The following is a 288,358-nucleotide window of genomic DNA, read 5'->3' on the forward strand; positions in this document are numbered from 1 at the left end:
GGTCCAATTTTAAAAAATGGATTTTTTTTTAATTGTGAAATATTATGAGAAGACTATGATGAATCCTAAAAACATTAATGTCAATCTACTACTAAAATTGAGGTATTAGAAAAATTGAATAAATTCAATCACAAAATGAATTCTTGTTAGGTAGAAAAGATTATAAATACTTAATAGAGTGTATGGATATCCAAATGTTAGAGACTTCCACTAATTGATGTTCTTGTTCAAAGGATTATCAACGAATACTAGGATAATATTAAATAGGGTACAATAGTCAATAATAAAAATATTAATATTTTTTCTTGATAAAAGCTTTGAGACCAGTAATTTTATAAATGTCTATCTAAATTTACATATGTTTATACATCATGCCACTAAGATTCACAATGGCTCCATAACCACAATATACCATTAATAGTATATATCTCTATTGAAGACCATCATACTCTTGTAGAATCTGAAGAGTACTAATCATATTCTGAAATCATATTATCTCAAACCTCTAGAACTATACATGATGCCTTATACCTATCACTTGTGTCATATAAAAAAACACAAATAGAAAAATGACATCTTAAGTAAAAATGCACTACAAAATTGCTCTCTAGATTTATGATTTAACATCATGGTCTAAGATCCTTGATGAATCATCCTCCTTAGAATTTATATTCATTTTTCCTTTGTTAGATGGTGAAGGTGAAATAAAATTCCCCCAACTCCTTGTAATCTAATAAATGTACTATCAACCTTTGTGAGAACCCAAGTTATATTACAACAACACAACAATATCATTGAATGGGTTAAATAGATTCCCCATAATCTTTGAGGGAATAACCTATTTCAAAGAACCTATCTCATGTTAAAAACACTTGTTATCAATTTTTCAAGACCAAGTTCCTTCACATCATAGAATCTAAATAACTTCATTCTCTTCTCTAAGTATGCATTGGAAATGAACCCCCACTCAAGCATCCAAATATAGAAATTCTTATTTAGTTATTATAATATCCAAGAGCTTTATATAATGAAAATAATCCCTTATAAATTGGCCAATGAATCTCATTATACTCTAATAATTTGGTATGAAGTCAAAGAAATTTAAGAGCAATATTGACACCACTTGGGAGTGGTAAATACTCCTAGGAACCCTTCATATCTTCCTCCCCTATCACCATTATCATAATCTTCTTTTCATCGTATGAAACTACCTTAAAATCCTATTGAAACTATCTATTGACAAACTAGTTTGACATGAGCATTCCCCATTGCTAAATAGAAATTAAAAAACATAGAAAAAATGGTTTGTAATCCATGATCAGTACTCTAGATAATAGTAAAAGAGAAATCTTACTAAATTCTTTACCTCACTATAAATTCACTAATAATAGCTTGTTGGAGTTGATGAAGGATCAACCCCATAGCTCCCAAGAATTACCTACATGCAAACACCTGTTACAGAAGAGAGAAGCAAAATGCTATAGAGGCAAAAATTTCCAGATCCATAGACGAGACATTCTTGATGAGCCAAAAAGAGATTGCTAAAATCAATAATAAATAAATAAATTACAAATAGATCAGTCATTTTTTAAAGGAGATCAAATCCCTAACAGGAAAAAAACTAGGTTGCATGATAATAATTAATAAAAGAATTAATTATTATATGCCTAAAGTTTAGCTTAAGTAAACTAGAGATAATAAGTAACTTAATAATTAAATCAAAATGATTTAATTAATGAGGAAATATTTTATTACTCTAACACCCCCCCCTTAAGATAAACTTAGGGAGTAGCTAAAAACCTAGAAACTATTGCTGAAAGAAAATTTGGGTCTGAGCGACAAAGGTTTGATGAGGTACCCAAGTACAATCAAATCTCTAAAAAGAGGAGAAATAGAGAAAACCACATGGGAAAAACCCTACTCCAAAAAGAGATAGAAAAAATGTTGAAAATAACTAGTAAAGGATTGAAGAAGCCTCCAAACTAGGGAATGTTCCAGAAGATAGGAACAAAGATGATCATGTAAAACACCACTGAAGCATGTAGAAGCTACAAAGTTGTCGAAAGTAACTATTGATCTGATGAACCACCACTGAAATAGAACCTAACTAGGTAGAGAAGACTATAATTTGCATCGAATCATGAGGCACGCAAAGGAAAACAACTAAAATCGAAGATATAGATGGCATCAAATACAAAAGCTTAAAGAGCTAATCAATTGAACCAAGGAAGCATGAGAAACAATAGAAGAACCCCCTTAATGCAGACAAGGGTGAGGTGATAGGAAACTAGAAAGGTAGGCCAAAAGAACTACAAGTCAAGGAATCATGATCAAGATACACAAAAGAGTATATATGTGTGTACTGAGGTGATCAATCTCAAACACATCATGAGGCTAATGTCATAGAAGGGACACTCACTAGACAAAGGAAGATGGAAAACAAAGGCAAAACATCAACCCCCCCATGGCACTTTATCAGAGTAGTGCATGTACAATAAGGCACAAGATATGGTGAATCCGAAGAAGACAATAATCTGCATGAGTGTCCTTAGATGACATTGCTCGAATTAGAAGGCAAAACAAGGCAAACGACTTAAATGAAAATACATATACAATATGTTACTTTATCTCAATGCATTTGTAGGAATTCATAAAAATGATGTCTTAATAGACCACAAGAGGCATAAGACTAATACAGTAGACAGTACAAGTCATGACGAATCGTCTGAAGCAAAGAAATCGATCCCTGAACCTGAAACAACCAAGTTATCCACCATAATGCAAAAATACAGAAGAGTGAATAGAATGTTCCCTAAGAAGAATCTAGAAAAACAAATAGCATGACTGAAAATGGGTCAGAAAGACCTTTCCAATGATATAAAGAATTCCCAAATCAGAGATTGGATGCTCAAGATATGTCTCCCCGAGTGCAAAATAGAACTTCTACCTTTGACTAAATAAACAAGAAACCAAATTGCATCAAAAGTAAAAATAACCTACACCATCATGATGGTACCAGAAAGAGATTTTTGATGACATAAGATTCATCAAAAAATAAGTTTGTATGACAAAGATACAGCCAAAAAACCATAGACAACTTTTTAGGACAAAACAAATCAAAGAAGAGACGTTTTGAAGGCTTTCAAATTTTAGCTCCAAAATTGCTAACATCACACCTGCGATTGTCAGACTTCATGTGTCAGTACTTGGACTGACATGTGTTGGTACCTTTTTGACATATGTGTCCTTCAATGATGCAAGTATCACATGATTTAAAAAATAAAAGAAAGCATGCAAGTACTTTTTGAAACTTTTTTTCTTTTTTGGGGGAAAAACATGCCTTTCTTTTTAAAAAAAGGCTTTCTTCCTCTCTTTTTTATTTTTTAAATAAAAAATAAATCATCACTTTGTGAAGCGTGCCCAAATATGGGAGCAATTTTCTGCCTCAAATTTCAACTGTGTCCAAATTAGACAAATTTTATATGGAAATAGGGCTTTTTGGGTGCTACGAATCCAACAGTGAGGTCTATTTGGGCTCAAAATGCACCAAAGAAATGACCCTCCAGATCCAGTACAAAAATAACTATAAAAACTGAAACCCTCCGAAATAAAAAAGCACAGATCTGAAAGCCAAGAAAAATCTCTCATAAATTGAATAGGGGCATGAAGATTTGGAGCTTTGATACCATGTTGGAGTTGATGAAGGATCAACCCCATAGCTCCCAAGAATCACCTACCTGCAAACACCTATTACAGAAGAGAGAAGCAAAAGGCTATAGAGGTAGAAATTGCCAGATCTATAGATGAGACATTTTTGATGAGAAAAAAAGAGATTGCTAATATCAATAATGAATGAATAAATTACAAATGGATCAGTCTTTATAAAAGGAGATCAAATCCCTAACAAGAAAAAAGTTAGGTTACATGATAATAATTAATAAAAAGAATTAATTATTATATGCCTAAAGTTTAGCTTAAGTAAACTAGAGATAATAAGTAACTTAATAATTAAATCAAAATTATTTAATTAATAAGGACATATCTTATTACTCTAACATAGCTATGGTGAATACAAATTTGGTTTATTTCTAGGTGTTTATGCAACAAACTATTACCATGTGAATGACTAATCTAGAACAATGTGAAACCAAATCTATAATCTAAATTTCAAGTAATTAATGACCCATATTTTCACCCATTCAACCTAAATCATGGGACCCTCACAAGGAACCATACCTCCAACTCTTATAATGAGAAGTGATGCACTACTTATCCTATAACTATTAATATGAACTCTATGTCATATCAACATTGATTGAAATGATGCTTACACAAACCAAATCAAAATAATTAGTATACTTTATACCCAAGACAACTACAGAGTATGAATAATCCTCCCCTAGACTATAAATATAGGTATTATTGCAATTGATCTGATGTAGGATCATCTAAGGTCTTTTCTATTTACCTTGGTAGTCTAATGCAGGAGCATCTTGGCCATCACATTATCTTACTAATTTTGTTGGTTGCTGCTGAGTTAAAACAATTGTTGAGTGCCAGTAAATTTTCAATATCAGATGAGTTAATTTTTTCCAAATTCGTGTTAACATACTAGTTAGCATGTTATCCCATTTATATAGCTAGTATCGACTTAGTGATCTTTCAAGTATCGAGTTGGTCAGTTGTAGTGTGTGTCGAGCTCTGCAGTATGTGCTGAGTTCTTTAGTGTGTGCTAAGTTATCTAGTATTGGTTGAGTGATCCTTCATGTGCCAAGTGATCATGCATCGAGTGAACATGTTGGTGCCGAGTGTTATCTTTTTTGTTCCTTATTTTGCTAAGTTTTTTTGTGTCTTGTTCTAGTTTGGGTTGACCTTGTGCATCTTTAATTTCATGATGGGTATTTAATATTTATTGAGAGCTGACTTGTGGCTTGGTTATGCATTTAATATAAGGGTTTATTAGTTGGTAATTTGTAAGAGGCTGACTTGTGGTTGTGCAAGTATTTAAGGTCTTGGCTAGAGTCTTAGGCATTATTATTCGATGAGGGATAATTGTTCAAGCATGGAGATGTAGATAATTTTGGAGTGTGAAGTCTTAGTGTGGAGTAGCTTGAAGATATAAGTTCATATTTGAGTCTGGAGATCCATTCTTTGAAAGATGTATTCTTCTTTGTACAACCAAGCATGTTGGATATAAAATCCTTGATTTAATATATGAAATATTGTCTCTTTGGATTTGAATCTTGTTCCTCTTGTTCATTTTTTGTTGTGTGTTTGTTTGCTAGTTTTTGGATCACCTCATTTTGGGGTACATCCAAATTTGCACTACATCATGATCCACTTGAGAATTAACCTTATATAATATCTTATAGTCATATACACTATCTTAATTACTAAATATGTAGCCCTTACTGTAAGTATATTATATTTAGAAGTTAAGAAAGCTTTAAATGAAATTGTTGGTATGGATGACTTGATAATTACCAAGAAGTTAGTGTGTGTCAAAGTTGATGGAGCTGCAGTAATGCAAGGGCAAAGGACTGGTATTTGTGCAAGATTACAAACTAGTATTTCACCTTACATGCTTGGCATACACTACATGGCCCACCAAATAAATTTAGCAAATAATATTGTAAGTAGTTTTCTTACAGTGTCAAAAGTTGAAGATCTAATCTGTGAGCTCCTCTCCTACTTTTGCAGAAGTCCTAAACATTTTGCAGAATTTAAGATTTTTTTTGAGAGAGTAACAGTAGGAAATAAGATTCTCAAGGATTTTGAGACTAGATGGATATCTTTGCATGGACCAACAGAATGAGTTCTAGCAGAATATCAATCCTTGATTGGAGTTATATATGAGCAATGCCTTACAGTAGACAAAGCTCCTCATTTGTTAAATAAGTTAAGTGATATAGAGAGCCTATTAGCTTTAGCCAATCTTCTCCCCATGCTGGATTTAATGAACAAACTTGTTAAGAAAGCCCAAGACACAACTATGTATATTCATGAGTATAGTGATTTACATAAAATTACATGCATGGCTCTAGATTCTTTGTATTCAAATCTCACAGGACATAGCCCAATTCTTTCAAGGTGGGAGATAATTACATATTCGAATCATGCCAAGAATTTTTTATGATTCAATGCAAAAAATGAGCTATGTGTGTTTGTGAGAGGATTTCAAATACCTATGCACCAATCTAAGACAAGCAAGAGATGTAGAGTACTACCAGTTAGAAAGGATGATTTTGACAATATTGTTAAATCTATTAGTGAAAATGCGAAGTCTATTTCTTACCAACTTTCAAGTGAGATTCATGAAAGATTCCCTTGAGAAGAAATTCTTAAAGTCACGAGTTGTGTGTTTCCTCAATTTCGGAAACACTTCGGAGATAATCCAAGTGATGCAAATTTGTTTCATAATACACTTGACGAATTGATAACACAATTTTCAAAGCATACAGATTGCAATGGACAACCAATACAAGGAATCTTAAATTCAAATAATCTTTAAAAAAAATGTAAACATTTTGCATTGTGTATGAAACACCAAATGGAAAACTTTGAGAATACATTCGATCCTTGTCCAGTAACAAGGCTCTGGAAAAGGATAAGTCAGAATGAAGTATTGTGTACTTCAATATCAGAATATTTCAAACTTGTTGATTTATGTCAAACAATGATATTAGGGTTGGTGGAAGATGAGATATTTTTCAGTGCATTGGGGTTTTTGAAATCAAAAGTCAGAAACAAACTAGATAAAAATCTGGAAACTTGCTTGAGGTTGTTTGTAACTCAATACAATATTAGAGATTTTCCTTATGATAGGTCATTGGCCATTTGGAATTCCATGCGTGAAAGTTGAGGCCTTTACAACACTTCAAAAGATGGTTGTGCTACTACTAATTCCAAAATAAATGATGAATTTAGGTCTCAGAGTTAGAATGAAGATGAAGATTTTTTGGATTTTGAATACCTGACTCAGAATGAAGAGGAACCTATTAGTGCTAGTCAGTTTCAGGATTTGGAGTCCATATGGGATATAGAAGCATCACATTTGAGACTGAGTCAATGAAGTGATTTAGCATTCAGTTCTAAGGTATATATAGCTATACTCTACTTCTTCCATATTCGGTCATATTACAATTACAATTTACAAAGATAGAGTTCAAGATTTTTGTTACTCTATCGTTGACATAATTTTATTTTTGTTGGGACATAAATTTTTTGTTGTCAGCTCAATTAGTCTCTTTGATAAATTGTTATCATCATCATTTGAAGCAGATCATGAGGTACATAGCCTTTTAAGAGGAACTACAAGTGCAAATTTATTGATGCTTGTCATCATTGCTACTGCTGATGAATGTAGGGCATTAGCAGCTTCTGTTATTGCTGAGGAACATGACATTATTAAACGTGGTCTTAACTGCAAATGCACATCTATAATATGTTTATTGAAATAGAAAGGTTTATTTATAATTGTATTTCCTGTAAATAAAATAACTTCAAACCAAGCAAGCTGCTATCAAAATTTCTTTTATTTTTGTAGATCATTACCTTTAGGCTTTGAGTGATATTACCATGCCTCATGCTTTAAATTAACTAATGCAAATTTCTTAGCTTATAGATGTGGGTTGGATTCAAAGTTGTAGATTTTGTGCATTCTGATTTTATTAGTCATACTGAAACAACATTCAAACTAGATATAATGTCTTCCAACAATCCTTTGAATGACTTGAGATGGTGCTCCAAGTTTCTCCTCACTGTTGTAGCTTGTTGCTTACTTCCCAATGCCAATTCTAGGGTTTAGAAATGCACAAACAATTGTATTATTATGTCAACAAATTTCAAATAACAAGTGATATCTTTAAGATAGGTTGATAAAGTAAAAAATGGTTGCCACACACACTTTAGTTATTTAATGTGTTGTTCTCAACTTAACAGTGATAAAATTGAAATGACAATGCTCCCTTTTAATATGCAAGAGCTGATAAAAATCTACAAGAAAAGTGATTTAAAATTGTGACCTTTCATTGCATGTACCAATTTGTAAATGATTTTTTCAGTGCTCATTTAGAAATATACAACAACATATAGGCACTACATTGAATCATTTATATTTCTTAGAATTACTGCCATGTCTAGCAATCAAGATTACCAAGACTAGAATATGTAGGTCATCAGTTTCATAATCTAATTATAAATCTAGGTTTATTGTAAAAAAAAAAATGCAAATATAATTATAACAAAATTATGCCCTAGTTTTAGAAATATTGTTGTTTTTCTATTATCCCTATTTAAGGATATTACAAACTCAACCTACCACCTTATAATTAGAATTGGCATATAATTGTTTCCAAACAATAACCATCCTTAATTGCTCTACATAGAACTACAGCCAATGAAGAAGTCTTAGAAGTTGAGATCCTTCAAATTATTTTAAATCTTACCCACAACCCTTGTATATTAGACATCTAGAAATCATAATCTGCTACATAATTAGTGCTAATAGAGAAAATCAAGAGTGAGTTAATTGCTCCAACCTTAACCATTACATCCTTAGTCCATTAGATGGAATGGGTTATGGAGTGGCCAAAACCTAGACTTGGTCATTTTTCTATGTTTAAATATATAGCAATTAACCTAATAGGTATCAGTGGGTCAACATACCCAAACTATGCTATAAATTGAAGGTAGTGGTTGAGCATTGAGTATCTACTATCACATCTACAAATTGTGTTTTCATTGTAAGGTTTCGTAGGATCATCCCCTCAATAAGACTCACATTCCTACTCAAGATTCTATCATTCATTCACTTGTATAATCATATTTCATGGATTTGTTCTATTCAACTGTTATTTGCAAAGAGTTGTTGCAATTGCATACAGGCTTTTTGTTTCAATCTTTTAGAATCTATAGTGTCTGGACCTCCTATCAAGAATTATTGTAACTTATGACTCATTAGTCTATATGTACTTTCATAAACATGTTTTTGGGATTTCTTTCACAAGAATGTGATTGTAATTGTGCTAATATGTTGTAGTCAACTTGTCTTTGATGTCTTAAAATGTAAATGTGGGTGCTAAGAGTAGTGGCAATGTTGTATAAATCTCTCAACATCAGGAAAATTCTACAAGATGTCCATGATGGCCTCTTGTAGGTCGTACAACCATAATTACTAGCAGGGAGATAGTTATAAGAGGAAAAACTGTCTCTTCGAGATTTTTCGCCCACACTGGGTTTGTCAAAGTCATTTTATGGGTTACTAGTACTTTTCATCATATGTTTTCTCTTTAATTCACTAGATCATCTTCCTTTAAAAAAATGCACACTTAAACAAATCATAAATTGGAGCTTTAAGGAGTATGGAGTCTTCTCTAGCATATTTTACTTCAAACAACAAGAATACTGTATGACAATCAAGAGTTGATTGGAATAGTAACTGTTTATGTTTGTGATACAAAGCATGAACATCCAACCTATTTATGGATCATTAGGTCATGGAGGTTATAAAGAAACAAAGGGTGGAAAAGCTAATTGATTTTGGCAGAACTCATAACTTCATTAATATCAAGTTACCAACAAACCTGGACTAAATTGTGCATCAAGTATAGGTATTGTCAGTTGTCGAAGAATGTGATGTGCATTAAAACACAAATAGAAGATTATATTTTGAATAGCCCATATTTCCATTTCTATGGACAAGACAAATTTGGTCTTAAGGATCCAAAATTGTTCCTTCAATCATAAGAAAGATGAACTTCCATAAGTTCTTCATGCAATTTCATCAAAAAGGTAAAACATTGAACCCAAGAGCTTTAAGAAAAGTTACCACAAATTGTTAATTTCCATCCATGCAAAAATTGCTCAAAAAGGGATCTTTGATATTTGTGGCACAATTAATTCAGTCTTCGGTGTTTGAAAACTTGCAACTTGATCAAACTTAGTATACCCAATTTTGACATAGACTTGGTGACACACAAAATTTAGAAAATTCAAAAAATGCCAAATATAAATATAGAGAACTTCACAAACAACAAGAAATGTTTTCATGAAAATGTCCATGCAACAACACACAATATCCTAATGCCAAAGCTTTAGCAAAGGTCCTCACATAGCTAGCCAATTTAGCAATGAAGAACCACACAATAGAAAATACTAACAACATCAATATTGCATGTAACAATAGATAACATGTTGATTTGGGGTCAACTCTGTGGTATGGAGCAAGGTATGTTAGGGACTATTAAAAAATAGAGGTGAAGCACTGGTACTCTATAGGTTAAAAATACTTATTTAGCTTGTGCATCCCTAAAAGAATCTGTCATTGCTTACCTCTATTCTTCTATGAACTTTAGCTTCCCCCTCAGCCTCAATGCTATCCAACTTTAGCAGTTGGACCATTAGCATATCCGTGAAAATGCCTTATGAGAGAAATGATAAGATCCTTGAATGATAATGAATTGTAAAAGATTCATTTAATGCCTCCTCACTTAGAAATAATTTTAGCAATTTATTGGAGCAACAATAGTTGACTAAATCTTTGAAGCATATACAATTTTACCAATATTTAGTCATTTTTCACTGGAGATAATGGCAGTAGCTTGGGGAATCTAGAGGTGAGTGTGGGACTTGGATAGTGAAGATCATAGAGGATGCATCCAAAGAAGAGGATTTCAATTAGAGGATATAAAAAATATATTAGGATGTTGGAAATAGTATCAAATATATTGGCTACTCCAATATATTAAAATAATTTTATAGGATGTTGGCAATAGTTTCAAATATACTGGTTGTTTCAAAGATTCAATCATTGAGGGTGCTGGTCCAAGAAAACCCTACCTACATTTAAGATATGTTACAAAAGGGCATAAATGGTCAAAAGGTAACCAGATTGTAGAATTAAAAAATGCTTAGGAAGCTATGCTTGAAATACCCATTTAGCTTATGGTGTCAAAGTATTTTTTCCAATTCGTCGCTTGTTTAATTGTTTTTGACTGGAAGCCTCTAGTAGTTGGACTGAATCGGGATATTTGACTGAATGAAGGCTGAATCGAATGAATTTAAGATGTTTCAGCTTATAATGAATCTTATTGATAAATTTTAATAGAATTTTAAGCCTATAATGGACATTATTGCCAAATTTTAATGTAGACTTGTTGTTTGTACTTTAAATTTACTTTAAACTTTGAATTGAAAAGCTCACAAATTACCAGCAATTTAGGTGTAGCATGGAGTCTGCATCTTTTAGGCTTTCACTAGCCTTTAAATATAAATTGATACATGTCAAATAACCTGATGAAAAGAGCTGATATTAAATTTATATTTAAAATTTAGACTGTATCGTGTTCTTGAATCTAGATGCTAAAATAAATGTTATGTTCCAAAGTATCAAATCCTCTTACAAAAGATTAACTTATGCCTTATGAGAGCAATGCTAAGATGAGAAATATAATTACAAATATTTTGGGTGATAAATAATATCTAAAAGTTATGGGTGTAAAATACACGTTTGATTAATTAAAACATCTTGGTAATATTTGAGAATGAGTTGTATAATATGAAGCATAATTTTGAATCTCTAATGAATGAATGATGTCAAAATATGAACAATGAAGGTAAAACTAAATATGAATTTCATTAAAATGAAGTAGTAAAATGTGTCACTTAACTAAACAATGTATTGAGCAAGTATACAATAAGTTAGCCTTTGAATGTTTTAATAGTGGAATAGTAGGACACTATGTTGCTAAATGTCCCTTTTGGCAATATTGGGGTCAATTCCACATCATAAGATCACACCTTTCTTTTCAATAGTTCACAAGTTATCTTACTTGTGTGTTCATTTTGTATTATGTACATCTAAATATTTTAATAAAAAAATTATTGCATCAATCTTGTTTCTAGCCATATTAGTTTCTAGCCCTTTTAGAGATGGGAGATAGATATACATTTTCTATTTTACTTATTTTGCAAGAATTTATTTTATTTTATTTTATTGTAATATTATTATAAAATTTAACCTTATAATTGTAATGTATATATTTTATGTCTAGCAGTCGCATAATGAAATAATTCGCCCACAAAATTTATGTTTACTTTTGAAATTATTATTTTTCGCTAATGTGTATATTTTCCATCTAATACAATGAAATGATTTGCCATGAAAAATAATATTTTACTATGATAATTATATTTTGTTCGCCAATGTATATATTTTTTGTGGTTTTAAAATAACATAATTCACCTAGATTTTATACATTGTTCAAGAGACTATGAATGATTCACAATGGAGATTTTTATTTTTTCTTTGTAAACTGATTTTTTTTGCCACAAAAATTAAATTTTTTTGTCAAGTGTTTTACACCTTTTGCCAAGTTTTTACACCTTTTCTAAAGGGGGGCTTTCTTAAAGTATACCTTGTATTCCATGTAAATACTGCATTACTAGTTGATATATCCAATAGGCTATTACTGTCCAACCACTCTTTGAAGTCTATTATTGCTTGGGATATTAACTAAGATCCACCATTTTTTTTCTTCCAAATTAAATTTTTTATTGAAATCTCCTCCAATGAGGAAATTATCTTTGGGATTCGCTTCTATGAATGTGCTAATTTCGTTCCATATATTTTTCTTATTTTCTATTTGGATAGGTTCATATACATTGACGAGAGTAAGTATGAGATTATGTCAAAAGCTTTTGATTATACCCCCTATCTAGTTATTTTATGAAGTAATTTTATTAAAGGAAATTTTCTTGGGGTTCCAAATAATCCCAATTCCTCGTGAGGCTCCATTTGATTCTACTAATTCTGACTTTCAATTTCCCAATCTCTTATCTAGCCTTGTTGCTACTTCATTGTTTAATTTAGTTTCTTGGATTAATATTAATTTTAATTCAAATAAGGTTGGATTTCACTTTAGTAAAAAAAATTTTCTAGGGACATTTACACCCTTAGCATTCCAAGTTGTTATCCCAATTTCCCTATGGAAAGGAACTTCCCCTTTTCTACATTCAAAACCTCACTACTCTTTTTCTATTTTTTCACTTGTCCTATTACACTCCTTAATTCTTTCAATAATTTTCTACCTCACTTCATCCTTTGTTCATCACATTTTGGATTCTTTGAATCATCTTGATTGTTTGAAATACCTAAATTATTGATATGATTTTGGGCATTCTTACTGCTGGTAGATATAATTTCATCCTCCACTATCTCTTCTTCTTCTTCTTCCAATTTCTAAACTATCTACTCTTCAATATCAATTTCATCTATGTCTATTTCCTTCTTTTATGAATAGTGATCTTCCAAGTCCATAATCTGATCGTTTTCGATATACTGATCAAAGTCATCTAAAACCCCAAATTCTTCCCAAGTTTAACTAACTCCCAAATGATTCCTATTTAATGTTGTTATTTCTTTACTATTTTCTAGATTTGCCAAATTTGCTGACCTGGTCTTATTAATGAAGGACTCTACTTCCACTGGTATGAGTAGGTCCCCATTCTTTTCTTTTTCTTGTCCTTCTTATGTTTTGGTTCATTAGTACTTCCTTCAAAGGGGTCTTTTCCATTAGCCGATGTTTGCCAAAATTTGTATATTATTTTTTGGCTCTTTTCCTAATAGTGATATTTCCCCAATGTTTAGAAGAGGCTGGAGGAATACTATTTAGCTGATCTTGACTTTCTTTTTGTGTTTCTAAGTTCTTCCTCTCTTTCCTATTTGTTGATTCGATTAGTGATGGGAAGTTTTTTGAAAGGTCTAAGCCTTGTTTATTCATACCATCTTCCCTCCTATCTTTTCTATTTTTATCTATCTTAGCTTGAGCTCCTTCTTCATTAACCTTAACATTAATAGTTGAACTACTCCTCCCACTTTCTAATATAACTCCATCATTCTTTGATACTTGTTGTTCTCTATTTGTTAAAGATTCTAAACTCATAAACACACTATGATTCGTAGAATCCTTAATTAAGTCTAGGTTATTTTCTACTTAAACTAAGAAAGTATCCTCATATCTATCCCATTTAGTTGATCTTACTTCTAAATTATGTCTATTTTCCTGGAAAATCTCCTCTTTTATGTTTCCCTCTAATCTGATATCCTTAATACTTTCATCCTTATCTTTGTTTTTCCCTTTCTCATATTTTTGCAATTGATTACTATGTTCTATATGTTCTGGCATCCTGTTTCCCTCCCCATCATTTAGAGTAATATATGAGTTGGCTTGATCTCCTTCTTCATACTACTTTTCATTGATACTTATACTACATATCCTTATTCCTTGTATAAATCCATCTTCCTATGTTAATTTTTGTCCTTTAATAATTGCATATTCCATATTCATGTCTAAACTATAATCCAATGGCACCTGAAATTTTTTTGAGAAATTTTCTATTTGAGTTAAGTTAAATTCCCCGTATTTCTCCTACTTTTTTGATCTTTCTCTTATATTTAATTTTTTTCTCTTGATGTTTTTGATCTATTATCCTTCTCTAAGATTTGTTCTCCTTAAGACTATCTTCCTTATCTTTGTTCTCTAGGACTTTCCCTTGCTTAAGCATTTGAATCTGAATAAGACGTTCTCTGTGTGTTAATTCTCCTAAGGCTATTTGATCAAAAATATCATTTTGAGTCAATAAAAAATCATGTGTTAATTTATGATAGCTTTCCAAGCTAGAATTTATGTCCATTAGTAATCCATTATCTTGTTGGCATAGAACACATTGATTAAAACCAATAATTTTGTTGTATATATATCTTCAGTCACTATAATTCCTCTTCCTTTCTCTTCCAAATACTTTGTTTCCCCTCGATTCTTCTTTCTATCTTTCACTAAATTTGTTTTATTGATCTAATTTTCTCCTCTGATTCCATAGCTCTAAATTTTCCTTTTTCTGTCTCATTTTGTCTTATATCCTAGTTTTTTTTGTTTATATTTTTCACTCTCCCCATATCTTTGACCCTTTTCCTTTCACAAGAGTTGATTCCTCTCTTAGGATTAAAATTTATCCAAGTGTCTCTTTTAGATTACACATCTTGTTTGTTAGAAATAATAGTCCACCAAGGTAACTAAGAGGGGGGGGGGGGGGGGGGGGGGGGGGGGGGGGTGGTGAATTAGTTATCCAATTAAAACAATTATCAACCTTAATTAATCTTAACCATTTAATCAGAGTAAAAAAACAACCATAAAAAGATGCACATACACAATTACACCATATTTGTTAACTAGGGAAAACCCCAATGGGAATGATGCCCACAAGACGATGTACTAATATAAATATTCCTTCTTAGAGAATCAACCCTGTTAGGAGTCTATTACAACATTTAGTACATATGAGTCCCTGTGAGGAGACTTTGAATCCCTGTTAGAAGATTCCAACCCTATTAGGAGTTGTGGAAGGCAGAAGGACTCACTATCCAAACAACTTCTAGAGCAAGATCACTAAACTCACTATCCAACTAATCTCTCAACTATTCCTTGCAGAATAATTGTCTATACTATGCTTTAAGCTCTTTCCTTTGTCTTGTTAACTGGACCAATCACTATCTGACCTTGTAGACTAGGTCACAAACCTTGGATCCAAATATCAAACTTTGGATCTCACAATAAAACCTCAGGAAGGAAGTTTTCTCCAACTTCGTTATGCTTTTCTTATCTTTGTGTTTCGCTCTTCATGCTTCGTGCAATCATTCATACATTCCATACATGATAAAGGAAAATGTCCTTCCTTTATACCAAATCCATAAAATAATTCCTTGAGTTGGCCATTACACCTTCTCAATTAATTATTATAGGACCTAATAAGGAACATGTTATAGTTAGTGATAACATTGATCTTTCACCTTGTAACTTGAATAACTCTCTGTACGTGTGACATTATGATGAGAAATCTTAACTTCATTATCTCCAGAACATCTTCTACACATCTTTAACTTCATCTTCTTAGAATATAAATTCTACTAAGAGATATAACAAGTTTACCAGAACATGCTTATGTAAACTCTATCTCAAAACAATCTTCATCAAAACTTGCATAACTTCTTCTAGACTTAATATCTTATGCTTCTAAGGTTAGCTACATATACTAGACACTTAGTAGTATCTCCCTTTAACCTCTCTAGGTAAAAATGATCAATGATCTATCTATACCAACTTGATCTTTCCGTTGTTCTTCTGTTAGATACTATAGAAAATTGTTATGTTGACTTCAACGACAAACACTGTCATGAATGTAACATATCATCATGATAATGATCTAATCATGTTTCTACAATACTCACCCATAGAAGTATCATCAACATTCATGCTTCCAACAATCTCCCCCTTTGGAATTGATGGAAACATAGATGAAAAACATCTAGTTCCAAAAATATCAACTGTAAAAGACTGTTATCCTTTCTTTCCAAATCCTCTTCATCAATCATTCTCCCCATTGATATGCCTCAATATACTTGGTATCAAACTATAATCTCTCTCTTCAATGTACTCTATATCAAACTATTTTCATGTTGTAATCTCTCCCCCATTGACATCAATGTCAAAGGTTTCAGAAACCATCAATCTCTACAACAACTATCTCTGACTTGCTCAAGTGTCCAAAGACACTGTTGAAAATAACATCCAACAAGAGTCCTAGATGACTCTGTCCGTTACAAATACTCCCTCATATAGGAAGCATCACCATTCAATCTAGATAAATAATAGTGCTCTATAACATTGGATTGATGCACTCTTGCATCATCTACTTTGATGTAGGAAGGGGCATAACCCCTAGCATACCTTGCAAATACTCAAAAGTATCTTTGGGAAGAGGCTTTGTGAAAATATTTGCAATCTAATCTTTGGTGCTTGCATACTCCAATCTAATTTCCTTTTCCACAACTTTCTCTCTCAACATGTGATATTTGATAGAAATGTGTTGTCTTAGAATGCAACACTGGATTCTTAGACATATTCATTGTACTTGTGTTATCACAATGTATGACAGCTGGTTCACTGAATTCTATCATTATATCCTTTAGCATATGCTTTATCCAAACAATTTGATTACAATTGTTTACTACTGCAACATATTCTTCTTCTATTATACTTTGTGAGGTATAGTAATGCTTCTTACTTAACCAAGAAACCAATCTTCCTCCAAGAAAGAAGGCTCCACCACTGGTGCTATTTCTGTCATCCATACTGCCTACCTAATCAACATCAGTATAAGCATATAAAGTGAAATCATTAGATCTTTCATACCACAATCCAAACTCTGGTGTTCCTTTTAGGTATCTAAATATCCTTTTGACTACTACATAATTTTCTTCTTTGGGATCAAGTTGAAATCTTGCAACAATTCCAACTGCATTTTCTATATCCAGCCTTGTGTAAGTCAGATATTGCAACCCTCTAGTCATAGGTCTGTACTTCTTCTGCTCAACACTAGGTGTCTCTTCCTTTGTAGATAACTTGTGTCCAGTTACCATAGGTGTTCCAAGTGGTTTATATGTTCCAAACCAAACCTTTTTAGTAGATCTTTCAAATACTTAGTCTGAGAAATAAAGATTCCATCTTTATCCTGCACAATTTGTAATCCTGGGAAGTATTTCATCTCTCCTATCGTGCTCATTTCAAATTCCTTCTTCATTTCTTTTGTAAACTTTTCACTTTCATCATCATTTCCTCCAAATATGATATCATCAACAAATATTACCAAAATCATCAATCCATCATCAATTTCTTTGTAGTATAGATTCCTATTTGCCATACCTTTGCAAAATCCAAGCCTTGTTAAATGCTTGTCCAACCTTGTATAACAAGTTTTGGATGCTTGATTTAAGCCATACAATTCTTTTTTCAATCTTTATACCATGTCCTTGTCATCTCTTAAAGAAAAACCTTCAAGCTATTCTATATATAGCTCTTCTTGAAGTTCTCAATTCATAAATGCTAACTTGATATCCATCTGATACACTTTTAATTTCTTATGTGCTACATAGGCTAAGAATAACCTTACTACTTCTATTCTTTCCACATGAGCATAGGTTTCATCATATTCTATTCCTTCTTTCTATGAGTAACCTTTACATACTAATCTTTCTTTTTTCCTTACAACTTCACCTTGTTCATTCATCTTGTTCCTAAATACCCATTTTGTTCCTATCACATTCTTGTGTGTTGGTCTGGGGACCAACTCCCATGTCTCATTCTTCACTATCTGATTTAATGCTTCTTTCATAGCTTGCTTCCAATAGTCATCTTTAAATGCTCCATTTGCACTCTTTGGCTCAACTTGAGATATTAGACATAGTTCTTCATTGATTCTACTTCCTATCGTCACACCTTTATCTTTGCTTCTAATGATCTACTCTAGTGGATGATTCTTTGTCATATTTTTACTAGAATTAGGAGTTGTTATCTCAACTCTTAGCTCTATTAAAGGTTATGAACTTTGTTCCTACCTTTTCTCACCTTCATTTTGCAAATCATTTTTAGTCTGAAAGAATACTTCATCATTCATTGGTTATAGCATTCTCATCATTAGAATTGTAATCAACTACTCCTTCTTGTATCCTAAATTTCTCACCAACTCTTACATTTGCACTTTCAACAATAGTCTTAGTTATTAGGTTATAACATCCACAAGCTCTTCTTTTCAATGAATAATCAAGAAACATTCCTTCATCACTTCTAGCATCAAATTTACCAACATCATCATCTCTTTTGATGTAACATTTTCTACCAAAAATTTTGAAATACTTAACTATAGGTTGAGTGACCAAACCATAGTTAAAAGGGGATATTTTTTGTGTCTTTCTTGACTTGCACTTCTCCACAAAACATCTTAGATACATTATTCTCAGCTAATATAACTCTTGTTGCTTCTATTACTGACCTATTTCTTCTCTCTGCAATGCTATTTTGTTCAAGGATTCTCGGAGTTGAAAACTATCTTTTGATTCCATTAGCTTCACAAAAGATGTTAAAATCATTTGAAGTAAATTCTCCTCCTCTATCTGATCTTAAACATTTAATCTTCATATCCAATTCATTCTCAACTCCATTCTTGAATATCTTGAACTTATAAAATGTCTCAGATTTTTCTTTAAGAAATGCAACCCACATCATTCTAGAAAAGTCATCAACAATAATCATGAAATACCTTTCACCATAAAATGCTTTATTATTCATAGGATTACTAAGATCTATGTGTACAATCTCCAACTTTTTTGTAGTAGTAAACTTATTGCCGAGAAAATAAGTTCTGGTACGCTTTTCCAATACACACTCCTTACAATTTGTGTTAGTAGGCTTTACAATCTTAGGAAAATCTCTAACTGCAAACATACTACTAGTTTTCACAATGTTGTCAAAACCTATTATACCATAACCCACTGTTATCTACCTTTTCAACCAAACATGTCATTTCAGTGGGATTCAACTGAAATACATTACCTCTAGATCTGGTTCCTATTCTAATTACCTTTCCTTCGTTGTCTTTGATCATGCATGTCTTGTCTATGAACTCTAACTGATAACCTTTATCCACTAGTTGTCCAACACTCAAAAGATTGTGTTTCAAACCATCAAATAAGCATACATCCTTAGTGTTAGTTTTACCATCAAGAGTTATAGATCCAATACCTTTAACATGGCAAGGTGCATTGTTTCCAACTCTGACAATGCATCCATCATGACTTTTGAAGTCAACAAACTTGTTCTTATCACTAGTCATATGATGTGAACGACCACTGTTGATTATCCAATCAAATTTATTTTCAACCTGTGATACCAAAGCCATTTTCTCTGGACTTTCTTCTTTAATAGCTACAAATCCTATTTCATCATAACTAGCACTTACTACTTGTTCATCAGAATCATCTTCTTTATTTGCATACAAACAATCTCTATCTCTTCTAGGATTGAACTTTCCTTTATACTTTTGCTCTTTTTTAGGACATTTAGATACATAATGACCAAACTCATTACAAGTCCAACAGTTAAAGATTTTCGTACCATTTTTTTCATTTCTTACAAGAAGGGCTACTCCTTCTTCTATATTTATGTCCTCATTAGATTTGCCTATACTAGCAAAACCTCCTCTAGCACTTGTGCTCCTTGATAAACTAGGTCGAATGTTTAGGGTACTAAAATTTTTTTTGTTCTGGTCAATTCTCTGAACTGTCTAAGCTCATTCTCAATTGCTTCAAGTCTCCCAAGTAATGTTTCCTTTGTGAAATCTTTGGTACAAGAGATCAAAAACAATATCATTTGAACTGCTTGCTTAAATGGTGGCATTAAGCTCTTCAATATCTTCTAGATCACCTCATCATCTTCCTTGGTTCCTCCTTGAGATCTGATACCTACAATAATTTCTGATATCCTACCTAAAGATGTTCTTATAGATTCATCTTCCTTCATTTTAGCATCTTTAAATGCACAAATCCATCCTTATAGCCTCAATTTCTTAGAATGTTCATCACCTTCAAAACTATTTTCCAAAGCTTTCCAAATCTTATGAGAAGTATTAAGTGATTTTACCTGGTTCTACTCAATTTTAGGAAGTGCAGACAATAGTGCTTCTCTAGCTCTCATGTCACACATGAAGAGTTCTCTCTCTTCCTCAGTACAAGTTTCCAAAGAACTTTCAACAATAATTGTCTTTTTTGGTTTTGTCAAGATCTAATATCTTGGACCCATACACATCAGATTTGTTTTCATCTTTTCCTTCTAGCTGTCATAATTTGTTCCATGAAACTTCAGACTATCCTTTCTGAATATGTTTTCCATGGATCTGCCAAAGTTGCTAAAATTTCTCTTGAAGGACTTGATGCTTTGATACCAATTATTAGAAACAATAGTCCACCAAGATAACTGAGAAGGGGGGGGGGGGGGGGCAGGTGAATCAGTTATCCAATTAAAACAATTATCAACCTTAATTAATCTTAACCATTAAATCAAAGTAAACAACGGCCATAACAAGATGCACATACACAATTACACCATATTTTTTAACTAGGGAAACCCTTGATCAGAGGGAAAACCCTAGTGGGAATGATGCCCACAAGATGATGTACTAATATAAATATTCCTTGTTAGAGGATGGAACCTATTAGGAGTCTATTACAATACTTAGTACATATGAGTCCCTGTTAGGAGACTTTGAATCCTTGTTAGGAGATTCCAACCCTATTAGGAGTTGTGCCAACCCTGTTAGGAGTTGTAGAAGGCAAAAGGACGCACTGTCCAAACAACTTCTGGGGTAAGATCAATGAACTCACTGTCCAACTAATCTCTGAACTATTCCTTGCAAAATAATTGTGTGTGTTGTGCTTTAACCTCTTTCATCTATCATGTTAACCAAACCAATCACTATATGACCTTGTAGACAAGGTCACAAACCTTGGATCCAAATATCAAAACTCGAATCTCATAATAAGACCTTGACAATGAAGCTTTCTCCAAGTTTGTTGTGCTCTTCTTATCTTCTCGTTCCGCTCTTTGTGATTCTAGCAATCATTCATACATTCCATACATGATAAAGGAAAATGTCCTTCCTTTATATCGAATCCATAAAAAGATCACCTGAGTCGGCTATTACACCTTCTCAATTTATTATTATAGGACCTTGTTAAGAACACATTATACTTAGCGATAAAATTGATCTTTTTCCTTGTAACTTGAATAAATCTTTGTACATGTGACATCATGATGAGGGAGCCTAGCCATGTCATCTCCAAAATGTCTTCTACACATCTTTAACCTCAACTTCTCAGAATATCAATTCTGCTAAGAGATATAACAAGTTTACCAAAACATGCTTCTATAAACTCTATCTTAGAACAATCTTCACCAAAACTTGCATAACTTCTTCCAGACTTAATATCTTAGGCTTCCAAGGTTAGCTGCATATACTAGACACTTAGTAGTATCTCCCTTTATCCTTCGTTAGTGAAAATTCTCAACAATCTATTTGTACCAACTTGATCTTTCCGATGTTCTTCTATCAAATACCATAGAAAATTGCTATGTTGACATCAATGACAAACACAGTCATGAATGCAACATATAATCATGATAATAATTTTATCATGTTTCTACAATACTCCCCCATAGAATTATCATCGACATTCATGATTCCAACATTGTTTATCTATTGAATAGTTCTATTATAATTTATTCTTATGATACCTTCAATTTCCCCTTCATATCTAGATAATGTTAGAGTGTAAATGCATCCATTATTATGATCATTTTAACTTTTAAAGCTCCCTTTTGTCCTAACTCTATGTTTATAAAAAAACTAACATTATTAGTTGAATTGTGGTTAAATTAAATTCCTAAGAGATTACCCAAATCTTGTCTTGTTTTATTTAAGATCTGAATTTGGTTTTGTTCTCGAGGGAGATTTTTGCATTCATACCAAGAAGGAGCTACATATTTTCCTAACCTTTTCTCATTGCAATTAGGTTCCTAGGTTACAAATTTTAATGCATATCCCTTATAAAGAAAATATGAAGCTACAATAAATTCATTCCGAATATCTTTATTTTGGCAATGTAAATACAACAAACATTTAGAATAAGTAGATATACTTATTTGCTCCCTGCAAAACTCCTTTAACTACTTAACAAATTTTGGGAGTTTGGCATGCGGCCCATTCTAGTGTGCATATACACCTAGCTCCTGGCATTCCTTCCACCTCTTTTTTCTATCTTCATCCTTGATAATTTGAATGTCTTTAAAAGAGTTTTCTTCTACACTAAATGATTTTGTACTAGGATTGCTACTTATTCTAGATAGGTTGCGATCTAAGGAAGTGTTAATAGAGCTTTTACCAACTAGTTTCTTATGTGATAAAAATCTTAGAGTGTTTAGCTAGGTGGTTGAGATTTGTGGGTTGCTTAGAAAGGTTCCAAGTAGTTGAGGAAAGATATATCAATTTTGATTTATATTAACTATTAAGATATTTTTAAAAAGTAATATTAATAAATGTTTATTTTTAATTAATGACTAAAAAATACTAAAATATTTTTGAAAAAATAATTAAATCATTTAATCCATTAAATAAAAAGAATTTATCTTAAAAACACATTTGCAATATCCATCTATTGTGACTTAAAAGGGAGAAAAACTCTTTGGAAGAGATACCTTATTTATCTAAGATTTGAACTCATATTTGTTTTTTGAAAAGAACAATTTTTCCACCATCAGACTATTTCAAATTACGAATGACACAAAAATTGAAATGTTCTATTACAAAGAGGCAGTTACTCTAAAACACTACATTGTTGGTTTGAGGAAGATTTACAACTCCATTTATTTTTGGAGTAGCTATTCTCCACACAAAAATGTACCTTTGACTATTTTTTCAAAATTATGAAAACACAATACTTTTAAAAAAATTCATAGTGAATTTATGTTGATTTCAATGATAAATAGTAGAAAATATCACAACATCTAAAAATTAATTGCTAAAGAAAAAAAATGTAAATTTTGACTTTAGAATACATTTGATTGGAAAGATAACATATGCCTTTGTTTTTTAATAACCCTAGGTAAAGTTATATAGGTATTTTTTTGGTTTTTTAAATAAATCTCAGGCAATTTCAGGAGTTGGTATGGTTTGGGCGTGTTGTGGACACTCTAGCGAGGTATTGTTTAGCATTCTATTGACAAAATTATCTTATAGGCTTTTGTTAGTCCCTTTCGCAAGGTAGGAGACCAAAGTTATCGATTGCATATAGAGGAATTAGTTTGTAAGTTGGAATCTGCAGTCTTTAAATAATCTCATCTTATACTGTAGTTTTCAAAATATGATGACATCATTAATATAAATTAATATTTTTCTATTGGTTGCTACTAATTTTGTTAGAAATTGAATCAATTATCCAACAATTAAAAGATTTATCAACATTAAACAATATTATCCATTCAATCAAAGTGAAAAACAACCATAACAAGATGCACATAGACAATTACACTAGATATGATAACTAGGGAAACTCTTGATCAGAGGGAGAACCTCGGTGGGAATGGTGCCCACAAAATGATGTTCTAATATAAATATTCCTTATTAGAGGATGGACCCTTTTAGGAATCTATTACAACACTCAGTACATATGAGTCCCTATTAGGAGACTTTGAATCCTTGTTAGAAGATTCCAACCGTATTAGGAGTTGTAAAAGATAGAAGGACCCACTGTCCAAACAACTTCGGGGGCAAGATCACTGACTCACTGTCCAATTGATCTCTCAACTATTCCTTGCAGAATAATTGTGTGTATTGTATTGTAACTTCTTTCCTCTATCATGCTAACTGGACCAATTACTATTAGACCTTGTAGACCAAGTCACAAACCTTGGATCTAAGTATCCAACTTTGGATCACTCAATAAAACCTCGGCAATGAAGTTTCCTTCACTTTCACTTTGCTCTACTCAACTTTGCATTCCACTCTTTGTGCTACTTACAATAACTTCTCTATGCCATACATGATAAAGGAAAATGGCCTTCCTTTATACCAAACCCATAAAACAATCCCCTGAGTCATCTGTTACACCTTCTTAATTAATTATTATAAGACCACATTAAGAACATGTTACACCTAGCAATAACATTAATCTTTCATCTTATTAAGGAGATTGGCTTCCTTAAGTAAAAAATGCAGTTATTGGGCAAGGAAATGGAGCAGGGTAGAAAAACTACCAGAGGTGAGCGTACATTGGGCCAACATATAGATAGAATTTCAAAGGTTATTGGGAATGCAAAAGAAGTTAAAAACCTCATGCATAAGATACCACTGCTTGAGGCCAAACAAAGGATGATGGACAAAGAGATTAGTAGTATTCAAGGAAAGGTGTCGAAAATGGATACTAATCTAGGCAATTTGGAAAAATTGTTCAAACAAATGACAAACAATGTGGGTAACCTCTTGAAGCGAAATGAGAAGGACAAAGAGAAAGACTCCCCTCTAGTGGTAGAGACTCATGGACCAAGAAAATGCACCTAAGCTCATTCTAAGAAGAATGAGAATGTCAGTAAGAAGGACGAGGTAAAGGCCAATGGTGATAATATGCATATTCTGGCAAATCAGGCCGTTGAACTGATAAAGACTTCTTAGCTGGTCAGTTGCTGCTCTGTTATTGTTCTTTTGCTGTCTTTTCTAGCTTTGTCTTGGGTGACCTCATGGTTTTTTTTTTTGAGGTCTATATCATGTTGTCCTGTGTTGATTCTCTCTGATGTTTACATCTCTTGTTTATCTCTAGACTTTTGTTATTTTGTATAGGTTTTGGGTCCTTTAAAACCTATTTTTACTTACTCAAAACATTAATCTTTTGGCTAGAAACTTGAATATATTTCCATACATGTAACATTATGACAAGAAAAATTAGCCACATCATCACCAACATGCCTTCTTTACATCTTTAACTTTGGCTTCTCAGAATAAAATCTCTGCTAAGAGATATAAAAAGTTTACTAGAACATGACTCTATAAACTCAATCTTAGAACAATCTTTACCAAAACTTGCATAAATTCTTCCAAGCTTAATATCTTGTACTTATGAGGTTAGCTAGATATACTAGACACTTAGTAGTATCTCCCTTTAACATTGCTACTGAATATACTCCACGATCTGTCTATACCAACTTGATCTTTTCGTTGTTCTTCTATCAAATACCATAGAAAACTACTATGTTGACATCAACGACAAACATAGTCATCAATGTAACATGTAATCATGATAACATATCAACAATACTCTGCCATAGGAATATCATCAACATTCATGCTTCCAATAATCTCCCCCTTTGACATTGATGGCAACATAGATGAAAAACATCTAGTTCCAAAAATACCAATTGCAAAAGATTGTTAACCTTTCTTTTCAAATCCTCTTCATCAATCATTCTCTCCCATTGATATACCTCAATGTGTTTTTTGATTTTCCATTCTATACTTCTCCCAAACTATTTTGATAGTAAACTTCTCTCCAACATGTTGTACTTGTTCTTTCTTGTTTTTCATGTTGAACTTCTCCCCCATTGACATCAATGTCGAAGGAATCAACAACCATCAAACTCTGCAACAAATAATTCTTACTAGCTCAAGTGTCCAAAGACACTATTCAAAACAACATCCAACAAGAGTCCTAGATGACTCTGTCCATCACAGATACTCCCCCATATAGGAAGCATCAACATTCAGTCTAGAGAAACAAAAGTGCTTTGTTACATTGGACTAATGCACTCTTGCATCATCTACTCTGATGTAGGAAGGGGCATAACCCCTAGCATACCTCACAAATACTCAAAAGTCTCTTTGGGAAGAGGCTTAATGAATATATCTACAATCTTCTCTTTAGTGCTCACATACTCCAATCTGATTTGCTTTTCTACAACTTTCTCTCTCAACATGTGACACTTGATAGAAATGTGCTTAGTCTTTGAATGCAACACTGGATTCTTCAACATATTTACTATGCTTTTGTTGTCACAATGTATGACACTAGGTTCTCTGAATTTTATCCTTATATCCTTCAACATCTGCTTCATCCAAACAATTTGATTGCAATTGTTTGCTGCTACAACATATTCTGCTTCTGTTGTACTTTGTGAGGTATAATCATACTTCTTTCTTAGCCAAGAAACCAATCTTCCTCCAAGAATGAAGGCTCCACCACTGGTGTTCTTTCTGTCATCCATACTACCTACCCAATCAACATTAGTATAAGTACATAAAGTAAAATCATTAGACTTATCATACCATAATCCAAACTCTAGTGTTCCTTTCAAATATCTTAATATCTTTTTGATTACTGCATAATGTGCTTCTCTAGGATCATCTTGGAATCTTGCAACAATTCCTAATGCATTTGCTATATTTCACCTTGTGTGAGTCAGATATTGCAATCCTCCATTCATAGATCTGTACTTCTTCTATTCAACATTAGGTGTCTCATCCTTTGTAGATAACTTATGTCCAATTATAGGTGTTCCAATGGGTTTACATGTTTCCAAACCAAACCTTTTCAATAAATCCTTCAAATACTTAGTTTGAGAAATGAAGATTCCTTGTTTATCCTACACAATTTGTAATCCTAGAAAATATTTCATTTCTCCTATCATACTCATTTCAAATTCCTTCTTCATTTTTTTTGCAAACTTGTCACTTTCATCATCATTTCCTACAAATATGATATCATCAAAAAATAATATCAAAATCATTAATCCATCATCAATTTCTTTCCAATAGAGATTGCTATCTGTGATACCTTTGTTATATTCAAGCTTTCTCAAATGCTTGTCCAACCTTGCATACCAGGTTTTGGGTTTTTTCTTCAAGCCATACAATGCTTTCTTCAGTCTACATACTATGTCCTTGTCATCTATCAAAGGACAACCTTCAGGCTTTTCTATGTACACCTCTTCTTCAAGTTCTCCATTCAAAAATGTTGACTTGACATCCATCTGATATACTTTGAATTTCTTATATGCTCTATATACTAAGAATAACTTTATTGCTTTTATTCTTGCCATAGGAGCATAGGTCTCATCATAGTCTATTCCTTCTTGTTGTGAGTAACCTTTACATATGAATCTTTCTTTTTTCCTTACAACTTCATCTTGTTCATTCATCTTGTTTCTAAATACCCATTTAGTTCCTATCACATTCTTTTCTGTTGGTATGGGGACCAATTCCCATGTCTCATTCTTTACAATTTGATCCAATTCCTCTTTCATAGCTTTCTTCCAATGATCATCATCTACATTCTTAGGTTAAACTTGAGATATCAAACATAGTTCTTCATTGACTCTACTTCTTGTCATCACACCTTTATCTTTGCTTTGGACGATATACTCGAGCGGATAATTCTTTGTCATATTCTTACCTGAAGTAGGAGTTGTTATCTCAACTCTTGGCTCTACTGAAAGTTTCAAGCTTTGTTCCTAACTTGGCTCTCCTTCATTTTGCAAATCATTGTTAGTCTCAAGGAATACTTCATCATTCCTTGTTCTAGTAACAACATCATCATCTAAATTGTTATCAGTTATTCCTTCTTGTATTCTAAATTTCTCATCAACTCTCACATTTGCACTTTCCATAATAGTCTCCAAAACTATTTCTTCTCATACTTGCTCTTCATTAACCAATCTAGACTTATTATCACAATCTTTCAAGGATCTTTCCATACTTTCTCTAAATTCTTCAACTCTATCAAAATGTAAAAACTCTTTCTAGCTTTTCTTATCCTCTTAGGACATCTAGTTGAAAAATGACCAAATTCTTTATATGTCCAACAAACAAAAATTTCCATACCTTCTGGTTGTCTCTTTGTAAGTAGATCAATACCTTTCTTTATCTTTATGTCTTCTTCAGATTTGGATCTATCTTTGCTTGTGCTTTTGTTCTTTTCTATGCAATAGAAGGATTCTAGATCTGAAAACTCAATGCTCTATTCTTTACACAAATATGATAACTCACCAAGAATTTCCACCATTCGGGCGTCAAAATTTCCTCTATCAAATGTAGGACTATCTTTCCTGAACATGCTTTCCATGGATCTCCCAAAGTTGTTAAACTTTATCTTCAAGGACCTAATGCTCTGATACCAATTGTTAGAAACAATAGTCCACCAAGATAACTGAGAGAGGGGGAGGGGGTGGATTAGTTATCCAATAATTAAAACATTTATCAATTTTAAACAATCTTATCCATTCAATCTAAGTAAATAAAAATCATAATAAGATGTACATAGACAATTACACCAAATATGTTTACTATGGAAACCCTTGATTAGAGGGAAAACCATAGTGGGAATAATGCCCACAAGATGATGTACTAATATAAATATTCCTTGTTAGAGAATGGACCCTGTTAGGAGTCTATTACAACATTTAGTACATACAAGTCCCTGTTAGGAGACTTTGAATCCTTGTTAGAAGATTCCAACCATGTTAGGAGTTGTAGGAGATAGAAGGACCCACTGTCCAAACAACTTTTAGGGCAAGATCACTGAACTCACTATACAACTGATCTCTCAACTATTCCTTGTAGAATAATTGTGTGTACTATACTGTAACTTTTTTTGTTTGTCCTGTCAATTGGACAAATCACTGTCAGACCTTGTAGACCAAGTCATGAACCTCGGATCCAAGTATCCAACTTCAAATCACTCAATAAAACCTCCGCAATGAAGTTTCCTTCACTTCCACTCTGCTCTGCTCAACTTCACATTCTACTCTTCATACTGCTTACAATCACTTCTCTATGCCATACATGATAAAGAAAAATACCCTTCCATTATATCAAATCCATTAAAAAGTTCCCTCAGTCAGTTGTTACACCTCCTCAATTAATTATTATAGGACCACATTAAGAACACATTACACTTAGTGATAACATTAATCTTTCACCTTGCAACTTGAATATCTTTCTATACATGTAACATTATGATGAGTGAAATTTTTCACGTCGTCACCAACATGTCTTCTTCACATCTTTAACTTTGGCTTCTCAGAATAGTTCAACTCTGCTAAGAGATATAACAAGTTTACCAAAACATGCCTTTGTAAACTCTATCTTAGAACAGTCTTTACCAAAACTTGCATAACTTCTTCTAGGCTTAATATCTTGTACTATCGAGATTAGCTACATATACTAGACACTTAGTAGTATCTCCCTTTAACCTTGCTACTAAATATACTCCACAGTCTATCCATACCAACTTGATCTTTCTGTTGTTCTTCTATTAGATATGTTGACATCATTGACAAACACAGTCATGAATGTAACATATCATCATGATAACATATCTACAATACTTCCCCATAGGAATTTTGTCAGCATTCATGCTTCTAACAAATTTTTCCAGTGGTCTTTTCTTTTTTGGTAGACATATTACCTAAATTTTTTAGGAAGGCAACTGTCATTTTGCAAGAAAGCTACATGTCTCTTGTAACAAATCTCGGGACATGTAATGGAAGCAATAGATAAACACTTGTTGAATGAGGTTTGCTTGCATGTAATGAGGTGTATATCACTTCAAGTGTTCCATACATAAACTCTTGTGAAAGCAAAAGGTAGAAATGCAGAGACATTTTTAAGAGATTCTAATGGAGCATTCGTCCAATGTGAAGATTATGCACTCTTTGTTGTGTTTCCATCAGGAGAGGTAACTGTAGATTGTAGATACATTTTCTATTGGCTTGTCCCTTCTACTTACTAGAGGATATTAGCTTGTGAAAGGATAGTAATTCAAATTACTATGGGGCTCAAATTCAAGATAGATGATACAACTCGTCGCACTAGTGGAGGTAGCGATGGTGGTCAAGAGGTTTGTGTTTCAATTTCCATTGCACCCCCACCACGCTATCCCTGGCGGGAGTAGCTCCAACTAAAGCAATTCAATGTTGCCATAAGAATGATAATTATAGTAGTGGTAGGGACCCGTAAATGTCAAAGGCAAGGCATGGCAATCTAGATTGATCATGTGTTGATAGCTCGTAATTGATAGGGGGCTCAATTTTTTCTCAAGAACTTTTTATGTCATACCAAGCTTCTTCAAAGTAATTTTTTGATTTTACATGCGAGGAATAATTTGTGAGTTATAATTATGAACACAACTAGCATTTTTATCTATCTTCTTTAAAACTAGGTTTATAATTCTTTGTATTGTACATTGTACTCAAAATCTGTGAATTTATGCAATCAGTATGATTTCCATTGTTAAATTTACTCAATTTGTGTATTAGAAAAAAATCAAAATAATTACTTATTTGAGAGAAAGATAGGAATTTCATTGATTTATTTTTAAGAGCCTTACATGTTGAACCCAATCTATGAGTTGATGAAATCAATAATTCAAACTTTTTCCCAATTCTTCAACCAAAAATATTGATTACATAAGTCTTAAAAAGTATCAAATACTGGATAAAATACCTATATTGATAACTTATTATTTCTGAATGTAAATTTGTAAAAAAATTGGCAGTCATCTTTTGTAGTTTGGAATTGATGATTCATGTCCAATTATATGAAAATTCTTACATCAACTTTTGAGAATTTATGCTGATGAATCATAATCATATTTATGTGAGAAAATTGTGTAAACTTTTAGGAAATCCTAGGCTATTCATCACCATACTATTATTTTGAACTAAAAACTAAACAATTAAATACTCATTGAAAAACATCCATCTTGTGTTCCGATGTGTGGAATCTGTGGATTACTGGATAGATAGTTAATACCAATTTGTACAGGTAGTCAGCTTATTGCAAATACGCTTTTATTTGGGGCCCTCATTTCTGACCGTTGGACCATTTGATAGAACGTGACACCCATCTGCCCACTGCCAGTCTTCTCAATCAAACAAAAAACAAGACTTTGACTGTTGGTAAGATGGGGCCACGTACTATCAATAATGTTAGAATAGTCCGTCTTACCTGTCTTACACGCGATTCTATGTTAACATCATTTCAACGTGCGCCCACCTAAAATTGTTGAAAATTTATAATTATATATTGTACGATATCTTACACAATTCATATTACATACGACTTTTACAATCTATATGTGAGAGAGGTTTGAGTAGCTGTATAGCGGGTAGTTGTAAGACTTGCAAGACTTGCTGTAGTTTCCTATTTCCCTTTTTCTTTGTGCATTTTATTCTTTGTGCTGTAGACTTGCTGTAGTTACTGGTACTCGAACAACTAGTCTTTTTTGTCATGTCACTCCTCTATAAACTTACTCAAATTTGCCATAAAGTTTCTTAGTGCTATCTCAAAGGGAGTTCACTTAGTTGTGGATCTGGACCATATCAACCCATGCTACTCATCTCGTAGGTCCGTCCACCCACTCTAGAATTTTATCATCCTAAATGTAATTTATGCAGGGGTGATCTTTAATATAAATAGTGTGAGGGTGTGGCATGGTAGCAGGAGATATTGTTGTTAATGGTACTCCAAACAACTAGTCTTCTTTGTCATGTGACTCCTCTCTCAACTCATTCAAAATTTCCATAAAGTTGCTTAGTGCTATCTCAAGGGGAGTTCACTTAATTGTGGATCTGGACCATGTATAGCCACGAGAAATTTCTCTAAACATTCTCATTGATCTTCCTTGAAGCTCAACTCCTGAAACTTTTTCCCATCTAGCTTAATAACCATTTTATTATTATTAAAAGCACCCAAAACAGCGGTATTGACCCAACAATACAATAAAAAGCAGAGCCTTTTTCAGCAGATAGACAACATAAACAAAACATAACACATTGGCCTATACCCCTTTAAAAATTTTTTTAAAACCCAACCCACCATGAGCAACAAGTTTGACAAATTATATATGTGAATGTAAAATATAACTAGAGAGTCACATAGTTTAACCTACCACTATAGATAAACAAAAAACTACTATTACTACTACCGAGTGAGTTTGCAATTATCATATAGTAAAAAGTTTTCAATGTCACACAAGGCAGTATGACCAAACACAACAAAACATAAACTTTAAAAGATCAGATTGCAAAGCCTCATTTCCCTTTTATTTGGATGACACCAATTTAGATAACAACACCCATAATCAATCAACAACCAGAAACCTATATAGTATCTTGGAGTTGCCCTCATCACCTTCACCTACACCTTCCTCATTCTCTTACTGAAGAAGTTGCAAAGTAGTAGCAACAGAGTCCATCATCTTGATGGGGAAATATGCAAGAGTGTTGAAACTCTCATCTAATTTAGCAACAATACTACTTGGATTTTCCATAACCTCTTTAAGGAACTTTAGGTCCTCCACCAAATGGTTGTAGTCCTAGCAATTAAAGGTTTTTTTACTAGCTGACACATCTTAAACAAAAGGGGAGTTACAAAAATCATCCACAATAATTTTTCCTTTGTAGGGGGTAGGGCATGGGGTATTATAAGGGAAGGAAGTAGAAGTATCCTTGGTTGCAAGATCGGGGGGGATGGTAGCTATGATGGGGGAGGTATCTTTAAGGGCCTCCACACCATCCTTCACAATAAGGTTGATAGTATCTATTTTGAAGTTGGCTAACACATGAGTTGTCTCTCTATACTACTAGTACTAATATCATCCTTTAGGGTGGTTTTACTCCTCTCCTACTTTGAAAGCTCCTCCTCTTCTTCCACATACTTGCTCAAAACAACTTTCCTTTTTTGTCTTGATTTACTCTCCTTATTTTTTCTCTCTTTTTTTATTCACAACCTGAATCCTCCTCATCTGCATTGTATGTCACGCCTACAATTTTTTTTTCTAGGTTTAGAAACAATCCTATGAGAATGTCTTGGCCCACCTTCAAGCTCCACATTTGAATCACCAAGGTTGATAGGAGAGTCAAGTTTAAGCTTCTTCTTGGAGCTAATTTGAGCTTGGGCTTTGTTGATTTTCTTCCCACTTGTAGAAGGCATAGCAAGAGACACATGGGGGTAGGGTTTGTTGGACACTCTCTAGGGTTAGCAAAAGGGGTGAAATTAACAATACGGGCTTGTTGGAGGAGAATATTGCAAGGATGATAAAGGGCATGATGACAATTGTAAAGGTGAAGGATCAAGCCTTGGTAGAGGATAACAGTTTTTTCCCCCTAACTCCTTCTTTCCCTCACCTCCATGGTAGAGGATTCAAGATTATCTAGAAGAAAAAATGGTATAAACACCAGATCATGGTTCAATAAAGGCAAATGGTTACAATATCTAGCCCCAAAATGACTATCCAAAGTAACATACTTGATGGTCAAGAAACACATTGTGTTATAGGGTTTGGGGAGTTGATCCCTATCAAAGGCATTGCATAGTCTAATGAGAGATTCCTTGGCCTTTAAAAATTTGTTAGGTTGGTCTCGTCCAAAAAATTAGTGACCTTTTTCTACTTTGGTCCCTTGGTAGAAAGATCGGTTACTTCACCAATGGCATCCTCAATGATTTTGAAGGTTATCCCATTAATGGTAGCCTTCCTCTCATTGTATTTGTTAACTAGCTACATGGAACATGCCTTATCATTACCCTCCATGGCCTCCATAAAAGGGAGAATCCCACCTTCCTCAATTGTCTTCCAAGTGTAGAGGTCCTTTCACCATTTGTCTTCAATTTTTCTAGGTTCAATTCTAAACATATCCTCTCCCATCTCTTAGTTAGATGTAGTATTTTGTGAACCCTCTACCATGACACTAGCAAAAAACTGTTATATAGTGATAGCTCTCACTTCTAAGCTTGCAGAGATGAAAAACACAAGTTAAAACAATCTCTAAAGAGTTAGAGAAATAAATCTTTTCACTGTGATAATTATTCAAAATGGAATCATAGTAATTCACATTACCCTGATATGAAGCCATGTTTGAGAGGACTGTCTTATCAAAAAAACCCAAAGAAGAGAATTTTTATAATCATTGCTTATGAGTGGTAATGAATAATTATTACCATAATTAAGATGATAGAGTTGAGAGTATCTGACAACCTTACACAAAATCCTCTTTGCAACCAACACATGATGAGGAAAATAGGTAAAATTGATTCCTTTCAAAATATCATGGCATGGATCCGAGCATGCAAAATTTAAATCATCCATAGAACCCACTCAAATTATGACTACCTAAGGGGTCAAATAAAAAGAATTAACATTCATTGCCACCATCAAGATTAAGTAATTAAAACTCTTTCTCTTTCAATGAGATTTTGGATGTCCATAGGGAGAGAGGGAAAATGTCTCTAACACTTGACACCTTCCACCTCAAAACCCATTATGGCCAGCTTGTCTGCAACCATGTTACCTTATTTATAGGTGTTGAAAAACTGACTCATCAGGCTAAGCAAGGAGGGGTCAAATATCATTAAGCATGCTAACCACCAACTATCCAACGATTAGCCTCCTTTTAGAAGCTTCAACAATCAACTTAGAATCTCCTTCCATAATAACCTTGCTCCTTCCTATGAAGATGATCAACTTTAGTCCCTAGAAAAGGGATAAGACCTCTGCCATGTTACCTGAATTAGGAACAAAGTTTCTAGTAAAAGATAGAATAAGACTACTCTATGATCATATACCATAACATCTTTACCAACCACACCATTTCTTACAGCTCCATCAAAATTAAGTTTGAGCCAACTAGGAGGGATCCATCTTGTGTTAGCTAATGCAAGAATCTTAGCATTATCAGAGCTGAAGAATGAGTCTAGGAGGCTCCAATTAGAAGCCATGTAAAAATCATATCGCTACAATGTTAGAGGCCAATTTGTGATGGCAATGACATTTCATTGTGGATTTTGCATTTTTTTTAAAGTATCCCTCACATCATTGATATTGCGATGGGTCCATTGAAATTGTAATGACTTTAGGCTGATAAGTTAAAAATAAATAAATAAAATATTTCATTCATTCCATGAAAAACATTTCATTCGTGTATTATCGTGCAGGAAGGAAGACAAACCATGAGAAGGCAAGTTTGCAAACAATTTCGAGTATTTATTATTTTTTTGCATTGAATTCTTGTCATGGCCTTGTGATTTGGGATTTTTTACATTGATTCTGGAGTGTAATATTTTTATTTTTTGTGTGCCCTTGTGATCAATATCTTAGATTGAATTTATGAAATGAAATGAGCATGTGAGTAGAAAGACATGTATAGATGAAGGTATGAAATGGATGATTTTGGAGTATTCAACAAAGTTACTCAGCATTTAGTATGTGCATACCATCATTTGAGATGATACAATGTCCTACTACTCCATTTGTCCACGAATGTGGTTGTATGTAAGACACTTCCTTTTCCTTTCCATTTCTTCCTTCTCCACATAAATGAATTTATGGGGATTTAGCTAAGATCAATAAAGGATTATTTGGATTATCTATTGCATGATTATATAATGAGCATGAATAGGCTTAGACCTAGTTATTATTTATGATCATACTACTACTACTACCACCACCACCACCACCACCACCACCACCACCACCACCACCACCACCACCACCACCACCACCACCACCAACACTACTAACCTAGTCTCTTACTTCTCTTGCTTGCCACTAATGTGGTTTTATCTAAGCTACTTGTATTACATTGTGTATACAAGACCCTTCCTTTTCCTTTTCCCTTTCTTCCTTCTACACTAAAAAACATCACCACAAAGACATAGGTCACAAGGGTACATCACAAGAGAAAAAATATGTTCACTCCTAAATCCCAAACGAATGAATGAATACATGGAAAAACTAGGTGGGGGCATAATTTATAATGTAATCAATCAAATTTTAATAACTAACATACATTGTCTCTTATTATACCCTTGTGATTTGAGATATTATCACTTGTCTCTACCATCTTCATTTTGTCCAAAAAAATCTAATATAAAGTAGAGCTAAAGATAAAATTTATGAGTCCAATACAATAAGCCTTAGAGTTTCATATGTCAAATCAACATTTCTTAAGACTCTATTTATTACAAAAAACTATAAGATTGTCAAAATAAATTCATATATATAATATCAACTTCTCAAGTGATTCACAATTTAGCAACTTCAATCGCTAATACAATATATTTGAAGATAACTCTAGAACCAAACACCATCATCAAATGATCCAAAAACCAATTAGACATAGTTGTTGTAAATGGTAGTAAATGGTAAAAGTTTTATGAATTTTTCTCTAGATACAAATTTTCAGCCATTGGATATTCTTACCACTTGTAGCTACTTTAAATTCTATTTTCTTTTATGTGGTACAAAAAATGTAGTTGAAAATTGTAATTTCTCCTCTAATTATATACATATTTTTGTCCATGTCTTTTGATTTTTAGCTATCTCCCATGATGAAGAAACAAGCTCACTACTAGTTGTAGGGAAAGGTTAACCTAAACACAATAATAGTTCTTTTGCACTAACTTGTTGATAGCTCTAACACTACCTCTTTTTAATGATGATATATATATATATATATATATATATACTTTAACTATCTTCAATGAAGGACACCATGCTATAATTTATTTTGATATACAATGATGCCTTTTTAATTTTTTACACTTTAATCCCAACCAGCATTCTAATGTTTACTTGATTACTTTTATGATGTTGCTATGTGCCTAACTCTTGATATCAAATCACAAACTAGGTTCATATCGGATAACTCTATCCAAAAGTATTAATAGCAGATGGATTCTTTCTCATTATTTATTTCTTGATTAACACCCTTTAATGCATATTTTTTGAGATTATATAGAAACCCATAGTGCTATCTTTATAATGTCATATGAAGATAATCCTTTGAACCCATCATGACTTTGACTTGTGCATCATTATTCTTTTTTTTCTACTTTCATGATTGTAATACTATTTGTTATGACTAACCCATCGATATATTTTTCTCAACTGTTGACTCTTTGAAACCTCAATGTTTTATAAGGACAATAACAACCATTAATTGTTTAATAATTATAACTTTCATTTCTCATGAAGTTGGAAATTCCACATTATATTCTTTTATTGTTGTTTCCTTATTCCTTATTTAGACTATTCTTTCAATTTAAAATAACCGATGTTCTAATTTATCTATGTGATTGAAAGCATGTGTGAACAATGGTCCAATTTTTAAAAATGGATGTTTTAAAAAAAAAATTAAATACTATGAGAAGACTATGATGAATCGTAACAACATTAATGTCAATCTACTACTAAAACTGAGGTATTAGAAAAATTGACTAAATTCAATCAAAAAATGAATTCTTCTTAGGTAGAAAAGATTAAACATACTTAATAGAGTTTATGGATATCAAAATGTTAGAGACTTTCACTAATTGATGTTCCTGTTCAAAGGATTATCAACGAATACAAGGATAGTATTAAATAGGGTACAATAGTCAACAATAAAAATATTTATATTTTTTCTTGATAAAAGGTTTGAGACTAGTAATTTTGTAAATGTCTATCTGAATTTACATATGTTTATACATCATGCCACTAAGATTCACAATGGCTCCATAGCCACAATATACCATTAATAGTATATATCTCTATTGAAGACCATCATACTCTTGTAGAATCTAAAGAGTACTAATCATATTCCAAAATCATATTATCTCAAACCTCTAGAACTATACATGATGCCTTATACCTATCACTTGTGTCATATATAAAAACACAAATAGGAAAATGACATCTTAAGTAAAAATGCACTATAAAATTGCTCTCTAGATTTATGATTTAACATCATGGTCTAAGATCCTTGATGAATCATCCTCCTTAGAATTTTTCTTTTTTCCTTTGTCAGATGGTGAAGGTGAAATAAAATTCCACCAACCCCTTGTAATCTAATGAATGTACTATCAACCTTTGTGAGAACCCAAGTTATATTACAACAACACAATAATGGCATTGAATGGGGTAAACAGATTCCCCATAATCTTTGGGGGAATAACCTTTTTCAAAGAACCTATCTCATGTTACAAATACTTGTTATCAATTTTTCAAGACTAAGTTCCTTCACATCATAGAATCTAAATAACTTCATTCTCTTCTCTAAGAATGCATCAAAAACCAATGCCCACTCAAGCATCCAAATATAGAAATTCGTATTTAGTTATTGTAATATCCAAGAGCTTTATATAATGAAAATAATCCCTTATAAATTGGCCAATGAATCTCATTATACTCTAATAATTTGGTACGAAGTCAAAGAAATTTAAGATGTGGATTGACACCACTTGGGAGTGGTAAATACTCCTAGGAACCCTCCACATCTTCCTCCCCCATCACCATTATGATAATCTTCTTTTCATCATATGAAACTCCCTTAAAATCGTATTGAAACTATCTATTGACAAACTAGTCTGACATCAGCATTCCCCATTGCTAAAAAAAATTTTAAAAACATAGAAAAAATGGTTTGTAATCCATGATCAGTAATCTAGATAATAGTAAAAGAGAAATTGTACTAAATTATTTACCTCACTACAAATTCACTAATAATAGCTTGTTGGAGTTGATGAAGGATCAACCCCACAGCTCCCAAGAATCACCTACATGCAAACACCTATTATAGAAGAGAGAAGCAAAAAGCTATAGAGGCAGAAATTGCCAGATCCATAGACAAGAAATTCTTGATGAGCAAAAAAGAGATTGCTAATATTAATAAATAAATGGATAAACTACAAATAGACTAGTCCTTTTTTAAAGGAGATCAAATCCCTAATAGGAAAAAGACTAGGCTGCATGATAATAATTAATAAAAGAATTAATTATTATATGCCTAAAGTTTAGCTTAAGTAAACTATAGATAATAAGTAACTTAATAATTAAATCAAAATGATTTAATAAGGAAATGTCTTATTACTCTAACACCCCCCCCCCCCTTAAAGATAAACTTAGGGAGTAGCTAAAAACCTAGAAACTATTGTTGAAAATTTTTTTGGGTCCGGGCAACAAAGGCTTAATGAGGTACCCAAGTAAAATCAAATCTCTAAAAAGAGGAGAAATAGAGAAAACCAAATGGGAAAAACCCTACTCCAAAAAGAGATGGAAAACATGTTGAAAAGAACTAGTGAAGGACTAAAGAAGCCTCCAAACTAGGGAATGTTCCAGAAGATAGGAACAAAGATGATCATGTAAAATACCACTAAAGTATGTAGAAGCTACAAAGCTCTATCGAAAGTAACTGCTGATTTGATGAACCTCCACTGAAATAGAACCTAACCAGGTAGCGAAGACTATAATTTGCATTGAATTAGGAGGCACACAAAGGAAAACAACTGAAATCAAAGATATAGATGGCATGATATACAAAAGCTTGAAGAGCTTATTAATCAAACCAAGGAAGCATGAGAAACAACTAAAGAACCCCCTCAATGTAGACAAGGGTCAGGTGATAGGCAACTGGAAAAGTGGGCCAAAAGAACTACAAGTCAAAAAATCATGATCAAGATACATAAAAGAGTACATATGTGTGTACTGAGGTGATCAATCTCAGACACATCATGAGTATAATGTCACAAAAGGGACACTCACTAGACAAAGGAAGATGGCAAACAAAGGCAAAACATCAACCCCCCCATGGCACTTTATCAGAGTAGTGCATGTACAATAAGGCACAAGATATGGTGAATCCCAAGAAGACAATAATCTGCATGAGTGTCCTTAGATGACATTGCTCGAATTAGAAGGCAAAACATGACAAACAACTGAAATGAAAATACAGATGCAATATGACACTTTATCTCAATGCATTTGTAGGAATTCATACAAATGATGTCTAAATATACCAGAAGAGGCATAAGACTAATACAGTAGTTAGTACAAGTCATGACGAATCATCTGAAGCAAAGAAATCGATCCCTGCACCTGAAACAACCAAGTTATCTACCATAATGCAAAAATGCAGAAGATTGAATAGAATGTTTCTAGAGAAGAATATAGAAAAATAAATAGCATCACTGAAAATGGGTCAGAAAGACCTTTCCAATGATATAAAGAATTCCCAAATCAGAGATTGGATGCTCAAGATATGTCTCCCCAAGTGCAAAATAGAACTTTTGGCTTTGATTGAATAAAAAAGAAATCGAACAATATCAAAAGTCAAAATAACCTACACCATCATGATGGTCTTGGAAAGAGCTTTATGATGATATAAGATTCATAAAAAAATACCTTTGTATGACAAAGATACAACCAAAAAACCACAGACAAGTTTTTAGGACAAAAAAAATCAAAGAAGAGATGATTTGAAGGTTGTCAAATTTTAGCTCCAAAATTGCTGACATCACACCTGCGACTGTCAGACTTGATGTGTTAGTACTTGGACTGACATGTGTCAATACCTTTCTGACATATGTGTCCTTCAATGATGCAAGCATCACATGATTTTGAAAAAAATAAAAATAAAAATAAAAGAAAGTATGCAAGTGCTTTTTGAAACTTTTATTTTATTTTTCAGAAAAAACATGCCTTTCTTTTTAAAAAAAAAGGTTTTCTTCCTTTTTTTTTTCTTTTTGTTTTAATTTTTTAATAAAAAAAAAATCATTACCTCGTGAAGAGTGCCCAAATGCGGGAGCAATTTTTTGCCTCAAATTTCAACTGTGTCCAAATTAGACAAATTTTGTATGGAAATAGGGGTTTTTGGGTGCTATGAATCCAATGGTGAGGTCTGTTTGGGCTCAAAATGCACCAAAAAATTGACCCCCCCAGATCCAATACAAAAATAACTCTAAAAACTAAAACCCTCCAAAATTAAAAAAAAAGCATAGATCTAAAAGCCAAGAAAAATATCTCATAAACTGAATAGGGGCATGAAGATCTAGGGGTTTGATACCATGTTGGAGTTGATGAAGGATCAACCCCACAACTCCCAAGAATCACCTACATGCAAACACCTATTACAAAAGAGAGAAGCAAAAATTTATAGAGGTAGAAATTGCCAGATCCATAGATGAGACATTTTTGATGAGCAAAAAAGAGATTGCTAATATCAATAATGAATGAATAAATTACAAATAGATTAGTCCTTATAAAAGGAGATCAAATCCCTAACACGAAAAAATTTAGGCTGCATGATAATAATTAATAAAAGAATTAATTATTATATGCCTAAAGTTTAGCTTAAGTAAACTAGAGATAATAAGTAACTTAATAATTAAATCAAAATTATTTAATTAATAAGGACATATCTTATTACTCTAACATAGCTATGGTGAATACAAATTTGGTTTATTTCTAGGTGTTTATGCAACAAACTATTACCATGTGAATGACTAATCTAGAACAATGTGAAACCAAATCTATAATCTAAATTTCAAGTAATTAACGACCCATATTTTCACCCATTCAACCTAAATCATGGGAGCCTCACAAGAAAACATACCTCCAACTCTTATAATGAGAACTGATGCACTACTTATCCTATAACTATTAATATGAACTCTAGGTCATATCAACATTGATTGAAATGATGCTTACACAAACCAAATCAAAATAATTAGTATAATTTGTACCCAAGACAACTACAGAGTATGAATAATCCTCTCGTAGACAATAAATATAGGTATTAATGCAACTGATCTGATGCAAGATCATCTATGGTCTTTTCTATTTACCCTAGTAGTCTAATGCAAGAGCATCTTGGCCATCACATTATCTTGCTGATTTTGTTGGTTGCTGCTAAGTTACAACAATTTTTGAGTGCCAGTATTAGATGAGTTGAATTTTTTCAAAGTTGTGTTAACATACTGGTTAGCATGTTATCCCATTTATATAGCTAGTATCAGTTGAGTGATCTTTCAAGTACCGAGTTGGTCAGTTGTTGTGTGTGCTGAGTTCTTTAGTGTGTACTGAGTTATCTAGTATTGGTTGAGTGATTCTTCATGTGCCAAGTGATCATGCACCGAGTGAGCCTATTGGTGCCAAGTGTTAGCTTTTTTGTTTTTTCTTTTGCCAAGTTTTCTATGTTTGGTTCTAGTTTGGGTTGACCTTGTGCATATTTAATTTCATGATGGGTATTTAATATTTATTAAGAGCTGACTTGTGGCTTGGTTATGCATTTAATGTAAGGGTTTATTAGTTGGTAATTTGTAAGAGGCTGACTTGTGGATGTGCAAGTATTTAATGTCTTGGGTAGAGTCTTAGGCATTATTATTCGATGAGGGATAATTGTTCAAGCATGGAGATGTAGATAATTTTGGAGTGTGAAGTCTTAGTGTGGAGTAGCTTGAAGATATAAGTTCATATTTGAGTTTGGAGATCTGTTCTTTGAAAGATATATTCTTCTTTATACAACTAGGCACATTAGATGTAAAATCCTTGATCTAATATATGAAATATTGTCTCTTTTGATCTAAATCTTGTTCCTCTTGTTCATTTTTTGCTGTGTGTTTGTTTGCTAGTTTCTCGATCAACTCATTTTGGGGTACATATAAATTTGCACTACATCATGATCCACTTGAGAATTCACCTTATATAATATCTTACAGTCATATACACTATCTTAATTACTAAATATGTAGCCCTTACTGTAATTATATTATGATTTATCTAAAAGAAATGTCATATTCTCTCTCAAGCTTCCTTCAGGAAGAGGATACTAAACCCACAACCCACATGAGTGTCCCATCATGCAATATTAATTTTTCTTAATTTATAATGCATCCAAAATCATGGTGATCATTGTTACCACTTCTACCTAAATTTCATCTGGTTGATCATGATCTAATACCAACTAGTGTACTTTTTTTTACTTAAGTTATTATATTATTAACCTAATATTCTTTACTTTCCCTAGAGATAGTCTAAGTCCCCTTTGGTTATGTATACTTCACAAATATATGAGCCAATTTTTTCTTAATAAGCTACTTTGGATAGCTTGAAATAACTAATTTGCATTAAACTTGATTTTGTCTTCTTTCATTATCATTGCATAATTAGCCAACCAATCTTCCATTTTGTTTGCCTATTAAATAATGACTAACCTTGAATTGATCAAATCTATGGAGAAATTTCCATAGTTGTGATAAAATACAATCTTTCCAAATGCATATTCTCTTTGAGATTGATGGTAAAATCATAAATTGCATGGAATTTCTTCACCTTCAATTGTAGTTCCATTTTCACACCTTGTAATAGAGCATTTGCCTCTATAAAGTTGTTGGTTTTGTTTGGTAATTTACTAGGCATGTAAAAGCCAATGCATTTCCCTTGACATCTCTAATTAAACATCCAACCTTCAATTTTCCTAGGTTTCCCTTTGAGGATGGGCATTAGAGTTTCTTTTCATAAATTCACCAATTGGAGGATTCCATTTGACATTACTCTTATTCTTCACTTTCTTTTCCTTTTGAACAACATTCAAAGGTATGGTCATACTTGACCATTTCTTCACTCTTGTACACTCAAAGATGTAGATCCAAGGAACCCAGGGAATGAATCAAGCATCCTCAAAATAACTACCTTCAAATTTAGGAAACAAAAAATGCAAGCCTCTTTATTTATTTCTTATCCCAGTGATAACCCACCTTCTATTCACTTCAATGGCATTCCCTCTAGAGGTGAAGTGTTGACGAATTGTATTTGTCACTATTCTAAATATAATCTTACTCGATTTTGCATCTAAACCTTTATCATACAGTTAGTTATTGATTGAACAATTAAAATGACTCTTTTAAAGAGATATCTAATTTTATATAGGCTTTTGGTTCATGATTCTAAGTAATGTTAAATTCATAAAGATAATATTTCATCTTTTTGGTGCACTTTTTTCTATATATCAAAATAAAATCAAACATATGTAACATATCATGTGGTGGACATATATGAAAATTCTAATTTCTTGTGGGATTTTTTTTTATGTTGGTGTAATATAGGTATTTGATGCAAGAGCATCCTGGGTGTAAGAGCAATCTTGCATCACCCAAAAATATTTTATTTTCAGTCTTTTCTATTTTAATAAGGACTAGTAGACATGGTGGTTACTATTTATGGGAACTTGCTATTTTTAGTAAGTTTGCCATATGAACTCGAAATGTTCTCATTTTCTATAGGAAGGTTCATTTTAGAGTTGTAAGCCTACTATAAAAATTGCATTGCTCAAACATAAGTATCAGAGAAGTTATTGAGGATTTTCGGTGGAAAAATTTGCTGAAAAATCTTTAGGCTCACCGTTGGAGGCCTTAGAGTGCTCAGATGAGGTCTGAAAACTCAATGGAAAGTTGCTAGCATAGTATTGAGCCTATAGATCATAAGATGGTGTTTCTAAAAAGTGGTTATAATAGCCAATCAGAAAAATGATTCAAGATTTATGGCCTTCTGAAGTTGGGCTACGTAAAATATCTAAAATAATTGTCAAAGATGTATTTGGCCGACTCTATATGTATTGTTAGGGTCTGTTAGCCCTAGGTATTAAGTTTCAATGTCTAAAACCTTCCTGAGCGGCATAAATTGCCTATTTAAGAAAGGCCCGAACATTGTCTAGAACAACTCTAGGTGATAGTTCGCAGCTTAGTCTTGCAGATTACTATAATGAAGGCATCCATGTGGCTTAGCATATTGTACTTGTGAATTCTGTAATTCTACAGTTTGCAGCACAAATAAAAAGTCCATAATTTGTTCTCGCATTTGTTGTTGTTTCTTTGTTTTTGTTATGTGTTTATGGTATTAAGGGGAGCACCTTTCATCAATATTTTACCTTGGTTAATCATCACTTGGTATACACCTATTGCTTTCATTAAGACTTTGCCTACAAGGATATCTTCATGTGAACTAGGTAATTCTAGTTTCTTGCCTACAAGGCTATCTTCATTTTAATTTAAGATATCAATACATCAATTCATTTATTGATTTGGTATTCATGAGTGAATATATTTTTTTTCTTTTTATGTGTCCTTATGATCTATGTCTCTACAACGATCTTTCCTAGTGGAGAAGGAATGGTGTCACTACCTAGCATAATTTTTACCTTCATCGAGGCATCCTGAGGTTTGTAACATATTACACTCATGTCACACCAAAGTATTGTAGAAAAGAAAATTAATAAATTTGATCTAAATGTTGCAATGTTTATTATTTGTATGAAAACTCTTGTTTATTTTTTATGTAGGTTAACCACAAAGGAATTTATAAAGGACTTTCATTATGAGTTGTACTCTTCGTGAGGTATGTTAGCTCATTGGTTCATTGTAACTATTGAGAGGAAAGAACATTTTCTTTGTTAGAAAATTATTAATGTCTATCTTGTATGTTATAACCCTCAAAGTGACATAATCAACAAAACCCCACATCAACACCTAGAGATAATGGAAAGGTTTTCATATTTCTTGCCGAAAACACATAATCAAAGCCACCAAATAAGGGGCCTAATAGTCACATTTACAAAGAACAACTCATACCATGTTATACCATTCTCATATGTACACTCATATATGGATGTTTTCAATAGTTAGACTCACCAAACACAACTCGTAATTTATCAATATAAATCTTAGGGAGAAATATGAAATATCTGTATAGTTTTATGCGATGAGGGAAATCTTTAAAATAAGGAAAATTTATAGTTTTATCCAATGAGAGAAATTATTATATACTTTATGAAGAGAATTTTTAGACATGATACAAAGACATATCAATTCATCCTAGTTCCCACCACTCCAATACTCATTGCATTTCATATTCATCATATTAGTCACTTTTTCAAATCTCTGTTGTCTTTAGGGTAAACTTTAAGAAACCCCCTTCTAGGAAAAGATATAAATTATTGGTTAATCTTTCATTATTTTGAAAAACTAGATTATTTTTATTGACAAATGTCTTAATTTTTAATTTTAAATATTATTTACATTGGTGATTATTTTGGAATCATAATTCTTGAGTAGAAAATATTGGTGAATCTCAATAATAGGAAGTTTGCTAATCATCATGGAATATTACAAATCAAAATTGAACATGTTTTATCTCATGGAAATTATGAGGATAATTACAATATATTTTAAATCAACAGTGAAAACTAAATATTGGTAATATATCCCAAAAGTAACTAATAACTATGATAATTATTGGTGAATTAATTTTAATTTCTTCGATAATATATAATATTTAGGTGAATCAAATCTAATCATGTATCAAATATTGTGATGAATCTTTGAGTTTAAATTTTTTAATAAAATAAATTATTGAGCAATTTTAAATATTTTAGAACTAAATTTAATAAAAATGTGGCAGTTTAGTTTGCATTATATCTTAAATTATTAGCCAAATTACTAGAATTTTTTTCTAAAATTCACAAAACTACAAATATTCACCACTAAAAAACACCCTAATTATCTTGCTTATGTTAGGATTAGGCTGCATGTCTCAAATCTTCACATGTGAGTGGTTTTAGTTGACCATGAACCTTATATACAAATGGTTTGGCTAACTAGGGACCTCTCAATTTGTTTTGGATTATAAATGAATTAATTTACAAATGGCTCCAGATAACCATAGATCACCATAGGCTTAATATTGTATGAAAAAATACCAAGTGAGTTTAAGTTGGATATTCATATGTTTTGAGATTGAAAAAGGGCTAATTTTAGTTAAAGGATTTTCATCTTATTAGATGTAAAACTTAAATTTGATGCATCATAAAATTCATTGTTCAATTTCAAATTTTTCTCTCTAATGTTAATATGTATGGTGAAATAGTTATCAATCATAGATCTAGCAAGTACAACCAATTGAATAAAGGTACAAGAATAAGATATTCATGTGAAGAAGGGTAGTATTAGATAATAGAAGTTATATCAAGTATCACACATTGAGAGAAAAAGTTGTAGAAAAGGAAATACAAAAGGAAATTAGATTGGAGTATGTAAGCATCAAAGAGAAGACTGCAAATATTTTCATCAAGCCTCTTCCAAAAGAGAATTTTGAGCATTTGTGAGGTATGCTAGGGGTTATGCCCCTTCCTACATCAGAGTAGATGATGCAAGAGTGCATCAGTCTAGTGTAATAGAGCACAATTTTTTGTCTGGACTAAATGTTGATACTTCCTATATGGGGGAGTACCTGTGATGGGCAGAGTCATCTAGGATTCTTTTTGGATGTTATTTTTTAACAGTGTCTTTGGACACTTGAGCAGGTCAGAGATAGTTGTTACAGAGAATGATGGTTGCTGAAACCTTTGACATTGATGTCAATGGGGGAGAAGTACAACATGGAAGAATGATTTATGAAGAGGATTTGAAAAGAAAGTTTAACAATCTTTTACAATTGGTATTCTTGGAAATAGATGTTTTTTCATCTATGTTGCCATCAATGCCAAAGGGGTAGATTTTTGGAAGCATGAATGATGATGATATTCCTATGGGGGAGTATTTTAGAAACATGATTAGATCATTATCATGATATGTTACATTCATGACTATGTTTTTCATTTATGTCAACATAGCAGTTTTCTATGGTATCTGACAGAAGAACAATGAGAAGATCAAGTTGGTATAGATAGATAGTTGAGAATTTTTATGCAATTAGGTTAAAGGGAGATACTACTAAGTTTCTAGTATATGCAACTAACCTCAGAAGCATAAGATATTAAGTCGAGAAGAAGTTATGCAAGTTTCAGTGAAGACTATTTAGTGAAGTCTAGAAACTTATTATATCTCTTAGTAGAGTTGTTATTCAGTAAAGATGAAATTAAACATGTGAAGAAGACTTTCTAGAGATGATGTAGCTAAGCTTGCTCTTCATAATGTCATATGTATGGAAATTTATTCAAGTTACAAGGTGGAAGATTAATGTTGTTGCTAAGTGTAATGTGTTCTTAATGAGGTCCTATAATAATTAATTGAGAAGGTTTGATAGCTGACTCAGGGAATTGTTGTATGGATTTAGTATAAAGGAAGAACATTTTCCTTTATCATGTATGGAGGAAAGTGAATGTTTGTGAGTAGCACAAAGAGAGGAATGCAAAGATATGTAGAGCAAAGTGAAGGTGAAGGAAACTTTGTTGCCAAGGTTTTATTTTGTGATTTTAAGTTTGATACTTGGATCCGAGGTTCATGACTTGGTCTACAAGGTCTGACAATGATTGGTTCAGTTGACAGGATAGAGGAAAAGAAACTTGACAAATTCTTCATCATCAGGCATACCCTCATAAATGTATACCAATGATTCGTATTCCATTGGTTCCTTCATAGGCTCAGCCTCATGTACTTTTGTATATTCATCAAATTTCACATTTGCACTTTCCACAACCTTGTTAATGTTAGTATTTAAATACTTATAAGCTTTACTTCTTGTGGAATAACCAAGGAATATACCTTCTTCACTTTTTGCATCAAGCTTACCATTCCTGAAATCTTTGAGAATATAACACTTTTTTCCAAATACCTTAAAATATTTTACATTGGGTGTGTATACATATGATAGTTCAAAAGGCATTAAATGTGTACCATTCTTGACTTGCACATGGTTCAAGGTATAGACAGTTGTACTTTTAGCTTCTCTCTAGTATTCCAAAGAAAAATTCTTCTCCATAATGAGTGTCCTAGCACAATCCATTATAGATATATTCCTGCTTTTAGCAATTCCATTTTGTGGAGGAGTTCTAGGGGTAGATGTCTATCTTTTGATTACATCTTAAACTCATTTAATGTAAATTCTCCTCCTCTATCAGATCTTAAACATTTTAGACCTTTACTTGTTTCCTTCTCAACTCTTGCAAAGTACTACTTAAACATTTGAAAAACATCAGATTTCTATTTCAGAAACATAATTGTCATTATCCTAGAATAGTCATCAACAAATAGCATAATGTACTTATCACTTTTGTAGCTTTGCCCATAAAGTGGTCCACTTACGTCAATATGAACAATCTCCAAAATTCCTTTAGAGGTATGAGTCGTACTCTTAAAACTTGACTTTGTCATCTTGCCTAACTACCATTATTTGTGAATTATATTGTCAGGTTTCTTCAACTTAGACAAACCTCTTACTCTTCTCATGTTATTGATACTAACCAAATTATCAAAATTGACATGACATAACCTCTTGTGCCATGACCACACATTATCAAATTCTACAACTAGACAAGTAACATCATCCATATCAAGATAGAATAAATTATGTCTAGTTTGATCACTTATTCCCATTAGTTTTCCACATGTATCATATATCTTAGCAATCTTTTTCTCAAACTCAACCTTACAACCTAAACTATTTAGTTGTGACACACTCAACAAATTATAGTTAAGTCCTTTAACATGATAAGCATTGTCACATAAAATGTTTTGTGTGAGTTTGATAGAACCTTTTCCTTTTATTAGATAGGGTGCATCATCACCAAACCTTACACTATTTCCATCCTAAGAATTCAAGGAAATGAACTTACTTTTATCTCTAGTTATGTGATGTGAACACCCACTGTCAATGATTCATTTGTCATTCTTGTTTACACAAGACACTAGTGCAGTTGCCTTATCTTTATTAGAATTCTCCTTCATTACAACATACACCACTTCATCATCATGATTATCTGATCCATCTTTGGTTTCCTCTTCAGCAATGTAGTAAGACTTCTTGCCTTTTTCTTTGTAATCTTTCCTGTCCTCATCTCTTCTACTTTTGTACTTGTCTCCACCTTTATAGTTCTTGTTCTCTAGACATCTAGCAACAATATGACCAACGTCATTGCAATTGAAACACATGATAGGTAGCTTACCTTTGAATATTACTTTACCCCTATGAAATCTCCTTGGTAGTAGCGCTTCAAGTTGTTCTACATTCTCCTCATCTGTATCATTGTCACTGGAAACATATTTTACCTTTTCTTCTTCATCTCATTAGGTACCTTCAATGATAGTTTAGCTTTGAAAGCATATTCAATATTGTCAAATTTGAAATTATCAAAATTAAATAGCTCAAAATAAGTGAGCCTACCTACCAAACCTTCAAGAGTTAGATTAGAACCTGGTATACATCTCAGTTCTTGTATTGCATAAACTCTAATAGCATAGATGGGTAGTAGCATTCTCAAAAGTTTTCTTAGTATAGTCTCATCATCTATCTTACCAGTAGATCCTCTTATAGAATTAATGACATCTTTTATTCTAGAGCAATATTGAGCAACATTCTCACCTTCTTGCATTCTCATATCATCAAACTTACCTCTAAGACTTTCAAATTTGGCTCTTAGAACATTTGTGTCTCCTCCATAAATGGTGTGAAGATAATTCCAAATTTTCTTTGCACTGTCACAACCCTTTATGTCATCAAAGTTGACATAACTTAGGGCAGAAGCAATCTCCAACATTGCTTGGTTGTGTTCTTTCTTCTTTTTTAGATCTTCAGTAGTAAGGGCTCCAGCAGGATCAACATGCTCAGTGATGATGGTAGATTGTGCATGATCTCCAAGACCTCCTAGGTGTAGCTTCATCAAACATTTCCATCTAGGAAATTTATCTCTATTCAGCTTTGGTACCTCTCTTTTTGACATCTTGATATTTTTCTTCTAGTACTTTCAAACTAGTCCTCTTAAGAAGATGGTTTTGATACCAATTGTTGGAACTCTTTAGAATAATTGAGAGGAGGGGTGGATCAGTTATCCAAGGTCTAGATGTACAAATAAATCTTTTCACAACTTAGTGAACCCATATCCATAAAACATATTCATCATGCATGCATCCATTAGATCATACAATTGCTTAAACTTGTAGGTTACTATCAAATTAACTTTGCAAAAATGTAAGCATGAAACACAATAGATTCAATAACACATTTGACACAATGATTTTGCATGGAAAGACAATTTTAGAAAAACCACCAGTAAGATGCTAATCATTCTCACTCTTTTGAAGTGATGCCTTGTGAATGGCCAACCTTGTTAAAGGTTACAATAGGCACTTTTAAATGTGACCTGGTTAGAGCATTTTTATCATCCTGTTAGGAGTGAGCCTTGTTAGAGGACTTTAGATCATTCACTTGGAATGTCACCTTTTTAAAGGATTTATGAATGCCTATTAAGTCAACCATAATCTAAAGGATTTATGCTAGACTAGTACAATGATTAGAATGCAATAGTAAGGCTTCATCTGATAAAAAATTACAACTTAGTTGCAGATTATAGATCTTTGTTTTAGTCCTCCATTTTGCTTGGCTTTCACACACTTGAGATCTGATAGATTTTTCACCCTTCAAGCATCCATACCATTAAGCCTTCTTGCTTTGCTTGCCAATAGAAATCTCTTTTGGTTGGTCTCTAAATGATGCAATACCCTGGACTCCTTGTCTTCCTTAGGTTCTTGCACATGAGAACCTTTTCTTCTGACCAACCATCTCTATAAATAGAAAATTAAGATCTTTTCCCATTCAACCTCTATCATCCATTTTTGGGTTAGGTAGGATTAAATTAATCTACCCATCTTTTCATTTTATTCCCTTCTAGAAGCTTCTTCTTCAATCCTCTTTGAATTCACCTCAAAATGTTTTACCATGAATTCTGTGCCACTAACTCATCAAACTTATCTTCCACATGGTTAACACAATCCAAGAAAAAAAATTGTTGGCTCAAATTCATCAAATTCATGATCTTTCTCATAATATTGTCACTTGGCATTAACTTGCTTTTGATGTTCAACACGTACTGTGTCTCCCAATATCCACTATCAAATTACTCGGCATGAACTAAAGTTTACTCGTGCTTGGCATCAACTAAAATTTACTCAGCTTACATTGTATCACACAACATACACTAAAATTTGACTTTTTTCAGCTCCAACTAATTTTTTACTTGGCTTACACTAACATTTCATAGCACCTACTATGCAGATTATTAAGCTTAATAGATTCAATTCATTTTACTTGTTCTTCTAAACTTAATCAATGTATCCATCCTTTGCAACCTTAAGTAAATAATTAATCCACTATGTTAACATTATCTCAACTGATCTTTAAACCTTATTTTTACGTATCATAACTCAAACTTTCCTCTAGGTTCTCTTGTTATGTCATTTAATCAAAATCTCATCATCAATCAAACAAATGATAGTACTCAAATCATCTAAGCAATTGTCTTACCAACAAGTAGCAGGTTTGACATCAGTGAAAAAATAATGATTGAAACACATGCTCATACTTGTATCAATCTATTTTCAACAGAATGATATTGATCCTATTAGGAGACTAGTAGATATGTATAGTATTTTGATCCTTGCTAGATGACTAGGCCTTACAAAAATCCTAAAAGCTAGTAGGAGTTGTTATTGCAATTAAAAAATATGTACAAGATGAGCATATTGGCCCTATGGAAAGACATATTATCAATTAGTACCAAAATAGTTAGTCATAATAGGAATTCAGTTAGTATTTCAAAAAAGCTTTCCCTTGTTGGGCATTCATTTTGCACGAGGTCAACAGAAGAAATCCATAGCGTAATTCCTCTCTTGAAAAGAAAATCTTTTTAAGGATCTACTCCAAGGTTCAGTGTTTATCTTGTGACGTACCAAAATCCGCTCAATAGAAGATAAATGTGAATGTTCATGAGGAGGCCTTTGCTGGTTCTAAAAAACTCTTTTGTCTTGGAATCAAAGTAAAATCTGTTTGTTGTCTCAAAATATCACACCAAAAGAATAATATTTTTGTATTTTCTATTTTTTTCAATGAATGCAATTCTATCAATGCAACTACTATGAGGTCCTATTCTAACAGGGGTTAGAAAAGAAAATAAAAAAATTGAAAGAAAATAACATGAAATCAAATAACTTGAAATTAAAATTCCTAAATGGACATAAGCTACAGAACACAACATGCTGCGAGTTAAACCTTTGAAGAAATCGATAGGAAACCAATGAAAATAGGAGCAGCGCTTCCTAGAATCCACTAATGCAATCGTCGGTGAGAATCTTTAACAAATCGAATGATGTTTCACTCTTCATCAAATCACAAGGCCATGGAAAGTGCGCTCATGCGAGACAAAGAGCTATGTAGACACAATCGGGTGATCTCTTCTCAAGATCATTACGTCAACGGAATTCATATATCTGTAGCAAATACCAGAACTAAAGATCACACAACTAGAAACAACGCAATAAACCTTTGGCTCAATCACAATCTCATGAATAAAATTCACAAAACAATGACACATTCAGGCAAGAATAACTACACTCCAAATGCTAGCACCAAAAGAATAACTTTATTGCATAATAACGACGACCCTTTTTACATTTTATAATGGGGTATTTATAAGAAATCATCTCCTCAATTTGTGTTGAGAGTGAGAGATATCTTGATGCAATAAAATGCTTTTAAAACATTTAAACAAACTAAATATATAAAAACTGACAATCTAACTAGTGCTTAGAGAGACTCCATCCATATTTTATTCATTAATTGGATGCATGAACCCTTTACATGTCAAAAATAATGAAAGCATGAGAGATAAAGTAGGAGGAAGCCATCAATTGAAGTAGAAGTACATGGAGACACCAAAAATAGAAGTTGACCCTTCAGTTGATGTATGTCAGAGTTAACTTGCCATCAAAATGTGCTCCCAATGCATGGAAAGTGCTATTTTTGGAACTAGCAGTCAACTTTTGATGCACCTCTGAATTGCGGACCTGTAGAGCCATGGACCTGTGGACCTACGGATTTGTGGAGTTGCAGACCCGCACACCTAAATTTCTAAAAAACTCAAAAAAATTTCTAAACTTGTGTCAAGTGTAGATTATTGCAAGGGTGCAAAATTTTTGAAACTTTATCAAATCTTTCTTGTTTCCAATAGTAGGTTCTTTGTTTTGGCCCTCCCTCTAGCACCACTTATGTTGGGCGTTCGTTTTGCATGAGGTCAATAGCAGGAATCCATAGTGTAATTCCTCTCTAGAAAAGCAAATCTTTTTAAGGATCCGCTCCAAGGTTCAGTGTTTGTCTTGCGACGTACCAAAATCTCCTCAGTAGAAGATAAATGTGAGTGTTCACAAGGAGGCCTTTGCTTGTTCTAAAACCCTTTTATCTTGGAGTTGAAGTAAAATCTATTTGCTATCTCAAAATATCACACCAAAAGAACAATATTTTTGTATTTTCTATTTTTTCAATGAATGCAACTCTAATAATGAAGTTGCTATGAGGTCCTATTCTAACAGGGGGTTAGCAAAGAAAATAATGGAACTGAAAGCAAATAACATGAAATCAAATGACTTGAAATTGAAATTCCTAAATGGGCATAAGCTATAGAACACAACACGCTGCGAGTTAAACCTTCGAAGAAATCGGTAGGAAACCAATGAAAATAGGAGCAACGCTTCCTAGAATCCACTGATGCAATCATCAGTGAGAATCTTTAACAAATCGAATGATGTTTCACTCTTTATCATATCAAAAGGCCATGGAAAGTGCACTCATGCAAGACAAAAGGCTATGTAGACACAATCAGGTGATCTCTTCTCAAGCTTGTTATGTCTATGTAATTCATATATCTGTAGCAAACACCAGAACTAAAGATCGCACAACCAAAAACAATGCAATAAACCTTTGGCTCAATAACAATCTCATGAATAAAATTCACAAAACAATGACACATTCAGGCAAGAATAACTACACTCCATATGCTAGCACCAAAAGCATAACTTTATTGCATAATAACGGCGGCTCTTTTTACATTTTACAATGGGTTATTTATAAGAAATCGTGTCCTCAATTTGTGTTGAGAGTGAGAGAGATCTTGATGCAATAAAATACTTTTAAAACATTTAAACAAACTAAATATAAACAAACTAACAATCTAACTGGTGCTTAGAGGGACTTTATCCATATTTTATTCACTAATTGGATGCATGAGCCCTTTACATGTCAAAAATAATGAAAGCATGAGAGAGAAAATAGGAGGAAGCCGTCAGTCAAAGTAGAAGTGCATGGAGACACCAAAAATAGAAGCTAGCCCTTTACTTGATGTGTGTCGGAGTTAACTTTCCATCAAAATGTGCTCCCAATGCATGGAAAGTGCTATTTTTGGAACTGGCAGTCAACTGTCAGTGCACCTTTGAATTGGGAAGCTGCGGACCTACAAACCTGCGAAGCTACAGACCTATAGAGCTGGAGACTTGTGGAGTTGTGGATCTCGATTGGGTCAAAATCTCAAAATTTTACTAAGTGTCAAAATTGAAATTCTGGCATCTAGGTTTTGCTCATCTTTATCAAATATGTTTGGATGTTTGCCCTTGAATTTCTCTATAATCTCAATAACCTTAGTAGCATCAGGAAGATCCAAAGCCTCATAGTTATCTTTGACCTTCTATCTATAGTTGTCCACCTCAATTCGAGTTTCTGCAAAATCTTCAAGTTTTGTGTCCAACACTAACAATGCTTCTTCTGTCCTGAAGGCTTGTCTGATGTCTTCATCACTGCATGCTTCCTCTAAAGTCTTTCTGAAATTCTCCACAACTACCTCAACTAGTAAAAGCTTCTCTCATTCTTCATCTTCAAAAATATCCAAGCATGCATCATTGTACAACTTTTCTACTTCCAAAATTTTCTCTCGGGCTTGGTCCTTGAGCCTATACATTCTCATCAATCAATGTTTCCATCACTTTATTTCCTTCTGCAATATTTTCTATCCAATCATCTATCATGTCTAACTCTTCTTCGGTATATACAACAATCAGAATGCAGTATCTTTGTCCTTTTATGGCCTGTAGAGTTTGTAAATCCTTGCTCCAAACTCGTACCTCATCCAGAATACTGAAGTCCTACCACAAAATTGCCATGATCTTATCAAAATTCTCTTGTGTAGCATGTAATAACTTCAGACTTCCTGTAATTATAGTGACACCCCTATCCTCAAGGTTGTCTCGCCAATCCTGACAAGCTCTCAAAAATGGACTGATTTGTACACCTTCTCCTTCTTTAAGAATGGTAGTCAAAGTCTACTCAAGGCATTCAGAATCAAGAGTACTAATAACTTCAAGTAAATATCCTTTCAAGATCTCAACTTGCCTTCGAAGTGTTTTGATTTCAATCTCATCCTATTCTATATGGTTAAGAACCACCTTGACTCCCATAGTCATCATCTATTAAGAAGTATCCAGTGTAGGCTTTCCTAACATGATATCCTTCACTTCATAGTCCTGAAGGCTGACAACTTCTTCATCTGTACCTTTTGGAGGGTGAGCCACCTGTGTAAATAAGTCCTGGTTCTGAGTAGTAGTAATGAATGCAAATGGTGTTGCATCATGTAATGGAGAGTCAGGCTTGTTCAAAATCTTAGTAATGTCACAAATATCATCCTCTGAAGCAAGGAATTGATGCTTAGCACTTCTTATTATTTCTTTTTGGAACCATCTCAGGATATTTCTTTCTGTAACCTTGGCTCTGGATGATGAAGGGATGTGTTCAACTACCTCTTTCCCTTTGTCACTCTTGCTTGGAGTCTCTTGTTGTGAGGGTTCTTCTTCTTTAGTCTCAATTTTTTTAGATCCCGTAGTTTGATCCTCAACTTCCAGGGGAGGTTGTTGTGTACATTCTACTAACTGTGCCTCTTTTGATGGCTCATCAATAACCCTTGGTTCTGGTTCTCCTTCGAATGACAATTCCTTCTAAACATGTTCTTCTGAACTCGGAGGTGGAGGTGTCAATGAAACCTTATCTATCATCATAACCTTAGGTGAAGATAGAGGAGTTGGATGAGGACCTTGTGTCTCAGGTGGCATCTGCGTCCAATCTTACTCTTGAAATTCACCTGTAGGAGTATCTCTAATCTTATCTCCAACCAATTCTGTACCCACTGGCATGAAATCAAAATCTGGAATGAAGAGAATATCATCACCTAGCTCCCTTTTCTCATTCACCCATCATTGTACTTCATCTTTCGAAGAATAGAGTTCTACCATTTCAACTTGGGTGGGTGGTGGGGTATTTGTGACATTCTTCTTTCTTTCCAATTCTGTGGCTTTGGCCAGTCGAGTTTTCCTTTGTAGAGGCACTTGCTCTTCCTCCTCATCTGACTATTTTTCATCCTCATCTGATTCTTCCTTGGGAATGGTTTCAGGAACAAATGGATTAGGCACCAATCTTTTACGAAGTCTTTGCCTCTTGTTCATTCTAACCTTGACCCTCTTTTGCTTCTGTGGAACCATAGGAGAAGCGGGCTCTTCATGCATTAGATGAATGGACTTCTTTGGAATCTCTCCTTCATGTTGGCTTGAAAAAATAGGAGGCAATGGAAAATCAACCTGGATATGAGAAATTCTAGGGTCTCGAGGGTCCTGGGGAGTAGATTCGTGTTGTTGCGAAGGGGTCTGTTCTTCAACATGCTTTGTCTGGATCCTCTGAGGAGAGGCTCTCTTCCTCTTTTCTTTCTTCTTCTCTGAAGGATGCTAGTATCCCACTGGACGATCAAGCTGGTAGATTGTTTCTGGCCTGATAGGAGACTGGAGCACAAAGATAGGAACTATGACTTTCCTCCCCTTTACCCTTTTCTGGGTGAGCATGTGCATGGAATATCACTGTATCCAGAATTGGATCAAGTGGAAAGGGTTTCTTGATCCAACTCTTTTTCATTCTAATGACATGTCTCGCTCGATGATTAATATCATCTCCTTCCTCTCTATCAATTTTTGCATTTAGGATGGGCCTTTCGCCAACTTTATTTGTATTGAATAAGGGATCCAGTAGCTTCTGCGAATCCTGTAGCCTTATCTCATCCAGGATGGTCAAATGGAGAGCCTTCTCTGCTAAATACAAAGTCATTCTACAATAGTCCCTGATACAAACATCATAGTCATTTGTGGCATTCATCCAATGATCTTCAATGTCATCCTCATGGTAGAACTTTTTTCCTGCCAGATTTTCCACTTTACCAACATTGTCAAAGAATGGTCGGGGAGAGTTATATTCTTCGAGAGGATAATTCTCCCATTCCCACTCGAAAGTCAGGATATCCTGCTTTCTCTTTACCTAGTATGCTCCTATTACAAAAGGCCAATCCCAACAAGGCCTTCGTTGTTTCTTTATCCTCTCATAAGCTGACTCAATCTGTCGAGAAATTTCCATTAGAGCCAACTTGTCACTTGGGTATCTTGGGAGCTTCTTTGGATGGATGGATGCACCACCAACCCAAATCTATGTGAATGTCCGGAACTGAATGAAATATGCACCAAGAGCTGTGATCTTTGCCTTGGCCTCATTAGACAATCTCTTCCCATAATCCCCTTCGATGAATCAAATGATGGCAAAGATGAAGGCATCATTCACAATCCTGTACTCCTTGCTTTGCGGTGAGAGCTTCTTCTTAACTAGCTGAGGATAAACTATATATGGCCATGCATTAGGATCCTACATACTACCCTTCTTTTACAACCCGAGATAGTCGGTCGCTCTCGCTGCAAGTAGATATACCACATAAGAAGTCATATAGAACTTCTTTTTGTCCTTTACTATCCACAACTGGTCACACAAGTTCTCACTAAGTGTGGTGGCCCAATCCAGTGGCATCTTTGCATGTCTGATGGTCTCAATGAAGTTAACCATGAATGGAGCAAGATGACTCACTGCAGGCAATCCCATAACTCTGCTCAGGAGAATGATTGAATATCCAATGTCATCCTTCATGTATCCTCGAGTCATATCTACTTTACTAATTGTCTTCCCCTGAGATGGCTTCTCAATGAAGTATGAAGAATATATGATGTCGATGGCCTCTTGGTAATGATCCTTATGCCACCTCTCAGCTCCTTCATATGAAAGCCTGATAAACTGATCGACTCTAGGTAGGTGAAAAACTCTCTCAATAGTATCAGGTCGTAGATCTAAGACCACTTCCCCAATGACGCTCTTTACCACCATTTCATCGGGAACAAAATGCCAAGATAGGGTCATAATCAATTCAGCTGACTGCATGGTCCTAGGATGTGATGCTGCATTTACCAACCCAGAACGGATTAAAGTAGATCTCAAAGATGATCATTTGATTGGGTTGTTACACACTCTCAAGAACTCTCCCAAGTTCATGTGTCTTTGATCTCAGAGTATTCATCGTGCGACCGTGACTTTGGGGTTACGCCTTCGAACTTGTACACAACTGGTTTTGCTATTGATCCGGATGTGGATGCCATATGATTATATTACCTGCACATCACAAAAGAGAAAAAGAAAAACATCCTCTTAGAAAACTTATTTAATTTGTTGTTTTTTTGAAAATTTTGTTTTATTTTTTTTAAATTTTATTTATTTTTTTAAAAAAAATTTTATTTTAATTTTTTAAATTTTTTTCAATTATTTAATTTTTTAAAAAAATTTCAATCTTTTATCTTTTTGATTTTTTGACCTTTTGACTTAAAAATTCTAACTTATTTAACCGAGTTTTCTTCTCCCTACTCTCGAACTATGAGTCCGGGAGTCAAAAAAAAGTAGGGGGTCCCCATTCCTAGTAAGGAATGAGGTGTGTGTTGTGGAGACCACAACAAATAGCCCCGAAAAAAGGAAGAAATGACCAAGGCATTTCTTCATCAGTAAACATCCTTCCCCTGTGTGTCAAACACCAACCGAACTTTGGACACCTCGAGCATATCTCAGATGACCTTGTAATCCAAATTTCTAAAGTCAAAAACCTTCAAACTCAGTGTGTGCATTGTGTATTCATTCCCTTTGATGTGTCAGGATGCCATTAATCAAAGTCCTCTATCAACTCAAAACAATCTTCCACCCCTCCTAGCTCATTCATTCGAAATTTCCATGAAGGCTCTTTGTCAATCAATTGCTTGACCAGATAAGAGAATCAGTTCGAGGGCTGTTGGCCAGATGTCACATTCTTTTAATTTCTAGCCTTTTGCATAATTGCTCCATATCATTTAAAATGTTACTTTTGATGAAACAATACTTTTGACTACAAGACACTTTTTTAAAAATTTTTTGCAATTTTTTAATTTTTTTTTTGAATTTTGTATCCTAACTATGCATAGATTATGTAGTCAGAACATCAGTGTCATTTCTTAGATTCAAACTCTTATGAACATCCCTTACATTCCTCTTTTAGAACTTTTTAGGAAACTCTCACGTCGAACAATGATCTTAGCAACCTTTCGAGGAGACTCCTCCTATTTGAACTAGTTAGAATTTGGATCATTTCTTGGCATCTTTGACTTGAAATTGAACAACACCTAACACAATCAAATCTTTAAATTTGCAAAGTGTTGAGAGCTTGTTGATCTAGGCTTCTAATTTCCAAACTGAAAGTCCCCTAATTCCGCAAGAGATGTGTGTTGCTTAGTTGGTATAAAACACCCAATCGTCCAAATGTTTTGAGGAAGAAATACCTCGTCCTAAAATCAAGACCAAAGAGTGGTTAGTAAAATCTTGAGAAAAAATCTTGAGTACACCTTATCCCCTAGGATTGACATAACTTTGAAAGAAAACACACGACTGAAAGCAAACACACAACTTAGAAAAAAGAAACACACTTACAAAAATAAACACTCTTGCAGAAATGAAAATTTAATCTACATGTGGAAATGAAACCTAACTAATTTTTTTTTGTTTGTTTTTTGTATTTTTTGGTCTTAGGCTTCAAAATAATGTTTTAGAAACTGCCCATTTACGGGCAAAGGTAGAAACTCCCCCTGTAAGGAACTTAGCCTAAATGTGTTTTCTCCAAGAATTTCTGCAATCTGATATGGGCTTGTCCACAAGCGTTGAAACTTGGTATGGCTTCCTGGCTTTTCTTTCACCTTATCCCAAAGTAGGACGAGGTCCGAAATCCTAAAGGATTTTATCATGGCCCTCTTGTCAAACCATCTCTTAACAACGGCTTGATGTTTAGCCATGTGCTCTAATGTAGTTGTTCATTTCTCATCCATTTTCACAAGATTCATCAGTTGGATTTGTACTCTGTCAGTGTCATCAGCATACCCACTCATGAATTTTAAAACAGGAATCTTGAGATTGAGTGGGAATACTAGTTCTTTCCCGTAAACAAGTAAATAGGGAGAAGTACCTAAGGCCTTTTTAACTCTGACCTAATCTATCCACAAGGCATATTTTAATTGTGTATGCCAATCCCTAGGGTTCTCCTTCAGTAATCATTTTATCATAGTGATTAAATTCTTGTTTGTAAACTTCGCTACCCCATTTCCTTGTGGGTAGTAATTTGAGGAGAATTTGATGATGACTTTGTTTTCAAATGTCCATTGTGTCAAGAATGTAGATGCAAATGTAGATCCATTGTCACATACAAGAGCGAATGACATTCCAAATCTAGTAACAATATGTTCTTCCAAAAAGTTTGTCACCACCTTAGCAGTGCAATTTCTGAAAGTCTCTGCCTCCGTCCATCGTGTGCAGTAAACCGTAGCTGTAAGGATGAATACATGTCTAGTTGATGATGGTGGTTTTACTGGACCAATGAAATCTAGTCCCCATTTTGTGAAAGGGTGCACCTCATATACCAGTTATAGTGGCATTTTTGGGTGCCTCTCTTTGTTAGCACTAGTTTGGCATATATGACAGGAAAACACATGTTCAAAAGTATCTTTGAATATTGACGGCCAAAGATAACCCGATCTTAAAATCATGTGAGCTATTGCTTCTACTGAACCATGTCCCATACCATACTTGTCGTGAAAATGTTCTAGGACATCCTTAGCTTCTTCATGTCCTAAGAATTTCAAATAAATCCCTTCATAGTTCCTTTTATACAACTAGTTACCAAGTAACTTGTAAGACTTGCATTTCATCTTAAGTCCCCTACATTGTGAACTATTCATCCATTTGGGGCATTGATCTTGTAGGAGATAATAGACAATATCCTGGTACCACACATCTGTCACCACACCTTGATTGATATCAACTTGTGATACAACCATCTTCTTTTGATCATCTTCATTAGTTTCATCATCAAATTTGAATTCCTTTTGATTTCCTTCCTAGTTGTCAGCAATCATTTTGGATAATCCTTGGCCTCTAACTAATCGCATAGGTTGAATCTGTAGATCAAATTCTTGAAGTATTGCCATCCACTTTCCTCTTCTTTCACCAAGTTCATTCTGCATCAAAAGCATCTTTACTGCTGGGTCAGGTACAATTGCATACACCTTACTTCTGAGTATGTAGTGATGGAACTTCTTTACTGCCTTGATTAACGCAAAGGAATATTTATCAAGATTTGAATATTTCAACTCAGCGTTCTTTAGAGGACAACTCATGAAAGAAATGGGTCGCTCATCTTCCTTCTCTCTTTTTTGCATCAAGATCCCTACGCAAGAATGTTCGGAAGCAAGGGAATAGATCTTTAATGGTAACTCGTAATCTAGACTTACCAAAACTGGGGCTGTGGAAATGGAAACCTTAATATCTTGGAATGATTTCTTTATCTCTGGTACCCATTCTATTTTAGCCCCCTTTTTGAGTAAATCATTGAGGGGGCAGACTATCTCTACGAAACCACTTATGAATTTGCGTACAAAGTTTATCTTTCCAAAGAAAGATTTCAATTCCTTTTGACTTTGAGGAGGCGCTAACTTCAAAATAGACTCAACTCTATCTGGATCAATGGAAATTCCAACTTTAGAAATGACACGTCCCAGGAGCTTCCCTTTAGTAACACCGAACGAACATTTCTTGGGATTGAGCGATATGCTGTACCTATGACATCTATTGAATACCTGCCTCAGATCAGCAATATGAGTACTTTGATCTTTTGAAAAGATAGTCAAGTCATCCATGTAGATGGATATACACCTATTTATCAATCCTTTGAAAGCTTCATCCATTACTTGTTGAAATGTAGCTCCCGCATTAATCAACCCGAAAGGCATCCTTCTGTAGGCAAACGTTCCCCACTTGGTTGTGAAAGTAGTCTTTAGCCTATCTTCTTCATCGACCATCACCTGGTTATATCCTGAGTAACCATCCAAGAATGACATCATATTTGAACCATTAATGATTTGCAACACCTCATCTAATGAGGGTAGAGGGTAGTTATCCTTCTAAGATGCTAAATTCAATTTATGAAAGTCAACACAAAGGCGAATCTCTCTGGTCTTCTTCCATATAGGGACCAAATTTTCCACCAATGTGGAATGACAGATAGGAAATATGATCTTAGCATCTAGTAGTTTCTTAACTTCTTCCATAATCAGTGGTTCGATTATTGGATTTACCGATCATTGTCTTTGCCGAAAAGGTTTAGCATCTGGTTTCAATGGGATGTCATGTGTGATAATCTCAGGATCATAAGTCTTTAACTCTTCATAGCTCCAAGCAATAACATCTTTATACTTAGTGAGAAATTTGAGCATGTCATCCCTTTCTTTTTGATTGCATGCTTTTCCTATTTGCACCATTTTTGGTTCTTCATCAGTACCTAAATTGTATGAGTCACATTCTTTCATTCCTTTCTCTTCAGTTTCCCTTCTATTGAGTGCTGATTTGTCATAGTTGAAGATGCGTTTGAGTTCAACCATCCCTTTCAAAATGCTGTTGGTTTTCAAATTAAGGATTCCATCATCATCCTCAAGCTCATCATCTTCAAGCTTGTCTTTAGGTGTATCATCAATCTCTTGTCCTTGAAAATGTTGACTGCACATAATAAACTTGAGTATATGTTGATCATCCTGAAAGACCTAAAAGTTTGTAATATTGTTGGGAATGGCAGGAACTCAACTGAGAATCTTTTCAACTTTGTTCTTTCCACTAGTTGCAAAGCGCTAGCTGAAATAGCAAGGGTGTTTGCTACCACATTCTTTCTTCTTGGAATGGATTTGATGTTCAGAGCTTCAAAGTCATCCATTATATCCCATACCCTTTTCCTGTAAGTGATTAATGTTTTGTTGTTGCATGAGTATATGAATTTTACTTGTCATATCACCAGTTGAGAATCCCCTTCAATTATAAGAGTAGTGACTCCTTTTTCCAATGCAAAGAGAAGTCCTCGAATCAAAGCTTCGTATTCTGCACCATTATTAGTACATCTAAACTGCAATTGATAAGCAGCATAGAAAGACCTACCTTTTGGGTTGATTAGTTCAATACCTACACCAGCTCCTGATTTTCATCTGGAACCATTGAAGCAGAGTATCCAAACTGCATTTTCCTTGGGTTTTCTAACTTTATTCTTATTCATCCTTAACTTTCCTTTTACTTGAGCCTTGAACGGCTGTTTCTTGGGAACCCATTGCAACTTTTCTCATGTAGGGCTTGATGAATCTCCTTCATATCCTATGGATAGAGGAAGAGTGTGTTTTTCTTGCTTCTCCTGAATTTCCCGTATTAGCTCACTGATTTGTTCAACTTTAGGTTCAGGAGGAATACCCCGAATTCAACCACTTCCATTCAAAATTTTGTTATCTTCTTCTACTCCACCACCCATTCAACCACCAGGTGGACCTCCACATATTCCAACACTCCCATCACCATCCCAGCCACCTTTAGGTCCACAAAATCCTCCGATGGCCTTTTTCACAAATGTAGTTGATTCACCCCATAGCTTGAGAGGTTCTCTCCATGACCTCCCTAAGAATCCCGAGAAATTTTGTCCAAGGTTTATTTACAGAGAAACAAGAACCGCTGAAGATCATGTCAAGGTTTTTAAGGAAATTTGCATCAGAAGCAAATTGCTAATGAAGATGTGGTTCTTCATTTATTTCCCTACTCTTTAGGGGAAATTGCCTTCAATTGGTATGTGAACCTACCACCAGGATGTATTGGAGATTGGGACACTTTCAAAATTTTTTTTTTGGAACAATTCAAAACATTCATCAATCTAGCAGTGATACATCAACAATTCATATCAATAAAAAGGGACCCAGCTGAAATAGTTTCATGCTTCAATCATCGCTTTCATATGGCCTATCGCAAGTTGGAAACACCATACACAATATTGGTTGAAGCTGCCATCCATTTTTATTTCAATGTTATGGATCCTCTTACTGTGATCTTTTTGAGAAGACTTCCTGCAACAAATATTGACACATTGGACAAAGTCTTTGCAGAAGCAATCACGTTCACAAAGCAAGCTAATCCTAATGGAGGTGGAATGATGCTTCCTACGCAAATAGTCCCTACAATGCCAATGGTTCCCATGGGCGCACCCACTGTGCCTAGTCAGTTCATACCTATGAACCCAGTTCCATTGCAGCAGGTGCCCGCTCCACAAACTCAAGCAATAACATATCCAGGGTATGAGCCCCTAAAAATAGCCTTCTTTGAATAGAAAGAAATGGTTCCTGTGGAAGCAGATAAAAATCTCCTTTTAGAAGTTGGTCAAATGAAGAAGACCATGTCACAAATGAACAACAAGTTGACTTGTCTTAGATTGTCACAAGGACAAAATAATAACTTCCAAAGAAATAATGCTGGCCCCTACAACAACAATTTTGGTCAAAATTACAACAGGAACTTCAACAACAACAATAACAACAATGCAGAAAACAATGCCGGAGGAAACAACTTCAATCCTCCTGATCGTAACAATGGCTTCCAATGAAAAAAATGACAACGGAACACTCGACCAAATAATGGAAGTATTCCTGCTAATAATAACAACATTCAGTATGCTGATATTAATCAGTATGATGATTGCCAAAACATGCCTAGCAATGATGGTGTGCATTATAATGGTAATCGGGATGTGAATCAAAACCCACAAGTGAATGATAATCCTCCTCCTATTCAATTCAATGCAATGCTATTAGAATCTTATGATTTAATGCAGAATGTACAAGTGGAACAATAGGAAAATGAAGAATTCTCATTCCCTTCAGTCAAGAACTCGATCTTCAACACAATGAGATGTTTGCCTTTTCAAATGATAATCGAAATACATATAATCTTAGAAACAAAAAGGATCCCTTGACTGATGGAATTTCTCCTGGTTTGCAACCAACTCTACCTAATCCTAGAGCAAATAACAATCCACCACCGGTAAGGCCAGCCCAAGGAGGACAACTGTATCAGAATCAAGTCAACATACCAACAATACTGAAGAACCCTGCTTGGTCTACTAAAAAATATAATGTCATTGAAAACCTGAAGAAAATGAAAGCCAATATATCCATGTTTGACATGTTGCAGAATTGTCCACAACAAAGAGAAGCACTCATAAAGACACTGGATAATAAACAGGTTTCCCATAATATGAATAATGTCCCTCAAAAGACGGTGCCACAACAAGTAAATGTTGTAGAAGCAATGCCCACTATGTTCAAGGACAAAGTTGAGGTACCCCCATTTTTGCTGAGCATAAGGATATATGGAAAGAATCTTCACAATTTTTTTATTGATTCAGGAGCTTCATGTAATGTGATGCCATTATCAATAGCTCAAAGGCTAGGAGTTAATCCTCAACCCTCTAATCGAGTGGTAATATAGTTGGATAAAACATAGGTAAAAGTCATTGGAGTATTGAAAGATGTGCAAATACAGCTAACAATTGATCCTTAGATCCAGGATATTGTTGCCATAAATGTGGTTGACATCCTGAAAACATATGGATTACTCCTGAGCAAAGAATGGACAAAATGTCTCAGAGGATGGTTCTCTACAGATATCACTCAATTATGGTTGCCATGGAAAGGTTTGAACAATCAAATCAAGATAGATGTTGAGCCCAAACTAAAAACAATGATCACAGATTACAACGCCTCAAATGAGGTAGCATTCTTACAATCGGACTTAGGTTCGTACAAAGTGATGGTATTGAACATGGTTCCAAACAAGACATCTCAAGATCAAAATGAGGAACCTAAGGTGTCAGTAACCAAAAGTGAGACCGTGACACAATTCATAGAAAGTATGGTGACTAATCTAAATTGTTTAGGAGAGGAAGCTGACCCTGGTATCCTCCTCCTTCCAGGAATTTTCTAGTTGCACAAAGTTAGTCATTCAGAGTTTGAATGTTCAGTATGCCAAGAAGCAGTAGCAAAGGTTTTGACACAAATGATGGAAAAGAAGACTACAAAGACCTCAAGTGATGAAATTATTGAAATTCAAGATTTCGTGAAATCATCCAACCTTATTGAACAAACTAAAGACAAAGCCACATCGCGCGTGCCCAAAAGGGCACCGCGGTGGTGGCTGCTATGCCCTTTTAGGCATACACGCGCGACACTGAGCACGCTTTCTAGGCCACGTGTGGCTGCCACCCCACACCCTTTTGGATGTGCGCGCGTGGTTGTCACATGCGCCTCAAACCCCCTCTCCCTCAACCCTTTTTTTTGAAAAATTTAATTTAATTTAATTTAATTTTTAGTAAAGTCAACAAAAAAATGAAAAAAAGAAGCAACAAATTAAATAAGTTTTCTAAAAGGACATTTTTATATCCAATAATTAATCATTCTTTTTCTCTTTTGTGATGTGCAGGTAGTATAATCATATGGCATCCACATCCGGATCAATAACAAAACCAGTTGTGTACAAGTTCCAAGGCGTAACCCCAAAGTCACGGTTGCATGATGAATACTCTGAGATCAAAGACACAGAACTTGGACACACAAACTTGGGAGAGTTCTTGAGAGTGTGTAAAAACCCAACTGAAAGATCATCTTTGAGATTCAGTTTAATCCATTCTGGATTGGTAAATGCAGCATCACATCCTGGGACCGTGCAGTTAGCTGAATTGATTTTGAACCTATCTCAGCATTTTGTTCTCGATGAAAGGGTGGTAAAGAGCGTCACTGGGGAAGTGGTCTTAGATCTATGACTTGATAATATTGAGAGAGTTTTTCACCTACCTAGAGTCGATTAGTTTATCAAGCTTTCCTATGAAGCAGCTGAGAGGTGGCATAAGGATCATTACGAGGAGGCCATCGACATCATATATTCCTCATACTTCATTGAGAAGCCATCTCAGGGGAAGACAATCAGTAAAGTAGATATGACTCGAGGATACATGAAGGATGACATTAGATATTAAATCATTCTCCTGAGTAGAGTTATGGGATTGCTAGCAGCAGGTCATCTTGCTCCATTCATGGTTAACTTCATTGTGACCATCAGTCATGCAAAGATGCCACTAGATTGGGCCACCACACTTAGTGAGAACTTGTGTGACTAGTTGCAGATAGTAAAGGAAAAAAAAGTTCTATATGACTTCTTATGTGGTATATCTACTTGCAGTGAGAGCCACTGACTATCCCGGGTTGTACAAGAAGGGTAGTATGAAGGATCCTAATGCATGGCCGTATATAGTTTATCCTTAACTAGTTAAGAAGAAGCTCTCCCCGCAAAGCAAGGAGTACAAGATTGTGGATGATGCCTTCATCTTTGCTATCATTCGATTCATCGAAGGAGATTATGGGAAGAGATTGTCTGATGAGGCCAAGGTATAGATCACATCTCTCGATGCATATTTCATTTAGTTTTGGACATTCACATACATTCGAGTTGGTGGTGCATCCATCCATCCAAAGAAGCTCCCAAGATACCCAAGTGACAAGTTGGTTCTAATGGAAATTTCTTGGCAGATTGAGTCAGCTTATGAGAGGATCAAGAAACAATGAAGGCCTTGTTGGGATTGGCCTTTTGTAATAGGAGCATACCAAGTAAAGAGAAAGCAGGATATCCTGACTTTTGAGTGGGAATGGGAGAATTATTCTCTGGAAGAATATAACTCTCCCCGACCATTCTTTGACAATGTTGGTAAAGTGGAAAATCTGGCAAGAAAAGAGTTCTACCATGAGGATGCCATTGAAGATCATTGGATGAATGCCACAAATGATGGGTGAATGAGTAAAGGGAGCTAGGTGATGATATTCTCTCCATTCTAGATTTTGATTTCATGCCAGTGGGTACAGAATTGGTTGGAGATAAGATTAGAGATACTCCTATAGGTGAATTTCAACAACAAGATTGGACGCAGATGCCACCTGAGACACAAGGTCCTCATCCAACTCCTCCATCTTCACCTCAAGTTATAATGGTAGATAAGGTTTCATTGACACCTCCACCTTCGAGTTTAGAAGAACATGTTCAGAAGGAATTGTCATCCCAAGGAGAACCAGAACCAAGGGTTATTGATGAGCCATCAAAAGAGGCATAGGTAGTAGAATGTATATAACAGCCTCCCCTGGAAGTTGAGGATCAAACTATGGGATCTACAGAAACTGAGACTACAGAAGAAGAACCCTCACAAAAGGAGACTTCAAGCAAGAGAAAAAAAGGGAAAGAGGTAGTTGAACACATCCCTTCATCATCCAGATCCAAGGTTATAGAAAGACATATCCCAAGATGGTTCCAGAAAGAAATAATGAGAAGTGCTAAGCATCAATTCCTTGCTTCAGAGGATGATATTTGTGACATTGCTGAGATTTTTAACAAGCCTGACTCTCCATTACATGACGCAACACCATTTGCATTCATTACTACTACTCAAAACCAGGACTTATTTGCACAGGTGGCTCACCCTCCAAAAGGTACAGATGAAGAAGTTGTCATCCTTTAGGACTATGAAGTGAAGGATATCATGTTAGGAAAGCCTACACGAGATACTTCTTGACAGATGATGACTATGGGAGTCAAGGAGGTTCTTAACCATATGGAACAAGATGAGTTTGAAATCAAAACACTTTGAAGGCAAGTTGAGATCTTGAAAGGATATTTAGTTGAAGTTATTGGTCCTCTTGATTTTGAATGCCCTGAGGAGACTTTGACTACCATTCTTAAAGAAGGAGAAGTTGTATGACTCAGTCCATTCTTGAGAGCTTTTCAGGATTGGCAAGACAACCTTGAGGATAGGGGTGTCACTATAATTACAGGAAGTCTGAAGTTATTACATGCTACACAAGAGAATGTTGATAAGATTGTGGCAATTTTGAGGTAGGACTTCAGTATTATGGATGAGGTATGAGTTCAGAGCAAGGATTTACAAACTCTATAGGCCATAAAAGGACAAAGGTACTGCATTCTGATTGATGTATATACCAGAGAAGAGTTAGACATGATAGATGATTGGATAGAAAAGATTGTAGAAGCAAATAAAGTGATGGAAACATTGCATGATGAGATACATAGGTTCAAGGACCAAGCCCGAGAGCAAATTTTGGAAGCAGAAAAGTTGTACGCTGATGCATGCTTGGATATTTTTGAAGATGAAGAATGAGAGAAGCTTTTACCAGTTGAGGTAGTTGTGGAGATTTTCAGAAAGAATTTAGAAGAAGCATCCAGTGATGAAGACATCAGACAAGCCTTTAGGACAAAAGAAGCATTGTTAGAGTTGAACACCAAACTCAGAGATTTTGCAGAAACTTGAATTGAGGTGGACAACTACAGACAAAAGGTCAAAGATAAGTATGAGGCTTTGGATATTCTCTATATTGCTAAGATTACTGAGATTATAGAGAAATTCAAGGGAAAACATCCAAACATATCTTTAGGATAAAGATGAGAAAAATTGAGATGCTAGAATTTCAATTTTGACACAGTAAAATTTTGAGATTTTGACCCAGTCGAGGTCCGCATCTCCACAATTCAGAGGTGCACCAACATTTGACTGCCAGTTCCAAAAATAACACTTTCCATGCATTGGGAGCACATTTTGATGGCAAGTTATCTCTGACACACATCAACTGAACGACTAGCTTCTATTTTTGGTGTCTCCATGCACTTCTACTTTGACTGATGGCTTCCTCCTATTTTCTCTCTCATGCTTTCATTATTTTTGACATGTAAAGGGCTCATGCATCCAATTAATGAATAAATTATGGATGGAGTCCCTCTAAGCACTAGTTAGATTGTCAGTTTGTATATATTTAGTTTGTTTAAATGTTTTAAAAGCATTTTATTGCATCAAGATATCTCTCACTCTCAACACAAATTGAGGAGACGATTTCTTATAAATACCCCATTGTAAAATGTAAAAAGGGCTGCCGTTATTATGCAATAAAGTTATGCTTTCAGTGCTAGCATTTGGAGTGTAGTTATTCTTTCCTGAATGTGTCATTGTTTTTTGTATTTTATTCATGAGATTGTGATTGAGCCAAAGGTTTATTGCATTGTTTCTAGTTGTGCAATCTTTAGTTCTAGTGTTTGCTACAGATATATGAATTCTGTTGACGTAACGAGCTTGAGAAGAGATCACCCGATTGTGTCTACATAGCATTTTGTCTTGCATGAGCGCACTTTTCGTGGCTTTGCAATTTGATGAAGAGTGAAACATCATTCGATTTGTTAAAGATTCTCACCAATGATTGCATCAGTGGATTCTAGGAAGCACTGCTCCTGTTTTCATTGGTTTCCTACCGATTTCTTTGAAGGTTTAACTCGCAGCGTGTTATGTTCTATAGCTTATGCCCATTTAGGAATTTCAATTTCAAGTCATTTGATTTCATGTTATTTTCTTTTAGTTTTGTTATTTTCTTTGCTAACCCTTTGTTAGAATAGGACCTCATAGTAGCTACATTATTAGAGTTGCATTCATTGAAAAAATAGAAAATACAAAAATATTGTTCTTTTGGTGTGATATTTTGAGACAGCAAATAGATTTTACTTCAATTCCAAGATAAAAGGGTTTTAGAACCAGCAAAGGTGTCCTTGTGAACACTCACATTTATCTTCTATTGAGTGGATTTTGGTACGTCGCAAGACAAACACTAAACCTTGGAGCGGATCCTTAAAAAGATTTGCTTTTCAAGAGAGGAATTACACTATGGATTCCTACTGTTGACCTCGTGCAAAATGAACACCCAACATCCCTCAGGTAGAAAGCATCAATATACCCCAAGCTACCGAGCATATGAGTGTTAACCATCATAAACAAAGTTAGCAGTGTCAACCGAGCTCTAGTGTAAACTGAGTTAGTTGAGCATTCCAATTTTATAATGAGAATTGAGTAGGTAGAATAGTGCAAAGCAAGCCAACAATGTTTTCCAAGTGATCAATGTGAACCAAGCATCTAGATTCAACCGAATGCAAGAGTTAGCCAAGTTCATAGTGTTGCTTGAGTGTTTGTATACCACTCGAGTAAGCTATTGGACCCAAGTATCAACATTGAGCCGACATGGTAATTGATTTTTAAACTATTAAATTTATATTATAGCCAACCTAATGAAGAGTTACTATTTGGATTGGTATATATAGAAGATATCTTCATTCATTTGAATCATCATGGAAATATATTATTCATTATCATAAGAGAATAAGGATAATGGGAAAGAAGATTGATTAGGAGGCTACCGAGAAGTACAAAGGAAAACCCGAGACTCATCTATCACAACCAAGTGATCATTATACTATTCAAAGGATCTTCATCAGCAAACAAAGTTGCAAAGTAGAGATCAACCTATTGAGTCATTCTAATAGGTGTATTAGTCTCAAATCCTCTAACTAGGTGGACCCAATAGTCCTTGTAAAATCTCTTAATCAAGGGAATACTTCATTATATTGTATAAATCCTTTCACAAGGTGGACTTGGCAGTCCTACTTACTCTTAACCAATTCCCTAAAAAGCCAACTTTATTATTGCAATCATGAAACTTTATGGGTATCATTCCCACCCTATTCTTACTTTCTCCTTGGAGGGTTTTTGGGTTACCAAATATTATATTAAAGTGTTATGGTGTTATTGTTTTATTTGTTATATTCCATGCATAGAAGAATATTATATAATCTAATAAAGTGGGATTAAGAGAGAAGTTTTAATGGTTCCATTACAAAATTTGGTATCAAAGAAAGGTTCTATTTTCTTAAGTTTAACATCTTGATAGTTAAGATTTGAGATAATGGAATTGTGTAAACTAGAGAAAGCCAGTAAGAATGAAAAGTTAGATCTACATGTGGCCATGAAACAAATCAAGAAACTGAAGGATCAACTCTCTCAATACTTGAAAAGAAGAAAAGACTTAGCAGTACAAATGAATGACAATCTATACATAAAAGAAAGAATAGAAGACATTTGTAGAGAAAGAAGTTCAAAAGAAGAAGATGTGGGTATAGAAGATCTTCTTGGAAGGAACCTCATTGTGCAAGACGAAGTCAGGAAATTAAAAAGAGAATAAGAGATTCACTCGGTCAGGATATGTGAAGTCATGGAACAAAGGAACAAAGCTAAAAATGATAAAGAGATGGCAGATGAAGATAAAAGATTAATCAACACAATAATAGAAGAAAAGGACAATGAGATACACCAACTATCATGGAATGCAATATCAAAGCCAAAAATGATAAAGAGATGGAAGATGAAGATACAAGATTACTCAACACAAGAATAAAAGAAAAAGAAAATGAGATCCACCAACTATCATGGAATGAAAGAACAAAGCTAAAAATGATAAAGAGATGGAAGATGCAAATAAAATATTACTCAAATCAAGACTAGAAGAAAACGACAATGAGATCCTGTTAGAAATAGGGATTACTAAGAGGGAGGGGTGAATCAATAATCTATGAACTTTAGTTGCCAATTGAATATTATTACTTACTTTAAACCATCCATAACAAAGTAATAAAGTAATGTTGAACATAAATAGTAACAATGCACAAAGATAACTCATAACACCATATTCTGTTAACTAGGGAAACCTTGGCCAAGGGAAAACCCCAGTGGGGATGATACCCACTAGATAATATATTGATATATATGTTCCTTGTTAGAGGATGGACCCTATTAGGAGTCAATGAGAAAATTTAGTATAACTAGTCCCTATTAGGAGACTTTGAATCCCTGTTAGGGGATTCCAACCCTATTAGGAGTTGTAGGGTAATGTATGCAAGATGAGCCCACTGCACAAACATACAATTTCAACTACAAGAAGAGCTCACTATTAGAATTAAAATAGGAAAGGTGAACTTCTTGGGGGTGGTGGTGGTGGTGGGTGAATCAATACTTTAAACTTGGACCCATAAAACTTTCACCATACATCCATCTCATGCATTTAATAGATAAACTGAAATAACATGTAAAGCATATACACATATATCATGTAAACATGTAAGAATTCACACACATAACACTAGATATGATTACTTAGAAACCCTCCAAGTGAGAAGGTAAAACTGGGGTGGGGATGATACCCACAAATCTTCACTATTGAAGTAATAAAGTGTATCCAATGAATGTTACAATGTTTTGATCATGAGTCATGATCTACACTGTGAAAGGCTTAGAAAGACTATTAGGTTTCACCTTGTTAGAGGATTTCAACACCCTTTTAGAAGTGTGCCTCGCTAAAGGACTTTAAATCATAGCTAAGTAAGCACCCTATTAAAGGATTTCATATAGCTTTTTAGGACTACTCTGTTTAGAAATTTTGACTAAAATCACCTATTAGAATATCTCAGCTTTGATCATGTGGTTAGCACTTGCTTGCTTGATAATTGATCACCTCTAAACAATGTCTTCTTGATCCTTTTTGATCAGATGTCTCTTTGTTGTATACTCTCCTCTATCCTCTACTTTTCTCTAACTGATTCTGTAATGCATTTTCACTTCATAACTTCTAAGTCACCATGAATGTTCTATTTGTACATGCAAACTTCCCTCTTTGCTCCTTCAATTCCTTATACACTCATAGAGAGTTTAGGGTTTTGTCGTCCTTAAGAAGGCTTGGCAACTTAGGGTTAGGTATGAATCTATGATTGAGATTCATCCATTTTTCCACTTAAACCTTCCCATTTTTTGATGGGCTACATGCAATTGCATAGGGAATCCAACTAGAGATTCGTCCTTATTTCCAAAATATCAAAATGTAATCTTAAGTCGACTTAAAAATGTCTTACATAGTTGTTTGTGCCATTACAAACAAATATGTCCAAACTATTTTACTTGGCATCTGAAGTCTCTGATGCTTGGCATACACTAATCTTTATACTATGACTCGGTACTTGTATTGCACAACATCCACTATTTACTCAGCTCCTGTGTCACTTGGCATAGTTTGTCTTCTTGGCACTTGAGTGACTCAGCACATGAATGGCTCAACACTCACTATGACTCGGCATGGTCTAATATTTACATATTCTCAACATGTACTACTAGTTCATAATTAACTAAGTAAATAACTTAAGTGTGTTGACAGTCAATATTCAAAACCAATCTGAGATCAACAATCTCCCCCTTTCACACGAGTGTCAAAAAATATGAATATACATTAATATCCTTGATCTCTCAAGCATAACATATCTTAACTTGACTTATATACAAAACTTCAAAATTTCAAAATTTTGCAATAACTTAGATACCTCAAAATTTAATAACTCCCTTTGAGTTGATATGTCTATTCTATAACCAAATTTTGTAGTCCTAGTGAGTAAATGTATCTTTGCTGATACACTTTGACTTCATTCTTATACCTTTTTATCCGATACTTCTTTTATTTTTGATGCTTGCTCCTCATTTGCTTGCTCTCCCCCATTTCTCATTCTCCTCATATCTCCCCCCAAAATATAGATCTCTCCCTTTATCTTTATTCTCCATGTCTGTTATTCTCCCCCTTTTTGACACTTATGTCAATGGGCTATACACTTATTGTGTGTTTTTCTAGAAAGGATTTATGGACATCCAATATCATCTTAAGGGTTGCATCCCAGTTCTCACATGCTACATTCAATGACTTTAATTGGATTGCAAGCTTGATAGCAAGGTGGACTAGACCATTTAAGTTAGAAAGATTGGGGTCTTTCTTCAATAACGATTTGGCATAGCCTAGCTCCTTGTGCAATATTTCCATATGGGGGGTGAGGGTTGCTAGTCATTTTGGTCCTTATGTTGGCCTCATCTATTGTTAATACATCTAACTCTATGTTTTAAGCAATGTCCTAAAATGCTTCTCAATTTGAGGTGGATTCATTGGTAGATTTGCAACTAATGTAGTAATTCAGATCTCGAGACTTAGAATGTGACTTCTAGTCTCTTGGGTGAAGAGTGATGGGTTGCACAATTTAGTGTACAATGAGAATATGTTCTCAAGTACCCTCTTCATATCCTCAACCTTAGTTTCCAATGCAACTTGTGTGAGTGTTGTGTCACTAGATATTTTCTCATTCACTTTGTTTTGGAACTTCTTTTCTAACCACTCTAATAATTTGGCATTAGTGTCAAGGTCTTCATTACTGACCTTCTCCACTATATCTAACAGTTGTTCCAGTAGTGACTTGGTCTCATCTGGAGTTGGCATAGTAAATGGATCTAAAAAGATGTCTTTGATTTCCTATAGTGTCTGCTCCTACTTGTGCTCCCTCCTAAGCATTTCTTGATGCTTTTTCCTTGCTATGACCTACTACAATATGCCCATTTGTTCTATTGTCATGGTATTAAAATCAAATTTTGGTAAAATTATCTCTTCATCAAGGCTCACATCTCCATACTGGATCACTTCCTCTACCTTTGATGAACTCAGGCTCAATACTGAGATCTACAATAGAGTAGCATTTGTGCTTGGCTTCTAAATAGTTTGTGTGGAAGGAGTGCCAGATGCTGGTAAGGCTAGTAGACTTGAATGGAAAATTGTTCCTTCACCTTAGGTGTCATATTTATCTCTTTAGGCTTGCCCTATTTTGCCACAATTACTTGAATTGTACCTTGTCCTTGTGCTATAGGTGCAGATGGGTTTACCTGACCTATTTCTTGCTACTCTGCAGTGGTGGCTTGTTCTTCTGTTGTCTCCTTCTCAATAGTATCAATCTTGACAATTGTATCAACCTTGGTAGATGTAGCTTCTAGCATTTGGACCAAAGGTTGTACATTAGTGACTAAAGGAATGATGGAAGGTGGTTCTTGTGGATTCACCTTTTCCCTTGCAACATCAGTCACTGACTTTTGTAGTTCATCTACACTTACCAAAACTGGATTATCATAAAGTTTGGGCTATAGTGTAGACTGATCTAATATCTTCTTCAAATCTTCTTCAATAAGGGGATTGATGTTCTGAGCTGATAGATCAAAAATATCCTTGATGGTTACTATTTCAATAGTCTCAATTGTGTCATGTGTAGGATTGACACTCAACAATTATGTGTCTTGCACACTTTTTTCTTCTGGATACTCAGGCTTAGTTGTTTCCTTGTCATCTACTTTCATTTATGTTTCTCCTCTAATAGTGTTATTTTTATCATCATCTTCTTCATCATCCTTGAATTCAATGGGTTGTTCTTTGCCTTCCTTTATTGTAGTCAACCCATAAGTCACTTTCCACATTTGAGTGGATTTCTTAACATCATCCTCAATATGGTTCTGTAAAATGCTAAAGGCTCTGTATTTAGGTACAAACCTAACTACATATTTCTTTTTAGCCTTAGCAATTTGTGTCTTTTTTATTTCAGGCATCACTTGGGCTAGAGATATTTCTCTAATTTATTTCTCCAAGTCTAGACAATAGTGCCATTTCTACTCAACTCTATCATATAGACTCTTTGGCATAGAGTTGGCAAGTTCCAGTGGAGTTTTCTTGAATTTTTCCATCATGACATATATGGCCCTCTCCACTTTGTTTTTCTCTACTTTACCCAAATTATCAAAATCACCATGATCAAATCTTGATAGGTTTTCTCTATTTCTAACTTTTCACATAAACTATCAAGGTTTGAAAGAGGATTATGACTCACCACCTTAAATTGGATCTGACTCTATTTTCTCTTCATTAGACTTTTCTTGTGCCACATACTTTCTTCTTGGTCACTTTTTCTCTTGACCTCCTTGTTCTATTCACTTTGTCTTTTCCTTGGCCTTTTGTGTAGTTGCATGTGTGCTAGCTCTTGTGGTAGGTGTAGTGGGCTTTGGCTGACTTGGTTTGACAATTTTCTTGGCCCTTGCCATAGGTTGTTCCTTGGCCTTCCTCTTCTTTGGCTTGGTAGGAGTAGGTGCTTCTTCGCCTTGTTCTCTCTCAATAGCTTCAATCTCCTCCTCTTCCTGGTCTTCTCCAATACCTTGAGTTAATGCAAGAGGTGTTTGTTCTTGAGTTTCTTCTTTCTCTTCATCCTCTTCTTCTTCTTCTTCTTCCTCCTTGGCACCCTCTCCAAACTTAGCTTTCAATTTCTTCACCAGCTTGTCCTTCTTCTTGATAACTAAAATAGTCTTCAATTCCATGGTGATTTTGGACTTTACCACTTCATAATTTTCAAATATCTTACATTTTTATCTACTTCTTCTACAAGTAAAGTTGTTATAGCTACACAGGCTTCATCCACATTGATTTCATAACCTAAGGGTCTCAACCATCTCACCATTTGTGTAGCAACTTGCACAAATGTATAATCAGCATCCACAAGAAAATAGATGTTGTCATAGTGTTTCTCAACTAAGGATACTGGTATTCTTAATCTTTCCTTCATTGAATTCTTGAAGTCTTCAAAATAAATTGTCATCAAAGATTCAAAATTCTATCCTAACTAGTCAATGTACTCACCAATCTGTACTACAACTACTCTTTTGGTTTTCCATCCCACAAAGCCAAATGAGGGGAATTTTTTTTGCACATAAAAGAATATACAAATTAAAATTGAACTAAATTTTCACTGTGCACTCTTAGTTTTCCTAATTTCTCCAGGGTTCTCCATCAATTGTTGCAATTGTAGCTCTGCTAGATCATATGTATGATCTTTCTTTACAACTTTGTATCCCACATCCACAACTATATAGGGCACACTTTTTAATCTACTAGAGAGGTAAAAATTGTGTGATATAACCTTTATAGAAAAGTCTAATAATTGATCAGTGATTGTATCTATTGTCATGCCTCTTTTGTTCTAGATAGCTCTAGTGTTCTTCTCAATCATTTCCTTAGAATCACTTCTTAGTGTCTTAGGCCAATATATGGTTGGGTAACTAATAACCCTATGGATTATTCTCTTAGTTATTTTAATAGGTCCATTCTCTAGCCATAAGGAACCATCATGGATCCGAATAAGCACAATTCTTATCCATTCTATCTTAAACACATATGGAAAATCTAAGGCTCATGTTAATCCTTTCTTCTCTATGATTTTGAACTCTTCCTTCAAAACACCATTATCACATAACCTATTCTATGTATCCCTAATCTCTAGGTCTCGAATGCTACCAATTTTATAGTTATAGCATTTTCTTACATCTTGTACCATTATCACTTTTGGTGGAATCATCGACAATGCACCAGAAGGATCTTGTTTATATGTAATGTTGGGAATAACTTTGAAAATGGGCTACCTAACTTCATTACTCACTAACCAAACATTCAAAACCTCCTTCCCTTCTACATTCTTTGAGCTAGATTCCATAATTATAAACTAGGGTTTATGAAATTTAAACTATGTATCTCAACTCTTGATAAATACATTAGGAAATCTAACGAAATGGTGTGAGATCGCTGCTAGAATATTTTGCAACTACTTTGCATGGATTTCTAGATCATCTTCTACTCTACTCACTCTCTCTTGAATTTGAAATGATGAAAAATGAGCTAAAATCAATCAAATACCCTTTGAAAACCTTGCAATAAATGCTAAGTTCTTACATAGCTGTAAGCTCATCATCAACCAATTTCAAGTTCACTTGGCATCCATTGAAATTTCCATCACTTGACAATCACTATGAGCTCAATATCTTCTAGCATTCCACTCAGCATACATCGGAAATATTTCATGCTCAGCAACAACATGAAAAACTCAAAGATTTAACTTGAATTCCTAACAACATCTTGCACCTTTATTCATACTAATGTAATCTTTTCAATACTATCTCATTTGGAACTAATGTATGATATAACATTTGAATATCAGTCCCACATACCTCTTGATTTCTTATTTTGATGAGGTGTGATCACCTAACCCATTGAGTGAAGTGATCCCTTCTCCATTTGATGTGCTACAATCATCTTTCTTTTTCCATGTCTTATTCATCTCATCTTTGATGTGTTCAACATCTACCTTGCCTTTGCCTTTATCAAAGTCACAACTTGGTGCCTTTGATCTAGTTGGAAAATATCTATTGATGCGACTAGTCTTCAAATAGCTAAAACATGTGGTTTGATTTAACCACCTTTTGTAGTTACCATTGAAGTGTGTCCTAATACAATTTTCAAGAACATGTCCATATTCTTAACAATAATGATAGCTATATCTTGTATTATAATCCCAGTTATAAGAGTTTCCATTGTTCCTTACCTTTGTTTGCTTGTTTTATGACCACATAGATTTGAATCTGAATTCAAAAGCTCTATGTCCATACTTTTGACAGTTGTAGCAATAACCTTCAAATCTTTGTGTGTGCATGGTCCTGGTTCTGCATTCATGTTCCCAATGACCTTTCTTGTTGCACTTATGGTAGTGAACTAGGTTCTTGGGATTGACATTTTGATTTACATTCTTTATCCTATACATGCTAGCAATATGTCCTTTCTTACCACAATTATGACAAGTAGGTTTGGAGTTCTTACCTTTATTGCTCCTTTCTTCTGCACTTTTAGATAACTCTCCTTCTTCGGTGCTTGTGTATCTTAGTCCTGATGTGTCATTATTGGATCCAGGAGATCCCAATAATTGCTCAAAGTATTTGATGGCTTCATTTGGTTTGTTGAAACTTTTATCAATTTCCTTTTCTCTCTTTAGGTCACTCTGCAATCATTCATTTTATAACTTCAACGTAGTTATCTCAATGTCCTTGACATTTAGTTCATAGTTGGCATTCATCATTTGACTTAGAGTTCGAGTGTTCAATTACATGTTGGAAATATTGGTTATTTCTAATGATTTCTCCTCCAGTCTATTGGCCAAAACTCTTTTATTTTATTAAATCATGGCTTTGTCTTCCATGGATTTCTTCTTTTGTTTAGTCACCTCACATACTAGTATGGCTTGTGATTCTTGTTCTAACTTGAGATTTTTGATTTTCTTAGCTTAAATTTTATTATTTTCCATTAGATCTACAATTGCTGCATCAAATTTATTGGAGTCTCCATCTGCAAATATCTTGGTAGTGTCTATCTCTTTGTATTGTGTGTCATTTTCCTGAATAGTGATTTCCTTCCTTCTCTTCAAGGATTTCATTAAAGCTTCTCTTGCTTCATTCAATTGATGTAGAATGAGATGTATTTCAATCTCTTGATTCTCAATAGTCTTTCCCAACTTGTAGACTTTCATTTCAAAATCTTTCCTCAACAATTCAAAGCTTCTCTTTCAGAGAACAAAGCTCTAATACCAATTGTTGGAATTACAATAGGAAAGGTGAACTTCTGAGAAGTGGGGGGGGGGGTGTGGTGAATTAGTAGTTTAAACTTGAACCCATAAAACTTTCACCATACATCCATCCCATGCATTCAATAGCTAAACTGAAATAACATGTAAAGCATATACATCTAATTCACACAAATAACACTAGATATGATTACCTAGTAACCCTCCAAGTGAGAAGGTAAAACTGGGGTGGAGATGACACCCACAAATCTTCATTACTATAGTAATAAAGTGTATCCAATAAAGGTTACAATAGTTTGATCATGTTAAAGGCTAACAAAGACTGTTAGGTCTCACCTTGTTAGAGGATTTCAACACCCTATTACAAGTGTGCCTTGCTAAAGGACTTTAACTCACAACTAAGTAAGCACGCTATTAAAGGATTTCATACAGCCTATTAAGACTACTCTGTTCAGAGATTTTGACAGAAATAACCTGTTAGAATGTCTCAACTTTGATCATGTAGTTAGCACTTGCTTGCTTGATAACAAATCACCTCTAAACAATGTCTTCTTGATCCTTCTTGATCAGATGTCTCTTTGCTATATACTCTTCTCTATCCTCTATTTTGCTCTAACTAATTCTATGATGTATTTTCACTTCATAACTTCTAAGTCGCCATGAATGCTCTGTTTGTGCATGCAAACTTCTCTCTTCATTCCTTCAATTTCTTACACACTCATATAGAGTTTAGGGTTTCATCCTCCTTAATAAGACTTGGTGACTTAGGGTTAGGTATGAATCTATGACTGAGATTCATCCATTTTGCTGCTTAAACCTTCCCATTTTCTAATTGGCTACATGTAATTGGATAGGGAATCCAACTAGAGATTCTTCCTTATCTCCAAAATATCAAAATCTAATCTTAAGTTGGCTCAGAAATGATTTACATAGTTGTTTGTGCCATTACAAACAAATATGTCCAAACTATTTTACTTGGCATCTAAAGTCTCTGATGCTTGGCACACACTAATATTTATACTATGACTCGACACTTGTATTACTTAACATCCACTATTTACTCAGCTCCTATGTCACTTGACATAGTCTGTCTGCTCAACACTTGAGTGATTCGGCACATGAGTGGCTCGACACTCACTATGACTCAACATGGTCTAATATTTACATGTTGTGCTTGGCATGTACTACTAGTTCAACATGAACTAAGTAAATAACTTAAGTGTGTTGGCACTCACTAGTCAAAACCAATATGAGATCAACGCTCACTACTTAAACAAGTAATCTACTATTATTTTCCTTCCTTATCTAATCCCTGATCTTTTGCTCGATCTTAGATCACTAGATAGTTCATACAAAACTTTTCATATATCGCTTTCACAAAAGTTCACTCACTTCACAATAACACGAACTCACAAGTTTGCACTCTTCTTATTGCAAGAAGTCCTTTGCATATATACCATGCCTTTACATAAATTACTATTGGGTTGACTAAGACCATAATTCAATTTTTTAAGTTAGAGTAAACATCTAGGATGTTGGCCCTGTTTAGATAAGTAATTGTTTTGCAACCTAAACAATTCTTTCCTGTTGTTTTGGTGTCGTGCTTTAATAAAACACAATTAACTCTATTCTGTATACTATGTACAAACTTCCAAGGTTATACACATCATCATCAAGATGTATTCTATCTCCATGTAACTTCACTTGTCATAATATGATAGATGCAGCATGTTATAAACAAAATAATACACTAATGTCAAACAACAGGATATCAAAATGCGACAGTCCAACATTAATGACAAAAAAATGGTATTTGTGTTTAGAATATGAAGATGATGTAAACTGATGAAATGTGTATAATTGGATGAATTTTATGCCTATAATTTTTAAAATTTTTTTGAGCGAGAATTTATTCATTTTATTTTATTTTGAAGTCCCTTTTTTAACTGTAAAAGATATAGGGTGTAGTTCCCGTCAAACAAGTATATGCAAATCATCTTTTTTTGTTATAATTTGAAAATATCTTATAGATGGCATGTATAGCTAGGGAAAAAAAAGAAGAAATGATTACTTTTGATGTATATTTTCTTTGTTTTAAGTACTCAAGTTTGACCTTATCAGAATCTAATACTTTTTTCCTCATGTCAAAGCTTCCCTATCAAATCTATACCTTCTTGAAAAAAAATTATATATTTGTGAAGATGATTCTATCCTCTAGAGATAAATATGATTTTTTAATTTTTTCGATATGATTTACTATTTTTTTTCCTTTTTTGATGGAGCATCTTCTGAAATGTTAAAATATCGACTTATAATATTTTGAGATTCTAACATGTTATAACTAATCAAAACACTCAAAAATTTATATAATGATGACATTGAATCTGAGATCTATAAAAGGGTACTTTTAGTTTTTGAACAAAATTGAGTTTTGATAGAGAAATGAGATTTGACCAAAACAGGTTTTGGTATCATAAACAGTGACACAGATCTATGCTTTTACCCACTAACCTTCATGATGCATTGTTCATATTGAGTTCAAGTTTGAAGATCTAACCAAGCAATTTCACCTACCATAGTATAGAACATTAATGAGGCCCTAAAAGTTGAATTTTTATAAAAGATAAAATTGAGAGTTGATTCTTTCACAGCAAATTCAAAGAGAAAACTATGGAGATACATTTTGAACCCCCGAGTGGTCTAAGAGTGAATTTGTTGTCAAGCCAAGTTGTAGGCAAGTCTATTATCAAGAATTCATCATTAACCAAGCATTATGGAAGCTTCATCAAGCATGAAGATACGGAAGGGTTTTGAAATGTTAGTTGAGAATGTAATTTTTAAAGAACCTAAATTCAAATTGTACACTATAATTGTTGAAGAGAATGATCCCAAAGGAGCACACTCGGCCATCCCTCTGAAGGTACGTCTAATTCATGATGTAAGAAATTTTATTATTATTTATTCCTAGAATTAGTTAGTGTTGAGTTAGGTAAGACATATAATGCTTTGTATGAGAATGGAGATTTGAAACCCGAAAATAAGCTTTTGGAATTCAAGGGTTTGACCCACATTCTTCATATGCCAAAGAAATTACAAATAAAATGGACCAAGTATATATTGAGTAGAGTGCATGACATGACCTTCTAGCTCAAGAAATTAGTCAAGATCACCAAGAAGATTATCCACCAAGTTATTGGATATCCAATGATGGAAAATTCTAAGACAACCAAAACCCTAGCTTGAGTATAATTGAAAAGAAAATCCTAGCTTAATGGGATGGAAGATGTATGAAGTTGAAAAATGTTACTAATATGGAAATCAAGTTTAGAATTCATGTCATAACCCACAAGATCCTCAGTTCTAGCAAACCTAACAACATTCCTTGTGAAGCAGTTGACCTAGTATACAAAGTTGTAAAGAACAACTTATTCTTTGATATTACCGAGTTGTAGCATACTCGGTTGAGTAAGAACATGGAGAGAATTTGAGCTTCCAAGAAAAATTCATGTAAGATAGGATCTCTTAAGATGTATTTATTTTTCTGTGTACAAAAATTCTTTCCTCAAAGGAAATGTCGTATGGAGCAAGGAAAGACATATGTTATACTAGAATATCAATGATTTCATTAGTAAAATGAGTGAAAATATTGAAATTCTGTCAAATAAAGTTGAGGATGTTGTAGAGTCCACATCCAATATGTGGATTTTTTAAAATCTAAATGATGAGAAGAAAGAGGAAGATCTACCAAAGGTTCAGACCATTGAAGAATTTGATTTAGAAATGATAGAAGAAATAGTTTTGGCATCTCTTCCAACATCTCCAAGTGAAGGCCTTGTCTCATCAAGCTCTGAGTTGCAGTCTACCAAGTTGAACATAGTTCAAGCAAGTGGTGAAGAGAAGGAAGTAAAATAAAAAGAACTTACACCTTCACCGAGTGCAGATAACACAAAAGAGGAGAAAGGAAATCCTTCATCCATTGAGCAATAGACTCTAACTACTCCTTGTAAAATCCTAACCAAGCAATTACCAATCAAGAATGAGAACACAATTAAAAAAGAAGATAAAATTGGCAAGTTTCAACAAAGAAATGAAGAAAAGAGTATTGAAGGCAAAGGGAAAGAAATCATACCTTCATCGACTGTCAAGGCCAAAGGAAAGAAAAAGAATATTGATGATATTGACCTAGCTGAGGAGTTTGTGTTTCCAAATTGGGAGCAATCTAATATTTATTATATAAAAAATGGATATAATGGGTGAACTTTGGAAGAAATGATCCATGAAATAGAAGTTGATAGAAGAAAGGGACAGAAGCTAAGTCCTTGAGGACATTAACAATATATTTTTGGGTGCATTTTATATAGAGATAAATGAAAAATTCCCCATCATTGAATAATTATTTGAAATTGTACACAAGTTCAATGAAGACATGGATGGGTAGGAAAAACTTCTTGTAAAGGCTGAAAGGAAGTTTGAAAGTAAAAATCTAGAAAATGTCACACAGAAAATTGCCATTGACCAAGTAGAGTTATCCACTATTATTGCTACATTAGAGAATTTTGTGAATAATTTTGTACCCCTATTTGTAAAATTGAGTTAGACAACAAATTTTACCAAGGAAATCAAGGATAAACTGGCTAAGATTGATACAGAATTGAAGGCTAGTGCTAATCAGTTGGCACTTAACTCAAGTTCTAGCTCAACTCATTTTGAAAAAGTCGAATTTTTGATAGATCTATGAGAAGAACTATTAAAGGAAGAGGCCAGAATAAGGGAAAAAATTGCAAACATTTAGAGTATGATGCATCCCCATATGTATATTATGAAAAGAGAATTGATTGAACATGCAAAGACACTAGTCAAGGACACAAACCTTTTAGTGGCAAAGTATATGATGGAGTTATTAGTCGAGCTTCATATAGAATTGCACATCTTAAAGGTATTGCGAGATGATTGGGGTAAGAATACATCTTCAATTTTTAAGGTGAATAATGGTTTCCTCTCTCGTTTTGGCATTACCTTGTAAATTATGGTTTCTATAACAAAAAAAGGAGGGAAATCTATATAGAGAAGGAAATGTGCTTATATGAACAAAAGGGGACAAATGTACAAAAGAAGAATTGTATAGAAGATATGTAAAAAAAAAGTTAAAAAAAATCCATTTTTGAAAAATATAGAATAGATAGTTATAGCCAAGTTGTAGAGTTTTCACTTCAAACTGAGTTGCAAAATAGAGCACATACAAAGGGGGATTTTGACGGGAATAATTTTATTGAAGATTTTGTGCATGAAAAGTATTTTTGTCGCTAATGAAAAATAGGGAGATTTTTGTCCCTATGGAAAGATATATTGTCAATTAGTTCCAAAACACTTAGTCATAATAGGAAGTCATTTAGTACTGCAACAAAGCTTTCCCTTGGGAAGAAAACATCAGTCACTACTAGATTTGGAATCAAATTATGACTGTAGGCCATTACACTTACGATGGCTATTAATTTCCTAAGTGATAAAAGCATGAATTGGCTCCTATCATACGTGCATCAAAATTTTGTTTTCACAAATTATGACAACAAGGGCATCCATTGCAACTGCAACGGATAAAACTGTTGTAACTTGGAAGACAAAAGGGACAAGGGCATCTAGTTTTCCATCATAATTGTGACACCCTTGTAATAAATTTTCTATGGAAGAAACATTGAGTTGTCAAGACTAGCCATCATAAGTATGATGCCCTTGCTATGCAAGTGACAACTAGCCATTGAAACATTCTGTTGCAGTTGTGATGGCTAGTTGAGTTATTAAAAAAAAATGTTTCTAGAGAATATTTTAATATATTTTGATATGTTATCATTGTATTCAATATTCATACAATCTAATGGGTCTATATAATGTTTTTCTAACACACATATCTATTATGGAGCCTTTATATCCAACATATGGAGCCTTTATGTCTAACCATTCATTATAAGTTGGGGAATGTGCTAATTGCCTAGCATCTACATATGCAATTTTATCAACTTGGAAAAATGCATTTGATCTTGCTAGATGGAAATAGTTGATTGTTCATTTTATTGTACCTAATATAAGGATAGTTCCACAAGGATTTGTAATCAACCCAACTAATCAGAAACTAGACCAATTTAACTAGGTTATGGCTTGCGTATCTATTATTCCTATTTATCATATGGTTGCAATTTTGGAGGCAACATTTTTTCCAAAGTGGGAGCATGTTTTGTATCATTGGCTTTGTTCAAGTCTTTATTTTAATGAAGTAACACAATGTTTTTTAGGGTTGGAAAAGAGTTTTTCCCTTGAGCTTCTTTTCGATGAGAGGATAAGAAGTCAGCTAAATGTATCCCTTGAAATGATGAATCAAGCTATAGAGGGTACAACTATGGAACAACCTAGGGCTTGATAGAATATAACCTATTTTAGGGTGATGAAGCAACACCAATTTGAGGCACTTCAACAACAATAAGAAGCTTCATCATATGCTTAATAGAAAGCCTCAACTTTTATGTGAAGTGGGATTCACTTGAATAATTACATGGGTGCACCTCAGTTGAGTTTGAAGGAAGTGATTAAAACATATACATAAGAACATGACATGCAATTTTTCCCTAAAGTGGGATGTACACATTATGGTATTTAGATTTATGGCTTTCGTACTATCAATATTTATCTAGATTCTATAAAAAAAGTGCATGCACAATCTGGAGATAGATGGGTAATTTCATCATTGGAGCAGCAAGTTTAGATACACTGTAATTGAACTAGAGCAAATAATTGATAAACCAAACATATAATGAAGAGGAATCTTGAAAATTTGAATGTTGAAATGCAAAAAATTAAAGCTATCAAGGATCAAACACCTATGCTAGAGTTACAATAAAATGTGAAGTTGATTTTAGGTATAGTAGAGCCATAAATTTAGAAGTTTGATCATAATTTAAGGGGAGAGAGAGAGAGAGAGAGAGAGAGAGAGAGAGAGAGAGAGAGAGAGAGAGAGAGAGAGAGAGAGAGAGAGAGAGAGAGAGGGGGGGGGGGTCTATGGAGATATACTAGAAGGAGAAGCGGGTTTAGAAAGAGACCACACAATAGAAACAACAACTATACAAGATAAAGGATATTATGGGAGCACTAGGTAGAATCTAGGAAAGTGTTGTGGTAGGTACTATGACATTGGAATCACTTGGATGGAAAAAACCATCTTATAGAGAAGATCACATTTTTACATTCATAATGATCAAATGACTAGGGTATTACAAAATGATAGAAAATGGGTTAAATGGGCTGAACAATAATATGTCTCTTGTGGAAAGTATGATCTTGATTTGAGGATGACAAGGTCCAAGAAAAAAATTATGAACCATACTTTATAGGATTCATGAGATAAAATATATAATTATGCTCAGGGCCTACATACATGTGAATACACACTTATTAGAACACTTAAGAGGAAAATCATATGATGAAGCTTACGCCTTTTGATGTCAACCCATTATTTTAGGATATCCAAAAAGAAGATCATTTGGATAGATATGGGCATGTCTACTTTCTAGCCTATAACTATATTGGTATTTAGTGTAGATGGAAGAAAACTAATAAATCTATTTGTTAATGAAAATCTATATCCTTCTCAAATAAGTCAAATACCTTTTTTCCAGTGCCATACATATTCTAGAAGATGGTTGAAATAAAATAAAAAATGGTAGTAAGTTTCAAGAAACACTATAATGAACCCACCCAGTGAATAAAATACCTTGTTCCAATTGTGCTCACAATGGCTACAAATGCTCAAATTGAATTTGTGATACATGCCCAGTATATATACGAAGAATAAGATTGTTATCACGAATGAATCCAATTAATAAAAAATCAATCCATTTCCTTGAAACTTGAGGATAAAAAAGGGATCAACCATCACACCATGAATAATTCCTGCATATTGTGGTGCTATATCCTAATTATACAAAAAAGAAAGAAGAATGTAAATTTTTAGAAAGTGATTTTTCTAAGTAGAGAAAATCATGATATCATTGTTCAAGTTTCTTAAAGCTATTGACACATACTGAATTTAAATGAAGGAGTTTTGAATCAATGATAAAATGATATACTTTAGTAAGATAAAAGGATCAACTATATTATGTGTTAGAATATATAGTCCACCAATATAATTGAGGGGTGTGTGTGTGTGGTGGGGGGGGGTGGGGGGTGAATAAGTTATCCAACTATTATCACAATTATCAACCTTAAAATAATTTTTTCCATATGAGAAATATAATCAGAAACCATAAAAAGATACTCACACACCAAATATGTTATCAAGGGAAACCCAAATCCTTGGTGGGGATGGTACCCACAAGATGATATACTAATATAAATGTTACTTGTTAAAGGATGGACCTTGTTAGGAGTCAATGAATACATTTAGTAAATATCAGTCCCTATTAGGAGATATTAAATCCATGTTAGGAGATTCCAACCCTATTAGGAGTTGGGCCAAACTTGTTAGGAGTTGTGGAAGGCAGATGGACCCACTCTCCAAACAACTTCAAGGGCAAGACCAATGAACCAATGTCAAGATGATTTTTGTATTATTCCTTACAAAATAATAGAAATGAATTGTGCTTTCTTCCTATTTCTCTATCCTTTCAACTAGACCTCTACTCCTTCTAATCTTGTAACTAGATAAAAAAATCTCACATCCAATAATCCCTTGGATCACTTATTCCCATTCACCAAAACAATTCACTCCTTTTCACACTTCCTTCATCACTTTTCATTCAATAATCACATTCCATATATTATAATCAATGAAAACAACTTTCCTTTATACCATACCTTCCAAATAATTTTTTGAGTTGGCCTTGAGGATTTTCCAATTAATTATAATAAGATAATTAATTAATTTGCAATTACAATAGCACTATTGACTCACATTCTATACAAAAATTTACACATGTGACTTCAAGTTTTGCACATTTGCTAATAGCACCATCAAAATGTTCTCTATCACTTTTTGACCATGCATCTCTAGATTATATCTCTACTAGAAGATATAATAGGATCATCAAAAAATTCTTTCCATACACTCTGTCACTATACTTCTCTCTATAAATATCTTTTATCTTCCATATATCTACGAATTATATTACACACATTGAACCTTGACATCAAAACATAGTATAGAACATGTCCTTGACCACTCACAACTAGATAATCAAAAATTTGCCCATACAACTAATATCTATGTCTACTCTCGTAGTCTTCATAGGCTTATTATTATGACAAATACAATCATGAATGTAACATATCAATTATACTCTCCTATGCTTAGGATACTCCCCCAATGTAGTACCATCAACATTCATGTTAAAAATCTCCCCCTTTGCCATTGATGGAAACATAGATGAAAAGAATCTATGTTCCAATAATACCATTATAGTACTCTATCATTGCTACTGCTACTATTCTCATCTTTTCAAATCCTCTTTATCAATCAAATATGAAATCCTGTAGAACAATGCTCTATTCTCTATGTTCATGTTGTATATCTCCCCCATAGAGATATTCCTCCTTTTCTGACATGAATCTTTCTAAATCTCCCTAATAAGGTAGATATTTTCATGCACATTTCTCCCCATACATACCTAGGATATGTTATTCATGCACACTTCTACCCCATTGACATCAATGATAAAGGCCTCATTATGTCATTTTAGTACTTCAACTCTTCAACCAACTTAAGTATCCAAGACATTGTTAAAGACCAAAAAATAGGAATCCTCAATGACTCAACTCATCACAAATACCCCCCCATATAGGAAGCATCAACATTTAGTCTAGTTTAACAATAGCGCTCTGTACCAATGGACTAATGCACTTATTGCATCATCTACTCTAAAGTAGGAAAGGGCATAACCCCAAGCATACCTCTCAAGTACATAAATGTGTCTTTTGTTAAGGGCTTTGTAAAGATATCTACCATTTGATATTTAGCACTAACATACTTCAATCTGATCTCTTTTTCTATTGCTTTCTCTCTCAAAACATAATACTTAATCGATATATGCTTAGTCTTAGAATGCAATACAAGATTCTTAGACATACTTATTGTACTTGTGTTATCACAGTATATGACAATAGGTTTTGAGAATTCTATCCCAATATCCTTTAGCATATGATTCATCCACATAACTTGATTGCAATTATTTGTTGTAGCTACAAACTCTACCTCATATGTACTCTGAGAAATACAATCTTTTTTCCTTCTTAGAAAAGAAACCAATCTTTCTCCAAGAAAGAATGTTCCACCACTAGTGCTCTTTCTATCATCCATACTATCGGCCCAATATAGATGAATATAAGTACATAGAATGATACCACTTGATATTTCATGCCATATCCTATAATTAACCATTCCTTACAAATATTTGAATATTTTCTTTACTGTTGCATAGTGATACTCCTTAGGATAAACTTGAAATTTAACAACAATCCCAACTGCATTTGCTATATCTGGTCTAGTGCGAGTCAGATATTGTAATCCTCCATTAATGGATTTGTACTTCTTCTACTCAATTGTAGGTGTCTTATATTTTCTAGATAACTTGTGACTAGTTATCATTGGTTTACCAACAAGGTTACATCTTTCCAAGCTAAATCTTTTCAAAAAATCTTGTAATACTTAGCTTATGAAATAAAAAAAATACCATCACTATTTTGCATAGTTTTCAATCCTAAAAAGAACTTCATTTCTCATATCATACTCATTTCAAACTCATTCTTCATTTCTTGAACAAACTTATCACTTTCTTCATCATTGTCTCCAAATATTATGTCATCATCAAATATTACTCTTATCAGTAAACCATTCTCAATTACTTTCAAATATAAGTTACTATCTATTGTACCTTTAGCAAATCCAGATTCTTCCAATTGCTTATCCAACCTTGTATACTAGGTTCTAGGTGCTTTCTTCAGATCATATAGAGATTTCTTCACTTTGTATACCATATCTTTTTCTTATATAAGAGGGAATCCTCCAGGCTACCCAATGTAAGATTGTCCTTCAGGTTCTCCATTCAGGAAGCTGATTTGACATCCATTTGATATACCTTGAATTTCTTGCTTGCTACATAAGCTAAGAACATTCTTCCTACTTCTATTCTAGCTATAGGAACATATGTCTCCTCATAGTCTATTCCTTCTTGCTGTGAATATCTTTAGCACACAAGTCTAGCTTTGTTCCTCACAACTTCACCTTGTTCATTCATCTTTTTTTTTAAATACCCATTTAGTTCCAATAAAATTCTTTTCTAGAAACTAATTTCCATGTTTCATTCTTCATAATCTAATCTAGTTCATTCTTCATTACATGCTTCGTCCATGCTCCTAGGTTCAACTTCAGAAATCAAACATAGTTCCTCATTAACTCTATTTCTTTTCATTACTCCTTTGTCTTTTCTCCAAATTATCTACTCTGGAGGGTGATTCTTTTTTAGATTCTTGTTAGAAGTTGGAGTTGCTAATTCAACTCTTATCTCTTCTTTTGGTTCAAATCTTTTTTCTCCTCTTTTCTCAATGATTTGCACATCATTTTGTAAATCATTGTTAGTGTCAAAGAAAATTTCTACAATGTTCTATCTAACAATTCTAGTATTATCCTCTTCTTCATCATAATTGTAATCCATCATCTTTTTCTTCATTTTGAACTTTTCACCAATTGTAACATTTGTGCATTCAAATATTGTCTTGGTTATATAACTAAAACATCTCTATCCTCTGATTTTAAATGAATAACCAAGAAACATACCTTCATCACTTCTTGGATCAAACTTACCAATATCATCATCTCCCTTAATGTAACACTTGCTTCCAAATATTCTGAAATATTTAACTAATGGTGAATGACCAAACCATAGTTCATAAGGTTTCTTGTTCATACCTTTTTGAATATGTAATCTATTCATAGTGTATACTAATGTATTGATTGGTTCCCTCCAAAATTTTGTAGACACATAATTCTCAAACATCATTTCTCTTGCTACCTCAGATATTCATATGTGTCTTCTTTCTATTATTCCATTCTTCTCAGGAGTTCTAAGTGAAGATAACTATCTCTTGATTCCATTCTTTTCAAAAAATATGTTAAAATCTCTAGAGGTGAATTCTCCTCTTCTATATGATCTTAAACATTTTATCTTAACACAAAAATCATTCTCAACTCTATTCTTAAATATCTTGAACTTCTCAAATGCTTCAAATTTATCTTTAAGAAATGCTACCCTCATCAAAAAAAGTCATAAAATACCTTTCTCTATAGAATCCTCTTGCCCTGATAAGGCCACTTAGATCTGCGTGAACAATCTCCAACTTCTTTGTTGTTGTGAACTTCTTGTTGGAAAATGATACGTTCTTCTACTTAGCCATGATACATTCTTTACAAACAACATTAGTAGGCTTTGTTATCTTAGCTAGATCTCTAATTGCAAATATGCTACTAACTTTCACAATATTATCAAATTTTATATGACAAAATCTCCTATTCCATAGCCAACTATTATCCACTTTAGCAACCAAACATGTCATTTTAGTGGGATTGAACTGAAATACATTACCTCTAGACCTTGTACCTATTCCAATCAACTTGCCATCTTTATATTTGATAATGCAAGTATTCTTTGTGAATTACAAGTAATAACCTTTATCTAGCAACTATCGAACACTCAACAAGTTGTGCATTGAACCATCAAGAAAATAAACATCATCAGTGTTAGTTTTACCATCAAGAGTAATGGGTCCAATCCCTATTATATGACAGGGTGCATTGTTACTAACTCTAACAATACTTCCATCATGATTCTTAAATTTGACAAACTTATTCATATCACTAGTCATGTGATGTGAATATCCACTATCAATTATCCAATTAGATTTCTTTTCAACTTGGGAAGCTAGAGCTTTTTCCTCTCTAATTTCTTTGTCAAGATCATCTTCTTTAATAGCTACGAATCCAAGCTCATGATTACTTTCACTTTGAGCTCTTTCATGAGATTCCTCTTCTTCACTAGCATACAAATAATTTCTTGGCCTCCTAGGCTTAATCTTTCATTTATACTTTAGCTCTCTATTAGGACATTTAGATGCATAATAACTAAACTCATTACAAGTTCAACATTTAAGGATATTATTACTATCTTGTTCTCTTCTTACAAGTAGGGAAACTCCTTCTTCGATCTTCCTATCTTCATCAGATCTAGTTCCACTATTGCTAGCAAAATATCAATGAGTGCTTGCACTTCTAGAAAAACTTGGTCAAACATTTAAGGCACTGAAAGAGGTCTCAACTCTTGTCAATTCTCTAGATTGTCTCATACATACTTCTACTCATTCCAATCTTCCAAGGAATGTTTCCTTGGTGAATTTCTTGGTACAGGATATCAAAAGTTCTACCATCTATGGTACTTGATTGAATGGTTGATGTAGGAGCATCCTAAGTGTAAGAGAAATCTTGCATCACCCAAAAATAGTTTTATTTTTAGACTTTTCTATTTTAATCAAGACTAGTAGATAGTGGGGTTACTATTTTTGGGAACTTACTATTTTTAGTAAGTTTGTCATATGATCTCAGAATATCCTAATTTTAGAGATGGATATTCATCTTGGATATATCAGCCTATCAATTGAAGCTCAGTGCCATATCATGCATATTCATGGATTTATTGCAGATTTTTGGTTTGCAATTTTGGTAAATAAACTTCAATCTCACTATTAGAGGCCTTAGAGTGCCTAGATGAGGCCCAAAAACTTGACGAATGGGTGCTTGCATTGATTTGAGCTTGTAGATCAAGAGTTGGAGTTTCCAAAAAGTGGTTATAATAGCCAATCCAAGCAATGGTTCAAGAGTTATGGTCTTTCAAAGTTGGGCTGACCAAAACATCCAAAATAAATATCAAAGATATATTTGGCCAATGTAATATGTATTGTTAGGGTCTATCGGACCTAGGTATTAAGTTTGAGTGCCTAGAACCTTCCCAAGTGGCATAAAATTGCCTATTTAAGAACAACCTAAACATTGTCTAGGACAACTCTGTGTGATTGTTCATAGCTTTGTCTTGCAAATTACTATAATGAAGGCACCCATGTGGGTTAGCATATTTTCATTGTGAATTCTATAATTCCGCATTTGTGGTGATAATAAGAAGCCCACATTTTATTCTCACAATTGTTATTGTTTCTTTGTTTTTGTTATGTATTTATAGTATTAAGGGGAACACCCTTTATTAATGGTGGTGTCAAAGTTTTCAAGATCTTCCACACAAACTCATCTTCTTCCATGGTTCCACCATGTGATTTGATTCCTACAAAAATATTAGATATCCTACCCACATTGCTTCTCATAGATTCATCTTGCATCATCTTAGCATCTTGAAATGAACATATCCAACTCTACAATCTTATTCTTTTTGTATGTGTATCACCTTCATAAGTAGATTATAAATCTTTCTAAATCTCATAATATGTTAATAAAGAATTTACTTGACTATATTCATTTTCTAGAAGAGCTGATAGTAAGGCTTCTTTGGCTCTCATGTTACACATGAATTGATCTCTCTCTACTTCACTACATTCTTCAAGCTTTTCTTTTTTCACAATATCCTTCTTGCCTTTTGTCAAAAGCCAATAACTTGAACCCATACATAGGAGATGAGTCTTCATCTTATCCTTCCAACTATCATAGTTGCCCCATCAAACTTTAGGTTATCCTTTCTATAAAGACTCATCGTTGATCTCCCAAAGCTGTTAAGCTTTCTCTTCAAGGACTTGTTGCTCTGATACCAATTGTTAGCATATATAGTTGACCAATATAACTGAGAGGATGGGGGTTGAATTAGTTATCTAAATATTATCAAAATTATCAACCTTAATAAATATTAACCATATGAGCAATATAGCTAGAAGCCATAACAATATACTCATGCATAACAATACTAGATATGTTAACTAGGGAAACCCTTGATTAGAGGGAAAACATTGGTGGGAATGATGCCTACAATATGATGTACTAATATAAATATTCCTTGTGAGATGATGGACCCTGTTAGGAGTCTATTATAACATTTATTACATATGAGTCCATGTTAGGAGACTTTGAATCCTTGTTAGAAGATTCCAATCCTGTTAGGAGTTGTAGAAGATAGAAGGACCCATTGTCCAAACAACTTTTGGAGCATCACCAAACTCATTGTCCAACTAATCTATCAACTATTCCTTGCAAAATAATCATGTGTACTATAATTTAACTTCCTTCCTCTATCCTATCAACTAGAGCAATCACTGTCAAATGTTGTAGACCAGGTTATGAGCCTTGGATCCAAGTATCCAACTTTGGATCACATAATAAAATGTTGGCAATGAAGTTTCCTTCATTTCCACTCTGCTCTACTTATCTTTGGATTCCTCTCTTGTGTTGCTTACCATCATCCACATTCCTCTATTCATCCATACTCCATGATAAAGTAAAATTTTCTTTCTTTATACTGAATCCATAAAACAATTCCTTGAGTCAGCTGTTACACCTTCTCAATTAATTATTATTGGACAACATTAAGAACATGTTACACTTAGTGATAACATTAATCATTTTCCTTACAACTTGAATAAATTTATGTACACATAACATTATGATGAGTGAGCTTAGCCATGTCATCACCAACATGTCTTCTTCACATCTTTAACTTCAGCTTCTCAGAATAACAAATTTACCAAGAGATGTAACAAGTTTACCAAAACATGCCTCTGTAAACTCTATCTCAGAATAGTCTTCACCAAAACTTTCATAACTTCTTCCAGACTTAATATCTTATGCTTTCAAAGTTAGCTATGTATACTAGACACTCAGTAGTATCTTCCTTTAACCTTGTTTAGTGAAAGTACTCAATTGTCTATCCATACCAACTTGATCTTTCTGATGTTCTTCTATTAGATACCATAGAAAACTGCTATGTTGACATCAATGAAAAACATAGTCATGAATGTAACATATCATCATGATAATGATCTAATCATGTTTCTACAATACTCACCCATAGGAATATCACCAACGTTCATGCTTCCAACACATTCCACATACAATTATTAACACCCTGAATTTGAAATTACCAATTGAACCGGCTCAGGTTGTTGAATTGTCATGAACTCGGAAAATTGGGTGAATCTTTGGATATTACATCTAGACTCCAAATTCTGAAGCTATAGGACTAGACAAACCACTTTGAATATCTTTGAACCTTCCTTGAAAAGTTTCAATATGCTAAACTCAACATTTTCAAGTTGGTTCAATATGGGTACTAACATGGGCTCTGATAGGGTGACTATTTTGGGCACAAAAATAGAGAACTCCAACAATCTATGGTAAAAGATAAGCTATTTATTCATTGAGTTACTGAATCAAAAAGAAGGAGAAAACAGATTTTCTCACAAAGAGGGTGGTGAGGAGAAAGAAAAAATAAACTAGCCAAAAAATCCTAAACTAATCACAAACAAAACTTTGCCACACAGAGATATTTACAAATATATACATTGGTAGGAAAAAAACCCTTCTAGTAAAACCAAAATTAAGAAATAACTTACATGTATCCATCAATTAGCTGGGAGAAATAATATCCTTTTAAGAGTAGTGGATTGTGTCTTAGTGAAATAGCTCCAAACCACCATTTATTGGCAACCTCTTCAATTCTAAACTTTAAGTTAATGTCATGCCAAAATGTGGCAACCCAATATTCTTACCCAAACAACCAAAATTTTTCATAACATTCCTTATCTTTGAATGGTTTGTCCATAACATTCCTCAAACCATAAATCATCTCAAATTGAAAAGAACAATATTTAGGAACTTCTTCATTGGCCTCAAGACCACTATCCACAATGCCACACTCCTTTCCATTATCATGAGAATCATGTTTCATATTGTCAAAAAGAAAAAAATCATCCAACATGGGATCAAATCTATTATAAAAATTTGGTTCAACTCTATCAAGAATCGGTGCATTATCAAATATGTAGAAAATTTGATCTTTTATTTCCCCCAGTGCATCTTTAGATTCCACAACATTATTCTTAGTAGATTCATACCAAAAATAATGGAATAATGAATCACCAAACAACCTCTTACAATCTATTTGTATTAAATTTATACCTTAACTATTCAAAAATGGATCTCTTTGTCCAAGAGATGATAAAAATCTGCATACGATGTCTCCTTCTTCCTTGTAGAGGAGACTATAATTCAAGATCTCAACTGAGTCACCCACAAGCTAGGAGCTAACTTCAAAATTTCCTCCTTCAATCAAAGTTTCAACATGAGAAATCTTTTCAACATGTAGTTCAACCTTATCATCACCAAAAAAATTATCTTTAATTTGATAAGATTCTCCAATGGGTTGTTCATAGATTTCAAAACATAAAGAATCACTTTTAGCCATTTCATCAGAAGAAAATGATTCAAATTCTAGTTGCATGTCATCATTTTCAATCCAAAAAGGTTCTTCTACCATGTGATTATACATTTTTGAGCATGAATCACCTTTATTCACCTCTCCATTAATAGTTTTGGTAGTAAGAAAACTATCATTGCTTTCAAATCCAAAATTTTCTAAGCTAGTAAAGAAGAAAAGGTTGGATGCACCTTTATCACCTTTATCCATGGTTTCTTGAGTGCCATCGTGATCACCAAATATTGCATAGTTACAAGAAATAAAATGAGATGATATTACTAGAGTTTGTTTGTCGTCAACAACTAACTCTTCTTAAATTTGTTGTGCCCTTTTTTGTGTTTGTGGAGGTCTTTCAACTTTTGAAACCTGACGCATAGGCTTCTCCACAACATGATAGAGTTCTAGTCATCTTCAAGACTGATATTTTCTCTCATTTCCTAGGAAACACTTTCTTCAAGACAATCCATGAACTCATGCAGTACTTTATCATTTGTCTACTAGATTTCCATGAATTACGAATTCAACCTAATCTTCTTCACAACATTTCCTTTCAACATGATGAATTAAATTAGAGTTGCCAATCTTGCAAATACAAAGATATTTCACAGAATGACTGAGGAAACTAATATGACACTGGTCTTTTGATTTCAATTTCCTTAGTAGAGTCGCCAAACATTTGTTAGTGAATAGATTTTTCTTCCAGGAAAATACTTAGAAAATGACCCCTAAAATACATATTTAAGAAGACTGAGTCTGCACTAACAATTTGTTTGCTTCTCTATTGGAATGCGCAAGCACCCTTTGAATTATTTAGGTACAACTCCTCATAAAAGATTTACAATGAATTGATCTAAGATACAAATTATAATTATTTTAACTAGAAATAAAGATAGCTAATTTGACACCTATGCATAGCTATGACATAGCTGCTATGTTAAACCGATAAAGAAGACATAGAGAAAGAGGGAAAAAGAAAAGAAATGGAAAGATCAAACAAAGTCAATCCCTCTAATCCTTCCATTACAAGAAAATAGTGATTAAATTATATATGACTTTCAGAAGTATGGTTACATGAAAACTCAAAGTTTTTCATGGTAATAAAAGATATTAACAAAGAAATATTGAAGATGATGAAAAAGATACAAAGTACCATTTAATTTGAAGGACAATGCTAGAACACAAAGTTTCCAATAACATTTCTCTCCATTCCTTCAATACTTAGTTACAATTATAGAGAACCAAACTGACTGAACATAAACTCCTGAAAAAAATGTTTTTACCATCAATCCCTTTCCTTGCAACAAAATTTAGATAATCATTCCCCTGTCCGTTTGTTATTCCTTGCCAAGATTACCCTGTAGCACCACAAGGTGTGCTGAAGGAAGCCAAAATTGGAACACCCCCCAACATTGAAGATTATTTTTGACCTATTTATCTCTTGCCTTTCGTAATCCTCTTCAGTTTTAATAACCGACTCTTAACTGATTCTCTTAACTACTCAATTTTTAAAAAGTTGGGAAGGGCCCTTTTGACTTCTAATGTTTTGAAAACATTCTGAATAATGACCTTAACATTTTAGAGTATAAATAATCGACAAGTGTCTATATAAGACAGTTATTATTTCCTTCTCCTCCACGTCTTTATTTGTTCTTACTCTCCAATCTGTTGATTACGTGTATCTATATTGGCAATATGTAATTTCTTGAGTCCCTGATTGTGTATTTTGTTATCCATTGACCTCTCACCAGGGGTCTATTTTCATTTCACAAATTGATTTACCATGACTATGTGAAATGAGCATCTATGTGAAGCCAAGATCATTTATTCCCATGGACATTAAAAAGAATTCTGACTTGATTGTTTCTTAGCATAATTGTCAGAACCATAGGCAATATTGATGATGTCTCAGACTTTTTCTTCACTATTTCTAATTATTCTATAGATCTAAAATAGTGAGATTGCTTGAGCTTTCTTTTGATGATTTGATCAAAGTGATCTTATGGTCCATGAGGGCTCTGTGGCATCATAGAGTTGGATTGGGGGATCACCGACCCTTGCATACTTTTGGGTTCATGATGTCAAGACTTGATGAGGGTACAAATGGCTATATTAAAACTCGGGAACCATTTGATGTATTAACAATAGGGACCACGATTACATGAACGTTGTCGATACATTCCATATTTTTAATTGATATACACCATTGAGAATTCTGAATCCCCGTGCCTTTATTAAGGTATACACCATCGACCATGGTCGAGTATGCATTTTGTCAAACTTCTCACTTGCATCTGATGCTTCCATACAAACATAATCATGAGGTCTTGCCAATTCATGATTCAGTTTCATCATCTCTTACTTGTAGATCAGGCATCGTCATATTTATATCAAATAGACTATTTTAGCATCATTTATAAATATGTGCTTCAATCTTCATCATCTCTCGAGCTTTCAAATTTGAATTATGAGATTGATGACTGCATCGGCATTCTGTCAAACAATTTGTGTGCATTCCTACGCGCCCTCACATGTTGGAGTTGAAGATATATAATGTAGATGTGTCTCTCTATTTATTTGTAGAAAATATTTGGTTCCCTTGCCTTTGGATTATTAATAATATCGACTCATGTTTGAACTATTGAGTTCGAGCTGACACCACCTTATATACAAGACTTGGAGTTCGATTAGGGGTTCGTGGAACCAAGACCAAGAAAGCAATAGAAAGGCCGACCAAAAGATGGGTATCACAGGCAACAGTGGTTCCCATATTTAACAATTCGGATCCTCATGGTTGGAGGAAAGTAACCAAGAATGAAAGGAAAAGGTGATGGGGTTGTGTTTGTTTCCATGACATATCTATAATGCACCTTTTGCCAAAATAACCTCTTAATGACTTGAAATTTCATGTCCTGCTTTAACAAATCATGTAAAAAACAAAAACCACAATATGATGATAAATTATCCAAACCTCCAAAATCAGGTTGCATTCCAGAGAGCACGAGTATTTCATATTTGATAGGGTCAATATCAGTTTCTCATCATCACTACCATGATTGGTTTAGTAATACATTCCCATTGGGATGAACAATCATGCTATGCCCTCTTTCAAAATATTTGTAACAAACATTTGATTAGATGACTAACCAATATGTCCACATCTTGAATTTATTTTTGATATACCTTTATGGTGCCTGACATATATTGGAGAAGGTTTAAATTATACATAGTTTGGTAAACACAACCATTAACACATGCAGATGACTTTAAGTGGTCCCTGAACTCTATTAGCTTGTATCTAATGCTTATGATTAACACAATTCTAGTTCTTGTTAATGGGCATTGCAATTTATCCCACATGGGGTATTGATTATACCTCATAGTACTATGAAAAAAAAAGCATGCCCACTGAACATTAGCTTGCCAAAGATGGACATTATGTATATAATTATTAACACCCTAAATCTAAAAGTACCAATTGAATTGGCTCAAACTATTGTATTGTCATTAACTCATAAAATTAGGTGAATGTTTGGATATGACATCTAGACTCTGAATTTTGCAGCTATAGAACCACATGAACTACTTTGAACATCGTCAAGCTTGGTTTGAAAAGGTTCAATACCCTAAACTAAAAAAATTCAAGTTGATTAGATATGGGTACTAACACCTTTGTAGCTCATTGTTTATTCTTTGCAAGTAGTACACCTTATTTCTCTCAACATCAAATTGAGATCATATAACAATAACACACCAATGTCATAGAAATCACAAAACTTTACATCAAAATATCTTTCCTTTATACCATATTATTCTGATCTCTTGTCCCTCATATCACCACATGTGTCCCAAAATGCAAAATTGACTTTTTCTCACTTAGGGTTAACATCTAAGATGTCTTCCCTAATTGTTTAAGTAATTTTTTTTGCTAAAAATAAATAAATCCTTAAATAAAAATATCCAATTCTATAAATCTTTCCTATTCTTTATGTGCATAACTATTAAATCCTTCATATCTCTATCCACATGGCTCATATTGATTCACACACTTAGGTATGGTATTCTAACACTTAGTACTATCACCAAGAAACTGTGCATGTACTAATTCTACGTATGTGAACTACACCAATCAAAATTCTTTCTGTGCTAACTAATAAACTTCAAAACACTTAGATCAAGTACTTTTATTAAAATACAATCTACATAATCTACTCACTTGATATTGAATATATGTTTCCATAAATGACAACTCCAAACTATCTACCTAGCCAAATTGTCAACACATAAATCATAGAAACAATGATTTTGAAAACTAAACCTTTAAAAGGATCAAGTAGAAAATAAATGAAATTACGAGCAACATGTCCTCAACTCCACTAATGCAGTAATCAAAGAGAAGTAATAGAAATGGAAAGATATTTCACAATTCATCGTATGGCCACAGAGGTGATCCTTTCTCCAATTCATCACAATAGAGAAATTTGTTATAAAATATTACAAACACTAGAAGTAATTGATTGCACAAGCATTAACACATAATAAAATCATTGACTCCATCACCATTTATGAAGATAAAATTCATAAAGGAAATTCATATTCCAATAATAAACACTACAGATGGAATGAGAGAACCAATATCATACTTTATTGCATCAAAATAATGGCCTTGAATACATATTACAATCTTTGTATTTATAGGAAACTTGATCCTTAATGCAATTTTTAGAGTTGGGAATTTTTCTTGCAAAAAAAATGTAAAAATAAGTATATTTAAGTAAATTATGTACAAAAAAAATCCTAACTTGGTGCTAAGTAGGCCTACACTCTTTATTTTATTAATTACAAGGTGCATAAACCTTTACATTACTCAAAAAATTATAAAGAAGAAGATAAGAAGACAAAAGACTTGGAATAGTATGGGAGTTTTTGGCACTTCTTCAAATGTGAAGTTGGGCCCAACTGTATGTCTCTATCTATTAAACTACTGCCAAACACATTTTCAATGCATGAAAAGCTCAATAAACTAGACGTGGTAGTTAAATATTGGTGCCACTACAATTGATCCAAAACTTGCAAAATCATGCACCTACATACCTATGCACTCACACACCTTTAGGTTTCATAGGGTCAAAACTACAAGATTTTCCCAACTTCCAAAAATTTAGTTTCCAACATCAAGGTCTTTTGGCCCTTCTACCAAAATGATGTCTGGATGCACCACTTTGAATTTATTGATAGAAGAGGCGATCTCTTGAGGTTCTTGCGAGTCCAGATCTTTATATTTTCCTCTCACCTCTCAATGAAAATCCTAGGCCTCTTGCCTTACTGTGAAAAAATCCTTTATTTGGAGTCCAATTCCTTCAATACTACTTCAACTTTAAATATACTATATAGATCATGTTTTGAGGATGCTACCTCAAAGGATGCCTAGAATTAATGCACTACTACTTCTGTTGAGTAGAGTTGAGCCCATGAGTCATCTTGGAAAATCTCCACATAAGCCACACCATAAACTTTATCAACCTAAAAAAATTGAGCTTGAGCTCTATCTTGTGTTTCTTGGATATCCTCATATAGGTCTAACTCGACCTTGTTTCCATAATTGATTGTTCTCTATCCAATCATCTATCGTATCAAGATCTTCCTCTAAATATACACTCAACGACATCTTATATTTCTTACCTTTTATGGTTCTTAATGCCTCTAAGTCATTTTTTTAGGTAAACACTTTGTCTATTAATCTAAAATTTTGGTTAACCATTGTCACTAGATTATCCAAATTCTTCTATATACTATGCAAGATATTCATGTTAGCCTCAATGATCTTAACCCATTTCTCTTCAAAAATATTGCACTATGTCCTACACACATTGAAAAATGAGTCAGTGGGTTCTCATGTTAGAGCTCATTTGTCAAGGGTATCTGTTAATGCAATCTACGGGTGATCTAGGTCAATGGGACCTACTACTTCTTTCATAAAACCTTTCAAAAATTTATTCTACCTCCTTAGAACTTGGATCTCCTTTTCTACTTATCTACCTTTTGAAACACATTGTTCAACCTCAAATTCATTCAAGTTTTGCTACTGTCTTTAGTAGGCTTCCTCAAAATGACCTCTTATATCCAAAAATCTTGGGGTGTGATGTCTTCTATATTGGCATGGAATGAAGGAATAACTACTTATGCAATCATGTTATCCTACCTATTCCTTGAGATGAAGGTCATTCAATGTGGGTCTTCCATAGGATATGCCATTATTCTCACAACCTGCATCAAAACTGACACTCTCCTATCTTTAACTATATGTACCTTCTTTGATGGGGTCTCGACTACTTGTTTCAACCATGTTAGAGTCATAATTGAGGAGAATATATTTAGGCTTTCTATTGAGATAGTGGTAACTACTAGCCCCTTCTCTCATCCATGCTACCTAAGGCTTCCCTTGCTTTTGTGTGTTCCACATTGGATGTGACTACTATTATTGTAGGAATGGAGGAGGATAGTTGTACTTTAAGAGGGGATTATTATTTCATCATGCCCACTCATGCTGACAAAACCCTCTTATGAAGACTCCTTTATGTGAGCCATTTATGTCTTCCTCTCTACACTTCTTTGGATTGGATCTTCTAGTACTAGAGGGACCATATGAATAGTCTCTTATTCTATTGGTAGCAAAGGAGGTGTTTCTTATTTTCTGAATGGTGGAAGAGGTATGCCTACTAAACCTTGTGAGAGAGGAGGTATATTATTATAGTCATCACCCAAATGATATTTTAATGGTTTATCTTATGGTTCTCCTTCCTCTAAATGTTATTCCCATGGGCATCTAATCAAAGTTATATAAATCAAACATATCAAACCCATTTCCCATTGTTCACTTAGTCCATCCCTCTATTTCTTGATCTACAACATCATTGAATCTAGATTGGCTAGTCCTTAGTAGCTAGGGGTGTCTATGTAGCCTTTCTCCTCCTTTCCTCTTCCACTACCCATGTTGAATGTGTTCTCATGTTAAGGGGGAGGTGTTCAATTATGTCCTCTTCTTTCTCTTCCTCTTCAACCTTAGGGATTGTCTCAAGAACTTGAGGTGAGGCAATACTCCTCTCCTTCAACTTTCTCCTCTTTGTCCCCACAACTAGTATTTCCATTTGGCTCTTTTTGGGAACTAAGGGAGAGGCTTCTATTTATGCTTAGGGTCCCTCTAGTTGGGATTTTTCTACTTCAATTAATTTTCTCTTTTTCTTCCCCTTGACCTTGTTATCCTTTCAAAAATATGACACTTCCCTATCATATCTATATACAGTCTCAAGCCTAACAGAGGACTTCTCTTGGTAGGTAAGGATAATGACTTTAGTCCCTTTACCTTTCTTAGACCTTGTAGGTGCTTATAGAGTTGGGATACTGGGTATCAATTCCAAATAGAAAGGCTTCATCACATATTCCTTTGTGAGTTGAATAACATGCCTAGACTGATATTGGATATCATCGTTCTCTTTTTTATCCACCTTTGCATTCATGATTGGATGATCAAAGATCCTATCTCTATTACACAAGGGGTCAAGAACATCTAGGATGTGTTTATTTCATACCTTGAGAGGTATGTGAAAATTCAATTCCTTTTCTACAAGTATTAAACTCATCCTATAATAGTTCTCTGTCTAAGTTTCATAACTTTGTCTATACAATTTATCCAATGATCCTTAATGGAAGCATCTAGGATGAACTCCTTCCCTATGATATGTTGGATAATCCCAATGTTATTAGAAAAAGGCTAGGCCAATAGATAGTCATCTAAAGGATATTGGTCCCATTCTATCTTATAAGTAGTGATATCTTATTTCTAGTTAACCTAAAGGGGCCCTATAGTGATTGACCACACCCATGTTTATTGATGCATCTTTTAGATTCTTCCATATACATATGGATAGTGTGGAATCTTCTCAAGTCATAAGAGAGTTCTTGCCCCTAAATGTAGGTAAAATTTTTGAACTAGATAAAATATCTCCCTACTTATGTCACTCGAGTTGTTACTTTCATGGACAACCTTTTTGCATAATCACAATTCTATATTTAAAGCTCTTTTCCTGCAGCTTATTTTGTACCAACTAGGGGTATACAATATATGACCATGCGTTGGGCTCTTGTAAATTTCCTCTCCTTACTAATCAGAGGTAGTTCTTTGGTTTGGTCACTAGTAAGTAGACCACACATGAGGTCACGTAGAACTAGGTTTTAGGGTAAGTGCATCAAGTTGTGCTACCAAAAACATGACACACAAAATGAATTTTTTGAATTCTTAAAGTGTGTGTGCATTTTTAAAATCCAAACCTTTTATATATGGGCTGCAAACCCATGACCATTTCATTTGTTTTTGGTTGCTACATTCTTTCTCCTCAACAACATGCACACAGGTTGTAAAACTTGAAGAATTTTCTCACCTGCCTCCTCATTGTTGAAGATCAAGATTGGGATCATGTAGTATGTTTTCAACTCTTGCTTTTGCATTGTTTTGTAGGTTTTTACATTGTTTTATAGGTTTTTTCAGTTTTTCATTAAATTTGTTTATTTATTTAAAATACATTTGGTTTCTTATCAGGAAATGTGAATAATGAACTACCAAATCTCCAGCCTGATCAATAAAATCAAAATGAAAACCCTTCAGAAGATGAAAATTAAAACCCTCCACATGAAGAGTAAGAAATTCTGCAACCTCCACCAATTGAAAAACCTCCTCCTAGCACCCAAGACAATATAATGAATGAAATAGAAAGAGGGAAACATGAATTAGAAGCACTTGGTAGGTTGAAAACTTCTGAAAAAACCAATCCTATGAGAGAACAATTGGCATCCTTCCTTGATTCCATTATGACCCATGTAGCCTTTTTTAGTGGTCAGATGGATCTTTGGTGTGTTAAGAGGGATGAACAAAGAATATTTTATGCAAACAAATTATCCTATAAAGATGTAAGAAAAAAGGAAATAGCAAAAAGTAGCATTTGTGCATTGTTTAAAAACCCTGGAGAACAAGACACTGGTAAACATACAAGTAAAAGGTTTCCCATAGATTGGTGCATACAAGATGATATTAGAAATAACTTTTGGGATAGATGGTGGATAGTCTTTGATGCCCCTCCCTACAATAATCACAAGGTTCCAATTATTTCTTAAATAAATTATATTGTGAATTTGTCCTTGGGGAGATCTCCAATTATTTTGATATGTTAGAATCTTAGAGTAGAGGTGGGGGTTCATCATTTGAGAGGCCAGGGCCATGTCATGACCCTAATGTAGTTAGAGTGCTTGTTGTCAAGCCATAGGGTGAACATGTGATTATTCCTTCAGTTGTGAAAGAACATGTAGATACCAACAGTCTAGGGATTATCGATGCTTTTACGTAGACCCTCATTCATTGCACTAGTTCATTAGTTGAGGAGGAGCCTTCTGTGCATCATGGTCACATGTTCTTATCATGTCGATCCTTATGCACATTTGGTAGTCATGTTGGAGACAGTATGGATGATGGGCTAGTGACTGATGAGTTCCTAAGTGACACATTTGGTATTGACACATAGGTAAATTGTAATTATAATAAACTAATTTGATCACATTTCATATGTATAGTGAATGACTAATTAATTAACATGTATTGACATTGTTCAAAATTCAGGGTAAGAGTGTTGATGGCCCTAGTATAGATTTCGTGACCCCATTTTATGTCCCGTGGACGATTCAAGATGTATGTATCAATTTAATAATTTAAATTAATACTTGTATTTATTAATTAATCATATGAAGGATTGACTAGAAAAAATTATCCATGTACATTAGTTCTCTACTAGACCATCGACATTCACAAGGGACTTTGAGCCTAGGCATGATACGAGCTTTGTAGAGGTACATTTGTTTCATGTTAATTTAATTCATGTTTCATGTTACACGTAAATTGTATTATATGACATGTAGTTGTTGACATCTGAGACTCCTCCTCATCTCTGCCAGTCTATCAATCATGGAGTTGTTGTTGCGATGGCTAGTTCAAAGCCATTGACTAAGGTATGAAAGAATTTTCTTAGTTTTTGTTGTTGTTTATAATAGTTAGTATTGAAATTTCAAATGTTATTTATAAGTGATTATATTGATTGAATTGCTATAGGGCCTTATTACACCTGATTGTCTGCGAGCCTTTGAGGTGGATGCATAGAGTGACTATTTGATGGTGGTAAGAAAATAATAAATTTTGCGTGTACATACATTTGATTTCAATGTATAATAATTATTGTTTCATATCTACTTTGTTTGTATCAGCTCCAATTAGAGAAGAGCCTAAACAAGAGGATGCGAAAGCGTGTGAGGAAGACCCCATCATCCCCATCATCTCCCTCTACATAATGACTGAGGACCTCTAGGGATTTGTTTCATTCCCCTTATGGAAAGGAGAAGATATAGGGATAGACACACATGCATTGGCATTAGTTGACATATATGTTGGATTTTATGTTAGTGGACATATTCAATATACATTTGATGTATATATGACATTTTATATTTAATGTATGACATATATTTGATGCGTAACATTATTAGATTTATGACATTATTGGTTAATATTTGATATGTTTGTTCACATATGACATTATTGGTTATCATAATATATTATATGTTCATTCATGTATGACATTATTGGTTATCATAATATATTATATGCTTGTTCATGTATGACATTATTGGTTATCATAATATATATCTTTTTTTTCTTATTTACATTTTAAGTACATTTCATGTATTTCATTTTAATGTAATTTACATCCAAAATGATGCAGAGTGCTCACACCAAAAGCTAGTGGATTCCCAACAAGAACACTTTTAAGGAAAAATACCTTTCCCACCTTCCTAAGTGTCTTCAAAGACTCTTTCTAACTTGGTTACAACATTGAAAAAACTTCTACCCAACTTTGCAAAAATACTTGATCACTTTCCCTATTCAAGACTTGGGAAGCAATTTAGGGAATAATGAGCAAATTTGAGAAATGGATCATAATCAACTTCTTGCTTCAAACTAACACCTTAAACGCTTCAAGGAACACCTAATAACTATCTCACGAAATTTAGTCTATCATCTATTCCATCTTTCCAAAAGATTCTTCAACATCCTATGAGTGAAAACAATCTTCCAACATCCTATGACTGTATTTTCTTTGCAACAACATGTAATTTACTGATTTTTGGTCAACTCTTCAAAAAGGGAAGTGATTATGTTTCAAACCTATGAAATGGATATTAAGACAACTAAGAAGATCCTTAACATCTTCCACTAACTCCATTCAATGATAACATGCAACTAAAGTGGTGTTTTATTTTGTTGGAAATGATTGAAAAGATCATGAATGAAAAATAATGGAACTGTTAAAGAATGTTTTCAATCATTTTTTGTCATTGATGTCAAACTTGTTACTTGCAGGAATGACAATTGCTTTAGTGATCCAAATACTATCAATTGGTTGATTGACAAGGAGGTGACAATCAATAAGATGTAACTAGAGTACCTAGAGAAAGGTTGAAGTTATGATGTTGCAATGAAGTATAAGGATCAGCTAAGCCATTGATGAAATAGTGTATTGATGACATAGTCTCAAGCTAGTTAGAGCCAAATAGATTCTTAGTTGAAGCTGAGCACACTATGTATGCCAAGCCACAACATGTGCCGAGTGATCTTTAGGTGTCGAGCACCCTTCAGGTGCCAAGTGAAGGTCAAGTGTTGAGTGGCTTCAGGTGCTGAGCAAGATACATGAGCTGATTGATATTCAAGTGCCGAGTCTTAAAGTGCTGAGAAAAGAAGAAATGTTATAGGTGCCAAGTGTCAATAAAGTAACAATAGAAGTCGAGTAACACACAAGGAGCTGATGATCAATAATCCAATGATGCCGAGTTACTGCATTATTTGTGAAGTCAAAGATTTTCCAGATCAGTGATGATAAGTTTGTTACATCAAATTTTGTGAATTAGTTGGATGATAAGAATGATGAGTAGATGTCACAAAATTTTATGTAAACCATGCAAACCAATTCAAGGCAAATGCTGGTGGACTTATCATGAAGTTTCTAGAAGAAACAATTTGGAGGGAAAACAATACCATTTTATCAAGATCAAATTAAGATTTGAGCGGGAAATGAAGAAAATGACTTCTTTATAAGGAGTTATAGGTCAGAGATCAAATGCGTATGCATGAGAGGGAGTTGGTCTTAAGTGTGGCCATGCGAAGAAGCCAAGAGGAGTAAGAAAAGAGCATCAAGACTCTGAGTTGATCAAGTGACCATGGAGTGCATTGGCATAATGAGTGGAAGAACACAAGGAGACAGATCTTGAAGGGTGAACAAGATGTCAACACTGCAAGGGAGGAATTCTAGGCTAAGAAAAGAACTAAAGAGTGATCTAGAATCTGCAAGGTTAGAGTTGCAATCTATATCAGATCAAAACTCTTCTAATACTCTGTTACCATTGTATTAGACATTGAAACCCTACATTGCTAGGTTAGCTTACTAGCTAGGTGGATAAGCCTCAGGAAAAGGATAAAGAGATCCCCAAGAGAAGGATAAAGAGATCCTTAGGAGAAGGATAAGAGATCCTTAGGAGGAGGATAGGAGATCCTTAAAGAGGGATAAAAGATTCTTTTGAGAAGGTGATGGTAAATCCCATGGACTTGGGTGAGCCTAATAGCTCTATGTAAATCCTTTAATAGGGTGACATTCCAAGTTGAATGTTCTTAAGTCCTCTAATAGGGCACACTCCTAATAGGGTGTAGAAATCCTTTAATAGGGTCACATTTAACAATGTGTTGTAGCCTTTAACAAGGCAGGCCTTTAACAGGGTAGACCATCAGAAGTGGTTGAAATCAATTGCACAATTATTCTATGGGTATCATCTGCACCCATGTTTTACCTTCTTATTCCTGGAGGGTTTTTGGGTCATCAAAATCCTTAGTGTTCTGGTGTGATGCATGTTTACTTTTTATGGTTTTTTAATGTTTAATTGCATGCATGATGATATGAATTATATGCCATTAAAGATTTGAAAAAAAAGTTGTATTGGACACCATTGGACCTTGGATAACTGATTCACCCCCCCTCTCATTTATTCTAAAGAATTCTCATTTATTCTAAAGAATTCTAACAATTGGTATCAGAGCACACTGCTAATTTGTTTCAAGGTACTAGCACTAGGAAGATCAAGATGTCCAAGAGAGATGTTCCCAAGCTAAACAAAGACAACTTTGTTGCATGGCAAAGTCTGATGAAGCTACACGTCAGATCAAGAGGTGACTATGCACAAAACTCAATCATAGTTGATCATGTAGACCCTACATGACCTCTCACTATAGATGACATGAGCAAGAAGAAGGAGCACAATCAAGCTATGTTAGATATTGCTTTAGCACTAAGCTATGCCGAGTACAATGATGTCAAAGGATGTGATATTGCACATCAGATGTGGGAAACATTGTCAAGAATCTATGGAGGAGATGATAATGTCAAGAGAGCCAAAAGAGAGAGCCTAAGAGGAAAATTTGATGATATGAAAATGGAAGAAGGAGAGAATGCTGCTCAATACGGTGCTAGGATGAAAGAAGTAGTAAGTGCCATAAGATGCTTAGGAGGATAGTTAGCAGAAGAAACAATATGTAGCAAATACTTGAGAACTTTTCTTCCCATCTATGCTATAAGAGTATCAACCATCTAGGAGCTAAGGTGTGTACCAGGCAACACATTATCATTTGAAGGAATAATTGGAAGACTCACTGCCTTTGAGCTATCCAACTTTGACAACTACAAGCCAGAAAACTTTGAATCTGCATTCAAAGCCAAGATGAAAATAAAAGACAATGATGAGGTGCAAACAAAGACAAAGAGTGGAAAAGGAAAGTATGTATCCAATGATAGCAGCACTGATGAAGATGATGTAGACCAATTGGAAGCATTACTAGCAAGAAGATTTCACAAAGGAAGAGGCAAATTCAAAGGTAAGCTACCGATCATTTTTTTCAATTGTAATGAAGTTGGTCACATTGCAGCCAGATGCACATAAAAGAAAAATTACAAGGATGGAGGCAACTTCAAGAACAAGAAAGAGGACAACAAGGACTATAGAGGTAAAGGAAAAAGATGCTACATTGTTGAAGAAGACTCTGACGAGAATGATGATGAAGTAGTCTATGTGGCTATGAAAGATGAATCAGATGAAGATGAAGCAACTATCTTGGTAACTTGCATGAACAAAAATGACAAATGGATCATAGACAGTGGATGCTCTCATCACATGACTGGAGACAAAAGTAAGTCCATTACCTTTACTCAATATGAAGGAAATAGTGTTAGATTTGGTAACAATGCACCATGTTAGATCAAAGGGAAAGGTAGTATCAAGCTTACTGAAATGATATCATGTGATAATGCATACTATGTTGAAGGCCTGAATTATAATCTGTTAAGTGTCTCATAGTTAGGAAACATAGGATACAAGGTTGAATTTGGAAATGGAATTGCTAAGATCTATGATTCTCAAGGAAGTCTAATAGGAAAAGGTGACCAGACTAGGAGTAATTTGTTTTACCTAGACATGGAAGATGCTTCTTGTCTCATTGTTCAAACTAACAATGTATGGTTATGGCACAAGAGGCTATGTCATGTAAATTTTGACAATCTGATAAGCATCAGCAAAATGAAGAAAGTAAGAGGTCTACCAAAGTTGAAGAAGCCTGATAACACCATGTGCAAACAATGCCAACTAGGGAAGATGACCAAGTCAACTTTCAAAAGAAAGACTTATACTTCTAATGAAGTATTAGAGCTAGTTCATATTGACTTGTGTGGTCCTATTGAAGTGCAAAGCTACAAAGGTGACAAATACAAAATGCTATTTGTAGATGACTATTCAAGGATGATGATAGTCATGTTCCTAAAACTAAAATTAGATGCAGTTCAAATGTTCAAATGGAACTTGGCTAGAGTTGAGAAAGAGACTGGGAAGAGTCTAAAATGTCTCAAATCTAATAGAGGAGGTGAATTCACATAGAGAGAATTTGAAGAGTTTTGCAATGAAAGAGGAATCAAAAGGAAAACATCAACACCTAGGACTCCACCTCAGAATGGTATAGGAGAAAGAAGGAATAGATCAGTTATTGACTATGCCAAGACCTTAATGATGGAGAAAAATGTTGCACTCAAGTACTGGAGAGAAGTTGTAAGTACTGCAGTCTACACACTCAACAGAGTTCAAGTCAAAAAAGGTACAAGTGCAACACCTTTTGAATTATGGTACGGGCATTCTCCTAATGTAAAACATTTCAAAATATTTGGATGCAAATGCTATATATATAAAGAGTCTAGAAATGGAAATTTTGATGCAAAGAGTGAGGAAGGCACATTTTTTGGGTATTCTACTAGAAGAAAAGCTTATAAGTGCTTGAATGTTAACACTAACAAAGTAGTAGAAAGCACAAATGTGAAGTTTGATGAGCTTGTAGATGTTCAAAGTGTTCAGAACATCAAGAAAGAAGAAGAATACAAGACCTTTGTATACTTTTATGAAGGTATACCTAATAATGGTGAAGTTGCAACTCAGAATAACAATCAACAACAAAATCTAGTATCTACCGAATCACAGACAGTGAATGCTGAGCAACAGACACATTCAGAAGCTGAGCTGTAGAGTACATAATATGTTCATTTAGATTTTGAGAATAGCCAACATGAAGAAAATGAACAAATACCTAATGAAAATATGCATTAGGGATCAGATTCTGAAAGAGATAACATGCAAACAAGGAAAGAACTATTATTGGCAAAGTATCTAAGAAGAAATCATCTTGTAGATCAAATTATTGGAAACAAAGAGGCAGGATGAATGAAAAGGAATAGACTCAGAAGTGAGACATGTCTGCTCAGCAAAATGGAACCAAGAATAGTAATTGAAGCTATAAAAGATGATGATTGGTACAATGCTATGAAAGAAGAAATAGAACAAATTGAGAAAAACAAGACATGGATCTTAGTCTGAAGACCAGCTAACAAGAATGTAATTGGAACCAAGTGGGTGTTCGAAAACAAGTTAGATGAAAATGGTGAAATCACAAGGAACAAAGCAAGACTAGTTTGTAAAGGGTATGCACAAGACGAAGGACTAGACTATGGAGAAACTTTTTCTCCAGTTGCAAGAATGGAAGGAGTAAGGACCTTACTAGTATATGCAGCCTTCAAAGGATTTAAAGTCTATCAGATGGATGTAAAGTCCGCATTTCTAAATGGTATACTTGAAGAGGAAGTCTACATAGAGCAACCAGAAGGTTTTTGTTGATGAAAAGAACAAAAATAAGGTATGGAAATTACACAAGACTCTATACAGATTAAAGCAAGCCCCTAGAGCATGATATGAGAGACTTCACAAGTATCTAGTGCAAATAGGATTTTAAAGAACTGATGATAACAACAACATGTACATCAAATCAGTAGAAGGTAAGGACATTCTTGTATCTGAAATCCTTGTGGATGACATAGTTTTTGGAGGAAAGGAAGTACTTTGCAAAAGTTTTGCCGACAAAATGAAACATGAGTTTTAGATGTCTATGTTTGGAGAAATCAAGTTCTTTGTAGGATTGCAAGTACATCAACTAAAACATGGCATATTTGTGACACAATCAAAGTACATCAAAGAGATACTTAAAACATTTGGATTAGAAGACTCCGAACCTATCAGCACACCAATGGCAATAGGACATAAGCTATCCAAAAATGATGAATCAGCTAAAGTCAATCAAACAATGTACAGATCCATGATTGTAAAACTACAATATGTTGTACATAGCAGACTAACATAGCATTAGTAGTTGGAATAGTGGCTAGATTCTCTGCCAATCCTAGAGAAAATCATCTCATGGCAGTAAAAAGGATAATGAGGTATGTCAAAGGAACTGATGATTTTGGCCTATATTACAAAAATAATGAGAAATTTGAGCTCAATGCATACACAGATGCAAATTGGGGAGGCAACATTGATGATAGAAAAAGCACAAGTGCAGGAGCATTATTCTTAGGTAAAAGGCTAGTTACTTGGACTAGCAAGAAACAAACATGCACATCTCAGTCCACTGCAAAAGCAGAATATGTGGCATCAACAGTCAATTGCACAAACATTGTATGGCTTAAACATCTATTGAAAGGAATGAAAGAAGAGGTAACCAAACCTATGATACTATATTGTGATAATACAAGTGCTATAAACATATCCAAGAATCTAGTAATGCATGCAAAAACCAAGCATATTGCAATCAAGTATCACTATGTCAGAGAATTGGTGGAAGACAAACAAGTGAAGATGGAGTACATTCACACAAATGAACAAATTGCAGATATCTTCACCAAACAATTGCCCAAGGATCCTTATGAATATCTTACAGGCAAGTTGGGGGTAATGCCCCTAACTAAAGAAATTTAAAGAAAAAAAGAATCTGCCCTACATCAATAGGAGTAGATCATTGAAATATCAAAAGAATGATGCAAAGGATGACAACAGGAGCAGAAACTCCAGATCAGTTACAAGCATGGTGATAGAGGGAGAAAACGTGAAGATGCAAAGCTTATATTTAGCATGTTGAAGATGCTACATCTTTGGCATCTATGTCAAAGAGGGAGATTTATGAGAAAATAATCAATGAAAGGTAAAGATATGGAGATATATGAGATTAGTAGTAAGGATGCAGTAGTCAAGAGGGAGGAGAAGAACAAAGGATTTAGTTTGTATCAGAAAAATAAGGAGTTATATACCAAGTAGAAAATGTATATAATTTTGGTGGTAACTAAGTTGATAAGCATAATTATTTGATTAGTTTGGTTTTCCATCAATGCCAAAGAGGGAGATTGTTGGAAATGATTGAAAAGATCATGAATGAAGAATAATGGAACTGGTAAAAAATATTCTTAATCATTGTTTTGTCATTGATGTCAAACTTGTTACTTGCAGGAATGACAATTGCTTTAGTGATCCAAATACTATCAATTGGTTGATTGACAAGGAGGTGGCAATCAATAAGATGTAACTAGAGTACCTAGAGAAAGGTTGAAGTTATGATGTTGCAATGAAGTATAAAGATCAGCTAAGCCATTGATGAAATAGTGTATTGATGACATACTCTCAAGCTAGTTAGAGCTGAACAAATTCTCAGTTGAAGCTAAGCACACTATGCATGCTGAGCCACAACATGTGTTGAGTTAGAAAATCCAACAGGTGCCAAGTGATCTTCAGGTGCCGAGCACCCTTTAGTTTCCAAGTGAAGATCAAGTGTCGAGTGACTTCAAGTGCCAAGCAAGATACAAGAGCCGAGTGATATTCAAGTGTCGAGCAAAGCATAAATGCTATAGGTGCTGAGCACTAGTAAAATAACAATAGAAGCAAAGTAACACACAAGGAGCTGAGCATTAGTAATCCAATGATGCCGAGTTGCTGCATTATTTGTGAAGTCAAAGATTTTCTAGATCAGTGATGATAAGTTTGTTACATCAAATTTTGTGAATTAGTTGGATGATAAGGATGATGAGTAGCTATCACAGAATTTTATAAAACCATACAAACCAATTCAAGGCGAATGCTAGTGGACTTATCATGAAGTTTCTAGAAGAGACAATTTGGAGGGAAAACAATACCATTTTCTCAAGATCAAATTAAGATTTGAGCAGGAAATGAAGAACATAACTTCTTTATAAGGAGTTATAGGTTAGAGATCAAATGCGTATGTATGAGAGGGAGTTGGTCTTAAGTGTGGTCATGCGAAGAAGCCAAGAGGAGTAAGAATAGAGCATCAAGACTTTGAGTTGATCAAGTGACCATGGAGTGCATTGGCATAATGAGTGGAAGAACTCAAGGAGACAGATCTTGAAGGGTGAACAAGCTGTCAGCACTGCAAGGGAGGAAATCCAAGCTAAGAAAAGAACTAAAGAGTGATCTAAAATTTGCAAGGTTAGAGTTGCAATTTTTATTATATTAAAACCCTTCTAATACTCTATTACCATTGTATTAAACATTGAAACCCTACATTGCTAGGTTAGCTTAACAGTTAGGTGGATAAGCCTCAGGAAAAGGGTAAAGAGATCCCCAAGAGAAAGATAAAGAGATCCTGAAGAGAAGGATAAAGAGATACTTAGGAGAAGGATAAGAGATACTTAGGAGGAGGATAGGAGATCCTTAGAGAGGAATGAAAGATTCTTTTGAGAAGGTGATTGTAAATCCCATGGACTTGGGTGAGCCTAACAACTCTATGTAAATCCTTTAACAGGGTGACTTTCCAAGTTGAATGTTCTTAAGTCCTCTAATAGGGCACACTCCTAATAGGGTGTAGAAATCCTTTAACAGGGTCACATTTAACAATTTGTTGTAGCCTTTAACATTACAGACCATCAGAAGTGGTTGAAATCAATTGTGCAGTTATTCTGTGGGTATCATCCCCACCCCACTTTTACGTTCTTATTCCTAGAGGGTTTCTGGGTCATGAAACTCCTTAGTGTTATGGTGTGATGCATGTTTACTTTTTATGTTTTTTTAATGTTTAATTGCATGCACGATAATATCAATTATATGCCATTAAAGATTTGAAGAAAAAGTTGTATTGGACACCATTGGACCTTGGATAACTGATTCACCCCCCCTCTTAGTTATTATAAAGAATTATAACACATTTTGACAAAGTATACTTTTGTTGTTCTAAATAGGAAGTGATGATATTTGACAATAACTCAATGATCCTGTATACAAGTTTTACATCAGCAGTGATTCCTTGCCATATAAAAAGAACTTAATAATCACCAACACCTTATTCCTCCTCTAAATACATAGAGGGTATTTTCATCACTTGACATCCATTCTAGCTGATTATCAATTGGCTTGATTGGTTACAAGGTTAATTTAAATGTGTTTCCAAAAAATTGCTAAAATTGCCAAAAAGTTGTCAGCAACTTTTATTGCAAAATGCAATTGTTGTGCTAACTCTTCCTAGAACTTAACCAAGTGGTTTTTTGTAACACATAGGACCTATATAAGGTGTAATGACTCTCAAAACACTTATTGAGTCAGCTTATTAACAAAAAAAACAAAAAGAAGGAAAATCCTTAAGACTAAGGCAACTTGCGTTTATAGGTTACCTCAAGTTCCTTAACCTTACAAAAAAGGATTAAATTATTACCATAAAAAAATAACATGTTCAAAATGAGGTGTATGATCACCCCTTTACCTTCTATCATGAGTCTCTATCATTGGATGAGATGGGGTTGCAAAATCAAAATGGAATCCAATATCCAAAAAGAGAGAGAGGTTATTTTAGGTCTTCACAATATGGTCCTGTAACACCCAAAATTGCATCCATACCTTGCATGAGCTCTGAGATATGCCTTGTCAAAGATTGCTGCCCTATGGCATTTAGTGACTCTTAGTGATGATTTTGTTTGGTGTGTTTGAGAATATTTGAGCATTCAACAGAATGGGAGGAGCTTAAGGATAGGGTTTATTCTACCACGTAGAGCTAACAAATTAGACATTTTGATCCCATGATGAATGGTGAGAGAGATTCGACAATATGCACCTTTGTACTAGCCAACACTACAAGTTTCTGCATCACCTGAGATGGGGCTACAAAATCTAAATAGAATTGGATCTCTAAAAAGAGAGAGAGAGAGAGGTTATTATAGGTCTCCACAATATGGTCTTGTAGCACCCAAAATTGCATCCAGACCTCGCATGAGCTCCGAGATATGCCCCATAAAAGATCACTTCCTTATGGTATTTAGTGACTCTTAGGGATGATTCAGTTCGGCGTGCTTGACAATGTTTGAGTGCTCAATGGGATGGGAGGAGCTTGGGGCTAGGGTTTACTTGACCACCTAGAGCTAACAAAATAGACAGTTTGATCCCACAATAAATAGTGAGAAATATTTGACAGTTGACAACTTTATACTTGCCAACACTACAAGTTTCATCATCACTTGAGATGGGGCCACAAAATCTAAATGGAATCATATCTCCAAAAAGAGAGAGAGGTTATTGTAGGTCCCCACAACATAGTCCTATAACATCTAGAATCATATCCATACCTCACATGATCTCTGAGATATGCCCTATCAAAGATCGCTGCCCTATGACATTTAGTGACTCTTAGGGATGATTTGGTTCAGCATGCCCAAGAACATTTGACCATTCAACAGGATGAGAGGAGATTGGGGCTAGGGTTTACTCGACCATTCAGAGCTAACAAAATAGATAGTTTGATCCCACGATGAACGGTGCGAGATTTGGCAATTGGCAACTTTGTAGTGTCCAACACTACAAGTTTTAGTATCACCTAGGATGGGGCTGCAAAATCTAAATGTAAGTGGATCTCCAAAAAGAGAGATATTTTATTTTAGGTCTCTTCAACATGGTCTTGTAACACCTAGAATTGCATCCATACCTCACACAAGCTTTGAGATATGCTCCATCAAAGATCACTGTCATATGGCATTTAGTGACTCTTAGGGACAATTCAGTTCAATGTGCCCGAGAATGTTCGAGCACTCAACAAGATGGGAGGAGCTTGAGGTTAGGGTTTACCTAGCCACCTAAAGCTAATAGAATAGTCAATTTGATCCCATGATGAATGGTGAAAGAGATTCTATAGTTGGCAACTTTGTATTGGCCAACACTACAAATTTCAACATCACCCAAGATGGGGCTATAAAATCTAAATGGAATTGGATCTCCAAAAAGAGAGAGAGGTTATTTTAGGTCTCCATAACATGGTCTTGTATCACCTAGAATCACATCCATACCTCACACAAGTGCCAAGATATGCCCCACCAAAGATCGCTGCCCTATGACATTTAGTGATTCTTAGGGATGATTCGGTTCAACATGCTCGCGAATATTTGAACACTCAATGAGACAAGAGGAGCTTGGGAATAGGGTATACCTAGCTACCTAAAGCTAATGGAATAGACAATTTGATCTCATGATGAATGGTGAGAGAGACTCGGTAGTTGGCAACTTTGCACTAGCCAACACTACAAGTTTTAACATCACCCGAGATGGGGCCACAAAATCTAAATAGAATCAGATCTCTAAAAAGAGAGAGAATTTATTGTAGGTCTTCACAACATAGTTATGTAGCACCTAGAATCAGATCCACACCTCACATGAGCTCAAAGATATGCCTTGTCAAAGATCGTTTCCCTATGGCATTTAGTGATTCTTAGGGACAATTCGGTTCGGCATGCATGAGAATGTTTGAGTGCTCAACAAGATAGGAGGAGCTTGGGGCTAGGGTTTACCTAGCCACCTAGAGCTAATGGAACATATAGTTCAATCCCACAATGAATGGTGAGAGAGATTCAATAGTTGGCAACTTTGTATTGGCCAACACTACTAGTTTCAACATCACCCAAGATGGGGTCACAAAATCTAAATGGAATTGGGTCTCCAAAAAGAGAGAGAGGTTATTGTGGGTCTCTTTAACATGGTCTTGTAGCACCTAGAATCACATCCATACCTTGCACATGCTCTGAGATATTCAAAGGCGATGAATACGAAATTGGCTACCAGTTATAGATATTTCAAAGACATTAAAAATAATATATATTATTCTTTCAAGATAAATGACATACTAATTTTGAAAATAAGATTGAAATTATTCCCATCAATGGCATGGCCAAGAACTACCTTTTTAATATAGTGAGCAATAGTTGGCCTGACTCCCCATGCCTTCTTATTCCCTCAGAGGAAATCTTAATATACAGAGGAATATATACAGAGGAAGATATAGAAAACTTGCTTAATAGAGAGATTAATCTGAGAGAAAAGGACATTTTAGAAGAAAATGGTTATCTTAGTGCCATCCAGGGTATGCCAATTACTTAGGATGAAGAGAAAAATCCTACAACTATTGGGAAAGAGTGCACATGTACATAGACACAAAATTTTTAGATAGAGAAGTAACAAGTGCTATAGAATCATCCATGGAGAAATGTGAAGTGAAGCCTCAAATTGGCTCATTAGTAGGCAACGAATTTGGTCACACACTTCATTCTAGCACTATAAATTTTTCAATTAGAAATGCCTATTAATTAATGGCCTTGCATTTATAGGACTTGGGAAGCCAGGGTAGTCAAGTTGGGCATGATCCCTCAAAGTTGTCATCGAAATATATTAATGATCTTAACATAACAACAAAAAGCTCATTGCCACCTTTAAATGGAGACTTGAGTTTAAATGGAGATTGTGAGTTCCCAAACATGTCCCAATCAAGTAGATGACAAAGATGTTGCTTGAATAAAGGGGATACTAGTTTATTAAGGTATCTTTATGATCCCACTTGCATTCAATTACTATTTTTTGAGCAGCTAGCTAGCTGCTTTAGTGTGGGATTTCTATAATATATAATGTCCTCATACAAGTACATGCCATTTTTTGTAAACATTTTATATTGTAAAGGATTAGTGAGCAATATCTGTAATGTCTATTTTTGGGACTAAAGAATATAACTATTAAAATTGCAAAGCTTCCATGCTGTCATAATGGAGATTATGTGCAATATCATTTTGCTAATTCTGATTTGGTCAATAATATTGTATCCATATGTAAAAATAATCTAGTTCATATATATATATATATATATATATATATATATATATATATATATATATCTGGTTCTTAATTGTCTAACTATTATGAATGACTTATTGCCTTTTGTTTGAAAAAATATTTTTTGTATACAATACTCAATATTGGTATTCCTTTATTCTTTTTATTAGTTAATGTTCATATGTGCATATATATCCTTCAATGATGTTCCTTTTCTTTATTGGATGCAGTTGCTTCAGATTCTTAGAATGATTGTTTATTACCTATTGGAGGGTTATGTCTCTTTGGCATCTCGTCAAGAGTAGCATCTCTTCCATGCATCCCCTACTCTCTCTCTCTCTCTCTCTCTCTCTCTCTCTCTCTCTCTCTCTATTCATTCTAATGAACCAATTATATCTAGTCTACATTTTAATGTCTCAAGTATTGCCTTTTGATCTGACTTGCGAACTTTCCAAAGAGTCTTATTATGTGGTTTTGCACCATATTTTATCAAGTGGACATTTGATGCAACAAAAAAGTTTGAATAATGAAGAATATTCTTCTTTTTTTTCCAATCCTCAAATAACCACAAGGTAGGGTTCTTCATAGAATATCATCTAAGACGTGTGTGTTACAACCACCATACTAATATGGTACTTTAAACCTTCACCATCTATAACTGAGTCATCCAATTTGTGTTTGGCTTGGACACAATGACACAAATAATAATCTATCCCTTCTTCATTGTCTTTAGGTGTAATAACAACAAAAATATGGCCTGCAATGATAAATGTACAAAATGTGGTCATTAATCCAAAAAATACTTAGGTAAAAGTTATAAAGTTACATATTGAAATTACAAAGATATATCTATCTATATATATATATATACATATACATATATATATATATATATACATATACATATACATATATATGTATACATATATATATATATATATATATATATACATATACATATATATGTATACATATATATATGTATACATATACATATATATATGTATATACATATATATATGTATACATATACATATATATATGTATATACATATATATGTTTATATATATATATATGTATTTATATATATATATATGTATATATATATATATATATATGTATATATATATATATATTTATATATATATATGTATATGTATATGTATATATATATATATGTATTTATATATATATATGTATATATATATATATACATATATATATGTATTTATATATATATACATATATATATGTATTTTTATATATATATATGTATTAATATATATGTATTTATATATATATATATGTATATATATATGTATTTATATATATATATATATATATATATATGACAGTAGTTTGTACTCAATTAGACAAGTGGTCAAAGTCAATGGATAAATCTATCTCTACCATTTTCAATGCTTGTGGGGGATGATAGGTGTCAATTGGGTCCAAAACTCGTATATCCCATTTGTCCACGCATTTAGTCTACTCACACTCATCCTAATTTTTCTCTACACATGATGGAAAATAGCATGCCATTTTTTGTGTGTGGATACTCCATGATCTTGCATCAGAGCTTCTAAAAGAATACAACTCACTTGATCCTATTAGTGTGCAACAATCCTCATATGGTGCAATGTTAGTATTATCTATCAACAAAAAAAAAAAATCATAGACTCACCTTCCTTACTTGGACCCATTGTAGTATTACACCACTGGATGATAAATTTTGCATTTATCAATATTGCTCCATCGTTGTACTTTAGTTATTCACAAGCTAAGGCTCTTTTGATGCATGTGCCTACACCATCATGCTCTCCCTTTCCATGACCAGTCTCTGTGAAATTTCACCTATATTGAATTCTAAACAACTTGTGCATCCTACTCAACCAATAGAATATCTATGCATTCTTGAATTGGGATGCACAATTGTCTGACCAAATAATATGCTAATGATATGGTCTACCTATTTTAGTCAGATCACCGTAAACTAATTAAAAAAAACCATGTAAAAATTCTATAGAATGTGATCGATCATCACTAATGTAAAAATGGTACTCCCTCAAAATCTTCCTGTCATCCTCTGTACTTGTAGGTGAATGCATGAATGTTATGTGAAAAAATATGGATACTTGTTGAGAAGTATAATACTTTGCTTATACCTCATTTTGTGTTTTTAGTCTGTAGTTATTTGTGAAGTCTACAACCAAAATAATGGTATTTAGTGGAAACGTATCCTTGTGCAACTTGAATAGAAAATTTAGCCATCAAGCTCTATGTGTATGCCTTGCATACTCGTAAATAATATTTTCATGAAAAATCTTCATGAACTCATACACTGGAATATTTTCAATGACTAAATCACATATTTTACCTTGTTTTCCATCTTTTAGAGCATATGTCACTATCTTATATTTTTCATAATCTACTATTTCATTTCCAATTGCATGTGTACTATCCATATTTTCACAAGTTGATAAAAGTTGCAAAGAACCACAAATAAGCATGAACTATCCAAGTATGATGTCTTGTAAAATTTTTGGTCATCCCCTATTTCACATAAAATATTAGATACGAATTCCCTTGAAGATCGAGGTGGCTCATTCATGTCACAATCTTGCAAAATAAACCTAGAATGCAAAAACACACATATACGCCTAAAAACATGAAAATGGTTAGAAAATTCAATATGTATCCTACAACAAGATGTTTTGCATGTGTGATTTATCTTCACATAAAAATATTTACCCATCTCAAAAAATCTTCGACTTATTCAAATTTGAGGATACATACCAATAAATTTTGCAAAAAATTGTGTCTGAGTTGAGTCCAAAAAATGTTTCACATGTGGGTCTCAATTTTGGCTACCAATCCTCCTTCTTACAACATCTCTTTGATTAGGGGAAACACATGTGTTATTTATCCAAAAATTTGCAATCAATGATTTCAAAGCTTCACTAGTTTCTTTATCCTTTTACAGTAGTCTACTGCTAAGTGTCCATAACTCATTTTTTGTTAGATCTTCCAATATCTCACACCTTAGCATGGCTCTCGTTAGAGTACCTCTACTGATTTTCAATGTTTTCTTGTCTTTTTCATGAGTCAATTTTCCTTTATTTGGGTACTTACTAGTGGTGATGTAGGTACTCATCTTGTGATATTAATATCTTTGTTGTGTGATTTAGAACCCACTTTGTCATAAGTACACATTAGATTATTTACAATACTTTTTTCATTTGAACTGTCCATTGTTCTTAGCCCAAGAATCTTCATGATAGGCCTAAATTTCAAATTCTCCATCATTTCAACAAATAATTGGTATTGACCTATAATATTTAATTCATCAAAGAATAATATCCATATACAATTAACTTTTCTTTGACAAGTATGCTTGCTAATCCTGTTAGGCATTGATTTCAAAATGTTAGTATCAATATCAATCAAATATTTTAGTCTTCTAAAATGAATTCTAGAAGGTGTTATAATCTCTTCCATTCCCTCAACATTTTGAACATCAAAATAAGGTTGAGTGTTTTGCGTACCTTGAACTAAAGATGATGTGCCTTGGTAATAAGATGCAAAAGATGGAATACCACCTACTTGATATTTTGATGTTGTTCCTTGAACATGTCATGATGGAGTGTGTACATCATCAGTTGTACAAATTAGTGTCTCTTCAACATGAGATGATGATACGAATCCAACATTGGAAGATGGTGTAGCTTCACTATTCAATTATTTTCTTGAGCATAATAGTCTCATTCGTTCTCTTTGTCTTTCTAATTCTTCCTCTTTGTTTCTTTGTATTGGTGGTTCTTGTTCCTCTTGGAAATGAAATTCTTCATTATTGCTTTGTAATTTTCTTTGTTAACATAGTAGTGTCATTTTATCTCTTTTAATTGCCAAATCTCTCTCCCTTTCTTCCCTTGTTTGAGATTTTTGTTTCTTTCTTGGCATGATGATGATTTCTCTATGTAAAATTATTCAAACATCTAAATTACTTACAATTTGTAAATTACAAATCATTCAAATACATATACAAATTACAATTATTTCAATGAATACACAATATATATTAAACAACTTGTCAAATTTCTAACCATTTCCAAATAACAATTCATTCAAACCAACAAATTTCAATGAATTCACTATATATTAAACAACTTCTCAAATTATAATCAAATTTGTCTGTATATAGTAACAAAAAATATTTGAAAAGGACAGCATTAACCTTTTCTATAGAAAGAATATTCAAACAACCTTCAAATAGTGTATCCAATGATTGAATTTGGTGTTTGCTAGCTTCAAATAGAATGAAAGAATGTTCAAAAAGCTTTCAAATAGTGTATCCAATGATTGAATATGGTGTTTTCTAACTTCCAATAACATGAAACCCATGTTTTCTATCCGAACAATAGAACACACAATAGTAAAAAAATAGAATATGGATAAATAGGGACTCAAACTTTCATTATAACCATTCTTTGTTGTTTTCATTTAGTGTGTATGCACTATAGTGTGTACACCCTCTAAAGCACATATAGTGCATACACACTATGTAGAAAATCTATCTCTCCCTATCCCACCATCTCCCATCCCCTACTCTCTCTCTCCCTCTCCCACCCCCTACTCTCTCCCTCACACACACACACACACACACACACACACTCTCTCATCCCATTATCTCTCTCTCTCTCTCTCTCTCTCTCTCTACCACTCACTCTCCCACAAACTACTCTCTCTCCCTCTCCCACTCCCTCTCTTGTCACCTACTCTCTCTCTCACTCTCTCATAACCTACTCTCTCTCTCATTCTCCCATCCCCTACTCTCTCTCTCTCTCTCACACACACACACACACACACTCTCCCATCCCTCTCTCTGTCTCTCACTCTCTCCGTCTCCCACTCCTCCCACTCCCCCTCCCACTTCCTACTCTCTCTCTCTCTCTCTCATCCCCTACTCTCTCTCTCTCCCACCCACTACTCTCTCTCTCTCACCCACACACTCTCTCCCATCCCCTACTCTCTCTCTCACTCACTCTCTCTCCTCACCCATCTCCTACTCTATCTCGCACTCCCTACTCTCTCACACACACACTCCCATCCCCCTGCTCTCTCTCTCTCTCTCTTGCTCTCTCTCTCTCTCTCCCACTCCCTCTCCACCCGCCTACTCTATATCTCTCTCTTTCTCTCTCTCACTCACACACACACACAATCTTCCCCCATCTCCTACTCTCTCTCACATACACATCCCCTAATCTCTCTCTCTCTCTACTCCCTCACTCTCTCTCCTCTCCCATCTCTCTCTCTCTCCCCCCCTCTCTCCCCCTCTTTGACTCCCTCTCCCACTACCTACTCTCTCTATCTTACACACTCTCTCCCATCCCCTACTCTCTCTCTCTCTTGGGCTACCCTCTCTCATTCTCTCTCTCCTCTCCCATCCCCTGCTCTCTCTTACACACACTCCCCTCCCCCCTCTCTCCCCCTCTCCCATTGCCTAATTTCTCTCTCTCTCTCTCTCTCTCCCATCTCCTACTCTCTCTCAAGCTACTCTCTCTCTCTCTCCTCTCCCATCCCCTAATCTCTCTCTCTTTCTCTCACACACACTCCCACCCCCCCTCTCTCTCTCCCACTCCCTCTCGCACTCCCTACTCTCTCTCTCACTCTCTCTCCCATCCCCTACTCTCTCTCTCTCTCACTCCCATCCCCCCCTCTCTCTCCCTCTCTCTTTCTCTCTTGCTCTCCCTCTTCCACTCCCTCTCCTACTACCTACTTTCTCTCTCTCACTCTCTCTCTCTCTCTCTCTCTCTCTCTCTCTCTCTCTCTCCCATCCCCTATACTCTCTCTTACATCCCCTACTCTCTCTCTCTCTCTCTCCCCCTACTCTCTCTCTCTCTCTCTCTTACACACACTCCCATACCCCTCTCTCCCTCTCGCTCTCTATCCCTCTCTCTCACTCTCCCTCTCTCACTCCCTCTCCCACTGCCTACTCTCTCTCACTCTCTTTGTCCCATCTCCTACTCTCTCTTTCTCTCATTCTCTTTCTCTCTCTCTCTCCCATCCCCTACTCTCTCTCTCCCACCCCCTACACTCTCTCTCTCTTACACACACACACACAGACACTCCCATCCCCTCTCTCTCTCTCTCTCTCTCTCTCTCTCTCACTCTCTCTCTCCCATCCCCTACTCTCTCTCACACATCCCTTAATCTCTCTCTCTCTCTCTCTCTCTCTCTCTCTCTCTCTCTCCCTACTCTCTCTGTTACACACACACTCCCATCCCCCCTCTCTCTCTTAGGCTGCTCTCTCTCTCTCTCACTCTCTCTCCTCTCCCATGCCCTACTCTCTCTCTCTCGCTCTCCCTCCTCTCCCATCCACTACTCTCTCTCTCTCTCTCTCTCTCTCTCTCTCTCTCTCCCTCTCTCTCTCTCTCTCTCTCTCTATCTCTCCCTCTCTCTCTCTTTCACACACAGACACACACAAACACTCCCATCCCCACACTCTATCTTTCTTTCCCTCCCACTCCTTCTCCCACCACCTACTCTCTCTTTCCCATCCCCTTCTCTCCCTCTCTCATTCTCCCGCCCGCTACTCTCTCTCCCCCACTCTCTCTCCCTCATCCCCTACTCTCTCTCTCTCACCCCCTACTCTCTCTTGATCTCCCTCTCCCTCTCCCTCTTCGACTACCTACTCTCTCTCTCACTCTCTCTCTCTTAGGCTACTCTCTCTCTCTCTCTCTCTCCATCTCCCTCTCCCATGCCCTACTCTATCTCTCTCATACTCCCACCCCCTACCCTCTCTATCTATCTCTCTCTCTCTCTCTCTCTCTCACACACACACACACACACACACACACACACACACACACACACAACCATCCCCTTCTCTCTCTCTCTCTCTCTCTCTCTCTCTCTCTCTCTCTCTCCCATCCCTTACTCTCTCACACTCCCATCCCCTACTCTCTCTCCATCCCTCTCTCTCTATCCCACCTTCTCTAATCCCCTACTCTCTCTATTTCAACCTCCCTCTCTCCCCATCTTTTAATATCTCTCATTCTATACCCTCTCCACCTCTCTCCTTCCCTCTCTATTGAAATTTAGGCTTCAAGAGTGCGTGTACACTAAAGCGTGTATGCACTATGAAAACCTAAAATTAAAAATTCTTAAAGAGCACATGCATGCTATAGCACATGCACGATATTGAGCACACACACTATTTAAATCTTTGGTTTTACCAAGCCTACTGCTTGGTTTTGCCTTGGGGATCCAACCCATAGGTTTGGAGTCTCTAAACTACTCTAAGACATGTTTTGCTGCAAACATACAAAAAATTATTGATTTTTCTTGTCTGCTCTCTCTCAAGTTTACTCATGGTTGAGCATTAATAAAATCAGGTTACATGACATTGTAGGTCTCTATGTTAGCTATATAACCATATGATTTATTTTTTATTTGAACTATTTCAAGCCTTTCAACTATAATTTCTTTTGAATGTATGTCCATTTTTTGTCAAAAACTAATGTGTACTAATTGGGCTATAGATTTTAGCTCATTCATCAAATTTCACAACAACTTAGTTTTTTAGAAACTAGACTCCATTCTACACACTTTGAGAAAAATAAGTTTTGATTTTAGATTAGTTTTAAATCATTTCTAGGGGAGCACATAGATATTTCACATTTTTGGGATGTGTCCAATTAAAAAAATCATAAAAAAATACACATTATAAAATTACTTGAAAAATTTGAGATAAACTAAACAGTGTTAGGTAACTTTTGACTAGAGCGATTAAAGAATTTCAAAAAAAAAAGTTAAAATTTTAGGGGGCCCACACTTTGCACTATGTTATGTTTTTTATGAATAAACAGTACCACTTTTTTTGGCCCCCTTTTTCAGGACCTAAAACTAAACCATTTTGATTTATTTTTTAGTAGTTTAGAAACTAGATTTAAAGAACCAATACTTTTTTTTTGTCATATCTTAAAATTTTGAGTGTTATTATCTTCAAATTCTTGTCAAAGTTTAGAAATTACTGATTTCACAATGAATGTGGCCACTTATACCCCCATTTTGGCACCACAACTTGGTGCACTTACCCTTCAATATTCACTAAAGTAAGTTTCTCATCGAAGGGACAATTGATTATTGTACCTCAATCGATCTTTAGAGTCCTTCTCCTGATGGTCTCCATAAAGTGGACCATCCAAGTCTCTAAATGGTTGGTCACAAGACATCGCATTACATTACTTAGGAGGAGGATTTTGTGGCCCATGTCATCAACAATCTATCCTTTGGTCATGCCCACATTTCATACTCTCTTTTACTAGGTTCTTCACTTCTCACTCATGTTCTCTGTACCACCTATATAGTGTATCATATGTGATATTTTTATATTTATTAGAAATATGTATATGGAAGACCTTCTCAATGTTGTTTTTTCTTATAGATAGTATGATATCCCTAGCCATGCTCTTCACCACCTTTTTGTAAGGAACATAGTGTTGAGCCAATGTCATGATTATCTTAGAAGATTGTACTAACACTAGATGAGACAAAATGATCACAAACCACTTAGGATGAGGGAGGATATCATCTTTGATATCTTATGTGGCTTATTTTAGATCATGAGGAACACATTCCAATCAATCTATCCTAGCTCAATATCTCATATGTAAGAGTGTGCATTAATGAACCATGACTTCTTAGGTACTCCTTTCAATTTGAATTGTACCATCTTTGGGGTGATCTTCATATTTATGGATAATGAGGACACTATTTCAGCCTACAAAAAAATCATACATTAGTATTTTGTAGTTGGGAGGAAAAAATGATACTCAATGCCTACACCAGAATAAGGCAAAACTAGAGGAAAGGGCACTTTTTTTTGACAAAAAAGTTGTAACTAGTGAACTAATGCACCCTGTACACTTGGCACACCTCCATTGGTGCATAGGGTGCACTTAGTGTGTGTGAGTATAGTTTTGGAGTATTCGATTATGCACTTTGTATAGTTACACACATGTGTATGTGCATAACTATGTCACTGTGAAGGGTAGTTAGTTTTAAAGTGATCGGTGGTTTCACTTTGAGGTATGCATTTTAGTGCCTCTCCCATTTGATTTCTACGAGTCATCCTGATGGATGAAACCTTAATAATATTTATTGTGAATGATCATAATTAGGACCATGAGTGGTATACACCTTGGGGTTGGGGTTGATTTGATTTATATTGATGTATTATCTAGTTGATTATGCCTTTGCCTAATTTATGAGATTATGGTGTGTTAGATGGTTTCAATAAGGATTATCAATGCATATTTTTGGGTTTATTATGATGTGATGGTACTATAGATATTTACCTTATTAATTTTAGTTGTTATGAAAATGGATATTTAAATGAAATTAATTGGATAACAATTTTCTAGGAGGCAAAAAATTAGTGTTCCCCTCTATTTTGGTAAGCTAGCTCTACCTAGTTGGGGGGGTACAAGCATTTGATTTCTTTTTGACGTGGGGTTTGGGTTTTTGGACCATTATGTTGGTCATTTTTGCATACGAACTCTGAACTTGAATTTTACTTGATATCTAGGCTTTTTATACTCGATTGTAAAAAGGGTTTTAATTTTATTGATCTTTGTCAATGTTGGATTTTGGGCATTTTTTATTTCTCTCTAATTTGCATGCCACCTGGTTTTCTTTAGTGTTTCTTAGCACTTATGTTGGTCATTGAGTTTGATTATCCTTGAGGATTCCCAATCTGACCATATTTAAATTCTACTTGCATTAGGATTCATGCCAAACACATACTCCTACCTATGTGTTAGGTTGAGTGATTTTGTACTTGGTGTTATTCTTTTTTATTGAACCATTTTTATTTCAAGGATAGTAGGATTCCTGTAGAATTTGTACTCTTGGATTCAAGCCAGCTGAGTGAGTTCATGATGTTTGGTGGTTTGTTACATCATTGGGATTTGTGTAGAACCCATATAGGTATGTGTAGGATCTTAGTGTGCCAAAAAGTGGTGATCTGAAAAAATATAAAGTTTTGAAATGCCTTCAAGAATTTCAAAATCTATTCCAATTTTTTTTCCCTCCCATCTTGATACCAAACCATAAAATTAATACCTTTATAAGGCCTAATATATCTTTGGATACCAACCCTATATGGTCAACTTAAAAGATGTCCCCAAAATGTGTTTTTTACTTCAAACATGTACCTGATGAGTTTTTTTCACCAAAATTTTATGAACCAAAAGGGGTTTCTTAAGAATGTTATTATCTTTCCACAAATGTTATGTCTATTAAGTTACAAGTTTACTAATTAATTATTACTTATTTTCTAATGGAGTTTTGCAAAGTTTTGAATTAGTTAAGGTGGTTAGATATGAGTGTTTTTTATTCCAAAAATACTATAGTAGATAATTCATAATTAATTATTTATTTAGAATAAAAATATCCAAAGATATGCATCACATCTAGACATCAGTCTACTTCTTATATCTAGAATATTATTTTAAAAATTATCATTTGATTTTGATTAAGGTGGTGAGACATACATCTACTTCTTATTTTTGTCCTAAAATTTATGATCTTTTGAATTAAAATTCAAATTTTTGACGAAACAATTTTTCATTTATTTTTCGATAAGGCCTAGTAGTTTAGATACCAAATTCAATTTCCTAGAGATTCTTTTCTCTCAACTTTTTGATAGAAAGTTCATAACAAGTTGAAAATTACATGTCAAGTTGACATAACCCTAATTTACTAATTTTTCATTGCCACTTAAGGGTATAGTTTCGTTGACCATGATCTCGCACATATGCATAGTGCTAGATTTAGGCCGTTGGAGTGAGCCATGATGTTTGGGTTTTTAAATCATTGGGATTCATGTAGAATCTATACTCCTAGATATAGCTTGGTTGAGTGACTTGCTATGCTTGGTATTTTGATTGTTTCTCACCCAATCCTTTTTGTTTATGATCTTTGTGTAGTTGGTGTGCCCACACACGAGCACATGAGCATACACTTGATGGATTCTTGCGAGTCCCAAGATCCCAGTTTCTCATTGGTTGAGTTATGATCATTGGAGTTGGGTTGGGAAATTTTATGGACTACAGGCACTCTTCATGTGATGAGAATGGGTATGTAGGGTATTTCAGTGGAGGGGCTTATCTCGTAACCCTAGGTCATGTTCTCAGCAAGGTGTAAGTGAATAAGATTCTAATAAGTGATAATTAAATGAATTCATGGGTAATTAACTAAGATAAGTAAATACCACATACTTGTACGACTCATTCGAAGGTATGTACTCATTGGTTTATCCAAGATCCCAATGTTTGTACAATTTATCCATGGACATAGCACTATGGCCTCTCGAGGGAGTGATTCCATTGGGTGTTTAGCTTGGGCTCTATGATGCCAAATGATCTACTATCCACTAGAGTCCCTACATAGTAGACCAATAGAGTGTCTGACCATGACCTATTGTATTGCATTATCTCATGATCTTCATTTTAGTCCTCTGTACTACTTGACATGAGTTTTAGCCCTGGATGGATGTTTTTATTGTGTGTTTGTGGTTAGATCATTATCTCCATCAACACAACAAGAGTAGACCTATGGGTACCACATGGTTGGGAGGCCTAGCTACCTACACCATTGTTGGGGACCGATATATAGAGATGGTCTGTTTCCTATTTGTGGTCAATGTTGGGTATTCACTTTGTACTTTGGTGTATCTTGAGTATGTTCTCTAATGATTTATTTTTTAGTATGGATGCATTTTCTATCATGTTTAGATGATGATTATTATGTTACCGGATGCATTCCTTTATCATGATATTGTATCATATTGTTAGATGACATTCCTTACCATTTCTTTGGATAGTATTTCTATTGATAGATTAGCATGATTGGATGTATTTTTCCCTTAAGTTTTTATTGACAGTATTGGTAAAAATGATCTCATGATATAACTCCAACTATCTTGTTGGAAATTTGAGATTGATGCTTAGGGGATGGCTAGGGCCTTTAAGATATCATGATGCTATTATGGATGGGAGGAAATGAGCATGGTCAGTTTTAGTTTGGTGGGTTCACTGCTTGTATTTTCCTTCTTGTCATAGTTGATTTATGTACATGTATGTTCATAGTAATGTTTCTTTCTACATGATTACATTAGATGATATGGATTAGATTTTGTGGATTAGAGGTTGTGTTATTTGATCTCCTTTATGCTCTTGAGTGATCATTCCTTGATTTACATGGATCTGGTACTCCCCAGTGTGGAGGTTTCATGTTTTTATTCACTTTCTTCTTGCCTTAATGTTGCATTGTTGGTATTCCTTGCATGGTAAGGGTAGTTTGTTATGTAAGAATGTATTGTCTCATGCACCTATACATTCTCCCTTGTCCAAGAATATGTTCTCTCATGTGAGCATCTATTCCCTTGGGTGCAGTAATGTACTTCCTTGCATGCATCCATGTACTTCCTTACATGGACTAGTGTACTTCCATGCATAGGATAATGCACTCTCTCATACAAAAATGAAAAGTCTCAGGAAAAAATTGATGGAAGAGTTTCCTCACATGAGAAATAATGACCATTTAGGTTTGGCCAAGGAAAGTATGGAAGTTGGTTTCAGACACCCTACTAGGTTCCAAACCTTTCTAGTTTGAGACAAATTTTCTATGGAGTATAAAATATATCGTTTATGTATAAGTTGATGTATATTTAATTCTTTATAATTAATATATATTTAAATATATGTAATGGTTCATTTGAGATAGGTTGTAGACCTCTCTATGTTAAGATAAAGATTCTAGGAAATTTCAAGGCTTTAGAAATTCAGACTTTAGCCAAATTTTAGGGCTTTAGGATTCTAGACTTAGCCAAATTTCAGGAGTCATCATTTGTCTCTCAGCATGGTGTCTAGTAGATGGGTAGTTGTGACTTTGAGCCCTTTTCTTGTGTGTGACCATTGTTGGTCTCTACTTGTAATTATTGATTATGTTATGATTAGTGGAAATGGACTTGTTTGCCTAACAATGCTAGGATATTTTATTTTGGGTTTGAAAGAGAACATCCTCTTGGTAGATTATCATGAATTGTGTGATCTGTGTTTTCTGATTTATGGTTTAGTGCTTGGAGATATTTGGAAGTCTTGTAATACTTTCGTTGGTTTAGGTGAACATGTGAGTTTAGCCATGTTCCCCATTTTTATAACCTTGTTTTGATGTTTCATTATTGCACTTGGTTACTTTATGTTGTTGTTTAGTAGCTTATCTTAAGAAAAAAATTATTTTATGCATGTTTTATCCTTTTGTTCTGAGGATCTATGGGTTGGGAATTACATGCATGTTATGCACTTGGTGCATATTGTGCACCCTAGATACTGCATAGGGTGTGTTGAGTTTTAACTTAAATGTAGAAATGTAAGGGTTTTGATGTTTGTGCATTAGCTAAGCTTTGGAGGTGCACTAGCTAGGAGATTGGAGATCATAATGAGTATTAATGCACCCCTCCCCCTCTATTTATAGGTTCCCACTTGGATGGGGGTGCATTTAACACACTTGGGAAGGGTGTACTAGTGTGTCTGATGCATTGGTATACTAAAGGGAGGATTCCTAGAGAAGCACACATGACACACCTTTTTCGAGGGTGCATGTGCACGAGGTACACACCATTCTACTCAGTGGAAAAAATGATTTTCCAACCACTTGATACTAAATGACCCTAACTCAATAAAATTATAAACTTGACAAATAGGAGGCCCACTCTTTGAGGTGCCTAGGAAGATTTCCTATTTTGGAGAGCATGTTCCTCTATTCTAAAAGTAAAGTGGTGGTCCCCATTTTTTACTCAAAAATGGGATGTGTGTTGTGAAGCCACAATAGATAGCCATGAGGAAAAGAATAAATGACAAAAATATTTCTTTATCAGCAACCAATCTTTAGATTTGCATCAAACTCAAACTTGATGCTTGATGTCATGAGTGGTTGTTCAAAAAATCTACACATGAATCTCAGACCTTTGACCTTCATGGTCAGTGTGTGTTTAGTGTCTTAATTATGTTGAATTTCCTAAGTGTTTGTTAGCATGAGAATTTAGCAATTTTAGAATAATTCTTTATTAATCGACAAGAGTTTCAAAAATTTCCCATTAGCATATTGTTGGCTCCTGATTTAACAATGTTCTAATAACCAAGTATACATGGTAAGATTTCATCTATGGGAAGCTATCTCCAATAATGAACACAATTCACCAAGAACCCAGGCCAACTATAAGGCTACACTCCTTCTTCACTTCAGGCTCTGCAAAACCTAGGTAGGTGAATCTCTTAGGATCCAATTATGTGACCAGTGCAATGAGCATAATTAGAATCTAGAATAACAGATAAAACCCCTAAATTCTTCTATACTTAACCAAGAAATCACAAGCATGAAATAACTAAGAACATAACTCATGAAAATGGCAAGCTAAGTGGTGGTAACTTTTAACATGAAAGGGGAAACATTTGATTAATGATGTTGATTCAACACAATCTCAAATATGTAGAAGTATAAAAAGTGATCCTATAACTAATCAGTGCCTAATCCATTGAGCAATTCCATGAATTCAAAACATACATCTATGACATCAGGACATATTTCATATACCTTGACATCAGATCTATCTAATCACCTCGTGATTCAGACATTAGTGTTCATTTAGATCTCATTCTCACAAAATATCCTTCTCAAGTAACCAATAACCTTGTTAAACATATCAAGCATTTACTTGGCCCTTTGGTCCAATAGCAAAATACATCAAGCATACAACCTAAAGGGGATGCAAATGGATCTTAGATCTTTGTTCCAAGACCACATAAGACTTACAAATTGCTGAGACATGAGACAAGAACTAGAATGAAACCAGTGAAATTATTTCTCATATGTATTCATTTCCTTGAAACTATACATTCAAATGCATAAAATTAAAACATGGAAACACCTAACATATTATAACTTGTTGTATTATTTGCACTGTTACTATTCACATGATAGAATTATGCTGAAGAATGGTGTCACATTCAAGGAAACATGTCAAAATACCGGAACCAATGGTCTCATAGCAATGAACTTTTTCTTCCCAGAAACTAGAACCTGTACAATGAGAAAGAATGAGATTGATATAGAGGAAGGAATTCTCGGATTGAATCTGCAATTGACATCTATCCACATGAAATTCCCTCTCTTTGCCATGAAAAGACTCTCTCTAATCTCTCTCCTCAACTTCCTATTAGATCTCTTTTTCAATTTTCTTTTAGAGGCATCAAATATCTCAGAAATGTCATGATGAAAAATCATAACTAATTCTGAGGTAAAAGTGAACGCAAGGTAAAAGGTAAAAATTAGTTGAAATGGCCTCAAGAACATAAGAAAACTGATTAAAATCAATTTTCTTCACTTTTACACTTCACCAAGCCTTTATATCTGGCTCATGACCAATTCTAATGATCAGTGATGAATTTTGGTCATTCTACTAAGGGAGTCACAAATTGGCTTACAGACTAAACTAGTTAGCACCTGAGCAAAAACTAACCTCATATTCAGAAAATTTAGATCTTCTCGATTCCAGTGGTTTATTGGAGCACACATTTGGCCTACTAGAAAACTTTAGAATTTCAATTTGAAAAATGTCCCCCTGGTATGAAACTTTGGCTTGCAAGTTCAAAATTCAATTTTTTTTAACAATCTCTAAAGTTTATACTTTAGAAAATATGCCCACTTTTGCATTTTTTTAGTTATGAAGATGCACATTCTTTTGAAAAAATAATTAAAAATTATTTTGTATACTCTTCAATTTTTTCCTTCTTCCTCATCGAGCCCACTAGGCGTCACTCAGGTTGCCACATGGCATCCCCTAATTGGCTGCCTGGTTGCTCCATCGTCACCTAGTCACTACCTACCTTGTCATTTCCACATCATCACCACAATGTGCTCTGTTATTGGTCAAAACTCACATCTTCCACATTAGCGCTACCAAGACCTATTGCCATGTGTCATCATCACCTCTACCCTCGCTATGTCACCATGTTATCACATGAATAACTTCTCCTTTCTGAGATAGTGATGGCCACACAATTTACCACATGGCATTATCTCCTTCCTTTGTCTGCAACCTCGCTACATCATCCTGCTCACTGCCACTTGGCATTACTTGATTCGTTGCTCTATATATCTAGATGTATCCACGCAGGACCCACATTGCATTTTTGCCTTGGAATTTACACTTGTTAAGTTTCAGAGGTTTTTTGGCTACTCGCTATGTCGCTAGCCAAAAATCCTAGATTTTTCAGCTAGCGAGGTAGCGAGGTGCCAAATTTTTGAGTTTTTCGATCACCTGGAACTTGCTGACATCACAGTTTTGGTCTTTGTGCTCACATTCAAAATTATACTCTATTTGCCTCTAGCTATCCATGTCAATGGTGGGGTCCCCTATGCAAGCCTTGCCTTTCCAAAAGTCACTTCTTTTAATTCATTACACATCATGTGTGTTAGAATATTTAAAATGTGTAAATTATCTCCACATCCCAAATGTGGGATAAAACATGCTTTCTTAACATCGATGCCTTGCGATGATGTGTTTGTCTTTAACACTATCACCCAAAGTGGAGAGTTTTTGGCATCAACTACAAACAATTCGGATGCCGAGTAGTAACAATTTTAGGTGCCAGCATCACAGAAGAGTTTTAGCACCTGATTCAAGTATCTCTAATGCAAATGCACACCCAACAATATCATTTTGTATATATTGCAGAAATGATACTACTTGTTAGCAGACACTGGGCATCTAGATGTGGTTTCAGCAGACCCTCCCCAATTACATACGAAATACTTTAGCTTCAGCTAACCTATTCCTTTGTGTTGACCACTGTTTCCTCCCTCATGCCTCTACGTCTTCTCTTTCAAAATGTGAGCTCCCTTTCTACAATTTGATTGGCATCACATGTTGAACTCTCCCCTTTCCGCTAACATGCTCGACCTAGTTTCCTTTGTTTTCATGCTGCCTTACATACTCCTCTGCTACGTGAGTTTTTGTTTTGTGTGGATAGTCTTTTTAACTATTGAGAGTTTTGCCTAAAATGACTTGGACTGTAGTTGTCCATGCGTGGGCTACTCTTGGCATCTATTCATTTGTGATGCAGAGCCACACTTTGGAAAACTCAGGAGGAATCAGTCACTCAACTGAGTTGCATCAAGGGGCGTCTACAATCATCCACGATCGAACTCGAACCAAACTCAAGATTGGACTAAATAGAATATGCAAATCTTCACACGTACACCAAGATCTTTAACCCGAAATGTCCTTCCAAATCAACTTGTTAAGACTGAGACTCAAAGAAAATGTATTTGCACTTTGTCAAGAGAGACCAAGTTTCTCAAAGAAGCTGAGTTTGCATTTAGTTGCATATCTATTGTGATTCCAAGACCGAGCACTGAGAGTTTTTCCTACATAATCTTGTTAACTGTTACACCAAACTTAGTTCTTGATCTTTTTAGTTTAGATGGCTTTCCAAGAGATTCGCCTAGATGAAAAGAGCCTTCCAATGCATCCTAAACTTGACCTTTGCGAACTGCTGAAGATTTCCTAAATTGGTATCTAACAATGGATGTAATCAATGGTGAAATTTTTGCAACATGAATAGCATGCACTGTTGAAGTGCAGAAGGACAGGTATCTAAGATTCCATTGGTATTGCCCAAAATTGTTATCACTATTGTTCCATTTACAGATGGAAAAGCTTTGCCCGCTGATTTTTCTTGAAGGATATCTTCCTGAATTGAATACATTCCATTGTTTGGAATTTGAAGAATTTGATGGAGTCAACCCACTTCAACAGGTACAATTTTGAGTCTTCGAATACCACAACTCTTCAGCAAGAAGAAATTAACAGATCGGCTTGATCGAAGAACTTAAAATCTGGGCATCCACGAAAAGGAAACTGAAAAAAAAAAAAAAATGGTAGTTGCTTGTGTGGAAGTTTTTCTATACTCCCATGCAAAAATTATCGATTTTTTTTCCAACGAGAAGGAAAGAAGAAAAATCCGTTTCAAAACTCAGACCACCGAAAACTTGCACAAAGAAAAAATGAAAAAAACATTCTATATCTCTCTAGATTCGATTCTTCCCCTACATAGCCGACTGGCTTTTTTTTAAAACTGACTCTCTTTCCTACTTAAAGAATGTGAAACATTTTCTTTCTATCCAGAAAAGAAAAACATCTTCTATCCAAAAAAAGGATAAGAATTTGAAATGTTCTTTTCCTACCAATATTAGACAATCATTTTCTAAATCATGAATATTCCAAAAAAATTGCCCACTACCTATGATTGGATTCTGAAAGTCATTAAACACTCCAACTACGAATTTAAAAAAAAAATTCTATTTTAAAATCCACACACCTTGTCCTAGGTGGCTATATCTAGAGAGCTCATCAAACTGCTACTCTAGGTATGCCACCACATGTAGGACATTATTGAAAACATTTAAATTTAAAACACATACAAAACATAAACATTACTTATCACATTTTTCGCTCTGCTAATGCAGCATACTCCCCTGTAGAAAGAATCTCAAGTCCACTTGAGATGAGATCTTGAACTGATGAACCATGTTTGCTAATTTGTTTCTCATTCATCCAAATAGCCTCTGTCACTGGTTTGTTCTTCCATTTGACTAAATACTGAGTGTATTGTTGTTTGCGAGTCTTCTTTATTTTTGTATCTAGGATTTTCTCCAACTGAGGTGGTGCTGGCTTAGGTAGTTGTTGCAGATCTTCTGTTACTGAATCTTCATGCACGGCTTTTGTTTCAGAACCTCTGTATTGTGTGAGATCACAAACATTGAATATGGGTGAAATACCAATATCTGTAGGTAACTGAATTTTGTAAGCATTATGTCCATATTTTTCCAGAATTTGACAAGGACCAACCTTCTTAGGTAGTAACTTTGTATTCTTCATTTGAGGTAACCTCTCTTTCTTCAGATACGCCCATACTAAATCACCAACTTTGAATTGTACTTCTCTTCTTTTCTGATCAGCAACTTCTTTGTACTTTTGATTTGAATTCTGTAGGTGCAACTTGACTTGATCTTGGACCTCTTTAATAGCTTCAACAAATTCTTCAGCATGTGAACTACTTGGAAAAGTATTTGGAAGTTCCCTCAGCTTGAGAATTCCTCTTGGATGTATACCATACACAATCTAAAATGGAGATTTCCCTATACTTCTATTCACTGTATCATTATATGAAAATTCAGCCTGAGCAAGTACGGAATCCCACTTTTCTCCACGTTGTTTTGTAAGGCATCTTAATAGATTTTCGAAAGATCTATTGACAACTTCTGTTTGACCATCGGTCTGTGGATGATATGCAAATGAAAATGATAAATTTGTGCCAAGTTTCTTCCAAAGAGTCCTCCAAAAATGACCTACAAATCTGCCATCTCTGTCTGAAACAATATTTAGTGGTAGTCAATGAATTCGCACTATCTCCTTGAAAAATAAATCTGCAATGTATGATGCATCTTTGGTGGATTTACATGGTAAGAAATGTGACATTTTACTGAACCTATCCACAACAACAAAAATTCTATCATACCCCTTTTGAGTTTTTGGTAATCCCATAACAAAATCCATACTAATACTTTCCCATGGTCGTGAAGGAATAGGTAAGGGCTGATACAATCCTGCGTTGGTACTTTTACCTTTACTTTTCTGACAAATGGTGCATTCTTCCACAAATTTCCTCACATCCTTTTGTAACTTTGGCCAAAAATAGTGTCTACGAACCAGCTCTAAAGTCTTATCCAGTCCAAAATGACCAGATAATGCCCCACTATGTTTCTCCTGTATGATATTATCTCTCATTGAACACTTTGTGATGCAAAGTTGTCCTCCCTTGAACAATAATCCTTCTTGAACCAGAAAATCAGAACATTCACTATTGTACCTCTCATCCAAATTAATACATGCCTGATAAATGTCTTTGAAATCAACATCATCAATATACATACCTTTCAGATTTGAAATGCCTATAGTTTCCAACTGAATTTGTGACGTAGTTAAAGTTCTCCTACTTAATGCATCAGCAACCTTATTTGTTACTCCCTTCTTGTGCTTAATAGAAAATGTGAATGCTTGCAATGTCTCCACTCATTTCATGTGCCTATGATTCAATTTCTCTTGATTGTTTATGAAACTAAGTGCCTGGTTATCTGTGTATACAATGAATTCCTTGGGTAGCAAATAGTGTCTCCATTTCTTTAGGGATTGAACAAGGGCATACATTTCCAAATCATACGATAAATATCTCTATTTGGCTTCATTGAGCTTCTCACTAAAAAAGGCTACAGGTCTGTCCTCTTGACTAAGAACACCTCCTATGGCTATGTTGCTTGCATCACATTCTATCTGACAAACTTTATTAAAATCAGGAAATGCAAGGACTGGTTGTTGGGCCACTTTTTGCTTAAGAAGTTCAAAGGCTTTATTGGCTTCTTCTGTCCAAACAAATTTACACTTTTTCCCTCCTTTTACGGTGTTAAAAATAGGTGCACAAATCAAGCTGAAATTTCTGATAAACTTTATGTAGAAAGTGGCTAAACCATGAAAACTTCTAACTGCTGCAATAGTTCTAGGAGTTGGCCAAGAAAGAATTGCACTTACCTTATCTTGATCCATCTTGAGCGTTCCCTTTGAGATCACAAAGCCAAGGTATGTCAGTTCCTCTCACATAAAACAACATTTCTCCATATTGATCATTAAATTTTCCTCTTGTAACCTTCTCAACACCAAATCTATGTGTTTCAGATGCTCCTCTTTTGTTTTGCTGAAAACCAAAATGTCATCTAGATATACTATCACAAACTTTCCTGTAAAATCCTTCAAAACTTCATTCATAAGCCTCATAAATGTACTAGGAGCGTTAGAAAATCCAAATGGCATTACCTTCCATTCATACAATCACTCATTTGTCTTAAATGTTGTTTTCCATTCATCTCCTGGCCTAATTCTTATTTGATGATACCCGCTTTTCAAATCAATCTTTGAAAAATATCTTGCTTTCCCTAAACAATCCAGTAAATCTTCTATTCTAGGCATTGGAAATCTATACTTTATAGTGATCTTGTTTAGTGCTCTTGAATTAGTGCATAACCTCCATGTTCCTTCTTTCTTTGGTGCTAGGACTGCAGGTACTGCACATGGGCTTAAACTTTTACCAATCAAACCAGCCTTGAGCAACTCTCCAATTTGTCTCTCCATTTCTTCATTTTGTTGTGGTGTTAGCTTATATGCCGCCTTGTTGGGTAATGTTGATCTTGGTATGAGATCAATAAAATGACTGATTTCTCGCACTGGTGGGAGATTTCTTGTTATTCCATCAGCTATAATTTCTTTGTACTTGTCCAGAATTGGTTCCACTTCTTCAGGCACCTTTTCCTTCTTCTTTTCTGTCACTTCCACCTTCAGGTTTGAAGACTCCATCTCTGAATTTTCTTCCTCAGTCTGATTTTCAGCATCATTCTGTAATTTATTTTTGAGTACAGGAACCAATGCAAAGAGTGGACACTTCTTTCCTTTCACCTCTTTCAGAAATTCTTTCTTTCCTATCACCATAACTTTGGCTTCTGTGGCTTTTGATTCTTCTTGACTTGGCTCAACTAAAGGTATCAGTTCAATGACCTTTCCATTCTTTGTAATGGTATTTTATTCTTCACTCTATCATGATCTGCCTTGAGATCATATTGCTAGGGTCTGCTAAAAAGTAAATGGCATGCATCCATATTAACAATATCAAACAATAATATATCTTTATAGGCTCCAATCCGAAATTCCACCCAAGCTTGCTCTTCCACTATAGTATGCTGCCCTTTATTTAACCAAGATATTTTGTAAGGATACGGGTGTTGTATTCTTGGTAGCTTTAACTTTTCCACCATTTCAAGAGACACAAAATTTTCTGTAGAACCGGAGTCTACTAGTACCTTACAAAATTTTCCCCCAAATTTATAGGTAGTTCTGAAAATGGACTTCCTTTGTGGTGGTTCTTCTTTAACAGGCATTTTCAACAGTGTTCTTCTCATCATAAGTGCTTCCCCCTTCTCTGGGTAACCATAACTTTTTGAATCTTCTTGTAAATCCGCTTCTTGTGCTAGGTGTATTCTCTTTTCGCCATGAGTACTAGAGCTTGCTTTTGCTGGACATTTGTGTGCCATATGACCTTCCTGATTACAGTTGTAGCATCTTATTGGTCCATTCGTCCTTCCTGGTGATCTTCCTCTGAAATTTGGCCTTCTACCTCTAAAACTTCCTCTGAAATTATCAAACTTGTTAACTTCATTATGCAGCTCTGTTTGTGGTTGAAAATTTGAACTCCTTCCTCTAAATGTACCTCTTCCTCTGAATGGCTACCTTCCTCTGCCTCTGTTATTATTTTCTTGTCTCCTTTTGATTTTCCCTTCCACCTTCAAAGCCAGCTGATAGCACTTAACTACGGTGTTAGGACTCAGCAACTGCAACTCTTCTTGTATGTTCATCCTCAAACCATTTAGGTATCTTGCTACCTTGATACTCTCAGGTTCTGCAAATTTTGACCTTAGACTTAACTTATGAAATTCTTCTGTATAAGTACAGACATCCATATCCCTTTGTCTAAGATTCTGCCTTTTCTAATGCAACTATACGTCATAGTGTTTAGGGAGATATGTCTCTTTTATCATTGACACCATCTTCCTCCACGAACAAATTTATCTTTTATCCTCCTTTACCCTTTCTTCCTGTACAAAATTCCACCATGTAAGGGCTGCTCCCTTCATTCTGGACTTAGCCAATTTGACTTGCTGTGATTCTGAAACTTTCTCACATTCAAAATGATTCTCTAAGGCTTCAATCGATTCCAACACTAATTTAGCATCTATCTTTCCTGTAAACATAGGTAACTCAACGGGTTTTCCTCCCAAAGCCTTTAAAGCTTTAAAAAATGGCTTCTTGTTCTTAGATATTTTATCTTCTTCATTGTCAGGTACGTCTTCCTCTTCTTCCATTTCTTCTTTCATTTCTTTCTTCTCAACTACATTCTGCATATATTCCAACTTACTAGCTAGTTCTGCCACTATCCCCTTCAACTCTCTATTCTCTTTCTGGAGAAGTTCTTCTTGCTCCTCGACTTTCTTTGCTAACTCTGCATTGGTCACCATCTTGCTTGACCCTATTGAAGAATCTTGATCAGGGGCATTCAACATATAACTTCACAACCTACAACTCTCAAGCTCTGATACCAAAAATGATGTAGAGCCACACTTTGGAAAACTTAGGAGGAATTAGTCACTCAACTAAGTTGCATCAAGGGGCATCTACAATCATCCAAGATTGAACTTGAACCAAACTCAAGATTGGACTAAATAGAATATGCAAATCTTCACATGCACACCAAGATCTTTAACCCAAAATGTCCTTCCAAATCAACTTGTTAAGACTGAGACTCAAAGAAAATGTATTTGCACTTTGTCAAGAGAGACCAAATTTCTCAGAGAAGCCAAGTATGCATTTAGTTGCATATCCGTTGTGATTCCAAGACCGAGCACTAAGATTTTTTCCTCCATAATCTTGTTAACTGTTACACCAAACTTAGTTCTTGATCTTTTTAGTTTAGATGGCTTTCCAAGAGATTCGCCTAGATGAAAAGAGCCTTCCAATGCATCCTGAACTTGACCTTTGCGAACCACTGAAGATTTCCTAAATTGGTATCTAACAATGGACGTAATTAATGGTGGAATTTTTGCAACACGAATAGCATGCACTGTTGAAGTACAGAAGGACAAGTATCTAAGATTCCATTGGTATTGCCCAAAACTGTTATCACTATTGTTCCATTTACAGATGGAAAAGCTTTGCCCACTGATTTTTCTTGAAGGATATCTTACCAAATTGAATAAATTCCATCGTTTGGAATCTGAAGAATTTGATGGAGTCAACCCACTTCAATAGGTACAATTTTGAGTCTTTGAATACCACAACTCTTCATCAAGAAGAAATTAACAAATCGGCTTGATCAAAGAACTTAAAATCTGGGCATCCATGAAAAGGAAACTGAAAAAAAAAAAAAAACATGGTAGTTTCTTGTGTAGAAGTTTTTCTATACTCCCATGCAAAAATTATCGATTTTTTTTTCCAATGAGAAGGAAAGAAAAAAAATCCGTTTCAAAACTCAGACCACGGAAAACTTGCACAAAGACAAAATGAAAAAACCATTCTATATCTCTCCAGATTCGATCCTTCCCTTACATAGCCGACTAGCTTTTTTTTAAAACTGACTCTCTTTCCTAATTAAAGAATGTGAAACGTTTTCTTTCTATCTAGAAAAGAAAAACATCTTCTATCCAAAAAAAGGATAAGAATCTGAAACGTTCTTTTCCTACCAATATTAGACAGTCATTTTCTAAATCATGAATATTCCAAAAAAATTGCCCACTACCTATGATTGGATTCTGAAAATCATTAAACACTCCAACTACGAATTAAAAAAACTATTCTAATTTAAAATCCACACACCTGGTCCTAGGTGGCTATATCTGGAGAGCTCATCAAATTGCTACTCTAGGTATGCCACCACATGTAGGATGTTATTGAAAACATTTAAATTTAAAACACATACAAAACATTTACTTATCACATTTTTCGCTCTGCTACTACAGCAATTTGGAGATGTCATGTGGGATGTTCTTCTAATGCTACAACTTTTTAACTTCTGCCGCTACTTTGATACGTGAGTCTCTTTTGTAGAAGCTACCTTTCTTGTGCCTTACATGGACTATGGTTTTCTTCACATGAGTGGAGTGGCTTCATTTTATTTATATTATCATGACCTCTACTTTGCTCCACATGGACTGGCTTTAACTATTGTCTATTCTCTCTAATGCGTGAGGGTTCCTCTTATTGGTGTGATTTCTTTTGCTCATGCGGATACCTTCTTTTAAACATGGGAATCTCCTTATGTTTACTGGGAGGAGATTTTTCTTACTGGCCTGTGTGAATCATTCTCCTTCACGTTGACTAAACATTGATCTCGAACACAAAATACTAACCTTAATTTAATGTCTGTGAGTGTTTCTGTTTGAGACTGGCCTCCTTGTGTGGATGTCTCTATTAGAAACTAGCAATCTTCTTTCAACATTCAAATTGTTCTCTCCAATACTTGCAAAGTGTATATATTTCTTTCTCCATAGATTGATTTGTCTCAAGTGAGGCATCTATTTCAAATGAGATCTAATTGTGATCCACCATAGTCCTTGCTTGGGGAAGCCCCATTTTAAGTGGGTATTCCATATATCCTTTATCTCATTATTTGTTCTTCGAAGAAAAGATGAGGTGATGGCAGACCATCTCTCTCTTATTTAATTATGCATAACCTTTTCTTTTAAAATATCCTCTATTTGCCTAAAAAATGATCAATCATGGCTGAATTAGTTGGACCCCAAAATGGGTTTGGCTAAAAAAAATTTCGTTCCCAAACACTTGAATCTTAAATTGATCTACTAGTGGTCTGATACTGATTCAAAACAAATTCGACCATTGAATCAACTTTTGAAACTCAAATTCACCTCTTTTTGCAACTTGTCAATTTCGTGCTAGGAGATCATTTGACTGGCCTTAAAAATTGATCCAAACACCTTATCGGGCTCTGTAAATTGGCACACTGATTCTCTGTTCCACACTCTTGCACCCTATCAAATCTCATCTCATGATGAATTTCTAGTCAAAAGATATTCATTGTCAAAGTTTCCTCCTCAAAACTGCCTGCAAGAAAACATGTTGGAAAGGAACAAATTGGGTTCGGAATTGGCTTCATAAAATTGGACAACTTGACACTTGAAAAGGTAAAAATTGGGGCGTTGGTTCTCTATCATGAGGACATTATGGATTTTTGATTTGGTCTCATGAAGAAAAATAGGACGCAAATGGCGAGCAGTCAAAGTAGGCTACTTGGATTTTGCAAATTGGAAACACTGAAAGAAAGCAATTTTTACAAACGGAAATGACCTGTAAAAGTGTACAAATGGATTCATCAAGATGTGAAAATTGGTACACTTAAAGAATTTTTTTAGTACAACACAATGGTACAATCCTTTTGATCTTACCAATCACAAATCTCAAGTTATGATGTCGTGAACAGGGGTACCAAATAATCTGCAAATACTAACACCAGTAAAACTTTATAAATTTCTTTTGGAATTGCATTTGAAAACTGATCAAACGGATTCGTCATAAGCTAAAACTTGAAACATAACAAGTCTCTAACATATAAAATGCAATGCAAAAGAAATTTCAACATTTGGGTCAACTTGTCAAAAGTTATAACTCATCAAACAGGGCTTCCCAGAATTCTAAACATTTTGCATTAGTATGACAACAGTAAACTACCAGCTTTGAGGGATTCAAAACCTAGTCAAACAAACTTGAAACGACTCAAAATCTGAAACATAGGTTCTTAGGTATGGACACTAAACAATCCCAAAGTAGAAAATCACAAAAAAATTCTGGGTATGAGATATCCACTTGCAAACATGGCGTCCTGTCACTATTTGACACTCGAGTAAAATGCAGATTTAACAATTGCTCAAAATGGGATCTCATGGAATAGCTCAGAATGGAAATTTAACATCATGGAACACATAGACAGGCTGAATGGAAGGTGTTAGAAACATTAAACACATCAGGGGCCTCAAAGGTATAGTCGGGTACACTTGCATTAAAAGCGCTTGTGGGACTTAATTTTCTCAGCGGTGCTCAAAATCAGGACTACAATTTTGAGCACCAACACATACTTTCAATAACTATTGACTAGATGCAAGAATTTATTCAAAGGGCACTTAAAGAGACATCATTTTAGCATTTTTGGGTTGCGTTAGTCTCTGGTCAACTTTGTATCACTTGTGTGTTTATGATTAGTTCTTCTTTGAAGTATGACTTCATTTTAGAAAGGTAGTGATTAGGAGATACTAACCTTGTCTAAACTTTTTTTTTCATGGGATCCCTTTGTGAAACTATTTATCATTTTTTTTTCTTTCATCTTGTGCCCTCTTGATTGCACTTAGACTTTGTAGCCAAGAGATAGTATTCATTTTTTTATTAGACCACCATCTTTTGATGTCTCCCATGTTCCTCTTTTAGTGAAATTTTCAAAAATTTCATACCAGGAAGTGATCTTGGTAGGGACATGATGGAGACCCTTGACTCAAACTAGAAATTTGTACATTGTTCTTAGTCACTTCCTATCAAGGTGGAGATAAATTCAGTTAATTGTTCCTATATATGAGTTATTAGTATTAAGAGAAATCATCGTACTGTCTAAGCTAAGAGCTATTAATCTCCTATTACCTACATATGGCACCAATATTTAATCTTTTCAAGAAACATTTTTTTCAAATTATTTTGATGAAAAAATACCTTCTCCACGTGTTGATGTTAGTTGTGTTGGAAATTTATATGATAGGCTAAGTTACTAAGAGGGGAGGGGTGAATCAATAACCAATAAAACTTAATCCTTTATTACTAATTAATCCTTCATGTGTACTCTAATCTAATTGCATGCATAAGAAATTGAAAGTATCAAAACATTCATAACACTTTTGACAACAATATGGTGACCTAAAAACCTTCCAAATAGAAAGTAAAACAAGGGTGGGCATGATACCCACAAGGTTTAGTACTGTAGTATAAAGTTGGTCTATTAAGGCTTACAATGATCACTTCTGATGATCTACCCTATTAGGAGCAATAAGGACTGCTAGGTCCACCTTGCAAAAGGATTTACAAACATACAGTGAAGTATGCACTCGGTAAAGATATTTACAAAGGATAGTTAAGTATACCTCATGAAAGGATTTAATCTATCCACCTATTAGGATGAAATAGTTGCGAATCTCTAATTTGCAACTTGGTTTGTTGAGTGAGATTACTTTGAGTGTAATGATCACTTTGTTGTGATAGATACATATTTGTTGCTCCTTATATTGTTGTTACCTTTGTACATCACATTTCTTCTCTTCTCTTCATGTAACATTAATTTCACACTTCTTTTGAATATGATACAATACATTACATATATACCAATCCATTACAAATCAACAAAGTCGACTACAATACAAGTTTACACAAAATACACAAAGTCAGCCCATCTATAGGAACTCAGGTTCTGACGACTATCTCAGTGATGTTTTGATACACAACATCCACTTCAATGATCAGAATCATCATGCACTTAGTAGATGTAGAATCTCAATCCATATTGATCACTTCCAAGTAGTTTGAACTCGGTCTACACTGGTGACTTGGTAAATACTACAAAACTCTACATATAAACTAAATCACTGGATTCACACTGCATAGTTTAGACAGTGCTATCACTACGAGCTCAATATAAAATGAATCACTTGGCTAACACTAAATGGCTTGGTCAACACTAGATTCACATCGCTATAACTATGAACTAGGTAAGCATTGTACAACTCAGTTTGCACTAAGAAACTCTTCTTACACTAAGATGCTCAATTTACACTATTGATCACCATCTTGGTAGAAACTATTTAGCACAAAATGAATGCTATTCCTTGAATTTGGTAGCAATTGTAGAACTTGGTAAAGCCTAAAATGCTTGGTTAATACTGTTAACAATATAATATGCTTGGGAGATACTTACTTCCTGAATAACTGTGTGTCACTAATAAAAAACTTGACTGTAATGTCAACAATCTCGCCCTTTGGCATTAGTGACAGAAACACTTAATCAATCAAAATTGAATGAACACAACCTTTATTCTTCATCTCGTGTCTTCAACTTAGTAGCATACTCTGCTTTTGAGATTTTTCAAAATTGCTTTTGTAAGAGATGTTTGTCTGAATATCTATACATGTATATAATATGATGTTGCTCCCCCATACATACATAAGTACGTACGTATGTACATACGTACATACATACATACATACATATACATATACATATACATATACATATACATATACATATACATATACATATACATATACATATACATATACATATACATATACATATACATATACATATACATATACATATACATATACATATACATATACATATACATATACATATATATATATATATATATATATATATATATATATATATATATATATATATATATATATATATATATATATATATATATATATATATATATATATATATATTTAGACACACAAACACAATATTCTTTACATCTTATCACATCTTCTCTACTTTATGCATGTTATCTTCTCATCTTTTCATATGCTTTACATGTTATAAAATTTTCTCCCCCTTTTTGTATACTGCATCTTATATTATATCTTTTTCCTTTTACAATATACTATCTACATCTTCTCCCCATTTTTGACATTAATGCCAAAGGTGTATATTATATACTTATATAGTAATGCCAAAATGTGAAAAGAAATTTGAATGTACCTTTAGAATCAACACCATTATCTTGTCCCAATTTTTTAACAACACCTTGCTTGTGTGCAATGCAACTTGAACTTCTAGTAATAGTTCTATAATGGATGAGTGTCTTAGCATGTGCAATATGTTTCTACAATGCATCCATGTTTGGGAGAATCATGCCCTATATATCTACCAATGTAGCTCTTATCCTAGCTTCTTCTTTTAACAATTCTTCCTGCATATTAGTTAAAAATCTGATCTTTTTGTAATGGGTAGAGCTCTCACTCAGGTCAAGTTGCAACTATTGTGGACTTGCCTTTAGATCTTCATCAATCTTTGAGATTTTTTCTTTAATTTCGTTGGTGAAAATTGAAGTATCATAGAGTTTACTGAATAATGAAGTCACATTGTTGCAAGAGGTCTCCAATGAACCTAGAATAATAGACAAGTCTACTTGATGAATAGCAATCTACTGTGCTACTAGCTCCAAAAATTTATTCTCAAATTTCTTCTCTGCTCTCTGCAACAATTTCTCTTGTCCATTCAAATCTTCATTGAATTTTTGGATGACTTCTACTAACTAAGCCAAAATTGGTTAAGTTGAATCAACCTCTGTGCTGAGTGCCTCTGCAAGTATGTTCTTAGCATCTTCAAGCACTTGAAATTCTTTATTTTTTTCTTCTCTAAGCCTCTATTGCTTAGCTTTCTTCCAAAGTAGCTCTCCAAATATATGCATCTGATCAGGATTAAGATTGAAGATATCCCAATTTGGGATGACTGCCTCCTCATCAAGATCAATTTCTTCTTCCTTTTCTTTTCCTTTACTCAAAAATTTTGTACTCAATTGAGGCTTGGTCTCAACTGTCCCTATATTTCTTATGTTAGGAATAGAAATAATAGTAGAATTGGAAAAAAAAGTAGATACTAAACTTATTGAATAAATACCTTGTGTAACCAAAATTGATGGTGGAGGAAGTGTTGATTGCTCGGTAGACAAAGTGCTTGTCACTTCTGTCAATGAAATACTAAGTTGAATAGGTGTAAACATTGGTTGAGTTCTTGAACTTGCAATGTTTGACACAACAAATTTTGCAGTAGCTTTCTCTAAGCTTGATATCTTCAATGCTTCACTTAGAGAATGAGGAAGTGAGGTTATGACTGCTACTACTATCTTCTCAAGGTCAGTCTCCCTAATGTTTTGAACTTTAGGTAGATATTCCTTGGTAGCTTCCTATTCCTATTCCTATTCCTCATCATCTATGTTACTTCTTCATCATCAATTTCCTCATCATCCTAGACATGTTCACCATCATCTTCCTTGTTACTAACATTAACAACAAAATAACTTTTCTTATGAAGATTATAAATGTTTTTCCATGTGTTGGTGGCATTCCTTACCACATGTTCAATGCTATTAATCAATGTTAGACAAATTTTGAACCTCATTGTAAGCTTTTCTTCATTCTTCTTTAAGGATTCTTTTACTTCCTTTTCATTCAAGCTTGGCATGAGTTGCCTCTGAGTCTACTCATGTATGTCTTTAGTAGTTTTCCTTACATGCTCCCATCTTGGCTTTATCTTTTCCATTAATTCACTTGGAATCTATTGAGTAAGTTGATGTAGAGAGTATTTCCATTTTCCCAATATAGACATGACCATGTCTTCAAGTTGCCTCTTCTCCTCTAAAATCCTAGTTTTATATCTTAATGATTTGAAGTTTGTTATGATAGCTCCCGAATCTATTTCTTTCAATCTTTCTTGAAAAGTGGCGGAGGCTTCTTGAAAATTATATCCTCTACTTCTTCACCCGTCTTCAATTCCTTTCTGGTTACCCTCCTTGTGAACACTGTAGTAGATGGTTTTGCAGGTTTGGCTATAATAACCTTACCTTCTTTACTAGCTCTTCTTCTTCTTATTTCTCTTCATCTTCTACATTATCTTCCTCAATATCATCTCCCTTACCTTTAGTCAATAGGAGAGTGGTGCTATATTGTTTCAATTTTTCTATTCTCTTCTTCCCTTTGTCGACCACCTAAGGGAGTTTTATCTCAAGTTCTTGCTTTAGCTTCCTCATATGTGCCAAAGTATGCAACTTTTGGATCAATAGGCTCATTTAACAATGCTTCAATGATATCTTTAGTTTCATCAATATTAACCTCATAACCTAGAGGCTTAATCCATACAATTCTTGGTCTAACTACTCGTGTGTAAACTTTATCGCAATCAATCATGAAAAAAATATCATCTTTGTAGTCTTCAACAAGTTTCTTAGAAATTTTGAATCTATTATTCATCTTGTCCTTGAATGCATCAAAATAGTTATCCATAATACTAACACAATTTTCTCCCATTTTAGCTATATACTCATTTATTTGATAGAGGACATGTACAAATTTTCTCCACATGACTATACCTTTTGATGGAAAGAATTTTTTCAAAAGGAATAATAGACAAGTTAAGAGTGAACCAAAATTACAAGGATTGTTCTTTGAAGTTCTTATGCTCTCCATATTCTTGTTGAACTGATTCAAATTCAACTCGGCTAGGTCAAATGACATATTATTCTTGACCACTTTGTATACGAGATCCACTACTTCTCATGATACACTATTGAGTCTACTTGAGATGTATATTTTATGTACAATGACATGTATCCCAACAGTTCCATATCCTTAACAGAGCTAATTTTCATTCCCCTTCCATCCCACTTGGCAAGGGTTTTCTTTTCTAACTTGACCCAACTTAGGGTTTTAGTCATTTTAACTTTTGTCAATATTGGGAGACCAATGATCCTATGGATCATCTTCTTCATTATCACAATAGGTTTCTCCAACCATAATTGTCCATTATGCACATGACTAAGGATAAATCTTATCCATTTTATTTGAAAGTCTCTTAACATGTTAGGAATATGAGTCAAACCTTTAGCTTCAAGGTGTTGATGTTCTGGTTTTAATGCACCATTCACATGCAATTTCTCCAATGACTCATCCATTTCCAAAGTTCCAATATCTTGAATAGCACATAAAAAATGCAAATGAATATCATTAATCAATAGTACCTTGGATGGAATTTGAGATTATGCTCTACTTGAATCTAGGGTTTCTATGACAGCCAGACTCGGCTTAAAGTTTGGTGCCTTCCATTCCATGCCTCAAACTAATATTTTTGATCTTTTCTTAGTCTTGCTTCTAGAGGATGCCATCACTTGGTGGAGTTTTCAAAGATATAGAAATAGTAATTTGCACGAATCACTCAAATGCTCAAAAATCATTCTACACAAATAGTTCTCAAAAATTCATAGTGTCAAATGAATTTGATTTTGCCCCTTTTATCAAATTTCACCTTTCAATCACCATAACTACCTGGTATGATCGCTTGCTCAAATGAAAGGTTGTCTTTCACTCAGCTTGTATTAAATGCTCGGTAGAGTCATCCATGACTCGGTGTCCACACAAAAATCTTAGTAGCTCTTGACCTTGCTAAGCAGGGTCTTGCAACCCAACCTCACTTAATAATGACTACCATGCTTGGTGATCCCTTTGCATCTACAATGCTGATATGGAGATTTCCTTTCTACTAACTAGAACTAATGTAAGATGTCTTCTTCAAAATCCTAGTTCCAGTTCTCCTTGTGAGAGATCAAGTAGAAATACTTGAGTCCCCCGATTCTTGAGTGACATTTGCTTCATTTCTTAGACTAGCTTTCTTAGAAGATTTTGGAATCCATTGCTGTCTCATCTACTTTCTAATGTTATCAACATTTTCCTTCTTTTCATCTTCAACTCTTCCATTATTCATGCAGTTCTTGGCAAGATGACCAAGTTCTATACAAATGAAACATCTTCTGGTAGATTCTCTTGTCCCCATGTGATGATTTACACAATTCATTCCAATGTGTCCAAATTCTCCATAGTAATGACATCTGCACCAAGTGTTATAGTGCCAACCAAATATAGCTTTTATAATTTGTTTTGCTAGGTTCAATATCTTAGTTTTGCATTTAGAAGATTTGTGCCCATGTTTATTGAATTTGTGACATTTGCCTTCAAATTTAGGTTTCTCCTTGCATTCATTAGCTCTATGACCATGGCATTTTCCATTGAATTTAGCGTTCCCATTGCTCCATTATTTTTTTGATGTATGACCTAACTTACTATAGTCATTGCAAGTAGGCCTATGATTCTTTTGAGCTCCTTGCTTGGATGATTCACCTTCTTCTATATATCCGATTCTTGCTTTCCCTATTTGTCTATGATGACTTTTCTCATTCAATTGATTCATGTTTTCTTGAGATTTCATAATTCTCTCATTGGTTTTCTCTTTAGTGTTTAGGTCATTCTAAAATCTTTCATTCTCTAACCTTAGATTTATGATTTCTTCATTTGCATTGGTGAGCTGATCAATGAAGTCTTCCTATTGAAGGGATAGATGTTGAATTTCATTGTTCTTTCCTTCTATATCTGCTTTTATCTTATTTTTCTCTTCCATGACTTCATACAATCTTACTAACTGAATTTCTTGCTCTCTTCTCAAATTTCTTACTTGTCCTTGAAGCTTACTATTTTTCTCTAATAGTTATTTGATTTCTTCATTGGCTTCATCTAAATTGCTTTATGAATGGATTTCTTCAATTATTTCTTTAATGTAGAGTTTTTCATTCATCTGAATTGCAAGATCTTTTCTTCTTTTCAAGGATTCAAAGAGTTTCTCTTTTGCTTTCTTGAGTTGCCCAATAGCCAATTCTAAATCCATCTTTCCATTTTCAATAGCCTTGTCAAGTTTGAATACCTCTGTTGCCTCTAATCTTTGCCCAAGCTATTAAACTTCCTTCCTAACAACCACAAAGCTGTGATACAAATTGTTGGAAATATATATGATAGGCTAAGTTATTGAGAGGGGAGGGATGAATTAGTAACCAATAAAACTTAATCCTTTATTACCAATTAATCCTTTAGGTGTATTATGATCTAATTGCATGCATAAGAAACTGAAAGTATCAAAACATTTATAACACTTTTGACAACAATATGGTAACCTAGAAACCTTCCAAATAGAAAGTAAAACAAGGGTGGGCATGATACCCACAATTTTTAGTACTGTAGTATAAATTTGGCCTATTAGGGCTTACAATGATGACTTCTAATAATCTACCCTATTAGGAGCAATAAGGACTATTAGGTCCACCTTGGAAAATGATTTATAAAACATACAATGAAGTATGCACTCTATAAAGAGATTTACAAAAGACTATTAAGTATACCTTGTGAAAGGATTTAACTAATCAACTTATTAGGATGAAATAGTGGTTGATCTCTGATCTACAACTTGGTTTTCCGAGTGAGATTCTTTTGAGTGTAAAGATCACCTTTCTGTGATAGATAAATCTTTGCTACTCCTTATATTGTAGCCTTTATACTTAGCACTTATGCTCTTCTCTTCTTGTTACATTACTTTCATACTTCTTTTAGATGTGATAGAATACATTACATATATACTAATCCAAATTACACAACAAAGTTGGCTATAATACAAGTTTACACAAAATACACAAAGTTGACCCAACTACAAAAAATCAGGTTCTGAAGACTAGCTCAGTGAGGTTCTAATACATGACATCCATTGTTAATGCTTGACATCATCATGCACTCAGTAGACATAGAAGCCCAGTTCATACTGACGACTTCCAAGTAGTCTGAACTTAGTCTATACTGGTGACTTGGTGAATACTACAAAACTTGGCATATAAATTGAATCACTAGATTCACACTATATAGCTCGGACAATGCTATCACTACAAGCTTGGTATAAATTGAATCACTTGGTTAACATTGAATGGCTCAGTCAACACTAGATTCACATCACTATAACTATGAACTTGCTAATCACTACACAACTTGGTTTGCACTAAGAAACTCAGAATACACTAAGATGCTTGGTTTACACTATTGATCACCATCCTGGTAGAAACTACTTGACACAAACTTAATACTATTCCTTGAGTTTGGTAGCAACTATAGAACTTGGTAAAGCCTGAAATGCTTGGTTAATATTGTTAACTATACAATACACTCAGTAGATATTTACTACCTAAATAAGTGTGTGTCACTAATAAAAAACTTGATTGTAATGTCAACAAGTTGGGGTGGTCCATCTATCTAGGGAATACTCAAATATGCAAGAGCTCATGTCTTGGATGAAACAAGAAAATCACAAAAAAAATCCAACTAGGACTCAATTTTTTTATTTTGAATAAATAATTCCTCAAAATGGTGTTTGAGGAATTATCCATTAACTAGCTACATAATCCATTCCTCTTCAAGTATGCAAAGCATGAAAGTATTATCCCATAGAATTTTGGTGATTTGGTAGTGGTTGTGATGCAGAGCTCTCCCCTTAGTATGTAACTTAAATGTGGTGTGACCTTAGGTTTCTTCTCTACACTCAATTAGGGTGGGAAGAGAACTCCACACCTTCATAAAATCCTAGAAATCAAAAATCAAAATACACTATCCTCCTAAAGGATGCCAAGTCTTCTTCAAATCAAATGACTCTTACTTGGTTTTCACATAAAATAGGAACTAGATATTATAAGGGGTATGGAAAGGTTCTAGAAAAATTCACAAGTCTCTAAAAGAAATGATTTACACCCTTTAAGAAATACCTGAGAAATCAAACAACAACTCTTGCTTTTATGCCTACTTGGCTTGTAGCCCTACAAAATGAGTTTTGGGATTTAGTTTGAAAAATCCCAAAAGGACCCAAAAAAAATTTGATAGATCCAAACATCCTTTTAAAATTTATTTCAATCCTCAAGACCATATATTCTCAAACTAAAAGGAAAGCACATAATGCTTGTTGTTGCAATAGGCCTAATTACACCTAAAAGGGTTGATTTCTTAAGGAAGTTCTCACCAGCCAAACTCCTTAGGCTAGTCACTAGTTAGAATGCTTAAAGGGACCCCTTGGAGACTATAATCAACTGTTAGATTGTATTTTTCCATCCCTAAAGTGCTATTGTCACTTCCTTCTTCTTTATGTTGAGCCAAGCGCGTAGAGATGCTTGGTCTAAGGCTTGTTAGAAAAACTAGAAAACACATTCCCACTCTCCCATTATTTTGGAATATTAATGTATATTGACCCTACTTGAATTTACATAAGAAGAAAGGAATTCCCATAGTGGGAAAACAAGTTAGGCACGATTTCACAAAAACTACCAAATTTGGAGGGTTTTAGTGTACTTGAGAGAGTCTTGCCAATAAATTTTGACTTTGGCCTTCAAATAACTTAAAATAAATTTCAGTTTTTTCTCAAATAATCATATAATTAAAATCAATCATTCCTTTTATTCCTTTAATCCGTACTAGTCCATACACACACAACATGCAACAAAAATGTAGAGAAAATAGGGAATTTTATTGATTTCAATTGCCAAACTATATTCTCTATCTTCCACCCAGTTGAAAGGGATATTTTAATAGCTTTCCCAATGAATCCATCCAAATTTCAAAGGTTGTGACCATTAAGAGGCAATTACATTAAGTTTAGAAACTTTTTGCAAAAGTTTCCAAACAACTTTTCTTGCAAAGTGTAACCTTTTTTGTATTTCTAGCAAAAGCACATTTTCTCCCTAATAAGAATTAAGTATAAGATCCTAACCGTAATTATTAACTTAAAATATAATTAAAATAAATCCTAATAACCTGCCTAGACTTATCTATACACAAAATTTGCCAATTGACCATAGTCAAAGCCCAAGGTTTATAAAGACACCAAGGGTGACTTGGCCTTACAAGTTGTCATATTAAAACTCTTGAAATGAATAGATTAATCTTAGGCATGAATTCCCTTGGGTGATTTCTATTGAAGACCCTCAAAGGGTAGATTCTATGAAGGGTCAAGGGAGGTGTTCCTCCACCAAGTTGACCAAAAGATTGTAGAATTTGGCATGACTTCCTAGTTTCTCCTTTATCCCACGTGAGAATGAGGTTATATATCCTAAAAGATTTCATTGTCCCTCTCTTTTGAAACTAGCACTTGATAATAGATTGATGTTTTGACATATTCTCTAACATCATTGTCCTTTTCTGATTCAACTCTAGAAGGTTCATTAGTCTGACTTGGACTCTATTTGCATTTTCAACATATCCTTGCATAAAGTTAAGTACTGGAATCTTTTTTGAAGGGAAAGAGAGGCTCTTGGTTGTAAACCCAAAAATTGGGGGCCATTCCCAAAAAACTCTTCACTCTGACCTTATTAGTTCAAAAGGCATATTTTAGTTGTATGTGCTAGTCCATTGAATTCTCTATGACTAAGCATTTTATGACCATTATTAGGTTCTTGTTTGTGGACTCAACAACTCCATTTCCAAGTGGATAGTAATTGGATAAAAATTTGATTATCACTTGATTTTCCAAGGCCCATTGGGTGATGAAAATTGATGCAAATAAAGGTCCATTATTGCATAGCAGGAAGAAAGAAATCACAAACCTAGTCATGATATGTTCAAGAAAATTGGTGACCACTTGTGCATTGCAGTTTTGAAATGTTTTAGCTTTAGTCCACCTTGTGCAATAGTCGATGGTTGTTAATATAAAAGAATGCTTTGTTAAATATGGTGGGTTCACATGCCCTATGAAATCCAATCCCCACGTCAAAAAATTATAAACCTTGATGACTAGTTGTAAAGGCATTATTGGATTCCTCTCTCTACAAGCACTAGTTTACAAGAGATGGTAAGACCATACATTCTCATACATTTCCTTGAAAATAGTAGGCTAGTAATTCCTAGACATCAAATATTAGTTGTGGCTTCTTTTGATCCATTTACGGTTCCATATTTATCATGATATTGCTCCAACACTTCTTTGGCTTCCTCACATTTCAAGCACTTTAGGTATAGCCCTTAATAATTTTTCTTGTAGATATTTTTTCCTTGAAGTATGTAGGATCCTTTTTTTATGTTTAGGGCTCGGTGTTGTGAACTATTGATTCATTGAGGGTACCAATTTTGCAAGAGATAATACACATAAGAGACTAAAAGTTGTTCTATATTATCTACCATCATATTGGTTAGGCCTTGTCCTTATACTAACCTCATAGGTTAGATTTCTAGATCAAATTATTATAAAGGAGCCACCCGTTTTCCTTTCTTTTCACCTATCTCATTTTGTATCAGCAATGAATTAACTATTGTGTTAGAGACAATTTAATACACCTTGCTTCATAGTACATAATGGAAAAAATTCTTAATTTATTTTACTAGGGAAAATGACTATTTTTTAAGTTTAGGGTAATTCATTTTTTTTTCTTCAAAGGGAAACTTGTTGAAGAAATTGGCCTCTTGTATTCAGTGTCTTTCTTCTACGCAAGGATGCTTGCACATGAATTTTCTTAAGAAAAAGAGTATAATATGAATAGTAGCTGATAATATTGGATAAAAAGTACTAGGGTAATAGAAATAACCTCTTTTATGTCTTTCAAAGATTTATTGACCTTTAAAGTCTATTTGATCTTTACAACTTTCTTTAGAAGATCATTGAGAGGGCACACTATTTCAACAAGAGCACAAATGAATTTCAATCTGAAGTTAATCTTCCCAAATAAATAATTTAACTCTTTATGGGTGTTGGGTGGAAAATTATTGCATATTGCTTCTACTCTTTTAGGGTCTTTTGAAATACCAATTTTAGAAATGGTTTTGTTGCTTCATATAATTATTTCTTGGGATTGAGGGATATCCCATATCTCCTACATCGATTAAATACTTGCTTCAGGTCAGTAGCGTGATTTCTTTTTTCTTTTGAAATAACTATTAGATCTTCCATGTAGATGATGATGCATTTTTTTACCAAACTTTTGAACACTTTATCTATGGATTGTTAAAATTTTTCCCTTGTGTTTATAAGGTTTAATGACATTGATGTATATGCAAATGTTCTACACTAGGTGTTGAATGTGGTCTTCAGTTTTCCTCCTCATCCACCTTCATGTAATTATATCTACAATACCTATATAGAAATAAAATAATATTAGATCCTTTTACAATTTAAAATATTTCATCAAGTGAGGGTAGTGGGTAATTATCCATTTGAGATGTTTAATTCAAATTTTTGAAGTCAACACAACATTGAATTTCCCCACTTTTATTTCTTACCAAAACTAGGTTAGAAACCCATGTAGAGTGTCTAAAGGGGAAAATTATTTTGGCATCATTTCTTTTTTGTACCTCTTTCAATATTAGTGGCTCAATGATTGGGTTCACTAGTATTTTCATTTGATAGGGTATGTGCAGGATCATGGTGTGCCAAAAAGTGGTGATGTGAAAAAAATAGAGTTTGAAAATGTCTAAAAGTGTTTCAAAATCCACTCCAACTTTTTTCCACCCATCCTGATACCAAAGTTGGAAAGTAGGCCCCCAACCCTTATTGGGTATTTGATTTGATATCGATACCCCATATTATAGGATATTTGATATAATATTAGATATCTGATAATATGGGGTATCCGATATAAAATTGGATACCTGATAACTATGCTATTATTCAAAAAAAAAACACAACTCGGGGGTTGTTTTTTTGAGAGTCATATATCATATTCGAGCTCAGATATCTGTTTTACAATCAAATACATGATAATAGGTATTTTTAATATATTTTTAATCAATTTCAGCATAAATTTATTAAATTTTGTTATAAATTGGTTAGTTTTAGTTAGAATTTAGGTTTTTTTGATAGAAATTGTTAAAATTTAGGTTTTTTTAATATAAACTATGTTTTGCAAATTAATAGGTATGGATGACCAAAATGATGATACTGAGGTAAGGAATATTGTTCCTCGTAACCGCCAACCAAACAATCTAGTGCCCTCGCAAAATTGTTCACCAAATGATCCTTTACCCCCTCAAAACCCTCCTTGAATCAAGGATTTGATATTTAAAAATCTCACTAAATTGAGGGCTTTGTGAATGACATATAATAATGTACCTACATTGGCTCCTATGTTATCCACATTAAACACCATAGTGGATAATATTGAAACACGTACCAATGAACAAAATGCCGCTCTTCAATGGCGTAAAAAAATGCATGAGATGTTTGATGATGGGTTCGACTATGATGAGCTTGTGGCCCTCAATATAAGTAAAGATGATTTGGTTGCCCTTTTTGTGAACCCAAAAATTGGTTTACAAGTTGACTATAAAAAGTCCAAACTATCAATTAAATGGTGCACAAATGACGCCATACGTGTGAACTTTTGGGATCGTTGGTGGATGGTTTTTGACATCCCTCCACATGACAATTTAGAGGTGCCATTTTATTTCCTTAGAAAATTGTATGCAAAATTTGTGTTGGGCCTCAAGGTGAACTATTGGAGGATAAAGCCCAACATGGGTGTAGGAGTAGGAGCTCCTCAGCATGGACCCTCTTCCCAGTGGAAGAAAGCTTACACTTTTGTCCCCCCTATTGATGTCTCCCCCCCTCCTTAAGTTTAGCATCTTGATATTATCACAGAGGCTACCTTTTAGACCATTAGAGCCATCCATATACAAAGTAGCCTATTGATATCTCAGGCTAGGTCAGTCCTGCCTCGTCGTGTTGATGATGTTGGTGCGAGTTCATCATCTTATAGCTCATCACACGTTTGTGTGCCTCATACTTGCATTACATGAAAGAATATTTTTTTGGGTCCCATAGGTGATCTTTTTGAGTATCAATTTGTATTAGATGAGGATACACTAGATGCACGTGCAGAGGCTATAGAACTTGATGCAAGAGAGGAGGGGCATGCAGAGGCATGGACTCCTTCTGTGTTGGTACATGTATACATTTTTTTGTTATGACATGTGATTTAAAGTAAATCTTTATAATAGAGTAATTTAAATTTTTAAGCCATACTGACTTATACATGTATGTGATCTTCATTCATGTTTAGTTGATGACTGAAGAGGAGCTGAGACAAGTTGATGATGCCACACTCTCAGCTATTTCATTTGGCCTTGAGACATCTATAGTACATTATGTTGTGTTCTCAATGTTTTTTCTATTTGATATTATAGCATATATGGTTTCTAATCTTTGTTTTATCTTCTAGGTACCACCTGTCCCTAGGGGACAAAGTGGGGGGGATGAGCTAGGACCCATTGAAAAAGGAAAGGTAATTAGGTGCTTTCTATTTGATTAAATATCGATGCATTCTTGTAAAATATTTGTGGTAATGAAATTTAATTATATTCTTTATTGTATAGGCCATGGCTACTAGCAATGATCCTGTGTAGATTTTGTGTCATAGACACTCAGGCATTTCCATTCGTACTAAGAGCCCCATTGCATGTATAAGTATCATTTATTTTTTATTTTCCTTATTTTCATAAATAAGTTCAAAACTAATTTCTGTGATGTTAACAACTAGTATTTTGTATCTCATAGGAAACTCTTAGTGCACAGGAGGTTGGATGGGAGAGTTTTGTATCTTTGATGATGTAGCCACTATATCTTGAGGAGCCTACACAGGTAAGTTGTAGTTTGAATTATTGATTATATGCTATAAATTTAGCATTCTATGAATTATAATGTTATATTTTAATTTTTAGATTCATCTAACAAACATATTTGAACATATGCAGGCCACAATCAATGAGGTACAAGCATTATTGAGGGCATACGAGAGGACTCCTAACCAGCATAGGAGGTCGACGAGAGAAGTATTTATTATGAAAGTTTAATAGTATAAATCTTCATTAAAAAAAATATCATTATGCATTTGAGTAATTCAATGTTAGATACAAAATATCATATAAATTTAGTAGTCTAACTTTGGGTTTTCCTTTTTTATTTATGTAGGAGGCATCTGATCCACCTAGTGTAGTGAAGAGGTTGCATTCTAATCATCCACTAGTAGCGTAGGATAGTATAGTTGTCATAGAATGCATCATGAGACATTTTTAGATGGCATATGCCACATTGCAAATAGAAACATTGGTATTATACACATTCTAATGGCATGATCAACCACATTTTGTATATGGATCTATGTATTTTGATAAATATTTGCATAATTTGTCAATGGATACATGAAATTTGATACATATTTGTTTAATTTATCTATGGATACATATTATTTGATATATATTTTTTTCATTTATGTGCACAATGATATACATATTAATTTAATCTCTAGTATTGTTCAATTTATGGTGGATCATGTGTATTGTTCATGTTTATGGAATATCATTAATTTTGATCATGTTTGTTATATTCGATTCAAATGCAATAATTTGTGAATAAAATTTTAACAACCTTTATTATAAAATTTTGATGCAATGTTTAATTTGAAGTGATATCATGACATAAACACACTTGTTAACCTCCTACACAAGGTTCACACAACCCCAAATCTGATTTTAAACTCCACCTTCAACCTTGAAACTAACTCTTGGCTTCAAATCTAATCTCAACACACTTAAGGACTCCACTTCTCAACCATGAATTTTATTCCCAACCATGAACTCATTCCTAGACTCATAATCTTTGATAACTAGCCCTTCACTTTGTTACTAACCTCATACTACAACTTTTCAATTTCAACATAACCTCAAAATATCACAACTTAAGAGACTTGATTGGATCAAACCTTTTTAACTTGGTTCCCCTATACCATATCCATATGAATAACATCTATACATTTATCACATTGATTATATGACCCATATTGATCCACTTAACAAAACTTAGAAACCAAATCATCCAAAACATACCTTCTTCCTATCATTTGTATAGACCCAAACACAATCATTCATAACTTTTGAACCATACTTCATTTCCTCAATCCAACCATCGATTAATGCATTGTATCATTATGTAAATTGGTTTCATTAATACATGCTATCATTTCACACCTTATAGAGGTGTTTCCAACCTTGTATGGTTGTGCTGAAACCCCTAACTAACTCTTTGCACTCATTTTCACTTTGCAAGAAAAAATTGCAAAAGTTGCAAAATTGCTATTTTGCAACTTTTACAGCTTTTTCAACTTTTGTAATTTTGAGCAATTTTTTCTATAACTTTAAATTATTAATTAGATGAGTTCACCAAACTTGGTAAGGGGTTATCAATATCCCGCATGAGATTCGAGTTACGACCCTTGAAAGATTGACCTCAAAAGGCACTTAGAGCACCTTGGAGTCTCCTCGATATGGGATGGCTGTAGATGATGGATGATTTCTAAAGCTAAAACAAAGGTGTCACCAGGGTTCACCTACTGATTCAGAGCTAATGGCGCTAATGATTCGAGGCCAAGATCAACTATTTCAAAGTTACACTATGGTGCACCTATGAACTAAGGCACACTGTAAGTTTTTGCGTCAAGCAAGATCATTGTGCCAAATCCAAATAGAATGTGATCTCTCAAAAATGAGATAGGTTATTTTTGGCCTCAGCATGAGTGTCCTATAGTATTCAACATTTCATCTATACCCCTCACGAGCTCTAAGTTACGATCCTCAGAAGATCAACCTCGAAATGTACTTCGAGCACCTTGGAGACTCCTCGGTACAGGGTGGCCATAGATAGTGGATGGTCTTCATGGCTAGAACAAGGGTGTCACTAGGGTTCACCTACCCATCTGGAGCTAATGGCACTAACAATTGGATGCCAAGATCAACGGTTTCAAAGTTACATTGTGGTGCACCCATGAACTGAGGCACACTGTGAGTTTTGGCATTGAGCAAGATCACTATTCCAAATCCAAATGGAGTGTGATCTCTTGAAAATGAGATAGGTTTTTTAAGCCTTAGCATGACTATATTTTAGCATTTGACATTTCATTGATACCCCTAGTGAGCTTTGAGTTATGACCCTTGGAAGATCGACCTCAAAATGCACTTAGAGTACCTTGGAGACTCCTTAGTATGGGGTGGTTGTAGATGATGGATGGTCTCCATGGCTGGAACAAGGGTGTCACTAGGGTTCACTTGTGCATTCAAAGCTAATGGAATTGATGAATTAGATACCAAGATCAACAGTTTCAACGTTACATTGTGGTGCACTTATGAACTAAGGCATACTGCGAGTTTTGGCATCGAGCAAGATCATTGTGCCAAATCCAAACAGAACATGATTTTTCAAAAAATGAGATAGGTTATTTTAGGCCTCAAAATGATCATCCTATAGCATTTGACATTTCATCAATAGCCCTCACGAGCTCCTAGTTATGACCCTTGAAAGATCGACCTTGAAATGCATTTAGAACACCTTGGAAACTCCTTAGTATGGGGTGGCCACGAACAATGGATGGTCTCCATAGCTAGAAAAAGAGTGTCACTAGGGTTCACCCACCTATCTCGAGCTAATGGAACTAATGATTAAATGCCAAGATCAGTAGTTTTAAAGTTACGCTATGGTGCACCTATGAATTGAGGCACACTGCGAGTTTTGGCATCGAGTGAGATCATTATCCCAAATCCAAACAGAATATGATCTCTCAAAAATGAGATAGGTTATTTTAGGCCTAAACATGACTATCTTTTAGCATTCCACATTTCATCAATAGCCCTCACGAGCTCAGAGTTATGACCCTATGAAGATTGACCTCGAAATGCACTTAGAGCACCTTGGAAACTCCTTGGTACGAGGTAGCAATAGACAATGGATTGTCTTTGTGGATAGAACAAGGGTGTCACTATGGTTCACCCACCTATCTATAGCTAATGGTGTTGATGATTTGATGCCAAGATCAGCAGTTTCAAAGTTACGCTATGGTGCACCTATGAATCGAAGCACATTGCGAGTTTTAGCACTGAACAAGATCGCTGTGCCAAATCCAAACAGAATGTGATCTTTGAAAAATGAGATAGGTTATTGTAGGCCTTGAAATCAAAATCTTGTAGCATTTTATGTTTCATTGATAGCCCTCATGAGCTTTGAGTTATGACCCCTAGATGGTCGACCTCAAAATGCACTTAGAGCACCTTGGAGACTCCTCGATATGGGGTGGCCACGGATGATGGACGGTCTCTGTGGATAGAACAAGGGTGTCACTAGGGTTCACCTGCCCATCTAAAACTAATGGTATTGATGATTTGTTGCCATGATTAGCAGTTTCAAAGCTATGTTGTGGTGCACCTATAAACTGAGGCACACTACGAGTTTTGGCATCGAGCGAGATCTTTGTGCCGAATCCAATAGAATGTGATCTCTCAAAAATGAGATAGGTTGTTTTAGGCCTCAACATCATCATCCTCTAGCATTTGATATTTCATTGATAGCCCTCACTAGCTCTAAGTTATGAACCTTGGAAGATCAACCTCAAAATGCATTCAAAGCACCCTTGAGACTCCTTGATATGGGGTGGCCGCATATGATGGAGGGTCTCTACAGATTGAACAAGGGTGTCACTAGGCTTCAGCTACACATCTAGAGAAAATAGCAATAATGATTTGATGCCAAGATCAGTAGTTTCAAAGTTACGATGTGGTGCACCTATGAACTGAGGCACACTACTAGTTTTGGCATCGAGCAAGATTGCTATGCCGAATCCAAACACAATGTAAATCTCTTGAAAATGAGATAGGCTATTTTAGACCTTAGGATCACCATCCTATAGCATTCAACATTTCATTAGTAGCCCTCATGATCTTTGAGTTATGACCCTTGGAAGATTGACCTTGAAATGCACTGAGACCACCTTGGAGACTCCTTGGTATGGGGTGGCCATGGATAATTGAGGGTCTCCTTGTCAAGAAAAAGGGTGTCACTAAAGTTCACCCACCCATCCAAAGCTAATGGTGCTAATGATTCGATGCCAAGATTAGTGGTTTTAAAGTTACGCTGTGGTGCACCTATGAACTGAGGTACACTCTAAGTTTTGGCATTGAACGAGATCACTGTGCCAAATCCAAACAGAATGTGATCACTCAAAAATGAGATAGGTTATTTTATGCCTCGACATCATTGTCCTATAGCATTCAACATTTCATTGATATCCCTCACGAGCTTTGAGTTACAACCCTCAGAAGATAGACCTCGTAGCACACTTAGAGAACCTTGGAGACTCCTCAGTATGGGGTGGTCGCAGACGATGGAGGGTCTCTGTAGCCAGAACAAGGGTGTCATTAGGGTTAGTATTAAAAGAAAAAACATTATTTTTTTACCTCTCTCAAGTTTTTGACATTTGACACAATGCAAATTTGGTGTTAATATGTATTAAAATCATCATTTTTTAGGTCCCACCACATGAATTGCATTAAGTAAAGTCATCTTTGTTTCTTACATTAAATTAACAAGTTTACAATTACAATATATCAAGTTTCTCATCATTATTACATCAATACACAACTACCAAAAATTGTTGTGTCAAAAATAGTAGTGTCAAAAATCGTAGTATCAATAAAAGTATTTTCAAAAATTGTAGTGTCAAAAATAGAATAGATTTTTCTTTATTTTGCTCCTTATTTATCTTTTTATTTTCATGCATGGCTACTCTTCATGATGTACCTACATTTCAATATCATAAAAAATATTAGTAACTTATTGTTTTGAATAAGATAATAATTGGTTCACTTAATCATTATGAAGAAAATAACAAAAAAAGTATATATACCTAGTCGAGTGTTCTAGTAGGGTCCTCTCTCTATTTTAGGGTCTCCAATAAGGCTTCATGATCAACATTAGTAATAGTAAAAAATTCTTTTTCTTTTGGTCTTCCTTGATGCTTCAAAAACTTTACATTTGTTTCTATAATAAGATGTGAATATATGAGAATTATTATGTTGTTCTGATAGTCTTCGAATGCAGGAATTCCATTCCTTCTAAGCATGTATGTCTGCAACCATGTTCCAGTGATAACCACTGAACCAATAGGATATGTGAATCCATCATCATTTGTGACCAGTTGTGCTAGATTTTGTTTACTTCTTATCAATGTGCTAACCAATAATTAGATTTCTCATCATTCCCTTATGGTCCAACTAATGCAAAGACATGTCCTGGCTAAAGAAGATCTAATAGGTGGTTATGCTCAAGTGAACTTTCGATGTCATAATTTCTAATAGAGGGTATGATAGAAAATGGAGTAAGATAATGTGGAGCCCATTTGTCCACCCACTTGCTCCACTCACAATGATCCCAATCACACTAAAAACAAATAGGACAAAAGCAAGCTAGTTGTCCTATCCAAATAGTCCATGTACTGGAATCAAAGCTCTAGAATGAATGCATTTTTGATGAGTCTCTCATTGTAGAATAATCTAATCTATCACCTATGGACCCTTCCTCAACCAACCAAAAGAACCTACGTACTACTGAATCAAGAGTCACCCCCTGTGATAATGCTGAACTACACCAATCAATAATGCTACGAGCATCAATAAACTCTACTCCTAAAATTTTCAATTGCTTCTTAACTATAGCTCTCTTCAAGCATGCCCCTACTCCATCATGTTCCCCTTTCTCATGGCTGGACTAAAAAAACTCCAAATATGAGGCACACCCCTCTCTACATGCATCCTAGACAACCAATAAAACATCTGAGCATTCTTGAATTGACCTATATAGTTATTTGACCAAATGATATTTCTATCCATAGTAATTGCATGCTCCTATAAGAAATCAAAATAATTCTCAAAACAATGTTGCACAAACTCGTGATAGTGAGATCTATCATCACTCATATAAAAATGATACTCTCTAATAATCTTTCAATTATCTTCTGCAATATCAGGTGCATGTCTATATATTATGTGGACAAAAATAGCAATTTGAATGGAGTTTTAATATTGAGATTGTGTCTCATTTTGAGGTTGCAATGTGTAGTTCTCAGTAAAGTCAACAACTAATATAATAGTACCAATGGGAAAAGTCTCCTTACACAATCTCAATTGTTGATACAACCATTGAGACCTGTGACTATGTCTTGCATACTTGTAGAAAAGATTTGTCTTGAAATCTAAAATAAAACTAACCACACTAATTTATTTTTCAACCAATTCACATCTAGAGCTCTCACCCCCACTCTTCAATGTGTATTTCACCATTTCATATACCTCTTTTTTTACTATTTTCTTTCCAAGATCTTGTTCGCACCCCTCATGGAAACATGTGTCAAATTTGGATAAGCCACCACATTCTAAACACTTCTCATTTAGGCAAGCATTTCTATAAAAGAAATAACCATCAACTCTACGACATAAAAATTTATCTAGCAAGTCTCTTGATGATTTTTGAAGCCCACTAGCCCCAAAATTCTCCAACATTTCTTTAATATGCAAAGTAGAATGGATGGAGCATAATAGTTCATGGTGTATAGAAAAATTGACATGATATTTGTAGCAACATGTATTTCGAATTTTAATTGGCAAACAATAAAATGGCTTCAAAGATTCAAAAACCCTTTGTGATATATGAAGACTTGGATGACTCTGTCTAAATTGTTTAAACAACATAGTTTGACTTACCTCCAAATAGTGTTTAGGATGTGGCATGCAATCTTTGATGCCAATTCTCAACTTTAACATGTCTTTAGCATTGGGTGACACTCTTGAGCTAGAGTGCCAAAATTATGTAATTTCTTCCTTCAAATCATCGGATAGCTTCTTATCAAAATGTGAAAATATCCCACCAAAAGCCCATGTTTCATTTTGAAGAGGATCATCAATTTTCTCTCATCTACTAAGTGCTCTTCTCAAAGTAGTAGAATTTAGGTTCAAGTCAATACAAGTTTGTCTCATATATCTAGCCTTTCTCAAATGATGACTTACCTAAGAGGTTGTAATAACCCTTTAAGTAGCTCTCTTATCCTCCTCCTTTCTATTTTTTCCAATGGTATTGAGAGCATTAAAAAGAGTCTTCACAATAATGGCATTTCTTTCCAATATTTTAGTGACACGAATCATCAATTTGGAAAGCATAGGTCTCATCATTTGCATCTTTAATAAGTGCATAAAAAGATGACATTGCTCCACCACTATCATGTTGCCAAAAAACATCTTATATAGTCTTGAAGCCCACAATCGAATGGTTCTTTCTAATTTTTTGCCTTCCAAATTGGTAATAACCATTTCATCAATTTCAATTATCCATTTTAGTGTTCTAGAACCTTCATGTCAATTATAATTAGGAGATATGTAAGGTTCCTATGCATTGTCATGTTCGGCATGGTCAATCATGCAATTTACATTATGACCTAGTAGCATTTCATGCTTCAAATTTTTATTTTCTAAATTTTCAATCTCGACATTATCGTTATTAATTTGTACATTTTCATTCCCCAACTACACATATTCATTATTTGACTCTATGATTTCACCTTCGACCAATTCATCATAAACTTGACTCACATTTAACATACCTTGTCTTTATTTAACAACCTCTCAATTTTTGCTTGCACTTGGCTAACACTCTTAGCTTCTATCACTCGGTCATCATTATTTGATATCACTTGGTTCTACTACCACAACTTGGTTCCTTAGGTATTAAAACATAACACATTTAGTGCCATTGTTGTTATGAAAAATGAAGCTCATCATTTTTGAATTGGCTGGCACGTGGATGGGTAGGAATCTAGAAGGGGAGAATCTTGCAGGGGGAACGGACCCAGGTGGGACAAGCGATTTCATTGCAGATTCTTAGGCAAAGCATATAGAGGTGGATGATTTGGGGACTTGTGGGGTTCGAAATTCCCTTTCAAGTCTTTCACTTGGACTTTACGTGGCTTTTTTGGCTCCTGGTCAAGCTAATTTTCTAAATGCAGATTCTTCTCAAGATAGTAAAGAAAAAAAATGGCAAAATGGAGTGGAAGACCAAATGGAGTGGGTATCATTATTTGGAAGGAAACTTGGAGGAAAATCTTCTTTCCCTCTAGTAATGTCAAAATCCTATTGGGAAAAAGGTGAGTTTCAAATCTTTATTCCTAATCAGATTGTTGATTTTTTTGTTACTTCTATGGATTATACTCTAGTTGGAAAATTCTTGGGGGCTAGACTAGATATTGATACCTTGAAAAATATGTTTAAAAATAAGTGGGTGATCCACGGTAAAGTTGATATAGCCCCTATGGTGAATAGATTCTTATCTTTTGTTTTCAATTGTAAGGAGGATATGAATATGGTTCTATGTGGAGGACCATGGATGTTTGACAAAAGAACCCTCACGGTTAAGAAATGGGAGCCTAATATGGATATATCTAGTGCTTTTTTATTAACTACTCTGATCTGGGTGAGATTTTCAGGCCTAACTTTAGAATAGTAGCATGAAGACATTTTCAAGGGAAAAGAAGGATCCTTTAGGGAACATATTACTATTGATCAAGCTATGACAACAAAATAAAAAATGAATAGTGCTAGGTTATGTGTGAAAGTGGCTAACCTGAACAACCTCCCTAATAAGGTGGAACTGTTTTCAAAACTAGGGAAAATGACTCAAGAAGTAACTTATGAGGATCTCCCAAATAATTATTTTTCTTGTAAAAAACAAGGTCATTGGGTTATGAATTGTACTACCAAAAGAAAAAATCAAACTAAGGTTGTTAAAGAGGACAAGAAGAAGGAGGAAAAGACTCAGAAGAAAGTATGCAGACCAAAATCTAATGGTCAGAATGAAAAAGAAAATAATTTTGGATTTTTATTTGAGAATGAAAAAAAGAATTCTTTGAATTTTGAAAAGCAAGATGATGGTCTTGTTTTGTCTGGGCAAGAAACCCACTTGCCTAATTCGATGAAACAAATTGTTATATACCAAAAGAATGCTATTAAATGGGAGGATTTTGTTGAATAGGAGGAAATAGAAGAAGGAGAAATTAAGGAAGTGAGAAGTAGACATTTGATTTTGGAGGAAATGTAAAATGGGGAGGGCCATTATTTGTTGTTGGAGGAAGTGCAAAATGGGGAAGATCATACTTCTGAGATTCAACAAAATAGGGAAGTCCATGTTGCTAAGATTTAGAATATCAAATCCCAGTCTCTTGAAACATCTCTATGTAATGACTCAATTCCTCTTTGAAATGAATTAGAACTAAAGTAAAAAAGCTTGGAAAAGCTAGACCTAAAATAGAAATAGAGCTAGAAGGGAAAGACTAAGAAGAAAAACTCCTCAATTCCTAAGAGAATTGAGACCTAAAGCATTAAAATAGAGTAGAACTTGCAGAACTCTAAGGTGGAGCAAAAATTTAAGGTTAAACCAAATGTAGGGATACCAGAAAAATAGGGAGGAAAATCTTCAAGGAAAACAAGAGAAATTGAAAGCTTATAGAATATTGCTGATGGAAGATAGGCAACTATTTTGGATTTTACCCCCAAAAAAATAACCATGAAAATCATTTCTTGGAATATTAGGGGGATGAATAATAATCATAAATTGGAAATTGTTTGTAACTTTGTTAGGAAGCATAAACCAGATATCTTTCTGCTTCAAGAAACAAAGATGGCAAAGGAAAGAGCTAAAAAGATGAATTCTTTCAAGGAACATTGTTTAAAGGCAAGTAGTATGGAAGGGGCTTCAGGAGGAACTCTTATACTTTGGAAAAAAATCCCTATTTTTTGGTCTTGTTATAAATGAAAGTAAGCACTTTATGGTGGTTAAAATGACTAACTTATACCAAAATTCTAAATGGTTCTTAGTCAACATGTATGCTCCTAATACTAAGAATTCTAGGATAAAAGTTTGGAAAATTCTATCTAATATTAAGAGCAAAGAACAAAATGGTAGATGGATCTTTATGGGTGATTTTAATGTCCCCCTTTATAATCAAGAGAAAAAAGGAGGAAATTTTAGTCAGCTTGATGGAAGGTTGGATTTAATGGAATTTATTAGTAATGAAGGGCTTATGGATATCAATCTCCACGGTATAGAGTTCACTTGGACTAATAAAAGGATTGGAAATGAATGTATTCAAGCTCATCTAGATAAGGCCTTGATATCTCTGGATTCAACCATTAATTATTTTTTGTAAATTGAAAGCTTTTCATAAAGTGGGTACAGATCATTTTTCTTTGATTTTTACTACTGTTAAGGCATATTCTAAGAAAAACTATCCATTCAAATTTGAAAAAGTGTGGATGGAACACCCACAATTTAAAAGTAAATTGGAACAATGGTGGAACATTGAAGTTGAAGGGACTACTCTTTACAAGGTGGCTATTAAACTCATAAATGTTTAAAAAGAGGCTAAAATATAGAATAAAATATGTTTTGGGAACACTTTTTAGATGAAACCTAAAATTAAGGAAGAGTTGAAAATTATCCAGGATAAGATAAAGAAGGAAGGGTATACTCCTAATCTGGATAGAGAGGAAAATGGTAAACTGACTAAGTATCATGATATTGTCACTAAGGAGGAAATCTATTGGAAGCAAAGCTCAAGACATGTTTGGTTGAAGGAAGGGGATAAAAACTCTAGGTTTTTTCACCTTTCTACAATGAGGCATAGGGCTAAAACTCGCATTTCTAATCTTATGATAGGTGATATAAATATCACTATGGAAAAAGGATATTTTGAAAGAAATGTTTCTTTCTTTGCTTCCCTTATGACAACTGATCCTAATAATGATCCTCTTAACCAAGGGTAAATCCTTAGTGTCATTCTCCCTTTAGTTACAAGAGATCAAAACAAGATGTTGGGATCCATTCATAATGATAAGGAAATTTATCGAGCTATTTGATTCTTAGGTGGGCATAAATCTCTTGGCCTGAATGGATTTCCTATGTTCTTTTTTTAGAAAGAGTGGAATCTGGTTGGGAAAGATGTTTGTTGTGCTGTCAAAAAATTATTTGGGGCAAAAGGAATGTTGAAAGAGATTAATTCTACCTTTCTTTGCCTAATTCTAAAAGAGGTGGGTGCTGATTCCCCAGACCAATTCAAGCCTATAATTTTATGCAAATCTTTTTATAAGATCATTTCTAAGGTCCTCACTTCTAGGCTACGCTTGGTGCTTCCGAATATTATTGCTGAACAACATAATGGATTCATTCTAGGTAGACAAATGTTGAACTCAGTCATAGCTTTGCATAAGAATATACACTCTTTATTTTGTTCTAACAATCAGGGGTTCATTATGAAAATTGATTTTGCTAAAGCCTATGATAGATTGGAGTGGACTTTCCTTGAAAAGGTGTTATTGGCTTTTGATTTTAATAATAATATTATGAGGATTGTTCTTCAACTCATCTCTACCTCTTCAATTGTTGTTTTGGTTAATGGGTGTTAATCTACTTTCTTTAATCCCTCCAGAGGTCTGAGATAGGGAGACCCTTTATCTCCTATTCTTTTCACCATTATGGCTGATTGTTTGGGTAGATATATTGGGAAATTGGTTTAGGATAGTGATATTAAAGGCTTGCAACCCTCTTCTCAACCCCTTATTTTCTCCCATGGTTAGTTTGTTGATGACACTATTTTTATGGGCAAAGTTGATGTTAGGGAAGCTAGAAATTTGAAAAAAGATCTATGCCTCTACTCCTCGACCTCAGTACAACTGATTAACTAGAATAAAAGTTCTTTGTTCTTTGTGAATACCCCAATGTCTGGATAAACCAAAATTTCTAAAATCCTAGGATGCTCCAGAGGATCCTTTCCTTGTACTTACCTAGGCCTCCCCTTGGGGCTTAATGCCTCTGATTCTATTGGAATATTCAAATATGGAAAGAGTACTTATGAGAGGGGGGGTGAATCATAAGTATCAAACTTTATCCAATAAAACTTTTAACTGAAAGTAAATTGCATGCATGTAAGTACATTAAGTAAACATGAAGCTAAACACATGCATCAATAACACTTAACACTGGAATTTGGTAACCCAGAAACCCTCCAGGAATCAGAAGGTAAAACTGGGGTGGGGATGATACCCACAAAAATTACTGCAGCAATATTGTTTAACCACTTCTGATGGTCTACCCTGTTAAAGGCCTGCCCTGTTAAAGGCTTTACACTATATTAGTAGTGACCTAGTTAGAGGATTTTCAAACACTTAAAATGAATTGTCACCCTGTTAAAGGATTTAATCACCTAATCAAAAGGTTCTTACAAAATAGCTGTAGAGCTAACCTATCACCATAGGATTTTCATTCTAATACAATTGCTAGAGAGTATTAGATAAAATAAACCTGATAGATTACAATCCTTGATTGTTGAATACAGGTTCCTTTTTCACCTTCTCCTGATCTCAATCCTTTGTGATCTGATAACTCTTGCTTTTGAAAATAGATTTTCTTATGCACCCTTGTGTGTCCTTCAATATATCTCATCTCTCTCTCTTACAATGAAATTTTATCTTCCTTATAAAGACTTCAAAGACTTAGGGTTTGTTTTGGATCTACAATCCATATTGAATCTCAATTTCTCACTTAATACTTATCTTTTGCTGATTGGTTGCATGCCTTTAGCATTTTTCTTATTGGCTGCATGCAAATTGCATGAAAATAAAAGATTCGATCTTGTCATTAAATCCTTCTAGATTTACCTTCTGTCGGCTACAAAACTATTTGCATCATAGTTTGTGCAATTCCAAACTTTTATGTTGTTCTATTGAGTTACTCTGCTCCTAAATTATTTTTGATACTCGGCACATGTTGTTTCCTGGATAGCTTGGAACTTGAAAAAAACTATATCACTCGGCACATGTTGCACTCGGCACTTATTATCTCTCGGCACTTGTTATCACTCAACACCTGTTGCACTCGGCACTTGTTATCACTCGACACCTGTTGCATTTGGCACTTATTATCACTCAACACCTATTGCACTCGGCACTTATTATCACTCGACACCTGTTGCACTCAGCACTTGTTATCACTCGGCACTTGTAGCACTTGGCACTTATTATTACTCGGCACCATATCTTACTCGACACTTATTCTTGATCTTGGTTAAGTGTATTGACACTCAGTTGTCAAATTTATTCTTTAAGCTAACATATTCCTTTTGGGAAGATATTATCAAAAAGATTTCTAAGAATTTTGCTAGATGGAAGGGAAACCTGTTGAGCCAAGCTGGTAAAGTCACTCTTCTGAAAGCATGCATTCAAAGTATACCTACTTATGTTTTGAGCCTTTTCAAAATTCCCTCTAGATATGTTGATTCCCTTGACAAAATCCAAGGGAAATTTCTCTGGTCTAGTACTAAGGAGAAAAAGAGAATGGCTCTCATTGGTTGGGACCATATTTGTAAACTGATTAGAGATGGAGGCTTGGGATTAAGGACTACCCGAAGTATGAACAAGGCTTTTCTTGCTAAGCAAGGATGGAGAGTGTACCATGATGATAAGGAGTGGAACTCTATATGAAAACATAAATATTTGTATAATGTCCCTTCTCTTTTTGATTTCTTCTTGTATCCCAATGTTATTTCCCCTTCTACTATTTGGGGGGTTGTACAAGTGCAAAGAATATCTTAAGTGAAGCGTGATCATGGAAAGCTAGAAATGGATAGAAGATCCATCCGTTGATAGAAAATTTTGAGGATAGGACCTACATTGAACAATGCAAGTAGTTATATGGTATTCATGTGGAAAATTATTGGGCCAACAATTGATGGGCTAGTCTTACTAACATTAGCCAAGAATTCAATAATATCCAGATAATGTTGAATTCTTATTGCTTATATCGCTATAAGGAGGATAAAATGTTATGGCAGAATGATGCTAACGGGAGTTTCAAAGTCTCTTCTATATTTAGATCTAAAGAAAAAGGACCTAGTCCATTATGGTCTAAAGCTTGAATTAAAGGTCTAATTCCCAAAATCAATATTTTTTATTGGATTCTATTACAGAATAAAATTTTGACCCAGGACAACTTGCAAAAAAGAGGGATAAATGTGGTCAACCATTCTTGTCCATGCAAGAAAGACTTGGAGAATAGGGATCACTTGTTTTTAAACTTCAATTATAGCCAAAATGTGTGGAGCTACATCTTCATCTTCTAGAATATTGCTTGGGTTCATCATAATAAAATTTAGCACTATTTTCAGAGATGGACCTGCTCGACTTAGGACAATAATGTGGAATATCTATGGAAAATCACCCTTCCTCACTTGTGATGGGGAATCTAGAAAGAAATAAATAATACAATTTTTAGAGAGAAAGTAATGCCTGAATGGGTTCTAAGTCATAACATCATCAGAGAAATAAAGGAAAATTTCAAATCTCAAAAAATTGTTCCTAATGGTTTCTTGATTGAAAATCCTATGCATAATATAGGACCCAAAAAGAAGGTGGAGGATCAAAGATCAAGTGTAAGATAGAAGGCTCCTTCAAGGGGATTGATTAAGGGGAATTTTGATGGGGCTACTTAGGAAAACCCTAGAAAAGTAGGGTGTGGAGGAATTATAAGGGATAATACATGTAACACTATTAATGCTATTACAATTCCTATTTACATATCAATAAGCCATAGAGTTGAAGCCATTTTTGCCCTTTATACCATGAGACTGGTTGTCGAAACTGGAAGTAGGTACCTTTGGATGGAAGGTGATTCCCTAAAAATTATAAATATGCTCAAAGAAAAAATGCCAACTACATGGACTATAGAGGATAGTATAATGGAAATTAAAGCCCTAATGACTAATTTTAAAAAAGTCACCTTTTCCCATTCTTATCGAGAAGGTAATGCCATTGCTGATTGGCTTGCTAGTAGGGTTGTGCAAGGGGATAAAAAACTGAGGTGGCACAATACCTAAGGAAAAATGTGGATTAAAAATTTCTCATTAAGTATGATGGTACATATGTGACGGAGGGAAAGATCCTCTAAGATCAGTAATTTAATGATAATTGCAAGACGGTCTACAAAGGGGTGTGTTACAATCCTTAGGATGTACTTCATTGCTATTATTATTTGGGCATAGCATGAAGGAAGATTAATGAAATCCTTGTTAACTTTTGTGAGTATTTTGGCTCATTTAATTTTGTCTATTTTTCTAGGTTTAGCTACTTCTTTCATTCTCAAAGACACACATTGTTTGAAAATAGGAGGAGAGCTGAGGAAACAAGAGCCCAAAAATTGCAAAAATTGGAAGGATAAAGCTGTTGTTTGCAAAATTCTTGAGAATGGAAATGTGACTCCTTACCTGGAGTGATTGCATGGTTTCAACCCACATGTTACTAATGCTTTCTTTAAGAATTAGTTCGAGGATAGGGTAACTTTTCATGGTGCCACAATTCATCTGACAGAGGATTTCATTGCTAAAGTGACTAGTCTCCTGAAGGATGGACTAAAATACAACAAGGAAATGACCATCTCTAATGCCACCTTCAAGAAGTTTCCAAAAATTGAGGAGGAAGAGAAAAAGTTGGAGAAGAATGGGGAATTTTGTGAGCTTAACCAGATAAATGTAATATGGAGGAATGTATTATCTTGTCTTCATGAATATTTTATTTTAAATGGAAGATCCAAAAGAGTCCACAAGTTCCATTTTGTTTTTCTAAACCATTTTTGGTATAAAGATAAGATTTATTTTCCTTTCTACTTGAAGTTTTCATTATTACAAAGCCTCTAGGTGCATAGGAAGAAAGATTCTTGTGCTGTCCTTCATGAAGACCTCATTCTCTTAATTGAGAATTATTGCAAGACAAAGGCAATTATTGTTTCCCCTATTTTGGAGAAGAAAAGGGGGTCAGCAAGTGAATCCCAATCTAGAAAGAGAAAAGGGAATTAAGGATAGAGCATGAAGAATAAATTAGAGGTTAAGAATACTCCACAAAAAAATGTTGAGGATATTAATAATTCCTCTGATAAAGATGAAGATAAAAATGTAGAGACAGAGGAAGACATGGAGATGGGGGATATTAGTTCTAATATAGAGGGTTATCCTGGTAGTAAAAATGAGACCAAGAAGAATGATGTGGAGGAAAGTCTAGAAAAAAATGAAGGGTTGGATAACATTGGTAATGAAGATAACCAAGGTGAAGAAACCTAGATATTTAGAGAGGAGAATTAGGAGGAGGAGACAGGAAGGGAGAAAGATTTAGGAAAAGAGGATGAGAAGGGCACAAAGATCCCTAGGGAGAAGGAGGAGGATGATCTAAGTTTGGAGATTTCTCCTCATTTGAGATCATCCTCGTTTGATAACCAAGCAACCCATTTTTATTGAGTATTTCCCCTTCTAATTAGGAATCCATATTAATTCATCATTCTTCATAGAAAGCGACACAATTCTAGCTTTGCATATACTAAAAAAATCCCTCTTCACCTCCTCTGGGATAGGAAGATTTTCCAGATTCGTCCAACTAACTATAGCTGAGATTGGATCCACCTTCTTAAAATAATTTGAAACATTAAGACCCCACTACTCACAAAAAATATGTTTCCATATCTTGATAGAGTGCATTGTAGTAAAAACTAGAAATCCATTCCAAGAATCATCCCAAAATAACACTGTAGTCCCATTATTGATTTTCCATGAAAGATATTTGATAATCAAATCATGTGATTCTGCCATAAAGTTCCAAATTGCAGAGCCTTTAGGTAATTTATCTAATGTAAAAATCCTTGTAGAAGCTGATGAATCTAAATATTTCCATTGCATAATCTTACACCATTTTGTGTCGACTCTTTCATACATAAACCATACTAACTTAGCACCAAATGCTTTATTCCTCTGCTGCAGATTTGGAAAATTAACACCCCCACTAATTTTGTCATCTAACATTTCACTAAGTGATATTAAAGGAATTTTCTTTACCTCTAACATGTTATCAGACCATAAGAAACCTCTGATAATGTTGTCAATCTACTTGATAACATTAATAGGAGCTAATAGTAAAGAAAAAAAGTAATGCGAGATAGCAGCAAGAACAAACTTGATTAACATAATATGACTTGATAAAGTTAACCATCTCACATTCCAAGACATAATTCTAGCGTTAATCTTTTTGATAATATTGTTCCAATAAGAATATTTATTACTTCCCATGAAAAAAGGAACTTCCAACTACGTAGAAGGAAGATGATCCTACTTGAACTCTAAAATCTTGCAAATTCTTTTTCCAACATTAGTCCTTGTGTGAAACAAGAAAATCTTAGATTTTGCATTACTAACCTTTTGTCTAGAAAACTTTGTATATAACTCCAATACCGACTTAATATATATTGCTTCTTTGATACTTACTACCCAAACAACAAGGTATCATTTGCAAATAAAGAATGGGTAATTGCTAACTCCTTTCCCCCAAACTAAATGTCCTACCACTTATCCAACTATTGGGATTTAATAATAGCTCTACTAAGAGATTCAACCATCAAAATGAATAAAGCTAGAGATAGTGGGTCTCCCTACCTAATACCCTAAGAGGGTTGAAAGTAACCTTCTAGAGAACTATTAATGAGAATTAAAAAGTATGCTCCTGATACACAAGCTTTGATCCATTTACACCATTTTTTCCCAAAGCCCATTTTCTCTAGAACTTTAAAAAGAAAAAACCAATTTACTCTATCAAAAGCTATCATCATATCAAGATTTATCACAAAAGAAGGTATATGATATTCATTAATATAATGTAAGGTTTCATGTGCCACTATTGCTCCCTCAGGTGTCTCTCTACCAGGCACAAAACCCCCCTATTCTGAAGAAATAATATTTGGCAAGATAGCTTTTAATCTGAAGTAAATGGCTTTAGTAAAGATTTTATAAATGGTATTACATAAGGATATGGGCCTTAAGTCTGAGAATGATTGTGCATCTCCATTTTTAGGGATAATAGCAACATTTGTAGCATTGAATTCTTTCAGCATACTCCCTTTCCTCCTGGAAAACTCTAATGCTAATAATAGCTCCCAACCAAAAATATCCCAGCACTTTTGGAAGAATAAAGCTGTAAAACCATCAGACCTAGGAGCTTTATCAGGTGGGAATGATTTCACCACTTCCCAAATTTTCTCCATGGAAAATGGTTTCATAAGTCCTTGATTATCCTTCTCTAAAATTATGTTTGGGACAACATCAAGAAATACAGCAAGCTAGTCTTCACATATATCTTCTTTATGCACTACATCAAGGAGATATTTGAAAAAATATACCCCTACCCTCTTGATTTCTGACTCCTCTTTAATAACCTTGCCTGATTTCTGATCCAAAATAGAGAGAATAACATTAGTTTCTTTCCTCTAATTGGCTACAACATGAAAGTACTTCGTATTGCAATCTCCCTCACATAGCCACAGTTCCCTAGATTTTTGCCTCGAATACTCTTCTTCTCTACTACATAGCTCCAACCACTTAGCTTGTTTTTCCTTCTGAATGGAAAATAACTCCAAGTTCATCCCACTTAATAATTTCTTCATTAATATTTGTCAATTTTTAATACACAACTTTATTTTCTTCAAAAATGTTTTTATAAACTTGTTTATTCCATAAATTAATTCTATCTTTAAGATATTCCATCTTTAAAAAAAATTTAAACATGTAATTCCCTTTAACTGTTGGTGTACTAATCCACCATTTTTTGATTAATGGTAAAAAATGAGGATGCCTAAACCACATTCTCTCAAACTTAAAAAAGGACGTCTGCTTATCCATATGCTTTGGTTTATTCTTATCTAACTTAAAGGCAACTGGAAAATGATTAGAACTTGGAAAAGATAAAATTTCCAAGGTAATGCATACTAAGGTTAAATTCCAAGATTTAGCAATAAAAAATCTATTAAGCTTCTCTGTAATTTGCAAGAACCCATCTCTTTTATTAAACCAAGAGATAATACCATTAGAAGACACCACTTCAGACAAATCATTATCACAAATAAATTTATCAAATTCCTCCACAATTTTCATAGAAGGAAAAATCCTGCCCTGTTTTTCTTTAATATTTTTGATAGCATTGAAATCTTCTCCTATAATGCAATTCTGATCCACTAGACCTCTAAGTTTGTTGGAAATATCATCCCAAAGCTTTACCTTCTTCGCTCCTCTAGTTGGCCCATATACATTAAATACCATCATAGAAATATCAAAATGTTCAAAATGACAACATTTCCAACCCATACCTTTGTCAAGAAAATGACCTAAAATTGATCTAGTGTTCCATAAAGTTATTAATCCTCCTCACACCCTACTGCTAGGAACATGAATAGATTTCCAACTTTTTCATTTAGCAACTATATCATGGAATTTACTATCTGACAATTTTGATTCTTGCAATAAAATGATGTCACTCTTTGAATTATCTAGTAAATCTTTAATTCTACTTCTTTTGTCAGTGGCATTAATGCCTTTGACATTCCATGTAATAATCCTCATATTGTAGGTAGAGGACATCTAGTCCTTCTGGTAGTTCTCTTAACTGATTTAAATTTATCTTCTAAAGTAGATTGAACCCCTGCAACAATTTCCTCTTTTTCTATCATACTTTTACTTTTCCTACCATGGGTCTTAGGTGTATGAACAACAATTTGTTTTTCACTAGGTGATTCCATTATTGAGAAAGTTTGTGAAAAATCAAACTTAGCCTCCCCTGCCTCCAAATTTTTACCTATATACTGATCACCTTGGACACAAGTGTTTTACCAAATCTTGTCTACTAACCCCTAAGAAAAATCATTCTCCTCACACAAGAAATTTGATTCCTGAATAGTTTCTTCTCTATTTATTTCATTTGCTAACAATTGAAATTGCTTTGAAACAATAAAATCAGATATCTCATTTGCCAAATTTTGCATATCCTTTTCTACATTATAGCCCAAATTAACACTTTTCATGACTACTTGACATTGTGGAATAAAATCATCCAATGAAGAGTTATTAAACTTAATTTGCTGAGTGATAATATCCTCATAAGTCCATCCATAATTAGCTCTAGATACCTTAGGATAAACTCTAATAAAAATCTGTTTACATAAAGGGTATTGAATTATTAAATGAAGGACTTTATTAGCATATTCCATGAATTTAAATTGGTCCTTAAAACTTAAACCTATTATGTAAATAGGAAATTATAGAGCAAAGTGACATTTAGACATATTCCTTTGGCAAGATAAAATTTGAATATGTGACATTACCTTTGAAACTGCATTTTGTTGCATGGGAGATTGAATACTTTGACTTAAGTTCATTAAAGACACGTCTTGTTTTTTTGATCTTAGATCTTCAATAATTGACTTGAACAACGAACCCCTCTTCCCACTATTTACAACTGAATTTGTACTAAAATCTGGCATGTCTCCCACCTTATTAACTAGTGCCTTATCATTACTATAATCCTGCAATTCAAAAATTTCTTGCATACTTTCAAGCTGAATTAGAGATGTTGTTGCATTAGGGCTCTCTAGATTTGCCACTATACCATCTTCACTCTCAATCCAACTAGAAGATACCTCTGTGATCCTAGCTTTAAGAGTCTCTGCATCTTTCCAAAACTTACAATGTTCAACAAACGTAGAGTGATCTTCACAAACCATGATCCTATCAATATTGTTACCCCGACATGCTGAATTAAAATTCCCTAATGATAGAGCATGTTTTTCAATCTCCTTTGGCCCTTGGACAATAATATTTTGATTCCACTCACCCCATTTCGAATGATAGATTAAATTTTTGGGTATTGGTTTTTTGTTGCTAATCAAAATGCAGACCCTTACCGACCTAAAGACTTGCTCATAAGGGATCAAATCATGTTTAATAAAAATTCCCAACTTATTTGCTATAAGCTCAATAATTTCAAGATCTCGATATTCCTAAGGTAAGTTTGGGAATTCTACCCAGTGTGGGAAGAAAATCACATCATATGATTTTGGAACAAAATTTGGTGTAAAATGGTAAGTAGATAAACTAAAACCCTTACAAAACCAACCTTTGAATTTATGTACTCTAGCCCTATGCATGACTGAATGAAATAAAACTGTAAAGCAATTTAAGGCTGATTCATGGAACAGAATTTCTTTAATATCTTCCCAACTTCCCTTTTCCCATTCTTGAATTTCTTGTCGATTTAATTTGTTATCTTGTATTAGCACTCGCAGTGTTCTATTTCCCAAAAACTCCACATGTGGCGCCAAAAGCCTTTCTAGGATGGTGATTTCTAAAGTTTCTTGGCATATGGTAGCACTTTTCTCTAGATCTTTTACTCCAAGTTTCTTTTTCCTCCAAATTTGTTTGACCTTTTTGTTCTTCTACAAACCCTTAACATTTCCATAGGAAAAGTTTAGATTAAAGGCAACTCACTGAGATGATTTTGAATTCTTGTTGGCATTCTTCATTGAATAAGAACATTCTCCCTCTTTCCAATTCTTCAATCATTCCATCTCTAGAAAACCATCCTGATCTGCAAATTCTCTAATGATCTTGCTATTGACAGGTGTTTCTTTTTCACAAATGTCAAACAGCTCCTGCCATTTCTCCTTACCTTTTTATTTCACATGAAATCATCAATTAAAAAAGAAAGGCTTCGCTGGTTGCACCATGGCTTTCTTATAGACAATTTTATCCCACAGAACAATCTACCCACCTTTGGAATTCTATTCATGGAACCCTCTAAATTTTTCTACAAATCTTATAGTTTGAAACTCTTTGCCTTTTATTTTTTGTGCAAAATGATCAACCCTAGCTGAATTTGTGTCTACAATTACTTGCTTTGCCCCATGATCAAACTAGTCTGATTTCGTACCCATGAACGATTCCTGTCGAAGCCCTTTTATAGTTCCTAATCTTTCACCCATCATTCTCTTCTCTGAGATCTAGAATTCTATTGAAGATCCAAATTGTTGATGATGCATAAATTTTAATTTTTCACCTATTATTATTATTAATAAATGTGATAATTATATTATATTATTAAATATAATAATATATGTTAATATTATTATAATCTATAAATATAATATATATTAATATATATAATGAAATTATTATATTATATTACTATTTTTACTATTATTATTAAATTTAATAACATATACTATTATTGTTATTATTATTATTATTAATATGACCAATGATCTATTTAGTTGGTTCTAAAATGCATTCAGAGGGGTCATAGGTTATCGATGCATTTCATGAAAACTTATGTCCATAGGGGTCATAGGGCCCCTAGGGATGCATGTGGTTGGTTCCAATGCATCGAGAGGGATCATAGGTTCTCAATGCATTTCATGACAATGTATGTCCCTAGGGGACCTAGGGCCCCTAGGGACATATTAGGTTGGCTCCACTGCATCGAGAGGGTTCATAGGTTAACCTATGACCCATGTCAATGCATTTCATGACAACCTATGTTCCTAGGGGTCTGAGGGCCCTTAGGGATGCATTTGGTTAGTTCCAATATATCAAGAGGGGTCATACATTAACCTATGACCCCTCTTGATGCATTTCATGACAACCTATGTACCGAGGGGCCCTAGAGCCCGTAGGGATGCATTTGATTGGTTCCAATGTCTCGAGAGGGGTCATAGGTAAACCTATGACCCTTCTCGATGCATTTCACAACAACCTATGTCCCTAGGGGTCCTAGGGCCCCTAGGGACACATTTGGTTGGTTCCAATGCATCGAGAGGGGTCATAGGTTAACCTATGACACCTTTCAACATATTTCATGGCAACCTATGTCCCTAGGGGTCCTAGGGCCTCTAGGGACACATTTCATTTATTCTAATTCATCAAGAGGGGTCATGGGCTAACCTATGACCCCTCTCAACACATTTCATGACAACGTATGTCCCTAGGGGCCCTAGGACACCTAAGAACACATTTGGTTGGTTCCAATGCATCTAGTGGGGTCATAGGTTAATGTATGACCCCTCTCGATGCATATCATGACAAATTATGTCCCTAGGGGCCCTAGGACCACTAAGAATGCATTAGGTCAGTTCCAATGTGTCAAGAGGGGTTATAGGTTAACCTATGATCCCTCTCAATAAATTTTATGATAGCTTATATCCCTAAGGGCTCAAAGACCCCTAGGGATGCATCTGATTGGTTTCAATGAATTGAGAGGGGTCATACCTATGATACCTCTTGATGCATTTCATGACAATGTATGTCCCTTGGGGCCCTAGGACCCCTAGTGATTCATCTGGTTAGTTCCCAATTATTGAGAGGGGTCATAGGCTAATCTATGGCCCCTCTCGATGCATTTCATGACAATGTATGTGCTTAGGAGCCCTAGGACCTCTGAGGTTGCATTTGGTTAGTTCCAATGCATCAAGAGGGGTCATAGATTAACCTATGACCCCTCTCGACACATTTCATGACAACGTATGTCCCTAGGTACCCTAGGACCTCTAGGGATGCATGTGGTTGGTTCTAATGCATCGAGAGGGGTCATAGGTTAACCTATGACCCCTCTTGATGCATTTCATGACAACTTATGTCCCTAGGGGCCCTAGGACCCCTAGGGACACATTTTGTTGGTTCTAATGCATCGAGAGGAGTCATAGGTTAACCTATGACCCCTCTCAATGTAGGTCATGACAACCTATATCCCTAGGGGTCTTAGGGCCCCTAGGGATGCATCTTGTTGGTTCCAATAAGTTGAGAGGGGTCATAGGTTAACCTATGACCCCTCTGAATGCATTTAATGACAACATATGTACCTAGGGTCCCTAGGACCCTTAGGGATGAATCTAGTTGGCTCCAATGCAATGAGAGGTGTCATAGGTTAACCTATGATCCCTCTCAACAGATTTCATGACAACATATGTCATTAGAGGTGCTAGGACCCCTAGGGATGCATTTTGTTTGTTCTAATGCATCGAAAGGGGTCAAAGGTTAACCTATGACCCCTCTCAATGCTTTTCATGACAACCTATGTCCCTAGGGATCCTAGGGCCCCTAGGGATGCATTTGGATGGTTCCAATATGCCAAAAGGGGTCATAAGATAACCTATGACCACTCTCTATTCATTACATGACAACGTATGTCCCTTGGGGCCCTAGAAGGCCTAGGGAAATATATGGTTGGTTTTAATGCATTAAGAGGGACCCCTCTTGATGCATTTCATAACAATGTATGTCCCCAGGGGATCTCGGACCCTTAAGGATGTATTTGGTTGGTTCCTATGCATTAACAGGGGTTATAGGCTAACCTATGACCCCTCTTGATGCATTTCATGACAACCTATGTCCCTAGGGGTCCTAGGGCCCCTAGGGATGCATTTGGTTAGTTCCAATTTGTTGAGAGGGTTCATAGGTTAACCTATGATCCCTCTCAATGCAATTCATTACAACGTATGTCCCTAGGGGCCCTAGGACCCTCAAGGATGCATTTGGTTGGTTCTAATGCATTAAGAACCTATGAGCCCTCTTGACTCATTTCATGACATCATATATCCCTAGGGGCCCTAAGGCCCCTAGGGACACATCTGGTTGGTTCTAATGCATCAAGAGGGGCCATAGGTTAATTTATGACCCCTCTCTATGCATTTCATGAAAATGTATGTTCCTAGGGGCCCTAGGATAGCCAAGGATGCATTTGTTTGGTTCTAATGCATCGAGAGGGGTCATAGGTTAACCTATGACCCATCTTGACACATTTTATTATAACGTATGTCCCTAGGGAACCTAGGACCCCTAGGGATTCATGTGGTTAGTTCTAATGTATTGAGAGGGCTCATAGGTTAATGTATGACCACTCTCAATGCATTTCATGACAAAATATGTCCCTAGGGTCCCTAGGGATGCATCTGGTTGGTTTCAATGCGTCAAGAGGGGTCATAGGTTAAGGATGTATTGGAGCAAACCAGATGCACCCCTAGGGGCCCTAGGACCTCGAGGGACATATGTTGTCATGAAATGCATCGAGAGGGGTCATAGGTTACCTATAACTACTCTCAACGCATTTCATGACAATGTATGTCCCTAGGGGTCTTAGGGCCCCTAGGGATGCATCTAGTTGGTTCCAATGTGTCGAGAGGGGTCTTATGTTAACCTAGGACCACTCTCAATGCATTTCATGACAACATATGTCCCTAAGGGCGCTACAACCCCTAGGGACACATTAGGTTGGTTCTAATGCATTATGAGGGGTCATAGGTTAACCTTTGACCCCTCTTGATGCATTTCATGACAACCTATTACCGTAGGGGTCCTAGGGCCCGTAGGGATGCATTTGGTTGGTTACAATATGTTGAGAGGGGTCATAGATAATCCCACGACCCCTATCGATGCATTTCACAACAATGTATGTCCCTAGGGGCCCTAGGAGCCCTAGGGACAGATGTGGTTGGTTCTAATGCATCGAGAGGGGTCATTAGTTAGCGTATGATCCCTCTCAACACATTTCATGACATCATATGTCCCTAGGGGCTCGAGGACCCCTAGGGATACATCTAGTTTGTTCTAATGCATCTATAGGGGTCATAGGTTAAGCTATTACATGTCTCGATGCATTTCATGACAACTTATGTTGCTAGGGGCCCTAAGACCCCTAGGGATGCATTTGGTTGGTTCTAATGTGTTGAGAGGGGTCATGGGTTAATCGGTGACCCTTTTTGATGCATTTCATGACATTCTATGTCCCTAGGGGTCCTAGGGCCCCTAGGGACACATTTGGTTGGTTCTAATGCATCGAGAGGGGTCATAGGTTAACCTATGACCCCTCTCATTGCATTTCATCATAGCATATGTCCCTAGGGGCCCTAGGACCCCTAGGGATGCATTGGGAATGTATCAAAAGGGGTCACTAGGGGCCCTAGGGACATATGTTGTCATGAAATGGATCAAAAGGGATCATAGGTGAACCTATGACCCCTTTTGATGCATTTCATGACAATATTATATTTAATAATAATATAATACTATATATTTTAATATAATAATAATATATTATTAGATTACATAACAATAATAATCATATAGATTACTAGATTATAGATTTAATAATAATAATAAATATATATATGATTATATATAATAATAGTCATATAATATTACTATATATAATAATAATTATAATCATATATAATAATAATAGTTAATAATAATAATCATAATCATATGTAGTAATAATATTAGTGTCAACACTTCCCCCTAATAAATTTCCCTCTAAAACCCTCTCAAATTTCCCTCCCTCCAAAATTGCAATTGGAAAATCTTTCCTCTTAAATTTCCCTCCAAAATTAGAATTGGAAAACTCATAGTGATCGAATACCTGATTTCAAATTGGTTATCCAATTTTTGATCAGATACCTGATTTGATAATAGGTATGTGATTAGGCTTGGTGTTTACCAAGCCTATTTGGTCAACTCAAAAAACATGTTTGTGAAGGGTTTCACTAACACTCAAAGGGTTTCACTAACACTCATACTTTGGGTAGCCATCTCACAATGTTATTTTCATTAAAATTGAATGAAACAAAAAGGGGTTTTTTATAACACTCTCAAGATTCCATCGATATAGTTGCTGTCAAATTCTTAGTTTGATAAGTATTTATTAGTTAATTTTCAATGAAGATGATTGTAAAGTGCTAATTGACATACTGATTCAAAAATAGCAATAGCTTTCAAATGGTATAACATTTTTTAAATCCAAAAGTTGCATCACATTCTATGCTTTGCTTAGTATAAGGAATTTTTTTTTGTTTTTTTGGCAAAGTTTGCAATTAGTTAAGGTGGTTAGACACTGGTGTTTTCTTTATTGAAAATGTTTTAGTAGAAAATTCATATTTAATTATTTATTTGGAATTAAAAATATCCAAAAATATGCGTCACATCTAGTCATGAGTCTACTTTTTATATCTATAGTTATATTAAAAATATTATCATTTGATTTTGATTAAGGTGGTCAGACATATACCTACTTTTTATTTTTGCACTGAAATTTTCATAGCACTACATTAAAATCCAAACTTTTGACCAATCAAATATTTTTTTCTCGAGATAAGGCCTAGTAGATTAGAAACTACATTCAATTTGCTACAGATTATTTTCTTCCAACTTTTTGATACGAAGTCTAGAACCATTTTAAAATTATGTGTCAAGTTGACATAACCCTAATTTGCTAGTTTTTCACTACCACTTAAGGCCATAGTTTGGTTGACCATGATCCTGCACATACCCTAAAAGGCTTTTAAAAATATTGTGTTTAAATATTTGAAAGATATTTAATGTTTGCCCCAGATTCACAAAGAATATCAATATTAGGGCTAATCTAATAGGTGATTGAATGAATATCTTTCAAAATCTAATAAAGGTTTTTGTGCAAGACAATGCTTTGAATCATCCTAGGAAAACCTAATCAAAAGGTAGCACTTGAATTTATTAAATCTCAAAGTGTCTTACTAAGTCCTTTTATATGCAGAAAGTAATCATGAGAAAAAAATCAATATTGAACAAAGCATTATCAAGGATTTATAGGAAACTCAAGGATGTGACTTTTTGAAAAGTTTAAAATAATAAAATCAAACCTCTTGATTAATTAGTTGCATTGTAATAAATATGTTCAATTTCATTTTAGTTATTTAGGAAATGATGTGATGATCTGAAGCTTATATGCATCCTTTAGATTTCTATAAAGGATACTAGGATCATTCACGGTAGGGATATAGTTACATAGTGAAAAAAAATTATTAGTTATAAAATACAAGATGGATGCTTATAGAAGTATGATTAGGTAATGCAACTTGAACACAATTCAATTATAATTATTTTTTGAATCAATAAAATAGTGGAGTTATTGTCTAAAATTAGAAATTGGTTCTATCAAAACTTGCATTCTATATTGTCCTCTTGGATGTAGAACTATTGTTTGATAGATTGAACTTTATGAATACTCTTGATTATTAGATATTTTCATGGTGTTTTATGGTATCTATCTAATTGGTCTTCTTTAACTTAGGTTAAATTAATTTAGATTAGGGTTTCATGTACTAAGTTCTATGTCTGATAGTTGATGGTTTGGCCAACTGTTTCCATAAGAGTTTCATAATAAATGTTGACTCCATTGACCCAATTAGATCTAGGTACTAGTCTCTATTGATTCATTAAAACTTTCAATTTCGTGCTAGTTCATAACCTTAATCATTTGAATATCACTCATCCATTCACATCCATATTATCTCTTAAAAGCTTACCAAAATATTTCAAAAGTATTCAACCTTATAATTTCAGCTTTCTCCATGAGAAAATGATTTCCCATGCAAGAGTATCTTTCTTATATCTTCAACAATAATTTTCTCCACACTATAAGGGTTGAGATAAAAGGTACACCCACCTATGTTTGTAGAGTCTGAAGTGTGAAGATTGATTGTAAAAATCTTCATTCTCTAGAATTGGCCAAGATTGTGTGGAGATTCCCAAAATCAAGTAGGAAAGGCTCAAAGGAATTCAACCAAATTTTTTTATAACCAACACAACTTCCCCTATGACCTTCATCTTCCCTTTTACAATATTTTGCAAAAAATTGCAATATTACAGCTTTGTAATTTTGCACTTTGTTGACAACTTTTAAGACACTTCTACAAAATGACCTCAAACTTAGTAAAAACCCTATAGACATATTCAAATAATAATTTTAGGATATTTTAAATTCTTTCTATCCTTTTCATGCCTTTGGATACAATGTTGACCCTTTGATCAATTTAGGGCTTGAATGGACAACTTTTACAATTTTGGCTTTCAACCTTGCATTATTTTTTGAATTGACTCAAATTACATTAATACATCATGATTGACTAAAATGAAATTAATTTGATCATATTATGAAATTTGTCTCCTGACATTATTTTTTTCTTGACGCTCTTGCACTAGCTAGTATCTAAGAATCCCAATGAGAATGCAATGACATGTAAGGCACACTAAAATGATCTGTAAGATGTAAGCTAAGATAACAAGTATGAAGAGATAAAAAACTTATAATGAAGCTATGTTAGCTATTATAAAGCATAAAAGAATGAATATGATTAAATTTCAAGATGTAACCAATGAGGAAGAAAATATGATAGTGCAAATGGAAGTTGAATGCTACAAGTTCTCCAAAGCTCCAAAGTCACCTATAAATTTTGCAATGTAACATTAGTTAAAAAAAAAAAAGAGATAGAGAATGAGGAGATATCCCTCCCTTTAAAGAGAAATGGATAGTTGAGATTAACAGGCAAAAGAGACTTAATCAAGGGTGGAGGATGCATCTTGAGTGATCCATGTGCAAAAGCATATCTTCTAATTATGATAAACAACTAACTTTAAGAGATAAAAGATGTATGGAGGAGAATTAAATTTATTTTGAAAATAGAAGATTCCTCTCACATTGAAAAGTGTGCCTTTCATGTGAGACAAAAAAACTTTTATTTTAATATTTTAATTAGAAGTTATTCTTTATGTGTGCACACATCGGATAAGTGGAACTTGGGGAATTTTATTTAATTAAAAGGGAGAAATTTCTTTCAATTAAATAAAAGAATTAGGCAAAGGTGATCAACCCATAGGTTATAAGTTAATAAATAGAAAAGTGATGATTTGATTAAGAATAAGTAATGGATAAATTAAACAAAAATGCTAGAAAGGGGGCTCATAATCTAGATAACCATTTTTTGGTGATTAAAAAATGTGTGTGCAAATGTCATAGGACCATCTTCCTAGGGCTTAAGTCTTCAAGTGGGAAATATCATAACATACTAGACTATAGAAAAAGTATCTAATAAGTGTTGAGAAATACTCAATGTCAAGGTGACAAACATTGAAAAAAATAATTTAGAGAGTTGTAAAAGAGACTCCAATATAATGAAGAGACCAAGTAAGTGGTATAGTTTGTGCCCCTTAGACTTAGCAAAGAGATATTAGAGGTATTAGGTTAGAGTGCAAAGAGACATGTGGATAGACATAATTGTGAGGGTCTCAACTAGCACTCACTTCTAGGTGTTTACTACTAGGTAGGATTGGTTATCTCTTAAGAAAAATCACATCATTTGTTATAGTGTTAAGCAAGGTGTAGGACATGATGGATGGGAATGGTGATGAAATAGATAAGAAATGATAGATGGAGAAAGATTAATGCAATCATCAAGGATTGTCTCTTGAACATTTTTAGCATGAATTCTGGTGATAGTACATTGGGGGAGTATCCTGAGCATTAGAGAATATTGATACGTTGCATTCATGACTGGGTTTGTCATTGATGTCAATATAGAAATAATTTTGTTAAGATTGGAAGAATAGTAGTCAGTAATCTTATTATGCACAAAAGTTGAGGAATTTTTAGATGATGTATAGTGGAGGAAATTTTCTTGAGGTTGTCCTGATGATGTGGTTAAAATGACTAAGTCTAGTTTGATGTTGTACAAAAGTTACACTTGTTTTACTAGAAGTAGTGCAAAAAAAAAGCATTGGAAAACAAAGTTATGATGATCTATCACTATCATTCATCTAAGATGTAATGAAGAGATGCATAGTTACATAGTGATAGAGGACAATCATATTGTGACACCAGCATGTGCACAAGATATGGTTTCACACATGTGGAGCTTTTTCTAGACTATGAGCCGATAGTATTGTTACAATTGTGAATTAATTAATTATACTATTTTAATTAATTGGGAAATCCTCAAGGCTGACTAAAGGAATTATTATGGATATATAGTATAAAGAAAATTCATTTTTATTATTTGTAATGAGACTTGATTTAGAGGATCAAGTGGAATGTGAAGTATTAGTGCACAGTGCAAGAAGGAGCAGAATGCTTGTTGAAAGCATATAAGAAATCTAAGGGATCATTGGATGATAGTATGTGATCTGGTTATAGGATTTGAAGGAGTAGTATTCTGGTTGATAGCACAAAGATATAGGAAGAAGTAAATTTTAGTTCTATTGTTTTGTAAGGAATAATACTGAGATCATTTGGACACTGGGTTCTTTGATCTTAACCTTGAAGTTGTTCGGGTGGTGGGTTCAATTGTCTTCCTTAACTCCTAGTAGGGTTGGAATCTCATAACAAGGATTCAAAGTCTCCTAAGAGGGACTCATATGTACTAAATGTTGTAATAGACTCCTAATAGTATCTATCCTCTAACAAAGAATATTTATATTAGTACATCATCTTGTGGGTACCATCCCCACCATGGTTTTCCTCTGATTAAGGGTTTCCCTAGTTAACATATTTGTTGTTAATTATCTATGAGTATCTTGTTGTGGTTTCAAATTATATTACTCACATGGTTAAGGTTAATGTTTACAATGATAGTTGGATATTTGATTCACCGCCACCCCCCCCTTGCCCTCTCAGTTATATCAGTGGACTATATATTTTAACAATTGGTATGAAAGCATTAGGTCCTTGAAGATAAGTCTTAACAAGTTTTTGAGATCAATGTTGACTATGTTCAGGAAAGATAGTCTAAGATTCGATGGGGCCAACTATGATAGTTGGAAGGAAAAGTTGAAGACCATTGACATATTCCATACATCAAGATATCATATCTATCTTATCACTTTGTGAATCAGACACTAGTTTTCATAAAGACCTCATTCTCATGAAATATCCTTCTCAAATAACCTATAACCCTCTCAAGTACATCAAGCATTTACTTGGCTCTTTGTTCCAACAACAAAACATATCGAACATACAACCTTAAGGGGATGTAAAAGGATCTAAGTTCTTTGTCCCTAAACTACATAACATTGTAGATTACGAAGATAGGAGATGATAATTAGTATGAAACTAAGAAGATTCTTTCTTGTATTCATTTCTTTGAAACTATACATTCAAGATGCTTGTAAACAACTCATAAAACCACTAAATACATCAAAATTATCTATATTAGCTTAACTACTACTATTCATACAAGAGAAATATTGAAGAATGTGGTGGAATCATAGCTCTAGATCCAACAATGTGGTCTCACAAAAAAACTAGAACCAACATGGTATCTCATTAACGAAACATATCAAAAATTGGATCCAATTGGTCTCACAGTGAAAATTGCCAACTATTATATTGAATGAGAAAGAGAAAGATATAGGAAATGAATGTAATCTAGGATTTGATCTAGAAGCAACATGTGTCCACTTGAATCTTCATTCCCTCATGTTAAAAAGCATCTCTCATGTTTCTATAACCAAAATCTGATATGATTCTCATCATTGTTCTATAGCAAACTAAAAATATCTCCTCTAACTAATGGGAAACCCTTGTTTTGCCAAAATATTTGGAATAAATTTGAAATGTTGATAATTCCTTCATCAAACTAACTTGGAAGTGATAAAAACTGCCCCTAAGTGCATTCTTACTGCCTCTAGCACACATTTAGTCCATCATTTTGCTAGAGATCAAATCTAAACTTTAGTACTTGAATGCAACTTAAAAATGAATACCTAAGACAAAACCTTGTGTAAATTCAATAGATAACTTCTTGTGGAAAAGAAAACCTCAAAAATAGAAATTACATTCTCTCTCGATTCTAATGATATATAATAGTCCTATATCTACATATCAAAGATGCCTAGAATCTTCACTTGAAAATCAGGTGTCTGGCACGGCCCTAAGGTCTGCATTTATTTTCAAGTATTTGATTTTTTCCTAAAGTCAAAACTTTAGATTAAATCATCAAGTTTATTTAAAACCTTGTGCATGTGGAGAAAATAATAAAATATTAATATTTTCACTATTGAATTTTTTCACCACTTTCCATCTAGGTCAAACTAGGTTTGACCATGATATAACACATGTCACATTCTAATTTGTCCATCTCCTACTTAGTCATCTACCTCTACCAGCTAGATGCCATGTGTCACACTACTACTAGACCCCATTCTTCCATGTCTTTCTGGGTGTTTTTCACGTGGCAGCCTATGATTGGCTTGCTATGTTGCTATGCCCATCAACATGGTTGCCATATCATCATGACATAATCCCACATTGCAGCTTTGTCTATATAACCATCTAATCATCTACCTCATACCACATGCCACATCACCAATGTCACATCATCAGATCTGCCACATGGCATCCTGTAACTATGTCGCTATGCCATCTTAGCACTGCCATGTCACTAGCAACATAGCGACCTTGTGCCATGTGTCATTGTTTGCCACATCATCATCTTGGAATCTGCACTACATCTGGTGGGTCTTTGCCACATGTCACCTTGTGGTTCATTCTTGGGTTGCTACTTGTCATGATTTTATTTGTCCAACTTTCTACATCATCGCCTAGTCACCTGTCTGGCTGTTCAAAAGTACTTCCATGTCATAATACCAACTGGAACCCACCATGTAAGCCTTCTCTCAAAAGGACATGTCTTTTAAGACATTATAGTATTACTGTGCAAATACATTTAAACATTTTGAATGGTCCACACATAAGCAATGTGGGATAAAATACTTCATTATTTTTTCCTTTTCTCATTCTTTGCACAACTTGTGGCCTCCATGTAGCAACATTGACCTAATCATTGCTTGCAAACTTTAAATAGAAGATTTGATGCTTTCATCCTTTGATTGATGCCTTCAAAAATTCCCAATCCACCTTCCTTGAGAGCAATTTAAACAGTGCACCATGTGGTTTAGTTTTGTGGTGTCCACAACACACGCCCCATTCCTCACTAGGAATGGGGATCCCCTACTTTTTCGACTCTCAGACTCACAGTCCAAGAGTCGGGAGAAGAAAATTTGGTTTAAAGTTAGAATTTTAGAATTGAAAATTGAAAAGTTAGAATTTTAGAGTCGAAAATTGGAAAAACACAAAAAAAAAAAAAAAACAAAATTCAAAAAAACACAAAAAAATTAGAAAAATGGAAAAAGACGCAAAAAAAAAATCAAAAAATAGAAAAATCCATTTTATTTTTTTGAATTATACTTCATAAGAGCACATGTGTGGGCTATGCATAATGTACACCAGTGCACACACTAAGGTGCACCGTGCACAACCCAGCATGGTAGGGGTTATAAAACCCTAGGCTCAAACTCATTCCCCCATTCTTTCTTTTGCATTGGGCGATGACAAACGATAGAAGGTAAGGCTCAAAGCCTTTGACCGCACAAGGCAATATCCACCACTGTGCTGCCGTGGGGGCTAACACCTAGCGCTGCACATCATATGCAATACCCGCCACTGCACATTGCTACGAGGGGAAACATCCACCACTGCACTGCCACGGGGGCTAACACCTAGTGATGTGTGTCATATGCAATATTCACCACTGTGCTACCACGGGGGCTAAAACCTAGCACCATATGTCATATGCAATATCCACCACTGTGCACTACCATGGGGGGAAACATCCACCAACACACACTACCGTGGGGGCTAACACCCAGTGCTGCGCATCATATGCAATATCTACCACTGTGCTACCGCATGTAATACGCATCACCATGCGAGTTAAACCCTCTGCTCCATGCCATGTGCTAAGTCTCCACCATGTGCAAAAAAGCAAAGGCATTGCGGCCACATATTGTATACCCAGCGTCGTGCTTTTGCGCTGCTTATGTACCTCACCATGGTGCTGCCATGTACCATGCCTTTGCACCACCACTAGATCTGAGAACATTGTGGCCTTGGTGAGCATGCTTGGCGATGCATGCCTTTGTGCTGTGAGCCTTGGTGTGCACACTCGGTGCCACGTGCCTTTGTTGCCATGCACCCATCTCCCAATTTGTATTATTTTTAATTTCTTTTGATTAAAAATACAATTTCAAAATCAAAAGAAAAATAATAAAATTTTGAAATTAAAAAAATATAAAATTTTTAAAAAATAAAAAATATATAAAATAAGAGAGGAAAATAAAAAAATATAAAAGGGACTAAAATTTTTCAAATTAGAAAAGTTTTCAAAAAAAAAAAAAATAAGTCCCCAAGTGGGATTTTTTTTCTTTTATGTTTTTTTTTATTCTATCTTGGGACTAATAACATTTTATTTTCTTGTGATGTGCAGATAACGTGATCAAATGGCATCCACATCTGGAGCGATAGTAAAACCAGTTGTTTTCAAGTTCCAAGGCATACCCCCAAAGTCGAGGTTACATGATGATTATGCTGAGATCAAAGATATTGACCTCGGACACACAGACTTGGAAATTTTTTTGAAAGTTTGCAAAAATCTGACAAAAAGGTCAACCATGATGTCTGCATTGATCCATTCTAGATTAGTGAATGTAGTGTCACATCCAGGGACTATATAGTCAGCTAAATTGATCATGAGCCTATCTCAGTACTTCATTTCTAACGAAAGGGTAGTTAAGAGTGTTACTCGAGAAGTGGCATTGGACCTATGACCTAATAACATTGAGAGGGTCTTCCATCTTCCTAGAGCTGATCAATTCATCTAACTCTCCTATGAAGTAGCTAAAAGATGGTATAAGGAGCATCACCAAGAAGCCATCGACATCATACATTCCTCATACCTCATCAAGAATCCTCCTCAAGGAAAGAAAATCAGCAAAGTGGATATGACTCGGGGATACATGAAGGATGACATTAGATACTCTATCATTCTCTTGAGTAGAGTCATGGGCTTACTTGCAGCGGGTCATCTCATTCCATTCATGGTCAACTTCATTGAGACCATTAGGTGTGCAAAGATACCACTAGATTGGGCCACCACACTAAGTGAAAACTTGTGTGAGCAGCTAAAGATGGTAAAGGACAAGAAGAAGTTCTATATGAATTCTTATATGGTGTACCTACTTGTAGCAAGGGCAACAAACTATCATGGGTTGTATAGGAAAGGCAGTATGTAGGACCTCAATGCTTGGCCATACATAGTCTATCCTCAGTTGGTGAAGAAGAAGCTCTCAGTGCAAAGCAAAGAGTATAGGATTGTGAATGGTGCATTCATCTTTGTGATCATTCAATTCATTGAGTGAGATTATGGGAAGAGGTTGTCCGATGAAGCCAAGGCATAGATCATAGCTCTTGGAGCCTACTTCATCCAGTTCAAGACATTCACATATATTCAAGTAGGTGGTGCATCTATCAATCCGAAGAAGCTCCTAAGATATCCAAGTGACAAGCTAGTCCTATTGGAGATCTCCCGGTAGATTGAGTCACCTTATGAGAGGATCAAAAGACAACAAAGACCCTGTTGGGAATGGCCATTGGTCATTGGGCCATATTAGGTGAAGCGGAAATAGGATATTCTAACCTTCGAATGGGAATGGGAGAACTATCCTCTTGAAGAATACAACTCTCTTTGGCCATACTTTGACAATGTGGGTAAAGTAGAAAGCCTGGTAGGAAAGGACTTCCATGATGAAGATGCCATTAAAGATCATTGGATGAATGCCACAAATGACTATGATGTCCACATTAGGGACTATTGTAGGATGACTTTGTATTTAGCAGAAAAGGCTCTCCATTTGAATATCCCTGATGAAATAAGGCTACAAGACTCTAAAGAATTACTAGATCCCTTGTTCAATACATATAAGGTCGGTGAAAGAACCATTTTGAATGCAGAGGTTGACAGAGAGGAAGGAGATGACATCAATCATCGAGCGAGACATGTCATTAGAATGACAAAAGATTGGATCAAGAAACCTTTTCCACTTGATCTGATTCTTGATACTATAATCTAACATGCACATGCTCACCCAGAAAGGGGTAAAGGAAGGAAAGTCATAGTTCCTATCTTTGTGCTCCAGTCTCCTATTAGGCCTAAGACAGTCTACCAACCTGATCACCCAGTGGGATATTATCACCCTCCTGAAAGGAAGGGAAAGAGGAAGAGAACCCCTCCTTAGAGGATTCAGATAGAATAGGTTGAAGAACACGTCTCTTCCCAGCAGCATGAGCAGAGCTCATAAGAGTCCCAAGGTATTGGAGCCTCTCAAATCTAGGATGAACCTCAATTGCCTCCTATTGTGCCAAGCCAACTAGATGAGGGAAAGATTCCTGAAGCCTCCATTCCTCCTATACAAGAAGAGCCCCCTTCTCCTTCCATCTCCAACAAACATAAGAGGATCAATATTTAGATGAAGAAAAGGCAAAGGATCAACAGAATATTAGTACCTAATCCATCTATTCCTGAAACTATTCTAGAGGAAGATGAAGATGAGGAAGAAACATAATCAGAGGAGGAGGAATAGGTACCCCTACAAAGAAAAACTTGGTTAGCAAAAGCTGTAGAGTTGGAAAGAAGAAAAGTGCCACCAGTACCCCGCCATCCACCCAAGTAGAACCATTAGGACTCTCTTCTTCAAAAGATGAAGAGCAATAGTGGGTGAATGAGAAAAGGGAGAAAGGTGAGGATGTTTTCTCTATGAAAGATTTTGATTTCATGCCCGTGGATACAAAGTTTGTTGGGGACAAGATCAGAGACACCGCTATAGGTGAACTCCAATAGGAAGGCTAGATGTAGATGCCACCAGATACATAGGTTTCTGATCCCTCTCCTTCATCTCCACCATAGATTATGGTGGTAGATAAGGGTTCAATAACTCCCCCACCTCCAAGTTTAGAAGAAGAACAAGTTCAAAAGGAACCATCACCAAAAGAGAAACCAGAGCCAAGGGCTACTGATGAAGCATTAAAAGAGGGACAGATGGTAGAATATGCACAACAGCCTTCCCAAGTTTCTAAGGAGCAAGCTACAAGATCTATAGAGACTGAGGCTATAGAAGGAGAGTCCTCACAATAGGAGATGACTCCAAGCAAGAGCGATAAAGGGAAGGAGGTAGTTGAACACACCCTTTCATCATCAAGAGCCAGATCTATAGGAAAAAATATCCCTAGATGGTTTTGAAAGGAGATAATTTGAAGTTCTAAGCCTCAGTTCTATGCTTCAGAGGATGATATTTGTGATATTTTAGAGATCTTGAACAAACCTGGGTCTCCATTGCATGATGCAATGCCATTTGCATTTATCACTACCATATAGAACTAGGATTTATTTGCACAAGTGGCCCTTCCTCTTGAAGGTATAGATGTAGAAGATGTTAGCCTTGAGGATTATGAAGTGAAAGGTGTTATGTTGGGAAGGCCTACATGGGATTCAACCTAACAGATGATGACTATGGGAGTTAAAGAGGTTCTCAGGAACATGGAGTAGGATGAAATTGAACTCCGAACTCTTCAAAGGCAAGTTGAAATCCTAAATGGATATCTAGCCGAGGTTGTTGGTCCTCTTAATCCTGAGCACTCAGAGGAGACTATAAATACCACTCCTAGAGAAGGGGAAGGTGTACGACTCAATCCATTTTTGAGAGCTTGTCAGGAATGGCGAGAAAGTCTTGAGGATAGAGGTGTCACCACAATCACAGGGAATTTGAAGTTATTGCATGCTACATAAGAGAACGTGAATAAGATCATAGTAATTTTGAGGCAGGACTTCAGTATCATGGCTGAGGTATGGGCATGGAGCAAAGATTTGCAAACTCTACAAGCCATAAAAGGGAAAAGGTACTGCATTCTGATTGATGTATATACTGCAGAAGAGTTAGAAATGATAGATGATTGGATAGAGAAGATAGTGGATGGCAATAAAGTAATGGAAACATTGCACGAGGATATCCATTGGCTCAAGGACCAAGCCTAGGGGCAAATTTTGGAAATAGAAAAGTTGTATAGTGATGCATGCTTGGACATTTTTGAAGATGAGGAATAAGAGAAGCTATTTCTAGTTGAGGTAGTAGTAGAGACTTTCAAGTAGACATTAGAGAAAGCATCCAGTGATGAAGATATTAGACAAGCCTTCAGAACAGAGGAAGTACTGTTAGAGTTGGACACCAAACTTGGAGATTTTGCAGAGACTTGAATTCAGCTAGATAACTATAGATAGAAGTTAAAGGATAAATATGAGGCTTTAGATCTTCCATATGTGGCTAAAGTTACTAAGATGATAGAGAAATTCAAGGGAAAACATCGAAAGATAGTTTTGGGATGAAGAAGAACGAAACCCAGATGCCAGAATTTCAATTTTGACACTCAATAAAATTTTGAGTTTTTCACCCAGTCAAGGTTTAGAGGTGTGTAGCTCCATGGGTTTGCAACTCTACATTTTCATGTAGGTCCACAGCTCGGCAGCTCTGTAATTCAGAGGTGCCCTGACAGTTAACTACCAGTTCTAAAAATAGCATTTTTCATGCATTGAGAGCGCATTTAGATGACAGTTTAACTCTGACACACACCTGGTGAAGGGCCAACTTCTATTTTTGATGCCTCCATGCACTTCTACTTCAACTGATGGCTTTCTCCTACTTTCTCTCTCATGATTTCTTTGTTTTGACATGTAAAGGGCTCATGCATCCAATTAATGAATAAAATATGGATGGAGTCCCTCTAAGCACTAGATTAATTGTTAGTCTATATATATATATATATAGTTTATTTTAATGTTTTAAAAGCATTTTATTTCATGAAGATATCTCTCACTTTCAACACAAATTGAGGAGACGATTTCTTATAAATACCCCATTGTAAAATGTAACAGGGGCTGCCATTATAATGCAATAAAATTATGCTTTTGGTGGTCGCATTTGGAGTGTATTGATTCTTGCCTGAATGTGTCACTTTTTTGTGGATTTTATTCATGGAATTGTGATTGAGCCAAAAATATTATTGCATTGTTTCTAGTTGTGAGATTCTATAGTTTTGGTGTTTGCTATAGGTATACGAATTGTGCTGATGTAACGAGCTCGAGAAGAGGTCACCAATTTGTGTCTGCATAGATTTCTATCTCACATGATCCCACTTTCTACAGCCTTGTGATTTTATGGAAGGTGAAACATAATTTGATCATTAAAGTTTCTCACCAACAATTGCATCAGTGGATTTTAGGAAGCGTTGCTCCTTTTTTCATTGGTTTCTCACCAATTTATTCAAAACCTTAACTTATAGTATGTTGTGTTTGGTAGCTTATGTCCAATTAGGATTTTTCAATTTCAAGTTATTTTCTTTTAGTTTCGTTATTTGCTTTACTAACCCCCTTGTTAGAATAGGAATGCATTTTAGTTGCATTGGTAGTTTGCATTCATTCAAAAAAATAGAAAAATAGAAAAATATTGTTCTTTTGGTGTGTGATTTTGAGACAACAAGTAGGTTTACTTTGTTTTCAAGACAAAAGAGTGATTAGAACCAGCAAAGGCCTCCTTGTGAACAATCACATTTATGTTCAATTGAGTGGATTCTGGTGCATCACAAGACAAACAAGGAACCTTGGAGTTGATCTCAAAAGAATTAGCTTTTCAAGAGAGGAATTATGCAATGGATTCCTATCCTTGGCCTTGTGAAAAATGATCCCCCAACATGTAGGACTCCATCTTTAACAAGGGAAATCACGGGATGAAAAATGCAACAAGCATGTAGTCATAACCTAGTCACATGACTCTCCTTATAGTTGCCCCATCAGATCATAGACTTGCTCTCTGTTATCAACTTGGCAAAAAAAAATTCTTCCATTTAATGTGTTTACACACCATTTCCCAACCTCATATCACTATTTGACCATTATTTTGTATGGTCATCATCCTATTTTTATGCCTCGTGCTCTCCTCTGGTCTTATCCTAGTGGCTGCTTCTTCCTCCTCCTACCCACACATACATATCCCTATTTTGGTGAATTCTCTAGTCCACTTTTCCTTTCATGAAAGAAGGCATCAACGGTGGAGAATATGTTTTATAAATCTTCCATTAGCTTCAAAAACCTATCCAAAGAGGGCCCTACTCCAAACATTACCACAATTCCTCCCTTGGTTAATCAAACCTACTAACATCCTTCCTCCTGATTCATCCAATATGGTTGTCATGTGAAACAAAGGCGGAAATGAATGTTGTAAATAACTTTACCCTACATTGTTTCATCAAATAGTAGCCAAGTTAGTCATTCTTTCTCAAGTTAATGGATGTTGGTAGAGTCATATTGGATTACCAGGTGGTTGTCATTGTATAAACCTTTTTTTTAGATGATTCCTCTATCTTATAAGACCAAAACATCCATCAAAATGATGATATGCCATCAAAATCACATGGATTTATATAATGAAGGGCTCCTCACTCCTTTTGAAAACACAAACAGGGAAGAACTCATAGGCACCTTGGTGACGAGTAACTCAACACTTAGGAATCTTTATCAATCAAAGACCTTTCTTCAAAAAGAACCAACTCTTAAAATAATGGTGTAAACCTTTATTAGAACTGAAGAATTCTTTGACTCATCGAGTGACTATCAGAGAAAAAATAGAGATGTACACACTTAGATCATGCTTAAGTGTAGAACCCCTTGGCAGACTTATCGAATAAGCACTAGGATAGATGAAGTCATAAAAAGATAATGAAGGACCTGATTCCATAACTTGATGGAATATCTTCATCGTTTGATGACTCATAGCCTTTATTACCAAAAAAATAGCTTATACCTCTTCAAGATACATCATGGAATTGAAAAGTGCATATTGAGGTATTCTTATGATCATAACCATTGTAACTTCTTTGCAAACATTTTCAATCCTCATAATGCTTTATCAGGCTACTAAAATCAGTCAAATTCTAAAGTGGATTCAACTAAAAAATAAATCAAACTAAAACACCTGATATCTTAGACTAGTCCAAAGAACACCTAGCACTGATTAGAAACAAATTTGACCACTAAAATAAAAGTTTGAAATCATTTTAACCTCATTTTGCAAATTACCAATTTCGTGCTAAGGGGTCATCTACTGGCCTTAAAATCTAACGAAAACACTTGATCGAGCCTCAAAATTAGACATATTGATTCCTTGTTTTGCATTCTTGCACCCTGCCAAATCTCATGTCATGATGATCATTTAGTCAAAATATATCAACCACCAAAGTTGCCTTCTCAGAACTACCTACAAGAAAACATGTCAGAAAATCATAAATCACATTCAGTTTTGTCCTTGGAAACTAACACTTGGGGGAAATTGGGGCATCAGTTCATTGTCATAGGAGAATATAAATCTATGATTTAGGTTCATGAAAAATAACTAGGAAAATTTGGTGAGCAGTCAAAGTGGGCTACTTGGATTTGTAGAACTAGGAACAATGGTAGAAAAGTGATTTTCACAAATGCAATGGTCCTAGGAAAGTGTGCAAATGGATTTGTCAAGACCTAAAAAATGGAACAATTGAAGAATTTTGAGTGTAAAACATAATGATATAATCCTATTGATCACATCTATCATGGATTCAAAGTTATGACATCTTGAATAGTGGTATTGATCAATCTGCATTTCTTGACAACTATTAAACTTTATAAATTGCATTTGGAATCACATTCAAAAATAGATCAAACGGATTCATAATAAGGTCAAATATGATACATAGTACATGTCTAACCTCTAGAATGTAATTCAAAAGGAATTTTCTCATATAAGTGAATTGGGTCAAAGTTATAACTGGTCAAACAAGGTCTCCCAAAATTTTGAACAATTGACATCAACACAACAACAATAAACAACACACTTTGAGGGATCCACAACCTAGTCAAAACATGTCAAAATGACTTGAAATTTGAAACATAAGTTCTTTGATAAGAATAATAAACACTCCCAAAGTAGTGGGTCATGAAATGTTACTAGGTGTGAGATATTCAATTGCAAACTAGGCCTCCTATCTCTGTTTGACACTTTGGGTAAAATGTAGATTTGAACATTGCTCAAATGGAACTTCATAGAATGATTCGAAATAGCAATTTATCCTCATGGAATGCACTGGATATGTTGAATGCAAGGTTTTATAAGTATTAAACACTTCTTAGGACTCAAATGAATAGTCAGATACACATGCATTAAATACACTTTAAGGGTCTCAAAAACTTGGAATGGTACTCAAATTGGGAAGGTAATTTTGAGAACCGATAGAGATAAGGATAGAAATTTTTTATATGCTAATGAGGAAAAAGAATCTGATGAAAAAAATCAGAGAAAAAGTGATGATGAATTAGGATTTTTTGCTATTAGGGAAGATAAACTTGATAGAGAAATTAGAGGAGAGAGCTCTAGTTACCCAAGTTGAGAAGAAATTAGATTGGATAATTGATAGTGGATGTTCACATTACATGACCAATGATATGAACAAATTTATTAAGTTCATAAATCATGATGGAGATATTATTAGATTTGGTAACAATGCAACCTATCTTATTACATGGATTGGATCTATTAGTCTTGATGGTAAAATTAACACTAATCATGTTTACTTTGTTTATGGTTTGAAACATAATTTGTTAAGTGTTTGATAGCTAGTAGACAAGGGATATTTGTTGCAATTCATAGAAAAGAATTGCATTATCAAAGACAAATATGGTAAATTGATTGGTATTGGAACCAGATTTAGAGGTAATGTATTTCAGTTGAATCCTATTGAAATAACATGTTTGGTTGCAAAGTTTATTAATAGTTGGTTATGGCATAGAAAGTTTTCTCATATAAAATTTGATAATATTTTTAAGTTAGTGGTACATTTGCAGTGAGAGATATGCCTAAGATTATTAAGCCTACTAATATTGTTTGCAAGGAATGTATTTTGGCTATGTAGAGGAAAATGTCTTTTCCTAGCTGGAAATTCTCTACTATAGAGAAATTGGAGATTGTTCACACAGATCTGAGTGGTCCTACAAGAACCAAAGAATTCTATGGTAAAATGTAGTTTATAATTTTACTTGATGATTTCATTAGGATGAAGTGGGTAGCATTTCTTAAAGAGAAGTCTGAATCATTTGAGAAATTTAAAATATTCAAGAATAGAGTTGAAAATGAATTTAGTGTCAAGATTAAGTGTTTGAGACTAGACAGAGGAGTAAATTTCACTTCTAGAGACTTCAACATACTCTATGAAGAGAATGGAATCAAAAGATAATGATCTTCACCTAGGACACCTGAACAGAATGGGATTGCTGAAAGAAGGAACAAGTTAGTAGCAGAAGTAGCAAGAGTGACGTTATTTCAGAATGATATCTCAAAGACATTTTGGAGAGAAGAAGTTAACACTGCAATATATACTCTGAATAGAGTATAGATCAGAAAAGGTATGAGCAAGATACTCTATGAGTTATGGTTTGGTCATTCACCATTAGTCACGTATTTCAAAATATTTGGAAGTAAGTCTTACATAAAGAGAGATGATGATATTGGTAAGTTTAATCTTAGAAGTGATAAAGGTATATTTCTTGGTTACTCATTGAAAATAAAAGCATATAGATGTTTCAACTATAGAAATAAGACAATAGTTGAGTGTACAAATGTAAGGACTGATGAAAAGTTTGGTACTAAAGAGAAGATGGTGGATTATAATTCTGATGAAGAAGACGATAATTCTAAATTTGTTAGACAGATTGTTGAAGTTCTTTTTGAGACTAATAATGATTTATAGAATGAAGTATCTATTGAGAATAAAGAATAGAAGAGGTCTAAAACTAGGGAAGATATCAAAGTTGAGATGTCAACTCTTATGTCTACCAAAAACATGACAAAGAATCAGCCTCCAGAGCAGATAATTGGGAGCAAGGATTAATGTGTGATGACAAGGAACAAAGTGAATGAGGAATTGTGTCTAATTTCTCAAGTAGAACCTAAGTGCACTAATGAGGAATAAAATAATGACCAATGGATGCAATCTATGAAAGAAGAACTAGATCAGATTGTGAAAAATGAGACATAGGAATTAGTTCCTAGACCTAAAGACAAGAATGTGACAGGAACAAAATGGGTATTGAAAAGTAATATGAATGAGAAAGGAAAAGTTGTGAGAAACAAGGTTTAACTTGTTTGTAAAGGTTACTCACAACAAGAAGGCATAGATTATGAAGAAACATATGCACCCATGGCAAGAATTGAAGTAGTAAGGATGTTCTTGGCTTGTGTAGAAAGCAAGAATTTCAAGGTTTATCAGATGGATGTCAAGTCAACTTTTCTAAATGGAGAACTTGAAGAAGAAGTCTAAATTAAGAAACTTGATGGATTCCCTCCAACAAAAGATGAAGATTTTGTATGAAGACTAAAGGAAATATTGTATCGTCTAAAGCAAGCACCTTGAACTTGGTTTGCAAGGTTGGACATATATTTATCAAAGCTTGGATTTATCAAAAGTATAGTAGATGGTAATTTGTATTTGAGGAAAATCGATGATGATTTATTTATCATTGTAATATTTGTGGATGACATAATATTTGAAGGAAATGATGAAGAAAGTGAAAAGTTTTTTGAAGAGATGAAAAATAAATTTGAAATGAGCATGATAGGATAAATGAAGTTTTTCCTAGGATTGTAGATTGCATAGAACAAAGATGAATATTAATTTCATAAACTAAGTATCTAAAATATTTGTTGATGAGATTTGGTTTGGAAAGTTACAAACCTATTAGTACACACATGATAATTGGTCACAAGTTATCTAGTAAAGACGAGACACCTATAGTTAAGCAAAAGAAGTATAGATCTCTGATTGGAGGATTGCAATATATTACTCACACTAGACTAGAAATAGAAAATGCAATTGGGATTGTAGTGAGATTTCAAGCTGATCCAAAAGTGTATCATTATGCAACAAGAAAGACGATATTTAGATATTTGAAGGGTACATCTGATTATGCAATATGGTATGATAGATCAAGTGATTTCACCTTGGGTGTATATACTAATGCAAATTAGGCAAACAATATAGATGATAGAAAGAGTAGCAATGGTGGAGCATTCTTTCGTAGAGGAAGATAGGTTTCTTGGTTGAGCAAGAAACATGATTGTATATCTTAGAGTGAAACTAAGGTAGATTATGTTGCAGTAGAAAATAACTATAACCAAGTTGTATGGATGAAACAAATGTTGAAGGATACTAGAATTGAGTTTACAAAACTTGTTATCATTTATTGTGATAACACAAGTATACTAAGCATGTCTAAGAATCTAGTATTGCATTCTAGGACAAAGCACATATCCATAAAGTGTCATGTTTTGAGAGAGAAAAAGAAAAGAAAGAAATAAGGTTGGAGTATGTAGGCACTAAAGATTAGATTGCAGATATCTTTATGAAGCCTTTTCCTAAAGATACTTTTGAGTACATAAGAGGTATGCTAGGGGTTATGCCTCTACCTACTTTAGAGTAGTTGATGCAAGGAGTGCATCAATCCACTGGTATAGAGCACAATGGGTATACTAGACTAAATTATGATGCTTCCTATATGGGGGTGTATCTGATATGTACTAAGTCATAAAGGACTCATAGTAATTGGTACTTGGTATTAAACAATGTCTTTTGACACTTGAGCTTGTTGATAATTTAAGTAGCTGATTAGAAATTGATATATAAAAATTGGTATTGTGATTGACACCTTTGACATTGATGTCAATGGGGAGAGAATCTACACAAAAAACATATTGAGAGAATGTACATAAGAAATGGGAAGAGAACCTGTTGAGATGGAAATGGAGGAGAGTTATCTCTTTAGGGAGATTTAGAAAGATTCATGTAAGTGTGTAGAATAATATGCAAGTATGCAGAAGGATGTGTAAGTGTACAGATGTAGGAAAAAATTATTGTAAGTTGTTTACTATGAACAAATGTTGTTGATCCTAAAAGAAGAAGAAGAATAGTAAAGTGTTCCAAAATATTTGATTAATAAAGAGGATTTGAGAAGACGACATCAGTAGAGTATAGTTTGGTATTCTTGGACCTTAGATGTTTTTCATCTATGTTGCCATCAATTCTGAAGGGGGAGATTTTTAGTGTGAATGTTGATGATAGTACAATGGGGGAGTATCCTGGGAATTGGATAATATTGATATGGTGCATTCATGACTAGATTTGTTATTGATGTCAACGTAGTCATAATTCTCTTAAGACTAGAAGAATAGTAGTCAATAATCTTAGTATGTACAAAGTTTTAAATGATGCACAATGGAGGAAATATTCCTAAGGTTGTCCTGATGATGTGGTTAAAATGACTAATTCTAGTTTCATGTTGTATAGATGTTACACTTGTTTTACTAGAAGCGGTGCAGAAATAGAGCATTTGAAAACAAAGTTTAGATGATCTACCGAAATCTTCCATCTGAGATGTAATGAAGAGATGCATAGTCATGTAGTGATAGAGGATAGTCATATGGTGATGCCAACGTGTGCACAAGACATGATTTCAAACATGTGAATTTTTGTATAGATTGTGAGTCGACAATATTGTTGCAATTGTGAATTTATTATTTATCTTATTTTAATTAATTGGGAAAGCCTCAAGGATGACTCAAGGAATTATTATGAAGATATGATATAATGAAAAGTTGTTTTTCTTATTTTTAATGAGAGTTGATTTAGAAAATCAAGTGGAATAAAAAGTATTAGTGTGTAATGAAAGGAGCTGAATGCTTGTTGAATGCATGTAAGCAATCAAAGGGATCATTAGATGTGTAGTATGAGACCTGGTTACAAGATCTAAAGGAGCAGTAGTCCAGTTAAAATGTTAGAGATAGAGGAAGAAGTACATTTCATTTCTATTATTTTGTAATGAATAATATGGAGATCATTTGGACAATGGGTTCTTTGATCTTAACCTTAAAGTTGTTTGGGTAGTGGGTCTAGTTGTCTTCCACAACTCCTAATAGGGTTGGAATGTCCTTATATGGATTCAAAGTCTCCTAACAGGGACTCATATGTACTGAATGATGTAATAGACTTGTAACAGGGTCTATCCTCTAATATGGAATATTTATATTAGTACATCATCTTGTGGGTACCATCCCCACCAGGTTTTTCTATTTGATCAAGGGTCTCCCTAGTTAACATATCTGGTGTTAAGTATGTATGAGTATCTTGCTCTGGTTTTAGTTTATATTACTCACATGGTTAAGGTTTTTTAAGGTTAATGTTTGTAATGATAGTTGGATAACTAATTCACACCCTCCCCCCCTAAGATATATCAGTGGACTATATATTCTAACAAAAATTACCTAAGCTAGAGGAAGGGAAAAATAGCCATATGAATTATATTCTTTTATAAGAAATGGAATGCAAAAAGTGTAGTAGCATATAGGATAAATGACTCGATGTCATGAAAGTTTATGCCCAAAAGAGTGGATACATCAAGAGACTTCAAAGGACCACATATTTTTTTTCTTTATTATGATTAATACCCAGTGTTCAACTAGATATAATAGTGATGCGATAGAAAAAAGTTTGATGAAGCTAGGTATGGATGTTATGAAAGAATGAGAACGATTATAATAGAGAAGATGATGGATAAGATAGCAAATAATCAAAGATAGCTCAATATTTTCAAGACCAAAGAGTAGATATAGAATGAATGGATTACGAAGGAATTACATGTCATGGCCCTGACAGTTCTTCATCTGTTATCTCAGATTTTGAGTCTTGTTTAACCTTTTGTGTGGTTTTGAACTTAGTTTGAATGGTTATTTCATTGATACTGTTTAGTTTTGGCATCATTACATTAATTTTTTTTAAGCACTTAAGGAATTCAGATGATTACTTAGATCTGATTTTCTGAAATATGTCTATAATATTTTATTATGGTGTGTGTTTATCAGGATCCCATGATCTGAATCAATTTAGATTCAGGTATTTATTTGTAAGAAAAAAAGGTTTTAAAATGGAATAAAATTTAAGGAAGACAAACCAGCTTTAAATTTTATAATGGAATGGTGTTGATGCATAATTCATGTCTTTATCGTAATTGCAGATTTGTGATAGAGGTAGTAGTAAAATACTATTGCATTTGGAATTTCTTATGTCTAAAACCTTAATATATTGTATTTATATTTATAACATTGTATAAATAAGAATATAAATATAAGTACGTTAAATAAATAAATAAATTATATATATATATATATATATATATATATCTGTGTGTGTGTGTGTGTGTGTGTGTGGGTGTGTGTAATTATTTGTATAGTAATGCGCTTATATATATGTTAATGCAATTTATAATTATAAGTATATATATATATATATATATATATCTATATATATATATATATATATATATATATATATATATATATATATATATATATATATATATATATATATATATATATATATATATGTATGTATGTATGTATGTATGTATGTATGTATATATATATATATGTATGTATGTATATATATATATGTATATATATGTATATATATATATTGGTTAATAGTATTTTTATTTTGAATAACATTATTAATATTAGTATTAGTATTATTATTAATGTTAGTAGTGGTATTAATGTTAATGTTAGTAATGATGTTAATGTGGATGTTGTTATTCCTACGTATTCCTTGGTTTTACTAAGTCAGTTTGTAATGAAACTAATCTAGTGTATTCGTATTAGCATGTTCAGATCTTATGCAAGTTTTAACTTGGGCTTTGAGCTGGCTTAAGGTGGCAAAGTCGGTTGCATTAATGTTGGCAGAATTTTTGGTTATCGAGTTGGTACTTGGGGAACCATGTGTCGACGATTGCTCAGAAAAAGGAGAAAGGGTTAAGCTCACTGTTAAGAGCTTTCATTTCGTTTGATAAGGTTTGGAAGATTTGTTACGAGGAATGATTGTTCTTCATTATGGAACTTCTCTTGAAATGCAAGTGTTTTTGGTGGAACGAGTTTCTCTGCTTTGTTATGGGGAAACTAGTGAGTCATTTGGGCTATAAACCACCATGGTTTTGTATTTTGCTTTCTTCAGTCATTCTCTGGTTGCATGTTCGATTTTGATGTTGTGAAGTGTGTCTAGTTTTTGCTGAGAGCACGTCTTGGGAATAGTTGGAGAGTTGGTCTACAAAGGCACTCCAGGCATATCCGTGGTGTATTACTCTGCATTTCTCAGGCAGGGGAAATTTCTAACTTTATTCTTCAACTCTGGTTTATTTTGTTGATGTAAAACATTTACATATTCTGGTTCTTGCATGGATGAAATTAGATTTTAGATTTTGGGGTTTTTCAGTCAACCCAAATTACTGTTTGTTTATATATTTATATGAATTTCGATAGGCGAATTTGGCTGTTGTGATGGTTAAATTTTGGAAAGTAGAAAGACCCAAAAAAAAAGGGTGTATGCTAGTTTGGCAATGAACATTGCATGAATGGTAATAAGTGAGGGAATAGGGTTTTTCATGGATAAATTGCATTTATGTTTCATCGTTAATAGGGTTCGATGGTTACAATGTAACATGGGTTGTTTCATAGTTGGAAATGTGAGTATGATGCATTATGAAATGTAATGAGGCTTTATAAACTCAAAACAAGATATGGATGTCTGTCATTTTGATATTATTTTGTGTATTAAAGGATAGGGATGAAATTTAGGTTTATCTTGTAAATTGTTTTCGATGTAGTGTTGAAAGATAATAACCCAGTAGTGTTTGTGATAATTTTCACTAAGTACTGTGAGGCTATTTTGCAAATGGTATTATCACTGCTACATTTAGGTGTGCTTATAGTTAAATCAGTTTCTGCCGTATGTAAGGAATTTGGTTTTCTGGCATAGTCGTATATTAGGATAAAAATTGAAACATTGGGAACAAGAGAAAAGTTTGAATTGAAACTTTTGGATAGTAAATTTCACTGGGTAACAACATGATAGGATTTTTTTTTTTCTCAGGTCTTGTATGTCGCTGTATTACTTGACAAGAAGAAAATCATGACAAGTTATTTGTGGACAGTCTGTAGATGGGTTATTGGTTTAAACGAAATAGATATAGAAAAGTTAGTAGGTATTGTTGGGTACTAAAGATGGTTAAGTTACTCATATGGTAATGTTCAACTCAATATTCTATGATGATTAATTAGTTTAAAACTATGGAAGAACTCTACATTTATTTTAAATCTAATTTTAAATTATAAGGTATTATATATATGTTTATATATAATAATTATATATATATATATATATATATATATTGTCATGTATATATATGTATGTATGAAGTTATATGTATAGGCATATTTATATTTTCTTATGAATTAAATGGTTAGTATTAAAGTAGATTTTGTAATCTTGTAGTTATTACGTATACTTGTTTTCTGATGCAAAATTTGGTAAATCCTTTTACTCAAATTATAGTAAGTAATGGGATTGTGAGTAGATGTTGTATAATATGTTAATTGTGGTAATTGAATTTTGATTAATTATATATATTTGTTATTAAATTGACTTATAATACATTGCATCATTTTCAGAGTTTTTGAGTTATTCTTTGATTTGAGAAAAGATGTACTGAATTGGAAAAATCATTTCTTGATTAAAAGTTTAAATGATAAGATGTGAATGGCTACTTATGGTAACAAAAGAGTATGGATTCATTAGGCATTTTGAAATGAAGATTGTTTTATGGAAAAATTGCAAGTGTGGTTTCATTTGGTAAATTATTAAGTGGTTACATTAGAAAGTGGAAAGTTTGGTTTCATTGGATATTTTGTTGTTTGCTAAATCAATTGATATAAATTGAAGCAAAAGAAATAGTTCATACTAGTTGGATTTGAATGTTGTTTTCATCCTATTTGTATAACTAGGATTATGTGTGTTTTAGATTATGCAAATGTGATCCTTTAGATTGGGTGGCTATCATAAATCAAGTAACTTGTGGTGATAGAATTATTTTGCCAGATGCTCTCCGACACTAGTCTAAATCCTTATGGGAAAGTTAATGACAGTTATTTAATCAAGTGGTAATGTTTAAAATTCATTGGTTGGGTTTCATATAATAAGATAAGAATATTATGGTTTCACCTGGCATATTGAATCTGACGAGTAGCTGAACATAGATTCTTATGTAGATACCCATGAACTACTGGATCATTACTTTGTCATAATCTGTGCAAGTTTATTTCTACATATCTATTTGAAGAAATTGTAATCTTGATTTAAATTTGGTTAGGAGAAAGAGAAATTGTACTTTGAGTATATATGTTTTTGAATTACATGTATATTGTACTATATTTAAAATCTAGCATGCAGGTTTACTGAAGATCTCAACAACTTATTTAGTGAGACTAAGCCCTGTATATGTTTTCGGTTGTTTATGTTTTTGATTTCAAGTTTGTTATAGCATTGGTTTATGGACCTCAAAGATTTAAACTGCTATTGTGTTATTAAAGGATTAATTGTAGTTCTTTTTAAGGATACGAGTAATCAAGAATTTAGTTTGGATCAATGTCAATTTGATCACATCTTATGTATTTGAAAACAAAGTATATTTTACATACTCAGATGATTTTACCATGATGTAATAATGTTATTGAGAATACTTTTCAGGGTATAATTGTATAAGTTACTGTGTAATGGTATTATGTTTTAATAAATAAAAAAATTGTTCGGATTTTACTATTGCATTTATGTATGGTTTTACTTTTGGTAGTAATGGGGTGTTACACATTTGGTATCAGAGCATAGTTTAAACACTCGGGACTCTATAGGTTTATTAGGGGTTTCATTATGGTTCCTATGAGATTTTAATTAAATATCTTTTATAGGAATTCCAATATGCCTCCTATTACATGAGGAGCACGAGGACAAGGTATCCCTAACGCTGATGCCAAAGCAGGCAGAGGCAGAGGTGGATGTAGAGGCCGTGGTCGAGGCCTAGGTAGAGGTCGTGGCCTTGGTGGTCAAGATCATCAAGATAGGCTTGATGATGAAATTCCTCATGATGAGGAACAAGGGGGATTTCAAGCTAAGATTCTTTAGTGGATTCTTTTTCGGTTGAATGGGATTGAAGCTAGGAATAACATTCCTGGTGGGGGAGCAAATGTTCAAAATTTGTAGATTCCTAATGCCAATCAGGCTATTATAGAAGATCCTATTATCAGAACGTAGCTGAAAGAAATTTCTAAGCTCAAAGGACCATATTTTAATGGTACTGAAGCTGGTAATGAAGCTGAAGCTTGGCTTCTAAACATCGAAAGATGTTTTATACTGCATGATTATCACACTAATGTAAAAGTATGCTAGACTGCAATGCAGTTAAGGTCTTTTGCATCAATTTGGTGGAATATGAAATTAGAGCATCTTGGTCTTCACATTTCTCAAGTTACTTGGGAATTGTTTATTGAAAGGTTTCGGGAAAGCTTTATGTCTGAGTATTTGCAGCAAACTAGATCTGAGGAATTCTTTAACATTTCTCAAGGGAATTCAACTGTGGAAATGTACGAAAGAAAATTCTTTCAGCTTAAGAAGTATTCTAGTTGGAATGAGGGTGATAAACCTTTGGTGTAGCCCTTTATCAGGGGTTTAAATCCTAAGATTGGTGAGGAAGTGAGAACTTTCAAACCAAAAACTATTAAGGAAGCAGCTGATCAGGCTAAGCTTGCTGAGATGAAATCTAGTTTTTCAACCAAAAGCGCTATTATTTCACTTGTTCCTAGCAGCAGTAAAAATAAAAAATCCTTCAAGGATGATTCTAAGGCAACGCCTAGTGGCTATGGTAGTAAATCTCAAAAGTGGAAGTTCAACAAATTTACCAAATCAGACAAGGGGTTTAAGGTCCCTAAACTACCAAAATCCATTAAGCCTACTGAAAGTGTGAAACAGAGTTTTGCGCCACCACAAGAAAATTCCTCGCACGATAAGAGTACCAAAAGAGGAGCAAAATGTTGGCATTGTGGGTAGTTGGGTCACTTACAATGGAATTTTCCTCTTAAAGGCAATAATCGGGCAAGGCCAAGGGCATTGGGTTCTAAAACTACTGATTGGTTATTCAGGAAGGAACCACCATATATTTGCTACTATGGATCATAATCAAGCAGAACATCAGAACATGGCGATTGAAACCAAAGGTAATTTTCAAGGTATGAAAATTTCCATTTTATTTGACTCAGGTGCTACTGATTCTTTCCTTTCTGCCAATTTGGTTAAACTTTGTAAAATTCCTGTGAGAAAGGCTAGGTTGGTATGGCAAGTTGAGTTAGCTTCTGGATCTAAGGTAGAAACTGGGCTGATTGCAGTAAATTGTGAAATTCATCTTAAGGCATTTACCATTATAGAAAACCTCAAAGTTATTCCTTTAGGAACCTATGATGTAATTTAGGGGTCGATTGGTTGGATCAGCATCACGCTATAATTGATTGCAGGGAGAAGACTATTGAATGTAATGATGATTTTGGGGCAAGTAAAGTCATTTTAGGAATTAAGAGGCCTATTTCTATTAGAACTATTTTCGCTAAACAACTTCAAAGGTGTTTACGAAAAGGGTATAAACTATTTGCTATTTTTGTCAAATATTTTTTTGAACCTAAGGCATAGCAAACTAGTCTAGACCATCTTTTGCTAAAGGAATTTTCTGATATGTTTGTGACGGAGATTCTAGGTATTCCACCCAAGAGAGAGATAGACTCTAGGATTGATCTTGTTCCTAGAACTGAACCAATTTCTAAAACTCCTTACCATATGATAGCACAAGAATTGGTAGAACTCAAGGTTCAACTTGAAGAACTTCTTGAGAAAGGGTTGATCAAACCAAGTGTCTCACCTTGGGGTGCACCTGTTATCTTCGTTAAGAAGAAAGATGGATCTCTCAGATTATGTATTGATTATAGAAAATTGAATAAAGTTACTATCAAGAATAGGTATCCATTGCCTAGGATTGATGACTTATTTGATCAAGTGAAGGGTACTAAAATACTCTCTAAAATTGATCTTAAATCTGGGTACCATTAGCTTAGAATTCTAGAAGCCGATATCTATAAAATAGCATTTCGAACTAGGTATGGGCATTATGAATTTATTGTTGTACCTTTTGGTTTAACAAATGTGTCATCAGTATTTATGAGTCTGATGCAGGGAGTGTTTAGAACCTTCCTTGATAAGTTTGTTGTAGTCTTTCTGGATGACATTTTGGTTTATTCTAACTCGTTGGAGGAGCATGAATGACATTTGAGACAAGTATTTGAGTGCCTCCAAAGGAATAAGTTGTATGCTAATCCTGATAAGTGTGACTTTTTCAAATCTGAAATTAGTTACCTTGGACACATTATCATGGTAGATGGTATAGCTGTGGATCCAACTAAGATTAGAGCTATTGTAGAGTGGCCAGCACCTACAAACGTGTCTGAAGTAAGAAGTTTTATGGGTTTAGGTAGTTATTACCGAAGATTTGTGGCTAATTTCTGAAAAATAACTCATCCTATCACTTCTCTTCAGAGAAAAGGTAATAAATTTATCTGGTCAGATAAGTGTCAAGAGGCTTTTCAGCGTCTTAAGGAACTTTTGACTAGTGCACCTGTATTGGCTGTACCTGATCCTTCTAAAGAATTTGTAGTTTGCACGAATACGTCTTTGGATGGATCAGGAGTAGTTTTAATGCAAGATGGTAGGGTGATTACTTATGAATCTAGGAAACTCAAGGATCATGACATAAACTATCCAACTCACGATTTGGAGCTTGTTGCAGTAATGCATGTGTTGACCAAATGGCGACATTTTCTCCTTGGGCAACATTTTGAGTTACGCACTGATCACAGAAGCCTTCAATATATTTTCACATAGCCAAATATGAATGCAAGGCAGTGCAGATGGATGGAATTTTGTGTGAATATAACTTTGAAGTTATATATGTGCAAGGTAAAGAGAACAAGGTGGCTGATGCTCTTAGCAGAAGACATCACGAGCTTTCTTCTTTAACTCTCACAGTGGATTTGAAGGAGAAAATATTGCATAGTTTGATTTTTGATCCATGGTTTTTGGATGTTAAGGCTATTTTAGATAGTGGCAGCATGTTAGAAGGCAGGTTTGAGGGGTATTCTATCAACGCTGATGGGTTGCTGATCTACAGAGGTAACATTTATGTTCCTGAAGTTGGAGACTTGTAGAATTTGGTTATGTCTGAAGCTCATAAAGCTCCCTATTTAGCACATCCTGGTGTTAAGAAAATGAATGCTGATCTTAAATAGCATTACTATTGGCCAGGTATGAAGAGGGATATTGTAGATTTTGTTGCTAGATGCCTAGAATGTCAAAGGGTGAAAGCTGAACATCGGCATCCTGCTAGTTTACTTCAATCTCACAATGTGCCTGGATGGAAATGGGATACTATCTCCATTGATTTCATAGTGGGATTACCTTTATTAGTTAGGCAGCATGATTCAATCATGGTAGTAGTGGACAGGTTAACCAAAGTTGCACATTTTATTCCAGTGAGATCTTCATATAATGTTGCATCTATAGCACGTATTTATATGGAACAGATATTAAGACTGCATGGGATTCCAAAGAAAATCATATCTGATAGGGACCCAGTTTTCACATCTTCACTTTGGAGGTCTTTGCAGCGTGAACTTGGTACTCAGCTGAACTTCAGTTCTGCATATCATCCTGAGACTGATGGGCAAACTGAGCATGTAAATCAGATTCTAGAAGACATGCTTAGGATGTACATCATGGATAGGCAGAACAAATGGGAAGAATTCTTGCATTTAGTTGAGTTTTCATATAATAACGGTTATCATAGCTCTATAGGTATGGCTCCATTTCAAGCTTTGTATGGATGACCTTGCAGAACGCCCTTGAGCTGGGATAATTTGGAAGATAGAATTCTCCTAGGTTCTAAAATGCTTCAAGATATGAAGTAGCAAGTGAAACGAATCAGGGAACACCTTGTTACAACACAAGATAGATAGAAAAAGTATGCAAATTTGCATAGGATTGAGTGTCAGTTTGTGGCTAGGGACAAAGTTTTTCTGTGGGTCAAACCTAGAAAAAGTCCAATTAGATATGGTAAAGGTTCCAAATTGTCTCCATGGTTTGTGGGACCGTTTGAAATTCTGGAACGTGTTGGTCTGGTTACCTATAGACTTGCTTTGCCTCCCAGTCTATCTTGAATCCATGATGTCTTTCATGAGTCTATTTTGAATAAATACATACCCGATATCACTCATGTTTTGAATTGGAATGCATTATAGGTAATGGATGGCCAATTGATGCTGGAACTAGTGTGAATTATTTAGCAAAGAGAGCTAAATCTCAGAGGTTACAAGGTGGAACAGGTAAAGGTATTATGGGATCACAATGATGATATCTCTGCAACTTGGGAAGATACAGGGGCAATGAAAGTTTCTCATCCTCAGTTGTTTTCAGGATTCCATGAGTAAGCCTAGGATGGTGGGGAAGGATGTCATGGCCCTAACAGTTCTTCATTTGTTATCTCGAATATGAGTCTTTTTTAACCTTTTGTGTGGTTTTGAACTTGGTTTGAATAGTTATTTCATTGATACTGTTTAGTTTTGGCATCATTACATTAATTTTTTTTTAAGCACTTAAGGAATTCAAATGATTACTTAGATCTGACTTTTTGAAATATGTCTATAATATTTTATGATGGTGTGTGTTTATTAGGATCTCATGATCTGAATCAATTTAGATTCAGGTATTTATCTGTAAGAAAAAAGGTCTTAAAATGGAATAAAATTTAAGGAAGACAAACCAGCTTTAAATTTTATAATGGAATGGTGTTGATGCACAATTCATGTCTTTATTGTAATTGCAGATCTGTGATAGAGGTAATAGTAAAATACTATTGCATTTGGAATTTCATATGTCTAAAACCTTAATATATTGTATTTATATTTATAACATTGTATAAATAAGAATATAAATATAAGTACGTTAAATAAATTATATATATCTCTGTGTGTGTGTGTGTGTGTGTGTGTGTGTGTGTGTAATTATTTGTATAGTAATGTGCTTATATATATATATATGTTAATGCAATTTATAATTATAAGTGTATGTGTGTGTGTATATATATATATATTGGTTAATAGTATTTTTATTTTGAATATCATTATTAATGTTAGTATTAGTATTATTATAAATGTTAGTATTAGTATTATTATTAATGTTAGTATTAGTATTAATATTAATGTTAGTATTGGCAATGATATTAATGCTAGTATTGGTATTAATGTTAATGTTAGTAATGATGTTAATGTGGATGTTTTTATTCCTACGTATTCCTTTGTTTTACTAAGTCAGTTTCTAACAAAACTAACCTAGTGTATCCATATTAGCATGTTCAGATCTTACGCAAATTTTAACTTGGGCTTTGAGCTGGCTTAAGGTGGCAAAGTCGGTTGCATTAATGTTGGTAGAGTTTTTGGTTATCGAGCTGGTACTTGGGCTACCATGTGTCGATGATTGCTCAGAAAAAGGAGAAAGGGTTAAGCTCACTGTTAAGAGCTTTCATTTCATTTGATAAGGTTTGGAAGATTTATTGCGAGAAATGCTCTGTTCTTCATTATGGAACTTCTGTTGAAATGCATGTGTTTTTGGAGGAATGAGTTTCTCTGTGTTGTTATGGGGAAAATGGTGAGCCATCTGGGCTATAAACCACCATGGTTTTGAATTTTTCTTTCTTCAGTCATTCTCTAGTTGCATGTTTGATTTTGATGTTGTGAAGTGTTCCTAGTTTTTGCTGAGACCACGTATTGGGAATAGTTGGAGAGTTGGTCTGCGAAGGCACTCCAGGCATATTTGTGGTGTATTACTCCGCATTTCTCAGGCATGGGCAATTTCTAACTTTATTCTTCATCTCTGGTTTATTTCGTTGATGTAAAACATTTACATATTCTGGTTCTTGCATGGATGAAATTAGATTTTAGATTTTGGGGTTTTTCAGTCAACCCAAATTACTGTTTGTTTATATATTTATATGAATTCCGATAGGCAAATTTGGCTGTTTTGATGGTTAAATTTTGAAAAGTAGAAAGACCCAAAAAAAATGGGTGTATGCTAGTTCGGCAATGAACATTGCATGAATGGTAATCAATGAGGGAACAAGGTTTTGCATGGATAAATTGCATTTATGTTTCATCGTTAATAGGGTTCGGTGGTTACAATGTAATATGGTCTGTTTCATAGTTGGAAATGCGAGTATGATGCATTATGAAATGTAATGAGGCTTTATAAACTCAAAAAAAGATATGGATGTCTGTCATTTTGATATTATTTTGTGTATTAAAGGATAGGGAGTATTTTTAGGTTTATCTTGTAGATTGTTTTTGATGTAGTGTTGAAAGATAATAACCCAGTAGTGTTTGTGATAATTTTCACTAAGTACTGTGGGGCTATTTTGCAAACAATATTATCACTGTTACATTTAGGTGTGCATACAGTTAAATCAGTTTTTGCCATATGTAAGGAATTTGGTTTTATGGCACAGTCATATATTAGGATAAAAATTGAAACATTGGGAACAAGGGAAAATTTTGAATTGAAACTTTAGGATAGTAAATTTCACCGGGTAACAACATGATAGGAGTTTTTTTTTTCTCAAGTCTTGTATGTCGCTATATTACTTGACAAGAAGACTATCGTGACAAGTTATTTGTGGACAGTCTGTAGATGGGTTATTGGTTTAAAGGAAATAGATATAGAAAAGTTAGTAGGTATTTTTGGGTATTAAATATGGTTAAGTTACTCATATGGTAATGTTCAACTCGATATTCTATGATGATTAATTAGTTTAAAACTATGGAAGAACTCTACATTTATTTTAAATATGATTTTAAACTATAAGGTATTATATATATGTTTATATATAATAATTTTATACACACACACACACACACACACACATATATATATACACATATGTATGAAGATATATGTATAGGCATATTTATATTTTCTTATGAATTAAATTGTTAGTATTAAAGTAGATTTTGTAATCTTGAAGTTATGATGTATACTTGTTTTCTGATGCGGAATTTGGTAAATCCTTTTACTCAGATTATAGTAAGTAATGGGATTGTGAGTAGATGTTGTATAATATGTTAATTGTGGTAATTGAATTTTGATTAATTATATATATTTGTTATTAAATTGACTTATAATACATTGCATCATTTTCACAGTTTTTGAGTTAGTCTTTGATTTGAGAAAAGATGTACTGAATTGGAAAAATCATTTCTTGATTAAAAGTTTAAATGATAAGATGTGAATGGCTACTTATGGTAAAAAAAGAGTATGGATTCGTTAGGCATTTTGAAATGAAGATTGTTTTACGAAAAAATTGCAAGTGTGGTTTCCTTTAGTAAATTATTAAGTGGTTACATTAGAAAGTGGAAAGTTTGGTTTCATTGGATATTTTGTTGTTTGTTGAATCAATTGATATAAATTGAATCAAAAGAAATAGTTCATACTAGTTGGATTTGAACGTTTTTTTCATCCTATTTGTATAACTAGGATTATGTGTGTTTTAGATTATGCAAATGTGATCCTTTAGATTGGGTGGCTGTCATAAATCGAGTAACTTGTGGTGATAGAATTATTTTTCCGGATGCTCTCTGACACTAGTCTAGATCCTTATGGGAAAGTGTATGACATTTATTTAATCAAGTGGTAATGTTTAAAATTCATGGGTTGGGTTTCATATAATAAGGTAAAAATATTATGGTTTCACTTGGCATATTGAATCTAACGAGTAGCTGAACATAGATTCTTATGTAGACACCGATGAACTACTGGATCATTACTTTGTCATAATCTATGCGAGTTTATTTCTGCATATCTATTTGAAGAAATTGTAATCTTGCTTTAAATTTGGTTAGGAGAAAGAGAAATTTTACTTTGAGTATATATGTTTTTGAATTACATGTATATTGTACTGTATTTAAAATCTAGCATGTAGGTTTACTAAAGATCTCAACAAGTTAATTAGTGAGACTAAGCCCTGTATATGTTTTTGGTTGTTTATGTTTTTGATTTGAGGTTCATTATAGGATTGGTTTATCGACCTCAAAGATTTAAACTACTATTGTGTCATTAAAGGATTAATTGTAGTTCTTTTTAAGGATACGAGTAATCCAGAATTTAGTTTGGATCAATGTCAATTTGATCACATCTTATGTATTTGAAAACAGAGTATATTTTACATACTCGGATGATTTTACCATGATTTAATAATGTTATTGAGAATAATTTTAAGGGTATAATTGTATAAGTTACTATGTAATGGTATTATGTTTTAATAAAAAAAAAATTGTTCGGATTTTACTATTGTATTTATGTATGGTTTTACTTTTGGTAGTAATGGGGTGTTACATTACACATGATACTTGTTTTCTAGGTTTTCATCATGGTAATTATCCAAGGTGCTAGAAGTGGTTTACACCATAGAAAAAGTTTATTTTCGTTTACTTTTTATACCAAGGTGTTTGTTTTCATAGTTCTTACCAAGGCATATTTTTCTTCTTTTCTTTCATTGTTTTCTCTCTATTTTAATAATGCTCCTATTCGAAGCATAACTCACGATAGCTAAGGACACTTGAAAGGCATGCTCAAAGATGTTAATTAAGTGATAGAAATGAAATGATAGTAAAGAAGGTATATGGAGGAGAAATTACATGCCGTGGGAGGCTAGAATGAGTATGGATAGTAGGCAATAGTAGGATTAAAAATATTACAAGGGTAGATAAATTTTTTTGGCACAATAAACATTTCTACACACCTTAAAGATCGTGCAATGATAAAGTAATCACGAATGAAAGAGATTACTCAGTTTAGAAGTATGAGATGGTAAGATACTTTTGGAAGAAGATGTAGTGGATGGATTTAGAAGCCTTTGACAAATATGTTTTGAAGAAGATGAGATGGAAGCCTTGTTAATTTGTGGTGACTGATCAAGGAAGTATTGTACATACTTCATAATTCTTTAGGGTTTGGGCTCTATTTTATTAGGATTTTGGCTGACATTTACTAATTAATTATAACCCTAAAGTGGTAAAAATACTTGTATAAAATAACTTAGGGTTAGGGGTTTTCATTATGTGTGATGCAAAAATTGCTTCTTGTGGCAATATTGAGTTGTAAGAGATTATAGATTGTAATAAGGTTGTAATCATTGGATCATCATAATATTGGACTTGTTTTTTGGTGGATATGGCCTAGGGTTTTGGTGAACCACATTAAATATTGGTGTCTTGTGTTCTCTTCTTTGTGATTTATTATTTTCTAATATATGTTATTTGCATGTAATTTTTATCTATGTATGTGCTTAATCCTAACAAGTGGTATTATAACAAGGTTATTTTTTTAGTTATCCTCTATGGGAAATTCTCATGATTAAGTAGGAGTGATGGAAAATGAGGGTAAGCTAAGGGTTAACAAGTTTAATGGGTAGAACTTTCAGTTATGGAAGATGAAAATGGAGGACTACCTCTATCAAAAGGATTCATGGAAGCCATTGGAAGGAAAAACTAAGAACTAGGGAACTATGACAAATGAGGATTGGATATTTTAGACAGAAAGGCACTTGGAAGCATTTGATTATGCTTGACACCATTAGTGACATTTAACATTACCAAGGTGAAGATGATGGAAGAGTTGACAGAAACCCTAGCGAAATTGTATGAAAATCCCTCTACTTCAAATAAGATATTTATCATGAAGCATTTATTTAATATGAAAATGAAAAAGGTGGATCTATTATAGATCATTTAATGAATTTAATATTGTTACTTGTTAGTTATCTTCTGTGGGTATTAATTTTCATGAAGAAATTAGACCTCTTGATTTTGTGTTGTTTTCCTGAAAGCTAGAATGGATTGGTAATGGCTATGAGTAATTATATTATTGGATATAATACCCTAAAATATGATGATGTGATCATTGTTATTTTGAGTGAGGAAACTCATAGGAAAACCTCATATCCATCTACATCAAGAAGTGCTTTGAATGCACAAATCAGAGGCAAAATGACTGAGAGAGGAAATAATTCTTGAAAGTGTGGCAAATCAAGAGGAAATTTATAGGGGAAGATGTCTCAATCTAGAGGACCAAAATATTGTTGGTGTTGTGGTAAACTAGGGCATAAAAAGAAATATTGTTGGACTCAAAAGAATAATGAAGGAGATAAACTAGAAGGGAACAAGGAGGAAAATGTGGTAAGTAACAAATCTAGAGGATGCTTTTCTTCTTTCTTTAGAAAGTATTGATGATTCATGGGTTTTAGATTCTAGTGCTTCATTTCATGCTACACCTCATAGAGGTTATTTCATTAGTTATGTCCAAGGGGATTTTGGGCTTGTTTATTTGGGGGATAATGAACCCTGTCAGATTGTTGGAAAGGTAAAAGTTAAGATTAAGTTGTAGAATGGGAATCATTAGCTACTACATGAGGTAAGACATGTTTCGAGGTTGAGTAGATATTTTTTTCAGTAGGGCAACTTACTGATGAGGGTTGTATAGTTACTTTGGATGATAAAAATTAGAATGTTTCAAAAGGTTCCCCTGTAGTAGAAAAAGGAGTGAAAGTAGGCAACTTATATCTTTGTACAAGTCATACTATTCCTTCTACTTTGATTGTTTTAGAGAAAAATGAATGTTTAGGAATAGTTGTTGTAGTTGAGTAGGGAAAAAAAATAGCTATTGTAGATTCTAATATAGTGCTATGGCACAAAAAACTTGGGCATATGAGTGAGAAAGATATAAAAGTACTTCATGTTGGAAGCATGAATGCTGATGGTATTCCAAAGGGGGATTATTCTAGAAACATGATTAGATCATTATCATGATGATATGTTACATTCATGATTGTTTTTTTCATTGATGTCAACATAGCAGTTTTCTATGGTATCTAATAGAAGAACAATGGTAAAGATCAAGTTGGTACGGATAGATCGTTGAGTACTTTTAGTAGCATGTTTAAAGGAAGGTTTTTCTATGCATATAGTATATGTGGCTAACCTCATCAGCATAAGATAGTAAGTCTAGAAGAATTTATGCAAGTTTTAGTGAAGACTATTCTACGATAGAGTTTATAGAGGCATGTTTTGGTAAAATTGTTATATCACTTAGCAAACTTTTTATTATGAGAAGTTGAAGTTAAAGATGTGAAGAAGACATGTTGGTGATGACATGACTAAGCTCATTCATCATAATGTTACACATTCAGAAAGTTATTCAAGTTGCAAGGCGAAAGATCAATGTTATCACTAAGTGTAATGTGTTCTTAATGTGATCCTATAAAAATTAATCAAAAAGGTGTAACAACCAACTTAGCAAATTTTTCTATGGATTTGGTATAAAGGAAGGACATTTCCATTTATCATGTATGATGAATGTATGGAGGAATGTGAATGATTGTAAGCAACACAATGAAAAAAATGAAAAGATAAGCAAAGTAGAGTGGAAGTGAAGGAAACTTCATTGTTGAGGTTTTATTGTGTGATCTAAAGTTGGATACTTGGATTCAAGGTTTGTGACCTGGTCTACAAGGTCTGACAGTGATTGGTCCAGTTGAAAGGATAGAGGAAAGAAGTTAAAGTATAGTACACACAATTATTCTACAAGGAATAGTTGAGAGATTAGTTGGACATTAAGTTCAGTGGTCTTGTCATAGAATTTATTTTGACAGTGGGTCCTTCTATCTTTTGCAACTCCTAATAGGGTTGGCACAACCCTTAGTAGGGTTGAAATCTTCTAACAAGGATTCAAAGTCTCGTAACATGGACTCATATGTACTAAATGGTTTAATAGACTCCTAACAAGGTCCATCCTCTAACAAGGAATATTTATATTAGTACATCATCTTGTGGGCATCATTCCCACTAGAGTTTTCCCTCTGATCAAGGGTTTTCCTAGTTAATATATTTAGTGTAATTTTCTATGTGCATCTTCTTATGGTTTTCATTTATTTTGGTTGAATGGATAAGATTATTTAAGGTTGATAAATGTTTTAATTATTGGATAACTAATTCACACCCACCCCCCCTCTTAGTTATCTTGGTGGACTATTGTTTCTAAAACTTCATTCAAATAAAGTTTTGTCACATCTGAAATATGTCAATATGGATTTTTGTGAAAGTTTTATGTATGGAAAATAAAAGAGAGTGAGTTTTGTGAAGAATGGGAAGGAAAAGAAAAGTGAGAGATTAGAGCTTGTGCATATAGATTTATGGGGACTAGCTCAGGTATCTTCCCTTGGTGGCTCTCATTATTATGTTACATATATTGATCATGCAATTAGAAAAGTATGGGTTTATTTCCTTAGATATAAATATGATGTATTTCAAGCTTTTAAGAAATGGAAATGATTGGTTGAAAATGAGACTGGTAAGAAATTAAAACATCTTAGATTTGATAATGGTGGTGAGTATTTTAGTCATGAATTTGAAGATTATTTCTTCACTAATGGTATTTATAGATAGAAAACTATCCTAAGGACTCCACAAGAAAATAGAGTGGTTGAACACATGAATAGGACAATAATGGAGTGTGCAAGGAGCATGAGGTTACATATTGGGTTGCCCCTAAACATGTGGATAGAGGCTATCAATACTTTTTTATATTTGATTAATATAGGTCCATCTACTCCTTTTAGTTGTGGTATTCCAAAGGAAGCATGGATTGGTAAGAAGGTGAGTTATTATTTACTCAAGGCTTTCAGTTGTGAATCATTTTCTCATATAGATTCTGAAAATAGAACCAAGTTGGAAGCTAAGTCAAAGAAATGTTTATTTTTTGGATATGGCATTGATGAATTTGGTTATAGGGTTTGAGATTTTGAAAATCATAAAATTGTAAGAAGTTGGGATGTCATAATCAATGAGAAAGTGTTGAAACTTGTTTCTTCTACCCCTCTATTTTTTGTCTTTTTGTAGTAAAATATACCTCATGTAGAAATTTATGGAAGAAATTAAAAAAAACTAGAATAGTAGAGAAATCCCCCAATTAATAGAGGGATAGGTGAGATGTTAACTAGAGCAAGATAGACATGTACATCTTAAGATTTACCCAAATGGATGTGTATATACATACATACATACATATATATATATATATATGTATATGTACATATATATATATGTATATATGTATATGTATATATATACATATATACATGCATATATATACATATATACATGCATATATATGTATATATGTATATATATGTATATATACATATATACATGTATATAGATGTATATATGTATATATATACATGTATATACATGTATATATGTATTATATATATATGTATATATATAGATATATATATATATATATGTATATAGATATATACATATATTTATATACATATCTATATATGTATATATCTATACATATATATACATATGTATATATATACACACACATATATATATGTATGTATATATATATATACATATATATACATGTATGTATATATATACATATAGATATATATCTATATCTATATATATACATATCTATATATATACATGCATATATATACATATAGATATATATCTATATGTATATATATATACATACATGTATATATATGTATATGTATATATACGTACATGTATATATGTGTATATGTATATATATACATATAGATATATATCTATATGTATATATATACATATACATATATATGTATATAGATATATACATATACATATATATATACATGTATATATATACATATACATATATATACATGTATATATACATGTATATGTATATATATATGTATATCTATAGATATATACATATACATGTATATGTATATATATATATATGTATATGTATATATCTATATACATATATATATGTATATGTATATATACATATACATGTATATATATGTATACATATATGTATATATACATATATATATATATGTATGTATACATATATATACATCTATACATATATATATATATATATGTATACATATATATACATGTATATATATATATATATATGTATACATATATATATATACATGTATATATATGTATACATACATATATATATGTATACATACATATATATATGTATATATACATATATCTATACATATACATATATGTATACATATAGATACATGTATACATATATATATATGTATACATATATATACATGTATATATATATATATATGTATACATATATATACATGTATATATATATATGTATACATATATATACATGTATAGATATATATATGTATACATATATATACATGTATATATGTATACATATATATATCTATACATGTATATATATGTATACATATATATATATACATGTATATATATGTATACATATATATATCTATACATGTATATATATGTATACATATATATATCTATACATGTATATATATATATGTATACATATATATATTTGTATAGATATATATATGTATACATGTATATACATGTATAGATATATATATGTATACATATATATACATGTATAGATATATATATGTATACATATATATACATGTATAGATATATATATGTATACATATATATACATGTATATATATATATGTATACATATATATACATGTATATATATATATATATATACATATATATATATATATATATATATATATATATATATATATATATATATATACCTCTTATAAGATGACATTGTGACTAATAAGGAGAATGAAAAGGACATGAGTTTCTTGGTTCAATTGGACTTTGAATTAAATATGTTAATATTCAATTGGCAATATGAAAGACAATATTGAACTTGGATCTATTGTTTTAAGTTAAACATTAACACACAAGGTACATAGTACTATCACAATGGGTTGTTAATTAGATATTCATATATCTTGGATAACCTCTCATTACAAAAAAGAACTATATGGATTAAAATATATTTTGAATAGATTGCTTCCTAGATTTTTGGCATTGATGGTAACATAAAAATAATGACTTCTAATGTCCCAAAGAAAATGTATAGTACAATCGATGCTCTAGTTTAACAGTAAGCATTTGTAGAGGGAAAATGTGACAAGGTTATTTTTTTAAAAGGGATATTATATTATCATTTTATTTAAATCACTTTGTTTGAAGTTCAACTTGAAAACTCCTATAGTGGACTATGAGAACCTGAAGTAAGATGAACAAAGAAGTATGCATTAACCTACTAAAGAAACAATATCAAGTGGAGATTTAGAACTTGATTTCTCTGGTTGTATATTTCTTCTATTGCATCCTTATTTTGGGGATGAGGATCCCTCTCCTTGTTAGTTGTATTTACTCCAAGTGATCTCCATGAGACTTTCATTGGATTAAAAGGGTCCTAGAGAAATGTTTTTGCCTCTATTACATAATTTCATATCAATTACATATATTTCACTAATTTACATTCTTCTATCACCTTTCAAAAAAAAATCAGTAATGGTGAACTTCCAAGGCTAAGTAAAGAAAAAGGTTGTTGTGTCTTTCAAAATGGAAAGTAGAGGTGAAATGTGCACAATTTTTGGAGAGACTTTGATCCAATTCAAACTCAATAGCCTATCTCCTTCACATGAATGATTACTTTCAAAAGACCAACTACAAAAACCCAAAAAGTGTTAATTCTCTTCAAAGATAAACATGTAAATTAAATCAATAAAAAATCATTGATTTCTAAAAGGTAACTTGACACAAATGTAAACAAATTCTTCACATGAAAAAGAGAGAGTCTTCAATAATCCTAATCTATGTAATAAACATATTTCCACAATGTTTCTTGATGGGAAGTGCAAGGAAGTGGAACAAGTTTTGGAGATAGAGGTCTAAGCGGATAAATTTGAGTATGGGTGGAACAATTTTAGAGCAATGGTTGGGGTTGCAACAATAACATAAAAATTGAGGTGAATTGGAATTTTCAAGGAAAAATCTGCATATAACATCTTTGTTTCATAAACAAGCAACCTTTCATCTCCCTTGGCACAACATCCTAACAACTTCACAAGATTTTGGGGCTAAATAAAGGCCAAAAAAATAACTTCATTCATAAATTATCTCATGCCTTTCATAGATCTTGAATACAACTTCTAAACTGGTATTTCCTTTACATCATTTGTTATTAACTAAAAGATCACAACAGATTTAGAGCCACGTATGAGTAATTAATTTTACATAGTTGTTGACTGATTTGTGGATTGTAAGGATCACATGTGACTAGTACAAACCTACCTTGACTTGAAAAGAAATCACATTATAGTTGGTAAGCTTCTCTTGAATAGCTATAAAGTTGTAACATAGATACACAATTCTATACTAAAAATGATATGGACTAAAGATGATTGTAGCAACAAATTTATATAGTCCTTTAAAATTAAAATGATATTGCACTTGTAGAATTTTGATAGTTTTACTCACAAGATATTTTACAATTATATAGAATAAATTTACTATAGAACTAAGCTAGTGATTATAAGAATACAGGTAAAAAATTTAGATTTGGGTACACAAGCTTATCAGTTTTTTTCCTTGGGTATGGGTACATATATATGTATATGTATATATTTATGTATATTCAACATAGAAAAGAAAAATATCCACCACACAAATCTATATCAAATAATATGAATAGTTAGCTCTTACATGAGTCCAATCTATAATCAATATATCTATTCTACTCTTTGAATTATCAATATAAATCTTGAATTCTGAAGACTAGCCAAAGAATAGTCAACTTGAATTGTCTCATCCAAAAAACTTTAATGAAGATAATAAATGATAGAAAATAGTGAAATGTGAGATTACATGATCTTAATTGGACTAGGTTCACTCAAGGTTCTACCTAGGAACCTAGATTCATTGTTCCAAAACCCCATAGCAAATCAGAGTAGTGAATTTGGACACCTTGGCTAAACCTATATTTTTTTGAACAAATCCAATAGCATAGTTGTGCAAGAGAAATTAACTTAACCCTAAAAGATAAGGAAGTATCATTCTTTAAAAAATTTCTTGTTGCATCAAAGATGCCTGTTACACTTGCAATCAAAAGTCATTGTTTAACAATTAGAAAATGCCATAAGAAATTCATCTAAGTTATAAGCATAGTTACTAGAAACAAAAACTAAAAATTCCTTCTCTTCCATACTTCCTCCAAATACTTCTTCATCTTTTCTTTTAGCCTCCAAATCACAATACTTATTCTAGCAATTAACAAGAAAATTTTAAACTTTGTAACCAAAATTTGGAGAAGCATTCATTCAAAATATGAAAGCCTTTCAAATATTATATCAACAAATTAATTATGTTGGCTTCTGTGATTGGATAGGTTCAGTTCTATAGGTATACATGTTTAGAGATTTTTTTTCTTTTATAAATTATATTTAATAAACCTTTTTGTTGGAAATCTTTTTATACAACTATCAATTTTTTTAGTTTTTTCCAGTTGAACCCTAAATTTTATTTGTTTTCAATATATCTATGATGTGGAAATGTCTCTTAATTTTTTAAAAAGTAATTTATGACTTCTTTCTTTTATTCTTTTATGCTTTTTTTGTGAATATGATATTTTCAAAGAATCCCATTCTTTTGGTTTGTCATAATTTTCCTAAAAAGAGTTATGCTTCTATGGTTTATATAATAGATTTAATAATATAATATGAGGTATTTTACTAACCTGTGTAAAATTTAAAATCAACCTCATTAGTAGATTCTTCATTAAATATGATACATGACATTTCTCTACATATTTTATAACAATGCTCAAAGAATCATGGCACCATGGTTACATTGAAAATGTTTTGTTGCAACCATGACATCTTATTTAGTGATAATTTGTTGCTATACATCCTTGTTATAAAAATGGGAACAAGTCACATGTTATGATTTTGATAATGAAAACATTCTTTTGATATTTTTATTATACATTTAATAATATGATTATTCTTTAAGGGATACTAGCTCAATGAAAAAGCACATGCTTTACAAGTAGGAGGATGGTGGCTCAATTCCATCGTGTCCTTATTTGATTAAATTGATAATTAAATAAACTACCAAATAAGTAACTAACTAAACTACCAAATCAACTACCAAATAAACTAGCAAATATACCACGAAATATACTACCATATAAACTGCCAAATATACTGCCAATTCAACTACCAAATCAACTACCAAATCAAATAGCAAATAGACTGCCAAATATACTACCACATATACTACCAAATAAAATACCAAATATACTACCAAATATAATACTAAATATTCTATCAAATATACTACTAAAATTACCAAATAAACCACTAGGTAACAACAATAAATGACCAAATTAACGATTAAAATAGTTTATTCATAAATTTGGTTGTGACATTAATGACCGACAATAAACTACCAATGGTCATATGATCAAAATTGGTCATCTATCTACAATTCTTAGTACTTTATTTAATCATATATTGTTGATTTTCTACTAGTGTCAAGACCCTAAATGATATCATCATCAACAAAGGGAATTCTTTTACAACTTAATAATTTTTATCATTTTTATAGCAATTTTGAAAGATTGAGTTATAGAATTTTTTAATAAGACATTTGATACTTAATGATAAGAAATTTCTAGTTATACAAGGTTTTATTCCAACATACTTGTATAAAAGACATGTAAACAAAAAATAGAGAGTTGTAGAGGAACATGAAAATATATAAGAGAGAGATGAAGATGTAACATTTCACCTTACTTGAGAAATAAGACAATGCACACACTCATCATGGGTGAAAATTATGAAGAGGTGAACAAGGAAATAGAGGCAACAATTATAAAAAATGATCACACATCAAGAGAAAGCCAGTCAACAAGAAAAGGAGAAGGATACATAGGTACCAACAAAAAATGATAAAGTTATGGTAGAGGTATCTCTTACTCCATGGATAGAAATTTACATAGATACAATACAAATTGATAGTATAAAGATAATTATTGATGGCAAAGAAGACCCCTTTAAATATTTTGGATAGAAAATTGTTGACAATTTGGTCAACTATTCGAGCTCTTACAGGTAAGAGGACAAGAAAAGAGAAGAAGAAGAAAAAGAAAAAGAAATTGAAAAGAGGAAATAAGAGGAAGAAGAAGAAAATAAGAGAGTGGTGGGGGAAAGAAGAAGAAAGAAGAAGAAGATAGATTAAAGGTAGAGAGAAAGAAATTAGAAGAAGAGTAAAAGAAAAAAAAAGGAAGAATAAAAGAGAGAAGAAGAAGAGAAAAGGAAGGAGGAGGAAGATAAACATAGAAAAGAAGAAGTAGAGAAAAGGAAAGAGAAAGAAGAGAAATAGAGGAAAGAAGAAAAATAGAAGAAAATGAAAGAGCAAGAAGAAGAGGAAAAGAAAAGAAAAGAAAAATAAGGAAAATGAAATAACAATGGCATCAGATAATGATGATGATTAGAAAGGACTCATGTCATCTTTGAGTAAGCTACTAGAGAAAAACAAGAGAGTGTACAGTCTGGAAAAGACTCTACTATAAGTGTCAAACATAATGCAAAGTATAGTTTTATTACAAGTGATATGACAAGATCTATAGTTGAGAGAAAATGAACTAGTGAAATTATTTGATATGGAGTTCACTAACATTTTTTGACATTATATATGTACAAGCTCAAGCAAAGCATGATGCAAAAACATTTGACACTATTTTTCAAAACATAAAAAATGATTTGGGAGCTCTTGATGCATTTATAAAAGAGCTAAGGAAATGTGAATAGGAAGGAAAGCTACTATATGAAAACTAAACATTATCATTCAAGCCCAATAAGGACTATGATGAAGAGTCGAGGAAGAAGCATGAAGAACTCTAAGAGCTCATAAATCAATTTTAGCAGCTTGATCAAAGGATTCAAGATATTGAGAAAATGATTGAAGATAATTATGATGAAATAAGACTTATTGAGATGAATAGAGAGAGAATTGTAAAAAGGTTCTCACTTTTGAGAGAGTACCTATCTTTGAAGATAACAACCTTTAAGCACAAAGTGGAGGAATGTTTGCAAGAAAAGATATTCTTTGAGAAATTTGTCTATGAACACTTAAATGCAATAGGGATGTATCCTATGGGCTTTGAAATCTTGTTGTTATATCAGAGGGAGTCAAAGACTCATGGAAAAAGAACTTTGAGATCCTAAAGATGAGTTTTGATGATTTTATTACACGAATATCCACCTGATGTAGAGGTACAAACCCAAAATTTTGAACTATATATAATTTCTGACATTTTTATCATTGATGTTTAAGGGGGATTAATATAGGAATATTTTATGGTGTATAAAGAAAGGGGGAATACTAGTGAGTAGTAGTATTACAAAGAATGCAAAAGGGGATCTATAATGTATTTAGGAGATATAAAGAAAGATGGTTAATTATAATATCCACAAGTTTTTTTAAGGCCAAGATTTTGAAAAGTTTTCCCATATGTTTCCATCAATGCCAAAGGGGGAGATTGTTGGAAATTTGGCTTGGTAGGCAATTTTTTAGTTTTCATTTATGTCAACATATATATTATAAAGAGAGCATAATGTGAAGTTGAAAGTACAACAATTATACTTAGAAAATTATCTAGGTATCAATTAGTTTATCTAGTAGAGTAGATATAGTTTTGATATGTGCAATTGACAATTTTACCAATCACAATAGAGAATAGGGATAACATAGCATGGGCGGAGATAAATAATCATGGGCTAAGGAATTATTTTTTTTACAAAATAATTAATTGAATAATTAGGGATGATATCCTATATATTAACCATAACTTAGGGGTAATTGATTTTTTATTTTTCCAACCCTATGCAAGCTTGAAGGCCAACCTAATGGTGATTTTTAAAGGTATAAGGTAGAATGTAAAGTGTGAAGTTAAGTGTGCTTATTTAGAAGACAATACAAGATATATGTGATGAAGATTTTAATGTATGGTCAAAGAAATTAAAATTTTATGAAGAGAAGATAGAGCTATATTAGATATTGAAGATATTGGTAGCAAACAAAGTGGTTTTTGTATCTATTCTTGTGTATCAAGGAACTATATTTTGTAGTGCATGTTTGGGTAGTGGACTCTTCTTGCATACATTTTGTATATGTATATAAGAACTCCTAATAGGGTTGAGTCTTCTAACAATTCTTTAGTCCTCTAACAAGGATTGAGATGCTATATGCACGTAATAGACTCCTAATAGGGTCGATATCTTTAACTAGATACTTTTTATTAGTATATCATTTTGTGGTTACCATCCCCACTAGGGTTTTCTCTTTGCCATGGTTTCTCTAGTTAACAAAATATGGTGTTATGATTTCTCTTATTGCATGGTTATTTTTACTTTTTTGATTAATTAGTTTCCTTTCATATTTAAGTTATAAGGTAATTAATAATATATAGTTTTAAAGTTTGTAGAATATTGATTCACCCTTCCCCCCTCCCTCCTCAAAATTATCAAGTATTCCCTATTTTTGACAAATAATTGTTAGGAACTTGTGATATTTCTCCTAGTGGATTGTATTTTATTGAAAAATAGGGATGCTTCTTGAATTTATATCTAGGCCTCTCACTAACATCACATACTATTGGGGATGTCATTCTTTAAGATTAAAACTCCAAATTATGACTACAGAAGTGATAAATACCTCAATTCTATGAAACTAGGGCTTGCTGAATTTTCTTCTTAGAGCACTTCATTTTTTCCTTAAATTCACTCCAAATATCTTCTTTAGCACTCAGACGATCAAATGGTACTCAACAACTTGATTTCAACTTTTAAATCATATCAAATTTATATCTATATTAATTGTGTAAGTATGCAATCAACAAAAAAACTATTCTTTTTTACCTGTGAAATTTATTTACTTCACACACTCATATGTGAAATCCAAATAATATGAACACTTAACCATAGCTTATTCACATCATTCTCTACCTCATACTAATTGTACAAGTCTCAATTCTTCTCCTAAGTTTCTAATGAAGTCTCTTGTCATGCCTGACCATTACTTCTATTTAACAGTATTTTAAGACTTTACTATTTAGTGTTAGTTTTAGTTGATATGTTGTCTTTTTGGCAGAACGTGGTTATATTTTTGTGTCATATGGTACTTGAGACTTATGATGGACATAATTCCTATTTAGAACTATTTGTTAGCTTTGAAGGTTTCTTAGAATGTTATGATTTGAAACTATAATTACATGTTGTTTGGGTAATTGTCATGTTTGTTATGTTTTAGATTGGATGAAAACTGCATTCTATGTTTTATTATATATTAAAAAAAAAAAGGTTTAATATTCTTAAACAATACATATAACCCTAAATGGGTTTTGACTACTTTGAAAAGGTATTATGTACATTGTTTCGTAAGCCATATATGGCGGTGGCAATGTTGAATGTCATTGTACTTGGCATGGTGAAAATGGTTTAGTTGTATTAAATCTATATTAATGAAGAATAATATCAGTGAAGTTTGGACAACCTTTTCTGTATGCAAATTGGGTTTTCTTGTTGAAATGGGCCAGATATTTGGCCGCAATGCTCTGTTCTGTATGCATCTGTGATGCACGTTGCTTTGAATCAGCATCATGGAGGATATTGTTAAAAGGCATTTATACTTTTGGGCCTGAGAATTGTTGGGTATTGCTTCATCAATCTTTATCTCTTTTGCATATTGGTATTTCCAGTTTTGGAAGTGTGGTTTGGATTTCTTTGCATTGGGGTTTTGGCAGCGAATTTGGTTGCTGGGCATCGTATTGAGTTTTCCATCTTCTAAAATTTGGAGGTAGGGGGGGCATTTCCTAACCTATTCTTTTACTATTTTTGGGTGTTAATTTTGCTTGAAGAAATCATAGAGGCTACAGTTATAAAATATACTAGTCGATACCCAACTATGGGTGTAAACAGGGTTGGGCAAAAGTGCCGAGTTCTATTTATATCCATATTTGGATATGGGTTATATATATATCTTTTTTTTATGTATTGCTATGTTCTTTGGGGTTTAGCTGTGATTTCTATACCCTGTTTAGTAAAATGAGATCACTTGTGTGTTTCAACTTCATGTATTATATTGACATTCTGTCATATATATGGCTTGCAACGTGGATCACAATTACGCTATGAAATAAGTTATAGTTTGGGCTCAGATATTTTGTAAAAATAGTTTATACAATTACTTGTGTTGATTGTTTTTATTAACATGATTGTTACCGAGTTGAACCCATAAGGAATTGTTCTTATGTTTTTATAAGTTTTCATGGACCATAAGTATAATTATTATATCAAATAAACTTTTATGATGATAGGGCTCTACCATTATTATTCAGTATGTTTGAGTTTGAAGGTGTGAAACCCGAATTTGACTTATGAAATATGGATACAGGTGCATTGTAAGCTTAACCCACTATGTATATTTTAAAAACATAGGAATTAGAAGTCATATTTGGTGTTTGAGATGTTTGAAATTGAAAACATAGATGATTGTTGAATATCTAAATGAAACCAAGGGCTAACAATACATCAAACAGTTAGTTTGAAACATAGATAATGTTGTACTAGCGAATATCAATATGGTGTGATTGATTTTTATATGTTATTGATGGCCAGTTACTATTGAAGTGTTTTGTGGTTCGAGTTGATTATTAACTATTGGTAAATATATGAAATTAGGAAAATTACGGATGTTGAATTAAACATTTATCAACATTGTATTATGATGAGAATTAAACTGGTCAATACTTGTTGATGACTGATTGGGGGTTTATGAACTATTGTATATCTGTATGAAACTCAGGGTAGTCTTTTTGTCATATAGATAAGAAGAAACTTGAAAATATTAGTTGCATTACAGTGATAGCATAATTTCTCATTAAGTCATTAAAAGGTGTTTAAAAGTATCTTAATATAATAATTGTTGTTTTGTTGATTTATGCATATGATCTAATTTCATTTACATTTGTATAATGTATTCTTGTGATAGTTAAAAACACATAACTGATGTTACTCGATGCTTAAAATGAAAATGATAAGGAACAGTATGTGTGCATCTTAAAACATAGTAGTTTTTCATTCTAGTCAATTACAAGTTTTGGTAAGGTAAAAGTTTTATAGTAGTTTCGTATGTTTGTAAGATTTTAGTTATGGGCAGTAGCATATTGTCTAATAGTTAGTGTAAATTCTAAATTGGTATTAGCTTATGTTTTGTCCGAGAGTAGAGCTTGCAATTGGATATTGGAAATAATGTTAAATATACGATTTCATTATTAATGTTCTTTTGTATAAAACTTTAATTAAGACTGGACCTGGAGAAGTCTACCAGTTATGATTAAATTAGTTGAATGAGTTATGAAGCTTTCTGATGAACATTGATATGTTGTTTTGGAAATTAAAGTTTTATAAATTAGAAATCTTTTATTTTAGAGATGAATATCAATTTATAATTGTAATGTAAGTTGTTTCAAGATTTGAGACAAAGATTGATATTTGTTTGATGATATGTCATTTAAACAAGAATATTATATGCATTTTGATTTGAATCTTGGTCATGTCGGAGTTAAGTATAAATGGTTTGGTCAGCAGGAAACTAGATGTATAGTATGAAGATTCAGTAAGTATCATTGAGCTGTGATAATAGTTCAATTGTATTTAAATAATCTTGATATTATAGGTTTAGATTCTGTTGTTTTTAATTATCTATATTTACCTTTAAACTTGGAAAAATAAGATGTGTTAAAAATGGATTAAAGGATGTAGTATCATGCTGTATACTGATTTCATATCTGTTGTATGTACATTTCTTTTGTAAATCTGTTTGATGTGTATGTTAAGAATAGCTATGATGAACGTATATCGAGGTGGCTGAATTTGGTTTATCATTTTCAGTTCATTAATTCAATGATAATTTTAAAATAAATTGGGTGGGTTAATTACATATGAAAGATAATTGGCCTTACCTATGACTTAAACCTATATGGTTAAGTACAGAGAACAAGGCATATCTCTATTCTATCATTGACAAGTATAATAGAGAATATCGTTATGTGTTGACTATGAGCATACCATACATGGATGCAGAATCTTAGTGCCATGACGATGACACCTCAGTATACATATGCTTCGTTTACAGGTTATTCTTAGTGTGAGTTTAATTTTGCATGATTTAGTAAATGTTTACTTCTTTCATATTAATTTTGGAACTGCACTATGTTAAGAGTATTAGATATCTGCATTATGGTTGTGTATATGTTCATTCTAACATGTATGTAGGTGGATAATGCTTTTCAACTCAGTGTGTACTAAGCCCCCTGTTGTGTTGTGTTGTGTTGCATTTTTGTGTGTTTTCTAGGTGCTTCAAGATTGTTTAGCAAGTAACCGAAGATGACTATTGAAGTTACTATTTGAAATAGCATTAGGGTCCCTATGTTGGACATAGGTGTTTAGAAATGATGTTGTACTACATTATTGTACTGAACTCAATTTGTTTCAGCATCATTATGGAAACATATTTGGATGATATTATATTTCTTATTGAGGATTTCAGATTGAGAATGGTTCAATCTGTGTATTTGTATTTGTATTAAGTTGATTAAAATTTTTTTATTGCATTTATGGTTTTTGTTCTTTGTTTTTTAATTCTTTCAGTTATGCTTAATGTGGCATTACATTTGGTAACAGAGCATGGTTAGAATAACCAGGACTCTTAGGTTATAGGGTTTAACCTGTTATCAATGTGTTATTAACTGTTAATTGTTTTAAGTTGCTATCATGCCTCCCATCACTAGAGGAGCTCAAGGATGTGGCATTCCTGAGGATAACCTTGCTAGTAGAGGCAGAGGTAGGGGTAGGGGCCATGGAAGAGGTCCTAGGCACCAAAATTTTGCTGGGAATGATTAGTTTGATCAAAATGCTGGGGCTGGAAAAAACCAAGATAATCAAGTAGATCAAGCTATGGTACTTCAGAGGATACTAGAACATCTCAATAATATTGAGGCTAATAACCAGATTCTTGGTGGGGGAGAAAATGATAGGAGACCTCTTATGCAAGGTATTAACCTTCATGTTGAGGAAGATCTAGTGGCAAGAGCTCAGCTCAAGGATCTTTCCAGGATGAAAGGACCATTATTTTATGGTACAGAATAGGGTACAGCGACAGAAGCTTGGCTGCTAAACATTGAGCGATGCTTTTTCTTACACTGTTACTTGAGTAACGTGAAGGTAAGATGGATAGTTATGCATTTGAGAGGATTTGGTTCCTTGTGGTGGGATCAGGAGTTGGAGAAGCTGGGCATTGATATCTCTCTAGTTACTTGGGAACTCTTTGTTGAGGGTTTTAAGGAGAGGTTCATGTCAGAATATTGGTGTCAGGCCCATGCAGAGGAGTTCTTTCAGATTATGCAGTCTGGCTCTATAGTGGAAGCTTATGAACATAGGTTCTACAAGCTTAAGAAGTTTTTTGGGTGGGATGAAAATGATAAGGCCATGATATAACATTTCATCAGAGGGCTTATGCCCAAGATTGGGGAGGAAGTGAGAACTTTCATAACTTTGACTATGTAGGAAGCTTCGAAGCGAGCAAAGCTGATTGAGATGAAGTTTGGATATCATGGGGCTTCATACAAAACCAACATGAATCCACCTACTCCAGATGTTAGTCAGAATCAAAAGCCTCCACAGGGTAGTTCAAAATTAGGATTTTTAGGTGGGAAATTCAAGAAGAGAAAGTTCGATAAGAACTCGAAGGGTTCAAAATAGCCTAGACCATCTCAACCAACTCAGAGTGTACAAAGTAATAAGCCATCTCCTAATCCTTCAGGTCAAAACATGGGATTCAGGAAATCTATTGATTGTTTTCATTGTGGATAGTTAGGTCATTATCAATCTCATTTCCCTAATTGGGACAAGCTGAAGGTTGGACCTAAGCTAGCTAGGTCTAAAGTGACAGTTGGGGATTCTGCCAGGAACCATCATATCTTTGCAACCCTGGATCAGAAGCAGGCCAAACACCAGAACATGGTTATTGAAGCTCAGGGTAATACTCAAGGTATGAAAGTATCTATTTTATTTGACTCTGGAGCTACAGACTCATTTATTTCTTCTACTTTAGTTGCAAATAGTGGAATTCCTGTAGTTAGGGCAAGGGATAAATGGCAAGTGGAGTTAGCATCAGGATCCAAGGTGAACGTTGATATTGTTGCTCCTGACTGTAAGATTCATATGAAATCTTTCACTACTTCAGTGAACCTTAGGCTTATACCTTTAGGATCATATGACATAGTTTTGGGTATGGATTGGTTAGAACAACATCAAGCCATTTTGAATTGCAAGGATAAGACAATTCATTGCGTAGATGATCTTGGATCAGCTAGGGTTATTGCTGGAAACAAGAGACCCATCTCTTTGCAGACTATTTCAACCAAGAAATTAGCAAGGTGTGTTAAAAAAGGTTGCAGTTTGTTTGCCATTTTGGTAAATTACTTAGAAGATTCCATAGTTAGAGGTTCTTCTCTTGATCATCCAGTCTTGCAGAGGTTTTTGGATGTTTTTGTTGAGGAGATGCCAGGAATGGCTTTGAGAAGAGAAATTGATTTTCAAATCGATTTAGTGCCAGGAATAGAACCAATTTCCAAGACTCCATATAGAATGATAGCTCAAGAGCTGGTTGAACTTAAATTTTAGTTGGAGGAGCTTTTGGAGAAAGGTTTGATTCATCCTAGTGTTTCGCTATGGGGTGCTCCAGTAATCTTTGTCAAGAAGAAAGACAACTCCTTTAGACTTTGTATCGATTATAGACAGTTAAACAAGGTCACTATTAAGAATAGGTATCCTTTCCCTAGAATTGATGACTTGTTTGACCAAGTCAAGGGTGCTTGAGTCTTTTCAAAGATTGATCTAAAATCTGAGTATCATCAACTTAGAATCCAAGAAGCTAATATTTATAAGACAACTTTTCGCACCAGATATGGACACTACAAGTTCACAGTGGTACCTTTTGGGTTGACAAATGCACCTTCTGTCTTCATGAGCCTTATGAATGGTGTGTTTAGAACTTACCTAGATAAGTTTGTACTAATTTTTTTGGATGATATTTTGATGTATTCCAACACTGCTGAGGAGCACGAGCAACATTTAGAGCAGGTTTTGGAATGCCTTCGTAGGAACAAACTATATGCTAATCCTGAGAAGTGCAAATTCTTCAAATTGAAGATTTTCTACTTAGGGCATATCATTTCATGGGATGGAATTTCTATAGATCCATCCAAAATTTGGGCTATTGTAGATTGGTAAGCACCTACGAATGTGTCTGAGGTTCGAAGTTTCATGGGCTTAGTAAGCTATTACCACATATTTGTGTCAAACTTCTCCAAAATAGCGCATCCTATCACATCTCTTCAGAGAAAAGGGAATAAATTTGTGTGGATAGAGGAGTGCGAGGTAGCATTTCAGAAACTTAAGGAATGTTTGACCAATGCACCAGTTTTGGCAGTCCTTGATTTAGCTAAGGAGTTTGTCATTTGTACTAATGCATCCTTGGATGGCATAGGGGCAATTTTGATGCAAGAGGGACGTGTTATAGCTTATGAGTCTAGAAAGCTAAAGAGTCATGAGGTGAATTACCCTACTCATGATCTCGAACTTTCTACGATTATGCATACTTTGATCAAGTGGCAACATTTTCTTCTGGGGCAATGTTTTCAGTTGCATTCTAATCATCGAAGCCTTCAGTATCTTTTCACACAACTAGACCTCAATGCTAGGTAGCGAAGATGGATGGAGCTCCTGTGTGAATACGACTTTGAGATTAACTATGTGCAAGGGAAGGAGAACATGGTTGCTGATGCACTTAGTAGAAGATGACATGAATTATCTTCTCTAATCCTCACAGTGGATCTTAAGGATAAGATTTTTTAGAACCTTTTCGCAGATCATTGGTTTCAGGATGTTAAGGCTATTATTGATAGTGGTAGCATCTTGGAAGGGCATTTTGAGGGGTATTCAGTAAAATTTAAAGGTTTACTGCTGTATAGAGGGAGTGTGTATGTTCCTGAGTTGGGTGATTTGAGAAATTTGATTATGTTTGAGGCCCGCAAAGCACCATATTCAGCTCATTCAGGTGTCAAGAAAATGCATGCTAACCTTAAGCAGCATTATTATTGGCCCAGAATGAAGAGATACATAGCAAATTTTGTGGCTCGATGCTTGGAATATCAGCGGGTTAAGGCTGAACATCAGCACCCTGCAGGATTATTGTAGCCACATAATATTCCAGAATGGAAATGCGACACCGTTTCTATTGATTTTATTACTAGATTTCCTATGATAGCTCATAGGCATGATGCTATTATGGTGGTAGCGGACCAATTTTTGAAGGTTGCCCATTTTATTCATGTTAGATCATCCCATATGGAACAGATAGTTAAGTTACATGGAATTCCTAAAAAGATGATTTCTGATAGGGATCCAGTGTTTACTTCGTCTCTATGGAAATCCATGCAGTGAGAGTTAGGTACTCAGCTAAATTTAAGTTTAGCTTATCACCCAGAGACCGACGGACAAATTGAACGTGCCAACCAGATTTTGGAGGACATGCTTAGAATGTATGTAATGGATAGATAGAATAAATGGGAGGAGCACCTACACTTGGTAGAATTCATGTATAATAATGGATATCACAGTTCCATAGGTATGGCACCATTTCAAGCATTGTATGGTAGCCCTTGTAGGATGCCTCTTAGCTGTGATAATTTGGAAGACAGGACTCTTTTAGGACCTGATATGTTGCAAGATTTAGAGCAGTAGGTGAAGAGGATAAAAGAACACCTTATTACTACTTGGGATAGACAAAATAAATATGGTGATAAGCATAGGATTGACCGTCAATTCTTGGTTGGTGATAAAGTGTTTCTTCGGGTAAGGCTGCATAAAAGTCCAATTCGTTATGGAAAGGGATCCAAGTTAGCACCACGATTTGTATGTCCGTTTGAAATTCTAGAATAGATTGGACCTATTGCCTATAAACTTTCCTTAACACCAAGTCTTTCACGCATTCATAATGTATTTCATGTTTCAGTTTTGCATAAGTATATACCTGACATTGCTCACATCCTGGATTGGAAACATTTGCAGATTTTGGATAGACAGATCATGTTGGAACCAATGTAGATCATGCAAAGTAGAACTATGAGTTTAAGAGGAAGAGAAATAAAGTAGGTAAAGGTCCTATGGGACCCCAATGATGAAACAATTGCTACCTGGGAGGATTTAGAATTGATGAGAGCAGCGCATCTGTACTTGTTTGCTGACTTCCAAGAGAAAGTCAAAACCTAGTGGGGGAGGGTTTCATGCCTGACCACTACTTCTGTTTAACAATATTTTAAGAATTTAATGTTTAGTGTTAGTTTTAGTTGATAATTGGCCTTACCTATGACTTAAACCTATATGTTTAAGTACAGAGAACAAGGCATATCTCTATTCTGTCATTGACAAGTATAATAGAGAATACCGTTATGTGTTGACTATGAGCATACCATACATGGATGCAGAATCTTAGTGCCATGACGATGACACCTCAGTATACATATGCTTCATTTATGAGTTATTCTTAGTGCGAATTTAATTTTGCATGATTTAGTAAATGTTTACTTCTTGCATATTAATTTTGGAACTGCACTATGTTAAGTGTATCAGATATCTACATTATGGTTCTGTATATGTTCATTCTAACATGTATGCAGGTGGATAACGCTTTTCAACTCAGTGTGTACTGAGCCCCCTATTGTGTTGTGTTGTGTTGCATTTTTGTTTGTTTTCCAGGTGCTTCAAGATTTTTTAGCAAGTAATTGAAGATGACTATTGAAGTTACTATTTGAAATAGCATTAGGGTCCCTATGTTGGACATAGGTGTTTAGAAATGATGTTGTACTACATTATTGTACTGAACTCGATTTGTTTCAGCATCATTATGTAAACATATTTAGATGATATTATATTTCTTATTGAGGATTTCAGATTGAGAATGGTTCAATCTGCGTATTTGTATTTGTATTAACTTGATTAAAAAAAATTATTGCGTTTATGGTTTTTGATCTTTGTTTTTCAATTCTTTCGGTTATGCTTAGTGTGGCATTATATATAATTCCCAAGGTTTTTCTTATATAATAAGTTGGTCAAATAGATAATTATTAGTTACTAACATTGTTTCCATATCTAGGTCTTGACTTATCAATGTGTGCTCTACAATTTCTATCAATATGTCCAAAGTTGTTGCACCTATAACACATAATACCATTCCTCATAAAATTGGTTCGTCCAATAGGTTGATTTATTTTAGGGTTAGCACCTCTAAACATTCTACCATTATTATTATTATGAAATTTAGGCTTTCTATAATTTATTGTTCTATGACCAAAACCATGACAATTATGTCAATAACCAAAAATTAGTTTAAATAACTTACCTATAAAATCAATTTTCATATGACCAAATTCATTGCATACATATAATCTATCATCGAATTATTTCCTCATTTCTTTCTTTAATTTAGCTTTCTCAGATTGCTTAGGTGCATCAACTTTCTCAAACTAATTAACTTGCTCAACAAGCCTAGGTACTTCTTTAGACTGACTTGGCTCAACCTTGTTATGATTATCTTATATCCAAGATGATAGATCACAAGATCTAGTTATTTCCTAGCTTCAGACTTATTAGCTAACTTTTCTCCAAGATACCCAAGACCTATCTTATCATAAGAGGTCTCTATATAAAGATCTATTCATCAAGAGTTTCTCTGCTAGTGTAAAACTTCTCAAGATGTTTCTTTGAGTAGGTTAAATCTCCTTTCATAATACTATTATACTTCTCAAGTTTGGCATATTTTAACTTTGTAGAATCAATCGTAGATGCCACTTTCGTAAGGTTGGATCTTAGGTTTGCATTTTCATCTTTGAAATTTGACTCAACTTTACCATCATCATCCTTCAAGCTTAACTTCAAAATACTAATCTTCAGTTCTTGCATTAGGATCTTGTTTTCTTTCTTCACTCTTGAAACCTCATCACTTACCCAGATATGATCTTTAGGCTCTTTCTTGGACATCTATAATATATCTTATCTTTTAGCTTTCCAATGTAATCTTTAGCATCTTCATATATGTCTTTCAAAGTATCTATTTCTTCAATAATAATACTATCAATTTTCTGAAGAGTGTCCTCTAGGTTCTTTCGTAACTATTTTATATTCATTGGGATATTACTCAATATATTAGACCTTCTTAGATTAATTGTACTCTAATAGCTATTGTTAGAAATAGGACATACAAAGATGGGGAGGTGAATAAAAATTTTACAATTTTTTCCCCAAAACTAAATATCTATAATCAATTCATAACTTCCATATGAAATTAAACTAATAATGTTGAAGAGTAAATATAACTATAAATAAAAATACTTGTTGTGGTGTTTGTCCCCTTGGGAATTAAGATTAACCATGTCACTGAGGTAGTGACCTCTTTTTAGATAACCAAAAATGCTAAAGACCGGGGAAAATCTAAGCTTTGGTTGGAAGGAGATTCCTTGAACATTATCAATTACTTGAATGGTACCTCTAAACCATCTTGGAACATTAAAAATATTATGAAAAATACTATTGATATCTTAAATTCTATGGAAGATTATTAAATTTTCCATTTCTATCACAAGTCCAATATGGTGGTTGATGTTCTTGATAATGTGGAGGTAAAGTGTGAAGGAAATATTATTTGGAGGGGTGATGACAAGCTACCCATGGATGCCATGTCTTGTATTAGTTACAATATCATTAATGGGAAAGAATGTGTGATTAATAGCAAGGATGGGTGTATTAAGAAGTGATTTTTTATTGATTCCAAGATGTAAGGAAAGGAGAAAGGATGTAATTTTCAATAATGAGACCATTTTTTTTTACACACATTGTGTGTTGTTTTGAGGAACATAGTTTCCTATTTGCATTACATTATGAACTTTCTATGTGATTTCTCCCTAGTTTTTAACATAAATAGAAATTAAATGGGTGGTCAATGTAGGTGTTGGAAACCCTCAAATAGAAATAAGTATAAAAGGAGGATGAAAGATTGGGAGATCCTTGAAAGGTGTCATGCCAAAAATTTACAAGGAAAAAACACAACTACATTTTTAAATTTTTTTTAGAAGATAAAACTTAATAATTCACATATGGAATTGTACATAACCAACTAGGTTATCAAATGACTAGGATTTTGGAATGCCTAACAATTATAATTATAACCTATTGCAATATACTGATCAAAGTGATCTCTAATCATGATATAAGCACCTCTTACAAATATATTTATACAAACTAAGACATGTCAAGCCTTAACATCATATTTCATTGATGATTATCAACATTGCATTTTAATGAGATAATAATTTACTCTAATACATTTATTTATTTCATACAAAAGGGCATACTGGGTGACTACAATTGTATCCAAAACCCTAAATACAAATGCTTCTTGTAAACAAATTCTTACTACTAACACACAACTATATATATATATATATATATATATATATATATATATATATATATATATATATATATATATATATATATATATATATATAATCCTTGACTATCCACATCCTTTTAAAATCCTAACCATATCCTAAAAATCTAAAAGTGATAACCTCCCTAATTAACTTTACACTAACTAATTCTAGCTATCATCTTGTTACCTCAATTAAGAATTTGACTAACTTGCAAACATGGGATTGTACTAGCTTCCTATTAGCTTATAAGTAACTTACACATTTATTTTAATTCCAAATAGCTACAAACCAATGTTGCTACTTACTCACTAATTACTTAATACATTTGGGTTGTATAACAGTATTACATTCATATGTTCTCGATTCACAAATGAATACTCATTAAATATTAATAGCTATGACAACTCATAGATATATATATATATATATATATATATATATATATATATATATATATATAATACATACAACAAATTGATGGAGACACAACCCAACAACCAGAATAGACACAATAGAAAGGGGAAATTATATTAACTGAGAAAATAAGTTGGTACAAATAGTGCAGAGAAAATAAACTCAAAACATGCCCTGCGGGCTTACAGTAACATAAATCTGGAGAATATTTCTCCTTTTAGCACCTCCTCTCAAGCTCCAATCCGAACTGCCTTTTACAATGCCAAAAATCTCCTTAAATAGACCCCGGAGGGTTAAGGACTAGGAGTACATTCTAGAAAGTGCTAGTAGGCATCCACCGACAAAATAGAAGGTTCCGGAAGCTGCATTAGAAGTCGGTGCAATTCTAGAAGAATCCAGAAACGGTAGCCAAACTTCCGGGAGGCATAACTTTTGAACCGTAACTCCGATTGACGAACTGTTTACATTTTCAGAAAGCTCTCGAAGCGCTCTATAGCCCTATGGAAAAGCTTTGCTCGTCCCCCATTTTTCGACCCTTTTCGAGGTCATTTAATGCCCCAAACCTGACTTTGAAGCATTCTTAGGGGGTCTCCAAAACCTGAAAAATTGCAATAAATTTCAAACCATGGGGCCTTTTGACCTGATTCTTTTTCTGGAATACTCTAAATCTTGATTACATTCATCTGGCCAAGTCACACCTTCTAGGTCACCAAAATGATGGTCAAATTGCATGCTCCTATTTTTTCAAGATTTTCAAATGCACTGATAGTTGAACTATGAGAGTTGGAACCTTTATTTGAGCCAAATGGGTATCCAAAAATGTAAAGACATAAAATAGAAACTAAGTCTAAGTACATTTTTTTGGGTGACACAGGATTACCCTTATACCTCTGGATGCTCCTGCATCAGACACCCAGGGTAGATTGAAAAGTGACCCTGTCACTTTATGGATGGTAGAGGAAATCCCAAATGGGAAACCTCAGCTGCTGAAATCCAAGTTGAGTCCTCAATTGGCCGTCCTTTCCATTTGACCAAATACTCTTCATACTACCTGTTTCTGGTACTCCTACCCACACGATGATCTAGAATGTCTTCTATCTCCTCCTTCTTAGAAGCAGGAATTGGACACGGCTCTAAAACCAGCTCCTCATCTGCACCATCATCATGATACTCTGTCAAATCTGCAATGTTGAAAATGGGAGAAATGTGAATACCATCTGGCAGCTCCACCTCATATGCATTTCCTGAGTTATGTTTCTTCAAAATTTTGCAGGGGCCAAATTTCTTCATTTTCAGCTTGTTGTAAGTACCAACTGGAAATCTTTCTTTTCGTAAGTGCACCATGACAAGATCCCCTACTTGGAATTCCTTATGTCTTCTCCTTGCATCAGCCCTAGCTTTATACTCTTGATTCATCTTGATAATGTGTGCTTGAACTTCCTCATGTAAACGCTTGATGTGTTCAGCAAATTCTTCAGCTTCAGCACTTGTTCTCTCCCCTTGTTCTATCTTCCTCAATTCTGGTGCAGTCCTTGGGCTATTCCCATATACAATTTGAAATGGTGATTTTCTAGTACTCCTATTTACTGAGTTATTATAAGAAAACTCTGCCTGTGGTAGAATCAAATCCCATCCCTTGGGCTTATCCCCAACTAAACATCTCAGCAAATTGCCCAAACTTCTATTTACCACTTCTGTTTGGCCATCAGTCTATGGGTGATGCGTGGAACTAAATTTCAAGTCTGTTCTCAACTTCTTCCACAATGTCCTCCAAAAATACCCCACAAATTTAGTATCTCGGTCAGAAACTATACTCCTTGGAAGACCATGAAGTCTTACCACCTCTTTGAAAAACAAGTCTGCAATATGGACAACATCATGAGTTTTGTGGCATGGAATGAAATGTGCCATTTTGGAGAACCTATCAACCACCATGAACACTGAGTCATTACCCCTTTGTGTCCTTGGCAATCCAAGAACAAAATCCATACTTATGTCCTCCCATGGCCTTGATGGAACAGGAAATGGCTGATATAGGCCAGTATTTTGACTAAACCCCTTGCAACTTGACAAACCTAGCAACTCTGTACAAACTTCTTCACATTCTGTGTAATTTGAGGCCAAAAATAATGTTCTCTAAGAATGGCAATGGTATTATCCCGACCAAAATGTCTTGCCATCCCTCCACTGTGTTTCTCCTTAATCAGATTTTCCCTCATGGAACTCCTTGGAATGCACAATTGACTACCTTTGAACAACATGCCATCCTGAATCAAATAGTCTAACCACTTGGTTCTATCTACAGCAACAGGTTCTTTACAAGCTTTCCATGCTTCAGCAAAATCAGGATCCTCGGGGTACAAATTCTTGAGTTCATCAAACCCAACTACTTCAACCTGCATTGTTGTAAGCAATAGCTGTATCCTACTTAATGCATCTGCAACCCTGTTAGATTTTCCACTTCTATGCTTCAACACAAATGTATAACTCTGCAAGAATTCTACCCATTTCATATGCCTCTGATTCAATTTACCTTGGCTATTTAGGTACTGTAATGCCTGATGATCAGTATACAAAACAAATTCCTTTGGCAATAAATAATGCCTCCATTTCTTTAAGGCTTGAACTATTGCATAGAACTCTTGATCATAAATAGAATACTTCTTCTTTGCATCATTCAATTTTTCACTAAAATATGCAATAGGCTTACCTTCTTGGCTTAATACAGCCCCAATAGCGCTACCACTAGCATCACAATCCACCTGGAATACTTTTCTGAAATCTAGAAGTTCCAACACAGGCTGTTCAGTCACCTTCTTCTTTAGCAATTCAAAACTTCTCGCAGCTGCTGCAGTCCATTTGAACTCTTTTCTATCCCCTCTTATTGTATCAGTTAGAGGTGCACATATGCCACTGAAATTCTTAATAAACTTTCTGTAAAAACTAACCAGACCATGAAATGATCTTACCTCAGTAGCAGACCTTGGAGTAGGCCATTCCAAGATGGCTTTTACCTTCTCTGGATCCATTTTGAGACCTTCAGGTGATATAAAAAATCCCAAATAGACTAACTCCCTTTTTGCAAAGACACACTTCTTTAGATTAATTAACAATTTCTCTTCCCTTAGCCTTTCAAAGACACTACGAATATGCAGTAAATGTTCTTCCAAAGTCTTGCTGAAAATTAAAATATCATCCAAATAGACAATAACAAATTTTCCCAAAAACTTCTTAAGTACCTCATTCATGAGCCGCATGAAGGTGCTTGGGGCATTTGTCAATCCAAAGGGCATGACTAACCACTCATAAAGACCCTCCTTGGTCTTGAAGGCTGTTTTCCACTCATCTCCTTCACGAATCCATATTTGATGATAGCCACTCTTCAGATCTATCTTTGTGAAGTACTCAGCTCCACTCAAGCAGTCCATAAGATCATCCATACTTGGCAAAGGAAATTGGTACTTGATGGTTATCCTATTTATAGCTCGGGAATCTGTATACATCCTCCACTCTCCATCCTTTTTTGGTGCGAGTACTGTAGGTACTGCACATGGACTTAGGCTCTCTCGAATCAAGCCCTTCCTCAACAGCTCCTGAACCTGTCTATTTAGCTCCTCTGTTTCAGTAGGAGTCATCTTGTGAGCAGCCTTGTTAGGCAAACTAGCTCCTGGAATCAGATCTATTTGATGACTGATTTGCCTTACTGGTGGCAATCCATCTGGAACATTATTAGAGATAATATCTCCAAATTCTCCTAGTAAATCTGAAACTTCAAATGGTATTTCACTACTACCTTCTTTATCTTTTCTAGGAATCAAAGCATAGCACATGTGCTGATGTTTCATGCCATCTAAAAACTTCCTTCCATCAACAAGACAAATCCTAGCACTGCTACATACCTTTTCACCTTCCTTTTTCATGGGCTTCAATTTTTGGCGAACTCCATCCTTTGTCAGAGAGTATGTGTTTGCATGTCCATCATGTATTGCATGTCTATCAAAATGCCATGGTCTACCCAACAATAGATGGAAAACATCCATCGAAATAACATCACAAAGAACTTCATCATGGTAACTCCCAATTTTGAATTTTACTAAACATTGTTCACTTACCAGGACCTTATGATCATCTTTTACCCAAGGAATCCGATAGGGCTGGGGATGTTTCTCCCTCTTGAGCTTCAGCTTAGAGACCATTTCTTCGGATACCAAGTTATCAGTGCTACCACCATCAATGATCACATCACAAAATTTATCCTCACACTTGCATCTGGTACGGAACAAGCTCCTCCATTATCCTGGTTCATTTTCACCACTTAGTAGGACTCTTTCATTTACCAAGGTCTCTCCTCTTTCTGCATCCTCTGAATGTGATGATTGTGCATCCTCATCCACATGAGCAACCCTAGCTTGGCCCTCAGCTCTCCTATTTGTCCTTCCTTGTCGTTGAGGGCATTCAAAGGCACGATGACCTTCTTCATTGCAATGGAAACAGGTACCACGAAAGCCTCCTCTTCCTTGCCCATGTCCTCTACCTCTTCCTCTTTGATTTCCAAAGTCTTGATCATGGGAGCGGTTGAAACCCTCATTCCTCTGGTTCCTGCTAGTACCCTCATCTTCATTTTTCTTTTGAGTTTCATTGCGGCCTCCAGATGATCTACCGCTTCCCCTTCCTCCTTGACCACACCCTCTTTGTCTTCCTTCAAACCTTTTACTCAGCTTCTCTTCAACTCGTAGGGCAAACTGGTATGCTTCTTCAACGCTGGTCATTCTTACCAGACTTAGTTCTTCCTGGATGCTAGGTCGTAACCCACTGATATAATGAGCAACCTTCTCCTTATTTGCTTCTGCATGCCCCGCTCTAATCAGGAGTCGGTAAAACTCCTCTGTATATTCTTGGACTGATCTTCCTGCTTGCTTTAACCCATGCATCTTCTTAAACAGATCAAGCTCGTAGTCCACAGGAATGAACTGCTTCTTCAATTTGTCCACCATGCGATCCCATCTTGTGATCTTCTCCTTTCCTCTTCTAAGTCTTTCCAGTTGAATCTCTTGCCACCAGATTTTGGCATGGCCTTTTAGTTTGGCCTTTGCAAACTTAACCCTATCTGGGTCCCTTATATCCTCATACTCAAAGTATTCGTCCAGTTCATTGATCCAATCGATCAACTCATCTGGTTTCAAATTTCCCAAAAATATACCCACTTCAATTGTAGGTCTTTTCCCAAACCTAGAAATGGCCCTAAAAAGCCTTTCCTCTACAGGATTCAGAACTTCCCCGTCAACTTCCATTACTTCCTCTTCATTGTCATCCTCACTATTGTCATCTGCGGCAATATTTGCTCCTCTACGAAGCTCCTCTTGCAATGCTTGTACCTGTCTCTGGAGGGCTCTAACCTCCTTAGGATCAACAGCTCTGGCTCTTCCACCACGCTCTCTTCATGGAGGCATCTTCTAACTCGAACCCACAACCACACAGTCCTGGTGCAAACTGCCTCACAGTCGGTGCTCTGTCTACACACTCAGAAAAACCAGCTCTGATACCACTTGATGGAGACACAACCCAACAACCAGAATAGACACAATAGAAAGGGGAAATTATATTAACTGAGAAAATAAGCTGGTACAAATAGTGCAGAGAAAATAAACTCAAAACATGCCCTGCGGGCTTACAGTAACATAAATCTGGAGAATATTTCTCTTTTAGCACCTCCTCTCAAGCTCCAATCCGAACTGCCTTTTACAATGCCAAAAATCTCCTTAAATAGACCCCGGAGGGTTAAGGACTAGGAGTACATTCTAGAAAGTGCTAGTAGGCATCCACCAACAAAATAGAAGGTTCCGAAAGCTGCATTAGAAGTCGGTGCAATTCTAGAAGAATCCAAAAACGGTAGCCAAACTTTCGGGAGGCATAACTTTTGAACCGTAACTCTGATTGATGAACCATTTACATTTTCGGAAAGCTCTCGAAGTGCTCTATAGCCCTATGGAAAAGCTTTACTTGTCCCCCATTTTTTGACCCTTTTCGAGGTCATTTAATGCCCTAAACCTGACTTTGAAGCATTCTTAGGGGGTCTCCAAAACCCAAAAAATTGCAATAACTTTCAAACCGTGGGGCCTTTTGACCTGATTCTTTTTTTGGAATACTCTAAATCTCGATTACATTCATCTGGCCAAGTCACACCTTCTAGGTCACCAAAATGATGGTCAAATTGCATGCTTCTATTTTTTCGGGATTTTCAAATGCACTGATAGTTGAACTATGAGAGTTGGAACCTTTATTTGAGCCAAATGGGTATCCAAAAATGTAAAGACATAAAATAGAAACTAAGTCTAAGTACATTTTTTTGGGTGACACAGGATTGCCCTTATACCTCTGGATGCTCCTGCATCACAAATGTTGATTAACATATAATAATAATGATATTACTAACTAATTTATAATAGAAATATTATTTTACATAAGTGATCCATAATAATAAAATATATGTGATTATTAAACCATATTAAACAACCACCATCTATTTAGCTACTAACATTAACTTCCTTACTAACTTACATATAACCGAATTACTAATAAATTTTAAATCCATCATTTATTATCTACTTTAATATTTAAAAATCTAATTTACTATTCAATTTACACCAGTTACTATTATAATTCCTAATGAACTACGTTACACTCCACTTAACTCAAATAACTAACAACTATTCTAACCACTAACTATCCTAATGATGAACAACCCAACTCCCAATCCATCAACCCCTCACTAATCCCTATCCAGTATCCACATGCTATTGATTGTACCAAGCACTTTTCTTTAAGTTTCTTCTCTATTTTCCCTAAATGTACTAATTGGCAAGAGATCCAAGACTAGCATGCCTCACATGCACTCCCTTTTAAAAACAAAGGGCCTTTATCACTTGCTTTTCATGGGACCCTAGTCAACCGAATTCCAATATAGCTGAGTTGGTGGGTGTTGCATGCATGGGGTGGCATGAAGAATATTAAGCTTGTCATGACCTAGGTCTTTTGGTTATAGGGTGCCTTGGGAATAATTCTCTCTTCAAACACATCCCTCCTCATGGGGAGTAATTCTTGGCATGTTATAGTTCTTAAGTTCTCACGAGGTGGAAACATGGTGATGGCATGTCAGGTGTCTCAGCCTTTATGTGGGGAGTGGTCGATCCCGAGGCCCCTCTCATTTATTTATTTTTGTTGTTGTTTAACATGTTTTATATGTTCTATATACTGTATTTCATTTTTAAAAAATTTGAATATGTTCCTTTTCAAGAAGGGTGTATCTCGGATAGGCTTTATGTAAATAAATACATATGGACTCTTTTTGAAAGTTATTTCCCCTTTTACTCTAGCCATGGGATTATTTGTTATAGTGTTTATTTAAATTTGAGAATGTCATTATTTATTTAGATGAACCTTTACAAGATGGAATATTCTCTTCATTTCATTATTGTACTTGTTTGTAATAGGGAGGGAATTTATTTCCCACTCCATAAAAAATTCGGACAACTAATATTCATGTAGAGGCCTATTCCATGTACAGGCCTATTTTCTTATCTAAGTCTATGAAGTTGATTCATCCCCTTATTTCAAGATTGATGTTTAACATATTGGGCTGGTAGTAATATGATCCTACTTTTAGATTTCAATGTAAACACCTAGATTTAGTATGCATTTGGGAATCAATTGAACAATCATTTAAAACATGAAATGAATTGAAACATGATCAAGCATGGAACTAATATACTACTATTTTCTATGAATAATGGAACTGAAATGACATATCTTAATAACCTCATACATACGGGAATTTCTTTTTATGAACATTCTAATTGAAATATATTCTCTTGGCTTACTTGTGATTCAATTGATAATGATACCAACAATGCCTATTCAAGACATAATTATCAAAATATTGAATATCCTTTGAAATGAGTCTACTTTACATTCAACCATGACTATCTTCCATTTCACTACATCTAATGCATTTCATTAAACCTTACAACACAAAAACATATGGTAATATCTAAAATTTCCTAGCTTCCTCATGAAACCATTGCTTCTACAAATATACCTAAGTGGGAGATCTTATTTCTGCAACATAATACAACAAAACAACAGTGGATGTTTTTCTTTACAAATACTTTGCATCAAAGACATGAAGAAGATATCATCCTATCAACAATTACACTAGGACATTATTTTATTTTTTTCTTTAGAAATACAAGGGATTGACCCTAGTTTCTTCTTGGATTCCAAGAGTACAAAACCTACAAAATCATTTACACAAGAACCATGGGGGTTCACCTCCCATCCCAGGCTTCTAAGAAGCCACCCACCGAGCTAGGGAAACAAGGCTCAAATAGGTTTCACTCAAGCAATAAAAATGCATAATTTTTTTTGTTGTTTTTCTAGTTTTAATATAGGAGTATGTGCAGGAGCATGGTGTGCCAAACTATGGCCTTAAGTGGCAGTGAAAAACCAACAAATCAGGGTTATGTGAACTTGACACATAATTTTAAAGTGGTTCTAGACTTTATATCAAAAAGTTGTAAGAAAATAATCTATAGGAAGTTGAATTTAGTTTCTAAACAACAAGGCCTTATCTAGAGAAAAAATTATTTGATTGGTCAAAAGTTTGGATTTTAATGCAGTACTACAAAATTTTCAGGGCAAAAATAAAAAGTAGGTGTATGTCTGACCACCTCAATCATAATCAAATGATAATATTTTTAAATATAATTTTAGATATAAAAATTAGACTCATGCTTTGATGTAACACATATTTTTGGGAAATTTTATTCCAAATAAATAATTAATTATGAATTTTCTACTATACTATTTTTAGAATTAAAAAACTCTTGTGTCTGGCCACCTTAACTAGTTCAAAAATAATCAAAATTAAGTTTTTCTTTTTTTTTCCTTATACTATTCAAAGCATAGAATGTGATGCATCTTTTGGATTTTGCAAATCTTATACGGTTTGAAAGTTATAGCTATTTTTCAACCAGTATGTCAATCAGCACTTTGTAGCTAACTCCATTAGAAAATAAGCAATAATTACTTATTGAACTTGTAATTTGACAAGCCTTACATTTATGAAAAGCTAAGAACATTCTTAAGAAACCTTTTTCATTACATCAAATTTTGGTTAAAAAAAGTCGTCAGCTACATGCTTGAAGTAAAAAACACATAAGAACATGCCAAAAACACATTTTTGGGATGTTTTAAAGATGACCATATAAGGTTGGTATCGAAAGATATAGTATGAATTATAAAGGTATTAATTGTTTTCATTTAGTATCAGGATGGGTGGGAAAAAAGTTGGAATATATTTTGAAATTCTTTGAGGCATTTCAGAACTACATATTTTTCAGATCGCGACTTTTTGGCACACCATGATCCTGCACATACCCATAGGTGGTATGTATGTTAGGCCTATTGATACTCTTTTAATTATGCTTATAAATCTTGTTTTTGTTTTATTAAGTGGTTGGGGGTATTTATGGTTGATGGTTTTCTGCTAGTTGTGGACTAGTTTGATTGTATAAGGGCTAGTCCCCTAGTTTTGGCTAATTGTAATTCAAAAAAAATGCATAAATATAACATTACAACAAATATAACTCCCTTCAAGGTTTAAAAAAATGATTCACAATTGGAATCATGTAAAAAATGGTTGAAGGTGGGTTCTCCAAAGAGGAGAATGACATATCTAGATACACCTATAAATACACAATTTAATAATGCCTCTTCAAGGCTATCAAAATACATCCTCCTCATCACATCAATACACTTATACCTCCCATAATAACAACCAGGGCATATGGCTTCAATGGAGCCCATACTCCATGAACAAAAAAACCCTCTACAAGAGTAAAATCTCTCAACTTCAATATTGAGCCCAACTAACCCCTTCACCCAAGGCATCTCTTCCCTCCCAAGGGTGAGTGAAGCCTTCAAACCCATTAACATTCATACACCCAAAAAAAAGAAAGAAATTTGCACAAGAAATCCATCACAATAATGACACATACTAACAATCTCAACACAAAAACATGATATGAATTTTAGCACAATATGAACAACAACAAGCATCGTTGAGAAAGTGCAATAAGATCTATGGCATGGGTACCAACCTTGGTCGAAGCTAAAGGAGAAAAAAATAGAAATAGTTGTAGAGCTCCCTTCTCCTTAGTCCTTCCTCCTTCCAAACCCTAATTGTCTCTAAACTTAGAGAGTGGGTGAACACCTAACTAGTTTGTCCAAGTCTACTAAAAAGGCTCTCCCACTATCTCTTACAACTTTGTTCCTACCAAATTTTCAACTTTTGACTAAGGGGGAAGATGGGGATGAACTAATGGAGCAACTCAATTTTGGAATTAGTGGAAGAATGCATTGGTTAAGGGGCCCCATATGCTAGCTAAGCAATAAAATGGACAAATTTAGGCGCCTAACATGCTATGCTAACATATGGGTAGCTTATTTTCACAAAAATGGCACATTGGGACCACATATTGACCCTCTAAAATCCTTGTCAACCTTGAATTCGAGTTTCCCTTGATGGTGATCCATCCTATCTTTTAGGCAAATGGATTTACTTAATATTTTGAAAGACAGTTAATTTAAGGTTAAGTGTAACCATGACCAAAACCTTAGGTGACATGTCATCAACACATAACAATTACAAGTGTCAAGTGACACATTTAAAACACATTACACATCACCATGACATGCCCCTAATGTATTTATGAGATTAAATTTACCACACACATGCAAGCTTACATTTACAAAATAAACACATCACAACGAGGCTTTTAAATTTTTAAAAGATTCACCTTGGCTAAACTATGTCCACATAAGTTTGGACCTTGTTTCCCCAATTAAATTCCATGGTTCAATTGCCTACACACAAAAATCAAACATCAGTAGCCCAATGGAAAATCATATAAAATGTATGTATATAGGTGTATGAAAATTTTCATATTAAATAATTCCCATTACATACACAATTTTCATAATCAACTTTTATTTTCTAATCATTTTCATATAAGGCATTTAAAATATTAGAATCTTCACAACAACATTAATATCTAATCAAGTGATCCAACTAAAATTTTGAACGATATCATAATACATTCCTATCATAATGATGAAATGCTAAATCTATACTATTAAATCAGCCAACATGAGAATTAGTTCTGAATATATATCTTAGGTCAAAATCACCAAAATGTAAACATCACAACTAGTATCGTTTGATTCAATCAAATATAATTTGATTTCTAACAATATCCTATTATCATTATGAGATAATAAATTATAAGGTGTATCAATTATGTCAAGTAATTAGGATGTTTACATAGTCACATAGTTTCCAAATCAATCATAGAATAAATCCATTAAATTGTGTTGGGCCATAAAATCTATCTTCATTAATATCAACATATCCACCTAATACTACTTGCACAATAATTAACTCATTACATTACATCATATTGAGTTCTACTATATAGACCCTTATCCAATTTTGATAACAATTTTCATCTATAAATATTAGTAATATCATAAGGGTGGGTGTTGATTCATCTTTCCATAATGACCATCTAATTCAATTATCCTAATAGGCCATAAAATATCATGAACCCATTGATATAGTTTCTAAGTTATGACACCCGAATCCTTTATTATATTGGGTCTTAGCTTATCAACCTAATGTAATCCTGAATATGATACTTAACACAACAATGATTAAAATGTATATAAATCTCAATAAGATCTCAGGTTCATTATTGATAAGGAAAACGCCAATCATGGAATACTTAGATCTTATAAACTTCTTACCATTGTTCAATCATAAGGTATATGGTAATAGTAAATAATTCACATTCTATACACTAGAGGTAAAAACATGAAATCTCATCTCTTTACACTTCTTATCTCTAATCATAATCATATTATTAAGATTTGCAATAGGGTTCTAGGGAGGGGACCTTACATCTTTCCCCCATTTCTTTTGACTTCCTCCTAGAAGTTATCTAAAATTAGGGACATATCCTTCAAATATAGGACTTACCTAGTCATAGCATAAATGATCCAAATTTAGAGGCTTTTCCATTATATTCGAAACAACTTTATATGCATACATGATTTAATTGAAAGGACTTTAAACTCTGGACCATAGCTCATGGTATGAATAAATTTTCCCAAGGTTGGTTACTTCATAATTTTGTTGATTAAGTATCATCTAACCATTGGTGTACCTACCACAATCCTCAATTGTTTGACATAAGTATCCCTTACATAATTCCTTACTTAGGACATTAATTCCCTAAAGTTTTTAAGACTTTTTGGTGTATACCCAATCTCTTGGCATTCAGGAATACAATAATGCTAAGAATGTATTTAAAAATCAATCTAACATAATTGTAGTCCCATATTGTTAGGTTAGGCTATTCATGTTTTTGAATTTTTATTACTAGCTTATCATTATTGTTTATTTAATATCATTTCCATTTACCAAGGGTAGTACTATCAACCTACTTATTTCACCTATGGTATCTTTTTTCACAAAAGCTTGCACCCTTACCCAAAGTCTTACCTAAGGATAGCCTCATGAAACATGGAAACAACTTCTAAGCTATGGGATTTGAACTATGAGGTTGAATCTCCATAGAAGGTTAGCTTCCTCTACTACTAGAATGCACTTAAACTATTCTTGAAGATAAAAGGGAGAAGCAATACATAAAAGAAACTACCTAATCCATTCTAAAGAGGCGATGCACCAAAATAGGGTGTCTAGATCTTCCAATACATGCACAGTGCTATTATTATGACAGTCTAAAGATATATGGATTCAAACCTTCCTCTAGTCTATAAACTATACTGATGCAGGAGCATCCAGAGGTATAAGGGAAATCTTGTGTCACCCAAAAAAATGTACCTAGACTTAGTTTCTATTTCATGTGTTTTAATTTCTAGTTACCCATTTGGGTCAAATAAAAGTTTGAACTCTCACAGTTCCACTATCAATGTTCTAGGATAGACTATTTAAACACCTTGAGATATGTGTAAATGCCAAAAAAATAGGAGTATGTAATTGAGCCATCATTTTGGTGAACTATAAGGTGTAAATTGGTTGAATGATTGTAATTGTAATTTAGAGCACTCTAGAAAAAGAATCAGGTCAAAAGGCCCCACGGTTTGAAAGTTATCACAATTTTTCAATTTTTGGAGACATCCTAAGAATGCTTCAAAGTCAGTGAGGGGCATTAAATAACCTCAAATAGGGCCAAAAAAATGGGGGATGAGCATAGCTGGTCCATAGGGCTATAGAGCGCTTCGAGAGCTTTTCGAAAATGTAAACAGTTTGTTAATCGGAGCTATGGTTCAAAAGTTATGCCTCCTAGAAGTTCAGTTACCATTTTTAGATTCTTCTAATTTTGTGCTGACTTCTAATGTGACTTATAGAGCCTTCTATTTGGTTGGTGGATACCTACTAGCACTTTCTAGAATGTATTCCTAATCCTTAACCCTCCGGGCTCTATTTAAGAACATTTTTGGCATTGTAAAAGGTAGTTCGGAGTGGATTTTGAGAGGAGGTACTAAAAGGAGAAATTATCTCCAAATTTATGCTATTGTAAGCCCATAGGGCATGTTTTGAAGTCTATTTTCTCTGTACTAAATGTATTAGCTTATTTACAAAGTTAATAAAATTCCCCTTTCCTGTTGTGTCCATTCTATGCTTGGGTTGTGTCTCCATCATATACATAGGTCAAACAACCATATGAGTGAAACAAGGAAGATACTTCACTTCTTTATCATTCACACATCAAAAAGATATAGAGAGTATATAGTATAGATATTTGTAGTACATGAAAGATAGGGAAACAAATTTACATAGTAAGATGACAGTTGAAAGAGATAAGGTAGGAAGTCATATAACTCAAAGGCAAAAGGGAATTTATAGTAGCATGCCAAGGCAGTACTTAAGAAACAAAGAAGATCCAACCTTGAGAAAGAGTACAATTTTTGCCTTTATAGTGTAGGTATAACTTGGATGACTCCCCTCATAAGACAAAAAATCAGCCACTACAAAAAAAATCTTAAGAGAATAATCACTACAAAAATTAGAAAGATCTAACTTTTATGTAAATCTATGCATGAAAGGATCACTTCTTCACCAAAAAAATATTTGAGAGGTTAGGAATGACATTCATTTAATCTCTAACTAAATGAATGGATCAACAAATAGTAGTGGAGTATTTCTTTACACTTATCAAGCCTAGTGATAAATGAAAGTGGTTGCAGGGGATCAAAAAGATCATTTAAGGAACTGCTCCTCCTACTACTGACATCCAACTCAATCACAATCTTAGGTCAATTCAAATTTAACCATTAAGTTCTACTATGTGGACCAAACATTTCTCATCATTATGCCACCCTATCAGGGTCCAATCCTTATGCCTTGTGTTCAATTAGCCATAATCGCATCCTTGATACCACCTTCACTTAATAACTATTATTGCTTTTGAAACTGCAATTTTTTGGTTATCATCATCTTGTCACCTTGAAAAAGTGTCACTATCTGACCTTTGTGACCAAGTGAAGAAGAGAGAATCACTCAATCACAACTCAAGGCTTAGCCACCTCTTAATCTATGGTGATCATGTGCTAGCCATAGATCTGAATGATCTAATTGTGTATCTTGGACATAGGAAATCTTTCTTTGCCATGCTGTCGCAACTCAAACCATAGCATGTCAATATAACCATGTGATTGGGAAAAATAAAAATAAAGTGCACCTTCATTACCTTAACCTTAGTTAGTGCTCAACTGCCAATGACCATGCGAATCACACGATCACAATTTAAAATATTAAGGGAATAACATGAGAGGGAGAAAATGACTTAATGTTAAATCATTTCATGAGCATCTTAGGTGACCCTTAAAATAGATCATTATTTAAATTTTTTTTTTTTGGCAAGAGGCAATTTTGGATTAACATATATGGCAACTTAGGGGGGATGCAAGCCTACTTATATGACTAGTGACCATTCAAAAAGATCCATTGGGCTATAGAGTCTCTAAAAACATAAAAGTTATCAGTTTACCACCTCCATTGCACTTCATGCCATAAAAAATCCTCTTCCTCTGTAACTTGCAAAACAACTTGTAGAACTAGACCCTTCTATTAAAAAAACATGTGCTCATTCACTTCTTTGAAAAAAGGAAAGAACAAGAAAGAAAAACTACTTTGACTATGTACATGAGATAATGATAATCATCAAAAACATGGTTTAAGATATATCCCATTAATAGGAATGGGCAAGACTTCACCATTAGGCCTACTCAACTAAATGGCATTAGATTGTTTACAACTGACGATCACATAGGGGCCACTCCATAAGGCATCAAACTTTGAGTGTTTCTTAGCCTTTTCTCTGTCTGCATCCCATTTCAACACAAGGTCACCTTCCCTAAATTTTTTGGCCTTAGCCTTTTTATCAAAACTCCTCTTCATCTGTTGCTAATGTATCTCTAAGGTCTAGATCACTTGACCTCTTTTCTCCTCTAACTCCATTAGATCTTCCATTCTTACAAACTTAGCATTGTCTTCAATCAATTCCAACTAATGAGTCAACTCAAGAGAAGGAAACTCTAGTGAGACATGAATCCTAGCTTTCCTATCATAAACTAATATGAAGGGAGAATTTCCTATGGCTCTCTTGGGTGTTATTTAGTCAGCCCAAAGGGTAGTCCTTAACTTCTTATGCAAGCACCTTTGGTTATCCTCCATAGTCCTCTTAATGATCTTGATCAAATTCTTGTTAGATGACTCAGCCTAGCCATTACCCTTAGGTTAATAGTTAGAGGTAGTGCTCAAGTAAATACCATGATCAAGTGCCCATGTGCAAATCTAAGCTCCTATAAATGATTTAGCATTATCTGAAATAATAGTTGAAGGGGAACCAAACCTAGTTACAATCCCATCAAGGAATTCAATGACTGAAGGTTCTATGGCATCTATTAGTGCTACTACCTCTTTCCACCTTGTAAAATAGTCTGTAGAGGATAAAATCCATTTATGACTACAACTAGAAGGAGGATTGATGGGACAATTAAAATCTAGTCCCCACTGGGAAAAATATTGATTTGCCTAGATGGGGTGAAGAGAAAGAGTTGCAAGTCTTTTCTTACCTAAGAAGAAAGCACACTTCTCACACCTCCTCACATGTTTGTGGCAATCATGGAATAGGGAGGGCTAGTAGTAACCAGCTCTCATAATTTTCATTGCAATAGTCCTTGCTGAAAAATGGCAACAATTAGGACCACCATGAAGTTCTTTGACTATCCTCTCTACTTGATCTATATCAACACATCTTAACAAGGCTCCATTGAAATCTTTCCTCAAAAGAACACCATCAATTATAGCATAAGGAATAGACTATAGTATAAATTGTCTTCTCCTAGCTTTATGCAGCCCTTGAGGATACCCATTCCCAAACAATAAGGCTTGCATATCATCCATCCAACCCTTTGGATTATTATTTCTTGTCCCATGTTGTTTTGTCAACGCTAAGATAGCTTCTTTTTCAATCTCATGAGATGAGATCATACGTTTGTAAAATCCCCTTCCCCTTATCATCTTGGTTATCCAACCAACTCTCTATCCCCATACACACTCAATACCTTGATTCCTCTTTTTTTAGAAATTAAGAGACCTTGAATCAAGGCCTCATATTCAACCACATTATTATTACAACTAAACTACAACCTAAATGAGAAATAGTACTTTTCTAATGTAGGAGAAATCAACATTACACTAGCCCCTGACCCATTCTTATTTCTTGATCTATAAAAGTACATGCTCCATATCCCACTTGTATCTTCTTTGGCTTTCATCAAGTTAGGGATGAGAGCATCCTTTTCTAATATACAATATGTGTCTAAGCTAGTTTCTAAGGTCTCTGATATGGGATCAAACTGATAAGAATTATCCCATTCATCCAAGAAGAAATTAGGTGTATTAGATAAGGAAGTGGTAGACTCATTTGTTGTATCATTATCATCTACTTCTAGGATGGTACAATTCATATTGCTGAGGTTAGGAGTATAGGGCTCAATATGATGGAGGGCTAATGGCTCTTTTTTAATTGAAGCCTTGGTTCCATATCTAGTTCTAAAAAACATATATGACCAATTAGAAGATATGTTTCCACCTATTTGAGCAGTGAAGTCCCTTGACAGAGAAACGGAAAAATGTGGCTTGACTTTAGAAATTGATATATCCTAAAATACAGTGTAACCTAGATAGTCATGTAAGGCCATTTCAACATTCCTAAGGATTCCCATGGTCTTGATGGTACTGCCATCAAGTTGCAACATATCTTTAACAACAGGTTCATATTTCATTTCTAAGGTATCAAAAAGACACTTGGGTATTATTGAACTACTAGCCCCTAAGTCAAACATACAATTATGGACTAGCTTATCTTCTATAAGTAGAGAAACATAAAATGGAGGAGATTTAACATTTTTCCTTACTTCTACCTCCCATGATGGTTGCACCAAGCTTACAACATTCTCTGTGCTAGGTGGCTAATCTCTGAGTACAATGATTTCCAACTCCTGTTGTAGTAGCCTCCTTTGTGATAGTATAGTAGTTACAACATCCCACCTAGAAATGTTTACAGTTGTCTTCCTCATTTTCTCTACCACGCTAAAAAAAGCATTAGATGTTCTGACAAGAGCCCTAGAAGTAGAAGTCTGAGATGGGATAGTCTGTGGGTTGTTCACATCATTTTTGCTTTCATCCCATCTCTATTGTAGAGAAACAATAGTAGGCTTATTCACATTGTGTTGCTAGGTGACTACTTATATATGTGGCACTGCACTTGATGTGGAAGGCTAATTAGGAGGTTGAGATTCCATCTCCTCCACAACTCTTTTATTTCTCCTAGTATTATAAGCACAGGAATCCTGGTTTACATTACCATGCTCTTCTACTAGGGGGTTCATAAAAGAATGATCATCCTATTAAATTGTATCATCAGGCTGATTAGCATTGTGTTGCTAGACAATCACTTGCTCTTGTATAGTTAAGGCCAAATAAGATTCTACCTTCTGGCACATGTAGTATCCATAGGAGTAGTTACAAAAGGGGCAAAAATCTTAACATTGGGCTAGGTTATTTTTAGGGACTAAGGCCCTATTTAGGTTGATGTTCAAAGATTGGGGGTGGTCAATAGGTCTATTCTAATTGTGAGAGTGGTTGATAGGTATATTCTGATTGTAGGGGGTATGACTCTAGTTTGGAGGTCACAGTGATAGTATCGTGACAGTGATTGTATTCTTTTTTATGATGGAAGCCACACACAAAGATAGGAAGTAGGATATTCCACTTAGAATGTGATATTTTAAATGATATTAACCCTATGAGTACCCCCTTATATAATACCTATTACAAAATTCTTTGTGCAAACCCATTCCTTAGAAAATTCACCAATGCACCTTGAATGGTACTTGTTGGGAAAGAGTGCTAGATTAATACAGAGGTATCTCATGGATCCTTCTAGTCATGACCCTTCTGTATAATATTCCAAGGTGTGTGGTATATACCTTGATACCTTTTGTATGGCCAAAAAGCCATTAGTATAAATTTGAGGTTCAATCCCTGGCTCCAAACAACTTTTGATAGTCCTTGACAATAATAAATAAAAGGTAAGAAACCATATAATGAGCTCTTGGACTCAACAACCCCATCAACAAGAAGAGTTTGGATTATACTCCTATCCATTTCCAAAAAATAATGAAAGCATAAGAAATTTTCTATTGTAGCTATAAGACAACTTTCCTCTTCTTTTCATTAGGAAACCTTGGTACAACTACATCATCCTTGAAATTCCAATTTGATGTGAATTATTGTAATTTTTGTATGTTTTCCAACTTTGTGGAGTATAATTTTATTGATTCTTATTATGGTTCCATTTCCTAAGGGACGTCTATAATTGAAATTAGTCATACATTCATGGGGGGCCCTCTTGATAGTTGCTAGTTGCTCTAAAAGGGACAAGTGGTCACTTTTGTCCTCAAAATGCTTCTATAGGGTTGCTCCTAACCCATCCCAATTAGTACTAGAGTTTTGAGTCAAACCTCTATACCATTGTAAGGCCTTTCCTTTCAAGGATGAAGCTAGAAGTCTAACTGCTACATCATCCTTGGAGATGTCATGGATATTATAGAATTTAGACACTTCTTGAATATGTTCAATAGGGGACATGGAGGTTTAACTAGTAAACTCAAATACACTCTTGAGAGCTAATACTAGTATGTCTTACCTTTGGGCTAATAGGAGGGGGCTCCCACCATTAAAGGTGGCTCAAATAAAACAAGGATGTCCCTTAGGCAATGGAACCATAATAAGAATCAATAAAATTATACTCCACAAAGTTGGAAAACATACAAAAATTACAATAATTCACATCAAATTGGAATTTCAAGGATGATGTAGTTGTACCAAGGTTTCCTAATGAAAAGAAGAGGAAAGTTGTCTTATAGCTAAAATAGAAAATTCCTTATGCTTTCATTATTTTTTGGAAATGGATAGGAGTATAATCCAAACTCTTATTGTTGATGGGGTTGTTGAGTCCAAGAGCTCATTATATGGTTTCTTACCTTTTATTTATTATTGTCAAGGACTATCAAAAGTTGTTTGGAGCCAGGGATTGAACCTCAAATTTATACTAATGGCTTTTTGGCCATACAAAAGGTATCAAGGTACATACCACACACCTTGGAATATTATACAGAAGGGTCATGACTAGAAGGATCCATGAGATACCTCTGTATTAATCTAGCACTCTTTCCCAACAAGTACCATTCAAGGTGCATTGGTGAATTTTCTAAGGAATGGGTTTGCACAAAGAATTTTGTAATAGGTATTATATAAGGGGGTCCTCATAGGGTTAATATCATTTAAAATATCACATGCTAAGGGGAATATCCTACTTCCTATCTTTGTGTGTGGCTTCCATTATAAAAAAAATACAATCACTGTCACTGTCATTAATGTATAATACACTATCATTGTTCCACTAGAAACTTCATAGTAGGGTAGTGATTCATGACCTTATTATTCTCTTCTACTTGTCATTCTTACAAGTTTTAATTAAGAGTATTGTGTCAATCTAAAGGGACAAAATGAAGTTCATGAATATTTCTCAATTTTACTTAAGGATAAACTATCATTGAAGTAAGTCACAAATTCACTTGATCCTTTTGAATCTTGGTATGTCCTAAAACTTCCTTTATGTGTGACATGATCATGGTACACTTAGATCTTACAGCTATCGAGGGATGTTATACAAATTTACTCATTCTCACATTATTTAAGGACTCTAGTTTCACACACTCTATGCTAATACTTCTCTTACCCTATACTTTGATCCTCAAAAGTTCCAAAATTTAGTATTATTACTAAGTAGTATTTCCCATTTAAGGTCTACAACTCACTTCTCCTTTCAGGAAGAAAATGCCTGTTATGGACCAATTCTCTTAGGAGAGCATACTCTTTGTTGCAATAAGGTATTATATTTCCTTACTATATTATTGTATCTTTGTGTCATTATTACAAGGTCATTTGCTATCATTACTAATTTAAATCACCAAGTTGTTTACCTAAGGGCATTTGGTTTCACTTGACTCACTCATATAGGTCACTAGCTTGAAAGACAGGTTCATTGAAGTCTTGCCTTTGTTAAGGTAACATACAAATTGTATATATGTTCATGGACCCATTAACACCTAGTTTTGCAAAACTTGGTTTTGATACAAGAATGTCATGCCCAAAATTTATAGGGCAAAAACACAACTACAATTAAAAATAAATAAATTTACAAGAGAAAACTTAATAATTCACATACGGAATTGTGCATAATCAACTAGATTATCGAATGACTAGGATTTTGGAATGCCTAACAATTATGATTATAACCTATTGCAATATACTTATCGAAGTGATCTCTAATCGCAATATAAGAACCTCTAAATATGTTTATACAAATCAAAACATGTGAAGCCTTAACATCATATTTCATTGATGATTATCAACATTGCATTTCGCAAGATAATAATATACCTTAATACATTTATTTATTTCACACAAAAGGATGTATATACTAGGCGGCTACAATTGTATCCCAAACCTAAATACTAATGCTTCTTGAAAATGAGTTCCTACTACTAACACATGACTACACACACACACACACACACACACACACACACACACACACACTAGAAATGCTAATTAACATATAATAATAATGATATTACTAACTAATTTATAACAGAAATATTATTTTACATAAGCAACCCATAATAATAAAATATATGTCATTATTAAGCCATATTAAACAACCACCATCTATTTAGCTACTAATATTAACATCTTCACTAGCTTATATATAACCTAATTACTAATAAGTTTTAAATCCACAATTTATTATCTACTATATTATTTAAAAATCTAATTTACTATTCAATTTACATCAATTACTATTATAATCCCTAATGACCTACCTTACACTCTACTTAACTCAAATAACTAACAACTATTCTAACCACTAACTATCCTAATCATGAACATCCCAACTCCCAATCCATCAACCCAACTCTAATTGCTAAGGGCCTATTTGTTTGCTCGAATAGGAATAGGAAATGTATTCTATGTTTGGTACCCCAAATCAGAATAGGGAATAGTCAAACATATTCCAATTTTGCCCCTAACTGAGCATATGTCCATTCCAAAAAATAGTTGTTATTGGAATGGGCCATTCCTATTCCCAATCTGATTTTTTTATTATTAAAAAAAAATTGTTAAATTTTTTTAACATTTAAAAGAAAAAAAAAATTTAAAAATTTTAAATTTTTTTTAATTTAAAATTGTTTTTTTTATTTTAAAAAAATTTTATAAAAAAAATATATTTTTAATTTTTAATTTAAAAAAAAAAAAAATTTAAAGAATTTTAAAAAAATTTAAAAATTTAAAATTTTATATTTTATATTTTTAAATTTTAAATTTTTGCATCATATCTATTTTAAAAAATACAAAACTTCACCTTATTCCTATTCCATTTTTGTACAACCAAACAAGGGAGTAACATATTCCCAATCAAATACTAGGTTAACCAAACAAGAATGGGATTGCCTTTTTCCATTTCCATCCCTATTCTAATTTTCCATTCTAATTTTCTATTCCTATGCCAACAAACAAACATGCCCAAACTCTTTACCACTATCCACATGTTACTGACCCTACCAAGCACTTTTCTTTAAGTGTCTTCTTTATTTTCCCTCAACATACTAATAGAAACGAGATCCAAGACTAGCATGCCTCACATGCACTCCCTTTTAAAAACAAAGGGCCTTTATCACCTACTTTTCATGAGACCCAAGTTGACCAAACTCCAACGTGGTTGAGCTGGTGGGTGTTGTATGCACGGGGTGGCATGAAGAACATTAAGCCTGTCATGACCTAGGTTTTTTAGTTATAGGGTGCCTTGGGAAGAATTCCCACTTCACACCTATCCCTCCTCATGGGGAGTAATTCTTGGCATGCCATAATTCTTAGGCGCTCACAAAGTGGGGACATGGTGATGGCATGTAAGGCATCTCGGCCTTTGTGTGGGAAGTGGTCGATCCCAAGGCCCCTCTCATGTTTTTTTTTTTTTGTTTAATATGTTTAATATGTTATATATACGATATTTCATTTATTTTTAAAAATCATATGTTCCTTTTTAGGAAGGGTGTATCTTAGATAGGTTTTATGAAAATAAATATATATGGAATCTTTTTGAAAGTGATTTCCCTTTTTAGTCTAGTCACAAGATTATTTGTTTGTGTTTATTTAAATTTGAGAATGTCATTATTTATTTACATGATGCTTTACTAGATTCTTAGGAATATTCTCTTCATTATTATATTGATCTGTAATAGGGAGGGGATTTATTTCCCACTTCCATACAAAATCCAAAGAGCTAATATCCATGTACAGACCTATTTTCTTATGTAAGTTTATCAGTTTGATTCATCCCCTTATTTTGAGATTGATGTCTAACATATTGAGTTAGTAGTAATATGTTCCTACTTTTAGATTTCCATGTAAACACCTAAATTTAGAGTGCATTTGGGAATTATTTGAACAATCATTTAAAATATTCAATGAATTGAAACATGATCGAGCATGGAGTTAATCGACTTCTATTTTCTATGAATAATGGAACTTGAATGACATATCTTGATAACCTCATGCTTAAGGGAATTTCTTTTAATGAACATTCTAATAAAATATATTCTCTTGGATTACTTGTGATTTAATTGATAATGATACCAACAATGCCTATCCAAGGCATAATTATCAAAATATTGACTATCCTTTGAAATGAGTCTACTTTACATTCAACCATGACTATCTTCCATTTCAATACATTTAATGCATAACATTAAACCTTACAACACAAAAGCATATGTTAACATCTAAAATTTCCTTACTTCCTCATGAAACTATTCCTTCTACAAATATACCTAAGCAAGAGATCTTATTTCTACAACACAATGCAACAAAACAACAATGGACATTTGTCTTTACAAATACATTGCATCAAAGACATGAAGAAGATTTCATCCTCTCAACAATTACACAAGGACACGTTCTTCTTTTTTCTTCAACAATACAATGGATTGACCCTAGTTTCTTGTTGGATTCCAAGAGCACAAAACCTATAAAAACATTTACACAAGAACCATGGAGGCTCACCTACCATCGTAGGCTTCTAAGAAGCCACCCACTGAGCTAGGGAGACAAGGCTCAAATAGGTTGCACTCAAGCAATAACAATGCATAAACATAACATTACAACACATATAACTTCCTTCAAGGTTTAACACAATGATTTACCATTGGAATCATGAAAATAATTGGTGAAGGTGGGCTCTCCAAAGAGGAGAATGCCATATCCATATACACATATAAATTTGCAATTGCATAATACCTCTTCAAGGATATCAAAATACATCCTCCTCATCACATAAATAGACTTATACCTCCCATAATAACAAACAAGGCATATGGCTTCAATGGAGCTGATACTCCATGAACAACAAAACCCTCTCTAAGAGGAAAATCTCTAAACTTCAAGGTTGAGCCCAACTAACCCATTCACCCAAGGAATCTTTTCCCTCCCAAAGGTGAGAGAAGCCTTCACACCCATTAACATTCATACACACCAAAAAAAGAAAGAAATTTGCAAGAGAAATCCATCATGATAATGACACATACCAACAATCTCAACACAAACACATGACTTGAATTTTAACACAATATGAAGAAGAACAATCATCATTGAGAAAGTGTAATGAGAGTTATGGCATGGGCACCAACGTTGGTCCAACCTAAAGGTAAAAAATATGGAAGTTTTTGCAAAGCTCCCTTCTCCTTAGTCCTTCCTCCTTCCAAACCCTATTTGTCTCTAAACTTAGTGAGTGGGTGAACATCCAACTAGTTTTTCCAAGTCCACTAAAAAGACTCTCCCACCATCTCTTACAACTTTGTCCCTACCAAATTTGCTACTTTTGACTAAGAGGAAAGATGGGGTTGAACTGATGGAACAACTCAATTTTCGAATTGGTGGAAGAATCATTGGTTAAGGGGTCCCCTAGGCTAGCTAAGAAATAAAATGGACAAATTTAGGCCCCTAACATGTTATGCTAACATATGGGTAGCTATTTTTCACAAAAATGACACTTTGGGGCCATATATTGACCCTCTTAAATCCTTGTCAAGTCTGAATTCAATTTTTCCTTGATGGTGACCCATCCTATCCTCTAGCCAAGTGGATTTACTTAATCTTTTGAAAGGAAATTAATTTAAGGTTATGTGTAACCATGACCAAAACCCTAGGTGACATGTAATCAATACATAACAATTACAAGGGTCAAGTGACACATTTAAAACACATTACACATCAGCATGACATGTCCCTAATGTATTTATGAGATTAAGTTTACCACACACATGCAAGCTTACATTTACAAAATAAACACATCACAATGAGGCTTTTGAATCTTCCAAAGATTTTCCTTGGCTAAACTATGTCCACATAAGTTTGGACATTATTTCCTTGATTAGATTCCATGGTTCAATTGGCTACACACTAAACTTGAACATTATTAGCCCAATGAAAATTCATATAAAATGAATGTATATAGGTGAATGACAAATTTCATATTAAATAATTCCTGTTACATACTCAATTGTTATAATCAACTTTTATTTTCTAATCATTTTCATATAAGGCATTTAAAATATCAGAATCTGCATAACAACATTAATATCTAACCAAGTTATACAACTAACATTTTGAACCACATCATAATCCATTCCTATCATAATGATGAAATGCTAAATCTATATTGTTAAATCAACCAACATGAGAATTAGTTATGAATAAATATCTTAGGTCAAAATCACCAAAATGTAAACATCACAACTAGTATGATTTCTAATAGTATCCCATTATCATTATGAGATAATACATTATAATGTGTATCAATTATGTTAAGGAATCAGGATGTTTGTATAGTCACATAGTTTCCAAATTAGTCATAGAATAAATCCATTACATTTTATCAGGCCATAAAATCTATCCTCGTGAATAATGACATATCCACCTAATACTACTTACAAAATAATTAACTCATTATATTACATCATATCGAGTTCTACCATGTAGATTCTTATTCAATTTTGATCCAATTAACATCTATTACTATTGGTAATATCATAAGGGTGGGTGTTGATTCATCTTTCCATAATAACCATCTAATTCAATTATCTTAATAGGCCATAAAATATCATCAGTGCATTGACATAGTTTCTAAGTTATGACACCCTGAGCCTTTATTCCATAGGGTCTTAGCTTATAAAAATAATGTAATCCTGAAAGTGATACTTAGCACAATAATGACTAAAATGTATATCAGTCTCAATAAGATCTTAGGTTCATTATTGTTAAGGAAAATGTCAATCATGGCATACTTAGATCTTGAAACCTTCTTACCACTGCTCTATCATAAGGTGTATGGTAATAGTAAATGATTCAAATTCTATACACAAGAGGCAAAAATGTGGCATCTCATCTTCTACACTTCCTAGCTTTAATCATAATCATGTTATTAAGATTTATAATAGGGTACTAGGGAGGGGGCCTTACAAAAGAGGTGGCCTCACAACTTTTATGGTTAGACTTCATGGTGGTAATAAAATGTCACTTAATTTCTATGAAATTGGAATTAGAGCACTCTAGTAATGGGTGGAATAAATTTCTCCAACATGGGAGAACTCATTTCTATGGTGAGGAGTCTTTCAATGGTTGGCATAAAGTTTTATAAGGACTATAAATTCTTAGACCTAGCCATTGATAATTTTCCCAAGGAATCAAGAGAGAGTCATACTCTAGTAAAGCAAGAAGGTAATACCTACTTCCAACATAGGTGTATCAAGAAATTATGGTGCTTTGTTCTGAGGGATTTTATTTACCATACAAATCTACATGGTACATTTTAAATAATTTGTTCACCTCATTTTGTTCTTCTGAATCACTTCCACCATGATGTTAAGATGTACATCCATTTTTATCTATTATCTTCAATGCATTCTAGTGTTAAGAGTTATAGGGAGAAAGGTTTTCTAACTCCTTCCCCCCTTCATGAGGATTTAAATTTTCTCATCTATGAGCACATTAAAGCTCATTATGTACATAAAGTCCTAGAGCTGATAGAAACAAAGAAATATGAAGATAATGACTCTAGGGGCTCCAATGATTTCTCTATAATGGACGATAGCAAGGGGTTGCATCAGATTCTAAGGTGATGATAGACAAATTCAAAGGAAATGTTAAGAGTTTGACTTGTAGAACCCCTCTAAAGACCCCAAAGAAGCTTCATATTGGTAGGAAATATAAAAATAAAGTGGATGACTAGGAAGAGGAAATATTTGGTGAGGACTCCATGAACACTAAAAGAAAAGGGATGTTCTTTAGTAAGAAAAATTAGAGCAAGAAAGTTGAGAAGAAGAGAAAGGTGGTGAAGCCTCTAAAAATGGGTAAATTCCCTATAAAAAAAAGGTTGTTATCTCGATTGATGAGTATGAGAAGGATGGTGATGAGATGGATATTGATAATTAATATGTTGTGAAGAAGTAACATTTGGGCAAGGATGACATGAAAGACATGAGGAGCTTGGATTTGCCTCTTAATCTTATCAAAGACCAATATGGGGATGTCTCATCTCTAGAGGAAGATCATATCACCTAGATGCCTATTGCCCAAAACAAGATGGTGCCTAATGACATTGCTCCTCAAAAAACTAGAAAGGTGAACTAGAAAAATATTAGCATGGACTATGTTAGGATTGGGATCATGAGGGAGAGAATTGATCTAAAATTTGGTTAGGTGGAGCCAAGAAAAGTAAACTTGTAAACTCTCATTAACCAAAAAATTATTATTCTAAGTGACAATAGAAAAGATAACCCTCTAAATAATGTTATAAATAACTTGCTAAATAACTTCAATCCTATAAAATGGCTCTTTCATTAGTTCATGTATTTGAAAGAGAGGATAGGGGCTATAGAAGGGAGAAATGAAGGGAACAATATAGTTTGGAACAACACTCTAGCCATGGGATTCTTAATTGATATGGCTACATTGTACAGGCTTGAGGTTTATGTACAAGATTTGGATAATAGAGTGCATAAAATTGAAGACACCCTCAAGAATATAGTAGATTAGAAATACAATATCCTCAAGGCCTCCAATGAACACATAAAAATTCTCATCAGCAAGTTGGAATGAAGTCCAGGGGAGAAAGACATCATTATAGTTGTCGAGGATCAAGGTGGAGCTACTGACAATAAGGAAGCAATTGTGAGGGAGACTAGAGCGACCATAAGGAAAATGAACATTGGGCCCCCTTTTGATATTAATTAGTCAAAGGTGTTGTGACAGAATGGCTTAGCTAGAATTGCAAGCATCCATGATGATGAAGAAGATGGGATAATTCCGTTTGGTTCTTTTGTCATTTTGGTTTGGTGATGTTTTTTTGTGTGCTTTACTTTTATTAGTTTCATTATCTATTGTTGTTTCATTTTTTTGTTTTCTTTCTTTGCCTATTTTCATTATGATGTACCTACGGGCTTAATGTTATATCTTTAGTATCTTTTGTAAAATGAGTTTTAGGATCTCTTCAAAACCTATTTTTCTAATTAAAAACCATAAAAAAAAGTAACTCATAACACCACTTTTTTAAACTAGAAAAACCCTAGCCAAGAGAAAATCCTGATGGGGATGGTACCCACTAAATAATCTACTAATAAAAGTATTTGGTGAAAGATATTGACCTTGTTAGTAGTCTGTTACATCTATATAGTGTCTCAGTCCTTGTTAGTAGACTCGGACCTTGTTATAAGCCTCAACCCTACAAGAAATTGTTATTACAATTTACAAATGTATGCATTATGATCCCACTACCCAAAAATGCTATATATGATGGAATTTAGTATAGAAAGAGTAGATACAAACACTTCTTCACAAATTGCTAGTATCTTCACTATCTAATATTTTCTTTTGTTGCTCTTCACAAACTTGATCACAATTTACACTACTCTAATAATATATCATAAATTTTCTCACATAGAATAGTTTTCATATAATTTATACTTCACCAAAACATTGCACTTGAGAACTATCCTTTATACCTTATTTCTCTAGCTTTCGGCCTTCACCTCTTTATACACTTGGAAAAATAGAAAATTGATTCTTGCTAACTTAGGGTTGACATATAGGATTTCATCCCTCATTAGTTAAGTAGTTATTTTAGTAAACAAAATAATTCCTTTTAACCCAAAATAATCAACTCTTTATTTTTATTCTTTTCTATTGGCTCAATATTTTTATTGTAAAACGGAAATATCTCTACCCATACTATGAGTATTTTCCTACACTCTTGTATGCATCATCTTGACATAGTATTCTTCCTCTAGGTAAGTGTGCACATTCCATAAATGCCTATGTGAACTATGCTAACCAAAAAGGTTCATGTGCTCATAGATGTATTCTTTAACACTTAGACAATTTTCTAAGTTTACATTTCAAAACTTTATCTTCAAGGTATGTTGACTTAAATGTGATTATATGTTACCATAAATGACAACATCATATCTTGTATCCTAGCCAAATCTCCAAGACATGTATCTTATCCATCTTCTCCCTTATAGTCTTGTAGTAAGAGGGAATATCATCATAGAACTTTGCAAATAATGTATTTGAATTTGTGGCTAATTGTTCTAGTTCAATGATAAGAGTAGAAAGCACAACTTGCTAAATTTCTATCTCACTAGATAATGTCTCCATCACTCTATTGTCATAATTTTTTGTCTACTCTTTGTATCATCTTCCCTTGAATATTTATACCATGATCACTAAATTTCTCCATAATTTTGACCAACTATTCAATCATTCAAACCTTTTCATCCAAATCACTAAAAATAATAGTATCAAGAAAAATATTGTTGGATGTCATACAATACTTGCCTATGTTGACATTTTATCATTAGCTTGGCTTTTTAAGCCTTTCTTGTAAATAGTTTAATTAATATATTCATTTTATCCTCACTCAAATTATATTTCTCCTAATTAAGAATAATATTTTCTTCATAAAGAGTGACTAGTTTATGTCTTATGGCATGTGGTAAGTATTTTACCTTCTTCTTCAATCTCTTTCTTGTGCAATCTAGTGTGTTGGAACTTGGCCTAGTTGGTTGCAAACCTTGAGTCTGAACTCCTAGATATATATTATGTGATTCTTTGATCTCACCATCTTTCTTTGTCTCCTCTTATGACTTTTTTCTTCTTTACCTTTCTTTTTATCAGACAAATCTAACTTATCTTTAACAACAATTACTTGGAGTTCACTAGATGAATTCAACTTACTTTCCTCCTTACTTCTATCATGCTAAGGTCTTGAGGCACACAATATTGTACCTATAGAAGACTACTCTACTTGAGAGCTTTGTCTCTTTTCTCCTTTCTCTCCATTAGTGTCCACATTTCCCTTAGTGAAAATATATTTCCTCTCAAACTCAAGTGGATTAACTTATTTATTAGCCAAATTACTTTGTTTCTGATATCACCATTGTGTGCATCATATTGTCTAGTATATAGACTCCCAATGAAGGTAGGAATGGTAGAAATAACAAGTTTAGAATCTACTAATTGTGAAAATATGTGTGTATATGTCTTGGGATAGCACTAAATTTGTATTAACACGGGGTTTGGTGTCAATAGTATTTCTCAAGATAACTTCTAAATAGGAGTTTCCTCCTTATGATCCCATTCATCCACCATAGGATTTTCTATCATAGTCTTATCATCAGCCATATTCATTACTATATTTTCTTTAGATTCATCTATTATAGTGACTATCTCAAATTTCTACTCACTTTCCTACACCTTCTTTTGAATTGCATCCTCCTAATTTTCAATATCATCATAGATGTCTTCCTTGTTATCCAACTCTATATTTTCTTTTTTCTCCTAATTATTTTCATCCTTCTTCTCATCAACAAGAATAAGATTGTAAATTTTCTTCTAGATTACGTTGCTTTCTTCCACAATGTTGGCTCCTATTTTAACAATATTTAAGTAACTAGGAAATATGAAACACAATAAATCTAAGGAAAACTAACTCCTACGATGGATTCATTCTGAATAGAACCTAGGCCAACTATAAGGCTCTACTCATTCTACACTTTAAGATTTGTAAAACCTAGGTGGATACATGATGTAGGATCATCCTTGGTTGGCTAGAAATCTTGCATGATAGTATATTTGACCTTGGATTTAGAGGACTTGGTCAATAATAAATTGGTTTGGTTTTTGTGTTGACCAAGTGACTCAGTTAATGAAGACTTTTGGTGATATTTAAGTACTCAGCATACACTGGGAGCTTGGTTCATACTATGGGGCTCAATTATGTTTGGTTTATGTATGGACCAAGTAGCTTAGTCAATGAAAGGGCTTGATTTCTTCTAGAGGACTCAACACATACTAGTGCTTATTCATTGAAGGAACTCAATTAGGTTTGGTGGAATACTAACACTCGGTTTGGTCTTTATCCCTATGGTGCTCGAGCTGTTAGTAAGCTGACTTTTAGCATTTAATTTGTGTTGTAGCTGACTTGTGCCTTGCATGGGCAATAAATGAAGGGTTTATTTTAATATGTAATTAACTAGGCTGAATTATGGATTAGTTGGGTATAATTAAGGGGCCTGTGGAGTCTTTAGTCATTATCATCTAGCTTAGATAAGAGCATGAAGTGTAGGAGAAAATTTTGAGAGGGGCTGGTAGTTGAGGCTTGGTAAATGAGGAGATTTCTTAGTGGGCATGCAAGCACAAGTTGATATTTCCTTGGTGTTTTGTTCCAAAGTGTAGATCTAGACTAGCTAGGATTAGTGTAGGGATTGAATCTTAAGGGATCTTGTATAGCTATTTTGTAACTGCTATTGTATTTGGCCCTATTTCAAAAGGCCTTATAACCAGGCATATTGCACGTAAATAGTTATATTTATAAATAAAGTATTGTGTTTTGGTATTAGATCTTGTGTTGTTGTTGTTTTTGTGTTGTGTAGTTATTTGTAGGGATCTAGATTACTTGCAGTAGGGGCACCCTCAGATTCTTGTTGCATCAAGTGTTATCAGAGCTAAGTAGTTCTTGAGTGTCTAGACAGATTGCTAAAGTTGATGTCATGCCTGGCCAAGTTACTTTGGTTTTTTTGCATATTAGGACTTTGTTGTTATAAGTTCCTTTTAGATGTTATGTTTTTATTTCTATAGAACTTGGTTTTATTAATGTCCTTGGGACATGTGATTATTGCTAGACAAACTTTTTTTGTTTCAGAAACACTCTATTTTGAGCTTTGGTAGAGGCACTTATGAATCTGACAAACTTTTTGATGTATTTATAATTAATGTCTGATGCTTCTAGTTTAAATGATATTGCTGTGTATAGACTTTAGGTAAAATATGATTGGTAAAACTATTGAAAAGTTTTTAAATTAAGCTCAGGTTTTATGGTTGTAGCTTTCATATTTGATTGCATGTCAGCATATTGTTTATGATTATCATGATTTAAATTCAGTGTAACATTATTAATGTTAATACACTGTATATTAGACATTTGTGGAGCTTTGGTATGATTTAATTGTGATTAATCCATTGGCCTATGTTGAATTTAATTTAGTAATGTTAAGGTTATGAGTTCATGTACTTGGTGTTTTCCTAACCCTACGTTGGCTTGTCATATATATATATGCATGTTTTTTATTTAAAAAGGGTCTATATATACCCTAAGTTTATTTTCTTAAATCAATTGCTATTAAAATGGGATTTAAAAACACGTGGTTGTTATAATATATGTGATTGTTATGTTAAGCATATATTATATTTGCAAAAAGGTTTTATCATCCTAAAACCCTAATGGATTTCGCATACAATATGCTTAAGGGATTTTGCATTGTTTTAAAAATAGGCCAAAATATGCTGGTGGCTATGAGGTAGCTGTATGCATGACTTTGTGCAGAGTTTAAGTTCATTGAATGCAATTTTAATGAGGCCTTAATAGCACTGAATGCCTTGGTCACCCATACCATTGCAAGTTTGGCTTCTGTGGAAGCAATGCCGATAATTTGGCCTTATTGCTCTATGTAAGCATAACACTTGTGTTTTGTTGCTGAAGAGTCGGCAACATGAAGGGTTTTGGTTGGAAGGAGATACTTTCTTATGAAGATGAGTGTGGTTAAGTTGCTCACAACAAGATTTTCTATTGCTTTTCTTTTAAGTTTCTTCTGCTATACTTCATTATCACAGCTGCATGCTAGTTGGTTGGTGTTCACAATTGGGAAGTGTGGTTTTGACTTGGCATTTGGGGTTTTGGCAATGAGCTTTATTGCAGAGCATTGTGTTGAGCATTTTCAATCTACTGTACCTCACGTAGGGGCATTCTTTATCCCTACTCTCTTACTGTTGTTTTTAGTTTTGAAATAAAGAATGTTAAATGATGTTTAGATTCATATGATGCATATCGACTCCCGAGCCTAGAAGTAGGCAGGGTTCGACAAGGTTTTGCTAAGCATTGTTCACTCCCATGCTCGAGTGTGGATATGAAGGTTTTTCTTGGTAACATATAATACATTTGGGTTTTGGTTGTTGTTTTAAAAATGTGATATAGAATACTATGCTCGGTTTTATAGAGCCAAACTCTGTGTTTAACATACCACTGTGTTAATTATTGCGGGTATGTAGATTTCATTAGGGTATGTTTCTTGCAATTGGGTTTTTCTATCTTATGCATATATTGGAGTTTGTTGTTATTATTAATGACTGCGGATGTATATCATTTATGAGAATGTGATACAACATATCATTAACAACATTCATAGGGCCGATTTATGTGTACTCTATGTTTAGGGTTTAATAATACTAAAAAATGTTATAAGTTTGGGTTTGGTCATTTTCACATACAATTTGCTTGGAATCTTAGGGCATAGTCATACAAACTAGGCACAGAATGATGTCAAATAGTTTGATATAAAACCTAGGTTTGATTATTATATTAATAGTGGTTTAAAGTTGAAACTTAGCCAAATGTTAAAATAACTATAATAACCAGTAGTTAAATTGAAGTGATAATGTAAACCAAGACTTGGCTTTATGTCAGACAGTTCATGAGTAGTCTATGTGCATTAGCTTTGGTGAGAAGCCAAAATTGTTTTAAGGGTTTAAAAACATGTGTAGTAGAATAGCTTTTGGTTTGATGTTGAGTTTTGGTTTTAAACAAGGCATATGGAACTCTTAGAAGTATGAAACATCATAGTATAATAAACGATGTATGGAACCTATAATTCAAGAAGGGTTTCGAAAAGATAAATGGTATTGGTGGCATTAGCATTATGTGAAAAATTTGATATGGAACTTGAACAAGTAGGAAAATCTTGGCAACATCATGGTTATTTATTATTATGTGATGGAAATATCAAGAAAGGTATTAAGTGGTATATAACCGATGTTTTATTTAATTGTATATTCACAATTGTATAAGGCTTTGTGTCAATTGAAAACATAGAGAACTATTGTTAACTCGATACTGATATGAACATGTTGATATTAGTTAGTTTGTATCCTAAAACATAGGAGATTTAACATTCTAGTTAATTCTGGGTTTTGGCATGCTGGTAATTGTATGGTACCTATGTGAAATACATTTCGAATAAGGTTTCTTATGTATTGTGGAAACTGGTTAATTATGGTTATTGGATATTTAATCCTTTACATTTGATTAAACAATCGGCATAAAACTTTAGTTGATGCTGTATATCGGCCAACTCCTTTTACAATTTCATGGGGTTTGCAATGGTTATTTTGATTTTGGTTATCTTATGTTGTATTATATTTGAACTGAGCAATAGAATATTGTAAAACAATTTTTGTAAATTCAAAAGTATAGCTTATGTGTTGTCCTTAAATAGAACTTGCAATTGGATATTGAAATGTGTAGTTGTATAATCAACACCATTGTTAATGATCTCTGTTAAAACAATGACTGAACCTAGACATTGAGAAATCTGTTAGTAATGTTTGATTTGATATGAAATATTTCATTAGCATTTATATGATGTGTTTTTTTGATAAAATGTTATGAAATAGAATCCTTTTATTCAAAAGATGTATTTTGTTATTTATTTGAATTCAAAACTATTTTCAATTTATTATTGAAATGGAAAGTTGTTTTTGAATAAAAAGAAAGATGTATGATATATGTTGATGAAATTACATTTTAAACAAGAATATCATATGTACTTTGATTTTGTTATCTTAGTCATTTTGAAAGATAAATCTAGTTTATTATGACAGTAGGGTTCAATTGTATAGTATTAAGATTGGTAAATATCATTAAGCTGATATGTCAGCTTAATCATATTTATGTGATCTTAATATTATAGTTTTTTTCTTGTTGCTATAGTGACCTAAGTTTAATTTCAAAATTTCTAGAAGAAGATGAGTTTCAAATAGATGAAGAATGCAGTATCATGTTGTGTACTGATATGATATCCCTTGCATGTGCATTCTTAGTATATATGTTTGATGTGTATTTTAAGAATAACTATGATGAACATATATCAGGGTGGCTGAATTTGGTTGATCCTATTGAGTAAATTAATTCAGTGAAAACTTTAAAATGAATTGGGTGGGTTAATTACATAAGTAAAGATAATTGGCCTTACCTATGACTTAAGCCTAATTGGTTAAGTACGGAGTACAAGGCAAACCTCTATTCTGTCATTGACGAGTATAATAGAGAATTTTGTTATGTGTTGACTATGAGCATACCATACATGGATGCATAATCTTAGTGCCATAACAATGACACCTCAGTATATATATGATTCATTTACTGGTTATTCTTAGTGCAAATTTAAGTTTTCATTATTAAGTAGATGTTTGCTTCTTGCATATTAATTTTGGAATTGCACTATGTTAAGTGGATCAAATATATGAATTATGGTTATGTATATGTTTATTCTAACATGTATGCAAGTGGATTATGCTTTCAACTCAGTGTGTACTAAGCCCTCTTTGTGTTGTGTTGCATTTCTGTGTGTTTTCAAGTGCTTCAAGTTGATTAACAAGTAGCTAAGGATGACTGTTGAAGTTACATCTAGAAACAAAATTTGTTACTTGTAGGGTCCATATGTTGGACATAGGCATTTAAGAATGATATCGTACTTCATTATTGTATTGAACTCAATATGTATTAGCATTATAATGGAAATTTATTTTGATGATATCTTCTTTTATTTTGAGGTTTACAAATTGAGAGTGGCTCAACCATTGTTCTTGTACTTGTATTATGTTGAATAATTTTTTTAAAAAAATGCATACATTGTACTTGTTCTTTGTTTCAAATTTATTACTTATGTTTAGTGTAGCATTATAGTTGACATAGTTTGCACAAGGACTTGAGTGAAGGGTGGAAGAAAAGGTTGATCTTGTGGAACTGATTGATCTTTTGGATTTGTGGATTTACTACTTTAGATTTACATAAATCTTGGAAGATGCCTCCAAGATGATTTTACCCTAGGGAAATTGATTATTTTAAAGATTTTGTGGAAGAAAGGATCTCACAGAAGGTTAAAGAAGATTTTAGCTCTAAAATGGAGGAGGTTAGAGCTAGTTTTAGATCTAAGATGGCATTGATGAAGAGTGACATGATTGCTAAAATTATGAGCTCTTTAGTTGGTGTACCTAGGCATGCAAGTGTTGAATATTTTTATGAAGAGGTTGTTGAAGACTTTGAGGCTGCTGGATCAAGTGGTGAGGACATAACTGATTGTGTGGAGAGACCTATGGGAAATGGGGCTTGTCAATTTGCTAGACCTAGATCTCAGTTAAAACTAAAACATAAGATGAAGGTTTCTAATTTCTTAGGTACTTTGAATCCTAAATACCTAATTGGTTAGATTGGGGAATTGGAAGACTACTATGAGCTTGAGGATATTGAGGATTAACTTAGAGTAAGGTTTGCACAAACTAAGTTGAAAGGACATGCAACTCT

Source organism: Cupressus sempervirens, chromosome 4 (assembly GCF_028749045.1).
Source record: "Cupressus sempervirens isolate cs-2001-9-10 chromosome 4, ASM2874904v1, whole genome shotgun sequence".
Classification (NCBI taxonomy): domain Eukaryota; kingdom Viridiplantae; phylum Streptophyta; class Pinopsida; order Cupressales; family Cupressaceae; genus Cupressus; species Cupressus sempervirens.